The 288358-nt window shown below is 42.5% G+C and overlaps 2 protein-coding genes across 6 annotated transcripts in view; both read left to right on the top strand.

Moving 5' to 3' along the window:
- Nucleotides 1-17842: 17842 nt before the first annotated feature.
- adgra1b (adhesion G protein-coupled receptor A1b) lies at nucleotides 17843-240965 on the top strand. The gene is given in 20 exon segments (XM_028604301.1): nucleotides 17843-18590; nucleotides 36789-36860; nucleotides 56973-57044; nucleotides 60463-60534; nucleotides 60719-60790; nucleotides 61202-61365; nucleotides 70828-71041; nucleotides 89114-89278; nucleotides 95182-95401; nucleotides 95967-96116; nucleotides 97448-97609; nucleotides 97933-98169; nucleotides 170262-170475; nucleotides 170998-171206; nucleotides 198187-198314; nucleotides 205455-205578; nucleotides 223843-223964; nucleotides 223966-223989; nucleotides 238192-238287; nucleotides 239216-240965. Coding segments are annotated over 20 exon segments (4167 nt in total). The 5' UTR covers nucleotides 17843-18372; the 3' UTR covers nucleotides 240648-240965.
- Nucleotides 240966-264410: 23445 nt separating this feature from the next.
- kndc1 (kinase non-catalytic C-lobe domain containing 1) overlaps nucleotides 264411-288358 on the top strand; it is an 81880-nt gene continuing 57932 nt past the window's right edge. For all 5 annotated transcript variants that reach the window (XR_003694749.1, XM_028603893.1, XM_028603894.1 and 2 more), the window contains exons 1-7: nucleotides 264411-264995; nucleotides 272358-272556; nucleotides 278833-278891; nucleotides 280203-280349; nucleotides 284091-284208; nucleotides 284298-284437; nucleotides 286195-286830. Coding sequence is in view for 4 of the 5 variants with exons in the window: in XM_028603893.1 (XP_028459694.1) it covers nucleotides 264891-264995; nucleotides 272358-272556; nucleotides 278833-278891; nucleotides 280203-280349; nucleotides 284091-284208; nucleotides 284298-284437; nucleotides 286195-286830 (1404 nt within the window). In the remaining variant the exon portion in view is untranslated. The remainder of the gene's footprint in view (nucleotides 264996-272357; nucleotides 272557-278832; nucleotides 278892-280202; nucleotides 280350-284090; nucleotides 284209-284297; nucleotides 284438-286194; nucleotides 286831-288358) is intronic.

Here is a 288358-nt window from a genome sequence, read left to right on the forward strand (position 1 = left end):
AATAATTGACACTATCTTTTGCTGTAATAAAAAAAGCATATAAGATTACATGCATGACTAAATCATCAGATTTCATTTTAAGCATATGTGATCACTTGAAGTTCAATACCTAGAGACACATATCCTGCTTACATTTAAAATCCTATCCAGCCTCATGTGTTCTGACCCAGGGAAAACAAATCAGTCACCACTCCCACGTTGGCTGTGTCACCCTCGACTGTTACCATCTAGACAGCAATCTAAGTGAGATTTGGCAGCTGCTGGGCCGCGCTCCCCTCACCTCGCTGAATCGTGATGTATGATGTTTACATAGCCATAAAATCCCCTCCAGAACTGCAATGCTCACTGCTTCCTCTAATTAAGAGCAAGTAGATATAAACACAGACGCAACCTCACACAGCGCAGGCACACACACATACACACAGGCGAGAAGATACACCATTATATTGTACGTGCGTGACTTAACATTCACATAGACATGCAGAAGGATACAAAAAATACACAAAGACACACACTCAAATCACATATTATATATAGGTTTCAGTGAAGGTTTCTGGTCTGTAAACATCAACAGGAATGTATTAAGATGAGACAGATGCCTCCCCTGGTACTCTTTATACGCAAACCCACTAACATGAAGTTATTGATCAATACAGTGTCAATCTTTTAATATTACAACTTAAGTAATACTTCCGTCCTGTCTCTTCAATTCATGACATAGGATTGCAGGCATCTGGGGACAGTTAAAGCAAACTCAGTGTAATATTTATGAATGGGGATGAGAAGGTGTTGAGAGACCTATGATTTTATTGTCAAAGCTTGCAGTGAAGTGTGTGTGTGTGCTGCACAAACACCTGGTGCAGACATGTCTACACACACACGTACACGCACACGCACACACACAAACACACACACTCAAAGGAATAAGTTCAGTTGAAGAGCAGCCCTCTCTAGATTAACTTGTCACTGACGTTGAGGGCCACAGTCCTCAGGAGGTGTCTTATCCCCGGCAGATTGGCCCGCTAGCTGCTCCGTGTTATTTAGTCAGCTCTTATCTGCCACTCTGGACCCAGGCAAGTCAAACGAGGATGGGCACACATAGCTGCTACCTCCAGCCTGTGCAAAAATGTACTCAAAGCACCATCCAATCTCAAAGCCTTGGGAAGGAGCAATGTTTCCAATGCAGCATTTGAATAAACTTAAATTACATTTTAGAAATTAGATATATATTACTTATCAGAAACAACAAAGATGTTCATGTTGCATTGGTAGTGTTATGGAAAAATGACTTTGTCACATTATCAATTACTTTTAGCTAACTATTTCACATCTGTTAATTTTTAAATTATCAGTTAGCTACTGTAACTATTTCACTTTGTCCACTATTTCACATTATCTCTGTGTGTGTTTGTGTGTGTGTGTGTGTGTGTGTGTGTGTGTGTGTGTGTGTGTTTAAGTACTTTGCCAGGTGTTTATATGTTTGTCTACGGACAGATATTGTCACCGCCATAGCATCACAACCGTGCAAGATACATTCTGGAAACTTTACAAGTGTGTAGTTGAGATTTAAAAAATAAAGGGCCAAGTTTTTTGTTGTTTGAAGATGGGAGTGGTCAGAGCAAGGGCACCCGATGTAGGGGGATAAAATGTAGGGAAGAGGCCTTGCCTACTTAACCCCCTGACTGTGCTATATAACTGTGGGATATAGCCAGGAAACTTTACAGGTGTGTAGCAGCGATCAAAAGGAAGGCTGATTTTGAAGATGGGTGTGATCCGAGCAAGGACACTTTTAATAGCCCCTATCCTAGGCGTTGCGGCTGGTGTGATCCAATCGCAAGATGGTCTCTAGTTTTTCAAATCAAATTGTAATTCCAATTTTTTCAAATTAGTTGACCTTATCCACAATCTATCATTCTATCACAATCTATCTACCCTGTCAACTGCCAAAGTACCCCTGGTGCTCAATTACCCCTGGTTGGGACTGCTTTAAGGCGCCATGTAATGACACAGTCAGAAGTGTGTGAGAGACAAGAGAGCCTGATGGCTGATAAAATACCTCAACAACAACTGAGGAGGAAAACTGTCAAATGCAACCTTGCTTGAAACTGACAGGTGTCGAAAAGCACTTGCATGACTGAGGCATAGTTATAACGTTTCAATGGGAGATGTGCAGCCTGAGTAAAGGTCAAGCACAATTTTCCATTACCATGAGCTGTAGACAAGTTGTGGTACAGTTGAGGAATGAATTAAATAAAAAATAAAAACAAATACTGAGATTCAGACCCACCTTCACCTGACAGACACGGTGTAACACACACACACACAGACAAAGATTTGTTTGGCATTCACTGGAGTGTTAAAAAGTACTGGACAGCTACTACCTTCCACGGATTGAAGTTATCAAGTATAAGAGTTCATGTACTGCATGTTTAAAAGTGTTCATTCACATTTTCCCCAAATATCATATCATTTAAGCATAGGAGATACATTTACAAGAATATGTGTTGGTAATTACAGCTGCGGGAGGGAGTGTGAGACTTAAATCAGATACACGTCAAAACAGATTAGAAATGATTGTAGATCCTTTTTATTCCAACACTTTCGATCAGTGATGATGACTCAGATGTGCAGTAGGACTTTCCTAACTAATTTGAATCAGCAACTTCTCCGAGATACAGTACTTAAACTTGTTTATCTGCATGAGTCACCACAGAGAGTTCCGGCTGCTGGAGAGTTTTAGGAAGCCTAAACAGATTTAGAAGATGTTTACGAAGCCATGTCTACTTAACTGACCTCTCGGTTACACGTTGCATGCGTTTTGAAGAGAGATTTAGTTTTTTTCTCAGAGAGGAGAGTAGAAACATGTCCAAAAATAAATAAATATATATATATATATATATATATATATATATATATATATATATATATATATATATATATATGTTATTATTATTATTGCCAACTCTGGAAATCCTCTTGAGAAACCTTTGTATGGTTGGGACCTGCTAGACTACGTTATGAATGTTATACAGCAGAGCCTAACGGATTACTGGATTTTTTAAACTGATATCAATATTGATATCCAAGGCTCAGAAATGTCGGATGAAGATATATTGTCCAATATTGTTCTTTTTTTGTATTTTTAACACAGAAAGTATGTTTTCTAAAACAAGCAATCACTGATTTTCTTTGGACTGAGACACTTTACATTTCAAAAAATAAAACTCAATAGGCGTCCGGTGGGAAAAATACGTAATGCTGCCTCTAAATTATCTCATAACATATCTCTGGCATGAACACACTTAATTCATCAGTGCAGGATTCAATTACAATAAACTCCTAAAGGAAATAAGAAATTGCTCTGGCTTCAGCAGTTACACCACTTTGAACGTTAATCACGATTATTAAAAAATAAATAATTATAATGTTTCCATGACATTTTGCTCAGTACCTCTTTCTTTCAACATGGCAGTGCATTTTAGAAATGCACACTGCAAATTAATCAACACATGGTTTTAAAGTAAAATGGCATTTGAATATAAAAACCAAAGCAATAAGTTCAACAGATAAGTTAGCAATTTTCCCAATAATTTTAAGAGCAGGCTAAACTGGGTATTTACTTTCAATATTTTGCATAGAGATACAATTCCATTCGAGGATAAACAACGTGGCATCATGACTTTGCATAAACATACACGCCCCTTTCCTAAAGCCAAAAGGCGTGTTAGCTGTACGCATGTTGAGCTATCCACGTGTATGTCTACGCTGTATACAGCGGATGTTAAAATACACACCACGTGGAGTCGCCACGTTGCGTGTTATCGCGAGAACGTGACGTACTATCGCGAGAGCGTGACGTACTATCGCGAGAACGTGACGTACTATCGCGAGAACAACGTCACACGTGTGTGAAAAAAAAGGTTGCGTTCAGGAAAAAACGACAAAAAAAGACAAAAACGCGACGGTGACCAACGTCACACGCTTAGGAATACAATAAACGGTTGGGTTTAGGAAAGAAACATTGGGGAAGGCTTTAAAAAGAAGAAAAAAAAAACACCCCACGCGGTACGCGATCCCAGGTGAAAGTCCTGTGTTTTACCCATCCGCTGACTTACGTCCCTTCATACTACTCGCTACGGCGAAAATTCACACGTAATGTAGGTCAACGGCGGCCGAACTGCGTTGATAAACACGCTAAAAAGCGATTATGCGTCTTGATAACACGCCAAAATGGCATATACGAATTGCCGTGTCATACATACGCCACTTTATGAGATCGGTCTGGGATAAATGTGGTTTGGCTTAGTAATGACACTCAGTATATGCAATTAGTCCCTTACATACAGCTTAGTCAAAATGCATTTCTCCTCAGTGTTTAGCGACCCGTGACAGAAGCTATTATCTCTTATGACTCATAGGTCTGCACTAAAGGCCGCTGTTGTTCTTGTAGTTTTCCTGTAATTGTGAGTTCTGTTTTTCTTGGTGGTCTGAAGGCAGTCAGAGACTTGATTGGGATGTTACCGGCCCACGTTCTGTCTCGTCTCGTCGTTCTCAACACAATGACAGGAGGTGACGTCACGCAGCACCAGTCTGCGGGCTGCAGGCAGTTTGAGCTGGAGCCTGCTGGCATCTGGGCTGCATTGGTGACCACTAAGCCACAAATGAAGAACCTATAAAGAGCTCAGCCTCATGCAAAACCAGTGGAGAGGAATCAAGGGGTCAGATGGTTTATTTCAGTCCGTATATATAGAGTGGCTGGGTACTCCTCTGTGAATATGCTTGCGAAGAGATGATGTTTATTTGTGGAAGGATTAGTGAATTTATTCACGTCAATTTTCAAGTGTGCTCATTTGTGTGTCTCATTTTGATGCTGAATTATTTATTTTTTCCACTGGAGGTTCTGAGAATAGCTTGACCCCTTGGTGACTGACCAGCAGACACTTGACATGTCAAGCCTCTTTGAAGCTAAATCCTGTCCGACCGTCTCCTTGGAGACTCGTGGACAGACAGTGCGGAAGTTATTTCAAAAAGTAAAATAAGAAAAAAGCTTTTCTCAAGCCTAAAACAGACTTCTGTCTTTTTTTTTTTTTTTTTCGGATTCTGTCCTCGTGCGTCAGCAAAATCCATAAAGGTATGCTACCTGTTGGCTGTCGGCGGCCAATCGTAGCTCGCCGCGGCTTATGGCCAGAGCCGAGGCCCTGCAGAGCCCGCTCCACGAGTGACGCCAGGGAATCAGGGTCAACATTTTGCTTGGCACGCTTCCAGTGTCTTGAACTGGAGGGAGTGAAAGAGAAAGGAATGGAATGAGGGAAAAAAAAAAAAAAAAAAAAGAGCGAAACAGGAAAAAGAGCTATGATTTTTAACTCCTGCAGTGCGTTACTGAGATGTATGGGCCCCGTCTGCTGAGGATAAGATCGGCCAGAAAGAGGAGTATCCTCAGCCAGGATCCTTAATCACCTTCTGAAGTCATTCACAACATACAGTTTGCCTCAGGTTATGTTTCCATGACAGCCTCAAGAGGTAGTAAATATCTCCTTGTCTATTGTTCTAGCCATTTTTTATATAGCTTTTCTCTTCTTTGTATATGTACAAAAGAGTCTGAGATGCTGTGCATGTGTGTCTCTCTGAGTGAGCCGTTTTCTGTGCATCGACTGTTGATTCAGCTGGAGCCTCCCGAATGCCTTGACAGCCAACTGACATCCTCTGTCACTGGGCGCCGATGCGCAATCATGACTCAATAAGCCCAGGAAAATCAGGGGAGGGAGAGAGTAAAAACACACACACACACACACACACACACACACTCACAAATCAGGGCCGAGCAGAGTAGAGAGCAGCGGAGCAGAGGTTAGCCGGCCTCGGGGGTTTGAGGACTCAGGCACTGAGCTTCAAGTTACATCCATCTTGTTCCAAGAAATCCCTGGAGAGTACAGTATGTGTGAACATGAGAAACCCTTTGGGGTGAGTTGACTTTAACCAGGGTCAATCTACTCTCCTTAGGAACATTTGCCCTACGCAGCCAAACATAGTGCATATGTGTCTTTGGTCAAAATCTGAAAAAGACTGAAATCTGACTTTTCGCCACCTGTCTTACCGAATAGACTATTATTATCCAATAGAAATGCGACTTCCTTGAAAAGAAAGTGCTCGCCATCCAATCGCCGAAAAATCCCATTCTTGCAGAAATGTCAAATGTTGTTTATACCAAATCGCAGCATCGATTTTTCTATGGTGTTCCTCAAGGTCTCGGTGTCGTAATTTGATATTTTGAAGGGATTTTTCACAATTTTTATCAATTCTTGAGTGGTAAAGAATTGTTAAATTGTGCACCAAATCTGTGTAACAAATGGCATCAAGCCAAAAACGTCTGCAACAATTTATGATACGGTGGAATCCACTTGTGCTAACCCTGCAGCTCTGACCAACGACTGCTGGACAGCTTCCACAAATGAAAGCTACATCATAACTACATGTTTGTTTGTTTTTTTGGGGGGGGAATTTTCTTAAAAATAGTTACCAGTTAATGGGTTAATGGATGTCGGGCTATCAAAAGCCAAATTAACCGACCCCTACTCACAACCTTATTGTATGTTGCACAGTTCGAAGCCTGAGAAATGTGCATTTTTTGTTTACTGAATTCAAATTTCAAAGTTTCTGTAGTTACTCTAAAGTAGGGGGTAGGACTGTATAAGCATTCTGCCTGCTCCTTTTCAAATGTATCCTTTTTTTTGGGCTCTTTTGTGAAATCTGATTGATTTTTCTACGTTTGCGTTTAATCTTTGTGTTTTTATCTGATTTTGTTTTTCCGTAGGGCAGCGGATGTCAATCTAGGACAACGTCCTATATTAATGCTCAACAAGTGCAGGACTGAATTAGGACTGTTTTTCCTGGGTGGAGTAAAAAAAAAAGTGTGATGTGACCTTGTCTGTGAGACATACATTTATTTCAAACCGCCACCCTTAACATGGAAACTTTAGTGAGGGCAGAGAAAGGGTGCAACGGCATGCTTCGGTAACTCCAGCTAACGGCAGTCGTACAAAACCTGCAGTTGCTCAGAAGCCCTGTGCTGCCACATCCAAAAACTTTGGGAACTGACATCTTTATGGCCTCGTGACAGTTATGTAATGAAGGTAATGCATTCCCTGCTCAATCGTGTTAAAGATATGTAGCTATTTTCACAGTGCACCCCTCCATAAAGGGAAATAATTGACATAAGCAATAAAACTAAACAACGTTGCTAAAATGCTTGTTGTACAGTATTTCAGTCAATAAAACATGTCAATGGTCCAGTGGTGAAGAATGCAGCCCAGACAAAGGTCAATAGCAACTGCACATTAGTAAATGGAGACAGATGGGTGGAAATTTCCTGCAAAAGATACTGCAAAAGAGACTGCTTAGACTATCTCAGAAAAGTCTTCAAAAATGATTCTTGTACATTTGTAGTCACTATCTGGATTTTCCCCAGTTTGGTATATCTCCATCTGGTACTCAAAGAAGTCTGAATGAATTAGGGTGAGGCTATTTGCACCCCTGGTACAATTAGCAGTGTATGCTATTTGTACCCTGGTGCAATTAGAAGTGCTATTCGTACCCTGGTGCAATTAGAAATGAATGCTATTAGTACCCTGCCGGTGCACACAGCAATGTGTTCTATTAATACCCCGTCTGGTACAAATATCAATGTATGCTATTTGCACCCCTGTGCATTTACAGTACCTTGGCATATATTTACACACAGTTATCCATACTACTCATGTATTACACCTTTATGGAATATTATCGCCCTGACATTCTTACCCTAACCATAACCAATCCCACTCCTCTTGCCTAAACCTAACCAACCCAACCAGAGCAGGCATATTCATGAGTCTTCTCCTACCACCCTGCGTTCGCGGGTCCTGACTTGCGCAATTGCATGGAAATTATTCAATCCAAATACACAGTACAGTATATTGTTATGTTGGGTTTCTGTGCAACCTTACCAGGAGGCATCAGAGGCAGCAAATAAAATGCAGGTATGATAGCTGCTCTGCCTTCCAGCTGCAGAACCAGTCGCTGATTCACTTATAGCGCCCTATTTTAACGATCTAAGCGCACGGTGTGAAGCTGCGTTTAGGGCGTGTCCAAATTCAATTTTGCTATTATGATGGAGGATTTGCACCGTAATATTTTCATTTGCAATCTTTTGCATGTTTGTGTGCTGCTGCGCTTCCCTGTGTGTGTGTAACAAGCATAGTGTGCGTGCGCTGTGCATAAGCGTAGGCGCATTTTACTAATTTGCTGTTAAAATAACAATGAAATGCTGCGCTATTGACTTTAGACCAGGTTTTTGTTGGTTAATGGTGTGATCACTTTCCGCTGCCTCAAGATAGCAATACGCCCAGAATGCACCTGAACACACCTCCCTGTAAGACCAGCACGCCCATGGGCGCAAAGATGGGCGCAAGTGCATTTGCTATTTAAACGCAGTGGGCGCTGGACGGGAAATTGACAACTGGGTCGGTCTTAAACTAGCAAAGAGATTTGGGTCGGGCTTTGTGCTGCGCCGTGTGTGCACCTACAGGTAATACACTGTGTACACTCATGCAGTAAATTCGACAGGGTAGTGTTGTCTCAAAATTGCTCATGGCCATTTTGCACTGACCAAAAGTGACTCTTCTTCTTCTTCTTCTTCTGTTTAATGGTAAATGGACTGGATACTCCCGTCATGGCTCGCGTGTAAAATAAACCTGCCGCGTATCTTTATCGGAGCGGAGAGCCGCTTCACGCCTTCTGGGACACGCTGTGGCGCGGCTCGTGGAATATCAAGCATCGACTTAAATGGCTGCGATTGCTCGCAGGGACCGTGGCGCCTCCAGAATGCAGTGGAAAATAGGGGTAAGTACAGAAGTGCACGATTTGAGACGCAGCATTAGTTTAGTAAGAAGAACCATCTCGATTTCCCACGGAAGCCCTCCGATTTAATAAGCTCAGCTGTTCAAGGCTGTGTGCTGTTTTAGCCCATCTGGGAATGCTCCATGTATGACCCTCTGGTTTTTGAGGCCATGGTTTCTTCCTCCTGGCAATGCCAGACGTGTCCTTCCTCATTGTGCCCACAGCCCGCTGCATCCTCCCAGTCTTTGCTGTGGCAGAGCAGCGGCGGAACATTTTGTGGAGAGGCCAAGCAGCACAAGCCAAATAAGCGGTTTTGACCAATTAGAGAGCATTTTGAGCGCAGGGTTTTGGGTTTGGATGGCACACTGAGCGGCTCACAAAAGTGCGAAAGCGTCGGAGCAGTCGGGCGCAGGCGGGGGAGGATGGCACCAGCTCATCCTGACCATGAAATGTCCATGAGAATGTGTTGCTGAAAAGCCCAGAGTTGCTTCACTCTCTTGGCGAGCTGTCTCTCGGCGAGGCAGGGCTTAGCTGGAGGTTCCTGCGGTGAGAGACATATGCTTTCTTGATTTCCTCCTATCCATCCTCTTTGATGGGGGCGGCAAACAGAAAAGAGATGTTTCTGTATGAAGGCCACGATGAGTGGATTTGCAATTGGAAATAAAAGGACGGTTAAAAAAAGAAAAGCACTTGCTGGCTGCACAAGCATGAACTTGGGCCTAATACACTTGCACCAAAGTGTCCAGCTGTAAGCCTCACTCAGCAGCTATAAAGAACAAGACGTGTCCAGCATGAGGCAATGCATGTCTTTTTAATAGAGAGGGAGGCCGAGAGATAAAGAGAGAACCACCGACAGGCGTGAAATGTGAGCCATGGGAGAGCCTCAGCTCTGGTTCTATGATGACCTATCTCACTACTGAGAACAAGTAGCGATTATGCTACAGAAGTGGGCCTGATAGGGCAGACTATGGGAGCCATGCCTGTTTACAACCTTGCTATTCTAAAGTTTACAGCCATCGGGGTCAGAGTTCACATGCAAGCCGCCCCCCTCAGGGCTGTTTTTAGATTCAAACTATCACACAATACATCTTTGTTTGAAATAAGTCATAAATAGATTCTGGTAATATATGCTCATTTTAAACATGTTTCTGCGTTTCCGTTTCCTGTTCATTGTTTGTAATATAAACAGTCAAAAGCCAGTCTGTTGGGTTTTGTACCCCATCTTCTAAAGAACAGTACAATACAGAGTAGTTTCCCCTCTTTCCCCAACAGGGCCCAGTATTGTCACTTCATTCCCATATTCATGATTGGATCACACTGGTGGGACTGTTTGGTGCATCTCTCTCTCTCTCTCTCTCTCTCTCTCTCTCTCTCTCTCTCTCTCTCTCTCTCTCTCTGTGTGTGTGTGTGCATGCATTTATGGATGCATGTATGTATCCTGCCCTTTCCCAGCTCTGTGAAATAGACAGCACTGCACACAATCCAAAAATATCTCAGATGACAAGTAAAGAGCAGCAGCAGAGAAATGTTTTTTTTATACTGCAACAAAAAGAAGTCAAAAGAAATAAACCTAATATTCTAAACACTTTAAAAGACAAAAGAAAAAAGCCACAGGAAGACATCTTTACACCTACCGTTTTAAAAGAGAACCTCATGAGATCAAAAGTGCAAGTGAATTCCTTGCACCCTGCCGGCTTATTGTTTTCAATGTTTTCTTTAATAAAAAAAATGTATTTTAAAACTGGTAACATGATAAAAATGACTTGGTTGAAATAGTATATTATTTTTGCAGTGCCCTTGCTCTCCTTCTCCTCTGCCAGGAAACGTTCCCATGGTACTCCATCTCCTCATTGGGTTCCCACTCACGCAGGCCGGATTATGGACGGAGACTAGAATACTTATAAGGCCGGGGTTCACTGCTGCACCACAGACAGAGCTGGGCTACGTATCCCCTATCCCTCAACCAATCCTCTGTGTCATAACAACAAAGTAAAAGCCACAGTAAACAGCCTTGGAGTACTCATTCGTGTCCAACTTATTGTTTAGGATCGGCAGGCGGGAGCAGAGTGACCTCCGTGGACACTAATGATGACAAACGAGCGGGCTGATGAAATTTCACGATGATCGTATCGAGACGTGAAAACAAGCGGGGAGCTTGTGTGCGAGCTCGTTTATGAGACTCGAGGGGAAAACGGTGATTACAGATGAATATACTCAACTTCCTGTCCGCAGCCTCGCTTGAAAACAATTTTGTGAACAAAAAAAAAGCTGTCATGTGCCTGGATTGTAAATGAGGTGAAAACGACTAGAGCTCAAACTCATTGTTGGCATCTGGTTTGTGATGCGGATGGCGCTGATATTCTCATGCGAGGGAAAGTGGAAGATGGCTGTGGAGGCAATAACAAATCCACACTCTCGTAAAGAGGCCTCAGAAGATTAATTCCAGTAGTCTCTGTTTAGATCATCATGCACGTTCCAGAGCTTTACTGAAGTCCTTGTGCCGTACCCTTGGTGGTTGGTGGTCACTGGGTCCACCCTGCCGCTGTAAGAAACACTAATACGCCAGCTCACACCACACCGTCCTCCATTCTCAAGTTTAAAAGTAGCACTGGTTTCCCGAATCCTCTTGGCACCTTATTATAGTGAGTCTCAGTTTATTGAAAGTAAATTCATCCCAGGACCCTCTTTAACCCGGAAAGGATGCCAGATTGTCCTATGCTTAACATGTAATTAGCTTTTTATACTGCGTTGTTATTGTTCTTGTTGCTCTCTGGTTAGAATTAGCATTATCGCTTTTTTGACTGAGGCAGCACTGGCTCAGATGCTAACTACTCACAGAGACGTTGGCTAAGTCACATCCTACATCTCCCTTTTCCTGTGTTATCTATAGATGTTTTTTAAAGAGTGCTTTATAAATAAATCTGACTTGATTTGACTTGACTTGTCCTGACCAAAATCCTCTGGGCTTTAAGCTGGTTAAAAGCCATGGGCTCATGTTGGTGGTCAGCGTGTCAAAACAATACATGTCACAGCAGCCCGGTGCCTACTCGAATTTTATCAAACTTTGCACAAGCACATGTTAATATGTGGGAAAGAAAGATTGAGTAAATCTGCTGATTAACAGTCTGGACAACTGATGGCTGACTCACAGAGAACCCAGTGGGTCGGGACCATCAGGGATTTGGACATGAACCTGCCTCACTTCTCATAGCTGGAGTTGCTAAGAATGGACAGTAAACTACACTAACTTCAGTTAAATTGCTAGATTGTATGTGTGAAAAGCAGTAAGCTGCTGGTGTGCGTGTGAAATACTGACCGAGTGCTTTAGACCAGTGGTTTTCAAAGTGGGGTCCGGGGACCCCCCAGGGGACCTTGAGGGGTGTTCCAGGGGGTCCTCAGCAAAAAGGCAAACCATTTATTTTCTCTATTCCGTACATAGTAACACAGTGAAAGAATGCATAGACTTTTTTGGTCATGGGTTTCATACACTTTCTGTAATAAAACACCTAACAGCAAAAATCCTATCAGAAGGGGGATGCTGGGATAGGATTTTATCAAATGGGGGTCCGTGGTCTAATTTTTTTTCAGTTCAGGGGCCCTTGACATAAAAAGGTTTGGGAACCACTGCTTTAGACAAGGCGAATAAAGTAAAACAGTTAGAAAAAGGCGCACAACATTGACACAAAGGTCACGTCCTCACTATCGTGTCTGCGATCGTCCGGCTCAACGGATCCCCGTTGCTGGGATAAAACCTGACATCCCGGTCCCTTCCGATATCTCCGCTATCTGTTTTGCAAGGGCAATCCGCTGCATCCGAGGCTTGGCGCCACCAAGGACGGTTGTGATTGGTTTAAAGAAATACAAACAAGCCAGAGCGTTTTTTTATCTTCCATATCCCAGAATAAATAAGTGGTGTAGCCAGACCGTAATCCAGCACTGACACATCAATGTGGAGATAGGTATGGTTATGTGAGACTATGTCTGCAAAAAAACTTGCAATTTTATTCTTTTGTTGGCCACTTGGGGGCAATGTAACAAGCTGTAAACACAACACTGACATATCATCATCTTAAAAAGATGATATGGTGAACATTCTAGCAAACATACAACATAACCTTGGCATTCATTTTTATTTCAGCTCTATTTTGCTCTCCACCAACCTAAACCTAAATGCTCAACTATTCTGGGCAAGTAGTGAGCAGAGGCTCTTCTATTTTGTATTTGAGTATAGTTTTGCTACAAACAGCTGCCTGCTGCACACAAAATCAATGCTTATGAGAGTGGGGAGACCTAACCTAACAAAAGTTGTGGCCCGTAAAACCAAAATAATGAGCTGAAAGATGCTAAAATGATTTGTACAGTACAGCGGCAGTGTTGGGTGATAATTATATGTGGGTTCATTACTGCGAACAACCCCTTTGACATTTCATAGTCAAGTCATTTAATCCATTGGTGATATAAAAACAAACAATGAATAAAACAGCTTTAAATTGGACTTTTGGATTGGATTATTAATTTTTTGGGACAAATATAAATAAAGCAATTTAGTATTTCTGCAAGTTCATTCACCAGCCTCTCAAAAAAAGTGCCAATAATATTGTGATTATACAAAATCATGTATTTTCTATTATTTATATATCATATAATTATACAAACACATTTGCTTTTTAGATGCAACTTCACATATCCTGATATTTCACATTGGAAAGTGTAGTAAAAATGTGTAGTGAAAATTGTGTTTTCCCCTTGCAATTGTCGACTGTACAAGAGAAAACTTTATTTTACATGCAAACAGAAATGTTGATGACAATACATTCACAGCTTCACCGATATAGAAAACAATCGGTTCGTATAGATAAGATAAGATAATACTTTATTGTCTGTTACACAAGGGTTACAGAAAATGTTCTTTGACAAGGCTCTAGTCACAAAGAGACATTCCCACAGACATATAAAAACAAGACATGGGGTGTTGAGGTATCAGCTGACTGTGGTGTCCAATATGGCTATTGCTGAGGGGATGAAGGATTTCTTGTAGATGTTTTTTGCTGGCCAGTGGTACCTTAAAATGCCTGCCTGATGTAGCTGGAAGGAGTGATGGAGGAGGTGAGAGTGGTCCTCTGTGATCAGGTGGGCTTTCCTGATCACTGAATGGCTGTACAGCTCAGATGGGGGGAGCCAGTTATTTTGGCAGCGTGATTCTCTATACGTGAGAGTCTTGTTTTGTGTTTGATGGTGAGTTGGTTGTACCAGGAAGAGATATTGAAAGTGAGAGCTGATTCAATGAGGGAGCGGTATAGAACCATGCACTTTAAATTTACATGTAGGACATTTTACCTTCTGCTGACTCTCTTCAGGCTGAAACACTGAGTAAGCATTATGGTCTCGTTGTACTGTTTCACACCCTACAGATAACACCAATATTAATGACTTTGAAACCAGAAACCACCTGTCACGTTTGCTAAAAGCCAAAACAACAGCTCTCACTTATCTTTTGCACTACATCAGCAACACAGTCCTGAAAACCAGAAGAAGTTAAAATGCTGTGAGCCTTTATCCAAAAAGTCATGACGTAATAATGAGAGTCTGTCATCCTGCGGTAGCCTGGCCTCTTCAAGTGGAGCAGGTAAATATTTAGCGAGGACTGCGATTGCTGCCGGCCATGGCCTGTTTACCTCTGTCACCAAATAATAAAGGAGAGCCGTGAACACTAATGTGACACAGGGAAAACATGAGAACATGCTCTGCAGAGTAACACTGTTTGCCTTGCTTCTTTTTTTCTTTTCAACTGACTCCATCCCTCCATTGTGCGCTAATGAGTCTTGACCTTGAGTCAACGCTGTGATCTGGAGTCGTTTTAACGACTATGTTAAACTGTAAAGTATTTTATAGCGGTTTGTGCTGATTAGTGATGCCTTTCATAACAGGCTGTCGGTGTGAAAACGCAGCCTTTGCCAGGGAGAAAACCTTTATAGAATGGGACTGTGTTTGTGCTTCTGTTTTCCATTAAGAGCATACAAGTAGCTCAGTGAACAGGCATGGCTCTCATCCAAGGAACTGTTTCTGCAGGCTTCATCAAAGATGGATCACTTCAAATGGTAATGTCAGCTACACCGGGGTGACTTTCCTATGGCTTCTCAGGGGGTCATCTGGCGGGAAGATCCTCCTCTGCACTAACATTCACCAGGTAAATATACATCTGTGTAAATAAGCGTGAGTGACAGCCCGAGAGGGCATCATGGGAGCACGGTAAGGAGGGAATAAGGCCTCCATATGTGGATAAACACAGAGGGGAGAGGGATGTGTCTTGCCCCGCACAGCCTGCTCCTGTAGGGAGAATGGATTCCATATTTGCCTGTCAGACAGGAGAATAGGGTCAGTGGGAGCGGCTTCAAATCCTGCTTTGTGCTCTCAGGCCTGCGTCGGAGACAATGTGGATAATGAGGGAGGAATTTGGCGCGGGTTGCAGTGCACGCATGCACGCATGCGCGCGCCCACACACACACACACACACACACATACACACACAGGGGAAGCACCTCGCCCCGGCCCCGGGGAGCCCAACCAGCCAGCTGTCTCAGCTTCTGTCTCTCCGGGGCAAGCCTCTTTACACACAGCATCCACCATCAACGGATATGATTGATGTCACTGAATACAGTGTGTGGGTTGTTCAGACTCTCCATTCTCTGACAAGAATAGGAGTAACTTCTGCATCTATTCACTGACTTCTTTTCTGTGTCAAGAGTCATCAAGTGGCCGGGCATGCAGCAGCTCCTATTGGCACCGGTGTTAATGAAAGGTGAAACTGTGTTTCTTATCTCTCAATCAACATCATGGACAGATGCGTTCATTTCCAAAATCACGCTCACGTTCTCAGACAACGCAAGAACATAAAGACAGATGCTAGTTACTGTAAAAAAGGGGAAATATATCAGACGGGGGGGCTTAAAGAGACAGGCGCTAAAACGGAGCCTTTCAGACACAAGGCGAATACAGGGACATTCAGACGGACAGTGAGAAAATAAAGTGGTTGTTTTTTTAACATTAAAACATATAAACATCTTCTAGCAGAAACCTAAAATATAAATATGAACCTGAAAATTAGCATAATAGGTCTCCTTTAAATCTCTTTCTTTTCAGACCGTTTCTGAAATATTCTAAGTTCAGCTATAAAAAGAGCAAGATGTTAATCAACTCCACGAGTCCAAGCGTGTGTTACTGTGTCAACCTGGTCACCTTCCAACTCCTGTTCTTTATTTATTGCCATCATTTAAATGAATGTCAGGTTTACAACTGTGTCCTTTGCTCGCAAAGTGCCTGACGCCTGCAGCAGCTTCTCATCGCAACTAATCAAAGTGGAGCAATATGGAGCTTGATACATTAACATGACACTGCAACGTACTTTTGATGGACACTTGAGTAAAAGAAGAATATGTATGTGATTCACATCTTTAAGATTCCATATGAATGGTAAGAGGAATGTTTTATGGAGAAAAATAACTCGACTTCTTATGAAACACTCTTGGGAGTGATTCAGGCGGTGATTCAACGTTTAGATCATTTTCAGTTTGTGTACAGGCCACAGAAAGCGGATAAAAACAGTTCCTTTTGCAGCTGTTCCCGAGTAAATGAAGAGAATAAAACAAACAGCAACACTTTTCATCACGCCATGTAAATGTTTGCGTATGACAAATCATGCCTGACACACAGTGCCACAGTTCAGCGCGCAATGCTGCGGATCCCAAAGTGGGGCCCAGGGACCTCCAGAGACCCTTGGTGGTGACACAGTGGAGGAATAGTTTAATTTCAGCAGAGATGTGGACTTGGTGACTTGGAGTCGACTCAAGTCACCGTTTTGATGACTCACGACTTGACTTGACAAACAAAGAAATGACTTGAGACTCGACTTTGGACTTGAGGCATTACGACTCAGATGACTTGTGTCATATGTTTGAAAGTTAGCTGTTAAATATGAAATAATATCATGTAATGTTGTCATGTTTCTGTCTACCTGTCAAGTATGCTATGCAGCAGCAGCAGCAGCAGCAGCGTGTCATGATTGAATGATTGGATGATTGCCAGACTTTCCTCCACAGCGCTGCGGAGGAGGGTCTGGCTAGTCCACACAACATTCCGGGATGGGAGAAAAAGATGCTGTGGTTTATTGGCATTTCTTTGAACCAATCACAATCGTCATGGGTGGAAAGGAACTTGTTTTGGTGGAACGTGTACGTTCAAAAGTTGTTTTAGTAGTCGTGCAACAGAAATCTCAGATTGGACAGATAGTCTAGCTAGCTGTCTGGATTTATCCTGCAGAGATCTGAGGAGCAGTTAACCATAGTCCTCATAAATCCACGGGAGTTTAAAATTCCAACGGACATCCGGACGAAAAGAAGGACATCCGGCGGAATTTCGAGTGGCAACAGAGCAATCCCGGAAGTGGAACGTCGTGGATATAGACTATGGCAACAGTAACATCAAAGACCCCTGATGGAGCCTCATTAATCGGACCAGACCACCCCAATGGCTGCATCTGTGCCCCGAGTAATCCCTTTTGGATTTAAAAATAATAAAAATCAATTACTTGATTTGGGATTTAACTTGCCTTTACAAAGGACTCGACTTAACTTGACATAACCTGAGACTTGACTTGACTCCCCCCCCCCCCCCCCCCCCCCCACCTACCCAAGATGACTTGGTCACAACACTGTATTTCATCCTGTTGGAATCACAAGATTTGCTCCACTTGCATTGTTGCTTAAGGACTTACAGAAACAATGATGTGAGTGAAGAGAAAGGAATCATCCTTCCCAATTGTGGTTCACTGATATCACATGTTATCTAATAATGGGTGTCTGTGGCCTCGTGTAGCCCTAATCTGTTATGGGATATGGCACGTTTAGCCACGCTGGAGTCTGTCAGGACTCGGCGGGGAGGGACTTTCTGGACACTGCGCAACAAGTGCTAGGGCGCAAGAAGTGGCTGATAAGAGTGAATGACACGGCATGCGGTAGCTCAAACAGGAGACTGGTCTTTATGGATGATTAGGTACGATTTACTACCTCAACTGCGCTATATTATATTTCATGTAGCCTACTGCCGCTTGGAAAGGATGTGTCGCAGTAAAGTTTATCCGGACTTTGAAAGCGCGCCGTTGGAAGTTTCCCCGCATGTCACAGCGCAGAATACAGTTTGGAGGACTTCTTATAACACAGAATGGCAAAGATCCAGCGTTTCACACCCCTGGTGATTTACTTTCCTTTAGGGTTTAATCGCAAAAGTAGCGCTGGAAGTTTACAGCTGTTGAGGAAGCAGCAGGTGAGCAGCGGAGCGTGAGATTTGGACTGCAGCCCGATCAAACGCTGCGCTTTAATGTGACGGAAGGCAAAGTGAAATGGTCCCGACTTGTTACAGAAGCTGGGAGGATATAACTTGAAAGGAGCGTGTTTTTAGAAAAGAAAAGAAAAAAAAGAAAAGAAAAAATTAATTAATTCTACCATGAGAGCGCTGACTTTACTGTGCGTAATTCTCGGGCTGTGGGAGTCGAGCCTGAGCAACAGAAACTGTCCGGACCTGATCGTTGACAGCTGTCACTGCTCGGCGGAGAGGTCCAAGGACCTGAGCAGGCAGCATGTCCGAGTCAAAGTTGTGTGCGATGATGTGGACCTGATGGACACCCTGCAGCCCCGCTTCCTACCCAACAGAACCGTGTCCCTGTAAGTAGCCTGGGTTCACTACTGCCAAAACCTTCTGCCTAAATAGACACTAATTGGAGCAGCAATATGTGTCACACGGAGCCCCACCACATTTTTGGAACATTTGTGCCTAGATTTTTATGTGGTAGCCTAGTTGAATATACGGAAGAGGATTAGGGCCACAAAAAAAAAAAATGTATTTGAGTTCTGACTTTAAAGTCAGAATTATGAGTTCAAAGTCAGATTTCTGAGAATAAATCAGAATTCTGACTTTATTCTTTAAACTCTGAAGTCCGACTTCATTCTTTAAACTCTGAAGTCCGACTCAGAATTCTGACTTTAAAATCAGACTTCTGACTCAGAACTCAGATGCATTTTTTCACATCTGTCCCTAATCCTCCGTAAATCTGTAAAAAAAATGTGAAACTGATAATAGCTATAATTCCAACGTTATTTGGGATACTGTCTAGTGGATGGATTTTTTTCTCAGGGGCCTTGGAGCTCTCTAAAGGGCCCCTGGAGATGCTTACATCCCAGTTAGGGGACCTGGATGCATGGGCAAGAACATTCAGTGTTATAAATTGTCCAGGATAAATGAGTTTTAGACGGGTTACCACACAAATCAATAAACTGCTTCTTATATTTGAGAGAATATTATAGCCTACTACAGAAATATTGTAGGTGAGGTCTATATTGATAGCCATTAAAAGTTACATTACGGTCGCTAAATTCCCCTCAAATGCACCCCCAACAACAATATTACAGAAGTGCTGTGATAGTACCTTAAGAAAGCAAAGAAACACTTAAAATAGATAAAAATGCTAATTTAGCATGTATAGAAACAGAACCTTTTAAAACGCATGTTTTGACTTTTTTCAAATCAATCAAACCAATAAAACTTAATTATATTATGGATATAATTTAGTGATTATATCCCTGTCCGTAAGACCTGCAACAATTAGTAATTTAAGTGATTAGTCGATCAACAGAATTGCCAACAACTGTGATAATTGATTACATGTCAAAAATTAAATTAAGCAACGATTCCAAGCCAATGCCATATTGGTCCAGCCTCTTCAGTGGGAGGATGTTCTGCTTTTCTGTGTTATATATCATTTCAAATGGAATGGGTTTGAGTTTCGGACTATGGGCCGGACAAAATAAGACATTTGAATATGTCACCTCGGACTCTCAGATTCAGGTTTATTTATTTTTCATAATTCCTTGTGTACTTACACACATAACGGAAAATGAACTGTTCTCCACCAGCCACTTGCAGTGCGACAGGAAAAAACAACAATCATACAGACAGATACATAGACTAAAATCCATAAAACCAGATAAAAAACAATAAAAAACAGTAAAAAAAAATAAATAAATTGAAAAAACAGTTGACGGCACAGTGTGTTAAAGTGCTTTAGTGTGTTAAAAAGTTTTAAAGTTAGCAGCACAGCGTGTTGAAGTGTGATGGTTCCCATAATGGATTAGCAACACAGAAAAGAAAGTGAACATGATATTTATCTCACAGCCATGCAGTCCTGAAATTACAGATTCAGATTTTAGCAAAGAAAACGTGATATGCTTTTGGACCCTTAGTGGTCCCCAGAACCCCACGTTTAAAAAAAACCCCAAAAAGTCCCAGCTGTGCAAACCGCATTCCAGCCTCACCTGTCCTGTGTTGTTACACTCGCTGCCTCAAAAATGCTTTGCCTTTTCACCTCACTCTTTAGGGATATTATTTGCATGGCATTCAAAGTTATTCAAACGTAGATCTTGCGCTTTCAAACAGGGACTTTGAGAAACCTCCCTTAGTGTTCATCTGCGCCTCTTTTGTAGATGAAATAGCACTTTAAACACTCGAGGGGTTGATAACTTTCCCCAAATGTGCCCCCTCTCTCTCGTTCTCTGCAGGTGCACAGATTGACTGCTAGATTAATAGATGGTTTTATTCTTGGCAGCTTGAGGTGTGCCTTTCGGAGTGTAAAAGAAAATACTAAATGTAAAGGCCCTTGACAAATTACAGCCGACCACTCATTCTAATCTTAGAGCACGGTTGATTAATGGTAGCACTTTGCTTACTGCAATTTATTTGGAGTGGTGTTTGCTTCCGTGTAGGCAGGGGTGCCTTTTGTTCCTTTAAGTGGAGAATGGTTAAAGGCTTTGTTTTCAAAGTGGGGCTTTTTTGTTGTTGCTTGCAGGTACTAACGAAGTGTAGATTTTGAAAATTGCTCCACCAAGATACGCTAAGACTTCAGGTTTGCTTTTAAACACAGCGTACAGTAAGTATCAAACTGACCGCATGTTGAAGCATCTCTCCCACAGAATGACACCTTTCTCTCAGTTCGCTTAAGAAATGCTGTGTTGTGATTAGACCTGTACAAATAATCCTATGCCTCACTCCGTCCTGAACTAAATCCTCCAGCAGAGCCCTAGCTGGCCAGGAAGCAGTTTTCCTGCGTTAGGAAATGTGACCTTTGTCAGGCTGAAGTGGCCTCCCTGCTCGCTCTTTTGTTTGGATGTGCTGTGCAAATAAACAGATACATCAGGGGAAGTATGACCCCCCCCCCCCCCCCGCCCAACAAATCTCCCAAATGTCTCGCGGCATGCTCACTTCATTCTCTCCGTATCTCACCAGCTACGTAGCTCCTCGTAGAGCCATTTCCTCAATGACAACTCGAGCACACTGTGTCACGTTCAAGAACGCTAACCCAGCTCCAAATGCCACCTTTAATTAAAGCCACAGATTGGGCTTTGTTGCTTCTCTTTTTGCCTTTTATTATAGCGTCTATAAAATGTTCATGAGGAACAAGCCCTGTAATAATGCAGCGCCTTGCTAACGCCAAGAAGAAGAAAAACTTAACAAGCAAATGAAAGAGCATTGGCATGAATAAGAGAGATAAAAATGAACTAAATGGAAAAGTGTGTCATAGGGACGAAACGATGCATGGTGAATCAGTTGAAAATCAATATAAATGTGTAAAGATTACAATGTGTTGAGATAAAAAAAAATGATTTCGTTTTAAAATGGCCTAGGGCGTAATCTGCTTTTGATTTCCCTTGTTTGGCTTCAGATCAGACGTCGTTACGTGTTCTTAGTTTATTTATTGTTTGGATGTACGATTTGTTTACAAAATCAAATTATTCATTTTTTATTAATTTATTTTGTTATTTAAGATGAAATACAATTTCAGTAGCACTTTTCTGTTGTTTTGCACAGTTGGTATACATTTCTTTTCAGTCATCTGCAGCTTATTCTGTAAAAAACCCCTGACAAAATCCTATCGTGAACTTAAAATCCTATCGTGAATCGAATTGTGAGTGGAGTGTATCGTTACATCCCTAGTGTGTCATAAACTGTGTGTGAGGAACTTTCTGTGTGTCAGTTACTATCAGTGTCAGTAACTCTCTGTGTTTTAGTTACTCTGTGTAGGGTTGGGTGCCTTTCGCATCTGAACCGATATCGGCACCGGTACCGGTGCCTGGTGTTCGGTCTTGGTGTCAACGGTACTTTTTTCGGTACCTTACTCTTACTGAAACTGTAACGCCTGGTTGTAACAACTACAACATTTGATTACAATAAAAAAAAAACATTAACTCTACAACAAAGTACCGAAATTTGAACCAATACTTGGTAATACCAACGTGATTTGGTCGGTACCGGTAAAAGTACAGGGTTCGGTACCCAACCCTAACTCTGTGTCAGTTACTCTCTGTGTGTTAGTGACTCTTTGATTTAATTACTCTCTGTGTCAGTTACTCTCTGTGTCAGTTACTCTCTGTATGTCAGTTACTCTCTGTGTGTCGGTAACTCTATGTGTCAGTTACTCTCTGTGTGTCAGTTACTCTCTGTGTGTCGGTTACTCTCTGTGTGTCAGTTACACTCTGTGTGTCAGTTACTCTCTGTGTGTCGGTTACTCTCTGTGTGTCGGTTACTCTCTGTGTCAGTTACTCTCTGTGTGTCAGTTACTCTCTGTGTGTCGGTTACTCTCTGTGTCAGTTACTCTCTGTGTGTCAGTTACTCTCTGTGTGTTGGTAACTCTCTGTGTCCGTTACTCTCTGTGTGTCAGTTACTCTCTCTGTGTCAGTTACTCTCTCTGTGTCAGTTACTCTCTGTGTGTCGGTTACTCTCTGTGTCAGTTACTCTCTGTGTGTCAGTTACTCTCTGTGTGTCGGTAACTCTCTGTGTCCGTTACTCTCTGTGTGTCAGTTACTCTCTGCGTGTCGGTAACGCTCTGTGATTTCGAGTCGAGGAGTTTGGTGCTTGGCCTGACAGCTCTGATGACCCTGGGACCTATCTGGTGTAACTCTTTCACCGGTGCAATGCCTCTCTGCAGAGAGGAGCAGCTGAGATGGTGGCCGACACCTGTCTCAGGCAATGCTCTAACAGGAAGACGCAGCGCTCGTCTAAGGGAGAGGAGGGGACAGATTGTGGAAGAGACAAGGGGATAGAGAGAAGATGGGAGACAGACATGGAGAGGCAGTGAAAGAGCCATTAGGGGAGCACATGGGAGTGACAGAGAGGATGCTGGGAAAGCGGGGATGGTGGAGCGTGTGGTTAAATCGTCACTTGAGAGCTGAGACGCAGGCTGATGAGATGATGTGACTGCCACTAACAGGTTGTTGTGTCTGGGAGGCGCTTGTCGCACAGTAACAGCTGATTGTAACTGAGTGTCTGAGTTTCTTCACTGCTGGAAACTGCACGCAAAGAGATACACACTGTGCACTTACATAAGTCAAACTTATAAAGTTTTTTTCATAAAGTGCTACAACTGCCGCTGTTTTCCCGCTTGCTGAGCATATTATTCTTTTATTACCTGCTGAGTTTGGCTAGCCCAGTGTGTGGGGTTTGAATTGTCAACTGTGTTGATATCAAAATGTATTTAGTGCAACAAACAGCAGTGTAAATTGGCAGCTGGAGTTTTATAGTGATTTAGTCTTTTGACAAAAATCTATATCAGTTGTAGTCACGCATTAATCACGTGAGTATTGTTAGTTTAGTCTTGAGATGAGAAGCTAAAACGTCAGTTGATATTATTGCAGTAATTTCATTTAACGATCGTTGACAACCGGTTCCTTTAGCCGACTAAAAGTAATGTTAAAGCGACAATAATTAATCTTTTAATTTTAACAATAGCTCACATAATATGTATAAGTATGTGCAGGTGTAGCGAGCCTCTTCTAACCCATATCTGTGAGAGTATTTAGCACTGATAACGCCGAGTCAATGGAGTGATAACATTTAAAATGCAATAAAAATTGCAAAAAGAATTACATATATATAAAGATTATATAGAAATATTTATAGACAGAATTCATTTTTAAACTATAGACAAAAACACTAGCAAAAAACCTAAAAAACACTACTACACTACAGTAGTATTTTCTACAGTACTGTAACAGTTACAGCCTTTTGTCAGAATTCATGAAAAGAAATAGATGTTTTTTTTTATTATTTTCATTTAAATCTTTTTCGAGTTCATTGGATTCAACTGTTACAGGAGAAGATGCTATGTTTCTGATTGACTGTACTTCCAGCTTCTGGATTTGTGCATGTTCTCTGATGGAACCACGCTAAGGTCCTTCAAAGCCTGGTTGTCTTCTTTTTGAACGAGATAAAACGAGGGCATTTGGTCTGGGGCGGACCCAAATTTGGAAGTGTTTGGCATAAAGTAGCCTGCTCTGTGGGCCTTCATCATCCTCATCATCATCCTTTCAGAGACAGACAGGAGGGGCTGTTTGCGGTGTCTAGGGGGGGAAGTGATCAGGACGAGGCCATGGCTGGCTCCAAAGCCACTGCAAGAACTTGTCAGTCACCATGCCAGGGTAGACAAAGACCCAGGAGACACCGCAGGAAGCATGGCTGTAAAATAGCTCTTGCTGTTGTTCATCACGTATGTATCGTGATTTATTTTGGCGACGTTTTTTTAAATCAATTATAATCCACATTTTAGATTTCTTGTTTAACCAATGATTTACCTATATATTTTCTTTTATACGGTACCGCCGACTGCGAGTAAATCATATCCATTTCCAGCAAAACAGAAAATCCATGTTATGTACTTCTTTACAAATGAAATAAATGTCAGACTGACTGACTGACACGTGATGTGATGTGCTTTCTTTGTAGAAAACAATAAATATTTAGAAATGTCTCACGATATATTGTCTGTAGAAGTGTATTATTCAACTTTTGTTTTTGTTAAAGAGGGAAAAGAAAATCCCAATACTCAATACTATCGTATCGCAATACTAGAATCGCAATCAATGAAAATTGCGATACATATCCAATCGACATCCATGTTTTGTGAAAGAGTCAAATCGGAACAAAAGCATATCGTCCCAGTCCTATCGTCTATAGCATGATCAAAAGGAATCAGAGTCTTAATATTGATCTGTGTGCATCTTCGTGAACAAACGTGGCATGTCAGAGCATGCCATTTTCTTGTTTCTTTCCCTAAAATGGCTTTCTGCATTCTCTCATCTCATTTTTTGGTATTGCTATAAATATAATTCTGTTTATCCCCCCCCCCCCCTTCACCTTCTCTCTTATTCACTCTCTCTATCTTATATTCGCTCGCGGTTATTCCTTGGGGGCTTTTTTTTTCTCGTCTGCCGAGGTGCTTTTTGTGCTCTACCCTCTTCAGAGTTCTGAGTACTTCTGCATGAATATTTCATTGACATTGGCACACATAGCCCGTCCATATTCTCCTGTGCATTACCCCGCTGACAAAACCTGTGAGCACACCCATTCAGAGGGCAAAATTCCCTAAATGATATGTCACCCTTATGCATAGAGAACTAGTTGTTAATCTAAAGAGAAGTGACCAAAACGACGCCGATAGAATATGCTGTATCTAACATCTGACGCCGCGAGGAGTCATGCCAATCTCTCTCTCTCTCTCTCTCTCTCTCTCTCTATGTCTGTCCCTCTGATGGCTTCTCTCCAGTGATATGGAAGATTTAAAGAAAGCAAAAGGTTCAACTTTAGATGAGGGCACTCTCCAATATCAGTTGTCTAAGCTCCAGAGGGTGTAATACTTTTAGATCCCCGGTACTTTCCCCTCTGCGATAGCTAAAGCCAAGAACATTTGCCCCTGAGTTATCTGTTTGCTCAAGAACTGCGAGGTCAGGGCCGATCCGCAATGTTGCCGCATGCTCGAACCCGCCAGTCACCTTAATAAGCAACTATCGATTAATCTCTTTAACACCAAAGGATTAGTATTTTGTCAAGGTTTCCTCCAGGCTTCTGTCGATGTGTATTGGTACATCACTCAGAGATTGCGTGGCTCTGCTGCCCTTCAGATTGGCTGTCTGAAAAAGCTCTGTAACTACCGTTCGTGTGGCGTGCTCTAAAGAAACAGCTGATCAGTTTTGCTTGAGGCAATAATGATTCACTGATCAAGAGTTCATGGCCGCTGGTGGGAGAGGGGGAGTCTGTAAATCGTGCTGCAGCCTTGAAAATCCAAGAATGTGTCGAAACCCAGACTTACTTACTAAAATTATTAGGTAACGGTAAATACAGCGTCTGCCAAGGATACGTCTGTGCTCTGCTATCCCTGCCTCCTTCCTGCGCCGCTAAGTAAATACTGAAGTTACTTAAAGGGTCATAAATTTGAGAGCAGAGGAGGGTAACCTCCAGCTTGTTGCCTTTTCCCTGTTTTCTGACTCATTGTAAAACAAGGTGATTAAAACCCTGATGTGTGTTGCTTCTGTTGCAGGGTGTGATCCCAGTGGGAATATTAACTCTCCTTCCCGTCTCACAGGAGCCTTGGCAGGCCTTTATCAGCACCGTGTGCCTGTCTGTGTGTGTATGTACATGCTGTGTTTGAATCAGGGATGGTTACGGGTGTATATTAGTGTGCGGATCGGGCCGCATTTTTCTGTCCGAGCCCGGCCCGCGTCCGACAGAGCAGTAACCAAACCCGGCCCGAGCCCGACAGGCATTAAGATGAGTATGTCCGAGCCCAACCTGAGCCCGACACAGTTAAAATCTCTTTTTTTTTTCTCATACTAATGACACATGTGTGGAAAGCCCTCTTTTATTAAACAACTGTAGGAAGGCATTCGGAAATGTCAACAGATGAGTGCATCAGAACAAACGGGGCAACAAGCGCACGTTAAATAGCTGTTTAATTTAAAATGTTCAGTGTGTTAACCTTTCCTGATTGCTTGCAGGGGAGACTCGTTGCCTCCAGGGCCAACGTTATAAAATGAATAACGTCGGGGTTAAAATCCCGTTGCTGGTGAGCAAATTAATGAACTTGGCTTTCAGTCTGGGTTTTTTTTTGGACACCGCACACACTGTGTACAAAACTTAAACTTATTCCACCAACTCTGGATCGGGTATCCATCCTCTAGTGTACATGTAGAAGTCTTGATGTTATGGGTTGTTATGTTATGATGTTATGTGTCATGCAGTGGTGAGCTGAATATTTTCTGATCGCTCATGACTTCAGCCAACTTGTTTAAGGTACGGGCATAATCAAATGGCGGGACCAAGTGATGGTTCTATCCGGACCTGTGACCAATTTCTGATAAATAAATGAGAATAAATGATAATCCTTACAAAGCATTGTTTTTTATCCTGCAGCCGCGGCCATAGACTGCAGGCACAGAAAGTTATACGGCAATAGCTTAACTCAACAGTTTGCAGCGTAAGGGAGACATGAGAGAGATGACAGATAGGAGCATGAAGCTACTGACCCTGCTGCTCTGTCTGAAACTGTTTCCCTGGTCTAACTAAAGTAGCAGTACAATTTACAGCTGTGAGTTAGCTTTCCCCACTATGAACATTATTAATCCAAGTCCCGTTCCAGGCTTACCAATGTGTGTCCTACACATGTGCATGGCCAACAGTCTCACTCCCATCGGGTCAAAAAGCAACGCTTGGTCAGGTGCCTTTGGCGTTTGTTACTCTTGGTGTCACCTTTTGACGCTCTGGGTCGGGGTTGTTGTTTAACCCATGCACCACCCCAGCCAACCTCGGTCTTTCATACTACTCCCAAACGTTGTCATCTTACAGCGTCAGTATTTTACGAGTTGGGAGTGAGATTGTGTTGGCATGGCATGAGAATGGCACAAACTCTATTCAAGATTCAAACTACTGGCAGGGCAGTCACAGGCCCATTTGGGCCATGGGCATAAACTGGGAGGGGAGGGCCCTTCCCTACCCCTCTACTTTCGGTGCCCTTGCTCGGACAACACCCATCTTTGAACTCGGCCTTCCTTTTGATGTCAGCTACACACCTGTAAAGTGTCCTGACTATATCTTGCACGGTTGCAATAGTGGTGACAAAATCCGTCCGCAGACATATAAACATCTGGCAAGGTACTCAAACTTAAAAACAATCTAACTGGACCTTTTCACATTTTTATTGGATATAGGGTTTTAAGAAAATGTACTTAACTGTTCTTCACATAGCATTAATACCTAATACCTTTTTGGCATTAGGACAATCAACCAATGATTCATGGTCTAGCTTATTGGCAGCCTCCATCTCATATTGTTGTTGGTGCTCAAGATGAATCAAATCCATTTAGGTTTCATTTATAACCTTTGTAACTATATTTATCAAGTAAACACAAATATTCAGATGACATTTGAAACCACCTTTTGTTTTAGGCATTAAAAGACATTAAATAAGATATTACATGTTGATTTAATGAATGAGTCAGGTGTTTTTTACAAGCTTGCTTCAAATACTGGAGGTGTTGATGAAGAACTATTAAGTTGGTAAACATAAAATATTACAGTAATATGGTAAGAGTCTGAAAGTACTGAAAGTTATGTGACGGGACCCCAACCTTATTTAGAACTACATTTCCCAAATGCCCACTTTCTTCCTGTTAAAAGAAGGAAGTTGCTGCTTCTCTTGTTTCCCCTTTTGTGCCAGGAGGGAATTCAGCAGTGGCTCCCACCTCCAGTGTAAAGGTTGGTGGAGCTATTAATCCTTTGAGCGATATGTCTTTTAACAATGCACTACACCAACAAACCGCTTAGTCTCATGTTTAGGTGTCAAAATGTTACATCCATATCATTTCTAGCCAGGATCAAAACAAGGTACAGTGACTGAAAATAGCCAGAGTGAGGCAAATCACTCACAAATGATAGGCTTACTGATTCAAGTCAATTCTTGAAAAAACAAGTGAAGACATCTTACTCCTTTCGTGCATTTGAACCACTAAAACCTGTTATTTTTTCTTCAGAGTGTGGTCTATATTCTGAAGGGTGGCGTCCCAGGCAGATGTGCTTCCCTATCATCTACCATGTGAAGCTCTGTTAATACGTACTCTGTAGGTAACCCCTAAAGCAACATCTGTTTCCTGTCAAAGGTTAATGTTAGTAGATATGAAATATGTTATTTTGGTTAGCCGTGTCTAGTAACTCGATCTTCTAAAGTAACAGAGGGTTTGGCTGTTTGAAGAGAAGAGGCTAGAAACCTTGAGGCCAGCGGATCCAAATGTTTGCAGTAGTTCACATTGTGATCTTTACCCCACTTGGTCCTCGCGATTGGTGTGCTGGATGGCGTCCGTTGAAGCTATTTTTGATTCTGTTCGCCTGTAATAGTAATAGTTGGATGTCTTTAGTGCATGGCAGCCAGGCGGGTTTCTAGAGCAGTGACGTTTTAGTTGGACCTCACAGAAATATCCCAGCTGTTGCGTGGACAGAGGGTGAATGAAAGCCAGAGCTGATGTTTTAGGGAAGAATAGATATGATCTTGCTGTATAATCATTTGTAGCCACAAAGCGTAATGACTGAAGCAAAGTGTGACTTTTGAAGTTTGAGATTTAGGGCCGCAGCTATCGAGTTTTAATAATTTAAGCAATTAATTACCAATTAACCTGTTGATTACTTTCTCTCTAACAATAATGAAAAATGCCCATTGCAACTCCCCAGAGTTCTCCCCAAAGTCTTCAAATTGCTTGTTTTGTCTGACCAACAGCCCAGATTTTTTATTTATTTAGTTACTATTATATAAGACCAATAAATTCAGCACATCTTTAGATTTGGGAACTTGGAACCAGCAAATGTTTGGCATCCTTACTTTATTTAAAGGATAATCAATGATCAAAAAAGGTGTTCATTTTCTGTCGAATGACATTTCAAATAAAGGTGAGTTATTATATTGCTTGAAAAAAAGTCTTAAATATGTTTATCTGATATATTGGGATGTAAAAAGAATATGTAACCTAATGACTTTGCAACCTTATAATTGTGAGCTCACAAAAAGCTAAATTCACACAAAAACGCGTTAGGCCATATTGGAGAATTGTGAAAGTGCAACATTTACAAGCTATGAACTTGTGGTCAGACGTGACGTCTTGTATGTACACACGCCTGGCTGTGGCTGCCACTGGCTCACAGTAAGCAATGACATAAACCATTTGCTGCAGCCCACCGAGACAATGCTGAGTCCGTGCACTCATCCCTCATTGAACGCAGCTTATCCGCACACAACATAATTGATAATATAAATAAAGAGAGGACGGACGCTCCAGAAGTTTGTCATGGGCTGTTTACATAATGTTCAATTCTGTTTTTCCTGTGATTTCCTGGATGTTACGCAGAAGCCTGAGATAGGCATGCAGAGGTCGGCAAGCAGACACACACTCACACACACACACACGGCATAGCACAGCACAGGACACGGTTGAGTTTGCACAAACAGAGGCTGCCTGTCCCTGAGTGGGACGTCTGTCCGCAGAGGTATGTGTAGCGCTCTGGGGAACAGAAGGGAGACCTGGGATGAATCACAGTGACAGTACTGGTATCTCATGATCTCAGTGTTGACTAATTTCACTTCATCACACCATCCATTTGTGGCTTTAAAAAAGAGCTGCTGCAGTTTGACAGAACTTGAAGTAATGCTGTTTTAGAGTAAGGCCCTAGAAATGAAAGAATAAACTCCACTGCGCCTCTGATACTGAAATAGTTATCAGGGCTTTGGTTATTTTTCAATAAATCTGTGTATGAAATATTATGAAATTGACCCTTCAGTCAAGTAGTTTCTCACCATGTCCAGTTGACTCCATGCTGGCATATATCTGCTGTAATTTTCTGCTCTATGACAGCTTTGTGTTAAGATGAATCCAAACTGACAGAACTCCAGTAGGATATTGATATCTGGATCAACAACAATAAAAAGCCATATGAGTTGTTGTTTACTCACTTTTGCCTCCCTAAATGGTTGCCTGTAAATCGTCTGGTCCATTCCCACACATCTTAGGTATTCTGATTGATTGGTGGGAAAAGAGAGGCATTTTGCACACTAAATTTGACAAGCTCCCACATGTCTGATTTTCTGTTTGACAAAGAGTGATTATCCATTTGCAGCTACAACAGGCCTGTCAAGCTTTGTATTTTTCAGACATTAGCATGTCAGGCTAACTAGCTTACTTACAAAGACAAGGGGCATGACATTAGCCTTAACTATATTATTATGGGGTAACAGGTTTGTTTGTATGTTGTTTGGGTTTTGTGTCCTGCTAGTTTTTTGGTTTAGGGAAGTTTACGGTGCACATTTCTCTTGTAAAACTGAAGCCATTTGAAATGATGAACATAATAGTATACAGTATATAGATATGCTCTAGGGCGTCATTTCCACTGGGGACTGTGGGGACATGACCCCCCCTACCAGCAGTTAAAGAAAATCATAGAATGAAAACTTCCAGCCAAGCATTGTTTGAATTATGAAAGATATAATGAAAAGTGGCCAGCAAGGCGCCAAATCTTAGACAGTGTATTGAGTCCACGGCAGTGACCGGGTCAAAGAAAACAAAAAACGACATCACTCACACATAAGTTATCTTCTTATTTAATGTGGGCAAAAGTAACGCATTTTAGCTAGAAGGCCATCATCAGTGTTCATGATTTCTTACTAAATAGGAAGGTTACTAGGTTACTTAAATAATAACGCAAGAAGCATGAAACACATTTTAATTATGTTACCTCTGTGAAGGCCAGCACTCAAATAAACTCCTCTCTCGCTGAATGAATGTCTGCACATCAGAGGATGGATTACCAACCAGATGGGACCCGACGGGCCAGGCCGGGTTCGGACAGATATTTAGAAGTGATGTTCGTGTTCGGGTCGGGCTTAGTCACATCAGCACGATAAGACATTGAACATTTTAAATTTAAAACAGCTTATTATGTAACTTAGCCATTTTTGGTGGGGGACCAATGGTAAGAGTGATTTTCACTTCAATAAGCTGCTTTTGTGTTAACGTTAATTTTACTTCGCTGGGGACACTTATGTTGATTTGAATTTCATTAAGAGACCTAGGTCCACAGAACCTTTTTTTGGGGGGTTTGTTCTGTTAGCTTGGGCCATTTTTGGTAGGCCTATGTTAATTTAATTTCAATTGGCTATATGATTGGGCCTCTTGTGCGCACCTGTGTTAACGTGCGCTTGTTGCCCCGTGTGCGCTGATGCGCTCATCTGTTGACATTTCCGAATTCCTTCCTACAGTTGCTTAATAAAAGCGGGCTTTTCACACAAACAAATGTGTCATTAGTATGAGAAAAAAAAAAGAGATTTTAACTGGGTCAGGTTCGGGTCGGGCTCGGACATGTATCTCAATGCCTGTCGGGCTCGGGTCGGGTTCGGTTACTGCTCTATCGGACGTGGGCCGGGCTCGGACAGAAAAATGCGGCCTGATCCGCCCTCTACTGCACATGCTGCAGAAAAGCTCGTATTCCATCCAAGAAAACGGGCCAGTGAGTGAAGTGGGCGGGCCAGTGCCGCCCCGGCCCATTACCGACTACGCGCCTGGTACTATTCTTTCTGGAAGAATTTATCATTTTGATCAACTTAATTATTTCCTGGATTTTGTATCACCATAGTCCCTAAACTTATGTAGAAATGCAGGCGGACGACCCACAGACCCTGTTTTGTGTCCCCCCCCCACTTCTCAAACCATAGTTACACCCTTGGATATGCTCCCCATATACAGTATATGCCTTGTGTGAGAATGGAAAGCTAGGTAGACTACAACTAAGAGACGCAGGGCTTAGTAATCAGTCAACTATCTCATCTAATACTATCATATGTATCTCCTATGTGTATTGTATGTACTGTACGTTGGCTAGGCTCTGCTGATGTTTTCCTGCACAATTTTCTGTATTGTGACTAATTTAGCCACTTAGCCAGTTCTTTGTAAATATGTTTTATTCTGAAGTGATTGAGATGTGCTATTCTCAGAAGTTGGCTTTTGGGGCAGACCCAAATGTAAATACAATCTTGGATGTTGACATGAATTTGCTGACACTTGTTTGTGTCCATCCTGGCCTTTTGCTGAGAGGGGATTTGCTATTTTCAGTCCTGTTTCTTGTGCCAAGACGACTGTTATCACTCTTGGGAGAGATAGGTACTTTCCCCAAAGAATATGCATATGCAAGCTTGTTAAAGCAAGAAACAAACATACTGGCACAAATGCTAAAGTATATTTTTTTCTTGTCCAGAAAAACGCATTTATGGGACCAAATTGACTAAATGTTGAGTTCTTTTTGTGAGTTTATGACTAGTTCGACTGTCTGTTTGTGCAGTGTGTGAGTCTTCACCGTGACATTTTCAGTGTACACACTTCCGTTCTGCTCCCCTAGCAATGTGCTTGTTCAGCACAATGCATTGTGGGATCCCTCTCCTTAATCCTAGGGTTAAAATTGAGTATACGTTCCCTGCAGCCATAACGAGCGCCGTGTCGTCACAGAGGAGACCGGTGACACATCCCAATTACTCCTCTCTCCCTAAAGCCGATCAATCACTCCCAGAACCTTGTTAAAGGAGGATGGGGGAGGATCTGACTGTGCTTGTGTGTGTGTGTGTGTGTGTGTGTGTGTGTGTGTGTGTGTGTGTGTGTATGTGTGTGTGTGTTCATATGCTGACGGGAGATACGCAACATCACACATGCAAAGAAGGGCTCTTAGCAGCAGATCACATTGGGCATGCACAAATCTGCATCGTCACAGAGACAGAGCTGCCCAGCAGATGATTTAAGAGCTGGCTGGAGCAATCAATATTTGAGCAGATATGAAATCTACAAACGCCATCCAAGGTGTATTTAAAATGATGAGAATCTGGGCTGTAGAATAAGCGCAATACAAATCATTAGCCGCTCACCCTATTGAACTGTAGCTTGCAGCTTTGTATGACATTTTGCTACTACTACTACTTCCAACTACTGTCACAAAAATTAAAAAGAAAGAAAGGAGGAAGAAAGAAAGCTATTTTGATCCAAGCTTGCAGTAATTTTATTAAAGCCCATATAGTCAACAGCAATCATAGTTAGACCTGCATTAGAGCTTTAGTGCGTAACTTTTTGATATTAATGAACGTCATTAATATCAAGCCATTGCAAAATGAGTTGCTACAAAGCTAATCAAGACTATCAGCTCCACACAACTCTCTGTATTTCTCAGTATGGCTATGTTCAGAAGATTGTGTAGTCCGGGCAACTTTCCTGCGCAGGAACTCGAGTGAAGATAATGACCTCTTCTGAAGAGTCCATCATGTTTTTTTAATCCTCCGTGTCCTCCTTGAGCTACTAGCAGCTGCGTTGAGGAGGAGTGGGGACGCGTGCGCGATCACGTGAGGCTTGAATCATGTGGACGCGCCGACAGTTTTGTTGTCATTACTTAGAATTCCTCATGGGGGAAACAGAAACTACGCACTATAGCTTTAATTGATGTTTTTGTCCACTTGGTGCCAGTGCAACAAGCTCACTGACATATTATTAAGTTATAAAGTTGAGATGGCGAATGTGTTAGCAAACACATGCCTCCAGTAAATACCCATCCAGCAGACACAGAGAAACATTCATTTTAAGTAGTTTTGCTTCTGTCACCACAAATGCCAATCCAATCCAAATGCCAGTCCAATGTTCTCCCAAACTTTTTTAGCTCTGTTTTAGTCTCCACCAACTCTGTACATGCTAAATCCTTCATTTGTTTATTAGCTAGTTGCTAACTGTCCGTGGGCTGTTTGATGCTGGGTCACCTACAGTGGATTGTATTGCTTTTTGGAATAAAACCAGTTAAGTTCCAGGTTGCAAAACCCTAATAAAGGTTTCAAAGCCCCAAACCCATGTAATCTGCTTCATCAGGGCTGTGTTGATTGTTTAGATGTGATTGACAGTGGGCTGGCAAAATGAGAAGCAACCCCACAACTGTCATCACATTTCGACTGAAATCAATCTAAACACTGATTGGTGCGCAGGAGTGCGTGACATCAGCTATTTCTAACCGCACAGACAGAAATCTCTGAAGTGAAATGGTTAATCAGAAGATATTGTGTTCAAGGAGGACTCCATTGAAAAATATATATTCCAGTGCCTTAAAGGTCCCATGGCATGAAAATTTCACTTTATGAGGTTTTTTAACATTAATATGAGTTCCCCCAGCCTGCCTATGGTCCCCCAGTGGCTAGAAATGGCGATAGGTGTAAACTGAGCCCTGGGTATCCTGCTCTGCCTTTGAGAAAATGAAAGCTCAGATGGGCCAATCTGGAATCTTCTCCTTATGACATCATAAGGGGAAACGTTACCTCCCCTTTCTCTGCTTTGCCGGCCCAGATAATTTGGCCCGCACATGAAAAAGAGAGAGACATCATGGCTTGCAAACAAAAAAAGTGGCAGTTGGTCAAGGCCACACCCCCACCCTCCACTCCCCCCCCTCTCCTCTTCAATAGCATTTAAAGCTACAGACACAGAAATGGCACATTCTAAGGAAAGCTCATTATGGGACTGGCTCTAGTGGCTGTAATTCTGCACAAAGGCTGAATTTCGGGAAAGAGTCTTCAGATGCAGTATTAGGGGACCACTAAGGTCTATATAGAAGCATCCAAAAAGCCACATGTCATGGGACCTTTAAAACTTGGGGTAATGTATGACTGCGCTGCAACTGTATTCCTTGTTTGTATTGTGTTTGAGTCTATCTTATTTATTATGTCCCTATGTAATGTCATTTTTTTTAAAGGATTTTCACAAAAACCTTGCTTCCCTTGCCTATAATACCCATGCAAAAACATTTCTTAATGCCAGTGTGGTGTACATGACTACCTGCAATGCCCTGTTGTATCACTGTGTTTGGACGTTATTAGCTGGGTGGATGAGTAGACTTGGTCCTGTGTCTGAGCAGCAGGTAACACAGTCTAACAAGTCACTGTGGGATCATAACACTGCACTGTACTGGATGTGCGTTTTAGTGTTGTTACACTTCTTGTTAAGTTAACATTGTGTCAATCTCATTCCTACAAGATTTAGGTTTTGTGGGTTAGGTTAAAGGTTAAAGTTAACCATAGAGTACGGAGGATTGTGGTAGTAGGGGTTAGGGAATAAATACTCTCAGCAGTAAGACCTCACAAGAATAATAATATCGGCGAAGGAGCGTGTGTGTTTACGTGATTGTATTCTGGTCCATGTTTTGACTCTGGTGTGTTTGAGGGAAAGCTCAAGTCCCAAGGCCCAGTGTGTTGAATAATGGGACAAGATTGTGTGTGTGTGTGTGTGTGTGTGTGTGTGTGTGTGTGTGTGTGTGTGTGTGTGTGTGTGTGTGTGTGTGTGTGTGTGTGCGCGCGCGTGCCAGTAACACACTCAGCAAGAAGTCCTGTACGAGCACAACTTTTCTTTTCTTGCCAGACAAATGCGTCTCTTGAAGAACATATAGTCTTTACCGTTCAGCACAGACATAATTCATAAAAAAAAATAGTAAAGAAAAAAGAAACGTCGGTCACTGAAATAATCCTAATAGAGGCCCTGCATCGCCTCTGAATATGTATTCATCACTTAAAGATCCCTGTGGTGCGTTTCATCGATTTGTTTTCTCTTGTAATGTGAGCAATGGATGATTGAATTATGCTGAACCGGCGTTTCTTTAAGCTTTTCTATTAGGCCGATATTTTGACATGGAGGAGTGGAGAGGATGGGGAGGATGGGGGGGTGGATCATTACCCATCTTAACCACAAACGGCAGTAAAAAAACAAAAACAAAGACGTGGCCAGGATGAGTAATCCACAGCTGCAATCTCATCAGACATACATCCTTATCTTTGGCCAACATATTGACAGTCGGAGGATAAGCAATCTTTCACCCATTTGAATACGTATTTTCTTTTTTTCCCTGCAGCTCTATTTTTGTGATATTTTCTAAATGTACCTCCCTTCACTTGTTCTGTATGCTCACCTCACCTTCTCTCCCTACTTTCTTTTGCCCCGAAACAGAAACCTGAGTAACAACAAGATCTCCCTGCTAAGGAATGGCTCCTTCTATGGCTTGGCAGCCCTAGAAAAACTGTGAGTACTTAAATCAAGCTCTCTTTACTGTTCTGTCCTCCCCAGAGTCCTAATAGCTGTCATCACGTGAGCCATATCGCCAGGGGCGTAGCACAAAATTCTGGGCCCTGTAGAAAGGCATTTTCTATGGGGCCCTACCCGCATCCACAGCTATTCATTCTAGCATCTTTTTGGGCCCTCAGTCCCCTTTTTCCCCCTAGTCTGACGCCCCTGCATATTGCTCTGTAGCATGGACAAGGCAAAAGGGGGACAAGGTGGGTGAACTGAGAGGTCCTCGTCGGGGGTTTACTCTGTAGAAGGCTTGCCAATGGTTTTCACCCCTCAGCCTTTATTCTTAACCTCAATCGCCTTTGACGCGTGGACTTACCGCGCCGAGTCCATGTCGATGAGTCCCACATCATATACAATTTCCCGGAGGCCTGTTTGCGTGCAGCCTGATGGTGAGCTCTATGATGGCTGTCTTGTTTTCCCGCCTGCCCCCTGAAGTCATCTATTGATTGCCTTCAGCTCCGTCCAGCCCAGTGATCACTGCTTTTCTACCTGATGGTGCCGCTGACATTGGCTGATGATGAGGAAATCACAGAGGGGCTGAAATCACACGGAGAGGACGGCTTAATAACTCTCTCCCTGTCAGTCAATCATCCTCAGATGTATGCATGCACGCTCTTGCTCACATAGAGCACACATATTAAGCTCACACAGACAGACACACACACACACACACACACACACACACACACACACACACACACACACACAGCGACTGCTTTGAATATTCTACATATAAGTCAGTTGACCCACGTCTTCCTCACTACCTGACAGTTAAATTCAGATTGTGATGTCAGTGGAGTAATTCTGCCCTTCTTCCACTCCTTTCTGGGTGGCTATGTCGCCGGTCAACCTGTAGAGAATGATGTCACCTGTCTCCCTGGGCCTTATTAGTGCCATTAAACCGTTCTGCCATCATCTTCCCAGCACTGGAGGCTTTTAAAGACATTCAGCCAAAGGTTTGTGGAGGCTGACCTCTTGGAGCAGTACTTTGCGTGCCCTATCCCTTCCTTCACCTCGCTCTCTGGGTACAGCCTGTCCATCCGTGCCGCCGCATGCAGCATTTGGCAGAGATGTGTCTGTTGCTAGCAGTTGATGCCAAGCCAGGTAGCCTCAGTGAGTTGAAAGTGGCGGCCAGCTGTTCCCTGGTCTTGCCCAGCTGGCTGCCTGGCTGCCTGGCTGCCTGGCTGCCTGGCTGCCTGGCTGCCTGGCTAGATCTGAGGGTTGTGGTGAATCGGCAGCTGATTGACAAGCTTGATAACCCGTGTGTGTGTGTGTGTGTGTGTGTGTGTGTGTGTGTGTGTGCCAGCCACTTGTGCTGCAGCTGTGGACCTTTTGAGGCAGAAATGGAAACATGGTGATCCCAGAGAAGGTTTTTCTTTTGTATGTAGTGAAAATAAAATGAGGTTCTCTTTATTAAAGCAGTGGTTCCAAACCTTTTGGGCCTGAGGTACCCCTTCAGGCCAGTCAGATGAACTCAGGTACTCTTTCATCAATTCCCAATGTGTATCAAATTCAAAAGGATTCATTACACAAAGGTAGACTGTCAATATTTAGGTTGGTTGGGCATGAAATAGTACTACAGTACTATGACTTGGAGTGAAGCACGACTGTTTCAACCGTTTATCCATTACTTTTACAGTAGCTAACTATTTGAACTGTTGAGTCAGTACTTTTAGCTAACAATTTCAGCGGCTTATGCAATTAGGGCTGGGCATCACTAATTATTTCCCGAATCAATTTGATTGCCATTCACCGGGTTCCGATTCAATTACATTTCCGCTTCGATATCAATATATCAATTATGATATATGGAGGCATACAGTCAAGGGTGAAGCCCATAGAGAGTCCATGAAAAGCATCGGAACAAAATATTTCAGTAACGTTTTGATGGACTGGAAATACTTATGTGGCAACTGAATTCACGTGAAGTCACATTTATCCACAAACCGATTTCTTTTGGCACAACTACCAGAAGACGTACAAACATCTACTAACCCTAACCCTACATTTACGTCATCAAGCTCAGTTTGAGGCTGCGCAGTAACGCTCAGCCATCACCGGAAATGTGCTTCCAATAGACTTCACTGGTCTCCGATGAAGTATATGGCATCGCTGTGTCCATTTCTTTCATTGTTTATGGTCGCCCTCCATGATGTTGCATTCATTATTTTAGCATTGCAACTTATTAAACCTTACTAGGTGCTACATCTGAATACTTATCATCACAATCAGCATGGCACGCAAGTCAAAAGCACATCAGCAACTTTGTTAACCCCCCTAGGGGGAAATCTTTTAATGTGATTTGTCTCTATAGCCCAGAAAGCGTCCTCTTAATGGAGGGTCCCTGTATGTTGGATGATGGCCTGGATTCCCTCATATGGACACAAGCCCATTACCATCAGTCAAACTGGGTCCCATGGGAGCAAAGCAGGAACAAAGCCCATCACTGTTCTCTGGTCAGGACACTGAATGTAGCTTTTGCCGCTTCATCATGGGTTCCCACCCCAGAAGCCCTCAGTTTGTGCCAGATCTGTTAGAAACGGACGAGGCTGGCATATTTTTGGTTTCCCAAAACTGAGGGATGATCATGTTTCTATAGATACTATTGGATTGGAAACACATTTCATGGCCACACCATAGGCCACGGCCTATCTCGCAGCGTTAAGAAAAGTGGCGGAGGTAATGACGAAGAAGTGTTGCAGTCTGTTCCTTCTTGAATTATACACTTTTCACACCTAGGATAAAAAAATAAAAAATTAAATACATAGTTAAATGTAACTATGTACCTCTGTATGTAACTACTTTAGTGTTACACAATCCATTTCTATCTAGTTTCAAACAACAAAGTAAAACCTATAGTTTAGAATTATATTTTGATATAACGGTAGAAAGTCAGATTGTCCAATTGTTTGCACTGCTGTTGAGAAGCTCCTATAACTCCTATAGGCTACAAGCATATTGTGTGTCTTACAGTAGTGGCTATTTTTATTGTTGTGGCAGTGGTTGTGACAGGCGCTTTATTCTCACCAGGCTGTCTAAATGTTTTTTTATTGAGAGCAGCAGGTCTTTTTTTTTTTTTTTTTTTCTATTTGACCAAACGTTATTTATCTACCCTGAGGAATTTTAGAGGCAGGCTGAATAGGCTGAGTGGACCTCGGCTCAGGCCAGAGACAGTATCAGAATTCAGAATGCCGTCTGCAATCGCTCATTCTGAAAAGTAGATGTCAGAGGTGTGAGGAGGAGGCTTCCTTTAAAAGGTTTCGTAACTCCTGTTGTTCCCATCGTGCAGGTGACGTTTATTCAGTCTTCCTCGTGAATGCCCCCCCCCTTGGGAGGTGATTGATGAGGGCGTGGTTAACTGCTGAAGGATGCATCCTCTGGCTCGTTGAGCATAAGAATGCAGTGGCGGAATGTAACTAAGGCTATTTACATTGCTACGTTTTGGTTTTTTAAGTGCGCATATTATGCTTTTTGGCTTTTTCCCCTTTCCTTCTTTTGTGTTATATATCTTTTTTTGTGCACATTATAGGTTTACAAAGTGAAAAAGCCCAAAGTCCACCCCAAAGGGACTTACCATCTCCAACAGAAAACACTGTTCACAAACTGCTCCAAACAGCTCTATTGTAGTCCAGCCTTTACTTCAGAGACAAATGCTCATCACTTCCTCAGCACTCCCTCATTCTCTGCAGCTGACTAGCTAGCAGTCTTTACCTAGCTACTGCCAACCCAGTCTCATGGCAGTTTGTGAAATGGTCGCGTTATTTAATCTATTGATTCGTGTTCACAGGGAAATTTTTTTCGTGGTGGTCAGCACGAAAATGTAAACTAACGTATTTAAATGGGAAGCATATGTCGTGATCACAGCACGACTACGGTAGCGAGTAGTATGAAATGCCGAAAATCCGTGTAAGGAGGTTGGTTGGTCCGTATAGACCGTTTTGTGATGGCCACCAAGAAAAAGACGAGATTAACGTGTTGTTGTACACGAATCAGTAGATGAAAAATAACGTGACAATTTCACGAACTGCTGTGAGACCGGGTTGCTACTGCGCAAGTGTGACTCCCAACAAAAATGGAACAGAAGTGCGATGCCTCACTCTGTAGCTAAAACAGAGAGCTCAACACACAGGGTGAAAAGAGGAGCTGCAGCAAAAATATGGTGTTTTTTGAAAATGAAACCATGTAAACCTATTCTGATATAACCTCTAAATACAATTATGAACCTGAAAATGAGCATAATATGAGCAAGTTAAGCAGAGTTTTGAGCCAAAACCGATCTCTGTTCATAAGTAGTGTTTTTAACTCCAGTAGAAGAACTCATATCCGTTTAAACTAACACACCCAAACCGCATATCTCATCAACGTTCTCGTATCCCGGGCATGCACGTGCCGGGGCTAAACAGGAGGCAGCATGTATACTGCGGCCGTTGCTAGTAGTTGCCATTGGTTACGATAATAGCTTATTCACAGAGACCAAATCCAAATCAGGCGGCAAAACATTGGCGTCAGTGTCGGTGTTGCCGAAGGTCTCCGTTTGCGGCCGTTGAGACTGCAACACAACCCTGGAGATTCCAAACCAAAACGGGGTCAGAAGTGTTTTCAAATGTCTCCGGTTTAGGGGCTCAGAAAACGCCAGAGCAGTGAGAATGCCAGGTGAAAACGTAGCAAAAGATATGTTTTTAAACCAAAATGCAGCAATGTAAATGTAGCCTAAGTACATTTACTCAAGTATTGTACTTAAGTACAAATTCGAGGTACTTTACTTGAGTCTTTTCTTTTCATGCCACTTTCTACTTCTACTGGAAATATTGTACTGTTTCCTCCACTGCATTAATCTGACAGCTTTAGTTACTTTACAAATTGAGATTTTTGCAACAAAACACATGTAGTATATACAGTAAAATACAATGTTTTATTATAAATTAAACTACCCAACAATATACAGGCCTACAAGTCCAGCTGAAATGATTAGACCATTAAACACTGTTTGGATCGTTTCCATCCATCCATCCATCCATCCATCTTCGTCCGCTTATCCGGTGTCGGGTCGCGGGGGGAGCAGCTCCAGCAGGGCGACCCCAAACTTCCCTTTCCCGAGCAACATTAACCAGCTCCGACTGGGGGATCCCGAGGCGTTCCCAGGCCATGTTGGAGATATAATCCCTCCACCTAGTCCTGGGTCTTCCCCGAGGCCTCCTCCCAGCTGGACGTGCCTGGAACACCTCCCTAGGGAGGCGCCCAGGGGCATCCTTACCAGATGCCCGAACCACCTCAACTGGCTCCTTTCGACGCAAAGGAGCAGCGGCTCTACTCCGAGCTCCTCACGGATGACTGAGCTTCTCACCCTATCTCTAAGGGAGACGCCAGCCACCCTCCTGAGGAAACCCATTTCGGCCGCTTGTACCCTGGATCTCGTTCTTTCGGTCATGACCCAGCCTTCATGACCATTGGTTGAGGGTAGGAAGGAAAACTGACCGGTAGATCGAGAGCTTTGCCTTCTGGCTCAGCTCTCTTTTCGTCACAACGGTCCGATAGATTGAATGTAATACCGCACCAGCTGCGCCGATTCTCCGACCAATCTCCCGCTCCATTGTCCCCTCACTCGCGAACAAAACCCCAAGGTACTTGAACTCCTTCACTTGGGGTAAGGACTCATTCCCTACCTGGAGAAGGCATTCCATCGGTTTCCTGCTGAGAACCATGGCCTCCGATTTAGAGGTGCTGATCCTCATCCCAACCGCTTCACACTCGGTTGCGAACCGATCCAGTGAGTGCTGAAGGTCACAGGCCGATGATGCCATCAGGACCACATCATCTGCAAAGAGCAGCAATGAGATCCCCAGCCCACCGAACTGCAGCCCCTCCCCACCCCGACTACGCCTCGATATCCTGTCCATACATATTACAAACAGGATTGGTGACAAAGTGCAGCCCTGGCGGAGGCCAACCCTCACCTGAAACGAGTCCGACTTACTGCCGAGAACCCGGACACAGCTCTCACTTTGGTCGTAAAGAGATTGGATGGCCCTGAGTAGAGACCCCCTCACCCCATACTCCCGCAGCACCTCCCGCAGTATCTCCCGGGAGACCCGGTCATACGCCTTCTCCAAATCCACAAAACATATGTAGACCGGTTGGGCATACTCCCAGGCTCCCTCCAGGAGCCTTGCGAGAGTGAAGAGCTGGTCCGTTGTTCCACGACCAGGACGGAATCCGCATTGTTCCTCCTCAACCCGAGGTTCGACTATCGGCCGAACCCTCCTTTTCAGCACCTTAGAGTAGACTTTACCAGGGAGGCTGTGAAGTGTGATACCCCTGTAATTGGCACACACCCTCTGGTCCCCCTTTTTAAAAAGGGGAACCACCACCCCAGTCTGCCACTCCTTTGGCACCGTCCCAGACTTCCACGCAATGTTGAAGAGGCGTGTCAACCAGGACAGCCCCTCCATACCCAGAGCCTTGAGCATTTCTGGACGGATCTCATCAATCCCCGGGGCTTTGCCACTGTGGAGTTGTTTGACTACATCAGTGACTTCCGCTTGGGAAATCGACGACAATCCCCTGTTATCCTCCAGCTCTGCCTCTAACATAGAGGGCGTATTAGTCGGATTCAGGAGTTCCTCAAAGTGCTCCTTCCACCGCCCTATTACCTCCTCAGTTGAGGTCAACAGTGTCCCATCCTTACTGTACACAGCTTGGATGGTTCCCCGCTTCCCCCTCCTGAGGTGGCGAACAGTTTTCCAGAAGCACTTTGGTGCCGACCGAAATCCTTCTCCATGTCTTCTCCAAACTTCTCCCACACCCGCTGCTTTGCCTCTTTCACGGCAGAGGCTGCAGCCCTTCGGGCCCTTCGGTACCCTGCAACTGCCTCCGGAGTCCTCCGGGATAACATATCCCGGAAAGACTCCTTCTTCAGTCGGACGGCTTCCCTGACCACCGGTGTCCACCACGGTGTTCGTGGGTTACCGCCCCTTGAGGCACCTAAGACCCTAAGACCACAGCTCCTCGCCGCAGCTTCAGCAATGGAAACTTTGAACATTCTCCACTCGGGTTCAATGCCCCCAGCCTCCACAGGGATGCACGAAAAGCTCCGCAGGAGGTGTGAGTTGAAAGTCTGTCGGACAGGGGCCTCCTCCAGACGTTCCCAATTTACCCGCACTACACGTTTGGGCTTACCAGGTCTGTCCAGAGTCTTCCCCCACCCCCTGACCCAACTCACCACCAGATGGTGATTGGTTGACAGCTCTGCCCCTCTCTTCACCCGAGTGTCCAAAACATACGGCCTCAGATCAGATGAAACGATTATGAAATTGATCATTGACCTTCGGCCTAGGGTGCTCTGGTACCAAGTACACTTATGAGCATCCCTATGTTCGAACATGGTGTTTGTTATAGACAATCCATGACTAGCACAGAAGTCCAACAACAAACAACCACTCTGGTTTAGATCAGGGAGGCCGTTCCTCCCAATCACGCCTCTCCAGGTGTCTCCATCATTGCCCACGTGTGCGTTGAAGTCCCCCAGCAGAACAATGGAGTCCCCCACTGGCGCCCCATGCAGGACTCCACTCAAGGTCTCCAAGAAGGCCGAATACTCCGAACTCCTGTTTGGTGCATATGCACAAACAACAGTCAGAGTTTTCCCCCCACAACCCGCAGGCGTAGGGAGGCGACCCTCTCGTCCACCGGGGTAAACTCCAACGTAGCGGCGCTCAGCCGGGGGCTTGTGAGTATCCCCACACCCGCCCGGCGCCTCACACCCTGGGCAACTCCGGAGAAGAAAAGAGTCCAACCCCTATCCAGGAGTACGGTTCCAGAACCGAGACCGTGCGTAGAGGTAAGCCCCACCAGATCTAACCGGTAGCGCTCCACCTCCCGCACCAGTTCGGCTCCTTCCCCACAGAGAGGTGACGTTCCACGTCCCCAGAGCCAGCGTCTGCTGCCCGGGTCTGGTCCGTCGAGGCCCCTGACCTTCACTGCCACCCATGTGGCAGCGCACCCGACCCCAGCGGTTCCTCCCACAGGTGATGGGCCCATGGGCTGGAGAGATGGGAGCCACGTAGCTTTTTCGGGCTGTGCCCGGCCGGGCTCCGTGGCAAACCCGGCCACCAGGCGCTCGCCGACGAGCCCGCCGTCTGGGCCTGGCTCCAGACGGGGGCCCCGGGCTTCCTCCGGGCAGGGTCACTCCATCTCTACCTTGTTTTTCCATAGGGTTTTTGAACCATTCTTTGTCTGGCCCCTCACCTGAGACCACTTTGCCTTGGGAGACCCTACCAGGAGCACACAGCTCCAGACAACACAGCCCTCAGGTTCACAGAGACACACAAACCTCTCCACCACGATAAGGTGATGGTTCACGGATCGTTTCCAGTCTCTAAAATGTGAGGATTTTTCTGCATTGAGTACTTTTACTTTTAATACTTTAAATACTGTAACAAAGTATTTTTACAGTGTGGTATTAGTACTTTTAATTAAGTAAAGGATCTCAATACTTCTTCCACCACTGGAAGAATATGTGACAGACTCTGAGAGCAGAGTGGCGGTAGGTTATCCTCAGCGGGTCAAAGGTCAGATGTTATTAACAGGGACAGCAGACAAATGAGAGTATTATTGACCCGTCTGAATCAATTGATGTAACACTTGATTAAAACAAGAGATCACTCAATCTATGATTTTAAATACATATTAGTATGTCACTTTGTCAATCAGGAATCATGCCATGATGTCAGTGTAAAAATGTATTTGTTCTTAATTCATTTCAATTCAATTTTATTTATAGTATCAAGAGTTATCTCAAGACACTTACAGATAGTAGTCTAGACCACACTATAATTTACATAGACCCATCAATTTCCCACGAGCAAGTATTTGGTGCAACAGCGAGGAGGAAAAAAGTCCTTTTAGGCAGAAACCTCGGACAGACCCAGGCTCTTTGTGGGCGGCATCTGTCACTGCCAGTTTGGACAGAGGTGTCTAACTGCGTGTGACGTGTCAATCACTGCTTATGCATTCATTCTCCCTTGTGGGGGTAGGGGCTTAGGAGATTGTTTTTGGGCTTTAGCTAAATCCTGGATCTTCACAATCCTACCTACAGCACCTTTTAAGTTTCCTGTAAATAAAAAATAGAAATTATATGTAAAGAGACAATTTTCTTTCTGCTCTTACCAAATTCATTCAATTTTCTATCCTTGATATTGACAAAAGTACACGTTCATTATAGTTTTTATTAAGGACACTGAAAAAGTACCAACTATTTAATCTGATTAAAATCCCAGAACACATTCATGGCTAATTTTAACAGCTGCATTTTCAATCGTTTTAAATTTGTTCTGTGCTCCACAGTAGGTCTGATGTTAGAGAGCAGTTATGTAGTTCACCAAGGGTGAAGGATCTAGATTTCCCTTTTAGTGTGTAAAAGTCTGGCTGCTTTTATTTGTATCTGTTTACCTGAGAGGACATGAAGTAAGATGAAGCCTTAAATGGATCAAAGCATACTCTTGTAATATGAATGGCTTTATTGTTATTTTACAAGAGACAGTTGCTGGGTCACAGTTGAGGCAAAACATGTGAGCACCATGGGTTTAACCGGTTTACTGACCAAGTTTGGAGAGACCGAGAGGACAGAGTCTTCTTCTTCCTCTTACCTCTCTCCTGTGTTTCACTTCTCTCTGCAATTACAAAAGTAGCAGATGGATGCTGGAAACCTCATCATTTAATAGAAAGATTTACAATATTTATTTCCATCTTGGGAGTTATTTCTTGTTTTGTTATGCTATTTAAAAAGATAGCAAGAGAGCAAGAGGCCATGCATCAAAAGCTTCTCTTGGAAGAATTTGCTTCACACTCTCCTTGCACTTTTGCTTTGTTCTGATAGAAATATCTCATACTGATTAAAACAGTAGTTCCAAAATAGTACACAGTTGCCGAGCTGTTAACCAAGACAGTATCTTCTTCACAGTTCAGGGTTTCTTCAAGCTTTCTCTCCATCTGTTGTGAAAATTGCTTCTGTTGGTTTCATGTGACTGTTCTCATTTTTGCATGTTGGCAGAAATGAAGGCGTCCTCTACAAAAGTGACTAGCTTTTTTCCCTCCTTTTTGTAATCTCTACAATCTGAGAAAAATCACTCCAAATATCTCATAAGCACTGCTCACCCACCCACTAGGAATAAATTGCACTCCAGCGGTGTTTGATAAATGTTGATCATCACCCCAACTGGGTTCAGACTGTGGAGACGTTTAAGTGGCAAAGGCTTACTTCTTTTTTTCCCCTAAAAACCTTTGTGATATTATGTATATAGTGTAAAGATTTATGCAAAATATTATATTGATTTCTGTTGAATGTTTTAAATAGGCTATTTGATTGTGCTGTACGTCTTGCCGAGAAGGTTGGATAATGAATTCAAGCTTTATAGTGCGTTCCATTTGTACTAGGATAGCTGATTTTCAAAGTCAAAGTCGGGAACAAGCCCCCTGACCTCGGATTTCCGAGCTCAGAACTCTTTGGAAAAGCTCGCAGTACCCAGAGTTCAAAATCCAATATGGATTCCCCGTGCATCAACAGTTAAAGCTGTAGTAACAAACAGTTATTAGCACTTTTTATTTGTGTCTCACTATAGTTGTAAACACAGTCCTGTTCTTCTTCTTCTTCTTCTTCTTCTTCTTCTTCTTCTTCTTCTTCTTCTTCTTCTATCTGTGGACACGTCACAAAAAATGGCGTAATGCGTTGTTATCAACTGGTATTGCTAACAATGACTAACTTGGCTAGCGCTATCCCCACAATGAAAAATCCGAGTTACTGTATAAATGGAACGCATTATTAGGCCTTTAGGCCTTACTGTATGTAATAATACCATAATGCAAACACACAAAGAGGAAAGCCATTGCTGTTTGATGCTCTGACAGCGGTAGCTACAAGCCAGTCACAATGTGTACACATTCAGACTGTTTAATTGGACTGAACTGTCTGAGTGTCCACCTTGTTTCCCCTCCTCAGTAAGCTTTCAACACACATTAATTTACAATCCAGTAGGTGGTTATTTGTCTTGATGAGTGTTTGCTGTGATTCAGAGTGTGTGGCCAGGCCTTCCCTCAAAGGATGTGCAAACGGAACCCTGAATAATTAACATGTGAATAAATGGTTTTAATAAACAGATTCCACAGTAGCATCAGGGTTGGTGCCAATATATGTTGCACTTTAGTCTTGTTAATGACACAGCCACTTAGAGGTTTTACAGTGAGGATGAGAGATGCAAAGGATTTGCTGCATGCTATCTGCCTCTATCTTAGTCTCCACTCAGGCTGCAAGAACTAATTGTTTTCACTCAATGACTCTGTGAATTTTGTCAACTTTTGTGAATCATTTAGTTTTTTAAAAAGGTATTGGGCAAGAGTCTACGGCCATGCAAGCGGCTTAATGAGGCTGCACTTGCGGCTAAATGCTAACGTCAGCATACCGACATGCTGCTCACTCACGTGCTCATGTTTAGCAGTCATAATGGTTGCCATCTTTGTTTAGCTGTTTAGCATGCTAACATTTGCTAATTAGCACGGGAACGTTAAAAGGGAACGTTATTGGTTTTGCAGGTATTTGTCAGTCAGAAATCATGCCATGTCGTCAGCGTAAACATGTACTTGTTCTTAATTAAGTTTCCTGAAAATAGAAATGAAATGTAAAGGGACAGTTTTTTTCTGCTCTTATAGCCTACTCAAATTATGGTTGATTCCATTTATTTGATCTTTTTTTTTTTTTTTTTAAAAAAGGTCCACTAAGTAGTGAGCAAGAATCTACAGCCATGCTAGTGGCTCAATGAGGCTGTAGGCTATTTGCGGCTAAAAGCTAACATCAGCATGCCGACATGCTGCTCACTCACGTGCTGATGTTTAGCAGTCATAATGTTCACCATCTTAGTTTAGCCATTTTGCATGCTAACATTTGCTAATTAGCACCAAACACAAAGTACAGCTGTGGCTGGTGGGAATGTTATTAGTTTTGTAGGTATTTGTATTTGAACCAACGTATTGGAAAAATTCTGACTTTGACCTGATGATGGTGCTATATGAAAAGTAAAAGAATCACCAAAGTTATTACACCTCTTCCTGGGGAGGACATGCATGTTTGCACCAAATGTCATGGTAATCCATCCAATAATTGCCGAGACATTTCACTTAAAACTACAAATGTCAACCAGCAAATATTTGGCATTTTTCCTGGACTAAAATAATTATTCAATTACCAAAATAGTTGCTGAATTCTGTCAATTGAATACATAACCAATTGAATAAAATGATTAACTCTCCATTTTCTAGTCTAAAATATGATAAAAAAAAAAGAAACTGCATGTAGTTTGCTTGAGTGTGCATGTGTGTGTCTGGACTGATTATTAGCCCTCTATATAAGAGAGTCTTCTTGTTTACTGGAAACAAGGTGCCTACACACATCCTGCTGTAGACACCAACATGCCACTGAGAAATATGATGCAACTAAATAATAATGAATGTATGTCGTCGTCTCATTTCATTAAGTCCGCATACAATAGGCTACATCACGCAGCATCATTTCATCATCTCCATTTGGATGAGTGCCCAAGTGGCCGCAGCAAGCTACAGTTTTATTTGCTCGTGTACTTCACGTAGAATTTGACCTTTTTGTGAATCTCATTTTGATAATTACATCAACATTGAGATCTATTTAACGATACGCTGCATGATTTAATACTGTTTGCTATCCCAGAGAAAACATTGCTCTGTCTTTTACTGCAGCATGTGTGTGGTCTGGTCAGTGTTTATTTTTTTATTTTATACTCGCAGTGAGTATATATATGTGTGTGTGAGTGTGTGTGTGCACGCCTCCATATCAGTGTGACTGTGTCATGTGGTAATCATCCAAATTCTAGAGGAATCTGCCCATTAGTGTCACGTATAGCGAACAGGCTGATATCCTTGAGGTTGCATGGCTGGGGAGAAATTGAGCAGGCTAAGATATACAGTGCAGTTTAAATTAATTGGGAAGCACTTCAGTAGCTTTTCAAACATTAACCGCAAACGTTGGAGTCTATACTGCGGGCTGCTCCTGCTCTTCAAACATGCAGGGCCGGGGGGGGGGGGGGAGGAGTAGACCATGGCTATTGTTTAAACATTTTTCTCATTTGAGCTGCTCCAGCTGTATCTACAGTGGATATGTGGGACAAGTCTCCCCAAAGGTAGTTATCATTTGTTTGTATGTGTGTGTACCATAAATTCTCAAATAATGGCCAGGGCTTTTGTTGACCTCAACTGAAGAGAGAACCTCTTTGTTTAAATTGGACTATTTTCAAACCCAGCACTTAGGTTTTATTTCCCCGGTTCTAAACATATATTAAATAGACTCTATTTCTGATTAGCTCTGGTTTACTGTGTTACTATGATGTTGCTGTTTACATTTTACTGCAGATCCAATGCTTTTTAATATCTGTTTTATATTAAAAGCCTCAGGCGGCAGAGTCTCCTCTCTTCCCTGGAAGGCCTTTATTGTGAAACATTGGAAGTGTGTACACAGGAAGTGTGAATGTTAAAGTACAACAACAACAAAATGAGATGGGCCTTTTTCACGGAAGACCATTTGACTTACAGTACACAGTCACAGTAGGAAAAGCACAGGTGTAAATAATGAAGTAAATGTTGGCTGAATTCCATTTAACTTCTTTGATTTCAGGTTCCTATTGTGCATGCATACTCAACTGTCACTGGACCACTTAAACTTGAATGTCATAGATTAAATAAATTCTTAGTTGCCTAACACTTGTAGACTAATCAGTTGGTAGCCTGGGTAAACCCTGACGAACTTTGGGCAAATTTGAGATTTGCTCTGCAAGTCAGTCTGGCCAAGAGCCCATTCAAACCCATTTCCAATGTCCCCAAAATCGAGGCACCAATCACAACCGCTGAGGCGGGCTTTACACCAATCACAACCATTGAGGCGGGCTTTACGCAACGACGATAGCTTTTTGTTTACATTCAACATGACGGCTACCAAAGCCGTGCTTCACGTGTTCGGCCATGACCAGCGACCGGCAGGTCAGTCTGACATATGCCGATTTCATGCCGGTCAACGCTACGATTAACTGACAACATAAGTTATACGAGTTACAGTTCTCAAGGACGCACGCACACACGGATGCGACAGGACTCCGTCTCTTTTTCCTTTCTCTCAACTTTCCCGCCGTGTGTGGCGCGTACCCGCTCGCGGTGTGAAGCGCATGTCCGCGCTATTCTCGCACATGTAGGGAACCTCGTGAATTAACCTGCAACATGTCAGCTGTTTGGAAATTCTTCAGCATGTGTGCAGAAGTTAACAAGTTTGCAATATGCAACACCTGCAGGGAAAAAGTAGGGAGTGGAGGGACGACACCAAAAACCAAAATCACATTTTTTTTGGGGGATATTGGATGTGAAAAGCGTCACCTGGATCGTTGGTCTGATTGGTTGAAGGACTATCCAATGCGCCCAGAGCGGCGTCCGTTGGTGACGCCACTTTGGAAATGAACTGTCAATGAACCTTCCCCGTGTGAAGAATTATTTCTTGCTGCACACGAAGATGTGCAGTTTCAAAGTACAAGTAGCCTATGGATGCTGGCACTGTCGGTCATGTGGTCCTTGCCTTGTATTTTGTATCAGTTTCCTGTTCGTAGCCGTGACAGAAGAGAAGCTAGCAGGCCTATTTACAGGTTATCCTGTAAAAGCAGTTTGAGACTCAGTAAGGAGGTGCTGGGTTTGATTTAATCAGCCCCAGAATTTGTAGTGTGGAGTTTGCAGTTCCTCCTCCACAATCTAAAGACAAGCAGTTTTGGTAAACTGAAAGCTCTTAACTTCCTGTAGGTGGTGTGTGTTAGGTTGTAAGCTGTCCAGATGTACCCATACTCAATGTGTGCTGTTATTGGCTCCAGCTCCTCGTGAACTAGTGTATATCGATGACCTTTCATTTCTGGGATTGTTCAGGTGCCGCCGGATGTCCCTCATTTCAACCGGATGTCCATCACCTTCTGCTTTCTTTGTGTTGGCGTTCTAAACTCCGGTGGACTATGGTTAACTGCTCCTCAGATCTCTGCAGGGTAAATCCAGACAGCTAGCTAGACTATCTGTCCAATCTGAGTTTTCTGTTGCATGACTAAAACTACTTTTGAACGTACACGTTATACCAAAACAAGTTCCTTCCCGAGTCTAATTTGCATAGGCACCGTTGCTCCACACGGCACTTTGCACCACCCAAGACAATTGTGATTGGGTTAAAGAAATACACAATAAACCAGCGCACGTTTTTTTTTTTCAATCCCGGAATGCTGTGTGGACTTGCCAAACCCTCCTCCGCAGCGTTGTGAAGGAAGGTCTGGCAATGCGAGAACCTGAACAGGATAGATTAGATGGAAATAAATCAGAATGGGTGTTATGGTAGCTTATGTGTGGAGGTGTGGACGGAGAAAAAATATGGATCTACTTGTTTGTGCGTGTGCATACAGGGGAGGATGGGGGGGGCAGGAAACCGGGACCTTTTGAACTCATTAGAGCTGCTTCTTCCTAAATGCAAAGGGAGTGTTGTACCAAATACAAGTTAAATCAAATGTGTCGGGAGTAGAGTAAGAGACAATTATGAAATTCTGTCCAGCGTCCACGAAAAACAGCACTTGAGAGCTTGATTCCAATACAAACTTCACAACATGATGTATGCATTTTTTTTGGGCTGTTTGGAGTACCAGACGCGTGGCGCTTACATTACGTGAGGACATTACAAATCATGCCAGACAGTTAATCACAGAAAAGGATGCTAAATGGACTTTCAAATAGTTTCCTCTGATTGTTGAACATTTTTGGCATCCATTCTGTTGTATTATGTGGAAGACCACACCCGTCTGGAACCCACAACCATAATTTATTACATTTATTTGCAGATACTTGTTGGCTCTGGTTTGATGGCTGTAAAAGGTTGTTGCGTTGCCCGCGACGCCATCATTTGTTTTATGTGGCTTTATAAATTACCTCATACACAAAGTCAGGAATTCATTATCTTTAAGTGAATATTATGATAGCAATATTAGATTGCAGCGGGGATTCAGATGCACATGTATGTACGGCAGCAACTAACGATTATTTTAGTTTTCGAATAATTGGTCGATTATTTCCTTGATTAATCGATTAGTTGTTTGGTCTATAAAATGGTGAAAAATGTCGATCAGTGTTTTCCAAAGCCCAAGAAGACGTCCTCAAATGTCTTGTTTTGTCCACAACTCAAAGCTATTCAGTTTAGGAGTGAAGAAACAAAAAGAAAAATGTAATTTAGGAAGGTGGAATCAGTTAATTTTAATTAAATCGGAAATCAAAATAGTTGGCGATTCATTTAATAGTTTAATTGACAACTAAGTATCCCATGGAACCTCATCCAAAGACTCAACATTGCAATTCAAAACTGTAATTAGAAATTTTCTACTTTTAGGATTTCAATTAAATGTTTTGAATAGATTTTCTTTTTTCTTTAGGTTGAGAGTTAGGGGCCCTTTCAGGCCATTGGATTTCTTATGAAGTTGTCCCATATGATTGTCTCTGTCGACAGTTTAATGCACATTATAGAATTGGATTCAGCATGCCCTGATACTCTTTGTACAGTAGCACATTTCCTGTGTAGTGACCTCTGACCCCTGAATTAGGCAGACAGAGTAAGGTTGAAGGTTCTGAACATTCAGCAAATTCAGAGAGGGCAGAGCAGTGAGCTGCAAGACGGTTTGAAGATAAAAGGAGGTGCTGCAGGCACAACTCCTGACCGTTAAACCTCGACCCTCCGCACGCTCTTTGGTAGCATATTATATATGATCAAAGACAACTTTGGATGAGAGCGGAGATGAGAGCCAGCCCTTGGCCGAACTGACTGGACCAGGAGGTTAGTCTGTCAGGAAGGTAACTTCAGTGCGCTTCCTAAGGCGTGCTACACCTTGCTGTGCGAATGACGACTCCTGCAGGAGGTCTGCAGAAAGTCTCATTAGATATTCTGATTGCGGAAAGTCAGCAGAAATAGAAAGCCAGTGTATTCAGGTGTTGAGGTCAAACCGAGCACACCGATTTATTTATATACCAGATTAAGAAATATACGTTTGACACTTTCATAGATAAAACAAGACAAGGTGTGGACTAATGTGGATTCCTGGATATTGAATGTAAATCTGTAGTGGTCCCAGCAATATGTGCTTGTTGTGTACTGAAGTAGTATATCAAATTACAGGTTAATGTAGGGGGTGGTGGTGCAAGGTGGAGGGTGGAGGGTGGGGGTGTGGCCTTGACCAACTGCCACTTTGCTCGTTTGAAAGCCATGATGTCTCTCTCTCACGGGTGGACCAAATTCTCTGGGCGGGCAAAGCAGAGAAAGGGGAGGTAACCTTGCTCCTTATGACCTCATAAGGAGAAGATTCCAGTACGGCCCATCTGAGCTTTCATTTTCTCAAAGGCAGAGCAGGATACCCAGGGCTCGGTTTACACCTATCACCATTTCTAGCCACTGGGGGACCATAGGCAGGCTGGCCGAACTCATATTAATGTTAAAAAAAACTCATAAATTGAATTGAATTTTCATGCCATGGGACTTTTTGAGATACATTTGAAACAAATAATTGCTTTAATTTAATTAATTCAATGCAATGTAATAATTTGTAGTTCTGGATTGCTCATCTGAAGTGTGTACTTCATGTTACTTTGTCAAACAGACCAGACCATTCCTGGACAAACCGAAACCTACACTGTACATTTACTCTCACCTAACAACTTTACTGTTTATTTCTTCTCTGCTCTCTTCGGTGCACCGATAATAATGATGATCTTTTTTTTCCTTTCTTCATAATGTGTACTCCTTTCTGTTATTTAAGTAGTTTATCTTATTGGAGTTTTAACTCCACACACAACGCACACACACACTTTGTGCATTAAAACGGCAGTGGCAGAAACGTCAACTGCGTATTGAGGGAAAAATAATCAGCTGATTGATTGGCGACAGTGAAGGACGTTACCATGGGGAAGCTCCAACTCGACCGACATCATCACTCACTCCGACCAATGGTGTTACTACATCACTCACTCAGCAAAAGACCCAGTGACAGAGCAGCAGACTTTTGCATTTACAGGGCTGGTCCCCCTCCGGTCCAGCCAAAAATGAATACAGGAAATGCGTGCAAGTTACACACTTCTGCATACGAGAAGACCTTTGGTCTGTCCGCAATCTGGTTGGAGGGCTGTTGGGGAGTCTTAATGGTGCAGACAAAGTGTGTTTCAACCATAGGCCGAACAATTTAATACAAGATACAGATCATTTACCCCAGATGGAAGTCATTTTTCTCCCGCTAATGATGGCTTGTCTTCTGTGTGTGTAACTAATGCTTTACATCGCTTACCGTAACACAATCAGTACATCTAGTAGTAGTGATGTACACATCCATGCTTCCAATCTCTAGAGAAAATCTGCATTATTGTATGGCTCCTATAAATCTATCTGTACTGAATATAGTATGGTGAGCTATTTAACTTCTGCTTTGATAAGGTAAAAGGGAGTGTTTTGCTATACCAAACTGTCTCACGTGTCAAATAAAGAGAGTTCTAGCATTACTTTTATTTCCACTTTAGGACAATGGCTGTGGCTTTGATTGGTCGGTCTTGTTTTGTTTCCTTTGGCTGGCCCTGGTCTGGCCTGTGTGACCGTTATATTTATATTTAAAAAAGAAAGAGGTCTTGGGCTGAGTTCAGCTACATTGTTGCTCACATTTGGAGAAAGGCACTACCCTTCTTCTCATTCTCATCACACGGGACATACAGTACAAAGTTAAAGGAAACCGGGGACACAATTTCAGGAAGTTTTCTTTGGCCTGCAGAGAAAACCAGAGAGGAGATTTTTCGGAGATCCATTTTTAGTAGCGTCAGAGGTATTTGGGTGAGCGGTGGGGGTGAACAAGGAGCGCCTAGCTGAAATGTGTTTTTGCCTTGGCTGGATGTGCTGTGGGTCTCAAACGTGCAGGAAATGGTCTGCGCTTTCCCACTTACAGGTGGAAGTTAAGTCATTGATGAATGGCCCCAGTATTTCCCAATTAGAATGATATATGATCAAAGGTGCTAATGTTTAATTTTAAGCCATCAACCTGCTAGGGACAGCCAACACATTCTCACTCCCATCACGTCAAATACGGAAGCTTGGGCATGTGCCTTTGGCGTTTGTTATTGTCATATCTAAACATGCTTGGTCGGAACTCTTGGCGTTACTTTTGACGGTGTTTGGTGTTTTAAACCCCCAATGTCGTCTTCCAGGCAGCGCGGGGAAAGCTTGTTTTATGGTTCTGCATAGGCTCCACGCAGAGCTTTCGCCGTAGCCTACGTAGTGGCCTGATGTGTATACTTGCTGCGACTACTGTGACGTGTAGTTACATTTTTCGAGAGGTGCATGTCAGGCTACGGCGTAGGGTCCGGCGTAGACACAGATGGGTCTGCGAGGGTACGCCGTCGATTCGACGCAGAAGCATAAAACTGCCTTTAGGCAAGCGAGAACGGGTTGGGACTGTAAATGAAAATCAGCCTTTATGGTGAAATCTGGCACATTTACTTGTTGGACTCTGTGCTCATGTTGATTAATGTGAGTTGTCCCTTTTTAAATAAAGAAATTAAAAAAAAGAAGTCAAATTTGAATTAGAAATGAATTTAGAAATAGCACAATTTCTTAAGTTGTCACTTGGAACGTTTTGTTTTCTGAACGTGATGACGCTGTCCCTAAGCAACGCTACAAATGTTCTTGATTCCTCTAGCTTAGAGTCCTTCCCTTTATTTCCAACTAGCAAACCATTATTCTGTGAACTGCACTCTTCTGTGTGAACAATATAAACGTCATCATCCCCATTTGAATGAATCCTAGGAAGGCGCAGGATTATTTCGGTCAGCAAGCATGAGCTCAACTGAACTCCACCTCAAAGCTAATGCCTGACCACCACTTGATGTCAGTAGACAGACAGACAGATATGTAGATAGATAGTAATCACTGACTTAATTGCTCTTTCTGTCTCTCTTCTCCAGGGACCTGAAGAATAATTTGATAAGCACAGTGGAGCACGGGGCCTTCCGTGGTCTACTGGCTCTGAGGAGACTGTAAGTATGATGAAGCCTTGTAATAGCCTTCTCCAGGGGACACGGGGACAAGTCCTCTGGCTTTAGAGACAACGAGAAGGAGTGTCTACAGTACAAAGTAAAGAGAGAACTAAAACGTTTAACTAAAGCAAAGGTGCTGAATTACTATTTTAGCCTTTTCTGAGCCTTCTTTGTCCAGGTAATGCTAAGTGAAGGCACAATGGCCTTTCTTAAGCCTTGCCTTCCTTAATATAGACACATTCACAAGTGGGAGCTTCCTGGTGTGACCACAGTCTGCAGGATTTTAGGGTATTATGTTTTGCTAGAGGGCACACCAGCAGGAGGTAAAAGGGAGAGCATGTGTCACTCACTTTCTCCTCTGAGATTTTGGGGAACCACTGATCTTCTGCCGGTTAGTGTTAAAGCAAGTCTAGTTAACCTTTGCTAAAGACACAACGACAGACTTTCTTTCCATTTCCCTTCATCCTTGAGTCATTTGCTTTAAAGACATAACCAGCCGTACCGGCAACATAACTGAGGAGATAAAATGTTTAACAGTAGCACAAGTAGTGTAGCTAAAATGTACTGTAGCTAGGCTACAGCTTGCTAACACTGGCACCCATAAGGAGACTCTCGATGGACAACTACAATCTGCAAAGCCGGGATTAGCCGAGCTAGCCTTACCACTAGCAAACTAATCTGCTGCTGCCAGTTGGGGGACTGCCCATTTCTCCGACGCTCCATTGTTCCAACCTCTCAATACAAAAATTCCCTTTTGGTCCTACAGCCCATTAGTCCGACGTCCCTTTGGTGGCGAAATTACGAATCCCACTTTGGCCACACCAAGAGCCGCCCTACGAAGCAGCTCAATTGGTTGGGGTTAGGCAATGGCCTTGAGTGGTTAAGGTTAGGATAGGCCAGTGGTTCCCAACCTGGGGTCCGGGTACCCCTTAGGGGGGCGGCAAAGATCACAGGGGGTGTGCAAATCTTTATCTGGTTTATGGTTGAGGTAAAAAAATATATATTTGCACAAATTACAAACAAATTATGATAATACACTAGAATATATAATGTATAAAAAAAGTCTGTATAACAACTATATATTTTTGTTCTCGCTTAAAATTGTAGGCAGGCTACTTAGTAGGCCAAACCTCCGGGACCTCTTAACCTGGGACCCTGGCTCTCATCAGGTCAGCTGCTAGCTGCTCGTTTTTCCTGCCGCCACGGCATCACTATTTCATGAATGAAACATGGCGGAGAAACGTAAAAGTGCTGATAACTGCTTTGTATCAAAAAAGAAAGTAAGGCTCTACCTTGAGAGTTACCTCAACTTCAGTTACGGGGGGGCGGGGGGGGCTCAGCTTTTCTTAGACATAAGTAGGGGGGGCGCCAAGGAAAAAAGGTTGGGAACCACTGGGATAGAAGATTGGTCAGGGGATAGGACCTGTACAAATGGGGTTACGTTACCTTGCGTAAGCATGGACGCCTGGCCAATAAATGCTATTGAAGGGGCGGGTCTTGGCGTGGCCATAGTGGGATTCGTAATATCGTCAGACTAGTGGGCTGTAGGACCAAAGGGAATTTTTCGGGTTATTGAGAGGTCGGAACAATGGAGCGTTGGAGAAATGACATGGCATCGCCAGCTGACCACACAGAAACTGAAAAGTAACTTTTATTGATCCTTTAATGTGGTTTTCAAAATCTGATAATATTTAGGTTTGGCTTGCTACAAATCTTTATTTTGGTTCTCTCATGATCAGATTGTCTCTATATTTGAAAAAGTCAGCATTGTTTGAATCACTGTTTGTTGAAACTAAATGAAGATGGAAGAATAAAGAAATGCGGCAGGTTGAATAACACATTTTATTGGGGCTTACCTTTTGCTGTAAAGAGTTTCACTAATTTTCAGGGACAGTTGTGTTATGATAGCCTACCTCCTTCGACAGTAGGCTTAGTGCAAGTGCCACATTCAGGTGTCTCTGTCTGTTGTGTGACCCTCACCTTGCAGTTAGTAGCTGTTCGTTTAGAGTATCCCATTCATCATAAACTAATGGTCACACCAAACCAAATAAGGATTTTATGGCAAAACGCCAAAGTGTATTGAAGAAAACTTTTTATTTGTAACAGGATTTATTTTTTGTTTAAGCGTGCAGTAAATACCTCCAGATTTACTACTCCATTGTTAAGAAAATCACAGTATGCATACTAATTTGAACAATGCTTTTTTTTTAAATTTGTTTGGGTTTTAATTAATATAAAAACTTGGACTTTCAAATTTACATACAACTTACATAAAACGTACTTGCAATATATGCGCAATGGTTATAATTTTGGCCTGTAGAAAAATGTATGAGGTTTTTTTTGTCTTTGTTTTTGATTTCTTCTACTCGAGTAATTTTCCTGGTGATTACTGTTATCCTGCCTTTCTACATATAGGCTTTAGAGTGAGTGACACGATTGTAGCCTGATATTTAGTGGGATCTTGGCTGGCAGTGCGTTAGCCGTGCTGATTCGGGGCGCGTGTGCGCCAAGCTCGGGGAGCAGCAGAGTGCTAATTTAAGTGCTCCCCAACTGGTGATTACTCGAGTGCTCTGCTTATTTTCCCACAGCTGCTCCAGCAAAGCAGCTCTTTAATTACAAAGTGTGAGGGCACGCAGCCACGGACGCGACAGCGCTCAGCCACTCGCATACGGAAGCCCACTGCATTTGCACGTGGGTGTGTATGTGAGGTTGTATGTGTGCCAACAATGGTTATATGAGGAGTAAAGGTCAGAATAGATATTTCAGGAAGTTGAGTAGATGAATAAACAGGGTTTACCGACAGCCTTCACAGCTGTTTAAGTTCTGTTTTTTAAAAAGACAAGCATGCATGAACACAGATACTTAAAGGTGCCCTGCCACACAAAACCATTTTTGAAATATGTTAGGTCCATATGTGTTTGTGTTATGTGGTGAATGTAAAAATGAACTGCTACCTCCTCTGTCAGCTCTAGCCACTGAAAAGAAATAAGCAGGGAAATCAGGCCAGTTACAAAAGCTGGTCAGTCTGACATCACGGTGCCTGAGCTCATTACTATTCATTAGCTCGCCCAGTTGCGCTGGGTAAAGGATGCTGACAGCCAGGCTCCATTGGCTAGCTGTTAGCCAATCAGATTCAAACAGCTTAGCTTGTTGAATATTAATTAATTAGAACTGGCAGAAATCAAGCGGAGTCTTCCTGTAGGCTTTCTATACCACGCTAGAATGGCTTGAAACAAGGTAACCAAGGCCTTGGTGCCTTGGTTAGAACTTAAGACATCACCACAAAGTAATGAAATATGTGTGGCAGGGCACCTTTAAAGTTATGTCTGTTATTTTGACTACATGTTTAGTAAAATTGATTTCCACTATATGAACTGAAGGATGTTCTTCTCTCTTTGCCTTTTTTTTCCTTATGTAGGGACCTGTCCAAAAACAGGATTGGCTGTCTCTCGCCTGAAATATTTCTCGATCTGGGCAACCTCTCAAAATTGTGAGTAATTCCTAAATTGAAAACATGCGGTGCACAGCTTAATGCTTAATTTGTACAGTCAGAATATGGTCTTTGATACGGATTTAGTAATGTATAACAAAATACAGTTGTATGGCTTTAGTGCATGCACGGAGTGAGCTGTCTTTGGATGAATGTCTTTGTGTTTTACCTTGTTCACAAACAGGAATTTATCTGGGAACATCTTCTCCACCCTGACCGTGGGACTCTTTACACACCTCGTGGCTCTCAGAGTGCTGTAAGGCAACCACACATGTACATTCAGTTATCTCAGTTGTGGTTAAAACGTGTTTAAACCCTTGTTACAGATCATGCTACAGAGGCAAGGGTAAAAGTCAAGAAGTTATGCTGTTTTCATTGCTCATATTTGACTTATAGCAGTAAAGTCACAGGTGTGACTAATGACAATAACGAGGGCTGTGCTCCATATAGGTGGGCTAGTAAGCAGCAAGTCAGCATGCACAATACCTGCAACCTGGAACTGGCACACATAAATAAAATGAAACTATAATTAATTTGATCAATTACACCAGTTTTTCCTTTTATGACGTGTCAAAATGCCTGCTGTCCGCCTATAGGATGAATGAAGTCGCTCACATTCAGTAACAGAGGCACACAGGTTGTAACTGTGCGCTGGTTTTCCCAACAGGCACTTCAGCACTGAGACTCTGTTCTGTGACTGTCAGCTGAAGTGGCTGCTCCACTGGGCTCGAAGTAACTCGGTGAGGATTAGCAATGACACGGTGTGTGTGTTCCCCACCCACCTCCACGGACTAGAGTTTCGCAACCAACGTGAACAACAGCTCAGATGTGGTAAGGTCATATTAAATAAGCGTGAGGTTAACAGAGTGGGCACTATTGGGTGATACTGATTAACTCATAACTTGATGTAGCTAAGCAACAATAAAATAGTAACTTTTAGAGTAAAAAAAAAAAGAAAGAAAAAAGTTACCTGAAAAGTGTTAAAAAAAGCACATTCACTATGTACTGTTCTATATAATCCACAATATTCATTATTATCCCTGTAGTTAAATTAATTTTGCTGCTAGCTTTAAACCTTGCTAGCTTGCGCATTAACTAGACAACAATAGCTGTAGGTTTAACCTTTTTGCTTGCTGCTAGCTTTAGACCTAGCTAACACTAGCTTGCACATTAGTTAGCTAGACAGCAATAGCTGTAGCTAGGTTAAGCTTTTTTGCCAATAGTAAAGTCACAAAGCTAAAAAAAAAAGAAAAGAAACAAGTCACAAAGCTAAAAACATCACCATTTGGCTAATGTTTGATATAGCCTATCCATATAATTGCAGCATTTAATGTTAGCTCAAAACACAGTATCATATCACCATAACTCGCTAATAGTAATAAAAAAACAATAGCTGTTTTAAATGCATGTTACAAAGAGAATACACCTCAGTGTTATTCTTGCTAGTACCAGTAACTGTATCTAATCTAAGCTTGAATAAAAATTATAGTCATGAATCAGGGAAAGTACTGTAATCAATTACAACTTCTGAAGGGATTAAGATCAGAGAGAAATTAGCATTACTTTTTAAAAGAAATTACTGGTGAAATGGATCCTTTTTATTTTAGAGAATGACGCCAGGGCTACTTGAAAAACATGTAAATATACAACATTATGTGACTTGGTTTCCATGAAATTAGAAATTTTCCTATAAAAGAAAACTCCTAAATGTCCACTTTGCATGCATATCAATGCATCCCTTCATTTATACGTAAACAAACTAAGAAACATATTTTAAACCATCAAACCTCAATAAATTGTAAGAGATTCTTTCATTTTACCTATAAGAGAACACTGGAAAAACTTTGTCAGTACGTGAGATGATCTTATATTAAGATTTGAAATATAGTCTGTTGTTTTGAGTATATTGGATTATATAGTGCTGACTATGCAAGACTTGGTCCAAGTTAATGTTACTTGCCTTGTGTTAATGAGCAATCTGAGATTATGTTAAGGTCTGAAGTTTAAAGTTTGTCTTTTGGCTTGCATGAATTCTCAGCTTTATCTTGGGACAAAATATCTCATTTCAAGATTTAGACTTTTGAAAGGCGCTATACTGGTCTGTGCCGGTGTGAAATATTATGTAGAAACAAGAATAGAACTAATCGTTTAGGTACTGTAATTTGATCTTGCTTTACGACTTCTGGTAAATTGACATGCTTGCTGACTTTATTTTAAGAAATCTTACCGCACTGCCAAATTAGTTTTTCAAGCAAAAGGAAGCTCATTTCGTAAATATTTTCTTTTAAATTTGATAGGACATGTTTGCAGTGAAGATGCAAATATCCCATTCAGATTAATTAGTTTCTTAAAATTAACATTTTGCTGAGCACTGACAAATAGTAACGTATTAGATGTGGGATATCTTTACACAGGAATTAGCTAGATACTGTTTCATTTCACTAATATTACATTTTCAAGTGGTTAGCACAATGAGAACATGATTAAGTAGATGTATTCTGATAATAGGTTTCCCTCCCCACTGTTATCTCTCCACCTGCTGAGAATGGTTTGACAAGCCTATTATAAGCCCCGGGCAAAAATTGTCTCATGATACAGTATTTGTGTATTTGTGTCTATTATGTACCACCTGTGTTGGGGCCAGAGGAAGGAGCTTGTGCTACAGAAGTTGCTCATTCAAATCCTCAGATCACCTGAAGAAATCTGTGCCAGGAAAATGAATGAGCTATACTCTCTCCTGCCTTTCCTGTCTGTCAGAGCCCTTCCAGTAAAGCATATAATTGAGCTGGTAGTCGTTATACTGAAGTTAGCCCAATGGTAGACTGTAGTTGAGCTTGGCAGTTGCCAGTTATGAAAATGTCTGAAAATGTAGCAAAAGGTTGGTGGAAAAGGTCAGGTGTGAGCAGCAAAACCTCTAAAATTATAGTTTTGGAAAAGGGGGGGTCCTTTAGGGTGTGTTTGCCCTTACCCACAGAAGACTAAAACGGAAGAAAGACGATGCTGAGAAAGACCAAAAGAAAGATTGAATAGTAAAACTAAAACGTATTTGTCATTGTTTTATTTTTAGAATGCTAGTGAAATTGTACGTCTAGTTTTAAGCGGCTGACACATTTGTAGAAAAGCCATTGTTATGCACACTTTTGGCAAAACTGGCTAATGTACAGTACATTTTTAAGACTAAATTAGTGCGAAGACTAAAAGATTAAGACAGACATTGTTGCAGTCTATGGTGTCTATCACCAGTGGGTGCATCAAACTGAGTTTATAAGCAGAACAAAACGGCCTCTATACTGACTGGAAGCTACAGTAAAGAGAAAGAGTCTTAACTTTTCACTTTTTTTTTTAAGACCAGTTACAGACAGGCAATCTCCCTGTGCCTCCCCCCCCCCCCCCACCCCCGAATGCTCTATCTTCCTGCTCCATGCTGCGGTCCACAGGGGAATTGTATCTCATGTGATAGAATCATCCTCCTCTTTTCTTTACATCTGGTTCACACAGGGGATATTGCTATGGAATGAGAAAATCATTGGTTAGTAGTGGGGTATGTCTGCGTGTGTTTGTGCATGTGTGCATGTGAGGAAGCGAGGGGACATTATATGGACATTCACCGTATGCATGATGTGTGACACATGTGTGTCCCGGTCTGCAGCATGTACACAGACCGCATCGTCCTGAGACGTCTGCACCGCAGACATTCTGGAGTTATTCTATGTAATCCTAATTTTTTGTGTTCTTCAGTTACACAGAACAATCCAAAGCAATTACAGGGTAATTCTGCGCAGTCCACAGACAAAGAGCCACAAGTGGGTTCCAGTGGTGGGACGAGGAGCGCTCCTTTCAGGCCCCTAAAGCGTCCATTATTGGATTACAATGATAACGTTCTGGGCTCCCTTCTCTTGCCATGCTTGGATCCATCTGCCTCTCCACAGCACAACTCCATCTTACAATACCTTATTCATTTACAACACACAATTTTCAATTGGATACAGTGCGGCGCTCTAACAGCCATATTTTTTAATGCTATTCGATGGTTGTTATTTTCATATGGCTTCACTTTGCAAGGGAAAGTCGTACAGCCGTGTACACCGGCCAGGACCTCGTTAAGGCTGTGTGGGTGGGATATTGCTCAGCACCTAGTGCTAGGTTCTTGTTATCAAGACAAATAATAGGATGAAAATATCCCTCTTCCACACTCGCATACCAAAATATGAATATTTCTCCACTCTTGTCATAGACGTGTCATAGACGAAGCATCGGTTTCTTTCTCCAGCTGCTCCAGCCTGATGGGTAGCAGATGTCTGCGCCATACATTCCAGCAATGAGCCCTTGTCCCTAGGCTGATACAGGTCGGGTACTGCCTGCAAATGAGGGGGAACGGAGGAGCGTGCACAGCTTCCTGCCAGGATCAGGTGCTTCCTGCGTTGAGGTCAGGGCAGGCGTCTGTTTGACTCATCTAGCCACGGCCTTCTGGTTCTTTAACACTGCTGGGGTGAGAGCCACAGCACAGCCATGAGTCCGGAGCTAACATGGCATGTTATGCCTCTGCTATCTAAAGCAGTATTTATTGCATGACGACACAGCAGTGCAATTGCCTTTTTATTGGCATCATGTCATTAAATTGCATTCCACATGCAGGCCCATGTAGTTTAGCCTGTGGTCTGCCTCTAATGATTTCATGATATAGAAATATCATGAAATATAACAACATAGTCTGTCACATGGGTCTTTGAAATTCAGTCACACACCTTTTTTTCAGTTGCTTTGAGAGAGTGATAATGAAGTGACTTCCAAAACACACAGGAGCACACACAGAATGTTTCATTTTCAAAACCTTTTTTTGTATAGCTCATAATTGAAAAGTTAAACCTTTTTGTTTTGTGAATAAAAAAAAAAGTAAAGTCTACTCCATTTATCACTTACTATATAGCTTTCTATCCATACCATACATTTTTACAAAAAAGATCTTTCTTTATTGTCAGAACTTCAAAATCGTGACAGTTACCACAACAACTGTAATGCCAACAGGTGCAGAGAGTTATGGACAGTGTGTGATTATTTCTAGACTTTTTATGATTACTTTTGATTAATACAGTTGTAGATTTAAAATGCTTTTACAAATTGATTAATTCAGTTTCATATTTAGTAGGAAACAGATGAAGACAAATATAAGTGTATGAATGTGAGGTGGAGTTGATAGGTGTACAATTAAGTAAACCAAAACAGTGTAAACTGTAAAAGTCTAAACACGTTTTATTTGTGATCCTACTTTGAAACTAAAATAATCCTCATTTCAGCAGGGGGAGTAGAGAAATATAATTTCTGCTTGGCAAATTTAAAGTTGCAATTCTTAAGGTTTCAACCAAACCATGACCATTGTCTTGTTTTGTAGACGCATTTTTTGACGGTTGTGGTCAGTGCTAAGAAACACTTTGTTTCCTGTTGCTGCAGCAGTTGGATGTTCTTACTTAATACAACTCTGAGACTGTGTCGAGAGTTGTTAATGAGTAAATATAAAAATATAAATGCACTGGATTACATGCATGCAGTATGAAAGCAGTCTGAATCCGTACACATTGTCAAAATGGGCTTTGATTTCTTCAAACATTTAAGGATTTCAAGAAATGTGTTAATTGAGTGAACACTGTCAAAGTCTTTAATTATTGTGGTGGCATGTCCAGGCTCCATTGAGAGAGACTAATACATTAGCTGTATCCTAACAAAGCCCTGGTACTCGGGGTGCATCAGTGTTTATTCCACATACTGAGCCACGCTGCTAATGTACTCACACTCGCACATATGCATACATATCATTATGCCTCTGTCCGGGTCCCTGTCTCTCTTCCTCTCCTCCTCCTACACACACACACACACACACACACACACACACACACACACTCGCACACACCAACCAAACCAATAATTGCCTTTTGCTCTGGCAGTGTCCAACGGCCGAAGGCAAGCAGCCACACTCTGATCCTTGGCTCAAAGCGTTGTTTCAACAGTATCAGCATCGGCCAAGCCAACAGTCAACGGCACCCATGCTGTGTCTGTCGCGTGTCACCCCGCAGGAGAAAACAAAGCCTCAGCAACTGTTGCTGCAGACTTCTCGTAAGAGTCTTAGCACTCTTAACGGGGTCAGCTCAAGTAATTACCCAGAGATGTCATCAAGGGAGATCCAATATTAGTGACAGCTTTTTAATGTTACTCTAGAAAGCCATGGCACTTTTGATTATGCACCTATGATTATGAATTAAAATTGAGGTCACAGCTCTGCATGTGTTAATTGCCGTGATTGCATCGGTTATGCAGGGCTTGACATTAACTTTTTGAGGCACTACATTTCACTTGTCCATGAACAAAAGTCACTTGTCCGGGTAAAGATTTATCATTTTATAAATTTTTTTGTGTTTTGCTAATGCAGAATTTGAACAAACCGTTGAAAGCATCCAAACTCTATAAACATTAATAAAATTAAGTTTAAACAGTAGAAACAAACGTGTCCCAACAATAGATTTCCCCTTCAACAAGAAAAAAGGATCTCCAGACTCATAATACAAAGTTATACTTTGCACGTCGGTGTGCAGAAGTTAATATATTGAGATTCTAAGTGAATATTTTAAAGTTTATCATTACTTTCAGATTCCTGGTCAATATTCTAAGTTACTATGTCAATATATTGAGATATTTTGAGATATTGAGTCAATATATTGAGATAGTAAGTCAATATTTTGAATGTTCTCATTGCTTTGAGATTCTTAGTCAATATTCTGAGTTCCTAAGTCAATATATTGAGATACTGCACCAATATGTTGAGTTACTAAGTCAATATATTGAGATAATGAACCAATATGTTGAGTTACTAAGTCAATATATTATGATATACTGTATATTGAGATTAAGTCAATATTTTATAATTTCTCATTACTTTGATATTCTTTGTTTATATTCTGAGATACTGAGTCAATATATTGAGATACTGATTCAATATTTCGACCAGAGGTAGTGGTGACTTGAACTTATACTATATCTAAAATAATTTTGTAGACATAACAAAGGATTAAGACTAAATGTTGGTGTCAACGTTTTTTTTTCTTTCTACAATTTTACTTTCTACCCGGCAGAAGACTCAGTGGGTTATAGGTTTAGGCCAGTTGTAGGTAGGACAAAGGGGGAGAAATTGACACTGAAACTGTTGAAAAGGTGTAAAAAGCCAATACAGCTTTATTAGATGGCAATAGTCACAACTATGAATGAATGAGTTTAGTGGTCATAACCAAAGGGTAGGGTCAGAAGCTTCAGCTTATATAAGGATACCCTTCTCACATTTTTTAGAGTAACATATTAGGAAAATTTACAAAATAAAGATAAAAATATATTATACAAAAAACAACTAAAGAACATACGCACTTATCCAGATAACTTTCTACATACATGCATACATACAGTGTGTATTCATATGCATGCATACATACATACACTTGCCTACATATATACATACACGCCTACATAATTACTCATTGCCATCCTCCTCTCTTGGACATCCCTCTGGGTGTTCATCACAGCCATTCACAGCTCCAAGAGCAAAGTTGTGTAAGAAGCATGCAGCCATGATAATCATTACCACAATGTCCATCCTGGTGTTCTGCAGGTCTCTTACGCGCCGCCACTTGCACTTCATCCTGCCAAATGCCTGCTCAACGATGACCCTCCCCCGACTGATGTTGACATTTTGCTGGTGGTCAGCATCGGTGAGGGCCCCGTTGTCACGCTTTGGTGTTACAATGAAGGGGAATGCCTGACCAATATAGGCACTGTCCCCAAGCAGACGATAGTCCCCCATCTTCTCCTACCATTCTGTGAAAAAAGTGGAGCCCCGCAGCATCCTAGCATCATGCACCCTGCCTGGTGGTCCAGCAAAGATGTCAATAAAGCGGCCTTCATCATTGACAATTCCCTGGAAGAGGACAGAGTAGTAGGACTTCCTGTTGATGTAATCCCCTCCTCTGATGGGTGGCCTCTGGACCCTGATGTGGCAACCATCTATCGCCCCAATGACTCCATCAAGGCCAGAGATGCGCTGGAAGACAGCAGAAGACATCCTCTTCTCACAGCCCCTTGGCCAAGACACAAAGTTTGTGCCGATCCCTGACATGATGGTCAGCACTTGTAGGATGGCTCCGTGCGTATTTGTCTGATATCTCTCTATAGCTGTTCTGGTTAGCCATATACCAGAGAAACATCAGGACCTTTTTGGGAACAGGCAAGGGGGGAAGTCCATGGCTATGTTCACTGTGCAGGCCGCCCTCCTGAAGCAGTCGAAGGAGCTGCTCAAACCTGGCTCTTCTGATCCGGAAATGACGGGCAAATGTATGGTCATCCATATCCAGCATGATCTCCCACTCCGTTCCAGACTTGAGGATGATCTGCTCTCTGGACAAGAGCACAGCTGATACCACAGCCCTATGTGAATGAGAAAAAGAAATAGAGATTAAAAAAAACTGTAATTAATACAGGTCTTTTAACTCATGTAAAAGTGCGTCTACTACTTTTCGCTGCGTTCGCCAGCAAAGTTTTCATCTTGCACAAGTTGTCAATAACATGCATGAAACATTACCTTTAGCTTTTAAGTACATCTATTTATAATGACAAAAAACGTTATGTAGAAGAGCAACACTGCAAGGAGTTCAATTTCATTTTAGTGACGTCGCCACTGTTTGTTTTTAGCCCATTTCCTGCTAGCTGGCGTACTAGCTAGCTAGCCCTCTAAACGTATCTACTATAACGTGGCTCAAACTTGACCAAAACATACCGAAATATGAGCATACCTTCTGCGTCTTGTGTCCTCTTCCTGGATTTCTTCCTCGGTGTTGTGTAGGTGAAGCACATACTTATTTTGGAGCGCTTGGTACTCGGCCAGTGCTACTATAGCAACAGCTTTCCGGGTGGCGTCCATGTTTTTTTTTTCTCCGACTCGGACGCATACCAGAACGCTTGACATGCGGAAGTGACGTCATATCCGAGGTCCGAGTCGGTTTGTTGAGAATAATAGAACGCAGCATTAATGTCGAGCCCTGCCGGTTATGTATTACCATAAACCGGTGGGCTCGCTACTTTTTTGCTGCTCAAGGGAACTTTTGAGTTGTGGGTTTGAGACATTTGCCCATTTCACCTGATCTTTCAGTGTTTTTTTTGTTTTTTGTTTTCAAACCAATGCATGGAGCAATAAAATACTTTATGACCCGTATATCGAATTGGCTGTCAGCAGTAACATCCACAATGGATTGGAATACAAGCGAAGGCAAAGCACTTGCTTATGCTGCTCTTTGGAGTGTGTCCAAGGAAATGTCTTGTGTGAACGAAAGCGCTCTGAAGGCATTCCCGAGGTGGTAAAAGCGAGCTGGCAATGCACCGGGCTAATCCTGGAGCAAAAAAATAAATAAATATGTATGTATGTATGTATGTGTATATATATATATATATATATATATATAGTTTGTACATGGCCTGTCTATACTCACCAAACCTGGCCTGTCTATGCTCACCAAACCTGGCAACAGTGATACATCTCCACAGGTTTGTCCTGATTAGAGAAATTGTGTGTTCTATAGCTGCAGTATGATTAGATCAATCAGGTCCTGAGGGATTTTCACAACAAATCAAACCCCCCTCCTGTATTCTGGCACCGGACTAAACACTCTCCCCTCTCTTCTAATCTCACCCTTATCGTAGCCGTATTCTCTGGCAAAAAGTCTTGAGGACTTAGCCAGCTGCTTGCTAAGTAATCGTATCACTGGTGTTGTGGCAGGCTTCCATTGTGAACATGTAAGGAGTCAAGGAGAGACCAGGGGAGAGCTCAAGGCCTCTTCTTTATCAGCTGATGTTCATCTCTCATAGCAACAGCAACGACATGTGGGAATGACGGGGGGGGAGAGGTGTGACCTTGACAGAGTGTGTGTGTGTGTGTGTGTGTGTGTGTGTGTGTGTGTGTGTGTGTGTTGATAATATTGTGGCGGCATACACATGTTTGTGTATGTAGGGGCATGCGCTAACAATTTGTGGTCATGTGTGCAGGTTTCATATGCGTCTGATTTCAATTCATGCATGTAATTGCTAGATTTTAATACCACTTGCAATACCGATCCCCCCTAAAACCTCCATTGTGCCTCCTGTGTTCTTCTCCCAAGGATGGAAGAATGCCCTCTGCCTCTCTTCCTCTACCTTTCCCTCCTCCGGAAGGGGGAAGGGAAGGTTTACTAGCTAACCTCCTTGTTTTATCCTCTGCTCGTCTTCCAGATGGACCTCTGGAGATGCCCCTCTTCCAGCTCATCCCCTCCCAGAGACAACTGGTTTTTCGCGGAGACCGTCTACCCCTGCAGTGCACCGCCTCCTACCTGGACCCTTCGTTGGAGCTGCGGTGGCGTCACAACGGCCACAGCGTCACCACGCAGGAGGACCGGGGCGTCTACGTGGAGGAAACCCTGCTTCACGACTGCTGCCTGCTCACCAGGTACGCACACAGGAGAGAGGAGGGTTGCACTAACACGCATGCACACACACACACACACACACACACACACACACACACACACACACACACACAAACTTGCAAGGATGAAATATAAAGATAAGTCCACCCGTGCAGATAAAGTCAAAACAGTATAGATAAATGGTCTCATACTGTTAGAGAAACACACACTTGCAGACAATTCATGTTCATTCATTCAGCACACACATGTTGACAGGGGTCACTGCAAGTCCCACACAGACACGGATGTAACACACACACACACACACACACACACACACACACACACACACACACACACACACACACACACACACACACACACACACACACACAGGCATCTCTCACTCACCCATAGGAGCTGTGATTTACCTTTTGTTATGGGCGCCCTTGATAAGGATCTGAAAGGACAGGACAGAATTGGCTTGGCAGCATGCCAACACCTTAAAGCAATCTGCGGCTCGTCTCTAGAGATTGGCCGTCCAGCCAATCCCTCCGCGCCGGCGCAAGCCGAGCACACGCTAAGAGGAACAGATGCTGAATCATAATTGCGGTGATAAAGTAGACTGGCAATACTGGTTTCACACATTTTTTTTTTTATAGAAGACATTGCTGCAACCCTCCATCCTCTTTCTGTCTTTTTTTTTTTTCTTGGTGTGTGTGTGTGTGTGTGTGTGTGTGTGTGTGTGTGTGTGTGTGTGTGTGTGTGTGTGTGTGTGTGTGTTAGTTAAATGCATTTGACATAATGCCGTGGCAACAGGGCTCAGACGCAGGAGCATATTGCTGTTGATTAGTTTAACTGCTGCCTGCACTGACTCTGCCTCTCTAACATAAATATTGATGGAGTGCTGACAGAAATATGTATCCTTGTGTCAACAGGGCCAGAACGCCTCTTGTTGTGTGGTTTATTTGGCAACAGCTACTTTTCCGCTCCATTTCTGGGAAGGTTTACCATTCCCCCGACTGCAAACGCCACAAATATCAATATTTCTTTATTTTCATTATGTACCAGCTTACTGTTTGACATTCTCGCTGATCCCCATGGTGAAAGCTCTGCCTTGAATAATTGGATTAAAGGGTAGAGAAGGCACTTTTAGTGAAGGTTCAGTGTCTCAGTAGGGATGTTTCTTGGCGTAGTTTATTTGTATTGTAGTAAAAATTTATATTGATCAATGAAATACTTTTTCAGTCACTACTCATTGCCTACCATTATCCATTATCAACAGTGGTGAAGACTAAAGTACTGTACTTAAGTACAGTTTTAAGATACTATTATTTCAGGTTTATGCTACTACATACTTAATTACCTCACTGCAGAAATATTGCACTTTTTAATTGACATTTTATTTGATAACTATATTTACTTAATCTGACGAGCCAGGTGGTTTGTTACACAGAACCATCTGAGAAGCCGTCTGAAGAAAACGGTATGGGAAAGGGCAGGCACTTACCTAAAAGAATTACCTGGCAGGTGATTGGATGAACCATCTGTCGTTACGCCCGCCATTGTTGTTTTGTCGCAGCGTCTCACACACACCTTAACCGCGCCCGTAGCTGCCAGTAGCTCCGTGATATTGTGATATCTCAACAATCCAGCTGGCGTGCAAGGAAATATTTACAAGTTCTTTGCAGATTTAGATTTTAAAAAGAAAACGTAATCCGCTTAAAATACGATGCATGTGATGATGCATAGTTTCAGGTTCCTAAAAGCATAAAAAGTGACAATAACAATTAGCTCCGCCTCTAGCTACAACAGTAAAATGCTGCTTACACATCAAGGTATAAGTACCAATATATTAAATAATTGAATATACATGTTTCTAATATAATAACCCTGTAAAAGGTGCTTTTGTTGACTTATTTTGTTGACAGTACCTCTGTACTTACTTGAAGCTGCATTAAACAATATTATTACATTAACGTCAAATCAAATGACTATGTGTGACTAGGTGATAGATAGTCTGGCATTGCCAAACCTACCTCCACAGCGCTGCAGAGGAGGGTCTGGCTAGTCCACACAGCATTCCGGGATGGGATATTGTCATATTAATCATTTCAATGATGCTATAACCACATAGAGACTCTGAATACCATCTTCCAAACCGATTATCAGACGTTAGACGATAAAACTCACTAAACAGTAGTGAGATTTCTGTTTGAAGTCACTGGCTCATCAGAGAGGAGATGAATCCTTATTGTAAGGTGTCTCGATTGAGGAGACTTAGGATTTAGCAGTACTGTGTATATCCAAGAGTCTATCTCTCCCTGGGAAACGGCAAAAAAAAGAAGAGAGAGAGAAGAGAGCTAAGGTGTGTGTGTGTGTGAGGCCTCTTTACCCGGTTTTCACTGACCCTCAAAATGAGACAGTCCCGGAACGCAATATTCCCTTATCATGAAGCAGCCTAGACTCCCTCAATCTCTAGAGACACATATACATTCTTACTTGAACACACAACAGGTTTAATGTTGGAGTATGGCCAAGTATATCTTCTCATCCCCTGACTTGTGACTAGACCTAATGTTACCTAAATTCCCCCCCTTGTCTCAACCCTACCACAACATGGTGTTTCTGGAAATTCCACCACATAATGTGTAATGAATAGAATTTCCTACAGTGGTGGTACCGTGGAGGTATCAGTACACATGTCGCGATATTTGTCAACGGATAACCAGGAAGACCTGTGTATATTATGACGTGTTTATAACGTGGATTTCAATAATTCAAAAAGTGTTCCGAACTGAGTTGTTCTTCATATTGGTTAGATGTCAGGCAGACATCACGTTAGGTGCCATTGTAAGTATAACTTCTTATGCGACTGACCCTCCAATTTGGCTGTGTACTGACTGGTGACGTCTGTCAGCTCCTCTTCAGTCCCATCAGTTCAAACTGTACTGCTTCTCCCCCGCCTCCTCAAAAAACAAGTCCCCCAAAATTGTGACTCTGCTTTTCCAGCTCAGTGTCCCAATGGAACATGATGGATTTCTCATTGCTCACATTCTAATTAGGGCCCCCTGCAATTACCCACTGCTCTCCTCTTGTATACACAAATAATGTAATTTTCTCCCCCAAGTGGAACCCATTCTGGCCATGTTTCTCTTGGCACCTAAAATGGATCCCTCCTGTAGAAAACCTGCAAGGAGCAGACATTTCCATAGCTGAAGAGCAACAGAGTTCGGTCCAACAAAAACAATCTGCTGTGCCTGGGCTGATCTTCACCCTTCGCCCTGAGCAATCTTAAATTACACTGTTGAGCGAGAAGTGCGGGGGGGGAATTAAGGTCCTGTGATTTAACTGATCCGGCAACTCGTTAAGAAAAAAAAAAAAAACGGAACTAATGTTTTGGCCTTTGACATGCCAGACGCTGTCACTGCTTGTCAATGTATTAGAGCTGTAATCAGGCTTTAAAAGTTAGGCCCGACAAGGCCTGAGCCCGACAAGTAGATTTTGATTGACAACTTTGAAAAGCCCAAACACGTTTACAGCCCGACTGTACAAAAGGCCGTCCATCAGCAGTGATTGTTAGAGTGCATGTCGGAGAATAGCGCAGACACGCGCTTCACACTGCGAGCGGGCACGCGCACGTGCACCACTCGGCGGAAAAGGGAGAGAAAGAAAAAAAGAGACTGCCGCTGTCCGGAGGACTAACACCGACATTATTCAAATGTGTGCACGCACACAGCTCTTTTGCCTTTTGTCAAGAATGAGTCATTTATATATTTTTTTAAATTGCCCATATTATGAAAAAAAACACTTTTTCTGGGATTTGGGGTGTTCTTGTGTCTCTGGTGCTTCCACACACATACAAACTTTGAAAAAAATCAGTCCATGCTGTTTTGAGTGAGATACGGTTTGTGAATGTGTCCTGCCTTCAGTCTCCGGGTGAGCTGTTCAAAATCGGCACGGCTTGTGACGTCACAAGCCAGAAATGGGCTGGCTAACCGCAACCGTTAGCTAACGCTAGCATGCTACCTCGTTCTCAATATCAAAGCACTGCTACAACACACACAAGTTCACCATGATCTACAAAAGAACTACTTACATGTGTGCCCTCATTTAGAAGAAGTCTCCCAGCTAATCCTGCCTTGTAACTGACCAAAGTTGGAGAAACAGGCTTTCTTTTACTATCTCTAGAGTTAGCTAGCTGACATGATCTACATCTGAGCTACTGAGCATGTGCGAGTGCAATCAAAGATAGTACAGAAGAAGAAGAAAAGAGGTCTCACTCTGTAGCTAAAACAGAAACCAGGTGAAAAGAGGATCTGCAACAGTGAGAGAGAGCTGTGCAGTACAACAAAAATATGTTTTTTGAAAATTAAACCATGTAAACCTATTCAGGTACAACCTTAAAATACAGTTATGAACCTGAAAATGAGCATAATATGGGCGCTTTAACATAATTTATTCATGACTAACATAGGCTATAGGCCACTTGGAAGTTGGAACAAAGAAATAAAATAAAGGTATTTTATTTCTTTGGCCAGCCTCCGTTTCACCTCCTCAGCATCCATTTTCGCACTAATCGAAACCCGTCACCTGACCACTCATTTACTGCGCAACCAGGAGCGCAAGCCCGAGCCCGGCCCGATCCCAGCCCGAGCCCGTGTAAAATGATAGAAATTAAGAACCAAACCCGACAAAGATCTTCAGCTCTACAATGTATTAGTCGTTAGGGCCCGTGTTGTTGTGGTTCACCGTGGATAAATGTCCTCTGAGTCAGTCAGCCTCGCCCTGCATGCCCCATCAGAGGGGAAAGACTGAATACACAGGATTTAGCGCGGGGCTTTAAGCCCTCGTCTGGATTTGTCGCACAGTGTTGCAGCGACGCGGGCGGAGATGCCAAAGCCTCAGTGAAGTGACCCCTTTGAAGGTGAACCCAAAATGTTTTGTGATTTTGAAAACCGTTTTCTCAGCTAAATTCTGCTCATCCTGCTTTAGGCCGCAGGCATTCAAAACATGACATGATCTTTGCTTACTTCAACAGACATCATTTTATGAAATATGTTCTTTCTGTTTGTAGTGTAGCGTTGTATTGTATTTATGTGTCTATTATCTCCCGCCCACTTTCACACTGTGCCGTGTCATTATAGCCTGTTATTTGCTGGCGCAGGTGGGCCGATAAGCTGATCCGTTTCCATTGCTCACAGTGAGCAGCAGCAAAAAAAAGCAGGCCCCGTGAGGCCTGATGGTTCTGCAATGTGCGCCAGAGTCCTGCTGAGTAATAGTGTCAAGCCAAACTCGCAGTATTTGCTATGCTAGCGGCAGCAGTGGGACCAGCCTGTGATTCATGTTTGATTAATCAAACATTTTAGAGCCCTGTAGCTAGCTACGGCAGACACGTTGGATGTATCTTACTTAATCCTCTCCATTTTTAATCAGGCTAATCTTGCACAAAATGAAGAACCTGGTTTGGAAATATCACTGAAGGCAAAAGGAAAAAGGGAAATGTTTCTTCGTGTCCCTGATTGTGATCTCTCTAAAGCTCTCTTTCTGTGTTTTTTTTCTCCCCTGTCTCTGCTGCTGCTTACAAACATAAACTTTAATTTTTTTTAATTCTACCCGCATCTCTTTCCTCTGTTATTGCATTCTACTGTGTTTTATTTAAATCCTTGCCTCTGTTGCACTTTTTGTTGTTTTTCCTCATTTTCTGTCAAGAATTCAACCCTCTGTTTACAAGCTTTCAGATGCTAAGGAGACCAAATTTGATTATAGTCACATTTACAATTGTACCTCTGGGTTCATCACTTTACAGCTTGCCAGTTTCAGTCAATAAAGGAAAAATACAATCTCTTGGTTAAATTGGATGAAGTTTAACAAGGATAAAGTGAAATGTTAATTATAAACTACTCTAGTGTAGAGTTATGGATAGAGCGGGTTAAGACAAGGGTGCTAATTTCAAATGGATGCTGCTCCAACAGGAATAGTGTGTTCATTTTATCAAGTGAGTTATGCGCGTATGCCTATGTGCATGCTAAACATGTATTACTCCTCCTGGCATCTAAATGTTTAAGGGAACAGTCAAGGTTCAAAGTAGCACATTTATTATATATATATATATATATATATATATATATATATATATATATATATATATATATATATATATATATATTAATTTATTTATATAGTTATCCACTGTCCTGACAAGCTGTGATAAAACACAAATTCACCGAGTGTGATCAGCAAGCTTGCATAAAAGTATCCCTGCTTTGGAACATTTGTTGGGTAGAGGGGACAGATTGAAAGTGTACAGTCTCGTAAGCAACCTTATGTAAACAAATTGTTAAATATCAGCGTACAAGCATAAATGTTCGTAATGAGTCCTTGGGGAGCTGCTCCACAATGGTGCAGTGTTAGCATGGATGTAGGTCAGTGCTTTGTGAATGTGTGCCCCGGCCCTACTGCTTTTTAACGTACCGGAGCCATTACTTCATAAGTTTATTATGTGAGGATAACCTTTTTTTTTTAATGTAAACTGGATTGGCTGTTGGATGGTTTCCTCAGCTCTCCTTGTTTTGTCTGGCTGCAGCAGTTCACAGAGGACGTTTGTGATCCGGCTGCAGTAGTGAAGTTTTCCGGTGGGAGAAAGGGAGGGAGCAGCAAAAGGAGAGGAGAGGTGGGCGTTTGGGTGTGTACGTGTGTTTGGGTGGGGTGGGGGTGGGGGGTGGGTTATTTCCCTGTGTATTCCCGAGCATTCAGACAGTTGGCCCATGTTCAGCGATGATGTAACTGTCCCCTCTGCAGCCTATTCATGCTCAGAGAGGACAAGTGCAGCAGCTCTGTCACACACGCCTGCATGCATGTAATCACACAGTTGCAATTAACCTGTTTGTTTTATGTACTGTACAAGGACCCCTGTTGTTCCAGTCATAATTTATCATGTGAACATTTGCCTAAAAGATTAATAAATGACCAATTTGGTTTAATGACCTTTAACCAACTGCTCAAGCCCCTATAATTTAACATTGGTAATAGTGTGCCCTCTTAATGTAAAGCAATGCTGGAGTATATTTTATTAATTACCTGCATTATTTCTTTCTAGCTGGGGCTGGGGAGTGGGACTGTTTAAGTTGCAGGAAATGCATGAATAAACAAGGCTATGTCTGGACATGTGACATTTGATTGGCTATTTCATTGTCTATCTCAAGTACCATATGCCCACCACAAACACTGGTCGTGACACTTGATGATTCAAAAGTACTGCTAACAATAACAATTGCTGTTCTTTTAAATAAAACCAAGACAATATCCAGAACACTCACAAGTGCAGTCAGAAGGCAGACTGATGCAAACATAGATAACAGGCTTTGAGGGGCAGAACTATATATATATATATATATATATATATATATATATATATATATATATATATATATATATATATATATATATATATATATATATATATATATAGGTACTGTTGTAAATCACAAAAAGTTGCATCTTTAGTAACAGAATATATGAGCCATGAGTCCTGCTCATATACCAGCTGCAGTAGCCAGTATCCCCCGGCCTATAACAACGCTGACTTTACTGTAGAATGTCTCCGGTGGTCTCTCCTTCCTGTTCTAAGTTTGTCTCTCAACGCCTGCCTCCACTTGCTTATTTTCACTTGTTCCTTGTACCTTGACAACGTTGTTGGATGATGAAGCAATGCATTTGTAGTATGAGGCTGGGATTCCAATGCAAAGGGAATAGCAGTTTACTTTGAAGTGACCTGTGGAGTTTTTGACATCTGGTCCCCATTTAGTTTGTCTCATGCACGCATATGAAGATGCACATGCCACATCACTGCTAATTAGTTTCACACTTCCACTGATCTACAGGTAGGAGGCAATGCACGAGCAAAGGCAGGAAAAAAAAAGAGTGATTTCTAAGTAAACATGGATGTAAACAGTGATAAGAAAGGGCATCTTTGCAAATGCTGCATTCATGCCACCTGGGAATAACAGGGACCGCCCCCGTGATTACGTTGTTTTTCCGACTGCCAGCGTGGCGTCACATGGTCGGGATGCATGTTGTTCTTCTTCTGTTATATTGGCGTTTGGCATAACAACTTGTTTCATGACTGCCACCAACGGTTGGGCGTAGCCTAGAGCATCAGGTGGGTGAAAACATGGAGGCCACAATAACAAAAGATGTGCTGCTCTTTTCTTATACGAGCATACAAACAGCACATGGAGAGGTTTGTTTTGTGTTATCTGCAGGACAACAAACGGGAAAGGACACGGAGACATTGTTGTTTTTTATACATGGGCCTATTTATGAATAATGTTATGTCTGTGTATGTTTCTTGGCAGAGGCGTTTGTCCACAATAAACAGTTTATTGTCATTGAAATATGTTCAGTGAACCAAAGTCGCCTCCATCAAACGTCAGTTGTCAACAACTGTGAAACTCTGTTAGCAAAATCTAGACCGAGTTTCCCACTGTCAGTACCCAATCCGTTCCAACTGCACAATCCGTTCTGCGCATGCGCAAGATGTTCACGCATTCGCAGATGATAATACTGTTTTACGACCTGCCCGATCTGTTCCACGCTAGCCTCCACCCAAGCTAACGTTAGTTTAGCTAACAGCTAATTTGGCTAACCGCTAGCCGACAAATAACGCATGCGCAGAACGGATCGTGCAGGCAGAACGGACAGCTAGATTCAGTCTAAAATAACGTTAAGTCAAACATAATGGGAAAAGCAGGCTACAGCAAAATTAAGACTTTACAGTAACAATAAAGACAAGTATTGAGTGATTGTATTTTAAATGAGCACAAGTAAAGTAGAACTGACGTAACAGCTGTTATATATGTTAACGTTTGTTTTGAAGTTTTATTTTGAGGGTCTTTTAAAAGTTTGCATGCTGTCTCAGCAACCGGTTAGCCGAATTAGCTGTTAGCTAAACTAACGTTAGCTTAACTGTGGAGGCTGACGGACAGCAGACCGCTACAATCAGCTAGCGGTTAGCCAAATGAACTGTTAGCTAAAGTTACGTTAGCTTCCCAGTGGAGGCTAACGGCAGATCGCTATAATCACCTAACGGTCCGCCCGAATTAGCTATTAGCTAAACTAACGTGAATTAGCTATTAGCTAAACTAACATTAGCTTCCCGGTGGAGGCTAGTGTGGGAACAGATCGGGTAGTGTCGTAAATCATCGTACCACAGCGCATGCGCGAACATCTTGCGCATGCGCAGAACGGATTGTGCAGTTGGAACGGATCGGGTACTGACACCCACCTCTGATTCCCACAGGAAGTGACGTGAATTATGACGTTTTAACTCGGAAAAATGTTTTTCCGATGTCTATGAACGCAGCAAAAGGCTTTATGAAGAAGGAAATGACACATTTTGAACACGTTTGTTTCACATCAAGGATACACACAATGCATTTGGGTTAGTGACACTTTTCTTTGTTTACAAGAAAACTTCACGGGACACCTTCACTCAAGTTAATACAGTGTGCTTTATGTAAACATCAGACCTGGGGTCTCATTTATAAACGTGGCGTACGCAGAAAACGGGGCTGAAAATGTGCGTACGCTACTTCCCACGCTAAGGTTGTGATTTATAAAAAACAAACTTGACGGGAGAAGGTGCGGTCCTCCACGCAATCTCTGACCCATGCGTACGCATTTTGGAGACAAAATAGGAATTGGCGACGCAGATGGTGAGGTGGTGAACTGAAGTCAGACTGCAGAAAGTACATGTGGGAATAACAATTACTCTTAATATGTTTAAGTATTAATGCCTCACGCACATTTCTTCACACCATATCATGAAGATGAAATCCAGCAGTGTTATTTGCGCTTGTCCATCCATCCATCCATCCATCCTTGTCCGCTTATCCGGTGTCGGGTCGCGGGGGGAGCAGCTCCAGCAGGGGACCCCAAACTTCCCTTTCCCGAGCAACATTAACCAGCTCCGACTGGGGGATCCCGAGGCGTTCCCAGGCCAGGTTGGAGATATAATCCCTCCACCTAGTCCTGGGTCTTCCCCGAGGCCTCCTCCCAGCTGGACGTGCCTGGAACACCTCCCTAGGGAGGCGCCCAGGGGGCATCCTTACCAGATGCCCGAACCACCTCAACTTGCTCCTTTCGACGCAAAGGAGCAGCGGCTCTACTCTGAGCTCCTCACGGATGACTGAGCTTCTCACCCTATCTCTAAGGGAGACGCCAGCCACCCTCCTGAGGAAACCCATTTCGGCCGCTTGTACCCTGGATCTCGTTCTTTCGTTCATGACCCAGCCTTCATGACCATAGGTGAGGGTAGGAACGGAAACTGACCGGTAGATCGAGACCTTTGCCTTCTGGCTCAGCTCTCTTTTTCGTCCTGGCAGTGCGATAGATTGAATGTAATACCGCACCCGCTGCGCCGATTCTCCGACCAATCTCCCGCTCCATTGTCCCCTCACTCGCGAACAAAACCCCAAGGTACTTGAACTCCTTCACTTGGGGTAAGGACTCATTCCCTACCTGGAGAAGGCATTCCATCGGTTTCCTGCTGAGAACCATGGCCTCCGATTTAGAGGTGCTGATCCTCATCCCAACCGCTTCACACTCGGTTGCGAACCGATCCAGTGAGTTTGCGCTTGTACTGAGTGATAATTGTTGGATAGACACCTCCAACTCAAATCTTAAATCAAAACTCGTTCTTAATATTTAATCAGCGCTGTCTCGCAGTCACATTGTCCGCTACGGAGCGCAGGAGGAGATGGCCCGAATGCACGGAATACAGGATAGCATCAAATACCCTAGCATTAGATAACTGCAGAACACAGTGTAAATAACTAAATATCTGTCTTTAAAACTGTGCATATATCATCAAATGTCAAAGTCTGGAAATACAGCCGTTAAGCTCTCGCAAAATCGTTACACTTAATGTCCTCGTTATCGGTCCAAACTTTAATACTGTTCATATTCATATAACAAAACCTGCATGAAGAAAAGTGTGTTTGCCTATTTCACTTTATTTTGTCTTCAAATTGTATCTCGGGGTGGGGGATACCACTAGTTGATGCTGTGATTTTAGCAAGGTGTTAACAATCAAAAATTGTTGTAAACAAATAAATACTGCGGTGAACCCGTGCGTAATGCAGGAGGACTGGAATGGAAGAATCAGGAGAGAGACACTTCAAGGACCATGATGATGATGAAATTCCATAATATAGCTGTAATAGTAATATAGCTGCGCTTTGGATCTATGTACTGAATTGGATCCAGTGGAGAGGGCAACGCACCGGAACCGTGCCATATCCCGGTCCAAATACAGGTCCTCGCCACTCTAGGGGAAACCGGCTGTTTCCAGAGGGAAATGTCAGACAGCTAAGTGTTTTTTTAAATAAATATTATATATAATCTTCAACTTCATCACTAAGGCTTGTTTGGATATAATATATAGTTCTGTTAAATCTTATTATATATGTCTGGTATATCGAAGCTGTCCCAGAGTGCCTTAATGCCTGCTGTTTTGGAAGATTTTATTAATAAAGATAGTCTATAGATCCAGTTTCCCTACACTGTGAGCGTCAGAGTTATTTGATTTTTTTTCCCCGCCAGTCGTCATGATTCAGCGTAACGAAAGAACAACCGCCAGGGTCATTGACATACTGATCAGCATTCACGAGGTGCTTTGCATTGACTATTTATGGTTAAAAATGGGCGTGTACAGGGCGGGATAAGAGGCTGATCCACGTACGCACACTTGTAGTCAATCTGTGATTTATAAAGGGAACATTGCTTACAGGTGTGCGTACACACGGTTTTATAAATCTGAATTGTTTTCGGCAAACGCCATTTTGGGCTTTTGGTCGTACATACACTTATAGTAAGGATCCTACGCACAGTTTTATAAATGAGACCAATGAGCTCTGTCACTCTGCACCAGACCATAGACTGTAACTTTTTTTGTGCAAACGTATGCAGCTTCTTCTTCTCTGGTTGCAAGTCGCAATTAAAAAGAAGTAGAAGAAGAACTGCAATGTGTCGGACCCATAGACTGTTCATATTAATAATATAATAATAATTAACTAATAATATACAGTCTATGATTGGACCCATGGATGTGTCTGCGAACTGAGCGGCAGACGTTAGCATGGACATAAATCAGCTGTTATCCCTTAAAATGACTGATGCAGAGCGGGTGCCGACATCTGAAGCTTTGCCAGTTACGCTGCAAAAGCAGCAAGGCATCCAGGGATGCAGCAGTCAAGACCTGCTTTGTGATATCCCACAAAAACAGTAAGCCATTTTCTGAAGGGGAGTTTATTAAAAAGTGTTTGGTGGACTCTGCTGCGCTAATATACCCAGAGGAAAAAAAGACGTTTGAAAACGTGCCGCCTGACATAAAATTCATATTGAGCAGAATTGAGTTTAGCCTATTGGTCCGGCCCTCCACAACAGTCCCTGATTCTCATGTGGCCCCTTGGGAAAATGAATTTCCCACCCCTTCCGTAGGACAACGTAGCCTATGTTGGAGACTGGCTAAATTAATTCACATACTACATCTAATTAGCTCATACGGGCTACTTAGGTGTGTAGAAGCTAGCTGCTATAGTCTGGGCTGTGAACATTAGGGTCTAACCATAGACTGTTAATGATTATAATTAACAGTCTATGGGTCTAACCCATTTACGGAGTCAAAACACGTGATTTGGCCTTGATTTGCATTATATCTGTTGTTTATGTTTGTGAAGAAAAGAAGGATGGCCCTCAGAACTAACAATGTGTGGTACTTTGACTTTCAATTGATTGTTTGAAAACATTTTATGGGATGGTCTGAACTAAAATTGCACATTATACCTTTCTAAGGGTCTTAAATGTCATGTGTGACATGTGTTATGTTGTTATTACATGTGTATACATTTGTATAGATGTTTATACATTTGTCTAGATTTTTCTTTAATTAAAAGCAAATTAGTTTTTGATTTATGACCCCTGTCCTATTTTCACTACATGGGAGAGATCCCCTGCCACGTTTTACAGTTTTTTTTTTTATGTAACTAAGTAACTTTTATTTAAAGTACATTTTAAATGAACTACTTATTACTTTTACTTGAGTAATTTTTCAGATAGGTATTTTTACTTGTACTTGAGTAATATTTCATCAAAGTATTGGTACTTTTACTTGAGTACAATATTTTAGTACTTTTTCCACCTCTGGTAAACAACTCTCCCATGTGATTCCAGCACATAGGTTTCAATAGAAATTGGTAGGGGTGTGCAAAAAAATTGATTCATATCCAATTTTTTTTTTTTTATTATTGTATGTCTACTCAGTCACATGGGAAAAGTAACTACATTTTCATACTGTGAATCGTTTTTTGAATAGAGAATCGTTTTTGAATCAAAAATCGATTTTGAATCGAATCTTGAGCCTACAAAAACATATAATCCAATCGTGATATTTTCTGAATCGTGCACCCCTAAAAATTGGTGGCGATATTGGACCAGTTGATTTGGAGAAAGAGAGAAACCGCAACTAGATAAAGGAAATCAGCACAAATGTCAAATGTCTGGTAATTTATTGGTGGGGCTGTTCTAATTCTTGGTGGGGCCTATGCCCACATTTCTTTGGGCGAAAACAGATTTCCACTCATAATCCTCTACATATGATCTTCTCTTTTTGTTTACAATCTAGTGGAGTCTGTCTTAATGCTCACATCGCTCATTGCTGAATCAATCCGCAAAGTGGAGAATGTTGGCATGTATCATGTCTAGTATTTGTAATATGGACATAAACTGGTATTTCCTACCAATTATATTACACTGTGTGACAATAGAAATCAGTTTGTGGGGTAATCTATGAATTCCTTCCATCCCTATATAATAGCTGTCCTCTGCAAATAGTCTGATAGAGTCCAATATGTCCTCTATATTATCTGTTTAGATTAAGTTTTCAGGGAGAATATGTCCTCATTGTGGTTTTTTTATATAACTGTTGCACTGTACAGCTGGATTGAGCCCAGACGGTTTCAATATAAAGCCCATCCACACTTTAAACTCCACTTGCGTCCTGTGGATAAGGGAGGATGTTGTTTTAAAGAGGGAGGTGGAGAAAGAGTCCAAGAGAGAGTTGTTGATTAAAGAATTGTGTGTGTGTGTGTGTGTGTGTGTGTGTGTGTGTGTGTGTGTGTGTGTGTGAGTTAGAGAAATCATCACAGTTGGAGAGTGAATCATTTCTACAGTATATTCTTACAGTGAAGTTAGAAATTAATAACAATACTTGAAAAAAAGCTATCCAAACTATTAAATGATTGGTGCACAAATTCCTCTAAATAGGCTAAAAATGTATTTACACACATGCAAACCCCTCACATGACAACCCCCCCCACACACACACACACACACGCGCACACACACTTGTTCTCAAGCTCAGAATGTCATCATCTCAGTCAAGCGTTCAAATCTGATTTAGTGCCTTTTAGAAAACCAATCAGAAGAGACAGGTTTAGTGGAACACAGAAGATGAAATCAGGACTTATTTTATTCATTTTCATGGCTCGCCCACAGAAAGTAATTGGAGCAAAGTCATGGGTCCGTTTGGTACAGGGTAGGTTAACGGCATCCTCTGATTTCCGCTTGTTTTCTCTTACAAAACAAACAGCAGTGGAGACGAGTTCACACCAGAGCACATTGTGATTTTCATTTGGACGCTTTTAAAGCCTTTATGTACAGTATACTAAGATCTATTTCTCTTGTGATAAGTTAAGACAGAATTAAATTGATAAAGTGCCTGATGTGTTCAATATACTAATCACAACAAATGAAAGCTACCCTTCCTGACGTCTGTCAGTCAAATGCTTTCTGTCTATACCAAAGTAACAAATAAGCTCTAGTGTTTTGAATCTAATAGAGAGGTAACCTGTGTATACTAAAGGTATAATATGCAGTATTTTTCCCAAAACTACAACGTATTGACTCCTACAGCAACAAAAAGATCCTTTCATTCATCACGTATGTGGTAGTGTTTGTATCTGCAGAGACCCTGCCCTGTGCATGTATTTCCTCTTTTCTTCTTATTTTGCTGTGTGCGGCACGTTTACAGAAGTCAGCAATGTGGGTGTGTAACCCCCAGCCAAAACTGTGTGCTGGTTGTGCAGCCCGCTCTCATTCCCAGGTACATATCTCCACAATCCAAATTATATTTAGTAGTGTATAAGGCATATACAGTATTTACAAAGTAATTCAGGAACAGGAACTTAACTACAGTAGTTATTTCACTCACCCCCACTAAGACGGTCAGCCCTGTAAGGACCATAAAGTTACCTGGGAATGTTGATAATACTATATTCAGTCCCTCCAGAAAAACGCGATTATACGATTGCATAATTCACTGCATAATCAGCCAATGTCTGCGGGGGCCGCATTTTTTCAAATACGCCGCACTTTTGCTGCATAAATTGCAGATTTCCATGCAAAATATGTGGGGCTTGCATGATTTCATAATTCCCGCATTTTTGTTGCAAAAAAGTCACATATCTTAGCAGAAAGTTGAAAAATGTTGCGTTTACTTCACACAAGAGCAGTCATTTTCCCCTGTTGCCATGGCAACATTATGAAGTGACGTAATTACGCGACGTGAACATCATCGAAAAGCAGGGTGTTGGGGAATCACATTTTTTTTTTTTTATCAAACCACAGTTTTAGCAAGTTCCCGAAATTTTTGCTAATTTTTCGCAATTTCCTTGCATAAAATTGCATAAATATCCTGCATTTTCCATCACATTTTTTAAGAAAACGTGCTGCATAATCAAGGATTTTTGCCCGCAATGATCACAAAAAAACTATATTGAATATAAATAATGCATACACACACACACACACACACACACACACACACACACACACACACTTTGTTACATACTAAACTATCTCAACTGCTGGATAGATTGCCATGACATTTAGTTCAGACATTCATGGTCCCCATAGGATGATAACTTTACATCTATCGTCATAATCAGGTCAAAGTTTTGATTTGTTTAATTTTAACTGTAAGTGCATCCTCACAAACTCTAATTTAACATAACTTTTTTTGCATTTCTAAAACATCAACAGCAAAGGTCAGGTTTACAGTATGTGTCTGGCAGAATCAAATCGCAAAGGCCTCTGTCTAAATGCACTATATAGGACTGAAAAATTCATATATGGAGAAATCCATGGTAGAGCAGGCAAATATGCCATTTTTTGCACTTAATAGACTTAAAATATATGTCACTTTTGTCTTCAAGCTGGCTCTTTTTCACTACCGCTACTCCTCTCTCCACCTTGATGTGCAATATGTTCATGTGGGTTGTGTGCTTCAGTTCTCTTAGTCCCATAGTCCACACACATGCTGGTCGGGTGCATTTTAAACTCTAAATTGCCAGTAGGTGTGAATGTGTTTTGTGTTTATGTGTAAGTTCCGTGATGGGCTAGGGTGTTTCCCTGTTTTTCACCCAGTGCATGCTGGGCCAGGCTCAGAGAGAGAGAGTGGTTGAGAGAAAGAGAGGCAGACAAGATGAAGGCATTTAACGTTTCTGAATAATATTTATATCTCTCACATTCTCTGAGAAACGTTTTCTGGGATTACAGCTTCTCCACATCAGAGACGCTCAGCCACTAATCATCTTTACTCTGAGAGATTGCAGTTTCTTGTCCAGCCAGTCACTTATCATTTTTCATGTCAACTCTCGTACTTCCCCGTTTTGTGGAGCATTGTTCCCTTAGTCGCATTTAAAAAACTTGCTTGGGTATACTGTGACTTGTATTAAGAACACACACGGCTTAATTCAATCACACACAAAGCAAAGTGTATATTGGACTACAACTGGATTGTATTTGGAAATTAAACAGTTGGCATTTCTCAAGGAGGTAGTATTTCCATGGTGATAATGCCCGTTGCTTAGCAATCTCCGCCAGCTTTTATCCTTTTTTTCGTAAGGACTAAAATCCTCAAGATTAGTCGCCTTGGCAAATGGCCTGCATTGACTCTTTGTCACTGTTTCACCATCCTTTGTTTAATCAGGCATTTTCCATTGAGATAGGAATCGCTGTGACAAAGTAGCAAAGATAAGCATGAGTAATGATCATTTTAAGTCCCGGCCAACATTTTAAGCCCTTGCATACTCATACACGCACAAGGGTCTATGAATGGATTAGATTTTGTGATGCAGACACATTCTTTTTTTTTTTTTATGGTCCATTCCTGATGAGGAGCTTTCTACTAACTACAGAAAAGTTGACATACATTCAACTTTCTGATTGATGCTCTGGTCGCTCAAAACTCCCAAAACGTGACGTCGGCAGATTTGCCGCTCTTTGCAGCTGAGAGAAGCCAGCTTCCATTGAAAATGAATGACTTCCGGTAACTTTAAGGCGCTGACACACTAACCCGATAATTGTTTGTTGGACAGTCTGGCGAGGTCAGTGACTCAAGTCTGTTCAATGTGTTCCGTGCCGTCGTCCGTCCGAGGGGCCGTTGGCCTTCATTTTGGCCGACCTGACATGTTCAGTCGGAGCCAGGGCCTTCGGGACTCACCCGGAAATGGCGAGCGGAATGAGCGTGACTAGAGTCTCTCTTTCTCGCTTAAAATGTTTTCAGAAACATGTTTCAGTGAACTATTGTAGTACAATATGAGATTGTATTCTGAACAAGCCGCCATGACAGTCTGGCTTTGAATTTCCGGAGAAAACAGACTCACGTGACGCGTTCGTCCAATCAGCTGCCAGTTTTCATTTTTTGGGCAACAATGCAGATTAGCGCCGCCTGCTGTTATGGAGATGTATTATGTCTCATCTCTTTGGTGTGTTCTGAGGCACTTTTTGGACCAACTCGGGGAGACTGATCAGTCCAACTGGCTTTTCTGCCGACGGTTGGCCGTCTGGTTGGTGTGTAACTGCCATTAGAAGCTCAAGTCGGCGGCGGTGTGTACGTACAGTTAAAGGACATTTGAAGCTCATAGGAAGAACACACACACACACACATACACACACACACACACACACACACACACACACACACACCACACACACAGACAGACATGTAACCCTCAAACTCACAGTTTTACACCTCTGTTCTTCTCCTCCAGTGAGGTCATCCTCTCCAACATCGACGTGGGCACCGCTGGCATCTGGGAGTGCCTGGTGACCAGTTCCCGTGGCAACACTTCTCAGCAAATGGAGATAGTTGTTCTGGAGACGTCCGCACCGTACTGCCCCGCTGACAGAGTCACCAACAACAAGGGGGACTTCAGGTGAGTCACCTCCCAGCGGTCACGTACGGCCGGTGCTCGGCCATGGGAGTTCAACTCCTAACACTATATGTATGCAGTATATATTAGGATAACGCTACAGCGCAACCTGCACACTGGGCAGAACAAAAGGTATATTTTGTAAGCTAAGTTTCAAAACGATGGCAGAGAAGTGGGTATACTGTATATTAGAGGTGTTGAAATTAATCAAATAATCGATAATCAATAATCTGCAGGCTCATTATCGATTATTTCTGTTTACAATTTAATGTAGGCCTAACAACATTTCTGTTTACATATTCTGTTATGTTGTGCACATTCAGGAAGTGCCATGTGCTCAGTGCTGTAGTTTTATGTATCAAATTTATTTTTCGTATTAGAGCACTGCAGAATGTTTTGTTTTTGAATCTTGAAAAGCTTTGAATGAAATATCCTACATGGCTTTAATAGAAAAATGTATTAGACGCATCGTATTGCATCGTGATGCATCGAGATATCGAATCGAATTGAATCGCTGACATGATAATCGTAATCGAATTGGGAGATCAGTGAATATTTTTTGATATTGGTGCATAACTCCTCATTGACACCGTGTTCAGACAGGTAGCGAAACTATCAGAGCAGATGGGCACCTGAAGGAAGCGTACAGCGCTTCGGAGCACAAGGGGGCGCTCCCGCCTCCTGTCTGAACCCAGCGTGAGGCTCATTATGGATGGCTGGATCTTTCCGGTGTTTCTAGCCATTTTGATGCGCGCTGCTCTTTCACCGGTCAACCTGTGGTGGGCACGGCGCAAGGCCAGATCCAGAATTTCTCCATTGAGGGAGAAAGAGTAGATGGGCTTCCAACCTCTTTTCACATTTATTTTTTTAACTTTCCTATGTTGGAAAACCATGTTAAACAAAATATTAATCCTGGCAGAATATTTTTACATAACTTTAAAAAGTGTCTGCAGCGGGACTTTAAAGGAATAGTAATATTTTGGGAATACACTTACTCACTATCTTGGCAAGAGTTAGATGAAAAGATTAATACCACTCTTGTGTCTGTACGGTAAGTACTGTATAAAGCTACCAGCAGCTTAGCACAAGAATGGAAACAGGCAAAGGGCAGCCGGGTTCTGTCCAAAGGTAACTCAATCCACCTGCCAGCATCTCTAAAGTTCACTAATTAATGTAATGTCTTGCTTACTTAAAGGAGAAATCCGGCGCAAAATTAACCTAGGGGTTAATAATACATGGGTACAGAGTCGATGGTTCTCTGTGAGAGGTTTTCATGCTAATCGAATGTGACCAGTTTTAGCGCAAACCGCTAATTAACTTATAATGCTAGTCGTCACGGGTAAAGTAAAAAGAAAATCTCTATTTCTACACCACTAACAAGGCTCAAAATAGCACCAAACTTCAACGGTAGCATAATGAGGATCCCTACATGTAAACCTAAGCATTGAGAACTTTGTAAGTGTACAGACAGTTTATTAAAAAGATAGATTATAAAGACCGTACCGTTCTCGTATACAGGCAGGCGCCATCTTGGGAAAACAGTCACAATCAGTCGAACGACGAATGCTATGCAACCAGTAACCAGTAACATAGCTCAAGCACGGCGTTTGTCATTCGACTGTTTTCCCAAGATGGCACCTGCCTGTATATGAAGAACGTAACTGTCTTCATAATAATATCTTTTTAATAAACTGTCTGTACACTTACAAAGTCCTGAATGCTTTGGTTTACATGTAGGGATCCTCATTATGCTACCGTTGAAGTTTGTTGCTATTTTGTGCCTTGTTATTGGTATAGAAATAGCGATTTCTTTTTACTTTACCCGTGCCCTGACGACTAGCGTTATAAGCTAATTAGCGTTTGCGATAAAACTGGTCACATTCGATTAGCATGAAAACATATCCCAGAGAACGGTCAACTCGGTACACGTGTGTTATTAACCCCTAGGTTCATTTTGCACCGGATTTCTCCTTTAATCCGTACAAAAAGTGTAAAACTGGTTTTATGGGGGGTTAACTCAAATTAAACCAAAAATGTATGTGTTAATTAGTAGCCCTTTGAGAGGTTGTCAGGCAGATTTTGTGACCTTCTAACAGAACCAGGTTGGCTGTTTCCCCCTGTTTTCAGTGCTCGTATAAGCTAAGCTAACTGGCCACTGGCTGTAGCTTCATATCTGAATACATACAGTACAAACATGGTTGTATCAATCTTTTTACCCAACTCTTGGAAAGAAAGCAAATAAGCCTATCTCCTAACAGCTAGGCCTGTTGCTATAGTCCATAAATCAATTAATTGCACGATTAAAAAAAAATCAGCTCGATAATTTTTCCGGCCACGATCATTTCCATTTGCATGCTTGTTTGTTTTCCTTCTCTCTCTCTCACTTTCTCTCTCTCTCTCTCTCTCTCTCTTTCTCTCTCTCTCTCTCTCTCTCTCTCTACCAAAGAGACTGGAGGACCATTCTCGGTTCATTAGCGTAATGAGGAGTGAACCCTCTTGTCAGTCGCATGGTCTTTGTGTGGGGAGGCGGGACTCCTGGCCATATCCTTGAATCTTAAAGGAAAACGCCGACTTATTGGGAATTTAGCTTATTCACCGTAACCCCCAGAGTTAGACAAGTCAATACATACCCTTCTCATCTCCGTGCGTGCTGTAAGGCTGTCTGACGGCTCCAGCGGCATCAGGCTAGCACAGAACATGCAGGTGAATGGTTCCAGCAATCCTACTGCTCCGAATAAGTGAAAAAATAACGCCACATGTTCCTATTTACATGTTGTGATTTATAGAATCACAGCGTGTACAAAAAACAACGTAACATGAGACACAGCCTTCTAACCGTAAACAAACCGGGAACTATATTATCAGGCGGAAGAATATAGTACTTGGGCGCAGTGATATGCTCGCAGCAAGCCTGTCTGAGAATATAGTTCCCGGTTTGTTTACGGTTAAAAGATGGCTGTGTCTCATGTTACGTTGTTTTTTGTACACGCTGTGACTCTACAAATCACAACATGTAAAAAGGAACATGTTGGCGTTATTTTGTCCCTTTTGTCACAATTTGGAGCAGTAGGCTAGTTGGAACCAGTTACCTGCAGGATTTGTGCTAGGCTAAGCTAATGCTGGAACCGCCAGACAGCGTTACAGCACGCACCGAGATGAGAAGGGTATGTATTGACTTGTCTTACTCTGGGGGTTACGGTGAATAAGATAAATTCCCAATAAGTCGGCGTGTTCCTTTAAGTGTCCTTTTCATTTATGAACTACTTCTGTGTAATAATTGGTAATGATCTGTTTCCTAAGCTGATACCAGGAGGTCTCCAGCTGAAAAAAACGCAATAGTTTAACCTCACAATATTTTAAGTCACCAGAGTCTACTGTATAAAAAAATTAGTATTGTAATCATTGCGCTCACTCTCTCTGCTATTACTCTCCATGTACAGTGCAGCTGAGGTACTTGAGCCTGCTTCTTGCCAGTGTCGTGCTGTTTTTCGTTCCACCTGACAAAAGTGTGCCACACCTGGTCTGCCTCGTGCCAGATGTGGCTCATTAACTGTTAGAGAGTATTAAGAATTGAGTATGTGCAGTAGAGCCTGGACAGTCCATATATTTAAATAATAATTGGATGTGTGATATGAAAACTACCCACAAACATTATGGCTCAAAATAGTTCGTCTTTATAGCGAGACTAATAAAAGAGGCAGAGCACTGGTTTCCATGACTCAGGTTCCACATTAAAAGAGGAACAAAAACCACACATCTCCTTGCCCTCCTCCATCTATCGTCCTTTATCCTGTCCTCCACACCTTGTGACCACCTTGAAACCTTGTGGTTGTCCACACACTCTCACATGCTCCACCTCTCCTCCCCCGTGGGTGTGCTGTTGTCCTGTTCACTCCTTTTGCAGTCGCTGTACTTCACAGCCCACTTTCAGCGCAGCAAGCACAGAGGCTTTGTTTCTGCTGGAGCACTGGAGTAATGGGCTGGAAAATGAGACCCCTATTTTGTTGGGGGTGAAATTAACGCCATTTATTACCAAGTAGCTGCTGTTGCAGGGAGAGAGAAAAAAGAGAATGCGTTGGGAAGCAGCGAGATGGCAGACCTCTACCCCCAGAACAGATTACTTGCCTACTGAATGCACTGCTCCTTTATTTTCATTTAGAAGAAGTCAAAAAGTGTTGCCACATTAAGCATAACTTTGGCTACTTTTCTGCAGAAGGGTTTTGATGTTGTCTTAAAGGTGCAGTAGGTAAGACATATAGAACTGTCATATTTGCTGAAACTGACCCTATGTTTGAGTAGAACTACATGAAGCAGGTAATAATAAAAAAAGAAATCTGGCTCCTCTGACACCACCTACAGCCTGTTGTGTGATTTGCAAAAATCCACCGCTACCGGTTCAGATGCACCAATCAGGGCCAGGGGGGGTTGTCTAACTGCGTGTCAATCAGGCTCAGGCACACGCATTCATTCTCCCTTGTGGGGGGAGGGGCTTAGGAGACCATTTTGGGCTTTAGCAGAACAGGGGGAGGGATTGAGAAGTTGTCGATGTTAAAAATGTTTGGCTAAGTCCTGGATCTTCGTAATCCTACCTACAGCAGCTTTTAAAGAGGAAATTGCAAAACATAAGACGCATGTTTCCCCGCTGATTGTACACAAATGAATCGGTATGTGTGAGCACCAACAGCTCTTTCCTAAGGCTGCACAGGGAATAAGCCCTTTAATCTACAAGAGCGCCAAGAAACAAAACCTGGAGTTCTTTTATTATCTGGGAATTGGAGCCATATGAAGTGGACTGTGAAAGTTTGGCTGCTTTTTTACACTCAAATGAGCTTTATTTTATTGAAACACTAACAGGCATTACCCAGAAAATGAAAATGTTCCATTTCCCCGTAAAATAACCCTGGCTCCTATCACAGGTTGGTCAGTAGAGCAGCTCTAGGACTTGGCTCTTGACGACTTTATTGACAAAGTCTCATTTCTTGCTCCAGAGGAGACTTCACTGAACTTTGCATGGCCATATGAACAGCACTTGTAATTACTCTTTTAGGCTGAATGTTGCTTTGCTAACATAATAAACCAAAACTAGCATTACTGTGTCATTTTCTTTAGTCTTTGGCCAAACAGGTAAATTGGGTCTCCAACCTAACGTTAGTGAAAGGTTTGACATATTGTAGTAGTTATGCCTGTAAGTTATTTCAAACAAACATTGTGATTGGGTCTGTTGCACTTTCATAAAGTTGTGTGACTCATGAGAGACAAATTAGAGGCTGAGATATTCTGACTTTTAGGCATGGGTATGGGTCACTAAAACTCACATTTCCCATGATTCAACTCGATAAAGTATTACGTTAGATCTTCCCTAGCTGTTAAGTTCCTGTGTCTTTCCCCCGTCCATGCACCGAGTTTGTAAAGCTTTTTGTTAAAAATCTTTATTTTCCAAAGCATAACAAAAAAAATAACAACAATGAAATCATCAGGGTATTTTTTTTAGACTGTACTTAGCTCATTCAATGCCACATCATACAACTGTTTTCACTGGCAGTAGTACTCCCCATGAAGAGTGAACAGATCTTGATGCGTGAAATTGGTGGAGTGCCCATTTCAGTGCATTCTGCCATTAAACAGAACAGTTGTTTAATTCTTATGCTGCACAAAGTAGAAATGAAATGAAGTTGATTAATAAAGTTAGTAAATACAGTTAAATAAGTCACAAATCATCACTTAGACAACCCATTGTTTCACAATCAAGTATCAGAACCTGGCAGTCTTCTGCAAAAAAATAATTAGAGCTAGCTGTAAATCAAATATGCAAATTAATAATTTCCTAAGTACAGGGAGTATGAAATTGCCATCTAGTGTACTGTAGCTTCCTAAACTCACTTCATTGCTGATATCTTGTGTGGCAGGTGGCCAAAGACTTTAGCTGGCATCCTCTCCTTTCTGCCTTGCGCTCCTGCCACCTTTGGCTCTGCCCCCCACCCCTCTGGCAGCGCTCCTCACCCCTCCAGCCAGAAGGAGAAGAAGGCCTGGCGGAGCTGCGACCGGGCTGGGCGCTGGGCTGAAGAGGACTACACTCAGTGCCCGTATGCCAGTGAACTGACCCGCGTGCTGTATGAGCTCACACAGGTATCAACACACGTGGAGAACAGATTCAGTCACACAATCTTTTCCTACACTCTTTTTTTTTTTTTTTTTTTTTCTTTCATTGTCAATGCATCCTTTCAAATGTACTCATGTTCAACATGTTGACTTTTACGTGTTTGCCAACCTGCTCACACTGTTTAACAGCAAGATTTGATAACTTCATATTTCTAGAATACAAAAACAAACCTCTCCGCTGATTCATCTGTAGCCTGCCGGTATTTGCAGATCTGTACATGTAAGCCTTTATACGCATAATACAAACTGACTGATGACAAGCTGTTTTTGTTCTACATTACTCATGGGATCACTGTACCACGTTAAAGTATTCAAGATCAAAACTACATGCATGGCATTAAAATAGAAATAAAGTGATTTATATGTATTACATGTTGTCAGAGCTGGTGTGTGTGTGTGTGTGTGTGTGTGTGTGTGTGTGTGTGTGTGTGTGTGTGTGTGTGTGTGTTCATCTGTCTCTGCCAAATTATGATGATAGGCCGCGTGATCATCCTCTTTTGAATATTGCTGTTTATTTGCCTTTGTATTCCAGATAACTATTAATACCACCAATGCTCAGCCTTTAGGCCAGCAGTTAGTGGCCTTCACCAGCAGGGCGGCACACTTCACCGATGTCATGGATGTCATCTTCGTCACACACCTGGTGGAGAGACTGACAAGGCTGGTGGAGAAACATAGAGATGTAAGAGTGGACACACAGATACACCACAGCCAGTTTACTTCAAAACATGTGATCTGAGCCTAATGGTACGTGTCCACTGGCATGCGTCATTTCCACGCTTCCCTTTCATTGTCTATGTCAGCAGCTTGGCAATGCATTTTGGTAGCGTCCCGAATGCAGTGAAGACAGATTGATCAACTGCATAGATTATTTCACACATACATTTCGTATTTTCGTAAAAGAAGCAAAAGTTTCCAAACGAGCCGCCATGTCGGTCGGTCAAATCAGGTGCAACCATTGTGGTTGTAGGATGGTGGAGCCTGTTTTCTGTTTGTCAGTGGTCATTAAGAAGAAATTGATAACTGATAAAATGGCAACCAAAAAAAACGCCCCTGTGGACACGTACCGTAAGTAGTAAGTAAAAGTAGTTTCCAAAGTCTGACGCTCTAACTGAAGGGGAACTTCTGTGCTCATATTGTTAGCTGCTACTCCTGTTCTGACAGTATTCACGCATGTGCTCGGTCACAGTTTTCTGAAAGCAATGACTTTCTGTTGATAAGGTCAGGGAATCTGTTGACTAAGCTCACCTAGAGTTAACAATGGCTTCTCAAGAGCCCTAAGACACAGCAGGAGCTGCCTAAAAAGACATTGCAACACGCTGGCGTTCTGGCTTCAATCCTTCAATCCATTCCAGACAGCTTAACTTTTCACCTCGTACACGTCCCTCTTGCTCATGGCGGCGTTAGACCTGAATGGCAATTATGGTTCTGAAGATTCATCTTTTTTTTTGGGCAAGCCGTGTTTTACCTTAGCTGAACTTCTCTTCTGTCTGAGGCCGGGCAATCAGCGGGCTTCACGTAACACTGAAGGCTAGGTTGTGCAAGGGGAAGGGTGTAGAGCTTAGTCAGTGAAATTAATCAATAGTAGCTCTCACTTGTCCAATTACTCATCATAGGTCGCTCGGGAGGAGATATTATTAGGAGATACTTTGGGAGTTTTATCACTCCTAAGACAATAGCTGATGAGACCACCCTCATTCATCCAATAAGGAGCAGTCAAATCAAGCAACAATGAAAAGTACAGTAAGTAAATAGCAAACTGCCATCCCAAGGAACGATTATGCCCCATTGGAGCTGCTAATCTAAATTAAATCTCCCTATAATGAATGAAGCCACCATTTCCTCCCTCACAATTCTGACTAGAGATTATAAATGGGCCTGTTGTTGCGGATATGATTGATGTACATGATGAGTTTGTGTGTGTGTGTGTGTGTGTGTGTTTTTGTTCCGTACAGTTTGTGTACTTGTGTTTATGCATCCCGTTTGCATTCATGTCTGCTTGTGTTTCCACAGCTAGGGGACTACATATCAGACATAGCCAGCAACATGATGCTAGTGGAGGAGCATATCCTGTGGATGGCGCAGAATGAGGCCAGAGCGTGCACTCGCATCGTCCAGTGTGTGGAGCGCATCGCTGACCTGGCACTGACCGGAGACAATCGGGTCATTTCCAAGGTGTGGCTGCACTTTGGAACAGTAACACCCACACTCACGGCCACACTCAGTCAGGGCAAAGGTTGATTGTCTGACTAAATGTCCCATAGCTTTACCTTCTTCTTTTTTTCTTGCAGCCTAGAATAATCAGAAGTTAATTTGGCTCTAGCAGATAGCTAGAATAAGGCAAGAGAAAGATAAATTGCTTCCTTTGTTTCTTTTCGCTTCCGTCTTTTTTTCCCCCCTCTCTGCTGTCACTTGGGATAAAAGCATCTGCTTAATGACTAATATAAAAATCTTCCGCCACCCCCAACCCTTCCTCCTCTCCTCACCCCCCCTCCCAGGTATCTGCTAACATAGCTCTGGAGGCCTTTCTGATCCACCCGGCTAACTTCCTCGGTCTGTCCTGTACGGCACTTCAACGGCCCCCGTCATCATCCGCCACCTCGGCCCACCCTGACAGCCCCTCCCACACTGACAAGGACACGGGCAGGGAGCGTAATGCCATGGGGGAATCAATGCTCAACTTCAAATGCCACACTGTCAACAACAGCGGCTCACCGGCCAGTCAGCTCATCAAGGTAAGGCAAAAGTTAATAAATGGTGTGAAACTTTCCAAAGTATGCCGTTCTTTTGTTCGGCTCTGTCGGCAAACTCCACCGAATCCAGCCTGAGGTCTGGAAACAGCGTTCAGTGTGGGCTTCTCTTTCTCACTTCCCACCGGGTTTTATTTTTTTTAAGGCCACACACTTTTGTATTTTTTGACACTGTGTTCAAATGCAAATGTGAGAGAAGGAGGAGGGAAGATGCTCTTAACAGAGGAGAAAGAAAGCAACTGAGAGGGAAATAAAATAGAACAGCTTGTACAGCAGCTCGTGGGCACGATAAAATTAATTCTCCAACACTACACAGTTGAAGCATGCAGGATGGATTACCACCTGCCGTTAAGTTGTTGCCTATTTGTCCTGGCAAGATGACACCTTGTTTGGGTTTGTTGGCACGCCATATATCAGCTGGTGATAGGTGGGGGGTTGTAGTAGGGGCAGGACCTGCAAATAGGACGGCAATTTGGTAGTCAGTGAACGCCGGCCACTCCCCTGTGATGAATAAGATGGCCTTGCGTCCCTGTCACTTTAAATCAACTACGGCCCCACCATGGCCTGGTTGTAGCCATCCCAAATGACAAATACCACGCCAACAGACGAGGGACACTGTGCATCTGCAGACGGCAGGCAAAACATTCAACATCCCCTGGCACTGAAGTGGCATAGTTCTGAAACATTTGAACAGTTTGCACCCTCTAGCTATTCACTCCGCCGATGAATTCATCAGTGTGCATGTGGGTGTACCCTGTCTGTGCATGTCAGTGTGTATCAGCGGGAGAGAGTGCATGGGTGTGTGTTTGTCTTTCAGTCTGCGTGCTTATTTCATTTCCCTCATCATCTTCTTCGGTGGTGAGACGGTGTCAGGTCTCTGCGGTTTTGTCAGCAATTACAGCCTTTAGTTTTAGCTTCAGGCTATGTGTAGAATGTGTGCAAATACTGTATGTAAGTGTGTGTTTCTGGAAGCGAGCTAAGTCAGCTGTATCGTGGGGAGGACAATATTACAGTTTTAGAGGCCGCTCCACAACTTTGCTCAAAATCAACACTTGACAATTTCCACATGGACTTGTGAGGCAAATGTAGAGAAAACATGTTTTTCATAGTTTTGACAGGTTTCTCTACACTGTCAAGTTAAAGTGTGTAAAAGCTGGGCTGTTGGGCATAACCCCGAGTCTTGGCACTGTGTCCTTGAGTTTCATACTCGAACATGAAACTCCCAGTACGGTGCATTTGGCTTTTCACAAACTGTAAATATGGATGTAGTGGTGACGCGTGGTGCACTCCAAGCAGGGTCCAAAATTAGTACCCGCCAAACACTAGTAAAAATCTACATTGTTGAATAAAAAAAATTAGTACAGTTGCCATTGGCGGTTTGCTGAAAAACTTGTAGGCCTACTTCACTACAACACACAAGTTGATTGGCCACATTTTGTTTTGCATCTGCACAGTGGTGGCGCCTTGCAACATATGACTGTCAATAATTGTATCGCAATTCTTTGATTGACTCTCACTGTCCACTTTGCTGTGGTTATGCTTACGATTTTGACCAGCTCACCCGGAGACTGAAGGCAGGACACATTCAGAAACCCTTAGCTCACTCAAAACAACATGGATGTTTGTTTGTTTTTTTTTCAAAGTTTGTATGCGTGTGGAAGCACCGGAGACACAAAACAACAGCCCGAATCCCAGAAAAAGTCATTATGAATATGGGCACTTTAATGACATCATATCTTCAATGCTGATTTATGGCCGGTTGATAAACATTTTGGCCGGTAATGTTTTTCAGTTTGCCAGCCATTGGCAGAAAGAGCAAAAAGATAATTTTGGAACTTGACTCCAAGGCGTCTAATCATTGCCTAATCTCAAGGAAGAGTGCTTCTCCTAAAGCAGCAGATTTACATGTAAGAAAGAAAACTCCTATCTTGTATTCACCTCTCCGAAGTTTAACTTTGCATGCATTAATGCTGCCTGTAATGACTTTTTTTTTCTCTGAGTGATGTTAGACGAATGCTTGTGTCTCTGCAGTTCTTAGAGCAAGAAAGCTAATTTGCTATATTAGAGGCTTTCCATCATGTTATGTAAAAAATGAAGATGTGCTGTGTAATTGCCTCTCCAGACAATCACTCATATCCTGACTGCATTACCTGTATCAGCAGTACAAAGCAGTGGTATTATGTATACATTACTGACTTACATTAAGACGGGGGATCATTACTGTATCACTGGCTAGCTGGCAGGGAGAAATCATAATAATAGTAGGTTAGAACATAATAGGCTAAAGCCATAATGTGTCTCCTTTACGTTTTTATCTTGATTTAACAAGGCACGTTGACAAGAACATCACATAAATGAAGTTCCCAATTCACAGCAGGAGTCTGGGGGAGTGCTTGTAGGTAGCGAGAGGATTACACACATTTAATTTCAATCAGACTCAAAAGGAGTTTGACTTATCTATTATATAAACCTATTGACCTAAGAGGACGATGTTTTAAAGATATATTATTGCAGAATTATTCTGCACAAACAATAAAAAGAGGTATCATTGGAATGAATCCACTGGCTGCATTTTGGCATTTCATTAGGGAGGGACAGCCAGTTTTTTTGGTAGCACTCTTGCTTTGAGAGACCTGCAAAATTTGGGTAGTTTTCTGAGGAAAAAAAATTAAGAAGTGAGATTAAGAAGTGTAATACTATTTCCACCTCATTTAACATGTCCTCCCTGGGAGCTTCACCCTCTCACACTAAAGCTGCCCAGTTTCCACAGCTCCTGCTCCTCTGCAAAAGTTGTGGGGATGAAGAGCGCCACCCTACTCGAGAGCACACCCCTCTTTCTACCGTTGACAGGGCATTGTGATACTACTGATAATCTAGCACATGCTCTGTCTCACACACAGACGAGCAGACACACACAAAGAATTCATATCCAGGCCATTTTCTGCTGTGTAATTGTTGGGACAGTGTGTTGATAAATAATCAAAATTGCATATGTGACATTTTCTTCCCTCTTTTCATACACTTTTATAATTTCATTTTTGACTACTTTTACTACTAAGTTCAATATTGCATTTTATTAAATTTAAATATTCATTTGTTGAGCTGTTAGTAGTTATCTTTTGGAATTTCACAAAGTTAGTATTAAAACTTTTTACATGTAATGCAAACACCACATGCAAATATGGCTTTCAGGCCAGTAGCTTGATGGTATTCTTTGCTTCTGTTGAAAGTGTGAACGTCCTCACTCAGCTAAATGAGTTGTAGATTGAGAGTATATAGAGTAAGCATGAAGATCTTCCTGATGGAACTTTTAGCTTCATATAAACTTAACACAAAAAGTTGGGAAATTTGTGTTTAGTAAATTATTTCTCTGTAGTAACAACGCTTTTTGGCAACAAATCTTATGCCGTTGGAAAGCCTGTTTAGTTCCCTTTCAAATGGTGCCCCATTTGTAAGGAACATGCATTTGTGGGATGAGCAGCAGCGCTGAGTATGTGGCTTGCGCCCATGAAAAATTTGCCAAATCTTCTCTGCCAAAAAGCATTGTTACCACAGAGAAATAATCTACCAAACACAAATTTCCTCACTTTTGTGCTAAGTTTAGATGCACGACAACTCACTCACTAATTCCCTTATTATTACTATTATTACCCAACGCTTCAATTTAATTGCATAATGCAAATGTCAGGAGTCAACTGAGCGATGAGCATGTGGCTCAAGCTGTGCCACCAACAGTTGAATGTATTTCAATCATAAGAGACTTCGTTGCAGATATGCAAATATTTATTGTAGAAAAGCATAATATGAAATGTACATGAATGTACAGAGTCTTTGGGGATTAGACTCCATCATTAAAAATATTTAAAGGGGTAGAGAAACAGACATATTCCCCCCCGATGGAGCCTAGACACTGGTGATAGCAGAGAGAGAACCTGGAGGCCGAACGAAGGAGCTGTCTGCCGGAAAGGGACTCAGGCTGCGTTGGTTGACGACGCCCGGAGGTGGAAGGGGAGGAGGAGGGTTGCACGTTAGCCTAAAAAGACAGCTGATAGCAAGGAGAGAGACATTTAAAGCAGGATGTCATGCTGTGATTGGATCATGAATTTCGTGGCCAATTCTGATTGGTTTACTGGAGAGTGAACCCCTCTTAACAGCTGAATAGATTTAGGGAGAGATAGTGGTGATTGCAGTAAGTACAAGTCTTCCTGAAAGAATTTGCGCTGAGCTTCATTAGAAGAAGCCCAGAGTTTCCCCTGCTTTATAGGCTACAGTCTGCCTGATACATGAGATTAATGTGACGAGAAGTGCTTTGTTTACCAGAATCATCTATATCCGATCGTTAAATGTTGATTCTTTAATTAACACTATGTTTTTGACTAAAGAATCCCCGCCAAGGAGGTTATGTTTTTGTTTAGGTTGTCAGTTTGTTTGTTGGTTCGTCGGTCAGTAGGATTACGGGAAATCTACAGGCCCCATTTTTGTGAAATTTAGTGGAACGATGTAGCATGGGCCAAGGAAAAACCCATTACATTTTGGAGCTGATCCAAATCACAGGCCAGATACACAAATTATTTTTCATTGTCGTTAACATTGCAAGATAGGGCGTTATGTGGTCGGAATAATTGGAAAAATTAAATGTGATAATTCACACTGCATTAACATTGTAAGATAGGGCATGCCTTGGCACAGGTCTGCGATCTTCAATTGCCCTTCTAGGTTGAACTCATACCGCTGATCCTGACAGAATTAAGGTTTTCTGCTAGTTTTCTACAAACGATGTGTAAAGAAAGTCAGGATTGAAAGGTTTCCATTCTCGGTTGGTACCTATTTTTCACCACCTTGATGAGTTCGTTCCACTGCTTTACAATAGTGTTGATGTTGCAGCCGAAGGTGTCTCAACTCGGATGTTTCTAACACATAAGGCTTGTGGCCTTATATCATCTTATATTCGAATGCTCAAAGCATCAAGTGTAAGTGTTGCCATGACAATAAGTAAACCACACATCATTCAGCTGAATTGAATCTCATACTTGTGGGTCTCACAGCAGGCTGCCTAAGCCAGTGTTAAGTTGGGGGATGAAGTAATGTTTATACACCTACTAAAGGATGCATCCAATTAATACCAAAACCACCCTGTGTTTAAATGAAGCATACAGGTCCTGTATACTTCTGCTTCTGATTAAATGTTATGTTCTACTAGCCATTTGCCTACTTTAGCAAGTCACAGTATTTCCAAGCCCTTATAGTGTGACTGAGCCGCCACAGTAAATACTTCCTCTTTGGATTATGGAGTCTGGCGATCCTTTTTTTCTTGTTAAAGGGGAAATTTATTCTTGGGACACGTTTGTTTCTACTGTTTCAACTGAATTGTATTACTGTTGATAGTGTTTGGATGCTTTCAACAGTTTGTTCGAATTCTGCATTAGCAAAACACAACAACAACAAAAATTATAAAATCTTTACCTGGACAAGTGACTTTTGTGCATGGACAAGTGAAACGTAAATGTACTTGTCCAAAGGACAAGTTAATGTCAAGCCCAGCAGGGGATGTAGTGGGAGATATCATGTCGGATCAGCCATTCTGAATTTAGGAAAAGGGCTGTTGTGTGAACATTGGCATATTTTTTCCCACCAGGAAGGTGGCATGTGTGTTCAGAGTACAAACTCAAAAAATACACACACACACACCCACACACACCCACACACACACACACACATGCACACGCACACGCACACACATACACACACACACACCACAGCCCCCTATGACTCATCAGTCAGCCTGTATAACACTACTCAGTTTAACAGCTTACTGCGAAGGCTGCAATAGACACACAGCACCACCGCTTGTTATCCAGCAGTGGAGAAACGACAAAAATACAAACCGTTAGAAAGAAAAGAATAATCCTCGTTGGCACATCATCATGATTCATTTTGTAAATTTTTGTTATTTGTTGGCCAAAATATAGACCGTTAAGTTATTTGTCAAGATTATAATTTGTCATTGAATTATATATGCACCAAATCAGTTAGCTCGTATAAGCTTGTGTGACGTTGACACACATGTCTTTATTGACTTCCAGTGTCTATGTCAACAGTGGTCGGCCCGAGTGTCATTAACTAGAACAGTGGCACACAAACCTTTTAAAAAGGGCTTTAAAAGTGATTAATAGGCTAGCTCCTAAAAACCTGCAGACTTCTCCATAAACTCGGCTTGGCTGTCCACTCCATCCTCATGTAATTGACTGACTGGCTAAGCATTCTGCTCTCTGTCTCACTCTGGTAGAAGCTCAGCACCGTTTCGAGCCATTTGTGTCCAACTGGACTAAGACACACAGCATATGGCCCTGCTGTGCCAACACCTTGCCTAAAAGTGGTGTAATTAAACAGCCTTACAACATCAGCAACTTAGGTAATGCACTCTATTGCAAACCTATGTCTCCTGATTGATTTTCTGTATTTTTACAGATACAGTTTGTCTGATTGTTACAGAGAAAAGTCAAAAGAGAGAGGAAACTAAACTGTATCTTTTCCTTTCTATGCTTAACATTAATAATAATACAAAATATAATACTGTCCCTGTTATACTTGTACATTCAAAGGGAGAAACTTCAGGGGCTTCAATATGATGAGCATCCCAGTGGTCTGATGTAACGAGTCCTGTCTGGACTGTGTCATGTCCTCCTCTTTCTCCCAAATGTTTCTTGTCGCTCTCTATTAAGCCATCAAACAAAAACCAAAATACGAAATCCTAACTAGCCCTATTAGTCTCTCAACTACTGAAGCAGCATACCGTAGATGTTCCACCCTGGAAACACATTCAAATATACTGAACCAACCTGGTGTTGGAGGATCACTCTGTTGGTGCCGGCCAAATGTAGTCCGCTAGCTTATGTGACAAAAGAAGGGGATCCAATACTGGCTGTCTTCAGGCTGATGATTTAAAAACAAGACGAAGAATCTACAGCCACACTAGCAGCTCTTTAAAGCCCCTTTCCCACTGGTCAAAAACAACACTAACACCCACTAACATCTGGCTTTTGTCTTTCGTGAGAAAGGTTACAATTGGCATTCATTCCTGGGACCAGGGTGTGATTTGCTGGGGGGTATGCGTTGGATTTCTATATATCATCTACTTCACCAATAGTCTAGACCATATATTAATTATATACCTTAAATAGAAGTATTTTAAACTAAATAAAGCACTGTAACGTGAACAGTAGTAACATAGAACGATAAAATCTGAGCAGCAGTTGCTGGTTGTATTTAGCAGCTTCAGAGCTCCGAGACGCTGGCTACCAGCGGCAGGTGTTCAGCTGCCAATAGGTGACTGCGAGCCGGTTACAGGCACCGCCAGATGACTGTCCTTTCAGGGGGCCATGGGAGTTGAGTTAAAGGGGTATTTCACCATTGGAAAGATGAATATATCTTTAAATTGGGTCACTTATGTAGTAGAAATGTGAAATCTTTTTAGAAATTGGTGGCTTCTAGGCCGAGAAAAGCCAGAAAATGTGTTTTTGGCTCATGTGGATGAAAGACACCAAATCCCAGAATGCACTTGCTTCGCTGCTTTAGAGTCTACTCCCAAGTCACGCCTACCGTTTACAGACACAGTCAACTCAGCTCAAGTGTGTTTTATTGTCATTTCCACCACACGAAACAACGTCTTCACCGTGGCTCTCTATTTAAAATATATCAAAACGACATTATATAAACGACATACGAAACTACTGAAGCTACATTTCTTGCACGCACATTATAAGTTCAGCTAACACATAGCTACTAGCATTAGCGCTCGGTGGGCTGTAAACACTGATAAAAAAACAAGTAAATTTGTGTGGAATGTAGAATGGTCGGCATTTAACAGTCACAAATTCCACCAGCGGTTAGCAGTTAGTTGGATACAAGCACCACATTTCTGCACCAGGCAGTCCGTGTTAACACAGCCTCCCTCCACTAGCTAGTCTTACCCGGCGACAGAGCAGTCCGGTACACTGTTGTTCAGCAATGTTTCCACAACAACAAAAACACAGCAGTCTCTGAACTTGCGTTGGGAGTTTCGTTGAAGTTGGATGTAGTCCAGTTTGTTGTCTAATGAGCGGACACTTGCAAGCAGGATGGATTGCACAGGTGGCCGGCTAGTGTTAGCTTTCCAGCAGCACTCGTTACACGTTCCCCGCTGATGATGTCCCCTTACCGGCCAGAGGCATCGAGCAACACCGCTGGTCTCCGTGGCAGGCGGGCGAAGCTTGCATAGTGTGTCTAGTATTCCGTCTGTAATAAAGTTTCCTGCATATTCTCCGATCTGTACCAATGTGTCCCGGTGGTACACATTTGCGGTAGTTTGAATGCACATAATTGTTGTAAAGGTTTTCTGCTGAAAAGACCATGGATGTATGAAGAGAACAAAAAAAGAACGGAGCTCCCTTTTAGCAAAGATTCAAGATGGCTGACGCTCGTTTTGCTTCGCCAATACTCGGAGAAAGACAACAGTCCAACCCACTATGGGCGGGTTGAAAACACGCGGAAGTAGCTCCTACTACTGGCTGTAGTGCATTGCCTCTGGGCACAAATGCCTCTGATGACGGAAAACAACGGCTTTTTTTCCAGACCCACAATACAGAGAAATCTCAGTCTCAGAGGGACATGAGGGAGGGAAGCACGGTCATTCAAAAATACTAGCGTGTTTTTGCTGATGCAAAGCTTAATGCTAAATCTGTGAAGTATCCCTTTAAGCAAGAAAAAGTGGGCGTCATTGGCGCTGACAGTTAAGATTAGGCATCAAAACGACTAGTTAAGTTTAGGAAAAAGATCAGATTTGGATTAAAACACTCCCAAAGAAAGTATTTTGTTTTTGCCGTATTGTGATCTCCGCTGTTTTATGTTCATTTTGAGATTATTTTCCATTGGAAATTGAAGTTCATAGATAAGTGTTTTGGCATGGCTGGCAGAGTGGCACTATCCATGGTATTAAAAGGGGGATGTAATTCTTGCATGTTTTGTTTTGTTGTGCATGATCAACAACAACCCCTCTGCTTTCTTCACAAATCGCACCCTGCCCGGGAAAATTGACTCTGTGGTAGTCAAGGGTATTTATCTGCTCCAGCTCCGATCGGCCGTATTGGAAACATGACACCCTGGTGAACACACTCATTTTCCCCACAGCTTGTCGTCTTTCTCGGTACCTTCTGTTACTCTTAATTGTCTCAGCCACAGATTTGGTCCGTCTCCATGCAAGCAGCGCTCAAACAACATTCTAAATTAGTCGGCACAGTGTTTTAAAAAGAGCGACAGAATAAGTAACAGATAAGGAAGTAATCGCCGTAAGATTTTCACTGGCGTCCATGCCACTATCCCCGTTTTTACAGTTTGTTTCGTGATGTCGAAGATGACGCACCAGAAAAAACTAAAACAGAGAAAGGATACTCTCATCTCCTGGCAATGGGAAAGGAGGCTTTCTCCTATTTGTAGTGGGTTTGCCAGTTTTCAGGCATATTGAAGCTATAATTTAAATTGTTATCTCAGTATGCCAGCATGCCTACAAGGACAATGTGAACATGTTGATGTTTAGCAGGTAAAATGTTTACCATGTTTACCATTTTAATTTGGTGTTAGCATTAACATAATAGCTTTAGCAAAACCAATTAGCCCATACACAGAGTATAGCTGTGGATGATAGGAATGTTCACTAAGTGTTTCATCATAAACCAAAGTATTGAACCAAATACTTTCAAATTTTGATCTGACGATGGTGCAAGATGAACATTTAATTGATCACCAGTGTTATTGCAATTCAGCCTGAGGGTATAATTAACATCTGGACCAATTTCATGGCAATCCATCCAATGATTGCTGAGACATTTAACTCAAAATCACACGTCGACTTCATGGTGTCGCTAGAGGGAAAGTCACCAAAGTCATAAGGATTCATCCTCTAAGGGCCGTGAATGTGAAAAAGTGAAAAGTGTTTTAAGCGCTTGTGCCAATCCATTAAATAGATGTTTAGATATTTTATAGTACCTGACCTGCTGGTGGAACTAGATTAAAAAGTCAGGGAATTACCAAAGTTACATGAGGGTTAGTCTCGCATTGCCAGACCTTCCTCCACAACACTGCGGAGGAGGCTCTGGCTAGTCCACACAGCATTCTGGGATGGGATAAATGTGCTATGGTTTATTGGCATTTCTTTAAACCAATCGCAATCGTCTTTGGCGACGCTAAGTGCCGGACGGAGCAACAGTGCCTCTGCAAAATAGCCTCGGGAAGGAACTTGTCTTGGTGGAACATGTATACCTTCAAAAGTTGTTTTAGTCTTGCAACAGAAAACTCAGATTGGACAGATAGTCTAACTAGCTGTCTGGATTTACCCTGCAGAGATCTGAGGAGCAGTTAACCATAGTCCTCACAAATCCACCAGAGTTTAGAATTACAACGCAAAGAAAGCGGAAGGTAACGGACATCCAGCTGTAAAGAGTGACATCCGCCGGAATTTCCGGCAGCACCGGAGCAATCCAGGAAGTGGAACGTCATGGATATATAAGGGTTGATTGTCATGACAAGGATGGATGCCCGTACCAAATATCAAAGCAGTTCATCCGATAGCCATGCCATGCCGCTACCATGCCTAAAAAGATCCTTTTCTGTGCGTCTGTTCCTGATCACACAAAAGCAAGTGTCATTAAGAAAGCAATCGGTGTCAGATTGTAGTTCAATCATTATCCTCTTGCTATGAATGTATCTGAGTAAGACATGTGTGCATGCTCAAATCATGCCTGAATATTATAATATACTAAAATATTTAAATGCTAACCTGATGTTCCATTTAACTGGGTTAAGTAGAGTAATTACAGTGTCATACTTGACATTTTACATGTTTTGTAACCTCAAACAAATACGAGAGGTATCCGATGTTTCTCAGATTCCCGGTAAGATTCTATTTTTACATTTTTGTGTAACGAGCATCTCACCCACATATTAATATAACAACATTGCACAAATGTAGTAAATGTAAATGAACAAACATTGTTCTGTAGTCACTGACTCAATTTGATAGCAGACCTCCTTCTTATCTAGCACACACTGTTTCAAAGGTCTGCCTAAAACCTAATTGGTAGGGAATCATCTGACTTAGCGAATGCTTTGCTTATTGAACGTTTCCAAAAAAAGTCACCATCAAAAACCGTATGCCTTCTTGTCCTCACACAGAGTAGAAAGTCGAAAGAATTTGTGAACAAATATTTGACACAGATAAAAAAAAAAAAGAAATGTCACACTCAAACCTTTTCTTGTGTGCTTGAGCTTAAAAAAAGGTCAGGCTAGGTGATGTTTTCAACGCTAGGTTGTGTATATTTAGGTGATTGACAGTTGTCACAGGGTATTTATGGTGCAATTGCAAGGGTTTTATTAGAGTATTCAAAACAACACATTGGTTCCCAAAGCAAGTGGAAATAATTCTGAGGTATAGAAACTATATTTAACGATATTTACAACAGAATGGCGAGATAAAATAGTTAAAGTGCTCATATTATGCTTTTTGGCTTTTCCCCTTTCCTTTATTGTGTTATATATCTTTTTTTGTGCACGTTATAGGTTTACAAAGTGAAAAAGCCCAAGGTCCACCCCAAAGGGACTTACCATCTCCAACAGAAAACACTGTTCACCAACTGCTCCAAACAGCTCTATTGTAGTCCAGCCTTTACTTATGTGACGAACGTGCGTCACTTTGTAACACACGTTATAATGCTCGCCTAGCTGCTAGCGTGGCACGCCCTCATACTCTCCTTCTGACTGGCTAGTAGTCCTTACCTAGCTACTGCGCATGTGCAACTCCCAACAAAGATGGAACAGAAGTGAGATGTCTCACTCTGTAGCTAAAACAGAGAGCTCAACACACAGGGTGAAAAGAGGAGCTGCAGCAATGTGCAGTACACATTGTTTTTTGAAAATTCAACCACATAAACCTATTCTGGTACAACCTCTAAATACAATTATGAACCTAAAAATGAGCATAATATGAGCACTTTAAATTAGTAAAATTTACCCTGGCTGTAGATAGGTGGGCCCATGCATTTTTTGTCTCAGTGCAAGTAATTAGGTTGTTTTTTTTGTCTTTTGTTGGCTCACTTTTACTTACAACATGCTAACCGGCAACATAGGATTCCATTCACTATGCAAAGCTAACTAGCGGCGGCGCTGCCGGTGTTCCACCGGACTAAAAAAATGCATGCACAAAAAAATGCGTTGGCCCACCTATCTACAGCTAGGGGAGACCGTGATAAGCCCTATTTCAACAAACAGTGGCGTATCCCTTTAACAACTGGTATTTTGAATTTAATTACATATGGCATTTTGTTGCCAAGTGACGACAGTATAAACAAGATAATACCTCCCATGTACATTCCATGATTCTCCAATTTCAGATATTGGAATCCTATTACAGGCCAAGACTTCCTTTTCCATGCACCGGGTCCGATTAGCAACTTGATACGCAATTCCTATTAATATGCAGACGGCTATCTGCAAATGGATGCAGATGCATAAAAAAAGCTTCATTGTCATCAGGCAATAGCCGATGGGTTTCCGCCAATCACAGAAAAGATTCTGCATCCATATGCAGATATCTGTTTATAGAGATTACCTGCCACGGAGCCTCCACATCGTTCATTACAATCATGAAATATAAGACTTGGCAGGCATTTGTCAGTTGGCTTTGAAGTCATTGATATGTATACATCAGTTATGAACTCAGTCAACATATTTTAAAGGTTACTACTTTTTTTTTTATACATCAACAAATTAAATTATTTGTCTGCTTCACATCCCCCCCCAAAAACTTTAAATCTGCAATTAAAATGAAGAAGAAAAAACCATAGTTTATTAGCATCTTGCCTGATTACTGCGTGTCTGCTGGCTGACCTTTAGTTGGTATCACACCGTTGAATACCACAGTGTCACTTTGTTTGGAACGGATTCAGAACTAATTATTCCTAAATTACACAAACATATGGCACCTTATTCTATTTCCCAAGTCAGTGGGCATTATCCTTGAACTGAATTGCAGAGTGTATGGTTCACTGAGGATGACAGTTTGGGACAATATTTACCACTTTAGATCTCCCTCTTCCTTGTCATTGACAGGTAATTAGTGGAAGCCTTTAGGCAGCACGGGTGGAGTATTCCCACCTCCCTCTCTCCTCAGATAGCCTCTCTCTGCTCCACAGAGCTCCACTGCTTTTTTAATTACAACCACCCTGCTTTGTGTGGGCGTGTGTTTGTTTGTTTTGATTTGTACGTGGATGTGTTTGTGCTTTTTTGGTGCGAGGGTGTGTTTAAATGTGTGTATGCGTCTGCCGCCCCTAAGGTTAAGACTCCATCAAGGGACACGTTTGCAGCAGAATAGAGCCGGGAGGCGGGGGGGGGCGGCCGCACAGTAACCGAATCCTCTATGTCAGCACAGGCATCTAAGACAACCAAACATGACCCAGTTTGTCCCGATACAGTAAACATGCTGCTTTACGAATATGAATGCTTAATATCTTGATAATTTGCTTCTAATTGGAATATGTTAGTGCACAGTGTTCTCATAAGCTATGGAGGATTTAAAGTACTTAACTCCAACACGAGCAGGCCAAGGACTCTCCATTAGCTCGTTGACCTGCGACTCCGTGGGGAGGGGGGCACAGATTGAGGAAATCTTCCCTCCATATTTGACATGCGAACGACCGGAGGTTAATTGTATGGCCATTGAACTGCATTTAAGAGTCAAAGTCAAAATGGTGACGGACATTAACGTTGGATGGGTATTAAGGTTTTATTAGTTCATGTTGAGCTTCATAATGAACAGTGGGTGGTTTGTGCATGTGTGTCGTCTTAAGTGTGTCGGTGGGGGTATAAATCTGAAAGCATACATGCATGTCTGCGTGTGTCTTTAACTGTGGGAATATTTATATATGCATCCTTGCTACACGTTGCGTTTGCGTGTGTATGCAAAGACGCGAATGTTGCGCATCTGTGCGTATGTGGCTACGCATCTATGCAGATGCATTATGCTCCGCAGTGAGAAGCCATATAGAAATTTTACTTTGTGCCTGAGGAATCGCATCTTGTTTTTCTCTCTCTTTGCAGCTCGGTGAAACAAACAGGCCTGTGATGCGGCAGTGAGAGGCCTTGAATGCTAAACACATAAGAGAGGAAGGCAGTTGAGAGGAGTTGGAGGGTGGGAGACAAAAAGAGAACTGGAATTGAAAAAAAAAAGAACGAGTAAGGATGCGATAACAGCAAAAAGTGACAAATGAAGGAGTAGAGACAGACAGGTGGACACAGCCCGGAAAAACAGAGAGTAAGAAGTGAGGTGGAGAGACTAAGTGGGGAACAAGGGAGGGTTATACTAGGAGCAGGAGAATGAGAAAGAGAAATTGTCCTATCATTGGCTGGAGATCAGCAGGCCTTGGGGACTTCTGTCTATTTCCACTGAATGAGAGACAGTGATTTATTTTCCCTTTTGTAAAAGGAGCGGAGGAGTTAATCCTTTACTTCCTGTGCAGAATGCGTGCTGCACGAAGTTGTCTCCAACTGAATCATTCGTACCATCCCATCTTTTCTGAAAACCTACCCAGGGAGCACCAAGGCCACTTTTATCAGAAGCCTTTCCTTTCTGCCCCACCCAATGTCCTTTAGCTTACTTCACCTAACGTTTTGATGAATCATGCAGGATACTGTGCTGTGGAGTTTAGTGCAGCCAAGCCTCCGATGCAGTCTTTAACTGCTGCACAACAATGTTTTTTCTCACTCTGCACTGAACAGAGAGGAGGAATGGACTCATCACTGGCTGTCCTCTTTTTTTTTTTTTTTTCCTCATACATTTAGCCAAGATCAGATTTTCTCTGTGGTGTATCACACTCTTAGCAGGCGAGCTTTACCATATTCTCAGCCAGCTACTGTAGGAACGGCTGCTTCAGGAAAATTATCCTTTGAAAAATAGGTCATTTTCAATTATATATTGTATCTCCATCTTAATAGTGTCTTCTGTAATCATGTCAAATAGAGTATGGTAAAGATTTCCCCTGCCCGAAGCTGCACTGTAAACCAGCATCACTCATAACAGCGTCACCTCAAATGAGCAGAGACGTTTCACAGTGTAATATGAAATGGAAAAATTCAGCTTTGGTAATACCTTTTGAAAACAGTTTTGAAAACTGGCAGTGGAGAGATATTTAGGTTCTGAGTTCACAAATCAAGGCAGGTATGAAAAACTGAGGATGTCATTTCGGCTTTCATTTCAGTGCTGCGGTATATTTACACAGGTTGGTGCAGGCCACTGAGTCAACGCTATTCAAAGTCAGAATGTTTGCTGGCTTCTGTTACGTGGCAGACAAAGAGCCAAAAGGCCAAACATAAACTGTATGTTTTAAAGTTGTTTTTTTTATTCCAGTTTAGGACCATTTTGATCTTTAGATCTCATTAAAGTCTGGAAAAATTAAATATTGGTATAACAACATTGGTAAAAAAGAGTTGAGATACAGTCTGTTTTTTGTAGCTAAAACATTATGCAAACTTTTTGTCACAGATAGGAAATTACCGTGGTGTTAAATCAGAAGGTATTTTGTAATTTTGCCAAGATTTTCTGTCGACCTTTGTGAGCATTCAGTAACAAAGAGGATTAACACACAAAACATGTAACTCCACTAAGGGTAGACAATATACATGAGACAATATAAATGTGTCACACTAATGCCATACCATCATGTAGTGTGTGTGTGCTATTGTAGCTTTTCATTTAACAATGTTGCAGATGATTGAGCAGGGATGTCTTATTGACAACATTGCATTTCTACATGATTGTTGCATCAGTGTGATGAAGTACATTGATATGTCAGGTATTTGATGGATTAGCCAAAAACAGACCTGTCTGGCAATTTCATCATTTTAAAAGTTTGTGTTGTCTGCCCGTCGTGTCACGGGAGTCCAGAGAACTGTAGGACCCAAATGCAGAGACAACCAGGAAATGTAATGAGGTTGAACATTTAATAAATGAAAATTCATACTAACAAAAGGTGTCCAGAAAACAGTAGGCAAGGTCATCCAAAATGTGGTAGCAGTTAAAAAACATGAATCACAGGAAACAGGACAACTGAGACAAAACGGGTAGACTACCACACAGAATCCAACACAGAAATACACAATGACCTAACAACAGACAAAGAAAACACAGAGACTTGGGGCGTTTTCACACCTGTAGTTTGTTTGCTTTGGTCCGAATCAGTTGGCGAGTTAGTGAACTTGGAGCGATTTGCCCTTGGTCGGTTTGGTTTGGTTTGGTTTCACACCTGGAAAAAATCCAAGCGTACCAAAATGCGTCATTACAAATCAGGCAAGAACGTCCAGCCCTCTTATTGGTCGGATATGTCTGGGGGCGGGAGCAAGAAAGTAAATACAGGAAGAAGGTCCTGTGACACTAGCTCAGACTGCTGAACACACCTAACTACAGGAGACACTAGCTCAGACTGCTGAACACACCTAACTACAGGAGACACTAGCTCAGACTGCTGAACACACCTAACTACAGGAGACATTAGCTCAGACTGCTGAACACACCTAACTACAGGAGACATTAGCTCAGACTGCTGAACACACCTAACTACAGGAGACACTAGCTCAGACTGCTGAACACACCTAACTACAGGAGACATTAGCTCAGACTGCTGAACACACCTAACTACAGGAGACATTAGCTCAGACTGCTGAACACACCTAACTACAGGAGACACTAGCTCAGACTGCTGAACACACCTAACTACAGGAGACATTAGCTCAGACTGCTGAACACACCTAACTACAGGAGACACTAGCTCAGACTGCTGAACACACCTAACTACAGGAGACACTAGCTCAGACTGCTGAACACACCTAACTACAGGAGACACTAGCTCAGACTGCTGAACACACCTAACTAAAGGAGACATTAGCTCAGACTGCTGAACACACCTAACTACAGGAGACACTAGCTCAGACTGCTGAACACACCTAACTACAGGAGACACTAGCTCAGACTGCTGAACACACCTAACTACAGCAGAGACTAGCTCAGACTGCTGAACACACCTAACTACAGGAGACATTAGCTCAGACTGCTGAACACACCTAACTACAGGAGACATTAGCTCAGACTGCTGAACACACCTAACTACAGGAGACACTAGCTCAGACTGCTGAACACACCTAACTACAGGAGACACTAGCTCAGACTGCTGAACACACCTAACTACAGGAGACATTAGCTCAGACTGCTGAACACACCTAACTACAGGAGACATTAGCTCAGACTGCTGAACACACCTAACTACAGGAGACAGTAGCTCAGACTGCTGAACACACCTAACTACAGGAGACACTAGCTCAGACTGCTGAACACACCTAACTACAGGAGACACTAGCTCAGACTGCTGAACACACCTAACTACAGGAGACATTAGCTCAGACTGCTGAACACACCTAACTACAGGAGACACTAGCTCAGACTGCTGAACACACCTAACTACAGGAGACATTAGCTCAGACTGCTGAACACACCTAACTACAGGAGACACTAGCTCAGACTGCTGAACACACCTAACTACAGGAGACACTAGCTCAGACTGCTGAACACACCTAACTACAGGAGACATTAGCTCAGACTGCTGAACACACCTAACTACAGGAGACACTAGCTCAGACTGCTGAACACACCTAACTACAGGAGACACTAGCTCAGACTGCTGAACACACCTAACTACAGGAGACACTAGCTCAGACTGCTGAACACACCTAACTACAGGAGACATTAGCTCAGACTGCTGAACACACCTAACTACAGGAGACACTAGCTCAGACTGCTGAACACACCTAACTACAGGAGACATTAGCTCAGACTGCTGAACACACCTAACTACAGGAGACACTAGCTCAGACTGCTGAACACACCTAACTACAGGAGACACTAGCTCAGACTGCTGAACACACCTAACTACAGGAGACACTAGCTCAGACTGCTGAACACACCTAACTACAGGAGACACTAGCTCAGACTGCTGAACACACCTAACTACAGGAGACATTAGCTCAGACTGCTGAACACACCTAACTACAGGAGACATTAGCTCAGACTGCTGAACACACCTAACTACAGGAGACACTAGCTCAGACTGCTGAACACACCTAACTACAGGAGACATTAGCTCAGACTGCTGAACACACCTAACTACAGGAGACATTAGCTCAGACTGCTGAACACACCTAACTACAGGAGACACTAGCTCAGACTGCTGAACACACCTAACTACAGGAGACATTAGCTCAGACTGCTGAACACACCTAACTACAGGAGACACTAGCTCAGACTGCTGAACACACCTAACTACAGGAGACACTAGCTCAGACTGCTGAACACACCTAACTACAGGAGACACTAGCTCAGACTGCTGAACACACCTAACTACAGGAGACATTAGCTCAGACTGCTGAACACACCTAACTACAGGAGACACTAGCTCAGACTGCTGAACACACCTAACTACAGGAGACATTAGCTCAGACTGCTGAACACACCTAACTACAGGAGACACTAGCTCAGACTGCTGAACACACCTAACTACAGGAGACATTAGCTCAGACTGCTGAACACACCTAACTACAGGAGACATTAGCTCAGACTGCTGAACACACCTAACTACAGGAGACATTAGCTCAGACTGCTGAACACACCTAACTACAGGAGACATTAGCTCAGACTGCTGAACACACCTAACTACAGGAGACACTAGCTCAGACTGCTGAACACACCTAACTACAGGAGACACTAGCTCAGACTTGTGCGTATGTATAGTTGGTGCGGTTCGAGGACAGATCACGTTCTCACCACAAACAAACCGCTCCAGAGTTCGATTGAAAGCGTACCGAGACCACCTCTTCAAGCGGCTCCGCTTTTGGTGTGCACCAGAGTTTGATTGCCGCGTTCTCATTTGCCCAAACGAACCGCAACAATTGGGGCAAACAAACTCTAGTTTGATTCAAACGAACTAAAGGCTGTCGGTGTGAAAACGCCCTAAATACGAGAGGTAACGAGGAAACAAGAGACAGGTGACACGAGCACACAGGAACAGGTGAAACAATTCAGGGTGGGGCAGACAGTCACACAGGCGGGGAAAGACAAAGCAGGAAGTAAAACAAGACATGACATGCAAGAACAGAGAAACTACAAAATAACACAGGATATGGAAAACAGGAAACCAACTAAACACAGAAACTAGAAACAGGGAGTAGACGTGACTGGTTATTCTCCTGGGAAAATGTATCCTTATTTAGACCCTTTTTAAAATGTATTTGTTAGGTTTTTTACGCTTTTTTTTCTTTCACTACCACCAGATACACCACTAACATGAACTTATTGCCTCTAGTTTTACACTTTATTTTGGGAATTCATGGTCAATAAACTTCATTTATATGAAATTAAAGCCTACCTCATTAGTTTTGTTGAAAAAAAGCTGAAATTATGAGTTATTTCGACAGTTATGACTGAGTGGAAAATTACAGACTGTCAAAGTTAAGTCAGGATACTGTTTTGTTTTTTTCAAATGCTATCAAATTTAATAAATCATCCAAAATTCAATGAAAATAGAGATCTGATCCTTAATTTTACTTGCAAAGTGCGTGGTATGGAACCATTTATGTTATTTTTGGGCAATTTGCTTAAAAAAAAACCAACCTAAATTCTGATGTTGAAACTTCAAGTCAAGTTTGACCCGAGGACAACAGGAGGGTTAAATTGATTTTCAGATAATGTACTTTGTCACAATATTGTGCTTGAAGGTTCTTTATCGACTTTGGGAATAGTAGTTTGACAAAAAAAAAGCTCTTAGCAAGGACTTCAGACAGACGCTGGAGAAAGAGATCGAGCCCACATCCGATGCTAGAAACGGGACGTCTTTTGGGTGTCAATAGTTGTGAAAGAAAGAACCAACCTATACTGTAGGTTATTTGTAATGTTCTCTGCATTACCACTAACCAATACCGCAGTGAGGAAGGACATGTGCCAGCCAGTCACGTAATATTATCCTTCTCTCTGACTGAATGTTACGACATAAACTAGCTGCGCTTCAGTACGGTTGCTAACTAATAGTCATCACCACAGTGGCTAGAGCTAGACAGACAAGGGACCTGGTTCTCTGGTCCTGTTGTGACTGCTGTGCCTCTGTTTGACTGATATGAAGATGGTTACTGTGGTGGAATTTCCAGCAACACCATGTTGTGATCAGGTCATTCATAGGTCACATGTCAGGTAGTCTAGATCAACGTCGCTCCACTTTCGAGATTGCTCCGTTGCCACCGGAAATTCCGCCGGATGACACTCTTTTCGACCAGATGTCCGTTACCTTCCTCTTTCTTTGTGTTGGCGTTCTAAACTCCGGTGGATTTATGGTTAACTGCTGCTCAGATCTCTGCAGGGTAAATCCAGACAGCTAGCTAGACTATCTGTTACGATAGGACCTTAAATCAAAGTCACGATTAACTGAACGTTTTACCTCGATAACGATAAATGAACAATAATACATTTTTTTTTGCGATTCGACGACGGACACTGCGTTTTTTCATTTTTTTGTCTAAAGTTTTAAAAAACATCTTTCGCATGATAAAAATGTAAATAGGCTATATAATCTATTTCTTAACCGCTAATTAACTTGCTAGTCCTAACTTTGAACCAGCAAGTTTTGTTTTAAGCTCCATTTTTTTTCTGCTTGTGGAGAGCTAAGTAACACATGAAACTATATTGATAAGGATCGGCGAGTTAAACCGGCCGTCCGAGAGTGTACCAGGCAGACACACAGCTGGCAACGTGCAGGTGGAGGCGCTGGAGACAGGCTAGGGCACACATGCCGCGGGCCGCTGTGGACTTGTCAGTCGCGCAAGCGGTTTCAGGAAAGTGGCCGCATTGTGTCCGACAATGCACAAAGCATCCACACCGGTACAAGCCTGCCGCTGTCCGTGGACACGGTGAACTGCGACTCTGTTTCCTGCTTGTCGGTCAACAGTTAATGATCGGTTAACATTTAATTTCACTGTGCTTTCTTTTGGAAGGCTGGCTGCTCAAATCGGCACTTACTAGCTAATTAATTAGCGTGAGTTAAACGCTAGCTATCAGTAAACAGAAGTGACGTGGTGGCTGGCGTCTGGTGTGTGCGCCGGGTGTTTGTGTGTGTGTGTCTGTGTGCGTGTCGGCCCGCAAAGCTCCGACATGCAGACAGCAGAGGAGCAGAAGAAAGTAGCTGTAGCTTCACCACAATGAAGACCGAAAAACAGAACTATCTTGGTACAAACATGTGGCGGATAGCCCTCTGAGATTTACTCGCCAAACAGAAAATGTACCCACATTTGGCGACTGCCGAGACTGTAGAATGTTTTTAAGGAGAAAGTAGGCCTATCAACAGAAATAACTTATCGAAATTATCGTCATGGGAAAAATACGTCGGTAACAGCTTCAGTACGATTGTGATTGGTTTAAAGAAATGCCAATAAACCAGAGCAGTTTTTCTCCCATCCTGGAATGCTGTGTGGACTAGCCAGACCCTCCTTTGCAGCGCTGTGGAGGAAGGTCTGGCATTGCACGCCTACATGTCAGGGGACTAGAATATTTGGCCAGTCTCTGTGGCTGTGGCTCAGTGGTAGAGCGGTCACCTGCCATTTGGAAGGTTGGTGGTTCAATCCCTGGCCCTGCACTCCCATGTCGAAGTGTCCTTGGGCAAGACACTGAACCCTGAGTTGCCCCCGATGCTGCGCATCGGCGTGTAAATGTGTGTGAATGTTTATCTGATGAGCAGGTGGCACCTTGTATGGCAGCCTTGGCCACAGCGTATGAATGTGTGTGAATGGTGAATGGTTCCTGTACTATGTAAATACATATATATAAAAACAGTCCATTTACATTTAATAACCAAACCTGCTCATGTATGATTATGTTTGTCTCTCTGCAGATTCAGGGAATCTAGGCAGCTGCATGATAAGGGAACGTTTTGTTTCAGGACTGTCTCCTTTGGGACTGTCTCCTTTGGGAGGTCGGTGATAGGCTGAACTAGGCTTTAGTATCTGTGTTTAGTAGGGGTGGGAATCATCAGAGGTCTCACGATACTTATGTCACGATACAATATTATTGCGATTTTAAACATATTGCAATATTCTGCTATTTATTGCAATTTATTACCTTTTTTCCAACTTCAAATTTTTCCCAATTTCAAAAGGAAATTTTGTCAACATCCAATCAAACATCTGTTTTATCTAAAAAGATACATTTCTCTGTTTGTTCATCTCACTTCAGTTTTGTTGCTGCAAAATTGGATTGTCAAGCAGACAAACTGACCAACACATATATAATAGATCGATACTCGGCATCTGTGTATCGATACAGTATTGCCACGGAAAATATCGCGATACTATGCTGTATTGATTTTTTTTTTCCCACCCCTAGTTTTTTGGCGCCTGCGATATCTTAGTTTACCTTAAAGGCTCAGCTAAACTTAACGCCTTCAGCAGGAGTTTAAATACACCTTCAGGAAGACAGGAACTCGAGAAGTTGGGATGGCACCCACACTGTACTGTGTGATACTAAACTCTCCTCAATTGAGTGTTTATGAAATGGGAACCAAGCAATCAGCCTGTTCCCGCAGGCACACGCTCCAAACGGGCACTGCACTAGTTGTGTTATAAAAATGGCATCTTCTTTGATAGAGAATTCCATCCATATTACCCATCCCTTACTGCTGTTTCATGTTTTAATTCCACATGCATGATTACATGGTCCTCTGTGTCTTGAGAAATAATCTGCCACTTATTATCCAGACCGAAATTTGAATATTTGTTAAAAACAAGCCTGTTTTCCTGGAAAGTGGATGTTGATTTTGTTGCTACAAAGGTACTCTGCCAACAGTAGCAATGTGGTTGATGTCCCAGTGTAACTCCGCAACCTCTTTCCTCCCTAAATGACCAATGAAGCCAGCACCAGAAGACTGGCCAGCATTGGAAGCCTGTTGCTCTGGCCATCTGCCAGCTGTTTATGTGTCACTCGCACTTTTAAGGCAAGGCTTTGCGGAAAAATCCCCATGCGTGCTAAGCCAACTTTATCTAGACAAATATTATACGTCTAAATATTACATGTCCTAATTCTATCCGTTTAAATGACTTTGTCAACTTCTGTGACAGCTGCTGACATTTCATCATCGGCCAGCCAACTGTGCCTACAGTTTGACATGCCATTCGGTCATTACAACCTTCCTCCTCCACTAGAGTCAGATGGCATTCATCATCCTCTGCCCTCTCACTGGGTCTTATTTGACCCGTCGCTCCACTAATAAAGAAGCATGTTTCAGCATTGGCATTTTCCGATCTAGACACCAATAACCCCTTCTGCATTTCATATCCGCACTGTTGTGTGATCTCTTGCCCTTCTTCCCTGTTTCCTAATCTCTCGAACACACACACACACACACACACACACACACACACACACACACACACACACACACACACACACACACACACACATACATATCATGACTAAGACTAATACAAGCCAAGACTAATAATAGAACAGCTAGAACAGTCCGGTAAGTTCAGAAAATGACATCACCATACTGTAATGCAGCCTTTAAAACCAGGAAAAGACAACACTTACCATATAACGATACATGAAATTTAAGACAATATCTAGTGTCATATCCTGATATCGATATGTTGCCCAGCCCTAACCGCTCTGCTTGTGGCACACACTATTCTGCCTTTTTAAAACATACTTTTTTTTTTAGAAACATCCATCACAATAGCGTAAAGTACACAAATCCAAACCCACACACAGACATTTTACCTATTCCTCTCACTCCCTGTTCTCCCTCCCCCTGCCCTCATCCTTCTTCTCTGGCTCTTTTCATGTGGCTAAAAGCAGCGAATGCCGAGCCAACTGGCTGAGTTTGCCTCCCATGCGCTAGTTAATCTGGCCTGTCCTGCTTTATCTTCCACCTTTGGTTCTGGTCTACAAATCACAGCTCAATTGACTCCCATTTCTATGCTCCTCTCTCTCTCCCTCTGCCGTCCTTCATGTCCTATAGTACGCGCCGCCTCCTCAAAGTAGGATGCAGCAGCAGGGAGTCGCCCCCCCTCCCCTCCCTCCCATTTCCCTTGTGTTTCTCTCAGTGTGTTGCAAACTGCTTTCATCCTCTCATCCTACATCCGGATGAGAGGGGTAATTAGAGGTAAATTAATAGAGCATTAGGATGCTGCACGAGCAGGTTGCCCAAGTTCGAGGCCAGCAGTGTATGACAGGCATGCAGAAAAATGCGAGAATTAATAACTTGAGTGTGTTGACTTGCATTGATATGCCACCCCACGAGACGCATACAAAGACATTCTGTTCCTCCTCCGCATCCCTGCAAACTGACGTCGAACAGCTGTTGATATGACAGCCGGCATCCAAAACTGCGTAAATCTAAATCTTGCAGCAGAATGGAAGTTAAGTTTTGAGTCCATACCTACTTACCTGAGTTGCATAATCTTTTTGGCGTCAGCTCCCAGTCACGTCTCCTAAAAGAAAGACTGGCTAAACTGCATTCTCAATAACGTTTTGACAAAAATGTATTTTCTTACTTTTTTCTTACATTTGTTCCAATACGTCCTCATACCAGCAACTGGTTGACGTTGTGAATTGTAACAAAACTACATGGTTAGATTTAGGAAAAGATCATGGTTTGGGCAGTGTCCTCATTTAGGATCCTAGTGGCCTGAGGATAGAAGCTCCTCCTAAGCCTCTCGGTGCTGGCCTGGTTTACCTTCTTCCCGATCTCAACAGAGAGAAAAGGCTGTTACCTGGGTGGTTTGGATCTTCAGTGTTTCTCCTAGCCCTTTTCTTGCAGCGCCTGGTGTAAATCTCCTTTTAGGGAAGGGTAGGGCACAGCTGAGGGCTGTGCCGAATACCATTTTTTGAGCTTCGAAGCTTCGGTACTTGCCAATAGCGAATATTCAAAGCTTCAGCGGCAGCAGCGGGGGGAAATCGGTCTTAACTTTTTGCTGCAGGCATTCAAAATAAATGGAAAGACCTGCGTTTTTGCCGGACTGTCTGACGAGTGCCGACCGACACAGTGTTTGTGAATGAATGCTCAGCCACCAGCGCTTCACTGTATTGGCATTATGCACAGCAATACTGTGTTTACCTTTATCAAATTACCTGAAAATACCAGGCAGCTACAGTATAACCATACAGACCCCTACACACATCAGACAACTCACTTGTAACTCAACATGTCTGGACGACATAGTGCTGCGTTAATTAGCCTGCATCTAACGGCTTAATACCGACAAAACACCACAGTAAATGTTTTTTTTTTTTTAAATAACAAAGCCCAAAATCTACTATCTTTGAATATTCGGATCCAGCCTTACCGCCTATATAAGTTCAGCTGAGCGAACCACTCTCTGCAGGGCCTTGTGGTCCTGTCAGGACGCTCTCGATGATGCAGGAGTAGTATTTGAGGGGACACCTGGAATTTTCTCAGGCGTCTGAGGTGAAACAATGTTACGTACGTAAGTTAAGTATGTTACGGAAGTTAAATTACTCACGACATACGTTACTTACGTAATTTACGTCAGTCACCGTTGACTTTTGGTTTCACACAGGACAGGGCTCCAGACTAAAGTTTTTCACTAGGACCACAGTGGCCCCCAAAAGAAAATTTTAGGGGCGCACCCAGAACATTTAGGGGCACACACCGTAAATCAACATGTTAACCAAATATTCACATTTCTACTAATTTCCACTGTATTACTAATAAACACTTTGATAATAGATGCAGAAATTACAATGTGCTGTTTCAAATTCAGTGTCACATTTTATTTATTTTATGCCCTTTTGAAGATGCAACATAGAAGGTAAACCGACAGCACCATCGCTGTCATGACAGTACAAATATAAAAAAAAACATACCCGCTCTAGTCTGCAGTCTACAATTACAATGAATTCAACTTAAAATTAAACATGCATTGTTTAGGCTACTACCCATAGGGTTGGGTACCTTTCGCATCTGAAACAATATCGGTACGGATACCGATACCTGGAATTTGAAATGTCCACGTTTAACGTGTAAAAAAAAAAAAAAAGGGGGGGGCAAATTTACTGGTTGCACATGTGCGACTCGATGTAAAATTCAGTTGCACACTCTCAAATTTTGCAGGACACGAACACAGCGGCCTCCATGGTGAAAGTCCGTTTGTTTGACCCATCCATGCACTCCGACCTCCTCCCTACGCAGACTTTGATTCGAAACGTATTTGCGATTCGTCAAAAACAAACGTAATCCGGGAGAAGATACGTTTCCCCCGAAACATATGATTTAGAATGCGGGAACCTATGTTGCACCTATACTTTTGAACATGTGTGTTGCATGTGTTGGGGACAACGTATAAAACGTATGCTGCGGTGGTTAGTACTCGGACAATGTAGATGTGACCGTTTGTACCGGCATCGATGGGAAGCACTGAAAAATCATGCGCGCACTCAGCGGCATTCTTTCTTTGATGAATAAAATCTGAAAATGTTCACACGCATCACAAAACACATCTGTCATTGCTCCCGTAAATCACGCCTTTTCGCCCTCCTCCTGCGTCTCACTCTTTCCTCTGACTTCCCCCTCTTTAATCAGATCCATCCACATCCGTGTTTTGGGGAGTCAGTCTCCTCTAATACCCGCGGAAAGGAGAGGAAGAAATTACTTTTTTTCTAATCGCTCTGCAGTGTGTTTGCATGTTGCACCATCTGTGGAGCTTCTGCCGTTCCCTCAATTAGAATTCTTAGATCAACGAGATTGGAGTTTTACCGCACCGCCTGTGTTTGCTCAGATGCAAAGTGCTGCAAGAGCACCAACTTTTACAAGTTATAATTACAGTAACGCTGTGCTCCTCTCTCAACAGTGGGATAGATCTCTCTCTCTCTCTGTGTATTTCTCTCTAATTATTGTTATTCCTCATGTGGAAATGGTAGTTTTCACCCCCCTACTGTATCTGTTACTGCACTGTGCAAAGCTGTAAATTTGGCATAGCAGTTACAAGTCCTCCCGCAGAGTGTCCATAATTTGGGATTTACTGAAACAATATAAGCTTAGTTTTGATGAAACGTGTGTTTCTCATTCAGGAAGAGTGGAAAACACACACACACACACACACACACACACACACACACACACACACACACAGCCTTTAACCCATGTTGTATGCAATGTTTTGAAGGTATCCGTGCGCCAACCGCATCAAACCTGTGTGTACTGTACCAATACGTACAAACAACTCTGGTGTGTGTGCCCGTTTAATTTAGACCATTGTGACTTTTGTGAAGACTAAACTGGTCTGGTTGTTGTCCAAGCAAATTCCAGTGAGATATGTTTGTAGTGTGATTGGAAAGCAGACGAAACACACCGGATTGTCCAAGAAGAAGAGGAGTCATTTTAGCATTAGAATTCAAAAGCTGAACTGCTATTGAATCCGTCTGCTGACTGCTGATCTCCCGACTCCTAGGAACGGTATACAGTATATGTAATCTGTTCACCAGCATAGTACTGCGACAAGTGATGCTTGGAAAATAGGAGCATGGGAAAATAAAATCCCCTTCAAAGCTCTTAATATCGTAGCCCATCTTGTCATTGTCTCGTCATTCACATTAACACATCCTTTCACACTTCTTTAATGGATTTCTTCACACTGTCACCAGGGAGAAAGAGACTTAGCCAGGTCTGAAAGCAGTTCAAAGCCTTTGTGGTTTGCCTTACATTACATTACCTTCATTTCTGCTCTCTAATTTTCTAGGTCAGTTGAAGGGGTACGTTAACTGCAGGCATATGAGCACACCTGGACAAAGATAACTAGATAAATAAGATATCTGATAAAAAAAAATTGGCAGATTTAGTTATTACATAAAAAAAATAGGAATAGGAAAATAGGAGTTATTTTTAACACAGCGCCGTGTCACTAACGGCACAGCTGATGGGATCCAATTACGGATAACAAACCACACCAACTCATCTGTTTTGAGCACTTCCTAAATGTCTAGTTGACCAATCAGGTTTCTTGGTCACATCTACTCGTTCTATTAAAAGAAATATATTGACATTTGGCAGCTAGGGCTGGGCGATAACAACAAAATCAAATATCACAATATTTTTGAACAAATACCTCGATATCGATACCGCGATGATATTGTAGTGTTGACTATTGGTACTTTCACAAAATATTTACACAATGAAATTTTAGATAAATAATCATCAGTAATATGGATATAATGACTAAGTGGGTAAAGGCTAACAGTTTGGTAAGTTCAGAAAATGACATCACTTTACTGTAATGCAGCCTTTAAAACCAGGAAAAGACAACTCTTATGCCATATTACGACATTACGATATCCCAAATCTAAGACAATATCTAGTCTCATATCACGATATCGATATAATATTGATATATTACCCAGCTCTATAGGTACAGTAGCTAGCAGTTGCTGGTTCTTGGAGACCATAGAATTAGAAAACTGGAAAAGTACAGTAGAGTGCAGATCTCCACCAAAAAGAAAATTGGGATTTATTCATCTTGTATTGTGCCTAAATTTAGTGGAACATAACATATCGGTTATGAAATTAGTCTGCAGATGTTATGGTTCAAAATGAGGGAGAATGACTTTTCTGTGGATGTCAGATTTGGAGCCATGACGAAGGCCAAAATGTGGCCTGCAACACACTAGGTAAAGCTTGTTTTAGCCTAGCTAATTACCCAACATGCCTTTTGCTATTTAATTTGTTGTTGATCACTTGCGGCAAAAAAAATAGCTTTTCGCTGCAACCATGAAAGGTCCTTGTGCATACAGTCATACATTTGCACAACAAATATTATCCTGATGGGTCCAGTAGTAATGAGAGATTAGCTGCCTGAGGACAAACCGCATTCTAAAATGCATCATGCTACGATTAAAGTTACACTGGCTGGAATCCGATTAGTTTTGATGCCTTATCTGGTGAGATGACAGCTCAGCCAAACTCTGTGATCCTACATGAACAAAACACAAAGAAAGTTCTGCATTTCAGGGCAAAGCAAAACAAACTGTAGGTATTGCTGAATGTTTAAATTAATGCAGAGTAGAGCTGCAAAGATTAATCGATTAATCGATTATTTCTCAACTATTAAATTAAACGACAACTATATTTTGATAATCGATTAATCGGTTTGAGTCATTTTTAATGAAAAAAAGTAAACGTCTGATTCCAGCTTGTTAAATGGGATTATGTTCTAGTTTCTTCTCTCCTCTGTGACAGTAAACTGAATATCTTTGAGTTGTGGACAAAACAAGACATGTGAAGACGTCATCTTGGGCCTTTTGGGAAACACTGATCGACATTTTCCACCATTTTCCGACAAATGTATAGACCCAACAACTAATCGAGTAATTAAGAGTAAGTAAGTAAAAATTAAAATAATCCTCAGTTGCGGCCCTAATGCAGAGCATGCATTTCAAATCCCGCTTTTCCAAATGCCACTGAACATCATGTTAAATGTATTCTCCAAATGTTTCGCAGGCTACTTGAAGTCTGATGTTGGCTGGTTTGTACTAAAACTATACCACAGTAACATAAAAAAAGCATTTATTTTAATTGTTAAATCAGGCTTTCCAACAGCTGCAGACAGCAGTAGTTTACAGCTGTATATAACAAATCCCCACCTTGTTTTCCTCTCAGCCCTGTAGATACATTATACAGAGGGTGATGCTGCAGCCACAGAATCCACAATACATGTATTATTCCGTGCTATGACGGCAGAAATCTGGAATCCTCACTCCTCATTCACACTCACCTCTTGAGTTCACTGCGTCTGCTCACCCACTCCTGCTGCAGTCTTCTTCTCCCACACACTCCTTCACAAACACCCTGTTATCACTTTGAGTCGGACTCCGAATGCACAGCAGCTCCGCGCCGTTGCATAAAACGCAGAGCAATTGCTGTGGTTGTATTGTCCAGTTTCAGGGGGTGTCCAGAAGATTCAGTGGTCAGTAGGTTTCAGGGCTGCATCAGGGGAATATAACATGCCTGCAGCTAGGAGGTAATGTAACACATACATTCAGTAGCACATTGTCTGTTCACTGGCTGGTATTTAACCTGCTGTTTATTGTCCCTATCTCCGTATCAGTATGCAACGTCCTGTTTCTCTTGCAACTTGTAGGGCATTATGCATTCAGATGCAGATTCCTTCTGATTCTAGTGATACCCGCGTTGAAATGGTTAGCATGTTGACTCTGTTCAGTGTAATAGCTACCTGCAGTAAATATGGAGCAGAAGTGGACCGCAGTAATTACAATGGAGGAGACTGATCCTGCTCCACAGGCCTGGAATGTTAATGCCATATCAGGCATATGGTGCATATGACTGCAGCTGTAGAAGCAAGACAAGGAAACTGGTCCCCCTACACTTGACATTGATTGGTTTGAAGACGGGCTTCTGTGTTCTCTGGCATTTTCTCTCTAGTGTTGGAATTTTTGCGAGTTCTTTCCAACCGACTCCTCTCCTTGTGCTGCTGCAGATCATTTTGTTTTGTAGAGACGGGAACTTTACTTTGGTTTTGAGGAGCTGCAGCTTTTATTCAGAGACAAACTGAAGCCTACAAAAGTAAACTGCTGATGTCTTATTCTCTGCTCCGATCGCGGACAGCCGTCTACTCTGAGCGCATCCACCTTCACTCTCTCTCTTTTGCTCAGCCACACACCACGTATACACTAAGCGTTGAGTACGTTTACATGCACACCAATATTCCACTATTATTCAGAACATGACAATATTCCGAATTTGATACAGGTCATGTAAACGGCAGATTCCCGTTGGATATTCCGAGTAAGGCCTTTTTTTTTCGATTATAGCCTTTTCCGGTTAAGACGTGGGATGTTGCAGTATTATTCGGGTTTTAAAGGCATTCTTTGGACATGTATACAGTGCATTCAGAATATTTTTTTTTTTACCGCAGTTTACGACCATTTTACGGCCTCTTGACTGTTTACGGCTTATGGTCAGCTCTGTGCGTTGCTATGGTTGCTGTACACAAACCAACCAGCCAACAGTTTGGAAGGCTGCAGACCCAATAAAATGTTTTTATGTAAATGGGTTTTATTAGCCATGTAAACAGCTTGGTCGGAATATTGTCTTTTGCGGAATAAGGGCAAAAACCGGAATATTATGTGCATGTAAACGTAGTCACTGAGCTGTTCCTTATAGGAGCTGCCCTACTCGTATATCATAACGACAGCTCACCAGTACTTCCTGTAATTGGTTCAAAAGTCTCAACCATCCAAAAAATGAATTAGAAAAAAAACGCACCATGGTTCAATTTGATCTGGACCGAGACCAACTTTTTTCTTTGGACCAAGATCAGCTGTTTGGTCTGGACTGTAGACATGGGGAGTTTTTTGTTTGGTTTGGTTCAAAGTGAGAAGTCTGCACCAAACAAACTAGTGATATAATTTAGTGCGTAGTAAAAAAAAATTTAATATAGCTCTCTCTGATTCAAAGGATGGCAAGTAATCCCATGATACCCAAACCAAAATGACATTAGTCTCTCCAGCCTGTCTGTGTCTCTCAGCTCCCAGCCCATCCATTCCCATTGAAGGTGTAAATCTTTAAAGTTGGGTCACAACTATATAGTTTGATTTTATTTAGGCTAAATAATTTCCTAAAACAGCTGTGCACTGTAGTTTTTAACAAACATTACTCAAACAGCAGTAAATACTGTACTGTATTTGTTGGACTATTTGCAGCTGCAGTGGGATTGACTCAATAATGAAGGTGTGTGCGTGTGTGTGTGTGTGTGTGTGTGTGTGTGTGTGTGTGTGTGTGTGTGTGTGTGTGTGTGTGTGTGTGTGTGTGTGTGTGTGTGTGTGTGTGTGTGTGTGTGTGTGTGTGTGTGTGTGTGTGTGTGTGTGTGTGTGTGTTTTCTCGTGGTAATGAAGGAACATGTCACCCAGTGCAACACTGTGGCTCATTAATGTGTTTTTAATAGGACAACAATGGAGCTCTATGGCACAGAGGAATAAAACATACTGCATCAGGCTTTGGCCACACATGAAGTTTGGGTCTTTTCATGGGACTTGTTGACCATTAGAAAAATACAGAACATCACCATCCTTAATTTTTAATTTATCCATTCTTTTCCTCAATATCATATTGACTGGTGTTTAATTGCAGATATATAATCACATGCCCCTGGTCAAAGACTGGACTTTGTTTTGGTCTGTCATAGGGTGACCATATTTTGATTTCCAAAAAAGAGGACACTCGAGACACAAATTCCGACAGGCTTCTCAGAGGTTAATGAACATGCTTTATTATGCCTCAATTGTGCAAAAATAACTTCTGTAATAAAATAGAATCTGTAACAACCTACAATAATAGCTCTCTTTTAAAATAAGTAATATGAAATAATGTTCTAAATATGACCTCTTCTGTGTTAGAAAATCCAGCTTCAACAAAATATCTCTTAATACCTTTTCAATGTAATAAGATAAATAATAAAGACACTGAAACATATGTGCCAGCTTTGCACACGGTGCACTCCGCCTCCCACTTCTCTGGTCCCGAGCGGGACGGTACGTGGGACTTTGTTTTGTTGCAGTTCAACTGTGAAGCTGCACTAGCTGCACTAGTCTTGTTTTATGGTTCTGCAGAAGACTCCACGCAAAGCTTTCGCCGTAGCCTACTTAGTGGCCTGATGTTTATACTTGTGCGCTGGTGTGTGCGTCGAGCCGGCGTGTATGTGTGTGTGTGTGGGGAGTGGGTGATATAATAGAGCGAGGGAGAGGTGAGAGAGTGACGGTGATTATCTTCAGAGTGAGTAGTGACGGCGAGCAAGTACGACTCTAGAGTCACAGTGAGAGAAACAAAGTGTCTCCTCTGTGTTTTCTGACCACGGTGGGAAATCTTTAGCAGGAAACGCTTCGGCATTTTGTGTGCAATGCTGCTCCGCTGTCTGCTCTGGTCCCTGTGTATGTGCGCGTCGCAGAGCTGCCCGCAAGGCAGCCTCTCGGGAATTACGTCACACAACAAAGTACCGTAGTATTGTGTGCAGAGCGCCAGTCAATTTAAGTACACACTTAATAGTCCCATGAAAAACAGTGAAAACCGGACATTTTCATGAATTTATAAAAACTTATTACTGTACGTAAAAAGTGGACATGTCCGGGAAAAAGAGGACGTTTGGTCACCCTAGTCTGTCATGAGTCAGATTCCACTCGTGTGGTTTTGACCACATCTATTATGGCAGGTATGATATTGCTACATTACCCGTGCTCATTAAGAGCATAATTACACTGCTATGGTTCTACAATATCTGCTAACAATCCAGATCACTTCCGATGTCAAACAACAGGCCACTGTGATTAACTTCTTTCTCACTGCTAATTAAAAGCCGAATCTGACGCACACTAATTACCAAATTACCTGAATTTGTCGTGGTGACACAAGTAGAGAAACATTGCAAAGTAAGGACCAGGAAATGGTTAAGTTCTCCAAGTAAACAGAGCCCGTGTTCCAGTAACATTCCCATGCAGTCTACACAGGAACCCCTGTCTGACTGTACTGTCAGAAAGAGGAAATGTCGACTTCTCTAATTATCTTTGCTGCCGTGAGCTTGTTCTTCCTGTTCATCCCTCTCTCACGCCCATTGAAGTGTGTAACCTTTTCCCCAGCTGTGTAATCCAGTGTGGCGCCGCTCTGTGTTCTCCTGAAGAGCATAAGCAACTCCCAGCCCCACTAATCCATACTGGAGCTCTCAACTCTTTCTATGCACAGCACCCGACTCCAATCCTAAGACGGGGGATCATCTGTATGTATTTGCGAGCAGCTCGGCTCATCTCGTTAGCAGACTTACTTTGCATTCACACTGCTTCCAGCCATATTGTTCTGCCAATGTCTGATGACATAAGGTAGCTGACAGCCTTCCTCACATTGCCAGGATGAAATTCTGTTTGGGAAATACTGTTTTTTACCTTTGCGGTAATATACTGTATATATTTATTCAGTCTAAAAATAATTGGAATTGGCTTATAAAATTCCACGAATACATGTTATGTTATTACATTTATACATGTTATATGTTATTACAGTTAGCTACAGCCCTCACAGCTGCCAAAGCAGTCCACCAGATCTTCTAATGAATCTGACCATGCAGAACACGTATAACACGTGATTCTAATAAAAAAGTGACAAAATTAAGTACACGCAAAAAAGGCAGCATGCACACTCAATGTGCTTGATTTTTGAGTGTGCTGGTGTTATACACTATTGTTCCACAATACAATGCTAAACTAAAAACAAAAAAACACTCATGACTAAAAAAATGTAAAGTAAATGACATTACATTCATTTAGCTGACACTTTAATCCAAAGCGACTTATAACCATAAAGATTCCCCCCAAAAAATACCCCAAAAAATGCTAAAATCATGCAAGTACTTAAAATTAATCCAATAATCAAAACTGCTTCAAGTGCTACATTTCTTGTGCATGAGGATGCAAATGCATGTGCCCATACGCACGGTTGACGCAATACACCCCCCTGCCAATACCTAGGCACAGCAGTGCTTTGAGCTAAATGCCAACGTCAGCATGGCAACATGCACTCAGTGGCAGTGGTAGCATGCTGATGTTTCAAAGCCAATGTTCACCATGGTTACCGACTTAGCTTTTAGCTACAGTATGCTTCTATTTGCTAACGCTAAACACAAAGTACAACGGAGTTTGATGGGAGTGTCAGTTTTGCAGGTATTTTGGTCATAAATCAAAGTATTAGGTAGCCTGGGAAAACCCTGACAAATTTCCGGCAAATTTGAGATTTGTTCTGGAAGTCAGTCTGGCCAAGAACCCATTCAAGGCCATTTCCAATTTTTCCAAATCGAGGCACCAATCACAACCGTTGAGGCGGGCTTTACAAAATTACCATAGCCCAGCGATGGCGAGCAGCTTTTTGTTTACATTCAATATGACAGCCACCGAAGTGCAGCAACCCGTTGATGCCGCTGTCGCTGCTACATCACCCGGATCGTTGCTCTGATTGGTTGAAGGACTATCCAATTGCGCCCAGAGGCATTTGAGCGCCGTCCGTTGGTGATGCCCCTTTGGAAATGAGCTGTGAATGAACCTTCCCCAGACCCACTCTCAGTTACAACTGAGAAGGGTCTGGTGTCAACCAGGCTAAGTATTAGGCAAACATTATTTTGACCTGATGATGGCGCCAGATGAAAAGCCAAAGGATCGCTAAAGTCATAACAAATAATCTTGTAGGGCTCATGAATGTCCGTGCTAAATATCGTGGAGATCCATCTAACAGTGGTCGACACATTTCACTCTTTACCACAAATGTTCCACCTGCCTGTGGCCCTAAATGAAAAGTCACAGGATCACTAAATTCATGAACATCGGATATGTATACCAAATTTCACGGCAATCCATCCAAAAGCGGTTGGGATAGTACAAACTGCATCTCACACATTTTGATCCCAGTTGAATCTTTGTCAAGTCCAAAGCAAAGTTTGCCCTGGAGTCAGTCTGCAGCCTGTACTTTAGTGCTGACAGGGCTTCTCTTGTGACAGTACCCGTGGTGTGTTTGGGTTGAGGTTTGGCCGGCAGATGGGTGATGTACCATGGGATTATTTATGTGATGTAGCTGCTATGTTTGATGTATTATATGGGATGTACTATGTCGTTAATTCCAAGCAAAACTTCTCAAAAAATCAATAACTCAAGCTAAAAAGAATTGTCACCTCAATTGTAAAGCTTAAAACTTGCAAACAAAACATTGTTGTAGTCATAAACTATTGGTCTTTTATCCGTTTGATAATATGTCCTCTGCTTCTTTCTCTATCACGTTTGCGGTTGCGCTCCCAGCTTTCTTGTTTGCGCTTCCAAACTCTTTGTTTGCAATTCTGGCACAAACCTCTCGTGTGGGCTGGTCTTACAGGGATGCGTCCCCATTGGCTAATGAGTTTTTGGAGTATGTTTGAGTGACAGCTCAGTGCCTGCCTGCCCTCATCTGGTGTGCTGAGCTCACCGATGGCCCACCGCTTCAGTCAGCTCTTTGAAGGACTGGGATAGTCCTTCACTTCCTTGACTTCTTATTGTAAAGCTTAAAGTACCTCATTAGATGATAAAAAATAGTGTTTAGTGTTTAGCTCAGTAATAAAAAACTTGTTTAATAAAGCCTTTGCAGTGTAGGAACATTTATATAGCTTTCATAATCACTAAGTGGTTTGTGTGTCCTCCAAAGTCTCAAACGTCAGGCAGGCACTGAGCTGTCACTCAAACGTACATGGGGACGCACCCCCGTAAGACCCGCCCACGCAAGAGGTTTGTGCCAGAATTGCAAACAAAGAGTTTGGAAGCGCTTTGAGTTAGTGCTTTTTGTTTGATACTTGAAAAGTTCTGCTTGGAATTAAAGTCACAAAAATAATTCCATAATCTGCGTGCGTCACACACAAGTTTGAGGGGCGGGTGGAGGTCACAACAGTTTAAATAATGCATCCCAGAGGTCTACAGAACAAGGTGTTTCTGACTGGATTGCAGAACCTCTCCTCTCTGAGCTGCTTCAACCGAGAGGCAGGCAGACAGTGAGATGTGTTTCTGTCCAGGCCGCTGGACAGTGGACGTTCATAATTCATGAGAGTTTGATAAGGTACTAAAAGCCTCCCCTTGCTTAGACAAAAAGCAGGTGACAGCGTAGAGAAAAGAGGAGCCATGGGGTGGAGAGCAAGGAGAGTGCATCAGGCGGAGAAAATTTTGGCAAAGAAACCGAAAGGCAGAGAAAAGGTGAGGGTAATTATACATGTGAAGGACTGAGAGGAAGAGACAAGGTGAGATATAGAGACAGAGGTAGACATAAATAAAGCATGATTGAATGGCGGGAGAGAAAGGGAATTTAAAATGTTTTTGTTTGGTTTGTTTTTTATCCTTGAGAAAGCACAGGTTGCCATTACTACCAACAGTAGTAAAATAGTCCACCGCTGAGTCATCCTGCACAATAACCTGAATAAACCTGGACCAGCAATACATTAACACAGAACACACTCTTCGCAAGTAAGATTCTGAAGGACATGCCCGTCCTATAAATATCTTCTCCATTTGAATTTAAATAGGAAGATTATTGTGGATGACAGATGGATAGATGGATAGCCTTCAACACACTTCTGAAAAATACAGAAATTGTGATCCCCCCCTTCCTCTTTCCCCCTGTGGATTTTCCATGTCTTTCCGTGCTTGTGTATCCCTGGCTCTGCTTCAGTGGCAGTGGGCGATCATTAGAGCTCTCTGCTCCTGGCGGCCGCACAGTGGTCCGAGGATCCGGCTGTTGTCTGGAAAGCCCAGAGCACGAGGCAGCAGCCAATCCCACCGGACTACCGCCGGAGAGGAGGCACGAGCCTGCTCCCTGCGCAATGATTGGTGCATTGTTTCAAGGCACTCTGAGCCTGGCAGCTTGACTGAGCGGGCTGCATTGAAAGAGGGCGATAGCAAGGGGAGAAGGTGAGCAGTGAGGGATGGTGATAAAAAAAAATAAAATAAAAAGAAGGCTCCTGCCTGCTGCTCTTTTAGATAACAGCTTTCTTTGCAGTTGTGCTTTCAGTTTGAGGGGGGACATTTGATGAGACCTGGGTGATTATGTGAGTAGAGGTGCATCTCCATGATAAGTGTGGTCTCTCACAAGGAAACAGAAGTCAGAGGAGACTGAAAGCAACTACAAAGAACTTTCATTTTGTGTTTATTTTGGTGGCCCCTGTGGTCAAAAGCAGTAGTGTTTCCATGAGCACCAGCGCCTCATCTCGCAAAGATCTTGATCTGGCTAGCATTGGTTTTGGAGGCGAGTGAAAGAAACACGCAACTTATTTTTAATACTATCTTTCCTTCTTAAATACAGCTGTTTGCAGGATGCGTAGCGATTAGGTAATGCATCTATTTGTGTCTATGTAAGATAAATAACTATAATATAATCATGGTGAAACAAAGTCAACTTTGTTTTAGTACTGTTCATACACCTAGGTTGCATGTAAGTTTGCCTAGCTGCTAGCATGGCACACTGCACATGTGTGACTCCCAACAAAGATGGTACCGAAGTGAGATGCCTCACTCTGTGGCTAAATGAAGAGCTCAACACACAGGGTGAAAAGAGGAGCTGCAACTATGTGGTGTTTTCTGAAAATTAAACCACATAAACCTATTCTGGTACAACCTCTAAATACAATTATGAAACTGAAAATGAGCATAATATGAGCACTTTAAGTGTATCTAGAGATAACTTGCAGATGTCTCTTTTAGCTTTTTGTTGTTGTTCTTTGGTCTATAATTTTCTATTTCTCTCTGCTGATCCTGCCCCCCAGTATTGGCCATATAACACCCCAAATCTCCTGATGCTGAGGTAAATACCTGGTTAATGTGCTCACTGCGAAACTTTGCATAGGAAAATGTAAACAAAAGCTCTTCTGGTCAGTGGGCTATAAATAGTTTTTTCTGATTTTGAAATCAGAAATGGGTAAGGCATTAACAATAACTATATAGAAATGGAAACATTCTCGCTGATGGTCCCATTTGCTTATGTAGGTCATATAGGGGCTTCAGTAGTAAATTGAGAATTTTTCATAACCAGGATAATTCCAGTTCCTTACAGTTTGCTTTATATTTTTGTAGTTTTTACCATAATTTCAATCAGTTATGACATTGTATGCACCAGTAGTAAGTAAGTAAGAGATCAATTCGACAATCATAGCTTAGCAGCCGTAACTAGACATGGCAAGCTTGTCAAGGTTTTGACTGCTCGACATGTTAAAGCAGAATGACCAAGTAAGTGTGAAAACAGACAGGAAATTTGACTTTAGCTTTTGTTGCTTTCAAGGTACATACACAGAAATAGACATATGGCTAAAAACAAGGACAACAAAGCTGAATGAGGGAAACATAAAATGTGACTACTATGTACATATATACGTGTATATTAAGTAAGTGTATATATACACATTTAAACAAACCGATCTATGAGAATTGTAAACCAGTAAGACAGTAGGGCAATGCAAAAGTGCAAATGGTGCTGGAAGAAATATTAATATACAGGTAGCTTATATATCTGAGGTGAAGTTGTTAGAGCAGTTGCTAAAAGGATCAATACTCGCCATTTAAAGAGTTTGGAGGGTGATGTCGTCTTTTTAAGCCTTTACAAAAACCAAAACGCAAGAACAAAAGTGTGAGGAATGGATTAACCCGTGTGTTTGTCACCTTAACGTACATCCACCATGTTCCACTTCTCGGATTGCTCCGATGCCGCCGGAAATCCCGACGGATGCCAATCTTTTTTTGGCCGGATGTCCGTTACCTTCTGGTTTCTGGCTTATGGTTAACTGCTCCTCAAATCTCTGCAGGGTAAATCCAGACAGCTAGCTAGACTATCTGTCCAATCTGAGTTTCTAACCTTTGAACGTACATGTGTTCCACCAAAACAAGTTCTTTCCTGAGGCTATTATGCAGCGGCACCATGGCTCTGTGCGCCCATGACAATTGTGATTGGTTTAAAGAAATGTCAATAAACCAGAGCAAGTTTTTCTCCCATCTCAGAATGCTGTGTGGACTAGCCAGACCTTCCTCCACAGCACTGTGGAAGAAGGGAAGAAGGGGAATGACCTGCAGCAAAGGGCCGCAGGTCAGAGTTGAACGTGCGGCCGCTGCGTCGAGGAGTAAACCTGTATATATGGCCGCCCGCTCTAACAGGTGAGCTAACCAGGGGCCCAATGCGAGACTACCTTAACGTAAGCTACAATTGTTAGCATGTCCAGCTAACTGGCTTTCGGCAGTAGGAACTTAGCATTGCTACAAAAAATGAACCTTTGATATTGCTGTATGCAAGGCTGTATGTACCGGTATATGAGAGTCCATAATGCAGTATTTTAACTCTGTGCTCATTGTTGAGTGTTTCCCCAGCTGCTCTGTGTCTTTATGGGGTAAGCAGCTGTATGAAAGTGACACGGCTATGTGACATGGAGATCTCTTATTGCCTCACTCCTTAGGACATGTACTGTCACATCCCATTATGGTGGCGCAGCACTGGGAATAGAACAGGGCCTTAACAGACTGAGATGAATTTAGATGTAGCGATCTTGTCTGGGATAGGCTTTAATAGATTACATTTTATGGTGATGCAGCTTGTCCCCTGTCGCTCAATGTGCACTTATCCTCTGAGCTTCACACATGCACGGTCGCGCACACAAACGCACAATCCCAAACAAACACGCACAACCCGCCCACTCTCATCAAGACTCTATCGCTTCCTCACTGTCTATTACTCCGTCTCTCACTTGTAGCTTCATCCTAATATTACGCTGTGGTGTTTGGCTTTGGCTCTCCACCTATGTCTCCTCTCTGATGAGATTTGGAAAGCTCCCTGAGCGATGCGTCTGTTTGCTTTGACATTAAGGAATCAGATGGGCTAATGTTAACGGCACCATAATTGCATAGATTGAACTCGGTGTTGTTCTGATTCGCCCTTGTCCCTCCACTCTATTTTTATCAGGACAGGCCCCGGAGCGAGGGGGAGGGGGGGGGGGGGGGGGGGGGGTTGTTAGCAGCTAATGGTGGACCTCAAATTGCATTTGGCACTGGGGATTTAATGATTCAATAAAAATCTGTTTTACCCACCACTGCCCTCCTGCCCACCTGTCCTCCCAACCAGCGGCTCTCCTGCTCCACTCCAATGCTCTCCTCACATCTGTGCACTCCAATAACACTCTTGATGTAAACTAGCTTTTTTTTATTTCTTTTTATTTACGGCCGTGTAGCTAGCCGCGCTGGAGATAGCTTTTCAATTAAAGTGCTCATATTATGCTCATTTTCAGGTTCATAATTGTATTTAGAGGTTATCTGAGAATAGGTTTACATGGTTTAATTTTCAAAAAACACCATATTTTTATTATAGTGCACATTGCTGCAGCTCCTCATTTCACCCTGTGTGTTGAGCTCTCTGTTTTAGCAACAGAGTGAGGCATCTCACTTCTGTTCCATCTTTGTTGGGAGTCGCACATACCTAGGTAAGGACTACTAGCCAGTCAGAAGCAGAGTATGAGGGGGGTGCTGTGCTGGCAGCTAGGCGAGCATTATAACGTGTGTTACAAAGTGACCACGTTTGTCTCTGAAGTAAAGGCTGGACTACAATACAGCTGTGGGGAAGGGAAGGGAAAAAGCCAAAAAGCATAATATGAGCACTTTAAGACAATTGGCTCCAGATCATGTGGCTTTCAGCTCAGTTCCACCCTACTCTTAGTTCACGGTGAACTTCTTTCTATATTGGTCAGTACCATATCAGATCCCAATTTGTGTTGGCACCTCAATCAATATTGTTGTTGTGGTGAATGCTTTTTTTTTTTTATTCTAGCCCTGGGTGCGTAACTGAGTGACCTGTATGATGTACTCTCCATAGTGATTTGATTTATGTCAGTATATGTGTATGTCAGCATCCATAAGAATCACATTCAAAACTAAAAGTAGGGGGACAAATTTGGAGGACAAATATACTCAGACTGGATCACGGCTGTATTTCACACAAGTACACATTCAACACATTGTTTTTAGAGATTCACCGATTACAACTTTCTAGGCCGATTCCGATTTTCTTTGAGTTAGGCCAGCCGATAGCGATTTTAGCCGATTCCGATTAAATTTTTTCTGACCACTTTACAGCACACACATATTTATTTTCTATCTTTTCTGTAATAGAAAATTTTTTGAACAGATACTGGCTCACTATAATATAAAACTATATAAATTACTCCTGGTGTGGGAAATTCACACACCTCTAAAGTGCAATGTTAGAACCATTTCCTTCTTTTCACATCCAATATACAACTAAAGCAATTTGATTTGGGGTTTTTGGTGTCGTCCCTCCACGCCCTACTTTTTCCCTGCAGGTGTTGCATATTGCAAACTTGTTATCTTCTGCACACACGCTGAAGAATTTCCAAACAGCTGACATGTTGCAGGTTAATTCGAGGGTTCCCTACATGTGCGAGAATAGCGGACACACGCGCTTCACACCTTGATGGGGTACGCGCCACACACGGCGGGAAAGTTGAGAGAAAGGAAAAAGAGACGGAGTGCTGTCGCGTCCGTGTGTGCGTGCGTCCTTGAGAACTGTAACTCATATAACTTATGTTGTCAGTTAATTGTAGCGTTGACCGGCATGAAATCGGCGTATGTCAGACTGACCTGCCGGTCGCCGGTCATGGCCGAGCACGTGAAAACCGGCCAATACCGGTCAGCGCCCGGTCTATCTGTGCATCTCTCATGTTTTACCATCATGGCTTCTGAACATGAAGCAAAGACTGGTGTTTAAGAAGACAATCAACCTTTTTTTTGTTTGCCTCCTGAGGGAAAATCCAGTTCCTCCCGATCCAGCCAGTCATAATTTATTCATTAAAAGCCGTTATCAGATTATCTCCATTAATCAGCGTTGTGTGTTCCTGTAAACAGAGCGTGAGGACAAAGCGGAGATCCACCTGAACTTGTTTCCAGCTCCTCACGCCTGCGGCGCAGTAGAAGAGCCAGCAAGATTTGCGTTTTTTGAGCGAGCGCGGGCGTCGATTAAGAATTTATAATGTGAGAAGTGGGGGTGGATAGGGCCCGTGTAACAGGGGACGCTAAACAAAACAAGCCTGTGCCAAACATGGAGCCAAGCCTCTCTTCGAGCCCATGAATTATGTAGCAGAGGAAAACACTACATTCTGTCGTCGCACCGCAGTGGTAAACACACAATTAACATAATAACACACACACACAGGCACACCCACACAGTGGAAGGTGTGCCCTTGCCGTACAGGGTAGTACTAATTGTGACTAAGCACTGCAAATGAACTGGGTTAGATACAGGAAAAGACAAACATCAAAATATAGTATGACAAAGAACTTTATTCCTTCTCTTTGTTGGTCCTCTTTGCAGACTTTTAGTTTACCCTGCTTTGAAAATCTGTCCTCTAAAAAGTATCTTTGTTCTATATTTATCCTAATGCCCTCATTCTTATGCAGTCCAGGCCTTCTCATAGATTTCCTTATTCAGTACTTATTTGAATGGGATTTTCAAGGCTGCTCCCCTCCCACTGCAAGTGCAGGACTTTGGTTATCATCACTCGGCGGTGCTGTAGTATCGCCGATGTTCTCCTCATTTATTTGGGTCAATTAAGGCATTAGCCTTTTAAACAGGGTCAAATTTGGGGCAGGGTCATATCCTCTTAGTCAGGGTCTGTAGGTTTTTTTGTTTACATCTTGGAGGTACCACATCTTACCTAAATATCAATCAATCACTTGTATTTGTCGCATGAAGAATCGTACAAGGTTCAATTTCAAATGCAATCCCATCAGCTCGTTCAACTTGTGCATGATTAATCATGAAGCAGAATGTGGGGTTTAGCCTAGTTTTATGTTTCTCTCTTTTCATGTTTCCTCTCTTTCATCTGTGTTCTAACATGAACCACAGGTCTAAAACTGAGATGATGCATAGCGTTTGATTTGTTCGTGAAGGTTACAGCATCTTCGATTACCTACCTGCATCTTCACAATAATCAGCATGCCTTTAAAGCTGTAGTCTTTTTAAGATTTCAGATTTCATTTTGAGTAGCTACTTTGTCAGAAATACAACAGGAAAGCAACTTTGTCTGTTTACAGTGCAACTAAACAAACTGTGGCTGCTCTTTGTTGTGGTTCTCACTTGACAAAATAAGAAATTATCCGCTGACGAATAAATGAATGTTCACTTGTTTTGTAAAATGCATTTTAGATGAACAATCACCGTCGGTGCTAACCACGATGACAAATACCGCCACTGATAATGAAAACGTCTATAAATACAGGAAATTACAGAAAGTAAATACATTGAATGGCGATTGCTGAGAAAAAATAAATTTGGACCATTATAACATATTATAACATTCAAGACCCGCATCCACATTCTACACTATAAATATTTCCCTCCTTGTCAGGTCACAGTGTTAGCTTTCTCAGGATCCTCTGACTAGTGAGCAGGCCACAACAAAGAGACACTATATGGATAGAATATCTTACCATAGTTACACTGACAAGAAACTCGTCCCCTCTGGGAGCATTGATTGACACACAGTCGGCTGTTTGGGGCATGTATCTGGGTCCTGCAGCCCCTGGAGTGTACTTGGGCCTGGATTGGCCGTTTTGGAAGGAGCTCCAGTTGGTAATGAGAAGGTAGATGCAATGCATTGTGGCCTTGAGGATTGAGATGGATGACAGAGTGTGTTAGGTTAGGTCTTGTAGATATAGACCTAGGTTGGAGTTCCCATGGGGAGCCAACAAAGGTCAGTGGTGTTTGGGATCGCATGAGGAGTCAGTTGTGCATTATCCAGTGCGCCTCTCTCTCTCTCTCTCTCTCTCTCTCTCTCTCTCTCTCTCTCTCTCTCTCTCTCTCTCTCTCTCTCTCTCTCTTCCTCCCCCCCCTGCCCTGAGACCGGGGACAGAGGGCTGAGGGCTGTCTATGGAAGGTCATGGAGATAAGGCGGAATGTTGTTCTGCTGTGGAGATAGGGAACTGCCGCAATCACTGCCGCGTCAATGGAAAGGCCTTTAAATATCTGCTGCTCGATGAGGAGGGGAGGTGAGGACACATCCTGCCAATCGCTCCCTTGGTGCATTGTAAAAACTAAAGTCATTTCATTTTATTTCATTTTTAAAGTTGTTTTCCTGATACCATGTGAGCATGTCTGCTATTTCTCCCCAAATACAATCCAGGCTTTTCTCTTAAAAGAGCCTTTTAGAATCATGTAATTTCATTGTATGTATGTTGGGACCCCCTTGAAAACGAGATGATACATCTCAAGGGGTTTTTCCAAATATTGGATCAGACTGTGAGATGTAGCCTAGATCAAGAAACTTGAACATTTAGATACGATTCAATGCAGAAATAGTGTCCAACAGCCACTTAGTAAGAGACAGAGTACAGTAAACACATTATAAAAGGCCAAATGAAATACATTATTGAAAAAGTAAGATTTTATTGCTTCAAAATCACTGTTGGGAATAAAAGTCTCATTTCAAACTGTCTGTCCCATTTGTAAGATGGCTGGTACCAGAAAAAAAAAATGGGATGCATATTTTGAGCAATTTCCGATTCAGTTATTGGGCATGTTAACAATCAACAGTCAGTTAATCGTTAAACATGTGTACATATTTCACAAAAATAATTAATAACACTGTTTTTAAACTACTGGCATTGCCTATAATCACTGCAAAATCTGCATAAATTAGGTATTTGTGCAAGTAAACTACATTTAGAGGATTAAAAGATAATGCTGTCACCATAAATTGCAGGGTCCAATGCCTTTTTTTCGTCAATGGATGGCAAAACAAGTTTAACATATTTTATATAGCAAAGAGTGCTGCATAACTTCCAGGCTTTATTGTAGGACATGAATTGGATTAGATTAAACAATATTTTATAATCTAGCACTTAACACTTAATACTGTAGACAGTCTGACCCATTTGTCCTGTATCAACACAAAATGTTGTAGCCTTCAACAGCATATAGCTGTTACTACTAAACATGAAATAGGTTTCACCGATCTCCACTCTTACCAGCCCAGGGAATCTTTGAACATTTCACATCCACCAGTAAATTGGATTTACAACCAAAGAGGGGGAACGTCGCTTAGAAGTCAAGTCAATTTTTTTTATATAGCCCAATATCACAAATCACAAATTTGCCTCAAAGGACTTTACAATCTCTACAGCATACAACACACTCTATCTTTACAAAAAGAAAACTCCCCAAAACCCTTTAACATGTAAAAAAAGAAGAAAAAAAAGAATGGAAGAAGACTCAAGAAGAGGAAGAAGGGATCCCTCTCACTGGATGGAAAGCCATGTAATAGATGTTGCGTGTACAGAATCGACCAACATAGTAAAATTACATTAAGGACAATCAGATGACAAAGTTATAAAATTTAAACATATAGAATGGATCTGGGAGGACATCGGGCGACCTCAGTTGTCGCCAAAAGAAAGTTCATGACTTTTGTTTTTGATGTTTTTGGAAAGTCCTGCTTGTCCCCAATGTTGGCACTGTAACTTAAGTGGTGAAAAGTGAAGCCAGTGTGGAAGTGCCTTGATACTGCATTCTATCTAATTTCCAGCAGGGGGCGACTCCACTGATTGTATACAAGTCTATGAGAAAATGGCAATACTTCTCACTAGATTTATTACATCAGTAAACATTTTCATAATGACTTTATGGCCTCAATCACTAATTTAATTTCTCCTTCAATATAGCATGGTGTTTCTTTTGTAAAGTATTGTCCCATTTATTTTAAAATAGATGATAAAGTAGGGGGATGCTTTAGGCTGACCTGTCAATCAGGACAGAGGCTTAGCAAAGCTAACCATGGCACTCTGCACATTAAAATAGCCGTGGACTTGTTTTAGGGTTTTGACCCTCTTTTGACCCTCTCACTGTGGGTTTTCACTTTATGTAAGTCAACTGGAACATTCTGGTCGCCTGTTCAGCATTTGGTAGCCCCTTGCCAACCAAGGCTGGCTATCTTGTTTTAGCGTTATAGCGGAAAACTGCCGATTTCCAACCAGCAACTACCATAGTGACCACATTGCTGTAAAACAGCAGGTCTCAGTCGTGCTCCAGTCCCGATTTTCCTCGTCTCTTTCCCCTGCTCTCGCTCGGGAGATTAACACCTGTGTTTCGGGAAGATGACTCAAGACCTAGATTTAATACATTGTCCTAATGTGCCCACACATTGTCAACACCTCACTGAGATCAGAACTCAAAGCGAGCCAGACCACATGCTGATCGGATCCCAATGCGAGCAAGATCTGATCACGGAGGGTACATACTTGACAGTTGATGCGTCCTGGCATGATCGTATGACAAAAGTCCCATTGAAAAAGACAAGTGTAACCATCGCCTCTGTTAGCTGGTTCTGCTGGCACGACACTCTGATAATAATAATTTCAACAACTGAATGTAAATGCCGCGCTGTATGTCCATGCATACATTATGGTGTTTATTTAGCTATTGATCTTGTTGAGTTCAATGAGCTCTCTCAGGTTATTGGTGCAAACATATCTATCCTAAGGTAGAGCTGGACGATATGGAGAAAATCAAATATCACGATATTTTTGACCAAATACATCGATGTCGATATTGTGGCTATATTGTAGGGTTGACTATTGGTGCTTTCACAAAATATTTACACACACGAGATGTTTGATAAGAAATCATTAAGAAAATGACATCCCTTTAGTGTAATGCAGCGTTTAAAACCAGGAAAAGACAACACTTGTGTCATATTACGATATCACGATATGTAAACCGCCAAGTAAAACCTTGGTGGGATTTTCACAGAACCAACTGTGTTCTTAGTCAGGCGAGGTAGCTAGCTCAAAAGGACTGCCACATTGAGCACAATAAGATGTGATTGTTTTTCTCAAAATTGCAGCACATTTTCTGACCGTTTAGACGGCATATCCCTCATCTTTCTAGGTTGTCAAGTTAATGCTTTTAGTCGATTAACTCATTAACAGCTGTAATGGCAAAATTACATTTAAGCACAATTCCTTATATTTTTATGTTTTATTTCTACTTTACTGCTCTCACAAATGCTGAAAGAGTTTATCTCATTCCCCACATGTAGATTTTGATTCTAACTTTGTGAGACATCCAGTCTGGAACATTATGTGAGCTCTGTTTGCCTGAACCGATAAAGGTACAAGGTCACCCCAAAACTATCTCATGTTTTCCCATGCCAGTTAAGATGTAACTGGGGGGTGAAAGTCATACAGGGAGGAGGAGGTGAGATGGCTCCAAGATGTCTCTTGCATTTCTCTGATTGTCTTCATGTGTATCAGATTGCCTGTCAAAATTGTAGCGTCATAATAATCCAAGTGCGTGTGTGTTGTCACTCTGAAGATGCATATAAGCCTGGTGTTGTTGTGCACTCATTGGAGAAACTGACTCCACACTGGGCTGCGGCCTTTTGTGAAATCATGTTGATCCTATTTGCAAATATATCTTTTTTTAATAAAATACAAAAACCCAACTTGGTTTTAGTCTCAGTCTGTCTTATTTGTTTCAATTTACTAAACTCTGAAATTTCCCCCCCTGCTGCAAAGGAAACTTCCATAACACAGCTACCAGTTAATCATGACAAACCTATAACTAATTAACAGTAAAAATACATATCGAAATCTTTTTGGAAATCCAAGCCATATATTTAGGATTATGGAACTTTCATATCGGTGTGGCGCTTGAACAGGTTTTGAGATCTAAAGGTGAAAATATTGTCTATGTGATATTACATTCGATCCCTCGGTGATATATGTATTGTGTGGATGGAGGAAAGCAGTGAATTTTCTGTGCATTGTGGTCATATGGGACACATTACAGGTGATACAGCGCCTCTAAAGTATGCGCACGTACATGCCTGCACATATGCATTCAGTCATACTGTATATCCACAGATTGTCTCACACTGATTTCATTTATCATGTTGTCTCTGTGTTGCTGTCTCTCTCTGACTCTCACTCTCACTCTCACACCTTAATCTGGGGTCTGAGGCGAGGAGGTACCTGAGGTGCTTTAGCTGAGTGAAAATTACATTTGCACTGACATGGAAAGGCAGGTCCATCCCTGGAGTGGAACTAAAGTCTGGCTTGTGCTAGCCGCTGTCAAGCATCCTTTCTCATACAAATGTCCCTGGAGGCTGCGGGTTTGCAGCTCACGTTTGAGCAGCTTGTTTGAGGGAGACATGTCACAATCACCCCCATGGTCTCTTTGAGCAGCCTTTCTACACTTTGGTTGTTTATGTGTATGTGTAAGTGACTCACCATATGGAAAACCAGGACATTCTGAAAGTAAAATGATGTCAATGAATCCATAAGAGTTCATAGTACCGTAACCTTTTTTTTTTCTCTTCTATTTTGGATCATTGTTGGGGTTTTTCTGACGAACAACTCTGCTATCATCAACCTGATTTCCTTTTCTGTGATAAAGCTCTGATACACCTGTAGTACACTACCTGCCCAGTGCCAAACAGCAGACAGGCTAAGTTAGCGACTAGCCAAAAACACCAAAGTCACCAGAAACCCGACTCCGTAATAATGCAAATGTTTCTCTGTCTCTGCTGCAACTGGGAAACTGTTTGCTGACATTAGAATTTTAGTATTTTCTCCTTGTGCCGCCTTGTTACCCAACCAACAGTCTAGACTTCTGTGATATTTTGTTTACTATGCTACTATTTGTTTCAGCTCTAGGGTACAGACAGTGATTTACTGTCGTGAAACACATTTCCAGCAGCAGGAGCAATGGCTTGACTAAAAGAAACATGAGCAGTGGCAGCCACAATGGCTGAACAGACAAAAGACATGTTGAAACTCAAACATTATCAACAGATTTTTTTTATTGGTAATCTAGCGAACGACCTCTTTATGGACACGGAAACCAAAATGAATATTGCTTGAATAGAGGAGCATTAAGTAGCCAGACTGACTTTTAAATCAATCTGAGGTCGTAGCAAGGAGCAAATCTTTGTATGTGCCTCAGCACAGCTATTTGGGTCAAATCTCTTGCTGTAATCATGCCTTGATTACAGTGCTAACCTGTTTGGAAGAGAGTGGCTGAGACAGACCCACTGCCATGAAGTGACCGATTATCTCTCACCCCTGAGATCCCTGGAGCTCAGATGCTGTGACATAGCGGCGGTCGCTGGGGGCACGTGACAGGCTCTTCAGTCTGATGGAGCTGGGGAGGGCCGACGGTGGTGCCCGGGGTCAAAGGATCGTAGGCAAAGAGCTAGATGGTGTCTCTCTCAGGACAGAGGGGACAGCAGCAATGGGCTTGTTGGTATAAATCATCCCCCCCCACACACACACACACACACACATTCCCTCAACCAGCAGCTGAATCCCACTCCAGTCTGACACTGGAGAGGAGAGGAGAAGAGAGGAGAGGTAGAGTATGTCTTGTGCCTCTTCATGCTGTATGTCCATGCATACATTATGGTGTTTATTTAGCTGTTGGTCTTGTTGAGTTCAATGAGCTCTCTCAGGGTTATTGGTCCTCCCAAAAATATCTATCCTAAGGTAGAGCTGGACGAGAAGAAAATATCACTATATATATATATATATATATATATATATATATATATATATATATATATATATTTTATTTTTAAGATTATTTTTTGGCCATTTCCGCCTTTAATAGTAGGAAAGCATTGAAAGGGGGAGAGAGAGAGGGGGAAAGACATGCAGGAAATTGTCCCAGGTCGGACTCGAAACCTGGACCTTCTGCTTTGAGGCATTTCTTCGACTGAGCTATGCTGGCCACAAATATCACAATATTTTCGACCAAATATATTATGCTTATAGTTTCCATGGTTATCAATGCTTTGCCTTGATTGTAGAGTACTGTCACTGAAAAGATATGGCCATAACCTAAGATGAAAATATTCAATAAAAGAAATGGTTAAGCATAGATAAAAATAATGTCGAAAGTTGTTGAAATTATAAATAGCTCACCTCGTTATCCTTTACACTGTATGGAGTCCAACAAAGACAAAGAATTGTATTTGTATAAATATGTGTTTTCTATGATTTGATTGTCAGATGATCCAACATTAGATTCCATAGCTGCATTACTGTTTCCCAGTATTTTGCAAATTTTACAAAAACAAATTTTACAAAAACATACACTATTGTATAGTAGCTTTAGAGGAAGACCCTTCTTCCCAGGCTTACCCCTTTTGTTCCCCAGCAAAAATGAAGTACACCATATTGATAATAATAAGTATACAATATTTGAAAACGTTTGTATTACATTGTAATTGCATATGTTTTTTTTTTGTGAAAATATTTCTCAAATTATTTCATCATCATTATCAATGTTTTCCACATTTATACTGTCTTGTAGCCTGTAATTATATTACTGTACTCCACAATAATGGAATAGGTAATTAATTGCCAATTTTACAGATGTGACCAGTTTTACATGTGCTATTAATTCACCAGTGAGCATTGTACAGTTTACTTGATCCACGCTAGAGTGTTGATTTGTTAAAGAATGGATGGCACTCCTCGGTGAAAAAGAGCCAGGCTGTATCCTCCGAACCTGGAGAGGTAAATCAGCGATTGCATGGTACAACTTGGAACAAGCAGAAAAATCAATCAAAAACAATCGCTTCAGATCTCTTTGTTCTACCTTTTTTTTTGAGCTTACAACGCTTGAATCAAGGATGATTGTCGCATTCTGAAACATGTTAAACGGGGCGAGGAGACAAAGGTCAGTGGGTTGTTAACACCATTACTGTGTTTGTTTCCTAATCTTTGATGAAAGACTTCTTTGGCCTCCCTCTGTCTCTCTGTAGACACTGGCTAATACTGTAAGTCCCCGTTGGGTAACATGGCTGTTCTCCCAGCGAATCACTTTTTGAAACAGAATCTTCAAAGTTTGCTCTCTTGTCTGATGCTAATCTGTGCCAAAAGGGGGCTCTCTAGATGGATGTGTGTGTGCTGTGGGTAGATTGGCTTGTGTTAGCTCTGCGCCATCCAAATCATCTGTCTGTTTATTTCACTGATGTGGTTTGGTTGACTGTGTTAAAGGGGTACTTCACAGATTTAGCATTGAGCTTTGTATCAGTGGAAACCCGCTAGTATTGTGTATAGTGTCCCACCGGGATACATTGGTACAGATATGGAGAATATGCAGGAAACTTTATTACAGACGGAATACACGACAAGCGAGCTGAACTATCCAGCTACCAGGCCTGCTAGCCCTCTGAGCAGATGTTGCTCTGTCGGGTAACGCTCGTGGAGGTGGGCTGTGTTAACACGGACACGGACTGGTGCAGAAATGGGATTTCTGTTTGTGACTGTTAAATGCCGACCATTCTACATTCCACTCAAATTCACGGCTTGTTTATCAGTGTTTACAGCCCACCAAGCGTTAATGCTACGAATGCGTTAGCTGAACTTTACGGAGCCTATAATGTGTGTGCACTAAATGTAGCCTGTTTCGTATGTCGTTTTTTATATAATGTTTTTTTTTTATTTTAATTTTAAATGTGTAACACCATTTGCGCCACGGTGAAACATTGTTTTGTGTATATGGTTGAAATGACAATAAAACACACTTGAGTTGACTTGACTGTCTCACTGTCTATTATGTCTGTAAACGGTAGGCGTGGCTTGGGAGTGGAGTTGTAGCAAAGCAAAGCAAGTGCTTTCTGGGAGTTGTTGTCTTTCATCCACAGGAGCCAAAAATACATTTTCTGGCTTTTCTCGGTCTAGAAGGCACCAACCAACTTCTATATATATATATATATATATATATATATATATATATATATATATATATATATATATATATTCATCTTTCCAGCGGTGAAATATCCCTTTAAATGCTGATTACTTGACATCTAATACTGACGTTATTATGGGCAGGCATTCATTTTAGATACTGCATGCTTATTTTTCAAGCCATTTGATTTTAGAATGCCTAAAAATATGTACATCACTGGTGAAAAACATAATTGAGCCGACATCCTGTTTTGTATCTAATAGTTCCCCAATTATCTTCATTATTCTAAAACCAGAACACAACAAATGTTGAGGATGACTCATTTTCATTCATGCCTCCTAAAAAAATTAACTTTGCTGATGTTTCTATTTTTGAAGTTACAGAGAGTTCACAGAATGAATGGCGATGTTTCCCCAGTAATAGAACTTTTGCTCCATTCATTTGCCGGTCCAGTCAGAGAGACTAAGGGGAAATGACACCAAGTTGAAGATATTTTAAAACTGTCAATCAGCTAATCAATAATTATTTGACTAATCGTTTCAGCTCTACTGGCTAGTATACTGTAGCTGCATGACTCACTTATGATGCTAACAGTGTGTTGTCCCTGAAATTTATTAAATTATTAAATGAATGCCGCTCAGTGGTTAGCACCGCTGTCACCTTGCAACAAAAAGCTTCCATCACGCTTTTGACCTTTCTCTGTGGACCCAGGGACTCTGTGTTGGCTTGGATTGATCAGAAATAAGCAGGTATAGGGGGTGGGGTTGAAGATGCGGACCATGTAATCCCAGTACCCTGTGGTTTGAGTCTGACTGGGGCCCTTTGTTGCATGTTGTTTCACATTTCTCTCTCCCCTCATTTCCTGATTTCCTGTTTGCTGTCTACTGTCCAATAACGCCATAAAACTGTAGCATGTGGTGTATTTTTTTATCATCACTTTATGGATGGGAATCATTAGAGCTGCTGCCAACACAGTGCATGTCCATGCATTTGAAATTGAGCCAGGTATTTTGATGTATATTTGAAGTCACATTAGCATGTCACTAGTACAGTCCAGCTCTATTACCACATGGCTCAGGCCAGCGTTTCACTGGCAGTGTGCTAAATCGGCAGTAGATTGACACGCGTTTATTACCCCTGTTTAACAGATTAAATGGCTGACGAATCGAATGCAGATCCCAGGGGATTTCATTTGCTCATTGTAAGCTCAGATCATCACCTTTTTTTTCATCTTATTAAGAGAACTGCCATTCCCATCATGGCCATCACCATCATGGCTCTGGAGAAATTGCTGCCTGCCTGCTTGTTGGAATGATGGTCCTGATTGAGAAATACAAGCCTCCTTCTCCTCTTTTCACTACATGTATGAGTCAATTGGCTCTGGTTCAACTGTAGCTGGAAGGGGGGTTGGGTTGACTATGAATGAGGCCTTCATTGATCAAAACATGGAAGGGTATGGGGGAAAGCTGAACAGTCAGATTGAGCTGACTATGGTAATGCTTCAACAGATCGATTAAAGGGATGTGCGTTTGAGGCACAAGAGCACTCCAATAAATCCTCCATCCTATCCTTGCTCACGTTGAAGTGTCTTAGATTCCTCAGCATGACCAAGACTTGGCGACTGGTACAGAATACCAAACAGCGGCTGTGGACCAACACTTCAAAAGTGCATGGATTACATAAAAACTGGTAGATACAACTTTAAGGAATTTCTTAATAAATATAACTTTCACTTGTGAAAATCATCACATCTGCATTTAAATGTTCTCTGTGTCTTACAAAAAGGGAGAATCACACTTAAATGAGAGGAAAACTCAACTGGAATCTTTTGAGTGTCAAATACTCACTACCTGTAGGCTTTTAAGAAACAATTTGACATTTTGTGAAATATGCGCAGAGTTAGATGAGAAGATCGATACCACTCTATCTGAAGAAGGTTGGCTTAGTTTGGTATAAAGACTGGGATACCAGTGTTGTGCCTGTATTGGGCATATTTTGGGCGAAACGTGAACTGAACATACCGTATTACTGCCTGATGAACGTTACCGTGAACTCGTTCATTCTGGTGTCTGAACGGCACGCTCTCTCAGTTTATCTTCGTTCAATAGGGTGCCAGATTTCTATAGAGCCTTCCAGGCGAAAACCCGGCTAAAACACACCGTAAACAGGCCTTAATATGTAGCGGAAAAAACACCCAATCTGGCAACACCAACCACCAGTGTCAAACCGCCGCATGCGTCATCAAAACAAAAAGCAGCATGGAGGCGACGAAGCAGCAAGGAGGCGCCGTATGATCATTTAAACGAGTTTTAAGGTTAAAGGTGTGTGAGGATGGGAAAAATCTTACTTTTCTGTGCAAACGTTGCCCGCCGATTTTTCAAAAAGAAAATCCGCACTTCAGTCACATCCACAGCAAACCTGAAACGGCACATTGAACTGATTGGATATGAAGATGAAATCTGACGCATAGTTTCAGTGTTAACACTGATAAAATAATTGCTGTCTGTGGTTCTATATGGGCTGTGGCAATCATTTTGAAAAATAATGGCTTGCAGCAACATATGGAAAAAAAAACTGAACTTGTTCATTTTTGGAACTGTGAACTTAGTTCAAAATGTTGAAGTATGAACTATGAACTGAACTAGTTCATTTTAAAATTTGTGAACTGAACTTTGAACTAGTTCATGTAGAAAGTGAACTTTCCCAACACTGGGATACAGCTAGCCTGGCCCTGTCGAAAGGTATAGAAATCCACCCAACAGTGTGCATGAGTTTTAGAGGTAGTAGGGATGCAGATACCACTTTTTTTAAGATCAAGTACAAGTACTTACATTTGGGTACTTGCCGATACCGAGTACTGGTACGAATACTTAATAATCCCTCTGGGGTCCGAGTGTGTTTTCAGACACAGATGATTTTGGTCTTCTCTTATATTGTTGTCAATAAGAACAAAGCAGTATTTTCAAAGTCCCATGCCTTTTTTCTATTCAAAGCTTAGTGCCTGGGCCTGGACATTTCCCCGGGCTAGTGTCAATAAAATAAATCCTATAATTCCTGGTATCAAAATACTGAGTGAACTTTAGAAAGAATGAAGAACTCAAAGTCCGATGACATCATTCACGTGCACATCAAGTACCCATGTGGATTTACCGATCCAGCTGAGAGGATGGTTTGTTTACGCCAGCAGCTAAGTTCACAAGATTTTGTCCAAATGTAAAGACTTGTGGCAAACTATAACAGTTCTAACAGTTAGTCTACACACCGAGAGCTTTCGTTTTAGCCTGTGCTTGTAATATATCTCGCTTTCAACATGTTTATGCCCGTTAAGCTGATGGGAGACATTGGGCTAACACGGCTACTCCAAATATCAGTGGTGAAGTTTACGGGCAACAGGCTGCTGATGTGCTTTTTCACAAAGCAGCTTTGGAAACACGTTTTTTTGTGATGTGGTGACAGCTGGGAATCATTGGGCAAGAGCCTAGTTATTTTTTTACAGCCAAAAAAAACGGCTGGCATTGCTCCTCTTCCGTCGCCTATACCTGCTTGAAGGAGATGTTATTGTCACATTGCTATGAGGTGGTATCAGGTGTGGTAGTAGTCGGAATAGTAGTATGACTACAAGTACCAGTACATGCGCACGGCATCGGACCCATACCCAATACTGGCATCAGGATCGGCGTCATCAGAGACTGCTGAATTTGAACTCTTAGCAGGAAATCGAAAAAGATTATTTCCCGAAATGTCAAACTACTACTGGGGAAAAAGTTTGTAGATTGCGCCTTCGTGGAGGACTACAGCACTAAGGCTTGTCTACACAAGAGGCGTTTCAGCCGTCTGTCTCACACACGTTTGACAGAAGTATTCTTTTTTTTAATCAGTACAGCTGTCTACGTTGGCCACTTGGCATATTTTTCAACGTATTCTCATGAAGAGATTCGTATGATATTGTACAGAAGACGCAGACCGCCGGCCGGTCACATGACGACCAGTCACATGACAGTTACGTTTAACTTTCAGTTACCTCTTTACAGTTATATTTGGCTGAGAAAAGGTGACTGTGAGCCAGGTATAGAGCACCGAGAGGGGACGCTCGAGGCCATTGCAGTTAAGTTTAGCCTACAAAGGGGGACCGTCATGCAGCAACAACAGTTATGTTTAGACACTATACCGACTAGTTAAGATTAGAAAAAAGATTGTGGTTTGGATTACAACATCAGCCCCCTTAAAGTTCCCATGACATGGTGCTCTTTGGATGCTTATATATAGGCCTCAGTGGTCCCCTAATACTGTATCTGAAGTCTCTTTCACGAAATTCAGCCTTGGTGCAGAATTACAGCCACTAGAGCCAGTCCCACAATGAGCTTTCCTTAGGATGTGCCATTTCTGTGTCTGTAGCTATTGAGGAGGAGAGAGGGGGGGGGGCAAGGTGGAGGGTGGGGGTGTGGCCTTGACCAACTGCCACTTTGCTCGTTTGAAAGCCATGATGTCTCTCTCTCATGGGTGGGCCAAATTCTCTGGGCGGGCAAAGCAGAGAAAGTGGAGGTAACCTTGCTCCTTATGACCTCATAAGGAGAAGATTCCAGACCGGGCCCTTCTGAGCTTTCATTTTCCCAAAGGCAGAGCAGGATACCCAGGGCTCGGTTTACACCTATCATCATTTCTATCCACTGGGGGACCATAAGCAGGCTGGGAGAATGCATATTAATGTTAAAGTGAAATCTTCATACCATGGGACCTACTCCCGGGACACAAATACCCGATTCCTGGGTAAAAGTCTTAACTTTTTCCCAACCATCTACCCGGACCTCCTCCCTACGGGGAACTTTGCTGTCTTAAACAGAGGCAGTCAATGTAGGCCATGCAACAATAAATAAATGGAATACATATGAATTAGGGTGCATTACTTTTCATAGCTATAGGTACAAATGGTTCACGAGAACAGCCTATATTCTTACCCTAAGTCTTTTTACTTCCATTTAACTACAGTGATTGTGTGTTGGGCCCTGGGCGCTGCCAAAATGCAGGTGCCCTACACCCAACAGTGTGCCTGAACAGAACTGACAGAGGGCTAAAGCTGCTGCTCTGCTAAGATGCTGCTTTCACTGTGCAGAATGTGTAGACAATATGTTAAGGGTCTTCACATGTCCAAAAGTTTGGACTGGCTCTGAAACAGACTCAGTGAAACAGACCAAAAACCAAGGTGCACATGTTGTTTTTTTTAACAAAAAGAGAAATTACCTAAACGAGGACCTGAGGAGAGTCACAGAAGCCTGTAACTAACTATACTGTAGAAAAAAAAGTTCAATTGAGTCCTTATTCCTCAAATATGCTCAAAATTCCCAAATATATTGATAAATGATTTTAGTGTTTTCCTTTACATAAATAGAAGACATTTCCACCATAAATTGATGCATACAAATTCACCAGGATGCTCAAACTTTCCTGGGAAAAGATCACCAGGCCCCCGTCTTCATATTTGTCCTGCCCAAAGTTGAAACTAAACCTACGGCCCTTAGCTTTTTGCCGAACTCCGCCATGAACTTCTTACCAAGTAAACAATTAATTTGCTTTCAGCTGCTGAAAACAGAACAGTTACATGCTTGACTGACTCAAAAGTCCAAGTGAAGTCAAGTTGCATGTCTGGTAGCTTTGTCAAGTCAACTCATCAGATTCATGATGCAAGTCTACAGTTATCTGACTCAAGTCCACAACTGTGGCAGGACGTGCCACCAATCAACAAACCATTCAGATTGAGTAGAATTTGGACCCAGTCAACTCGCATCCCGGGTCAGGTCTTGGTTACTGTAGGAACCGAGCAGACCCATGAAGACCTCTAGTTCAAGTATCGAAATTTCCATGTACACTTGAACTAAATTCCCATCGCCATTAAACGCTAAGTTGACCGAGTGTTTGAAGCATACCACTAATCAAGATGGAGGTTTTTCAAACGAATTTCACTTTTTTTGCAACATTTAAAAGTCTAAACTTTTCGATGTTATATCCTTTTAGCTGTAGATAAGTAAAGAATATGTTTCCAGCAAGGATTGTGAGAAACAAACACAACCTTTGTTGACTTTAAAAAAATGTGGAGGCTAGAATTTTAATAATGTTATGGCTGAGCACAGTGGGCGGACGTTTTATCCTGGGTGGGTTTGGTTTGGTGAATACACTTATTCTCGTTTTTCTTTCATGCACTGCATCACATTCACACTGTTACACACATCCATGTCCAGAAACTGATTAATGCAACCTTTTAACTGAGACGCTTGGTGCAAATACTTTTCATGAGCACACAGAGACAAACAATAGAGGAGCATAATAAACAAAGCACTGGCCTGGGTTTGTCATTTTCGCCCAGTGAGTTCATCATCAGCTCGATTAGAGAAAGATGACCACCAAAGCCATTACAGTTTTATTTGATGCAGCTGAAGGATTAGTAGGAAGGGATTAATATGGTAAAAGGAGGCCATAAATACACGGCACTCTCCTTCTCCCCTTTTTTCTGTGCTTTAATTTCCTTCCCAGATCCGTTAGATTTGCCCTGACAATGCCCATAGGCATTATCCAGGCAAGAAGCTAAATGCAAAACGAGAGAACAGGCCATTGAAGACAATCACATCTCTAGACAATGCTAATGGTAGCTTAAATACATTCAAGATATGAATATGTGAAAAATTCACATTTGAAATTGCTGTGCTGGTTAACAAAATGGCTCTATTAATGACAATTAACATTATACATGTAGCACTACCATGTTCTTAACGTCATTATAGTGTGAAGGCTTTTATGGTGATTCGCCATGTAATGTTCTCAGTGCAGCCTTTGCCTTTATACACAGCGCTGAGTGGTGAATTTTATTGTCCTGGCTGAAAGGACACGTGTGTGTGTGTGTGTGTGTGTGTGTGTGTGTGTGTGTGTGTGTGTGTGTGTGTGTGTGTGTGTGTGTGTGTGTTGTGTGTGTGTTGTGTGCTTTTCTTCATTGGTGGCCGCCTCCCTGCTGCAGGCTTCAGCTGGAAGCAGTCAGCTTGTTGCATCATCTACCACAATGATGGGACCGTAGAAGTCCCGCTATGCTGTTTAGGTGTGTGTGCGTGTGTGTGTGTGTGTGTGTGTGTGTGTGTGTGTGTGTGTGTGTGTGTGTGTGTGTGTGTGTGTGTGTGTGTGTGTGTGTGTGTGTGTGTGTGTGTGTGTGTGCGCGCGTACATGGAGGTGATTCACCCTCCAAAATTTTTGTTCTTTTTCCTCAGCGTGATTTGTCTATGCAGACAGCAACGACGCCTCTAGCGTCTCATTCATTTACACAACAGCAGGGTGTGTGTGTGTGTGTGTGTGCGTGCGTGCGTGCGTGCGTGCGTGCATGCATGCGTGCACGTGCGTAGATGCAATCCGAGGAACGACACGCCACTGTGTCGGTGAAATCCTGTACAGCCTGCTGTTGAATTTTCATCAATGAGCGGCTCTCAGGCCACTGCTTATCTTGCATCATCAAGCTCACAAGAAAAATCTACACGTTCCTGGGGGTTGATCAAATCACGTATAAAAATTTAATTACTTATGCTTTTTATTTTTTTAAGAATCTTTAAAATCTTAACAGTTTGATCTCTGCTGAAGAGGAGGTTGAAAGGGTGGTTAATCACGTTCCCAAGCGGAGGTCTACAGCCAGCCATCTCTCTGTAACATGTTGGACATGTTGGTTTTTCTGATGAATGAACCCTCCAGCTCCCCACAGTCATGCATATTCATGTCTAACCGTGTTGACGTAAAGGCACTTAACGCATCTATTGCCCGCCAGCCCCCTTTTCTGCCACGAAATTGTTAAGTCACTCCACTTTACAGACCGGTTACCATGGAGACACTTAAACAGCTCTTGCAGCTTTCTTGACACGACGGGCCAACATATGTCAGTGGTTAGTACTATCGGCTAATACACGCTATACCACACGCACACTTCTCAAATCTCCACGTGTTTGTGTTAGGGTTACACTCCGCAGCATAATTATTTCATTCCAGTTAATTTATCGAGTTCACCCTTTTTCCCCTCGGACAGTTTGATGGCATACGTTTATGAGATCAATACTTGGCCTTGGCTTGCCAAAATTGAGAGATTGTCATAAACACCACACACGGCCTAAAATCAAATAGCGACTGCAAAGTAATTGAATGATTCAATCTGCGAATGCGCACGCACACACACACACACACACACACACACACACACACACACACACACACACACACACACACACACACACACACACATCAGTTCACATTCATTTCACCTCTGAGCCGAATCTTAAATTACAATTTGAAAAAGCCCAAAGAGACCGCAATTGTTCTACCCCCCCCCCCCCCCCTCCCACCCTCCCCCCGCCCCTCTCTCCTCAAATGGAGATCTACTTTAATCGCGTTGTTGGAGTGGAATTCACACTGTCTGGTTAAATCTACAGCCCTGACAGCACAGCGAGGGACGGACGAGTTGTGACATTTGATATCGGCGCAGTACAGCTGCTTCTAATTGAGTCTGAAATAACATCAGTCGACAACCGAAGTGAGAAATATTGATGGATGAATTAGTGGCTCAACATGACCATGATGCTATCAATGTGTTGTCTTTTTCTCCATTGGATTGGACAAAGACCCAAAATAAGTGAACGCAGCCATTGGAAAATAACAGAACTCTTACATACAATGAATCAAGGGGAGCGCATAGGTTTCTCCCTGCGGCCTAATCCGAAGTTATGACTGTGTTTCACCTCTCGGGCAGTGCTCGCACACCCACTTTGTGTGATAGCCAACTGTTATCGCTGCACCAAATGACCGCCCATTAATCCTGTCTCCCTGCCCTGCAGCTGAATCAAAGTTGAGAAGCGTGAGCGTGGGAGAGAAAATGTGATGATCGTAAAACACGACCTGGACCGACTCCAAAAGGACCACACGACTGTGTGTGTGTGTGTGTGTGTGTGTGTGTGTGTGTGTGTGTGTGTGTGTGTGTGTGTGTGTGTGTGTGTGTCTGTGTGTGTCTGTGTGTGTCTGTGTGTGTGTCTGTCTGAAATCCTTTCTCAGCCTATGGTAAAAAGGTATATTGTTATGTTGTCTCTTTGCTTGGGATTCCAGTTGGGTCAGCTCAGTTTTATTCACAAACAAGCCAATTATAGCTCGTTCAGCAGTATTCAGAGTGGCCATGTTGGTGAATAAACAGGCAATGAATGGTTTTAGCGAGTGAATGAATACATGAATATATAAAAGGGTTTTTGGTATTGGCTCTCTCTGTATGCGCTTGCTGGCGAGCCGTATCTTTACCTCGAATGGTCAAGAATATGAATGGTATTTACTTAATGATGCATCCAAACCTTTACTTTGTCTGCTCATTAACACTGCGAGAATAGAGACACAGATGCCATGTTTTCAGTAATGATTTCACACAGTGAGGAGCTATCTAAAAACACTTACGGAATATTATGAAGTGCTCATATCTTCTAAGCCAAAGTTTCACAGTGAGAAAACGTGTTGTCATCGAGACACCATCCTCTGAAGTCAGTGCTTCAGCTCAACTGGAATTTGACTGAATTGACAGACTGATGTCATGAAATGGCGTATGTATGACACGCCCATTCGTATGCCATTATTGGTGTGTTATCAGGACTAGGGGTGGGAATCATCAGAGGCTTCACGATACGATATCATCACGATACTTCTCTCACGATACGATATTATTGCGATTTTAAACATATCGCGATATTCTGCAATACATTGAAATGTATTAACTTTTTTCCCAATTTTAAAACTTTGTCAACATCCGTTTTATCTAAAAAGTCAAATTTCTCTGTGTTCATCTGACTTCAATTTTATTGCCGCAAAATGGGATTGTCAAGCAGATAAACTGATCAACACATATATAATAATAGATCGATACTTGGCGTCTGTGTATCGATATGGTATTGCCACGGAAAATATCGCTATACTATGCTGTATCGATTTTTTTTCCCCCACTCCTAATCAAGACGCATACTCGCTTTTTAGCGTGTTTATCATCGCCGTTTGCCCTCCATTGACTTACATTACCTTGCGATAGCGTGTGAATTTACGCCGTAAGGAATAGTATCATGGGGCGAAAATCCACGTAGGGAGGTTGATCTTAGTGGTGGATGGGTAAAACTCAGAACCCCGTTCTTCTTTTCCCAAATCCCAACCGGTTCTTCTTTTCCTAAACCCAACTGCCTGTCACTTGTCCTAAACTCAACCGTCGCTTTCTTCTCGCAGTAACACGGCAAGTGACGATAACATGCCAAGTGGCGTGTATGTTTACATCCACTGTATACAGCGTAGACATACACACGGATAGCTCAAAATGCGCACAGATAACACACCACTCGGCTTAAGAAAGTCGGCGTGTATGTTTATGAAAAGTCATGATGTCATGATGGAAATGAAGATCAATGATGAAGTCAGATGTCCCCTCAAAGACAATAAAGGTTGAATTCTATTAAAGGCTTGACTTATCCAAATTACAAAGCAACAGATTCTCTCAAATACCCCATATCAGTCCTGGCGGCATGTTTTCTTAAAAAATGCGATGGAATATGCGGGATATTTATGCAATTTTATGCAATGAAAATTGCGGGAACTTGCAAAAACTGCATTTTGATGAAAAAGAGAAAAAAAAGTGATTCCCCAACAGCCTGCTTTTTTTTTTTAACTTTATTTCAAAAAATATTTTACAAATATTCAGTCATCACAATACGTAAACAAATAAGATACAAAAATATATACAAATAATATATTATGAAAGTACAATACAGCATCATTTTAATTAAATATATAACAGAGGGAAATAAAAGATACAAAAGAGACAGATTTTCAAAAATCGTTAATAATATAGACAGCAGGAGTACCTAAACAAAGAAATTTGAGTAGACATCAGATATTAAGATAGATTTCTTATTGGATACCAACTTAAGAGATTGAAAGTACATGTCAACCTCCAACACCCTGCTTTTCGATGATGTTCACGTCGCGTAATTACGTCACTTCATAACGTTCCCATGGCAACAGGGGAAAATGGCTGCTCTTGTGTGAAGTAAACGCAACATTTTTTCAACTTTCTGCTAAGATATATGTGACTTTTTTGCAACAAAAATGCGTGGATTATGAAATCATGCAAGCCCCGCATTTATTGCGCGGAAATCGGCAATTTATGCGGCAAAAGTGCGGCGTATTGGAAAAAATGCGGCCCCCCGCATCAATATGCAGACTTTGGCTGATTATGCATTGAATTATACAATCGCATAATCGCGTTTTTCTGGAGGGACTGCCATGTGGCCTTACAGATAGTTTTGGGTTTTATTTCTCCAGGTTTTGAGAAATCCCCACTGTAGCCCGATAAGAAGAAATGGAGGCTGTGTTGGTAGCTGTTATGGATGTATAGGGTTACACAGCTTAGCCACATAGCCACAGTAGCTATGCCAGAATTGATCTGCATCTCCTCGAAAATGTACGTTGATTGCATGCCGTAATGAGTAATGAGACGAGGCGAAATGGAATTTCTTTACCTGTAACTCCAGTCATGTCTGTATGCGCAGCACACCATCACTACCTATCACAAAGTACATGAAGGAATGTAAACCCATGGGGAAACATAATTAAAGCATGTTACGCATATGCATCCGTCTAGCGTCGCAATGGTGCTATCAACAGGTTAAATCGGAGACGGATATAAAATAAAACCTTGGACTGCTGTTAACTCTGTGCTTCAAGTATGAATCCAGCTTGAAGGTAACATTTGTCAAAATGATCAAAGATGTAAGAGATGTTATTTCTGACTTTGACTTAAAGCAACCTGTACAGCTTCATTGATCTCATCTGCACATGCCACCATTTTCTGTCACTGTTTTTCATGGATGTAGCTACTTTCTTATACTCTGGTACAAGAAGATGATGTCCATATTCTTAATCAGGCCCACAAAGATTGGCTGAGGTATTTGCCAACTGGGAATGATCACAAAACCCGACCTATTTGAATTGTGAATATCAGAGGCCTTGAACCAAGCTAATACAGTAGAAGTCAGTGTAACTTTATTTGTGGTGCTAAAACCAAGGTATATCCCTAACCATCACCTAGTGCTTTATTTGCCCAAACCTGTAACCAGAGTGTATTTGCCATCCCCACTATCTACTGTCGTAATCATGCATCTTATATCTTTACAAACATTTGGTTTGGGTCTAAAAAAAACTTTGTTGTATAACATAATCCGGGGTTTTGCGGAAACGTCCAATATCAACATGTTGTCTGGCTGTAAGGATGCTCTCCTACATAAATCCACAGACCTCACTGTGGACTACTTTCTCTCCAAGAACTAGTTGCATCTCAAGATTCATAGGTGGATATCTTCAAATCTCTGCAGCTTAAACAGACACTATGTGCGTGGCGTGTGGTGATGGCACAGTGGATATGACACATTCCTTTGGTGTGGGAGTTCTGGGTTTGATTCCCACTGCGATACTTCAACCAATGTGTCCCTGAGCAAGATACTTAACCCCTATTTGCTCCAGAGGCATGCGACCTGATATATATATATATATATATATATATATATATATATATATATATATATATATATATATATATATATATATATATATATATATATATATATATAGCAATTGTAAGTTGCTTTTGGATAAAAGTGTCAGCTAAATGTAAACGTAATGTAATGATACCACCAGATACTAACAAGTTAAAATATGTTGTGATTTGGGTGGACTGACCCCGTAAGAATAGATGCTGGATGACTCAGAGGAATGAAATAAAGATAGCTTTTTTCTTTTGTTTGCCCAGAATTGTTTCTCATCATTACACAGTGGCATGAAAATATGTCCTTTCAAAAGACATTCTGCACTGAGTCACAGTCATCTTTGCCTTCGCTGATAATGGGCATGCGGGCTACACTGATGTAGCATTGGCAGACTGATGAGTAACTCTCATAACACATTTCTGGATACGGAGGATGCTGACAATGGAGGTTCTGTAGAGAGTCATGTATTTGCATTAATTAATGCTAATACATGTCCCTTCTAAGATCTGTTTTGTCTGAAAGAGTTGGCCCCCTTTTTTTTTGGCTCATTATCTATCACCCTGCAGCTAATATGTTCAGTTATGCTTTTTACACACAATCCATTCATTAATGTATAATCCACAATGCCTTTTTAATCAAAAAAAAATGTTGTCCATCTGTTGCAGCCTCTTGAAGGTTTTTGTTAAGACACAGCCCTGTGATGTGAAGGCTTGAGTCAGAGCTGACTGAGGAGAGTGGAGCTGACAGCTGAAGCAAAGAGCCTGATGTCCTGCTTCAAATCTGCTCAAATGCTCCCCCCCCCCCCCCCCCCCCCCCTTCCGTCAACCAACCCCACCCATCTGGAAGAAACAGACTCCTGTTGGCATGGCGACCATGTGGGAATGTGTTTAATTTCTCTTGATAAGCAATGCTAACAGCACTACGACATAATAATGCTCCAAAAAACGCCTTTCAAGCTGCTACCATGGCAATCGCTTCTGTAGAATTCTGTTTCCTTTGGTTGCATTTTTGATGCCAGGCGACACAAATACAAACCTGGAAAGCTGCTCCAGCGGAGGATGGTCTCGCTAAATGTCGCTCGTGAGCAAACTGTGATTTATTGTCTGACTCTGACACATTCTGGGTGGAAATGAAAACCCCCCTGAAGTTGTCCTGATGTCTACCCTATTTGTCATGGTCGCCGTGTCTTTGACCGCGTCTGCGCTGACAGGACTGCCAACGATTACGCACACAAAAAATTATGCAAATCTCCCATCGTGCTCGTCAGCAGTTCTTCTTCCCGGCCGGGGCCAAGCTCAGCGGGCTGCCCTTTGAGCTAAATTCATTTCATTTATAGTTAATTTTCAAGTTGCCGCCTGTGCAAATAAATACAATTATCTCTGCCACAGATATATCTACAAAGGCACAGAGCTGGAGCTTTTGCTAATTTTGGATTATGCTTGTTTTTTTTTTAAACACAGTTGCTGGCTCTAAATCTTCACCTCTTTGTCTTAAACACACGGCGACAATAACACCCCCCCACCCCACCCCACCCCACCCCACCCTGTGATGTCGAGGAGCCGTGTTTAAGCGTGATGTTTGTGCTGTGATTTGGTGGCCCGCCCTGGGTCAAACAGCGCTGTCGTGTTTCGCCCTGCAGGCTGTTTCGCAGCTTTGTGGTTCTATCGAGCAGGGCCCGTGCATCAAGGGGCAGGTGGGGGAGAGAGGGAGGGAGGGAGGGAGGGAGGGAGGTGGAGGAAAGGGAACAGCCTGAAATAGGAGCTGACATTCACCTGGATGCCCTCTCTAAGGAAAAGAAGCGGGAGGGAAAAAAAAAAAGGAGAAGGGGAAGGATCCCGAGGCTAGAGCGCGAGATGGAGAGCAGTGTGTGATTATGGTTGCTAAGGCTACAGCATGCGGCCCCCGTTGGAAAGGGAGGGGCTTGGAGGAAGGTCACACGGCTGAGGTCCAACCAGCTAAATCAACGCTGATGTGTAGGGTCCTCGGTGGCGTTGGGGTTGAGGAAATGTAGCTGTTTAGTTTGCTCAGGAGGAACGTAGATTGTCGCTAAGGACGGGACCTTGTGCCTTTCGCCGTGGCTTAGAGCACACCCTCCGGGCTGTAAATCCCTTTGAAACGCCACATAAAAGAGGATAAAAGATGTGGAAATAGATGAGGAGACAAGTTTACGAGATAAGATTTATTTTTGTGAGTTGTACGCCTTGAAAAAAATTCCCCCACCCACCGGGGATGGAGGTCACCTGGCATCTGTGTTCGCCGGTTGAGAAAGGGACCCCCCTTCTGATAACTCTGCCCATCGCTCTCGATGGTCACCGAGGCTCTAATCCTTCGCCGCCTCTATCTCTGATGTCTGTATCCCACGACGTCTTGGAAACAGACTGCCAAGCTTGAGCTGTTTGGAGAAAGGAACTGATGCAACATAAATTTCAAGGCAAGGATTCTCTGTCTTTCTTCCTCTCCCCACGCATACGCACACACACCGCAGGATGGAAATCGATAGCCTTTCAAGAGTGATTCAATGCAGAAACTAATAGGGAACAAACCCAATGCTGTAAAATCACCACCGACTCCTCACACACGCTGGGTGTAATGTAAAGGACTTGTGCTCAAGCACGCCGTTGGAGATTGCCCTACCCCGAAACAAACGCTCCCATAAGTCGTTTGTTTAAGCAGCGATCACGACTCATATTTACGTTTATAGTGGCGGCGACCTCTCCTAATTGTTACGGGAGCGAAGGAAGCAGGAAGTCAGGCGACGAAGTATAACCCTGATGTTCCACTGGGCGCGTCTGTGCTGCGCTCCACATATAAGATGTTGGGGGTGGGTTAGGTAAATTGACTGGCTACTCTCGCTGTTTCACTTCCTGCCTGGCTGTCTGAACGCCGCGCGGCTCGTGTGAAAATAGACCTGCCATGTATCTTTAGCGGAGAGGAGCGGATCGGAGAGCTACTTCATGCATGCATCCGGAACGCAGACGCGCCCAGTTGAAAATACGGGTATAGAGCGCCAAACTTGGCACAAGGAGATAAGGTGCTGACACACCAACCCAATTATCGTCCGTCGGACAGTCTGGCGAGGTTGGTTTGGTGTGTTCTGTGCCTTCGTCAGGCAAATACATGACTCTCTACAGAACCTCCATTGTCAGCATCCTCCGTATCCAGAAATGTGTTATGAGAGTTACTCATCAGTCTGCCGATGCTACATCAGTGTAGCCCGCATGCCCATTATCAGCGAAGGCAAAGATGACTGTGACTCAGTGCAGAATGTCTTTTGAAAGGACATATTTTCATGCCACTGTGTAATGATGAGGAGCCGTTAGCTTTCATTTTTTGACGATTTTGACTTGGTGAATCGGCCAGTGGGCAGTCGGACTCAATGACCAATCTGATTGGTGGAGTGCTAGCCCTTGACTAGCGAATCAGTGCACGTATGTTAAAACAGCTACCGGAAATGACGAGAGGGATGGGCGTGACGAACGTCTTGTTGTCTTGTAGACAGAAGCGTTATGTCATCAACGTTTATGACTTGTTTATGTTTATGACACGTTCATGGCAGTGTCTTGTCGCTCTTATGTAGGTACCTTCAAGTAAAGTGTAACCGCCATAAGCTTCAAAGTTAAAATCTACATAAAAGACATGGAATCACACAAGAAGTCACATCTTTATTTGTCATGCTCCTGTTGTGTTCTTTAACCCCCCTAATGTCGCAAAGTACAGTTACTTTTTTGAAAAGTTTTACTTTTTTTTCTGTTTTGAGCCTCCTGAACAGTTATTATTTAACTTTTTTGGGGAGTGGGTTGTCTTTTATAATTTTGAGGGGGACAAATATACTTCTTCTACATCTTTTTTTTTTGATCTGCATCCCCCCCAAAATCTACGCCTACGGTCGTATAGTTTGGAGGGTTTGTTGTCCTTGTCACCTAACCAGGGTAACAAAAGGCGGCAGCAAATAGCCAGCATAAGACACATACGAATGGACAAAGGAGCTCTTGTTTAACTTGATTAAGAAATGTGCCCATCGTTCTTCTGGACATTGATTGGGCTGAACGTCTGACTAAGCAGCTCCCCATTAACTGTAAGGGCACTTTATGTGCATGCACATTCATCTTGGGCAGAAAGCTTCCCTCCCCTCTAGGCTCAAAGCGCTGATCCCCTCACACTGTGGGGCGACGTGATTGAAAGCCGAACAAAAACAAGACTTCATTTGGAGAGCGTGCCGTAGCGTAACACAATCATTATCTTTGCTACGAACACATCATCAGCCTCGTCGTTAGCGGCATTCTCCATTTAGGGTCCCTTACTGGATAAACAGTGTTTTTGCTTCTTCCTAAAATATGTTCATGTATTAATAACCTCAGTTGTTGATAGATAGAGCTGCAAAGATGAATTGATTAAGCAGTGAGTTGTCGACTACTAAATGAATCGCCAACTATTCTGAAAATGGATTAGTCAGATTGGGTCATTTTTTGATGAACAAAAAGTTCAAAAATCTCTGATTCCAGCTTGTTAAATTTGAATATTTTCTAGTTTCTTCACTCCTTTGTGAGAGTAAACTGAGTATATATGAGCTGTGGACCAAACAAGATATGTGAGGACGTCATCTTGGGCTTTAGGAAAAAACGATCAACATTTTTCACCATTTTCTGACATTCTATAGACCACATAACTAATCGATTAATCGAGAAAATATTTGTCAAATGAATCGACAGTGAAAATAATGCTCGATGGTGTTTTTTGCCCCCAACTGCTCGTTCCAGGCAGCGCTGCCTTCAAGGCACCTAACCCTAACCTTAACCTTAACCTTAACCCTAACCATAACCAGTGCCTCCCAATGGTGCCTTCCAGGCAGCGCTGCCTCCGTTGCGGCCCTAGTTGTTGAATTTACAGTTTCTGTGTAATCATCAACGGAGAGGATATTTGTCTGTTTTAAGCACTGGAGTGTTTACCAGCTGAAGGAACAGATGAGCACTTTTCTAAATAAATTACAACCGAGATCATGGGTGTAGATATAGTTAGAAATAGAAATAGTTTATTTGCCTTTGCAAGAACACTGTAGTTCCTCTTCTCTATGTTTATATATCGAGTGAATAATAGCCTGTGCAGGTACATATCACCTGCAGTGGTGGAATGTAACTAAGTACATTTACTCAAGTACTGTACTTAGGTACATATTTGAGGTACTTGCACTTTACTTGACTCTTTTCTTTCCATGGCACTTTGTACTTCTACTCTGCTACATTTCAGAGAGAAATATTGTACTTTTTACTCCACTGCATTCATCTGACAGCTTTAGTTACTAGTTACTTTACAAATTAAGATTTGTTTGCACACAAAACACATATAGTTTATAAAATGCAATGTATTATTATAAATTAAACTACCCAACAATATAACGGCCTACAAGTACAGATGAAATGATTAGACCATTAAACACAGAACAGTTTGGATAGTTTTCCGTTTCTAAAATGTGAGGATTTTTCTGCATTAATACTTTAAGTACATTTTCCTGATGATACTTGCATACTTTTACTTAGGTCCCATGACATGGGGCTTTTTGGATGCTTTTATATAGGCCTTAGTGGTCCCCTAATACTGTATCTGAAGTCTCTTTTATATAGACCTTAGTGGGCCCCTAATACTGTATCTGAAGTCTCTTTTATTTAGACCTTAGTGGTCCCCTAATACTGTATCTGAAGTCTCTTTTATATAGACCTTAGTGGTCCCCTAATACTGTATCTGAAGTCTCTTTTATTTAGACCTTAGTGGGCCCCTAATACTGTATCTGAAGTCTCTTTTATTTAGACCTTAGTGGTCCCCTAATACTGTATCTGAAGTCTCTTATATAGACCTTAGTGGTCCCCTAATACTGTATCTGAAGTCTCTTTTATATAGATCTTAGTGGTCCCCTAATACTGTATCTGAAGTCTCTTTTATATAGATCTTAGTGGTCCCCTAATACTGTATCTGAAGTCTCTTTCCCGAAATTCAGCCTTGGTGCAGAATTACAGCCACTAGAGCCAGTTCCCAAAACATATTTTTAGTGTTTTTACAGTGTGGTATTAGTACTTTTGCTTAAGTAAAGGATCTGAATACTTCTTCCAGCACTGGCCACCTGCTATGATGCATAGAGTGGAGTGTGCAAGTCTTATATGCTGACAGTGCTACTCTGGAGGCTTTTTTATTATTAAACTTGATCTTTTGGCAGGGTTAAGTGCTGCCTGTGCTGTCCTGTAAGTGCAGCCAGTCACCGGTCCACACACCCTTGAACAACATTTTTGTCCACCAGGGGTGTCAATCCACTAAAGCGGTGGGCAAAGTTCCTGCAGCTGTATATCATGCTGCTCCAAAAGGCTGCTTCCTGATTTTCTTGGGACAGGAAGGGCATAGACTCCTGAGTCCTGCCTGCTAACATGCCACTTGTTCAATGTGCAAAAGGATCAGCTACAGGTCATGACAGACCAGAGGGATTGTGGATCTTGAATGCAACTCCGATGGGATTTATAAATTATTTTTTTTTTGTGGGGGGGGTATGGCTGCAGGGGTTTTGCTTGCAGTTACAGAAATAAAAAGCAAGTTTGCAAGATGAGTTTGGATTCACGTGTGCTCAAAGATGGCGAGTGCCTACACCTTATACCTTTCGCCTAGAAAGCCTTTCCCCCCCTAAAAAAAAAAAAAAATGTTACCAGGGCTGTGTTTTTTTTTTTTTTTTTTTTTTTTCGGGGGTTCTTCTGTATTTATAGTTGGTGAAAAGAAGATAAAGTCAGACCGGTTGTCTCTTTAAATCAAGCTGCAGTGTTGATGTGCCCTCAAGCTGAAATGGTAAGAACCATTTCCACCTCTGCGGCAGGGAGCCTGACCAAATCGGCGCACTAGAGCGCTTCAAACGTGATTCTCATTCCCTTGGTCACTTGTGGTCTACGGTCGCCTGCGCTCCTGGAGAGGAAAGCAATTTGTCAGTCTTTTTTTTCTATGGGACTTTGTTTCTTTTCTTTTTTTTACCCACCCCTGTGCATCTCGGAGACATTATTTAATTTTTTATTTCCCTCTCTCTTTTTTTTTATTTATTTTTTTGTTCCATCCGCAGAACTCAGTGGCAGTCGCCTCAATCCATTTACCGCTGGCTGGTACGCCTATCTCCTCCTCTGCTGCGTTGCAATCTGTTGATAACTCCACTTGCAAGCTGCAGTTCATTGTGTTTCGCAATGGGAAACTCTTCCCTTGTACGGGGAATTCGTCCAAGCTCGCAGACGATGGGAAGCGCAGGAGCGTTTCAACACCAGTTGCTTTCACCAAATTAGGTAAGAGGAAACCCATGTTTATCATCATGCCATGCCTGTGATGTCAACGCAACTGCACTGTATATTGCCGACATGCTTACACACACACACGCAGTCCATCAGTTTGTTCTGCGCAACATGTTGACACAGCTTCGCAGCCGTGGTATGCAAAAAAAAAAAAAGAATAATAGTCAAAGCTCAGTCACTTTCTTCTACTGTTTATTGAATTTGAAATGGCTGCATGCATGTTGCACTTGCGCTGCTGCGTTTCTATTTCTGAAAAAAATAAAAACGCGCTTTCGGTTTCTATTTGAGATTAAAGTTCATGTGCAACACTTCACACAACAGCGTGCCAACTGCTGCATCGGTCTTGACGCGTTAATGTCGCGCGAGTGAAGGTGCGCGCCCGTGTCCACGGTTCTTTTTTTTCTTTCTTTTTTAGCCACATAGCTGTATATTACACTTCCAGATGAATCCACTTGGTTTCACTAATTGAATGTCTTGGCTTATTTTTCTTCTTTTTTCTTCCCCCCCCACTTGCAGATGGGTGCAGCCTCGGGAGCGCCGTGCACTCCGTAACTATTGCTCTCAGGCACTTCGCACTGGGTGTAGACCCCACCGCAGCCTATTGGGATTTTGACCTGCTGGATGGACACGGCGGCTGGAGGGCAGAGGGCTGCCACATAACAGGCTCCGGGGGCAACACGACCACCATTCACTGCACCCATCATAATAACTTTGCTGTGCTGATGGTGAGTAGAGTAGTCTTGTGGTATACCAGTGGCATTCATTCTCAGCAAACACCCCCCCCACACACACACACACACACACACACACACACACACACACACACACACACATAAAACTGTTTATAGGGCTTATAATGGCCCAAATGCATCTTCTTCTGTTTTTTTCCACCATGGACTATACGGGAGTCACGTGTTTTAAGAGACACTTGATGCAGGGACCTTTTTTTCTTTAAAGGCGTATTTTATTGTTGCTCCTCAGCAGATGGGAAAAAGGATTTGTCAAATGCGCCACGGGGATTTATTGGCTTTGGAATGGGATATGCGCCACGCTAAACGTACCCCCCCCCCCCACCACACACACACACACACACTATATCCTGGAAATGAGAAGTTGCGTGTGTTGTAGCTATAGTCTGCCACCCTTCTTTTTTTTTCTTCATCCAAAAAGCAGCAAAGCATAGAAATAGAAGCCGGGCTCAAGAGAAGGAGCGCCTTGTCAGGAGCTATTCGCCTCCGAGCGCATGTGGTGTGCTAATTGGTTGCAACCAACGGCGAGCAAAAAAAAAAACAAGAACCAAATGTTGGACTGTAAAGCATAGCGACGTTCATCTGTTGTCGCTCAAGTTGGTCTCGACGCCGCCGAGATGCCTTCTTCTTCTTCTTCCTCCTCCTCCTCCTCTTCTTCTCCTTCTCCTGACGACGTCCCCGTGTTCAAATTGATTTCATGAGGATAATACCAAAAGCGCAATGGCATCGCATCGCCCGGTCGCTCCATAGAGCCGCTGCGCCGCCTGCCTGGTCCGCTTCTCTCTCTTTTTTTTTTTTTTTTTTTTTTTTTTTTGGATGAAAAAGAAATCCTCCGGATGTTTACCGAAGAGTGGGATTCGTTAGACTGGGAGGTCAGTTTCTCAGTAGAGCATGGCAAAGTGTTTGTGCTTGAGATGTTGCTGCTTTCCGAGTTGCCTTTTTACCTGCATATTTCATGAAGCCGCTGTTCAATTCCGTTGTTGTTCGTGTGTGGAAATAATCTGGCTCGAGAGGTGGAAAAAAAAAAAAAGCCGCATAGGAATGAGAAAGAGTGTGATACAGCTGGGGGGGGGGGACAGCATAGAAAAACGGCATGGGGTGCTCTGGGGGGAGAGAGTGTGGGGTGTCTGTGGAGAATACTAAGCTGTTGTCAGATGGAGAACAGATGTCAGATCGTCATTGTGCATGTCTTTTTCTATCCGACGCGGGGCTTTTGGGGAGGCGCACCGTCAATGGGCACCTTGTGGCTGTCGGAATGAAGCGAAATCGGCAGATTTGTCAAAAATGTTCCCTGGCAGCAGATTGGATGATTTGAACTTCAACACACGTCCGACAAGTAGAAGGTAGTCATAGCGATGGTGGAAAGCCGTCACAGGAATGTTCCCATTCGCATCATACGCTCTCATTGCCAGCGTTTGCGCCGGGGATTGCGCGTCTACTAATGCAGTCACCACACCCGCCTGGTCTCTGCAGTGCCCGAGAAAAGGACCCTTATTTACGGACTCGTGACATCATTCTCCTGTATATGACCCTCACAGCATTTTATAGGGAGGCTTCTGCAAGTACTAAACCTGTTGCATAATTTCGTCATGTCAAATGGAGAGGAGTTGCCTATTACTTTTAATTTACAGTATGCACAAGTAAGGCGCCTCCAGCCATCAGTGAAGCTCTCATTTGACATGAGTTACAAATGAGAGCACTGGAATAACATGAATGCCGCTTTGGTGTTCTGAAGGAAAATCAGGGTAACAAGTTCCCAAAGTCTCTATATACAACCAAAGTTTGACATCTGAGCTGCTGTGACAATGATCCCAAAAGGTGGCTGTGTTTTAGCATTTTCTGAGTGCCAAGTATGCTTTGTGTCCTGATTTCAGCAGTCCCATCAGTATTTCATTTAGCTGTCTCACCTTCCCTGCTTCTAAATAATACAGCTGATTTCCTCCTTAGCTTATCTGTCTGCGATATACAGTGTAAGAATCTATCTCACGGTGCATCTGTGATGTTGAGCTAACTGACAGAGGGTTAGCCACAAAGCACGGCAGCTTTGAAAGATGAACAATGCAACAGATTCCAAAATCTGTTCAAAGAATGTGTGTGTGTGGGGAGGGGGGGGGGGGGGGGGGGGTAGTAAGATGCCTGAAAGGCACAATGCATTTTAATATGCAATATCCAATTCCTGTTGATCGAGACCCTTTCAAAGTCAGCTCTTATGAGTGTGTGTGTGTGTGTGTGTGTGTGTGTGTGTGTGTGTGTGTGTGTGTGTGTGTGTGTGTGTGTAGAGATGATTAGTCTACAAATAGCATGACAAACCAATACAATTTGTCCCCGGGGACTGAGGTTTGGGATATAGGAAAGTACTTTAATGAGAATCTTTTTGACTTGGCTCAGAAAGAATTACATGCTAGAGAATCTCCCTCCCCTGGCTTTGTGATCAGAATGCCAAATAACCGACTTGGGATGGGATGTGTGGGGGGGAAAAAACTCGACAGCAAAGCTGTTGTTCGGGCATATTTTCACACTCTCCCTGCCGGGGATTTGGAAGCTCAGAAGGTGTAAATAAATGCATCTTTTTAGTATTTCTGGCATTAGAAGGCAGGTCAATGACTGACCTGTTACTCAGTGATACAGATTGTCTCAGATGTGGGTCAGGTAAGGAATGACAGCATGCCTTTGTTTAGGATTCATCTTCTTCTTCTTCTTCTTGAAGTTGAAGCTGTTAGAAAGTGGCCGTTCCAGATTTCAGCACCGGGGACAGTTCCCTGTCTCCCTCCTTATGTCCCGCCTCCTCCTCCTCCTCAGCAGCCCCCGTGTCTGTCTGAAGGGAGGGCTGACTCAATCATTTACAGCAATGCAGCCTCACTCATCATCTGTCTTCATCTTAGTGACAAGTCTCAACCTCCCCCCCACCCCCTTCAACCCTCTTTTTAACCCCCTCCAAAAGACACACCTCTGTTCTGCATCCACACTGTGTACTGTATGTTCTTACAGTAGTGGCTAATTTTGTTTCTTTATGTATTCATTGAGGAGATAACGTAGGTGAATGAGTTCCTGCATTTGATTTGCTGCAATTCGCTCCAGACTGTTTAATATGCAGGAGCAGACCTTTAGAACGAGAGACACGCGGAGGGGGTGGCTGGCTTTTTGTAAGTATCCAATCATAACAAAGGCCCTAAGGCCATGGTCCAATAAGGGAAGAGCTGTTCAGACATGTATTCCCATACACTGTACAGAATGTGATGAATATGTGAAGTGAAGTGGATACCTGGAAACAGAAGGGCTCCTCTAGTGATACTTTACATACGCATCACAGTTACAGTAGACCAGGTGTTATTTAGACATGGTACAGGCTCAGACAGTGTGGATGGAGTGGGTATTGGTGATGATGGTTTGCAGGGAAAAGAATAAAAAGGCACAGAAAGAGAGAGAAAAAGAGTTAGATTAATCCAGTGGTGGAAGACGTATTTAGGTTATTCACTGTGCGTCAGACGGTTCTGGCCTCTCCTGTCCACCATTAATTCCTGACAATGGACACCTCGTTGGGCATTACCCTGCTTATACCATGGTCACTTGCCATATAAATTTTTTTAAGAACATTCATTTATATTTTGAATGCTTTATACAATAAAATCTAAAGTTTTTTCTAACAATAACTCTGTTTCCTTGGCTAGACCTGAGGGTTTGACTAATACCAGGAACAATCTTTCCCAACCCATGAGGTTCTTATGCAATTCAAACGTTGTTCGCTGCTCCAGTGAATTCGACGGGCCTTAGATACGACTTATCACGCTTAGCAACAGGAGATATTTATATAGTCTGCTCAGCTCATAGAACCCTTCAGCTCAGACAGCTACGCTATGCTAGCAAGATTCAAAGTCAGTAACGTGCACGGTTGGCAATCAATGAATATAATTTGACGGTATGTTTACCAGCAAGACAAGCTAGCTATCCAGCCTTGTTATTGTCCCCAAATCAATATCAAGACTTTCACGAACAAATGATCCGCCATGTGTACTGTCGGCCGCAGCCTGAGGTAGCAAGTTGAACAAGCGAACGAGATGAGAGGCTGTGAAACAAAGTCAGTTCAGAGGGGCAGTGTAACTTACTTCTTGCAGGTTGTGTGTCAGCACCATCCTGTGGTGTTCAGAGGACGAGGCACTGAAGGACTAACGTTACGCTCACTGTTGGAAATAACAGATTCATTTTACCTATTTCTTTTAAAGCTGCCGTAGGTAGGATTGTGAAGATCCAGGACTTGGCCAAAAAATGTGAACATCGACAACTTCTCAGTCCCTCCCCCTTTTCCGATAAAGCCCAAAACGGTATCCGAAGGCCCTCCCCCCACAAGGGAGGATAAAGACAACCCCCCATCGCCCTGATTGGTTCATCTGAACAGAGAGCGGTGGATATTTTTTTTATTACCTTCTTCATGTAGTTCTACTCAAACATAGGGTCAGTTTCAGCAAATATGACAGAATGTTAGTTTTATAAGGCTTACCTACTGCACCTTTAAACAGTCAGTTAGTAGGTGTCCTTTATAACTTTTTTATGGACACCCTGCAGCCATTCAGAATGGAAAACGTATTCACCCAGACCATGGTTTAATGTAAAAAAAAAAAATCATAATTCATTCATAATACTGGATAATTTTACCCATTTGGGCCTTTAACCGTTATTTAAATGAATCCAGCTGACAAGTTTAGTCAGGGAACTTCTCTTTTGATGGAACTGCTAACAACTCATACACATTTAGGTGGCCTAAAATTACACTCTGCTGTTCTGTAAGGGGTTTTAAGCCAAAATGTTTGGGAACCACTGATGTAATCATGTGTTTTTTAAGTAAAATCTTGATTTGAAAAAGGAACAAATAACTAACTAGAGCTGTCAAGTATATGTAGTGTAGTTAAAAGTACAATAATTCCCTCAGGAATGTAGTGAAGTAGCAAAACATGGAAATACTCCAGCAAGGTACAAGTACCTCAGAATTGTACTTATGCACAGTTAAGGATGGGGACCGAACTTCACCAAACGAATTGCCTCCATAGTATCGAGTATTGAAAAATGCCTCGTCATTCATTACCAGATTTTACTACCTAAAGGAGTAAATCTCGTCAGCATCAGTGAGCCAATAAACATGCAGCGTGCTTGTACCAAGATCTAATAATGCTTTTGATTGGCTGTCTAACGTTGCAGGAAAAACACTATGTTACGCACAGAGGCCGAGGTCATGTCGTGTGTGTTGTATTTTGAGACTTTGTCTCTTAAATTGTTAGTCAATTTTATTTAAGAAATTTACAAGGGTCCAGACCTTAAGTTTAAGTTAACGTTTAGTTGCTGCTGTTATTTGTCGCTTTTCAACGTTTTTAGAACACATTTTGACATTTTCTGTGTTTTTTGTTTTTTACTACCACCACTATAAACACCACTAACACAAACTTATTACCTCTAGTTTTACACTGATTTTTGGAATTTATGGTCGATAAACCTCATTTATATGAAATATATCAAAGTGTTGTGTTACAAAAGCAGGAATTATGAATCATTTTGACTCATAAGATCAGAGGATGTTTATGGATAATCACAGACAGTTTATGGATATTTTTATGGATAATCACAGACTGTTAAGTCAGGATAATGCTATAAAATGGAATAAAACACCCAAAAGTAGTGAGCGGATTCTTAATATGACTTGTGAAGGGCTTTTTAAGGAACCATCCATCCGTGTTATTTTTGGGCAACTAGGTTGAAAAACAAAACAAATTTCTGTTATGTAATCTTTGAAAACGGTTCAAATTTGACCCGAGGACAACAGGAGGGTTAATGTCAAACCATTGCTTTTTTTATTCCTGTCATGGTACGGCATGGACAGCTGTCCGCTATACTAGACAATAAATCTGGCCCACAAATGGAGCAGAACAGGCATCCTGATATAGCCTTTTTTTATAATACAATATTATGAAAATGTTCTAACATGAGGCCCACTGACCTCACTTCTTATTCTGAGAGTGGTCTCGTGGTCTCAGGAGTATCTGCTGTTTTAAACTCGTCAAACAGACCATAACTCACTTGTCTTCGCTGCTGCGCCTCCGCCTTGAACCAAACCAACCTAGACCGGATCCCATCTTGATACATTAGTTCTGATTGGCTGAGCCTTCTGCAGGCTCCATACCAGTGTGACATTACTGCTGACTGCTGGAGCTGACCACAAGGTCTTGTCTCCCATACAAAAGAAGACAATGCAGCAGACTGTGAGAATCCATCCATGCGTTCTCTCTTATCCTGATGACTGTGGGAATAATCAGGCTGCACTTTACAAACAATATATCAGCTTTACTTTGTTTCTTTTTTGGTGCAACATGTTTATTGCCTACTCAATGGCTTTTATTGTCACTCAAGAGGTAGTAACTTGGGGGGAAGGAAGGAAGAATGGATGGTAGAAACGTAGAGGAGATAAAATTAGAAAGCCTTCTCTGCTTCAGTGGAGAGGAAACACCAATTGACTGTGATTGCGCTCTTTAAAAAACATCCTTTTAAAGGGAGTTGTTTACTCGATTGCAATCCACATTTGGTGCTTTCTTGTTGAGCAATTATGGCTAATACACACATACTGATGGTTGTGCAGGATACGTGTTGCTAATTGAAAATAACCTCTTGGCAACTTTCAGATCCTCTGTAGCTCAGACGCAGTGTTTTTTTCTTGTTTATTTGTCTATTTTCTTTCTTAGCATATGGCAATCTCCGAGCTGCGTGTCCTCATTAGTCCTTTGTCCACATCCTTGCTCAAGGCGGACATGAAGAGACAACAAGCCAGTTTTCATCGTTCGCCCACAGGCCGGCTCTGGTTCCGGCGGGGTTGACTTCATCCTCATGCCCTGGACTTTTCTATCTCTGAGACATTTTCGTGTTAAAGGAGCTTTGGTGTGTGTGTGTTTAAGGAGATGAAGGGATTTACAGTGATAATGACGATGACCCGTTTAGATAAGCAGCCGCGTCTCACAGCGTTGTGTTGGCAGGTTCTGTTGATATGCATTGTTGTGGGAGGAGGAGAGGGAAGGGGCGATGACAGGCTGTTATAGCAACAGTGTGGGCTGATGCATTGTGGTTGTGTATTGGCTGACAGTTGATTTAAAAGGGCAATATACAATATGAACCTCTTAGGCTACATTGACAGTACTACATTTTGGTATAAAAACTAATCTGCTACATTTAGTTCTTGTGTCCACACTACTCCGGCATTTCTGAGCTCCTTAGACGGAGACATTTGGATAATTGGTTTAAAAATGTTGGGGTTGCTTTGTATTCTGGACGGGCCTTATCGGTTAGGTAGGCTCACATACCTTACAGTAACAGTTCCACCTCTCCGTCGGTCCAAACTAATAAATCCCTGGTCTTACTTTTCGCCATTGTTGTTCTTTCTCCAAAGTATTTCCGTACATTCAACTTCGTGATTTTCAACCACAGCGTAAAGTCCGACAATCTGCTTGCTGTTTACACCGGCACGTGCAGGCCCAGTGTATACAAATGGCCATGTGATATGCAATATGTGTTGTCAGACATGTAAATATGGATGGAGATTAGTTCTGCGACTAGGGAGCTTAAACTCTTGTGTGGACGGAGATTGTATTTGTCCCAAATGCTACTTAAAAATGAAAACGTAGTAGTGTAGATGTAGCCTGAGCCTCTGGAGAAGAGGAGTGAATTGGCAACCTTACTGTGATGACAAGCCTCCAGGAAAAGTCACTGCTCCTGGCCGAGAAATAATACTTATGTATAGATATGTGTTAATCAGGTGCTGGTAGATGGATTTTGTTACCTTTAGACAGAGCCAGGCTAGCAGTTTCCAGTTTATGCTAAGCTAAGCTAACTGTCTGCAGGCTTTAGTTTCATGTTTAACAAAACTGACATGAGAGTGGTATTGCTCTTAACACTCGGCAAGACGGCGATTGAGTGTATTTCCAAAAATGTTGAACTATTCCTTAAATTTGATTTTGGCCTTCTGTTTATACCTAATAAATACTTTATAAATGTGAAACAGGATTTTCTGTGGACGGAGAGTAAACCACAGATCGAACTGAAACTAACCAACCACATATCTTTACAGGATATAAGTAATCAGTAATGCATAACGTGTTGTTTGTGTTGGCGTTAAACTTTGTCATAATTAAGCAGCTTGAGCTAAGTCTTAGAGTAAATGCTACTTATTTGCCGCCCACGTAGCATCAGCTACGTTTCAACCTCTACCTCACTTGCAGTTGTTCCACACGTGGCAGCTGCCAGACGAGCACTAACCCACCTCCATCGGGCAGCCGTGCAGCCTCCTCTAACCAGCCGCTGACTCACCCGCTCACACTCAGGCTTAGCGTTGTGCTCTGCTGTGTGAACGTACCGCACATGAGTGGAGGTTTGGATTAGGTTAATATTTAATACTTGCACTCATGTTCCATTTGTGAACATTAACTTAAATTTGATGTCAGGCATGATTACCTTAGCACATGGGGATTGCTGTGTGTGTGTGTGTGTGTGTGTGTGTGTGTGTGTGTGTGTGTGTGTGTGTGTGCGTGTGTGTGTGTGTGTGTGTGTGCGTGTGTGTGTGTGTGTGCTGAAACCACATTCCCACTGCAGACTTTCTTCTCTTGCCGCTGTTCTGATCTAACCTCTCGGTGTTTGCTGACTGCAGACTTGCTGTGGTGTAAAAGGGGAAGGGTCTGGCTCATCCAGCAGTCCCCGCTGCACTCTCAAAACTGATTGCTGTCGGCTAATAACCTGACACGTGATGCATATTGTTTTCTCCCTGACTGACGAGTTCAGAGCTCACAGACCACCATTTCTCTCCGACATCAACAGTTTTGCCCCGGCAATGCTGGAGTGAGCCAGTACGTAACTATTGGGCCTTTTTCCCTGACGCTCTGTATTGGACGCTCTATTTTTTAATGCAGTGTGTATACCTCTTTTAGCACAGGATACAGATTGCATTGCTTTAACCTATTGTTGTTCAATTTATGTATGACAGCTAAGTGTATGACAGATTATAATAGTGCTGCCCGCAGCAAAAGCAGTTGTTGCACTTGATGGGGTGTGTGTGTGTGTGTGTGTGTGTGTGTGTGTGTGTGTGTTTGCGTAAAGAATGTTAATAGGCTATTGAATGGTCTCGTGGTTTTGATATTGTTTATATACAGTCACTGATTAAATGGCAGGGAAAACTGTTTTTTTTTTTTTTTTTTTACAAGCAGTCTTTATGAAAGATAATGATGTAGTCGCATTTTTGATTTGATTTTCAAGTTGATCATTTTGGCACACTATTTCTCAAACAATCTGTGAGATATGAACACTTGGTTTTATTTTTTTATAGCAATACTGTGTGGACTCGCATACATCTACTGCACCGGCTCATGATTAGTCACACATGATTCAAATCAAACAGGTCCTGCTTGTCCTTTTTGCATGTGAAAAAGCCCATCTGACATACATGATTCATGTCCTGGAACGCTGTCGGTACACACAGTCTCGACCAAACAGGACGCATCTGATCTGAAACTGTCCATGTTTAAATGTCGTCCACCCCCCCGACCCCCACCCCTTCTCACCAGCTGTTCCCTAGTCGAAAGTGCAACCCTCTGTGAACCCCGGAGACAGCTTGGTTGAAACAAGGGCATGCCGTGTACACAGCCTTTCTCTCTCTCTCTCTCTCTCTCTCTCTCTCTCTCTCTCTCTCTCTCTCTCTCTCTCTCTCTCTCTCTCTCTCTCTCTCTCTCTCTCTCTGTCTTTCTGTCTTTCTCCTTCCCCTCTCTCTGCCTCTGTTTGAGTTTCTGTCACTGGCTTTCAATTGGGTTGCAATATTCATGCACTGCATTTAACTGAAACGGACAGGAGCTCATTTGCACAATGCTGGGCAGTCTAGACAACACACATTAAGAGCTTATTTTTTCCTCTATTAGGGCAGTGTAGAAAGTGATCCAGCCCTGTGGCTGGCTGGCTGGCTGGCATGTCCACCTCTGTTGTCAACCAAGACGGCAGCTCCCAGAACGCTCGCCTCTGCTCTGCCCCTCCATTTCGCTGCTGCTGCTGCTGCTGCTGCTGCTGCTGCTGCCAGGTCCTGATTAGCAAAAGTATATCAGCACAAAAACAGGAACGGCCGAAGGTTAAAGGCGACAGTTATTTTTATAACAAATTAAGCTCTCGCAAGTGGTTTTATTATACATCATGGCCTTTTCCGCCACAACCAATCATGATCACCATGACCTTTGACATTTTTCCTCATGACCATACCGCTTTGTAAAAGCACATTCTTCTCCTCAGCGTACAAGGAGAGTACAGCCTTGCCCTGCGGTTGTGTGTTTTTTAAAAATCTTCTGTAAGGGCATGGAGCTGCTGCTGCTGGTTGCTAGGCTTATAATTAGGGAGTAGCTATTGATGCAATGTGGCCCCCTGTGCACTCCTAGGGGGGAGATAAAGACAGCAGAAAATGAGACTCGCTTAATTTGAGGAGAGGAGCAATAACAGGACAGGCGAATGGGGTATATCTTTAGGCAAGGTTTGTTAAGATCCTTTCAGATTTATAGTCAGGGGTCTCACATATTTGATGTTTTTTAGGATGTGATATCAATACATACATTTTCTGTTTTCATGCAGGAACGTATTCCTTCATCGACTACAGTGGGGCTGCCAAGGATTTGTTAGATTAGACCCGTGGTTCACAATTTTCAAATTTTTCATATCCAATCATGAACTGCAAGACCACCCGATGATATCTGGCGCAGGCAATTCCACAGACAGAGCAGTTCAACCGTGCATCTGTGCTCTCTGATAGGACAAGACCACAAAGTAGTAAGAACCATGCAACAAGTAGGGAGCAGCCTTAAATGATAATGCTGGGGATGTTCAATTGTATTACGTTTTTTTTCTGCAAATCCAATGAAAAGACCAAAAACAACACTGTTTTTATCCTTCTAACAAGTAATGTCTGTGTAGACAAAGCCTGAAATGCCTGTAGCTTATTTCTCGGTGCCATAGAGCTCCATTGTTTTCCCCAAACCCATCAAACACATCAGTAAGCTACACTCTTGTAGAGTAGGGTTGGACAAAATATCAATACGGCAATATCGTTGTCCAAGGCGCTCTGAATAGATTTTCCTGCTCCCAGCGTTGTTGCTACTTCATGGATCCTCGAGGTGGCGCTCAACACATAAGTGAGGGAAACTTAAACAGCCGAAGAGGAAGAGGTTTTTAATGGGATGGCGGAATGAGTTTGAGGAAAATAACAGATGCCCCAGCCATGTTTAAGTCCAAAGCCTGGACCCATAGTTGCTCTGTAATTCTGTCCGTGTTTCCTCTATCTTGATTTTGTAGTGGCGGCCCACCATGGCAAAATTTCTGCCACCACGGTATCAGAAATAGGGCTGTACAAAAAATTTAGTCGCGGTTGCCTTTTAAATGATCCTGCCGACATAATGCATCCCCTAGTTGGCTGCCGCTCACATTGCAATTTAACAACAAGTAGAACTATTGAGAGGATATTGGGCCCGTCCAGTTTAACTCCACGTTGTGTTGATGTAGTTTATCGTCAAAACGTTCACTTTCTTCGACTTTTAAATGAACAGCGGCAACAAAAACGGGGGAGGGTTGGGGTTGTTTTTTGGACAGACCTGCCCCCACTGCTAAAACAAATCCTAAAGGAAACACTGTCTGTATTTTCAATTTACAGACTGTTTTCTAACGGTTTGGACTTGCAGTGAATAAAGTGACAAAACCTGCACTTAACCTTTGGGACTGAAACAGACAACTTGTGGAAGTAGATTAATTGTGGTTTTGGTCTTTGATGGGATTTGTTGACAATGAGAAAAACATATCATAATGCCAGTCTTATCTTTGAAGGAGAATTGGAACTGGCCATTTTGCCTACTTGGAGCTTTACAAGGGGATGGATCATACACCAACAGGCCTGTAGCTATCATTCTGGACCATGAATTGGCCCATGAAAATGTTAGAAGCAGAAAAACGGAAGAAACCTGTAAGATTAGGCGTCAAACATCCAATTTGTTTGCATAGCCCAATATTACATATACAGTATGTCTCACAGGGCTTTACAGGCCCAAGACAGCAACGGGGATTAACTCCTCAAACAGCCTCAGCACAGAAGGAAAAAAAAGAAGAAACCTCAGGAGAGTCTATTCAAAGAGAGATTCCTCTTCCTTGGACAGCTGGGTGTGCAACAGCTGCTGTAGGTGGATAATGGCTATTAAAAATGAACAGACAATTGTATAAGTAAAACAGAAGAAACACAATATGCAACAATGGGATAATATTTGAACAATATAATAATAACATTCTTGAATCTGATGCAAGAAGTCCAATTAAACGTACAATATGTAACTTTCTGCCGCTAGGGGTCTCTCAACCAAAACAATGGGCGGTAAAACTGGATTTTTGATGACGTTGGGAAGTTGCGTGGAATTATGTAAGTTTTTAGTGTTAAACACCTTCGCTGCCGGTTAGAATGCATCAGTTCACGGACGAATTTACCCATTCAAGTGTATTCACGTTACGTTTATTCATGTTATTGTAATAAAATAGCTGCAGTTTCCCCAACATAATTACGTTTTTCTTGATTAGATTTTTATTTATTTTACATATCAATGTCACCTTTTGGATGGTTTCAACACCGGGGCGGACGGGGTTTGTTGTAACGCTAGCTGGCTACTAAACAAGTCTGAGAGACGGGTGTGGGTGGGGATTGTCGGGGAAATCTCCGCGATAGCGAGCCAGGACGTTTGATGCCTGTTGTGCAGCAGCAGAACATCTCCCAGCTGACCAGAATTATCTCCCCTTCACTTTTCAGTAATCTTAACTTTTCGTTTTGGTGCTTAACCCACCTTTTGTCGGGTTAATTTTGCTAACCGTAAAGACAGCTAAACGCGAAAGGGGGAGATATTCGGCGGGGGCGAGATTTTCGGCACATACACCGGTAGCGCTACGGAGATGTAGCTAGCTACCGCTATGGATGGCCGCTGTTGTGACTCGGTGCTGGGTCTGATATAGTCTGTTTCCCGACGTTTAATTAAACTGCCGTTAGCGTCGTAAGCGCCAGGCACTGGAGATAAGTTCTGGCCGGGGGATGCTGTAATGAAAGTAGCTGGATGATTGCTGACTGGGGGGCTAGCATTAGATTAATCGTCTATCTATACAGCTAACGTTACTAGTGAAGTAATTCGTGGGTTAGCTCAGTCCTGTTAGCTGTGGTCAAAACAGTCATACTAAAAATAACTTTATTAGCGTGTTGAACGATGTTGTAACCTCATAATGTTACCCACAAAGCTTTAGCATCAACGTTAGCTAGCACATTGTAGTAACATCAAGCTGGTATCAATATTGAACTTTCAAAATAGATAAGGTCTCTGTTGTATTACTGTGATAAAAAGTGGGATGTAATTAATCACAAAATGATGCTGTAGGGCAAAAAAAAGCAGTATTGCGGTTATTTTTATAGTATTTTGTTTTCTGTGAAATTGTATGATTTACAATCACTCATAGTATCATCTTGGTGCCAGTGTTCTGACGGAAGTTAGAGTAACTGGAGGGTGAAAGGTTATATGACGCCACTGACGGGCGACTAAAGGAAACGTGCCGTGTCTGAAAATAAAATAACAGATTTCTCTGGGTTTCACATTTGGTGGAAACATTTGGGATAGTGTAAGAACACAACTCATAAAAATATATAACATAGGTATGGTCATTTTTAGACATTTTAAAGCAGAAATGTTACATATTGTACCTTTTAAAAAAAAAAAAATTAATTGATTTTCTAATATTGCACCTGTCAATCCAGAACGAAATATTCTTTAGCCTATTTTGCCATCAATACTGCCGACGTTGTCTTTGCTGTAATCAAATCAGTATATATTTATGTTTAACATGGTATTCATTTTATCAATGGGAAACATACATGTACATGTGTCCAGACAAGGCTAGCAGCAGCAGCGCCGCGTCAGACACGTTTCTGGTGTGTAAAGACGTAGAAAAATCCACGCAGCCGCCACCTAGCTGACACGCAACAGAAACGCCACGCTGGCAGTGTGTAACCGGCCTAAGGAAAGGGTCCAGTGAAAAAAGTCCACGACAAGTCCAATGTCTGTTCTTTAAATCGTTCCACGTCCAAGGTGCCGTCTGGGTGGGGTCAGTGGGCAGTTTGGAGTAGTGGCAAGGTAATTTGAAAGATGTCTAGATAGCTTTTCCTTGATGCTGCAGAACACAACCACGTTAGTTTGATGGATGGCAGTAGAGATTATTTTAAAAGGAAATGGGGGAAACCCCATTGGGTTTATCTTCAGTGTTGAGTGGCATTGTATCCTCAAGCGTTATCTCCATGTATGCATCATGCCATGCGTGTTTGACAGTATGGGTAAAGGAATGTCTGAAAATATGTATGCCAGAGTGAATTACCCATCCATAGACGGCAGCCTTTGTATCGCTGGGTGAGCGATGCGCTCTGGTATCAAAGGTGAAAACTAATCTGGCCGCTGAAATTCCCTCCTGTCTCCCTGTCTCGACACTTTGCCTTTGCCTTACAAATGGCCCTAACGAGATGCAAACATGTAAATTGCTGGTGGAGGAGATGGTGCGTTAGCACTTAGGTCTAAATGGCACAAATAGCCCAACTGTCAGATGGTAAAATGGAACTGGGCTGAGATCCCTCGACAAGCAATCTGTAATCAAAAATGGAGGAAAATTGCATTGCGGTTGGGGGATGGAGGGATGGGAAAAGAGGCCAAGGGAGAGATCGGAGTCAGAAGTACGATAGCTTTCTGGGCTGAATCTGTTCTTCTCTCTTCATCTGTCTCCAACACGTTTTGTTATGTTTTCTTCATCTCCTTATCTCCCCTATCACTGCTTTTTATAGTTGTCCCTTCTACAAGCTGTTTTCTGTTGGACGCACTACATAACATATTCTCCATGCATTTATTCTTTGCACGGTTGACTGCATTCATTCAAGAGCATCCCTCACTCCCTTCTTTTGCAGAAACCTCTGTGTCTGGGGGCTAAATGCTGCCACCGTTCGAGGAACATGGCAGCAGCAGTCCACCACTGGTTACACTTCCTGACAAAGGTGTTTATGTTGGCTTTTCAGAGAGGTGGTGGCAAGACCCCAAACCTGCAAACATGAGTTGTGGTTTCTATGGCGATTTATTCTAGTCAACTTAGAAGGACTGTTAGAGGTTAGAGCTACTGGAGACAGAGAAAGGGCACGTGGAAATGGTGGACAGCACACACACACACACACACACACACACACACACACACACAGGCAAACGTATGCTTATTTTCCAACTGAGACCTCCATTGCCAGAGAGCAATGCATCCTTTTAGAGAGGCAGTTTGTATTGTGGCTGGGTTTAAAGTACATCCTTTCCGCCGTGATGTCTTTACAGGTTAACAGAGCAGAACCTGTGGAGCGCTGCCCTATTCTCATCTATTGTTATGAGGAAAGAAATGGCATGTTTTGGTACAACCTATCGACCTGTAAGGGAACGAGGTGCGGGCCTGTGTAATGTATGCTCCCACTCTGTGTGCTGAACAGCATGTCGTCTCAGGGACCTGAGAACAGAGCGTGAGCAGTGTGTGTAAGAGGTGTTTCTGGTATGTGTGTGTGTTCATCTGCTTAGATTTGCCCGTGTGTGCTTCTGTCAACTCCTGTGACTACTGGTGTGTGTGTGTGTGTGTGTGTGTGTGTGTGTGTGTGTGTGTGTGTGTGTGTGTGTGTGTGTGTGTGTGTGTGTGTGTGTGTGTGTGCACATAGAGCCCCATCCATTGAGCATTCTATGTCGTGTAGCGATTGGAAGAGATGAGTCACCCCACTCAGACAACACCTACAAACCATCTCTCTCTCTATCGCTCCCTCTCATGCGCACACACACACACACACACACACACACACACAAGATGATTTGAGACATGATGTGCTTTCTCACCCAGTCACTTTAAGACAAAACCCTGTTGAAGAGGTTCCAGCCTCTTTGCTCTACATTTTAAAACAATCTTCTGTCAGATTTATTTTTATTGATTCATGTTCTCAGACTGAGGCGATGAAAGGTTTTCTAACACAAGTATGGAGGGGCAGGGTGGTGGCTTGAATCTAATGTTTGCAGTGAAAAATCTTAACATGAAATTAAGGTTGGGTTCCGGTGGCTAGTGCCATTTTAGATTTGGTTCCATGTTGGCAAGAAACCTTGATTCACTATAGTCTGAGGCTAACAAATATCTTTTATTGCTCTTTGCTCATTGTCATTAACAAAGACCAATATGCAAAACATTTAGGTAGTACGTTTTATTTTTAACTTATTTGTTAGTTGAAATTTTTTTTTTTATTGTATCAGCAGTTAGTCTTGTGGAGTAAGGTCTGGTTACACCACAGATACATTCTGGGATAAGAGACAAAACGCTATGGGTTGTTTGCATTGCATTTCTTTAAAACCAATGACAATCCTGTTGGGTGGCACTAATAGTTGGGAAGGAACTTGTTTTGGTGGAACATTTGCACCCTGCAAAAGAAAACGCCACATACAATATTAAATAGGGATGCACCGAAACCAGATTTTTGGGGTTCAGCCGAATTTCCACTGGTTAAGATTCTACCGAATCCTACTCTCATCCTCAGTCCATTTAAGTAGTTCTTTTGTAGATTATGGTGAACTTGTGTGTGTTGTAGCAGTGCTTTGCCATTGAGAACGAGGTAGCATGCTAGCACTAGCATGCTAGCGCTAGCATGCTAGCTTTTAGCGGTTGCAGTTAGCCAGCTCGTTTCGGCTAGTGATGTAGAAAGCCGTGCAGATTTTGACCAGCTCACCCGGAGAATGAAGGCAGGACACATTCAGAATCCATATCTCACTCAAAACATCATGGATGGATTTTTTCAGTTTGTATGCGTGTGGAAGCACCAGAGACACAAAATAACCCCAAATCCCAGAAACAGAGATTGTTTTTATCATATGGGCACTTTAACACAGTAAACACATTAATGAAGTACACAACGTCCACAGCAGTGTATTTTTCATTTGTTAGGGTCCTTGCCACCACAAGACAAATCGGCATTGCAAATTGAACATGTAGCTCGACTTGAATCGCCTTCTTTTGACTGACAGTACTGCCAAACAAACACTTTTTTTCTGCTCACGAGTTCCATTTTCCCTTTCTCACAGCCTACTGCATTGAACGCTCCACCTACGTAAACACCTTCCCATAATCAACGGCGGCGTCATTACGTTGACCAGCGTAGCACGCGTAGTGCAAGCGTAGGGTCCGTGGAAAAAAAATTATAAGGTTCGGCAGAAACTGAACCCCGTCAAAAAGCCTAATATTTGGCCGAATCCTGGATTTGGTGCATTCCTAATATTAAATGAAGTTAACTGTTCAAACAAACAAAAACAAAAAGTAACGTGAGCTATTTAAAATAGCTGGATACATGGTTAAATGTAATTTGCTTTTTCCAGTGTATCGCCGTGTGTACTTTGCCCATAGCAATCCCACCAATCGGTCCCAAACCATCCCAGTTTGATAGTAAATGCCGTAAACATCATCACTCCCAGAAAGAACCAAGCAGGCCTGCCTTGTTGCACGATCCAAATCTTCTTCAAAACTCTTTCCATTTTCCACGTGTAGCTTGCTAGCTCGAAGGTTGTTGTTGTTTCCCGTAGCGAAGGGATATTGAAAACGGCTGGAAATGTACTTCAGTTGATCCAGACTATTCAGCAGTATCTAATCTATTCCAATTCTGTAAGTAGCTTGCAGAATCTAGCAGCATTTTGTTCCGAGTCATGGCACCCAGCTTATGACTACTACTGACTTTGGCTTTCCCCTGACTTTTCCTCTGGCATCAAATACCTGCAAAACTAATGACATTCATCTAGGGATGGACATTTTAAGTAATTTCCATATTTGAGTCCTCGCCTTAAATTACTACTACTGGAGCACTATAATAGTGTCCGAAATTAGTTTTTGACGACGTCTTGAAGTAGCGTGGGATCATGAGAGCTGTCTTCATTGTTTAACAACCACCATTGCAATCTATCTGACGTGACTCGGGCAGAAATAATGTTCACAGACAAGGTAATGCATTCAAGTTTTATACACAATTAGTCCCATTTATTAATGTTATGTAATTTAATTCTAAGTCTAAGTCTGCAGACGTGAGTACTCGCGTCTCTTTGTTCCAGTTGCAGAGGGGCCGAGACCAGGTTTGGCCTACAGGGAATTATGAGCTTGTACTCTATTTGCGAGGTTGAGCAGTGCACAAGGCTCATTTTGTTTGATAGTCACGCTTTAAATATCTCCACACAACAGCAATCACAGTAACTTTTGTACAGGACTCTGAATAGCCTAAAGCTAAATGCAACACTTATAATCAGAGGCTCTAGAGAAATGAATGCTAATGAAACAATGCAAAGATAAATACACCACAACGGATATGCCTGAGCCTTAGATGACAGCGCTCATCGAGAGGGGCTTCATCTTTCACGCCGGGCAAGTTTCCTCATCGGCTCCTGATGTTTGTCGATTTGATGGATGTGCGCTCGTTTACCACGTGGTTTGATTGCTCGTCTCAAGGTGGGCTTTGTTTGCCTACCGCTGTTGGAACATTCGCCGTGGCGAGGGCGCCGATAACGAGCGTGACCGGATCTCAAAGCTACAAGCTGAGTGACAGCCACAAGGTGCAGCCAAAACACTGATGACCTGCGTTAATGGTGCATGACCGTTGTAAAGTCCAGAGGTTATTCTGTCCCGTCTGCTGTCCTGTGTCTTCTGTGGTGTATGGGCGGACCAGAGCGGGTTTGATTTGCACACTCACTTGGGTTCTTTTCCAGTGTTCACGCGGCCACTCAAGGATGATAAAATACAGTGCTGGATGGGCGCTGGGAGCCGGAAGCCCGCGGTCTGTGTTTTAATTTTGTTCTTCTCTCACTCCCTTTCCCTTCCCTCTCTCCCGCAATGTTTGTGCATTCTTGCATGCACCAATGTGATTACAACAGGGAAAGGAGCACATTGGCGAGGACATATGTCACAGATTGGTTTACAGATTCTGCGGTATCAACAGCATCAATTAAAAGCAAAAAGTGCATTAAGTTTGCAAGAGTTTGGGTTCTACCGGTTGTGCAGTTCATCATCATAACCGATTACTAGGCGGAAACAAGACACTGAGCATGTAAATCCTCTCAGATTAACAGTGTATTCGCCCCGTTTTATTTTGGAGGGCTGATAACCTTGCACCCACTGTGCCTGTGCGCTGAGATTATGGATCAAGTTTAATTGACTCTGGTAATCTGATTTTGGCATGGGGAGGGAGGATCCTGGATTAAAGTTGTAACTACAACACAAACAGGGGATCAGGGGCCTGTTTAGCTGCAGAGGCTAGCGGACAATGGGGGCACGTTTAGACGTAGAACATGCCCATGCTAATTCAGAATAGGCTAAACCAATCTGCCCTGTATGGTAGTATTGTTGCCTCTCTGTAATGAATTGCACTGTCAGGGCGCTGGTCACATTGTCCTGCCACACAGACTAATAAAGTGGCCATTGGTGCCATGATGTAATAGATAGCAATAATGATAATAACTGGAGTGGAGGAATCACATTTGAAGCTGGCTCCTCCTGTCCCTGTCTGACATCCTGCTTCTGCAAGAAAGAGTACAACAGGGAAGAGTTGTTAAGTGCATGCTGCGAGCTACGCCAGTGGCCTATCAGTCAGCATGACAGCCGGGATTTGCAACTCTACAGTCTGTATCTGTTGCACAGCACAGTGAGATCTATACATAACTTAAATGTACAGGAGTCGGTGTAAAACCCAAATGTAGGAGCCCTTAAGAGATAAAAAAAAAATATAAGAAAAAGTCAATATGCGTTAAAGAAAATGATTAATAGCTGGATTATAACAACGGTGCAGAAAAGCGATAGTTCTTGAGCTAGTGTTCAGTATAAGGGTACATTCATCCCACTCAAGCCTTCACTTCTAAATGCGCTGCAGCAGTTTGCTCCACATCACCCCAAGAGCATCAGCCCTGCTGCTAGGAGCCATACAGTATGACCAATTTGTTCAGGGCACCCTGTAGTTCACCCTCACCACTTTTCTTTGGGCCAATCCATCTGCAGAAAGGGACAATCTACCTTTATCCTCTTTCTTTTTCTCTATACACCCCCCTCCACCCCCCCCCCCCCCCTCCCACAGCTCTGCCTGCTATAAGCTGTTTTTGTGTAACCTTTATTTGTCCAGGGGAGGGTTCTGCTGAGCGTGCACACTCTATTCCAGCTTTGCCCTTCTTCGCTTTCATACTCGTCTGCTGTACAGTATATGCTGCTGCCCCATAAAAAGGCACTTCCTCTGTTGTTGGCCTCTAAACAGCTGTTCGGCACCTTGCACAAGGATACCTCTGTAGTTGTTGAAGAAGTGGTTGTTACTCTTTCACTTTCAGCCAGCCTGGTTCTCCCAGCCAGCCAACTCAAACCTTTAGGCTACTGCTGTCCTTCTCTGGCTGGTGTGGAAGCTGCCTGGTCCACCAGCTCTTCTGCTTGAAATGTTTGTTTGTTAGTAGTCTCATGGAATTCTCTTGTATAGCTTTGTGGTACTCTGCATGGCAACTAACTATTATTTTAATTACGATTTAATCTGCAGTTTTTTTGTTTGGCTTTTTGATTCATTGTTTGGTCTTTAAAGGTCCAGTGTGTAACGTGTTTAATTGTTCATTATCAAAATCTGTGTTGCCCGTTCACAAACTTGTCCTTTTTTATGAATATTTACCACTACTATCAATTCCAAATATTCCTTTTGGCTTGAAATTTTACATTTGCATTCGCATGAACTGGGGTAGACGCTCCATATTCATGCCCATCTTGAAATACGTTAGAGATTAAACCATTAATCAGTTACAAAAATAGTTGAAACATTTTCTGTTGATCGACTAATGATGAATTGTTTCAGCTCTATTGCGAATCCCACATTCATCTGCTACAGGTTTTGATGATGGTAACATGTTACATCAGTGTCGACATTGTTTTGTCTTTTTACGGGTGTTATTCTTCATATCTGAACAGCCTTGTCCTGCATCTGCAGCTTTAGTAACACCTGATTTTTAGCTCCACTATTGACGGCTCAGCTCGGATGGAGATGTTGGTCTGTCTTGGTTCACTTGGCTGCTGGGAACAGCACATTCTGCTGTTAGCAGTGCTTTTAAGCTTTTAATAAACTTAAATTGTGTTTAAAGTATGTAGCGCATACACAATGAAAAGAAATCCTAAATTAAGTATACTCCAAAAAGCCAGCATGCATAATTACATTGCTTGATTTTTGAATGTGGCGCTAATGGAAACTACTCCCAATGCAATGTTTGACAGAAATGGAGGAGCTACTAGAAACAGCACAGAGTGAAAAGATGGCAGACAACGCTGTTAATTACTTACCTTTATTTGCGGCTAACGCTCCTTTCTTCGATGGAGCGTAGGACTCCAGAGTCTTCTGTCCTGGGCTATCCTTTCCAGCTGTTTCCATGTCAGCCCTCTCTGCTGATGTCAGTCTCAAGGTCCCTTGGCCGGGTGTTCTTGGGCCTGCTCTTTCTTGTGACTTGGGGTTTCCCTCTAAGGGCCTGCATGGTGGTGCTGGCGACGTTGCTGTTTTTTTCGGAGTGTGAGGCCGATCCATCCCCCATTCAAGTGTCATTCCCTTCAGGGTCACTGGGTCTTTGTGGGTTGTGTTGGCCTTGAGGACTTTAGTATCCCTTCATGAATGTTGAGGCTGACTTGTGTTGAGGTTTCTACCAGTACCCTTGTCTTCTCTGTGAGATAGCAAAGTCTAGGTCATCTAGCTCATCAGTGCTGTGAATACATACAATTTAATAAAAGATAAAGCAGAGAAATAACTGTACTCCTTTTTAAAAAATGCAGTTTTTCAGTGTTTTCAAAATTGGTAACAGCATTCCGAGCTGCAGCTCAGTCGTCGTCTGCCGGTTCAGTTTTTCTGCTCAGTACATTGATTTCTTCTACAATAAAAGTCAATTTGCTACTTTTTTAGTAATGATTAACCACTTCTAAGATGCATAATGTCTTTATGGATTTGGAGGAAAAGCAGCTTAGCACAGCTGTGGGCTACTGAGCTTTATATGTTGGGGTGAGAAATGGTTAAATACTCTGGAGGCGAGAGGCTGACATTCTCAGCCACCATTACAAGCCCAGAGATGATGATAATATATCCCATGAGACCGTTTGACGTCCTCCATTGCACCTAATGCCATTTAACTATGGCTGCCGTCACTCACCATGTGACCAGCTCAATATGTCTGAGCACAAGTTAGTTTTTACTGATGCAGTAACTGAAACGTTTTCTCTTTGACCTTTAGTTACGTTGATGTTTGTGCTGGGTTATTTTTCATGATCTAAACCCCCCTATGAAGTATTATTTGCTCTTTAAGTATATAAATCAGCTTACTGACATAAAAGCTTAATCTCAGTAGGATTTCTTGCTGATGCTTCAGGGCCTTGATTTTTTAACATCAATTCATTGAGCTGTAATTAACACCAGTTTTCATTGTCCTTCCATGACATCGCTCCAGGGACAAATACAAACGTAATAATTCCCTGTAAATCTGTAACTGCCAAATTATACGAAGCTGTTTACAATTTTGGAATGTGTTTGTCATGTGTTTTCCCCCCAAAAGGGCCAACCCCTCAGCACCCTCCGAAGTAATGGTACATTTTATTGTTGGGTCTAATTACAGTCCTCTCTCCTTCCCTGTTGTCGTTTTTAATTTTCTGGTCCAGCTATAAGCTGCAAACTAACGTCTGTAGTTTTATTGAAGATTGATAATTGGTTCTTCCACCACCTTTCAAAGTTTGGCAAGAATAGGTCTTCGGAGATGTTGTGGTTAATATTAAAGCGGCTCTAAATCAATACTTTTATTTCAGCAATGGATCAACTGACTACATGTATCTGGAAGATGTCGCGCACAGTGACAAGCCCACCGAGAACGACCACCCGACTCTGCAGTTCCCCTCAGCTCTATGGTGTTTTAGCCTCTTTCAGCTTTGGTTTGACAGCCCCCAACTTAATTGATTTAGTCTCATCTCTCTCACCAGCCTTGTTACCAGCAGCAGGCTAAAAGCTCTGATAAACCAACTGTACTGTACACATCACGCAAGATCCGCCGGATCACATATGACACGAAAATCCATCTTGTCAGGCTTCAAGTAATGTATTTGTGGTTTAGGTTTATGTGTGTGATGGCCGTGATGGTTTGTTCAAAACAACAATGGCGGGCGTCTTAGATAGCAGTTCATCCATCACCTGCTAGGTATTATTTTTTTAAGTACCTGCCCTTTTCCAAACAGTTTCCAGTGACGGCTTTTTTGAATGGTTCTGTGTCACAAACCATATGGTGCGTCAAGTTACTATACACTACCTGTTTAGCACTAAACAGACAATAACGTTGGCAATTAGGTGTTGAAGAAAGTGGAGCATTTAGCAGCAAAAGAGGACTTAAAGAGCTAAGAAAGGGGGAGTGAATATTGCTATGTCAGGTGGACACAGGCACAACTCCAAATCAATGCTAAAGTTGCTCTGTGTCTGCTGGATGTGTAAGTGTTTGCTGTCATGTTTCCAAGGGCTTTGACCTATGACTGGTCAGTGCAAGTTTCACTGCCCGACTCTCTGAGTTCTTGTTGGCTCCATTCGGTTGGCATTTTCTCCTGGTGTCTTTGTTCATTTCTTGTGGGTGCCCTGGTTTCTTCCCAAAATCTAAAGATGGCACATTTGCAGATGTATTACTAAATTGAAACACTGATTTCAGAAGTAGACAAAAGCAGGCTTCTCATTTCTAGCCACCAATTTTGCCGGCTGAAATTGCAATTGTTGCTATCACATTTTATCAGCTGTAGCTAGCTAGCTAATTAAGCTAACGTGAACGCCATAAGTTGGTTGACGACGCCTTTATCAGCTGACATTTAAAATTTCCAACTGACTGTTAAAGAATCCTCTTAACGCCTGTAAGCTAGTTAGCTGCATGCTATCATTTGTAAGTTCAGAGCAGATAAACGCAGTGTGTAATCCTTAGACTTTAGTGAGCTCAGACTTTGGTTTTGGAAAGGCTAAAAAACAGACACCCCCCTTCAAAGCTCGTTATATGCCGAGTCTTACCGTAGATGTGAATGTGAGGGTAAACGGTTGTCTGTCTATACAGTATATGTACGTGTTAGCCGTTTAAAGTAGGGGTTCAACGGATCAAAAAACTTGGATCGGATCATTTTTCGGGTCAGCAAAAAAAAAAGACAAAACAAATAAACATAAGTTTGTTCTTTTTGTCCATGCTATTGACCAAGATTCCCTTCTGTGATGCCAAATTCACTACATGTGCAAATAACCCAATCTGTGGGCCCAGTCCTGCCTCATTCACTGCATTTATTTGTTTTTTGGCATTATCAGTTGTGACTGGGATATTACTAGTACTGGGCCTCTTTATCTTCCATTCCTCCACTGCTTGTGTCAGTACCTGCACAAGATGAGTGCTTGTGTGACTCTCGTAGAGGGGGCGTGTCTGCAGCACCGGACTTCTCATCTCCCAGTCTGCTGTGGTGAAGTGAGCGGTTATCGTCACATAGCTCTCCGTTCCCCTGGACGTCCACCCGTCTGTCGTGAGCGTAACAGAGGATGCTCGGGATAGTTCATCCACAACTTTTTTCTTCTCCTGCTCATAAAGACCTGGCACAATTATTTCGCTGAAGTGGGTGCGCGACGGGATGTCGTAACGTGGCTCAAGCACTTTTCTGCATGTGTTTAAAGCCTTCGTTTTGCACAACCAAATATGACCTCATGTCTGCACCTATAAACACACCGATAGCGTTTGTGATGGCTTTAGCCCGGTCTGATTGTGCAACATAATAATACTGTATCTGAAGTCTCTTTTATATAGACCTTAGTGGTCCCCTCATACTGTATCTAAAGTCTCTTTTATATAGGCCTTAGTGGTCCCCTAATACTGTATCTGAAGTCTCTTTTATATAGACATTAGTGGTCCCCTAATACTGTATCTGAAGTCTCTTTTATATAGACATTAGTGGTCCCCTAATACTATATCTGAAGTCTCTTTTATATAGACCTTAGTGGTCCCCTAATACTATATCTGAAGTCTCTTTTATATAGACCTTAGTGGTCCCCTAATACTGTATCTGAAGTCTCTTTTATATAGACCTTAGTGGTCCCCTAATACTGGTATCTGAATTATCTTTTATATAGACCTTAGTGGTCCCCTAATACTGTATCTGAAGTCTCTTTTATATAGGCCTCAGTGGTCCCCTAATACTGTATCTGAAGTCTCTTTTTATATAGGCCTTAGTGGTCCCCTAATGTGTCTGTAGCTATTGAGGAGGGAGAGGGGGGGGCAGGGTGTGGCCTTGACCAACTGCCACTTTGCTCGTTTGAAAGCCATGATGTCTCTCTCTCTCTCATGGGTGGGCCAAATTCTCTGGGCGGGCAAAGCAGAGAAAGGGGAGGTAACCTTGCTCCTTATGAACTCATAAGGAGAAGATTGCAGATCGGCCTAACTCATATTAATTCCTATATTAACGCCTATTGAGAGCTGGAAAAAGACTCCTGCCCACCATGACAAGGAAAAGGGTAACATGCCGCCTATAAATGATGGATGAACAGATGGATGGATGGATGGGAAACATGTTTCATAGCATCAGAAGTTATGTATTATATGCAGTTTGCAGTAAATAAAGTGATCTCTTGTTAGTAGCAGAACAACCTCAGAGCAATGACTGCCTTTAAAGAATACATTGTGAATTTGTTTTAATGTATAACCCGAATGAAAATCTTGGCTCTGACTCTTTTTACTTCCTTTATTCTTTTTCCTCTTTCAACGCACAGGAAAGGCTTTATTAGACTCAGTGATGAGTGTCTGTACCACACGCTCTCCTGCTCTACATCTCCCCAGCGTCCTGTCCCCCGAACCTTTCATCTCAGGCCACTACTTTACAACTGTGCTTATAAATGCTCAGTTGAAGGCCGCAACCCGTCACAGGCCCCGACAGGCAGCCTTTAGATAAACACGGAGAGAGAAGATCCCACTCGGCTACATTCCTGAGACAATGATGGAGTCAGACAGCGTGTGTGTGTGTGGGTGTGTGTGGGTGTGTGGGTGGATCAACCTCGCAGACACAAACTCACACTGAGCTGGCAGGGCTATGGAGATAAGGTGCACTTTATTTAGCAACGTCAACATGATGGAGCCTAAATCGTGACGTCACAGCTGGCTCCACACAGAGATGTGAAAATGGGTGTAGAAATGTTACCGTGGCTTGTTTTGTCTCTGAATACAACCGATCTAAATCTTACAGATACGGTGATAAATGAAAGTGTTAAAAAGGAGTCTCTATTTTGAGAGTTTAAGACCCAATGTGGAATAAATTACCAAGCGAATGGACAGTGACGTTGATAAGGGCTTAATGGGCGCCTGTTAACAATAAGACCCAAAAAGCGACTTGACTTTGTTTTCGTTTTTTGCCTGGCTGCTATCCATTTTTGTTTTGCTTTCAATGTTGGCAGACTATGAAGACAATGCTATTGTTGCACTCAGTCGCTCCGACTGTAAGAGTGTCAGCTAAATGCCTGAAATGCAAAATGTAAATGCAGGGGGAAGACTATTCACTCGACAGGGTTGTTACTCTTTTATGCTGATTTGGACAGCGTTGTAACTCGAAGACATTTCCTTGACATCCATTTGTATTTTGCTTGCGTATCTTGTCGGCGCAGTCTACTATGCCTATGCATATGAAGAGCTCATCATCTTCGTCTTTGGGTGGATTGTCGGAAATGCTGTCACTGTGCAGGCCTAGTTCTTGCTCACTGATTATCTTTATGACACTGTATTTATGATGACTTCTGTCTGATCTCCACTTTCTCTCTCTCTCTCTCTCCTTTTTCCTGCCTCAGGATCTGAAGAAGGTGCTGTCTTTCCCCCCATACCCTGGGGAGTATTTGCACCCGGTCGTGTATGCCTGCACGGCGGTCATGTTGCTCTGCCTCTTTGCCTCCATCATCACGTACATAGTGCACCACAGGTAAGAAGAAAAGCACCGCCTCCATTTTGTTGTATAGTAGTATACAAGTATACATTTCAACTTTACGCACCTGCGTTTAACATCACAGCCATTAACTTCAGTTCCACATCTGGACACCGGGGCAGACACTTTTGTAATCCCTTACCCTTTTTCCTTTTTTTTTTTTTTTTTTTGAGTCCTCTGTCAGAAAACCTGGGGTGTGAGTCAGATGCTTTAGGCTGGCGTAAAGCACTGCAGCCTGTCTGACTAAGAGGATCTTAAACACATGCGTGTGTGTGTGTGTTTCAGATGGTCATAGCAGAAATGTATGCTTCTATTGGATTTCTAAGGGGCATATAGGCCACCTTCACTCCATATTCCAAATGCAGATGAAGACAGAGATTCTGCTGTTATTAAAGTGGCCAGAGCCTGTCTGGCGTATTATTTCAGCTCACCAATTCATCATCAGTTTTTCTTGTACTGTACATCATCAGTCACTTTATCATGTCCTTGGCATTAATGTGGAATTATTGTAAGAGCCCACCGTCCATTTTCATATGAAGGAAATGGGGAAATGTCTCAAATGTCACATTTTCTAAAGAAAATGATTGTGTTATTCTTGGAATAACACAGTTGACTGATATTTTCTCAGACACATATATTTGGCTTTATTTATGTTTTCGTGTCCCTACTGTGACTAAAGTGCAAAATTGATGAAACTGTGTGAACGCGCGCAGGAGCAATTGCAGTTTGCATTCATCTGTGACACCTGGGCGGGAGACAGGCTGCGTCCTTCTGCAGTCAGACAGCGATGACAGCATCTAAGGCTCCAAACATCACTGCAGACATCACTTACGTACTGTCGTCTAGCACCGCAGCATTAACTGAAGAAAAACAGACAGGAGTGATATGTGAACAGTTTCCAAACACAACTGGATATTCTAAAATTTGGTGCAGATTTAGTCTAATATTAGTCAAACATGATGCAAAGAAATAATTCACAACCATGATCCATAGTAGGGTTTTCAGAACTATTAACGGGAATGACGTAAAGACGAGTGCGAAAAATCCTTAAAGGTCTCATGGCATGAAAATTTCACTTTGATGTTTTTTAACATTATTATGCGTTCCCCCAGTCTGCCTATGGTCCCCCAGTGGCTAGAAATGGTGATAGGTGTAAACCGAGCCCTGGGTATCCTGCTCTGACTTTGAGAAAATGAAAGCTCAGATGGGCTGATCTGGAATCTTCTCCTTATGAGGTCATAAGGAGCAAGGTTACCTCCCCTTTCTCTCCCCCTCTCTCCTCCTCAATAGCTACAGACACAGAAATGGCACATACTAAGGAAAGCTCATTGTGGGACTGGCTCTAGTGGCTGTAATTCTGCACCAAGGCTGAATTTTGGGAAAGAGACTTCCGATACAGTATTAGGGGACCACTAAGGTCTGTATAAAAGCATCCAAAGAGCACCATGTCATGGGACCTTTAATAAGGGGGCTTTTTTATGAAATGGCAGTAATGCACCACTGCTTAGGAAAACAAATACAATATATTACAAATATATTTTTATTTGAATCTTAGATAAAGAACTATAGTAGTTGCTGTTCTAACAGGTATTTTATTAGACTATTTCACAACTGAGGGACAGGACTCTGTGTTTTAATATATGATTTAGTATCTTAACTTGCACACCATTACAGGTTATATTGGAATCAGACATTTCTGGAAAAAAAATCATTAGTTACATGTATGATCATGCCTTTTTGCCAATTTTTTAAATATTGCTTTCGCAGCAGAGTACATTTACATGCACGTACGTATCCTGGTCTTACACCTAGACTGTATATAAAGATGGACGACATGTCTCCACTTCCTCCCACTGTACAAAAGTAAAGCCAAAATATCCCGGATTCGGGCGCTGCCATCTTGTAATTTTGGAGTCTGCTCAGTAGTAATCAGGCAGTGAAGCCACTGTATGGAAGTCCCGCCCATACACCCGCCCGAACCACTTGTGAGTCAATCACAGATGTCAATCATGGCGTTTCACCCCATTTTTGTAGCATCAAATAACTAATAAAAGCCAAACCAGTCTGAAAAATGAGCACTTGAACAAACATCAGCCTGATAAGAATTACCTACAATGACAGAAACCATCTTTGGAAGAAAAATTTATTTGACCTGTACTTTTGATTTCTTAATTTTGGCCCATGTAATGTCCCATCCACTAACATGGAGGGGGGTGGGATTCATGACCTTTACTGCAGCCAGCCACTAAGGGACTATCCAAATGTTTTGGCTTCAACCCCTGATCTTACCGTTTTTTTTTTTCATATTTATGATATGACAATTATGTGGAACATGAGAAACTTTACTCATATCCTCATACAGATAAACATAGCAGCATCCAGATTTCTGATCGCCTGCCTGCCGGCACCTGGAAAAGGTGTTTACATTCAACAGTATCCCAATTTGTACGGGGGTGCTCAAGCTGGCCCATCCAGGTTTCTCAGAACCAGGCAGGGACTGAAGTTAACTTTTTTTGTCCACCAGCCACTGTGGCAGGTGGATTTTAAAATCCACTAGCCACACAGGCTTTTTACCAGCCAAAGTTTTTGCCTCATAAAGGTGAAATACAGGAAATGCACAAGCATCGTTCTTGAACTTGTTAAGAATACACATTTAAGTGCTGTCAAGTTATTAATGAAATCAATATAATTAATGACTCTTATCAAACATATATTTTTTTATCTTTTTATTTAATGATTATCATATACGACTGCTCCTCTGAGGCCACAAAAAAGGAGCAGACACACTCCTCTTCCTCCACCTCTTTCTCTTGCCGTTGTCTCCAACTGTCCACTTGGTAATAAAACGTCTTCTTTTACTTTTCATCTTTTTGTTGGTTTCTTGTTTCAGTCGGTCCTCTTCCCCCCAGTAATGCGGCACCATATTTTTTAGCTCAAATCCAAGCAAATGGCGGACTTGGTTGATATGTGAAAGAAAAACAATGGCAAAGAACCCAACTCTGAAGCACTCAATTCTCATTGGCTGCCAAGGTGGCAGGTAGATTGACAGTTTTACCCGCCAATGGCAAAATTCACCCGCATTTGGCGCGTGGTCGGGTGTTAATTTCAGGCCCTGGAACCAGGATAAGGTGTTTACATGGGTAAAGCATAACTGGGATACTAAATACGATACGATACTATGCATGTAAACACACTAATGTATCACAAAGTGCTTTTCTGAACAAGAAGACATTAATTCCCGTCCAAACGAGAGAGAGAGAGAGAGAGAGAGAGAGAGAGAGAAAAAGCCCATATTTAGGATATGAAGCCTGAGCTTTTGTGGTGTCTGTCCAACACACAGGAGGGTTAGAGGCTTTTTTCTTTCAGCGGCGCTCACATTAACAAAATCCTCCACCTCCTCGTCCTCCACACCTCCCTCTAGGCACTCCCCAGCACTGAAACACATCTCTGTTTAGTAACACTTTAGTTATATAGTATCACTCCAGCTGACTGACAGTATCCGAGCAGTGAAGCACAAGGGACTGCGTGTTAAATGGGCAGAATGTGAGGGAGGCTGTTCAAGGATAGGCACCGGGGGTTGTTCATGTTTGAATTTGTCACTTTATCACTTCAGCTCACACACACACACACACATACACACACATGCATCAATATATGCATACAACGTGTGCCGTTTGTTCTTTCTCTGCCAGCGTGATAAGCCGTGATAGAATCTGATTGGTGATTATGGGTGCAATGCGGACGTGTGATGTATGAGCCTAGTCAAGAACATAGTGGTGGGTATCATATCGTTGAACCCAAAAATCACTCAATTGGTGCAATTTGCGTCAAGTGTTCCCAGAGTCATACTGGAGCACCTGATGTCATGCACATACTGATGGAATCAGAGGAACTTTGTCTTTCCAGTGGTTATCAATGTTCAACAGGGACAAACGTCCATACGTGAAATTATATTAATATTATGTTTCTTACTGAATTACTTTTTACTTACTTTTTATTGTTGTCTGTATTTTATGGTTACAGGAACTGTTAGCAGCTAGTACAGCATTGCACTTTTCCATTGTCCATATTTACCAAAATGTCAAGAGACACTGCTTAGGCTAAAATAAATACAGACTGCACTTTCTGTTTACAGCCAAAGCATGATGGATCTTGGTGTAAAAATCTTAAATTACGCATAATAGGAATGAAAAAAAAAAGGTTAAAAATGCCTATCAATGTGTGTGTTGCCTGAGTTTGTTTAAAAAAAAAAAAGAGTGGACATAAGAACCCTCCCCCCCCCAAAAACATTAAAATAAAATAAAAATAAATAAAAAGACAGTGACAACATGATCATTTTTAAAAATCTTTTTCCATCTAAGTTAATGATTTACAAGCAGCAAAATAAGATACTTATAAAGTACTGATCTAATTACTTTTTTAATGGGTCAGCTGACTATGTGTGATCTTATTCTGCAGTTCTCCTCAGCTCCACGAAGCTTTGTAGCATCTTTTAGCTCACTGTTTTGATTTTACAGCCGGCAACTCTACTTCTCTTTGGTTCAGCCTCACAGCTCTCATCAGCGGTATTTCCAGCCACAGCAGGCAGCTGTGTTCTGTGAAAAAGCTCTGATAAACCCACTTTGTCAGCAACAAACGTTGGACAGACACACGTTAGAAGGTGGTATGTCATCAATGTGTTTACAGCTATTAGTATCTATTAGCATAATTATCAGTATCGGGAATATTTTCAATATTGTGGTATTGATTTCAACCGTTTAGCCCAGCCCTATGCTGCCAGCTTGCTACCTCCCCCCCCCCATCATAATTAGCTTGAAACCACTTCCATTTCTCCATTTACCAGCGCTGCTACCTATGGTTTATGGGACTTACAGTATCAGCGTGTTTGGAGCGTGTCTTCCACCAATGAAATGGCTTGGCTGAAACTACACATGGTAGAGTGTGTCATGTTATACTGTCCATAGCTTTATTGGCCCGTTCAGTTGGCTCAGCAGTGGGTGCAGGGTGAGAGCAGATGCAGAGAGAGAGGACAGTTTTATCTCCCCCCTCCTTACCTTCTGGGAGATGGGGATGTGGAGGGTTGCCAGGTTAATGTACTTGACCCAATGAAAGCTCAGAGCAGAGCCTATGAAAACCTTCTTCCAGGGGAGGCCAGGAGCCGGCCTGATTTATGGCCTCTTTGCTGAATGGAGTTCAGTACTTGGACCGCGGCGGAGGCATCGACAACAGCAGCTTTAACTCTCCCTCCCCTTCCGCAGAGCAGTGTAGCCCGGCCCCAGACACGCCTCACAGCTCACTGCTGAGCCACTGCTTCATCTACAGTTGGCTCACGTGCAGCCGGGGCTCCGCTCCTCCATTTTGGGGAGTGGAGATTTCCAGCACAATGTTATATAATTTCAAATGGTGACAGTGACTGTAGGGATGAAAAGGATGGGAGCAGACATGGGGAAGTAATTAAAAGAATGGATGGTCTGTTTACGTTCGTATTGTCTGACCTATTTAGCCTATTCTCTAACAGCTGGATGGAAAATGGCAATGTGGGTTAAGTGCCCTGCCCAAGACTGTGTAACCCCCCCGGCTAATGCCATATTTCACAAAGTGAATATGAGTGCATAGTTTTACATTGTAAAAACTACAATTGGCCCAGCCAACTGGAAGCAATCTCATTTTATTTCCTCATCAAACCAGCAGTGTGATTCCTATTTGTGTGCTTATACCACTGTGTGTACTGTATGTGTGAAAGAGCTGTGTAGGAAGGCTGTACACTGAATAACACACTGAGCTCTGACTAAGAATCTGATCTGTGAATAGCCCTCTGCCTGAGGGCCATCATCTAAAATACAGATTATACAGTTTGTTGGAAGCATTCCCATTTTGTCAACTGAGGTGGAACATTTCTTTCAGTGGGTATTGTAGGTTTGGACCTTTTAAAGTGATTCTTTAGATTTTTTTTTTTTTAGTACTTTCTTTTCATTGTCAGGAAAAAGCATTCCTGTAAATACCATTTCTTTGAAGTTCAGTCAGAATAAAAACGTAAAAATAGTGCGTCTCTGTCACTGCATGGCAATGGTAAGATTTCGTACAGTAGCTCCCAAAGTAGAAGACAGCAATGGTTTGCACTTCTTTCTGGTTGAAAATCAGATATTATAAATGCAAACAATTTATTTAAAATTCATATTTTGACTTTCAGTGTCAACTCTTGTTTATTCATGCAGTCTAGATTTTCTCGACTCAAAATGTTATTGTTTATATGAATTAAAATTAGATCTACGATGGAGGCCAAATTTAAAAATCCTTTATTAGAGTCAACCTAAAAATAGTATTTTCTCAAGGTGGACATGTAGGCAAACATCCCAGCATGCACCGTGGCCCCAAACTCGTGCACAAGTCTAATGTTATGTGTGTTTCTGCAATGTTCCTGGTGTTGTGTTTTACAACATTTCAACTGTTCCACTACAATGCCACTGTTGTAATACAGTTATAGAGTGCATGTGGTTAGACCATGAGTGATGTTGTGTGCATGGTTAATGACATAGTACCTAATGACATATTGGTTGATGGTAAAAGTTCACTCTGTTAAAATGTTCAAGTGTATTTTGTCAGACATGAAAAGCTCATGTTGCTCAAGGTGAGGGGACAAATACAACATTGCACTACTGTATTTGATAAGCTAGCAACCATTAAAAGGACTAAAAAAAAAGTTTATTACAGTTTTAAAAAATAATTCAAAATGTGTTTTAGTTCCATGAGTTATGTTGACTCAACATGCAAATATTTAACGTGAATGATTACTTTTCAAAGTTGAGCCAAGGTGGAAGTGTTTTCAGAATACTTGACAGTGTTCTATTATTCAGCACATGTATTGGCAGCAGAGTGTGTAACGGCTTGTTTGCACTGCTCTATGAGCAGCATTCCCCAGGCTCTCCTGTGGTTGTTAATCTATATGGCAGTAGCAAGGTAAAAGAAAAAGGGCAATTCACGCAGACCTTGCAAAAGACTGGCTTAAATCATACTCAAAGTGACTGATGGGCACTAAACCTTGAAAACGGAATCTCAATGAGATTTGACTTCATGATAAAAGACAGAACATTATGGGGTATGGTATTCACCGGCTAATTCTTTTTTTTCTTTTGGCAGTGCAATCCGCATCAGTCGGAAGGGATGGCATATGCTTCTCAACTTCTGTTTCCACACGGCTCTGACCTTTGCTGTGTTTGCCGGCGGCATCAATCGAATCAAATACCCCATCATCTGTCAAGCAGTAAGTGCATCCCCTTTTCATTCATCCAGCTGTCAAAGCTTTTCCAAAAATTGATTATGAATATAGAGCCCCGAGTGCAGTATGTGGACTTATAGTAATGCAGCTATATGTGTCTTTCATGCTTCAGTTGCATGTATGGTCTAGTCACTCTTTTAGTAAAGTGGTGACACAATGAGCCCCATCATTAATGCACTCACTCTCTATCTCTCTGTTGTCTGTGTCCACTTTTGTTGCCTGAGGTTAGTGGTAAGCAATATAGCCCAAATGTTAAATCATTTTTGTGGACATTTTGCAAAGTGGCAGTATATAAAACATTTTTTGGTCATTAGAATTACACAAATATGTTTTTTCCAGGGAAGTTTAACATTGCAGTTACCGTTTCACTGCTCATTAAATGACTTTGATTTTCCACAGGTATTATTACATTTTTATTTGCATGCACACTTAGGGATTAAACAGTGGTCATACTCATCCACAGGTTTTGTCTGTAGGTGGCATAGACTGCATAAATCTGTGACGTCACTCACTGGTTTGTGGACGTCCATTTTGAAGCCTCGAGTTTGGCAATGGTGTGACGAGAGGATGGATCTTGGGTGCCAAGCCAGTGTTGTTTATGGTTGCATGGGGCTGTTATACGCTAAACGCTAGAAAGGGAAAGTTGCTGATTTTCTGAAGCCAGTCATCCAGTAGAGATTTACCAGCGGGTAAAGGCCATTCATTTGCATGTATGATAGTACCGAAAATCGGCAAACTTTCCCTTTAATTACAAGCTAACGCTAGCGGTAGCTAGCTAGCTTCTTTGGCATAACGCTAAACAAGACATTTTTAGGCAAGCAAGTGTTTCAATCAAATTTTATGAAGTGAAAACACACAATGTGAGGGTTAAAGTTGAAGATGAAACCAGAGACAGCACCCAATAACAAGTTCAGGTCTATTTGAATGTGCCCAGTGCCACGGTTAGCATTGCTAAGCCTCTGTCCTGATTGACAGGCCGTTGTGTTGCCACGCCCCTAAAGCATCCCCTGCTTTATCGTCAGTTTTAAAATAAATGGGACCATAATTTTCTAAATGAACATCATGCTCTATTGAAGAAGACTTGAAAGTAGCGATTGACGCCTTAAACTCATTAGGAAAATGTTTATTGAGGTAATAAATCAAGGCAGAAGTAGGGTCATTTTCCCATATACTTCTATAGAAATTGACTTCTTTTTGGAGCGAGTGGAGTCGCCCCCTGCTGGAAAATAGATATTATCTAGGTTTAAGGCACTTCCACTTTCCGAAGCTTCATCAATTATTGTTTCAGTCTATGGTAGGTGGTCATTTATCACTTATCAATATATTTTTTCCAATACTTTGTTGTTGTTTATTACTTAATACTTGTAAAACTAATGCATTCCCATCAGCTGTACTTTGTGTGTACCGGCTTATTGGCAAATGTCATCATGCTAACACACTAAACTAAGAAGGTGAACATGGTCAACATTGTAACTGCTAATCATCAGCATGTTTGCATTGTCATTGTGAGCATTAACTAACATGAGCATCTGCCCACATTAGTTTTCAGCTCAAAGCACCGCTGTGCTTATAGAACCGTTAGCGTGTTAACGTTAGCGTCTGAATGTTCATTCTGTTGTCTTTCATTTGGTCACAGATTAGTTTTACTTTCCATCAGGCTTCATCTCTCTGCTGACATAAATGAGTGCAGTTTGTGAAGGAGTACTCGCATGTTTTCGAATGCTTTGTACATAATGAGAAATGCTCAACCTTTAGTCTGCAAAATATGAATAAACCAAGGGGATAAAATACAATACACACAAAAAATACACAATACCATCTAGTAATACCTGAGATGATGGATTTAGGGAAGCCAGCCCCACCTTGTGATGCAGCAAGTGTGTCCCTGCAGTTGGACTTTCTGACCCTCTGCTGGCTCTATCTATGAACGAGTGACCGAGTTTTGTGGAGGGACGTGGAGATTTAGGATGTCAGGATAGATTTGGAAACAGGTTGGAGAAAAACTTTCTTGCCTACTGGCACCTCACTATTTTACTTTGCTATATATACTGTATATTAAGTAGTGGTGTCACAATTTTGATTTTATATTAATCAAAATGAGCAGTCGATTTCAACTATAGAAATCAAAAGCAGGATGGGCAATTCCCAACGTATTCTTTGTCTCGTCACCTAGGGCTGGGCGATATGGACCAAAAGTCATATCCCGATATATTTTGGCTGAATATCGATATACGACATATATATCCCGATATTTTTTTCCGCAAAGTGAGAGCAAATGTTCAGTCAAAGCCAAAATCAAATATGACATGTCACAAGTAGTTTCATAGAGACAGTTGCAAAATCAAATAAATAATAAACCGGTTTCTTCACCTGGTTCATGATTAAATGCTCAGCTGTTCAAATAACAATAAAATGTAAACCTAAATACTGTATAACAAGAGTACCTTTTTTGAAATCAAAGCTCCATACTTGTGATTTGTTCCAAAGGTCAATTAAGCTTTTGATATTAATATAATCTACTTTGTTCAAAATGTAATGCCTCATGCCTGTAAGCCTAGGTTTATAGTCCCATTCTTCCACTTGATACTGCTTCCACTTAAGTAAACTAAAAGATGAACTATCGACTACAAAACAAAGAAACTAATTAATGTGTTAATACAAAGAATATTTATTATGATCGGTTCACAGATCTGAGTCCAAACGGAAACTTCACCCTTCTGAACTAAGAGTTTCTGCTTCAAGGTGAAGTTTAAAACAGACTGAAATGTCCAGGCTCATTCCTCCACTATTTATTTCTGTATGTATTTATGCGTTACATGTAATTTTAACGGGCACTGAGCTCCAGATCCTGCAGCCGCAGACGGTCTCTGCTGCCCCGCTGTAGCTTCTCTCCGTCCGCCTGCCGCCGCAAACTTAGTGGAACTTTCCGCCGATATCGACATACAGGTCGTCCTTGACTACGTGTAAGATCCTACCGATCACCACTCTGTCTTTGGCTGGTCCGATCTGGATCAGCGGGGACCGGCGCAGCAGCGAGGCAAAGCTGTGTTTTTTCGGGGGAAGAGACGCTGCGGCCGGCCACGGAGCTCTCCGCCCCGCTGCCGCCGGAGCTCAGATTGCTGGTCGAAGGCGGCATACATAATCATAAAACACATTGTCACCTGTTAAATGTTATTCATTGCTGTTTGTTCTTTTCATTTCCTCTATCGAACATAATTAAGCAGTACAAAAGTCCGGCATCTTTAGCGTTGATCTGAATGCTTCGGACCCCTGTTCCAAGATGGCGGCGGTTTTGACGTATGTTTAGAACCTCAAGGCGACATCTGTGTATATATCTATGGGAGCAAGGATCACATTTGAACTATATCGATATATGCGATATGGTCTAATTCCATATCTCATTTAAAAATATATCGATATATTTTTAATATCGATATATCGCCCAGCCCTATCGTCACCCCCGATTACTTAAACTGTTGTTGTAATGTACCCTTCTGCTAGTGGCTCTTCTTGTGGCATTGCCGTGAGTGCCAGAAAGAACATATTTAATGATAAAATTATGAAATTACAATTCAGAAAGTAAAAAGAGATTGTATATAACATTGTAAAGGAACTTGTTATATGACCATTGCAGTGTATTAGTGATGGAAATAGTTTAAACCATGTCAAGATAAGAGTTTTTGTCAAAAAGAGAGGAAGCAAGCATATGAAATGTAGTAGATTTCTTGTGTTTGGAAAGCCATATGCTCCTGGCGGACTTGCTTTCCAGTTGATTGATAACTGGACCTGTTCAGGTTGTGAGCATGAAACATTAGCTGGAGCAGAGCATTCTCCACTGTCAGTCCACCTCAGCAGGGGTGCATTTACCGTATGTAGCTGCAAAAAGATTGATGTACAGTTGGTTTCTACTTTCCACTCACAGTTTCAACTGACTCCCTGTTCTCTATCAATGGGCCTTGTTTGTGAGCTGCAGGAGGTTTGGGACTCAGTTGTCACAAGCACTTTAGGTGGCCCCTGGTTCTACGGTGTGAAGACACCACCTCTACATGCTGAGATGCAGAGCTTCATATTTCATGCCTGAGCTGCCTAGCATGAGGCCCTGTGACAGGGAAGTAAGAAGTCACCATTCGTGTCACAGCCGTGGAGTCTTCCTCCACAGCTGGAACGGCTGGTGTTTTTGATAAAATGCAGCGCCCCTCACTCACCTGCTTCTTGCTGTTTAAAATCACGTCAGTAACTTTACCATCTATGGTAAAAAATTTGACTCTTCACTCTGCTGACATGTCATGTTGAGGATGGGGTTCATATACTCTAAATACTCCGCACAACTCCAAGATTAAAAGACACAACACCAAAATGCAGTCTTAATAGTGAACAGCGTAGATACTGTACATGATCACCATATCCTAATGAGGCATACTTTGTTGAGGGTTAATTAAGTTGTAGCTCGTGCCGGACCAATAAATTGGCAGTCTTATATTAAAGCTAGAGTAGGCAGTTGATTTTTGGCGTAAAGAAATTATAATAATATTTCATCCATCCATCCATCCATCTTCGTCCGCTTATCCGGTATCGGGTTGCGGGGGGAGCAGCTCCAGCAGGGGACCCCAAACTTCCCTTTCCCAAGCAACATTAACCAGCTCCGACTGGGGGATCCCGAGGCGTTCCCAGGCCAGGTTGGAGATATAATCCCTCCACCTAGTCCTGGGTCTTCCCCGAGGCTTCCTCCCAGCTGGACGTGCCTGGAACACTTCCCTAGGGAGGCGCCCAGGGGGCATCCTTACCAAATGCCCGAACCACCTCAACTGGCTCCTTTCGATGCGAAGAAGCAGCGGCTCTACTCCGAGCTCCTCACGGATGACTGAGCTTCTCACCCTATCTCTAAGGGAGACGCCAGCCACCCTCCTGAGGAAACCCATTTCGGCCGCTTGTACCCTGGATCTCGTTCTTTCGGTCATGACCCAGCCTTCATGACCATAGGTGAGGGTAGGAAGGAAAACTGACCGGTAGATCGAGAGCTTTGCCTTCTGGCTCAGCTCTCTTTTAAATCAACGCGTTGCGATAAATTGAATGTAATACCGCACCCGCTGCGCCGATTCTCCGACCAATCTCCCCCTCCATTGTCCCCTCACTCACGAACAAAACCCCAAGGTACTTAAACTCCTTCACTTGGGGTAAGGACTCATTCCCTACCTGGAGTAGGCACTCCATCGGTTTCCTGCTGAGAACCATGGCCTCAGATTTAGAGGTGCAGATCCTCATCCCAACCGCTTCACACTCGGCTGCGAACCGATCCAGTGAGTGCTGAAGGTCACAGGCCGATGATGCCATCAGGACCATATCATCTGCAAAGAGCAGCGATGAGATCCCCAGCCCACCGAACTGCAACCCCTCTCCACCCTGACTACGCCTTGATATCCTGTCCATAAATATTACAAACAGGATTTGTGACAAAGCGCAGCCCTGGCGGAGGCCAACCCTCACCTGAAACGAGTCTGACTTACTGCCGAGAACCCGGACACAGCTCTCGCTTTGGTTGTACAGAGATTGGATGGCCCTGAGAAGAGACCTCCTCACCCCATACTCCCGCAGCACCTCCCACAGTATCTCCCGGTGGGACCCGGTCATACGCCTTTTCCAGATCCACAAAACACATGTAGACCGGTTGGGCATACTCCCAGGCTTCCTCCAGGATTCTTGCGAGAGTAAAGATCTGGTCCGTTGTTCCACGACCAGGACGGAATCCACATTGTTCCTCCTCAACCCGAGGTTCGACTATCGGCCGAACCCTCCTTTCCAGCACCTTGGAGTAGACTTTACCAGGGAGGCTGAGAAGTGTGACACCCCTGTAATTGGCACACACCCTCTGGTCCCCCTTTTTAAAAAGGGGAACCACCACCCCGGTCTGCCACTCCTTTGGCACCGTCCCAGACTTCCACGCAATGTTGAAGAGGCTTGTCAACCAGGACAGCCCCTCCACACCCAGAGCCTTGAGCATTTCTGGACGGATCTCATCAATCCCTGGGGCTTTGCCACTGTGGAGTTGTTTGACTACATCAGTGACCTCCGCCTGGGAAATTGACAATGATCCCCCATCATCCTCCAGCTCTGCCTCTAACATAGAGGGCGTATTAGTCGGATTCAGGAGTTCCTCAAAGTGCTCCTTCCACCGCCCTATTACCTCCTCAGTTGAGGTCAACAGTGTCCCATCCTTACTGTACACAGCTTGGATGGTTCCCCGCTTCCCCCTCCTGAGGTGGCGAACAGTTTTCCAGAAGCACCTTGGTGCCGACCGAAAGTCTTTCTCCATGTCTTCTCCAAACTTCTCCCACACCCGCTGCTTTGCCTCTTTCGCGGCAGAGGCTGCAGCCCTTCGGGCCCTTCGGTACCCTGCAACCGCCTCCAGAGTCCTCTGGGATAACATATCCCAGAAAGACTCCTTCTTCAGTCGGACGGCTTCCCTGACCACCGGTGTCCACCACGGTGTTCGTGGGTTACCGCCCCTTGAGGCACCTAAGACCCTAAGACCACAGCTCCTCGCCGCAGCTTCAGCAAGGGAAACTTTGAACATTGTCCACTCGGGTTCAATGCCCCCAGCCTCCACAGGGATGCACGAAAAGCTCCGCCGGAGGTGTGAGTTGAAAGTCTGTCGGACAGGGGCCTCCTCCAGACGTTCCCAATTTACCCGCACTACCCGTTTGGGCTTACCAGGTCTGTCCAGAGTCTTCCCCCACCCACTGACCCAACTCACCACCAGATGGTGATCAGTTGACAGCTCCGCCCCTCTCTTCACCCAGTGTCCAAAACACACGGCCTCAGATCAGATGAAACGATTATAAAATCGATCATTGACCTTTGGCCTAGGGTGCTCTGGTACCAAGTACACTTATGAGCATCCCTATGTTCGAACATGGTGTTTGTTATAGACAATCCGTGACTAGCACAGAAGTCCAACAACAAACAACCACTCTGGTTTAGATCAGGGAGGCCGTTCCTCCCAATCACGCCTCTCCATGTGTCTCCATCATTGCCCCCACGTGCGTTGAAGTCCCCCAGCAGAACAATGGAGTCCCCCACTGGAGCCCCATGCAGGACTCCATTCAAGGTCTCCAAGAAGGCCGAATACTCCGAACTCCTGTTTGGTGCATATGCACAAACAACAGTCAGAGTTTTCCCCCCCACAACACGCAGGCGTAGGGAGGCGACCCTCTCGTCCACCGGGGTAAACTCCAACGTAGCGGCGCTCAGCCGGGGGCTTGTGAGTATCCCCACACCCGCCCGGCGCCTCACACCCTGGGCAAGAAAAGAGTCCAACCCCTATCCAGGAGTATGGTTCCAGAACCAAGACTATGCGTAGAGGTAAGCCACACCAGATCTAACCGGTAGCGCTCCACCTCCCGCACCAGTTCCGGCTCCTTCCCCCACAGAGAGGTGACGTTCCACGTCCCCAGAGCCAGCGTCTGCTGCCCGGGTCTGGTCCGTCTAGGCCCCTGACCTTCACTGCCACCCGTGTAGCAGCGCACCCAACCCCAGCGGTTCATCCCACAGGTGGTGGGCCCATGGGCTGGAGAGATGGGAGCCACGTAGCTTTTTCGGGCTGTGCCCGGCCGGGCTCCGTGGCAAACCCGGCCACCAGACCGGCCCGCCATCTGGGCCTGGCTCCAGATGGGGCAGGGTCACTCCATCTCTACCTCGTTTATTCATTGGGGTTTTTGAACCATTCTTTGTCTGGCCCCTCACCTGAGACCACTTTGCCTTGGGAGACCCTACCAGGAGCACACAGCTCCAGACAACACAGCCCTCAGGTTCACAGAGACACACAAACCTCTCCACCACGATAAGGTTCACGGAGATATTTCATCATATTGCAATTCAAGTGGTCTGAGGGAAAACTAGACCTCTGCATCTTCTCCTTGGCTCTGCATTCAGGCTTAAAGGGATACGCCACCGTTTGTTGAAATAGGGCTTATCATGGTCTCCCCTAGCTGTAGATAGGTGGGCCAACGCATTTTTTGTGCATGCATTGTTTTAGTCCGGTGAAACACCGGCAGCGCCGCTGCTAGTTAGCTTAGCGAGTGAATGGATTCCTATGTTAGCATGTTGTGAGTAAAAGTGAGCCAACAAAATACAAAAAAACAGACAAAAAATGGGCTGGCCCACCTATTTACAGCCAGGGTAGACCGTGATAAGGCCTATTTCAACAAACGGTGGCGTATGCCTTTAAGTAGATCTAGCCATCACGGGAGGCTTTGGCCAATCACAGCGCATTTCAGAGAGAGAGAGCATTCCTATTGGGTGTTCTACAAATGCAGATTCATTCACGTACCTTTTGGTGAAATTGCTGCTTACCGTGGCCAAAGGCTCAGGGTTGCATCTAATTCAAGGCTAAACTATAGACCTTTTTCACGGCAGACATGTTGACATGTCATAGTAGGAAAAGGGTGTATTCAAACCCATTAGTGATGGCTGCATTCCACTTAGGAGAGGCCCTGGTATTGTGCATGCTGACTCACTGAAATAGCTTACTGGGACACTTGATGGAATTGAGCCATCGTTAAGGTCATCAATTTCAGCTGTGCTTTTCCTACTATGACAAGTCCAAATATCTGCTGTGAAAAGGGTCCATTAGATAGGAGAGACTTTATTGTCTTCCATTCATATACTGTACATGAGAACAAAATTAGGGTTAGTATTTAGCCTTGCGCGAACACTGGCTCTTTTGCCATGTTTACGTTTCCTCTCACACAGCCCCGGCGTCTCCTTGTTCGTATGGCAGCAGCCTGCTATGAAGACCAGAGGCCGGAGCTGCGGCACCACCTACTGCTTCCTTTCGAACGATGACACAATTAATTAAAATAAGCATTGACCCTTTCACATAGTGTGTACTGCAACATGTCCTGCTCAGTACAAATCAGATTGTTGGGAATCTCATCGAAGTTGGGTCGTCTTTTGCTTCCATAATGTCATGTATTCCAGAGTGAGACTGAATATGTGGGCATGGTATTCAATCCAAAAATTGGGTATGGCTTTGTGAATACAGAGCGATACAGTGCTGTGGGGAGATATGGAGGTGTAGAGGACGGTAGAGGCCTCCTACCACACCTCCTTCACCTACGTTCGATCAATATGCAGAGGACGAGGAAAAAATTATTACATTAAACCTTAACCACAATCCTTCAGGAAATGTAAGTGCAAGTCTTTGTCAACTGCACCCACCTCTGACCCATGACGTCGCTCTTAGCAACTACAACCCACATACTAACAAATAATGGGCTGGATTAGTTTATCGCCCCAAATCACATTTGATTGGATATAATTAGGTATGCGCACCTCCAAAACCTCCAATAATTTCATTTATTTGGCCACTTGGAGGATGCCGAAACACAACTTTGATATAACATCACCTGAGCCACAGCCTTCCACTGCATTTGTCCACCAATGCAGTTGTAAATTTGAATCAGTTGTTAATGGATGGATTTTGTTTTTTAACAACAAGGAAACCGAAAAGGGTAAATGTTACTGAAGTCTACTTAAGCATTACGCCTCCTGTCCAGCAGTGTGAGCAGGTGTTGTTGACAATGCCATATAACTGAGTTGGCCCTGCTGTTGCTCTTTAACTTATTTAGTCGTTCATTTATCTAATTTTATCCCGGGGTCTTTGACTGTTTCTTGCTGCTCCTCCTTTAACCAATCACTGCTAACAGGAAGACTCTGCGCAGATTTGGGCAGGAGCCCAGAATGTCTGCTGTTCCACTGGGGATGGAGGCCGGCCCCACCAGACACAATTTGGGATAATTACAGGATTGCTTGAGGAGATGTGTGTTCACATGACAGCGCACATATACGCACATTGAAATGCACACACTCATACGAGCAGCGCCTGCTGAGTTCTCTCCCCAATCATCCTACCTCCCCTCTATATACACGCACACACACGCACACGCACCCCCTTCCCTCCTCCCAGGAGGACACATAAGTACATGCTCTCCCTCTGACAGAGGGAACTTCAAGGAGCTCTGAAACTAGCTTTGGCAGTACTAGCAGCACTTGAAGCACGCCCTCCCCACCCACCCAGCCCTCCGCCCCTCACCCTCCCCCCATACCGTCTCCACCTGCATCCTGTACTCATCTTCCCGCTCTCGATCTGTGAGCCACTCTTCAGTGTTGCGCCGCCTCCCCACCCACTCTGGCACCACCGCTATGCAGCATCCGACGTCTTTACGGTCTCAGAGTCAAAGTCATCTGTGATCTCTATTTCCATCGTTCCTTTCCAACGGGGCTCGTTTTGTCATTGATTTGAGCAACACCCCAGCTGTCACACTACATCTTTGGTTTGCTTGTATTACGCAGCAGAACAACATACAGTATATCTTTGTTTTCCCTCGCCTTACCTCATCTTACCTTAGACCATAAAATTTGGATTGGGTTGGACATCTCAGTTGATTGTTAAGTAACCGTGACCAGCGTTAAATAACCTATTAATTTAGCGAAGAACTTGGCTAAGGATGTGACCTAGATCTGAGGTTACATCCAACTGTCAGCTTAAAGATGCTGTACAGAGGATTTCCTCATTAGTGTGCAACTGTGAAATTAGTTGCGACGGCAAACCCTGGCAAAAGAAAGGCTCTAGACATTACAATATCTGCAGTGATTTGCTTTGTACTTCCATTGGGTCCAATTTGAGTGTTCCTGAGCTCATTTCCCTACATGTAAAATGCTTCCGGTAGACTGGTTACTTATGCATCAAAGCAGTAGGGTGCCGACATAATGAATATGCCCATAGTAGACAGCTTAGAGGCGACCTTTCAATTTAGCTCTTTTAGCATTCGCTCAAATTGTTAAAGCAATTCACCTGTCAGTGTTATCTTTACAGAAAATGCATAAGGGTGCCATTCTAAATCCACTGTAGAAATACTGAGGTATAAAGCTTTGCAGAAAATGATGTCCGTAAAATCAGCTACACACGCCGTTAAGTGAATGAACAAGCGAGTTATAGTCACTGTTTAAATAGCAACGTGTTAGGTCAACGCTGGGTGTATTGATACTGCAGAAAGACAGTGAGTAAACTAGCTTTAGCATGGTTTTTCATTTTGTTTTAGTGACCTCACGTATGCAAAATACAGATTTACTTTACAGCTTTCACAATTTCAAGAGTCTAAATCAAACTACTCTTTTATGGGTGTGCAGTGTGATAAATCGCATCTTGGACACCCATCCTAGGTGATGACAGAGGGAGTTTGAGGTGACAGAAGCTGTAGCTTTTTAATGGGGACACATTGATCAGGTTTTCTGGGGCCGTTTCCAGCTCCTGTTTTGTTAACTGTGTGATCATTGTGCTGCTCACTGATCCGATCACTGACAGAAATGATGTATGTACTCAGATTTTCTACCAACTATGAAACATCGGGTAAAGCACACAGCCACTATGAATAGTAAAATATCAAACAGGGGCTGTGTTTATAGGTCTTATCTAAATATACCTACTATAACCACAAAAAGAAAAAGATTCATATGACTGTTTTCTACTATGCTGCCACGATATAAAACACCAACTTTTTGGCATTCACTTCTCCTGAGATGGCAGGCTGCTGTTATTGTTGGATTTCCCATTTGCTGTCCTTGGTGGATGATCTGGTTGGGGGTTTGGCATCACTAACTGGTTGCTCATTTGTCTGCGATAAGTTGGTTCAAAACGTGCTCATCATTGGATTTTGTAGTGGAGTTGTATTGACTGTCTGTGTTCTCATGCAGGGTTGTTGTAACATGGGGCCATGTTGGAAATAAGTGTTTTCACTCCAATATGTTATCCTTTGGATTTGTGTTTCTATACTGATAATCCTTAAATAAAATCAATCAATTAAGGTAAGGGGGGAATGCCAGCTGGTGAATTGAGAAGACTTGTCTGTACTGTAAATGGCCAGTTTCTGCCACGTAGTCAAGACCTCTTGACGTAGTCTTGTATTTTATTTATTATTTCAGGACAATGCACATTTGATGAACATGTACAGCAGTACATGTAAAAGTGCCAGATTGTAGCCCAAAGGCTAATTTCCATCTGTAGTCCATTTGGCAGGTAGAATAAAAGGACAAAAGATATACACTAGTAACATTTGCTATATAAAACAGAGTAAAACAGGACGAAAGAAAAGAAAACCGGGACAAATCATTAGTAAATGTTAAAACAGACAACTGAGCTAATACGGTACACACAGTAACTTGGGGGTTTGTTTAACCTGGACATTATTGCCTCTGAAGGCTCATCTTGCTTGAGAATGTCCAAAACCTAGGGCTGGTTACGGAATTCAATATGTTTTAGGCACCGACTGAATTGCCTCTATTGTATAGAGTATCCAAAAATGCCTCATTATTCAATACCAAATTTCCATACCTAAGGAGTAAATCTCATCAGCGTCAGTGAGCCAATAAGCATCTAGATCTAATAATGCAGGTGATTGGCTGTCTAACGTTACACATTATAGAGACATTCAGGAAAAACTACATTATGGACAGAGACAGGTCTCACGTAGTAGGAGCCGAAAAAAAAAACGTAATGTGTAAAATTGGTATCGGAAAAAGTATTGTTCAGGAACCGGTATTGAAGTCACGGTATTGTTATTTGTATTGGTACCGGTGTCAATTTTTTTTTAACAATACCCAGCCAAAACCTGACTTAAAGTCAATCTAGTTCCCTGAAAGTGTTCTTATTCATGCCTCAGAAGTGCATCTAAAGTCTGAAAAATGTAGTTTAATGTGATGTAGTTCTTTGCATGTCAACTAGTGTGTAGTCTGCAATTGTGTGATTTGTAATATATATTTAAAAAAAAAACTGCTAGATGGACAACATGGCTGTATTGCTTTATTTATGCTAATGCAATTTGACTTCCTACATCAGAGGTTAAGTTCTTGTTTTTGTTTTCTTCAGGAAGTTGAAACCTAATCAGCCAACTCTGATCAATGTGTGCACCCCTACCTTTACCATCTCTGTTAGTTTGAAAACCCCCTCCTCTCTCCTTATTTCCATATTCCAAACACTTCCTCTATGTATGTTCTTGGCACTAATGAAGCTCTGTGAAGCTTGCGGACTCTGCAGCAGTGATTGACTTACCGCCCGCTCTTTGCTCTGCTCTCCATAACCAGCTCAAGGGCACTTCCAATTAGCATCTGTGGTGCTTTTCATCATGCTAACGTGTCTCCTCGCTTCCCTCACTCAAGTCTCTTCCTCGCGTTATAGCTCTTCCCAGTGAGGAGGCGAGACAGAGATTTGAGGAAGAGATGCGAGGACAAAGGAGCTGCCAAACAAGAAATCCTCGGTTCTTAAGCGACGTGACGTGATAAAAGACTGCATAGGATACACCTGTGTTTCCTCGCTCTAAGCTTCTCTAGAAGTGAAAGGTCATATTAAATACATTATTATTTGTTTTAGAAGACAATAAGATGGGGAAAAGATTTTTTACGCTTAATTTTGTTGTGGGGAAAATTCCATATACACAAGAAAAAATGGGCGAACTCCAAACTTTTTTCAAGAACTGCACCAATATGGCAACACTGTTAGAGACATCAAGAATTAGAAGGCAATTTGGACTGATTTTGTGTTTGAGAAATATCGCACGTACCGATGATACATTGGATTTGAAAGTGTATCACATTTTCTATTACTTTTATTTATTTTTACATATATTTCCTCTATCTATGCACCTCTGGCATTGCCTTGTTGTGTATGTACCTACTGGCGATGTACCTATGTTCTTTAAAGGTGCAATATGTAATATTGTGTGTAATACTGGCAGCTAGCGGTTAAAATAGTTACTGCACTGGCTATATTGACAGTCATAAAAGCCCGTGCTCACGCGGAGCTCTGTAACCAACTGACAGACACACTTTTTCGGCTTAAAATTACAGTATGAACCGCTAAAAACACAACAACCTCACTGTCCTCTCCACACGCCAGTCAGGCACACTTCCTCAGCTTAGAATTACAATACGAAACGCTAAAAATACCACTACCTTGCCGACGGAACACACTTCATTGGCTTAGAATTACGGCAACAATCGCTAAACACACTGCAAACTCACAGTCCTCTCTTTCCGATTTACAGCCCCCCTCTCGTGGTTTAAAATAACTCACCGTTGTCGGCTCCAGCCGCTGAAGAGGCTACACGCTGTAAACAGCCATGGGTTGCTTACCTGGTTCTCCCGGTAACGTTAGCAGTTAGCAGGGTTTGCATGGCGGCGTTAGCCAGGACCAGTCAGGAGCTTTACTGGCTATGTCTCAATTGTTTTTGCGAGTAACCAACTCGGGTACTCTAGCTATATAATTCAACGTGAGTACACAAATGTTGAAATGACAAAAAATGCCCATCCCTAGTAGCTGTGATAAATTAGCATGAAGCTAATGCTTACCTGTTCAGGAGAAAATAAGCCAACTCTGCGTCCTTTTGGGCTCTAAGCTGTCTCCATCTTTCAAATACATCTCCAATATTTACCAGGGGGTTGTTACGTCTCTGGTCACGCAACTGTTAGAAACATGCTGTTTTCTTTTTTTATGTCATGTAGAATCTATCTCCGTTGATCCTGTTCGTTTGTGTGCTGCTTTCATGGCTGTACTACCGTTACAGCTGTAGTGCGCTGGGTTTACGTTTTTACAGGTATATCTGGCAACCCGGCCTGCCTGTCAAACTGGGCCGTTGATAACAACACACAGATCAAAACATAAACATAAATTCCGTCACGGAATGTAAATTTCAAAAAGAAAAAATACTGACATTAGCATTGTTGTCAGAAAAGATAGTATTTCAGTTTAACATGTTTCCTTAATATCTGAGAAGACATTGGTGTCATTTTTGGATTTATTACAGTACAAATATTACATATTGGACCTTTAAATAAAAAAAAAAGAAGTGAAAGGTCACCGGAGGAGAGAGGACGCGAGGAAGCATAAGTTAGCATAATGAAAAGCACTCCCAGACGCTAGTGCACTAGCCTTAGCCCCTCGGCCTAACAGACTGGAGAGAAGCCATTTGATTGGGTGTCTCAGGTTGGTCAGTGAGTATGTTTACACTAATATTCCACTATAATACAGAATATGACAATATTCCGAATTTGATACAGGTCATGTAAACAGCTTATTCTGTTTGGATATTCCAAATAAGGCCTTTTATTTCGAAATCAGCATTTTCCGATTAAGATATGTGGGATGTGCTATAATCATTCGGGTTTTAGAAGCGTTCTTTGGACATGTATACAGCACATTCGGAATATGCGTCTCAATCAGGGTTTTTACCACAGTTTGCGAGAGTTTAAGGCCTCTTGCTTGTTTACGGCTTACGGTCAGTTCTGTGTTTTGTTGTGGTTGTTGTACACAAACCAACCAGCCAAAAGTTTGCAAGGCTGCAGTAGAGATGCATGGCCAATAGAAAAGCCCACATCTCTGGTCGGAAGGAGAGACACACCTACTTATGAGCATTAAGAAAGACTTGGATAACGACAGGTTTTTGGATATGTGCAAAAAAGACTCTTTTCAAGAATGCGGTTGAAGAAATGAAAGGGGGAGGCTGTGTCGAAACAAGTCCGCCACCAGTAGAAAACTTTGAAAAACTCCTAATCCTATCCTGTTTACAACTGCTTGTAAACAGGAATATTAGTGGACTTCCATTTTATTAGCCATGTAAACAGCTTAGTTGGAATATTGTGCTTTTTCGGAGTAAGGGCAGAAAACTTAATATTATGTGCATGTAAAAGTAGTAAGTGCCTTAATGGACAGGCTGAGTAGCATTTTAATTCTCTCTCTCCTCTCTTTTTTTGTATCTCTCATCTCTCCACTCTTTCCAAGAGCTGGAAAAGCCTTTAAACAAAGTTAGATCAGTTCCCCCGTTCAAACATTATTCATGAATATTAAAACGAGGAAGAGCAGAGATATGTGTACAGTGCATTTTGAAAAACAATCACGCGCTGATGGTTGTCAACGTGACTATCATTTATATTCACATTTGTTATTCGCAGTGCACTCCTCGTGTCCTCTAACTCAACTGATAAGGAGCTGCTCAGTATACAGAAGTAGAACCTCACCGTATCCTAAACAACCTTGATGATTCAATAGCACTTTTTGAACCTGTCTTTCCATTCTTGTATTATTGTCTTTTAGTCGAGGATAAGACAAAGCAGTCAGGTCTTGAAGGAAAACGCCTATGGAGACAGCCTTGGAGTGACATTCAGTGGTGGAATGTAACTAAGTACAATTACTCAAGTACTGTACTTAAAGTTCCAATATGTAATATATTTACTGTAATAAATCCAAAAATGACCCCAATGCGTCATCAGATATTAAGGAAACAGGCTAAGTTGAAATACTCTTTTCTGAGAACAATTCTAATGCCAGTATTTCCTCCTTTTGAAATTTCTGTTCCGTGAAGGAATTTCTGTTTGTGTTTTGGCCTGTGTGTTGTTATCAACTGTAGTTTCAACTCAGTTTGACAGCCAGGCCGGGTTATCAGATATAACCTTACATGTAAAAACGTAAACCCAGCGCGCTACAGCTGTAACGTTAGTACAGCCATGAAAGCAGCAAACAAACGAACGGGATCAACGGAGACAGTGGCGCAAAAAGTGGGTATGTGCTGTATGCGGCGCATAGGGGCGCAGCACCACGTATGCAGCGCATAGGGGCGCAGCACCATGGGGCAGGTACAGTAGTGAGTTGTCGTTTATGGATAAAGCAAAAAAGCTGTTGGGGGCTTAAAATAGAAAAAGAAAGAGGGAAAAGGAGATAGCATGTCAATGGATGCAACAGCAGTTAAATACGTGGATGGTGAAAGGCAACAGGATTTAAAGTGTGATGTCTGTGCTTGGAGGCTTGCAAATATTCATGTTAACAGACTAGCTAGCATTTGCTAACACAGGGAATGTAGCAGCCAAATGGGGGTTTACAGCTAGCTTAGAATATGCAAAACCGAGGTTGCTGAGCTGAAAACTGGCAAATGTAAAGTAAAATGTTCAGTACACAAATAGTGCAGACAGAGATGGAAAATATAACAATTAGCCTATGTCTGACAGCAGGACGTAGTAAACAAATCAGAGCGCAAATTTAAACATCCGCAACACATATGCTCAAATGCCATCAATGATGATTTATTTATTGTAATGAAAATACAGTACAAGAAAAAAGTGGGCTACAATAATGTGGTTGCCACGGGGCCAACCAGGGGTGATGATTAGGTGGCCAAGAGCAACTGTTAATGTTGAGCCGTATCTATATATACTGTATGTATCTACATATATACCATAATTATTTATAATTATGGTAGGCCTACAGTGGCTGATATACTTTAAAATAAACCTTTATTATTTAAAGCCCATACATGATGATGTCCGGCACACTTATTTATTTATTAATTCTTTTGTGGGGAGGGGGTGCCAAAATTGTTGCTGCATACCCCTCTGACACTGGGTAGTTGCGCCCCTGAACGGAGATAGATTCTACCTGACCTAAAAAAAACTTGGCATGTTTCTAACCGTTGCGTGACCAGAGACGTAAAACAAACCCCTGGGTAAATATTGGAGATGTATTTGAAAGATGGAGACAGCTTAGAGCCCAAAAGGACACAGAGTTGGCTAATTACCCCCTGAGCAGGTAATCATTAGCTTCAGGCTAATTTATCACGGCTACAAGGGATGGGTATTTTATGTAATTTCAACATTTGTGGACTCACATTGAATTATATAGTTATATTACCCAAGTTGGTTACTCGCAAAATCAATTGAGGCACAGCCAGTAAAGTGATCCCAACTGGTCCTGGCTAACGACACCATGCTAACCCTGCTAACGTTACAGGAGGACCAGGCAAGCGGGCCACGGCTGTTAACGTGTAAAATTAGCAGCCGTAGCCGACAACTGTGAGTTATTTTAAGCCAAGACAGGGTGCTGTAAATCGGGAAGAGAGGACCGTGAGTTTGCAGTGTGTTTAGCGATTCTTGCCATAATTCTTAGCTAATAAAGTGTGTTCAGTCGGGTGGCGAGGACGGCGAGGTAGTGTTATTTGTTTTATTTATTATTAAATACTTCTTCCACCACTGGAGACATTGGGGATGTTTTTGAGAAATGAGTGGCAGCTCTGAACATCTTTTTCTTTGAGTTACAGGAATATAATCAAGTCTGACAATTTTTCCAGGGAGACATACTGTACAGTGTATAGAAGCAAAAGTTCAGAGAAGTCAAATAAATAACTTGATGTGCCCTCTTTCCCCCTGTGTCAGGTCGGGGTCGTGCTGCACTACTCGTCTCTGTCAACCATGCTGTGGCTCGGGGTGACGGCCAGGAACATTTACAAACAGGTGACCAAGAATCCTCCACAGAGCCAAGATGGTGACCCGCCTCCCCCCTAAACAGCCCCCCCTGTTGAGGTAAGCACAAAATGTCCTCGCAACCCTCCTTAACCCTGACTGCCTCGAGACCGAAAAGTACATACACAGCTCTGTACAGTACTGTGTGTGGGCATATGTGTTTTTGAACACTCCTTTTTCGTACGTCACAAGCCAAAAAAAGATTTATATTTTTGTTTTATGTAAAATCTTAAAGGGAAACGCCACCGTTTGTTGAAATAGAGCTTATCGCGTTGGCCCATCCCTAGCTGTAGATAGGTGGGCCAACGCATTTTTTTGTGCATGCATTGTTTTAGTCCAGTGCAACACCGGCAGTGCCGCTGCTAGTTAGCTTAGCATAGTGAATGGAATCCTATGTTGCTGGTTAGCATGTTGTGAGTAAAAGTGAGCCAACAAAAGACAAAAAAACAACCTAATTACTTGCACTGAGACAAAAAATGCGTTGGCCCACCTATCTACAGCCAGGGTAGACCGTGATAAGCCCTATTTCAACAAACGGTGGCGTATTCCTTTAACCTAAAATAAATGGTTGGTACAAATGCCTCTAAACTGTACTTTTTTTTATTCACTTTCCACCACAGATTTTTGCCATATAAATATGGATCAGTTTTTCTTATTTCTAGATGCAAATCCTAAAATAAGTGTGGTTTAAGTGAAGTGAGTTAAGTGAGTCTCATCTTCGTGTGCAGGGGTGTGTGTTTGAGCGTATGCATAGTTTGTGTATTTATTTATTTTTTTAGGGGTTTTGCTGGCTCATGTTTCCTTTAGACGGCAACAATAGCTTAGATGAGTTATTGCATCGTTTATCTGCACAGACATCCACAGCTAGTTTGCATTCTGTCAAGCCTCTGGCTTTGTTCACTCTGTAGTGACATAACTGTCAGGTCTTCCTTTTTGTACCGTTTTGGCTCTCCTTGTGGATTTCTCCCACATTTACTCTTGTTAGGAAAATACATTTTTAATCTGAGTCACTGTCAGCCGTGAGAAAAGAAGTTTAGGTTTTGAACGGTAATGACTCCGTTAATGTGAAAATGAGAAATGCCAGCGATTAGAGGAGCCGAGTTAATTCCTTTTAATTAGTGACTTTTATGATCTGAGGCCTATATAGCTCAGACTCACCTGTTAAAGGTGATATTCAAGCAGCCAACTGCTGCTTAGCACCAATAACTCTGACAGAGACAACTGGTCCAAAACTCAGCTGCCCGTATTATCACCAGAACCCCAACAACTGAACACGTTACTCCACTTCTTAAACTACTGCACTGGCTCCCTGTCCAAATACCGTATTGACTTTAAGATTCTTCTTCTCACCTTCAAAGCCCTCCGTAATCTCGCTCCTCCATACCTCTCTGAACTCCTTCAGCCCTACACTCCATCCCGTACACTCTGATCCTCCTCTTCCTCATTGCTTTCCACTCCTTCTGCCCGCCTGTCCACAATGGGGTTCAGAGCCTTCAGCCATTCTGCTCCTCGCCTTTGGAACATCCGTACCACAGAGTCTCTACCCACTTTTAAAACTTCCCTCAAAACCCACCTTTTCCGAAAGGCCTACCCCACATGACTTCACTCTCCATCAAAATAATGGATAAATTGCTTTATTTTCATTTTCTGTCTCAGTCTTTTAAATGTGTTTGTTTTAATTTAATTATATTTGCCTTTTTAACTGTATTTTGCTTGTTTTAACTGTAAGGTGTCCTTGAGTGCTATGAAAGGCGCCCATAAAAAAAATGTATTATTATTACTGACAAGCATCTGTCTTAAGGTTTCTGTTTAACATCTTTGATCAGTCAATTAACTTAATTTGAGTTTAGTATAAATGTCTAAGTATTTCCTGTATTTCCTCACTGTGCTTGTAAGGGTCATTTAACTATTTTCTCATGAAATTTAAAAAAACAGTTTAACTGAAACAATTTAACTAAAGCAACAGTTGGTCAGAAGGTCGACGATGTTTCATACACGGGATTGTTCCGGTGCTGCCGCAGGTTCTGCCGGATGTCCCTCACCTTCCACTTACTTTGCGTTGGCATTCTAAACTCCTCCAAGCTAGAACCGACAACCAAATAATATTTATCTTTTTCTTTTAGCAAAATTCTCTTCACACACTCGACAGCCATTTTAATTCCAGAGCTCGCCTCCCTACGTGCACACGTTCCACCAAAACAAGTTCCTTTTCCGAGATTATTTTGCAGAGGCACCGACTCCACCGCTTAGTGCCGCCCAAGACCATTGTGATTTGTTTAAAGAAATGCCAATAAACCAGAGCACGTTTTTCTCCCATCCCGGAATGCTGTGTGGACTCGCCAGACCCTCTGCTGTGGAGGAAGGTCTGACAATGCGAAACTAATCAGAGGGAACTATAAAGAGCCAACAAGCAGCAGTTTTAATCTTATTACCATAAGCATTGCTATCACCATTATCTTTGGCTTTTTATGCTCTTGCCCAGTCAGTCCCAACCAGGTGTTTTTTTTCACTTTGTGACTGCTTTAATAGTAAGAAAATACAAATTAAGATATGACCCAAGTGAAGGAGTTCAAGTACCTTGGGGTTTTGTTCGCGAGTGAGGGGACAATGGAGCGGGAGATTGGTCGGAGAATCGGCGCAGCGGGTGCGGTATTGCATTCAATCTATCGCACCGTTGTGACGAAAAGAGAGCTGAGCCAGAAGGCAAAGCTCTCGATCTACCGGTCAGTTTTCGTTCCTACCCTCACCTATGGTCATGAAGGCTGGGTCATGACCGAAAGAACGAGATCCAGGGTACAAGCGGCCGAAATGGGTTTCCTCAGGAGGGTGGCTGGCATCTCCCTTAGAGATAGGGTGAGAAGCTCAGTCATCCGTGAGGAGCTCGGAGTAGAGCCGCTGCTCCTTTGCGTCGAAAGGAGCCAGTTGAGGTGGTTCGGGCATCTGGTAAGGATGCCCCCTGGGCGCCTCCCTAGGGAGGTGTTCCAGGCACGTCCAGCTGGGAGGAGGCCTCGGGGAAGACCCAGGACTAGGTGGAGGGATTATATCTCCAACCTGGCCTGGGAACGCCTCGGGATCCCCCAGTCGGAGCTGGTTAATGTGGCTCGGGAAAGGGAAGTTTGGGGTCCCCTGCTGGAGCTGCTCCCCCCGCGACCCGACACCGGATAAGCGGACGAAGATGGATGGATGGATGGATGGATGGATGGATAAAAAAACAAATCCACATATTGTGTTTAGAAGGAAAAAGTATATCCTAATAAGATTACAAATTGGTGTGCTACAGATCATAAATAGCCTAAATGTATTGTCATGGTAACCAGAAAGCTACCAGCCATGAAGTGTTGAGTGCACATTCCGCACCTCTCACCAACAGGAGTCAGCTGGAACACCGTATGCCTTGACATAGCATGACAACTAGTTAGCAAGCAAGCAGAGAGGTAAACATAGTTAGCTAAAAGTATTGGTAAACATGTGAAATAATTAGCTTCATCTAAAGGTTGAACAGTTATGTAATTACTAAAATTAATAAACTGGTGACATTGCTCCCTAAAAGTAATGTGTAAACAGTCAGGGCAAAAATAGCTAAAAGTAAGCAGTATACAGTGAGGAAAATAAGTATTTGAACACCCTGCTATTTTGCAAGTTCTCCCACTTGGAAATCATGGAGGGGTCTGAAATTGTCATCGTAGGTGCATGTCCTCTGTGAGAGACATAAAATAAATAATCCAGAAATCACAATGTATGATTTTTTAACTATTTATTTGTATGATACAGCTGCAAATAAGTATTTGACCACCTGAGAAAATCAATGTTAATATTTGGCACAGTAGCCTTTGTTTGCAATTACAGAGGTCAAACGTTTCCTGTAGTTTTTCACCAGGTTTGCACACACTGCAGGAGGGATTTTGGCCCACTCCTCCACACAGATCTTCTCTAGATCAGTCAGGTTTCTGGGCTGTCGCTGAGAAACACGGAGTTTGAGCTCCCTCCAAAGATTCTCTATTGGGTTTAGGTCTGGAGACTGGCTAGGCCACGCCAGAACCTTGATATGCTTCTTACAGAGCCACTCCTTGGTGCTTCGGGTCATTGTCATGTTGGAAGACCCAGCCTCGACCCATCTTCAATGCTCTAACTGAGGGAAGGAGGTTGTTACCCAAAATCTCGCGATACATGGCCCTGGTCATCCTCTCCTTAAAGGTGCAATATGTAATATTGTGTGTAATACTGGCAGCTAGTGGTTAAAATAGTTACTGCACTACCAATTCAAAATACTGGAGAGTTGTTTCCCCCGCCCCCTCCTGCCCAGACTGGAAGTTCACGGGGGTTGCCAGGCTGAGACCGCAGCATTCACAACAATGTTGCTAGACGCTTTTCTCACGTAGCCAGACGTTACTCCACAGCACAGCAGAGTACCTAACGTTAGAAGCTGGCTATATTGACAGTCATAAAAGCCCGTGCTCACGGGAGCTCTGTAACCAACTGACAGACACACTTTTTCGGCTTAAAAATTACAGTATGAACCGCTAAAAACACAACAACCTCACTGTCCTCTCCACACGCCAGTCAGGCACACTTCCTCGGCTTAGAATTACAATACGAAACGCTAAAAATACCACTACCTTGCCGACGGAACACACTTCATTGGCTTAGAATTACGGCAACAATCGCTAAACACACTGCAAACTCACAGTCCTCTCTTTCCGATTTACAGCCCCCCTCTCGTGGCTTAAAATAACTCACCGTTGTCGGCTCCAGCCGCTGAAGAGGCTACACGTTGTAAACAGCCATGGGTTGCTTACCTGGTCCTCCCGGGAACGTTAACAGTTAGCACGATTAACATGGCGGCGTTAGCCAGGACCAGTCGGGATCACTTTACTGGCTATGTCTCAATTGTTTTTGCGAGTAACCAACTCGGGTACTCTAGCTATAGAATTCAATGTGAGTACACAAATGTTGAAATGACAAAAAATGCCCGTCCCTAGTAGCTGTGATAAATTAGCATGAAGCTAATGCTTACCTGTTCAAGAGAAAATAAGCCAACTCTGCGTCCTTTTGGGATTTAAGCTGTCTCCATCTTTCAAATACATCTCCAATATTTACCAGGGGGTTGTTACGTCTCTGGTCACGCAACTGTTAGAAACATGCTGTTTTCTTTTTTTATGTCATGTAGAATCTATCTCCGTTGATCCTGTTCGTTTGTTTGCTGTTTTCATGGCTGTACTACCGTTACAGCTGTAGCGCGCTGGGTTTACGTTTTTACAGGTATATCTGGCAACCCGGCCTGCCTGTCAAACTGAGCCGTTGATAACAACACACAGACCAAAACATAAACATAAATTCCGTCACAGAATGTAAATTTCAAAAAGAAAAAATACTGAAATTAGCATTGTTGTCAGAAAAGATAGTATTTCAGTTTAACATGTTTCCTTAATATCTGATGAGGCATTGGTGTCATTTTTGGATTTATTACAGTACAAATATTACATATTGGACCTTTAATACAGTGCCGTCGCCCTGTCCCATGTGCAGAAAAACACCCCTAAAGCATGATGCTACCACCCCCATGCTTCACAGTAGGGATGGTGTTCTTGGGATGGTACTCATCATTCTTCTTCCTCCAAACACGGTTAGTGGAATTATGACCAAAAAGTTCTATTTTGGTCTCATCTGACCACATGACTTTCTCCCATGACTCCTCTGGATCATCCAAATGGTCATTGGCAAACTTAAGACGGGCCTTGACATGTGCTGGTTTAAGCAGGGGAACCTTCCGTGCCATGCATGATTTCAAACCATGACGTCTTAGTGTATTACCAACAGTAACCTTGGAAACTGTGGTCCCAGCTCTTTTCAGGTCATTGACCAGCTCCTCCCGTGTAGTTCTGGGCTGATTTCTCACCTTTCTTAGGATCATTGAGACCTCACGAGGAGAGATCTTGCATGGAGCTCCAGTCCGAGGGAGATTGACAGTCATGTTTAGCTTCTTCCATTTTCTAATGATTGCTCCAACAGTGGACCTTTTTTCACCAAGCTGCTTGGCAATTTCCCCGTAGCCCTTTCCAGCCTTGTGGAGATGTACAATTTTGTCTCTAGTGTCTTTGGACAGCTCTTTGGTCTTGACCATGTTAGTAGTTGGATTCTTACTGATTGTATGGGGTGGACAGGCGTCTTTATGCAGCTAACGACCTCAAACAGGTGCATCTAATTTAGGATAATAAATGGAGTGGAGGTGGACATTTTAAAGGCAGACGAACAGGTCTTTGAGGGTCAGAATTTTAGCTGATAGACAGGTGTTCAAATACTTATTTGCAGCTGTATCATACAAATAAATAGTTAAAAAATCATACATTGTGATTTCTGGATTTTTTTTTTTAGATTATGTCTCTCACAGTGGACATGCACCTACGATGACATTTTCAGACCCCTCCATGATTTCCAAGTGGGAGAACTTGCAAAATAGCAGGGTGTTCAAATACTTATTTTCCTCACTGTATATAAATAAGTTAGCTTAAAGTAATGGCTAGGCCTAAACGCTGTTTGCTAAAAGTATAGGCTAATGGATAAACACTTATAGTAGTTCACTAAAAGTAATTAATAAATTGTTGAAATAGAGAGCTAAAAGTAACTTAATAACAGTTGAAATAATTAGAGATAAACCTAATGGATGACCACTGTTAGCTACAACTATAAGTAATGGACAAAGGGAAATGTCCAGCTTCAGCCACTCCAAGTGGAAGTAGTAGGCATGCAAACTTGACCAAACCAACCTAAACATTGACAAATCAATTGCATGGAAGAAATATTGTAAAATGATCTTCTTTTATGTTGTGTTACTTAACATCCACTATGAAATCAACTGCAATGACCAGCTTTGGAACATGACAGGTGGCATTGAGTTGCTCATCTGATAGGGATGTGGGGGTACATCGGACAGAAAAGGTTAGGAACCACTGCTCTAGCCGATGTATATTTTTTGTAGTTTTAGAAACCTCAGATTCTGCAGTTCTCCCATAGGTATAGATACACATTCTTGCAGGCAGGACAATGTCTGGAATAGCTGGTGTGTTGTTTAGTAAATGTTTTGGCTCAGTTATTCTGTTTGAGGCTCCCTGCTGCTCTTTAAGGAAAAAAGAATGGAGGGCAGATGAATGCCAAGGGGAGAAGGAAGGTCGAAGAAGCGAACGACCTAAAACAACCTGTTACTATGGCATCCCCGCCCCCGTGCTATAAATAATTACCTCAATCACCCGGGAGGCAGCCGAGCCAGGAGCCTTATCACAAATCTAAATGCATTTAGCTTTTTGACCCATTAAATTCCTATTCGCTTAGACACACGCATCCGAATGAATTTCTGCGTTTTGTGATTTCTTATATTCTCTTTTCCACTCATTCTCCACTTCATTCCTTTTCTGCTTACTCACGACGTTTGGCATGTTTAAGAAGATCAGCTTTTGGACACACCCGGTGCTCGTCCTCTGCGGTGAGAAGGTGCTGCGTGAGCTCGTCTGCACGTCGCAACTGTGCTGCAGAGCTGAACTCCAGGAGCTCCAACGAGAAAGCCTTTTAAGGGAAGGTTTGAGAGCAGACATACGGAGGCAAACAGAGGGTGCACCGTAACAAATGCCTGTTTGTCATTTAATCTTGTATTCGGTTTTGGAGTGTCATTTCCTCAAAGCTGTCGGAATATATCAAGTGCCGTTTCGGTTGCTTGAATTTTTCTTGAACCTTGTGAAATATTTTGTAGACGATCTAGCCGAATGACCCCACACAATAAAATGATTTGGAATGGCACTGGATATGAACCCTACTGGGAACAACTCACTATTTGCTTTTAGACTTGCTTTCTATGGGGTGTTTTAGAGGATTATTGGGACACGTAGAACTCACACGGACATTTATCACCCATACACCTGAAACTAATATCTATAAAAATCTATAAATGAGCAGTGTTATATATTTCAACTGGAATCTGCTCAGTAATGTATTCCTGACTGAAAGTCACTGAGGATAAGGATCCCCCCTCAACACTAAGCAGCACTTTCCTCGCAAACAAATCCTCAGACACCTGCGTGATTGGGGGTTTTAATATGGAACCTTCTCGAGCCTCTCCCATCATGCACCGCTTGTGAATGAGATAATTTGTCTGGAGGGGATCGTGTGGCGCGGCAGCCGAGTTGATCCACAGTGATTGACTGTAATGCTCCCCGTCAGACAGGCTCATGGAATGAGACTTAGCAGCTGGAGACAAATCAATTTCTCCTCTGAGCATTCCCACCCCCCCTCACCCCCAGCAACCGCCCTTTTCCTCCTCATCTACCTCGTTGCCTGTCCCTTCACTCCTGACAGCATCTGAAGGCATACCCAGCAGACCATCACACTGACCTATGTCAGAAATCTGCTACACTGTTGTTGGACCACACACCTTAAACGCCTTCGTGCATGCTATTGCAGTTTTTGGCCGATTTTTACACACTGAAAGTGAGTCGTTAGACAAAAGCATCAAAACCTTAACCTTTTGTAACCATGCCAAACACAAAGGCACCAAAAATACAAACACGTTTTCTGCTTTGCACTTCGTTTGCAGTTCTGCAACACACTTCTTCATTGAAATGCAAGTATATGTTCTGTACTGACACAATATTTCACAGAAGCCTGTATGAAAAAATAGGTATTAGGTAGTACAAAGTACTAAAGAGAGCAGTGTTGTGTATAAAGTACATCAGTGTGTTGCTGCTGCTTTGAAAGAGTAATTCAAGTGGTGCATGTGTGTATCATTTTGTTGCAAAAATACCATTTTTGAAAAGGGATTGTTAGATTTTGACTGCAGAGTTTCATATTGACATAGAAGTGAGATATTTATCTCCAAGTGTTATATTATATTGTGTGAAGAGTTTTGACACAATGAGCCACATTCCGCACCACGTGTGTGTAACCAGTCGGCAAAAACTGTAACTGACAGTCATCTGCTGTGATGGGTGCAGATCATTCCTCTAAAGCAACACTTCACTTTAAAAGAACATTTATCTCCAACATCTATTGAATTTCACCATCAGCATTTCTCCCCAGCTGCCAATATTAAGAATCCAAACAGGCAAATTCACTTCTTAAAAAGCACAGTCTGAGACAGAATAAAGTGACGTCAAATACTGTAGATATGCTTTTCTCTGGTTGGGATGTTTTAGAAAAGCTATTCTTAGCTGTCATAAAGGGAAATGGCTAGTATGAGTGACTGGTGATGCATGAACTATGAGATATGTGTATTAAAAAATGAAATGGTCCACTGAGGTAGAATATCTCTCTGAAATCACAAAATGACCCAATACCACTGGAAAGAAGAACATGAAATGAATATACTAGACTGTTACACGTTGCAGTTTTAAAGCAATAGCAGACACTTTCGGAAATATGCCGGTTACATGCTGCCAGTCCAACATGCCGCCACTCCGACATGCCGCTTTTCCGACATGTTGGGGGGGACCATCTAAGTTGGCTCTATGCACAAGGGTAACAATACAGTATCTGCCCGGCCAAGAAATGGGTGGGACATTGCCCCTAAATAAACCACAAGCTGAAATGTATTGTTATGGATTAAATGCAATATAATGTGTTAGTGATCTTGTGAAGAGTTGATACCTTTGGACATTTTGCTAGCCCCTGCTTCCAATGTTTATGCTAAGATTAGCTAACATCTGCTGGTGCTAGCTTCTTATGTAAAGGCAGTGGTATCGATATTCCTATTTAACTCTAGAGATTTTTGAAGCATTCTGGTGTGTAGTCCGATTAGTGACCAATCACATTTGAGTGAGCTTTGGTTGCATGCAGGTGGTCATTCCGTGTGGAGAGCAAAAGAGGTGTAACGCATTGGCCGAAATGTAATGTCGCAATCTCGGAACCCGTCGGCTATCGCCTAACAACAATTTAGCTTTGTATTAGCTCCTTACAGTATGTGCATTCATATGTAGATACATGTTTGTAGATATCTGCTGGTATCTGTTTGTAGTCTCTTAACTTCAACTCTATTCTTGCATCTCAAGTTACTAATCGGACCAGGCACACAGAAGAGGAAGTTTTGCCCCCAGATTACCACTGGCTACACTGAAAATCCCGAAATATTGTCCGGAGCCCCCAGAAGCTAAATCGTTGGGTTCCGAGATTGACTCTCTGCAATTAAGCGATATTCGTTTATCTGTGTTTTTTGCCCCCAACGGTCCCTTCCAGGCATTTTAATAATATTATTTTTAACTGATAGTATTAATCGGTCAAAATCAGTCAATATTAACATCCCTGGCCTATATACATTACTGTTGCATACCCATAAGCCTTTGCCCTGAGCTGGCGCTATATGACCATCCGTTGTCCCCAGCTGTGCTATGTATATCCTAGACCGGGTCCATAGAGAGGACAGCTCATAGTCCCAAAAACAGAGGACAGTGCTTAAGCAGAGGAACACGGATGGGAGGGAGTCACTGTAGCTGCTGGCTAAAAGGCACTTCAGGGTCTATTTATATCAGATGGTTGCTGTTCCTAAACTCACTCCAAAGCACAACTCTGCATACACAGCCATTTTATTTGAAGCCTCTTTTTTTTTTTTTTTTTTTCTCTCTCAATAGAATGGCCAACAAAAATGTATGTCAAAGTGTGCAAGACTTTTGTGTGTGTGTGTGTGTGTGTGTGTGTGTGTGTGTGCGTGTGCGTGTGCGTGTGCGTGTGTGTGTGTGCGCGCGTTGGAAAGAATTTTGATGTGAAGGAGCACCTTTTTTGCATAAAAGCAGCACAGCATGTAGACATGTCATCAAACATGCTATACATTTTTTGCACGCACTCTACATGTGTTTTGCTGGTCACAGGCCTGCGGGAAACACAAGCAGGGGATAAAGGGCCATGAGGCTCCTAAAGCACAGGGTGCTTTAACATCCACTACTTCTTCTCATGTATGCTTATCTGGCTGAAGGCTGTGTAAATGGCTTTCTGTTGGAGGAGAGTCCCCCAGGGGGAACCGTTCCACTCACAGACAGTGACAGGCCGGTAATCCCCCCCTTCCACGCCACCCCTCCATCCACCTAACCAGCCCTCGCCAAACCAGCCCAGACAAACATCTTGATTGTAATTGAATTTTTGGGCCAGGTGCTTTGTGACAGAGGACAGATTGGGTGAGAGAGAGAGAGAGCGAGAGAGACCTGAGAGAAAAGGGAGGAAACCGAGGATGAAGATGGTGGAAGATGGAGTGGTGTAAAGGTTAGAGCAGTGACAGAGGTTGAAATTGAATTGGAAGAAAGAGGAAATAGCAAAGTGTTATATAGGAAAGTGGATGACAGTGCAGAGAGAGGGGACAAGGACAGCTGCGGGGGATTAACTTTGTTCCTGCGCTGAATTCTTAAAGCTCATGATATGTATTCTGTGACGCAAGTGCACTGTTCAGATACTTGCCTCCATCTGGAGAATTAAAAAGTACATTCACTAGGCGGCAGACATCCAAGTTTGCACTACAGTACGTAAGAATGACAACTCACGGCGATACCCGAGGGGCTTACAATAGTGTCATGTTAAGAACATATTAAGACATATTGATGCGGGGGCCGCATTTTTTCAAATACGCCGCACTTTTGCCGCATGTTCCATCGCATTTTTTAAGAAAACATGGCGCATAATCAAGGATTTCTGCCCTCAACAATCACAAAAAAAACTCTTTCTGGAAGGACTGACATTTTTGCAGAGGCAGTTTAGAACCGAGATGCCCCAACTCAGAGTATTTTCCTGTATCTGTGTCACGTGGGTTTCGCCATTGATTCCAATGGGAGAAGTGAACACAGATTATGACGCTTCTTTGGCCCCACAAAAGTCACCAAAGTAAATATTGGACCCATTTTTTTCACAAGCCACACATTTCCGGAACATTCTGACACTAAAATGGCATTTTTCAGACAGACGTATCAGAAGAAAATTAACTTTGGTTGAGACATGTTCCCGTCTCAGGAACAAACTCTCGCGAGATCTGGCAACACAGGATGTACCAGTCAAACAACTGGACACACTTTCTCTTTAACTTGAATGGGAACGCGTGTACGAACTTTTGACTGATCCTGTGTAAGCTAACGTCATCTAACATTCGCCCCAAACAAAACAAATTTTCGTGATGCTAAATACGTATGTCATGCCTGTTTAGGAGACAGGTAGTGTGTACCGTTTCATACCATTGGCATGTAATCTTTAGTTATAGAGAATCTTTGATATGTGTTTCTCTTCAAAACTCTCTGTCATTGTTATTGTCATTAGTTCACAGTCTGCTGCTGACCTTAACTTCGCATTCTGATACACTGCCCTTGCTTTTCATGCGTTTAATTGCATCTTGCATTGTTGTCTGAAGATGCTCACAACTAACACTCTGGAGGAACGTATTGTATAATAGGCCGAGAAGCATTCATCCAAATGTGTAGTAAAAGCAAGTGTAAGGGCAATTCACCGCGTTTGCATTTTTTAAAGCAGTTGGTACACAGCACACAACAGATAAGCTTCCAATTTATCACATGCAACAATCCACACTGAATCTGATAGATCTGGTAACTGATTATCAAACTGACTACAGTCCCTGACGGTCAGCGCAGCGGTGAGTGAGCTCAGGTTTTCTTTTTTCCCCAACATTAACCAATGAAGGCCTTTTGATATATTACTACACAGCAAATGCTTCAAAGTAATTGGCCAATCGCTCACCTGCTGATCTTGATCAGACATATCCTCACACATCTCGTCTAGTTATCGGTTAGGTATTAGATGACGGTTTAAGAAACGCCTTACTCATAATCAAGGCCGCAGTCAGTTTTGGACTGAGGATGGTGGTGCTTATGCTCCACTGACTTCTTTGTCTGCGTCTGATGGCAATTCCCAGTAAGCGTGTGTTCACACCAAGCATGATTGCAACCGTTTATAAAGTCTTTAATATGGGCAGAGGAGAGCATTGCTATTGAAACCTGTCTCGGAAATTCTCCCATAATGGAGATGGATTTCCCAATGAGAGAACTGTCTTCCAAGAGTTTATTGAAACATTCAGTCAATTGTTTGCAAATGGACCTCTGAGCTTGTAGAGCCGAGAGATGCTGTATGAGCTTCCATCGTTTTTGTTCATACAGCGTCACTACCGTCTTTCAATTGCTGAACAGAATTACTCATGTTCATTCTTAGATGTTTCTTTCTTCTCTAGGCCACTATCTGCCAAGAATTAAAAGTCAAAGGCCACATCTTCGCTTTCAATAACATTTAAGAGCAACATTTCACCTCTTTGGGAACCGAAGAGTTGAACTTTTTCACACGAGAAGCAGAAATGACAAAGGAACACACTGTGCAATAAGGGCATAACTTTCTTTCTTAGATTATTTTGTGCGCTTTTTATGGCCTTTAATTGACATGATAGCTTGAGGACAAGAAAGGGCAGACGACATGCAATAAAAAGGGCTGCGGGTCAAGGTTTCAACCCGTACCGCTGCCCAGGACTCAGCCTACATGGGGCGCACACTCTACTGGGTGAGCTACAGGTCGCCTCAGAGCATGACTTTCTATGACAAACCACAACTACTTACTTAAAAATGTTTGCGTGCTTGTCATTCAAGATCACTGCAAAATATTCCAAACTGAACTCAAAATGAAAGTTTCTAGCAGCACAAGTTGATTCATGTTGACATCTGACTGCGAGACACCTGTGATGCTCTGCGAGCCAAGCGGAATTTAAATTCGGCGTTTCCTTCTGCTCGAAATCCAGGTTTCTCTTCACGTCTCCTGAGCTGTTATGTATGTAACAGCAGATGCCGTAATTTGCAGCAAGGAGTGCTGACGAGTCAATCCCGCTTGCATCGACAGGAAACAGATTTGTTTTCGGAGTAAAATTCACACTTTGGGTTTGTGGCAAAGAAAAACAAACAGCGGGTGTGATCGCACCAGTAGAGTGTGATCACAAACACGTTGACAAGCTCTAACGTCATATTTGAGGGGTTGGGGGGGGGGGAGGATAGCTCACAATATGTTCTCGTGCCCATTCCTCAGTGTCATTGTTTGTCCGTTGTGAGCTTTACTCACTGCACAAGTCTATAATCTGATCTGTCTGTTTGGATCATCTTGAACTTGTGTGTCTAAAACTATTTCTCAGTCATATTTTGACACTTTGCTGCTGTAATCCAGATGTGCGATAGGGGATTTGTAAAGCGCCTTTTCACGCAAAACGTTCTCATCGTTTATTATTCTCTCTCTGCCTCTGTTTGTCCCTCTATCACCTCACAGATTTTATTTAGTCAGCGGTGGAGTGCCTCTCATCATCTGCGGGGTCACGGCAGCCGTCAATATAGACAACTATGGCAGCGGGGAGCAAGCGCCGTAGTAAGTCCTAGAATTGCTTCTGCTCTCAATGTTGAATTACACACTGTGTTGGTGCTTTTCAAAAGTTGCATGTGTGTATGCAGAAAATGTGGTTAAAAATAAGTACTGTTTGCACTGTGTACATGCTCAAGGGTAATTTACTTTGTTTGTCTCAACCTGGACCCTATTTTCCAATGCATTAGTGAGTGAGAACAGCAGCCACGAACTGAGCTGCAATGTAATCCTATAGGGCAAATGTGCATTGTCTATTTTGCTGTTTTTACAACTGATAGGCGCATATTGTTATTCTAAGTGTTTTACAACAAATTATGGAAAGGAACCATACAGGGATAGACATTTTGTTAAAGAGAGGTTTTGTAAAACCAGAAACAGACACAAAATCGCTATTGCCAAACCCACCAGACTCAATACTTTTAGCGGGTATAGAGCCAGCATATTTCCACATGTAAATGGGTAAATGATGTTTTATTTCAACCAAACCAGTGGAAAGGAGAACCTTATTTCATTTTTTCTGTCGACTTTGAACAAAGTATGTGTTTTACGATGATGACATGACCGTTTATTTAAATAGAGTCTGGTGGGTTTGGAGGAAGCGATTTCGGGGATGTTTCATGTTATACAAAAAGAATCTTACTCTTTAACAGAAAAGTCTTTAGAACAACGGAAATTGAAGGTGCGCAATTGCCTAATAACAACTTACCCTGTGGCTTGTTTCGCTGCTGCTGACTGCAGTTAATTCTGGACCAATTTCAGAGACCGACAAAAACAGAGGGGGGGAGGTCCCGGTTAAAAAAATAAAACAAAGAATTAACCATTTCAAGCTAAGGGTTTCATTGGAAACAACTGATAGAGTTAATATCATTTAGTATTTTAGTTCATGAACATAAATCAAAGTATTAAAATGCACCGGTGTTAATGTGTGTTGCAGCTGCTGGATGGCGTGGGAGCCCAGCCTGGGGGCCTTCTTTGGCCCCGTGGCCCTCATCGCTGTGGTGACGTGCATCTACTTCCTCTGCACCTTCATCCAGCTGCGGCGACGCCCCGAAAAGAAGTACGAGCTCAAGCAGCTGACGGAGGAGCAGCAGAGGCTGGCCGCCGTCGACGCGCCCACCCACTGCCACCAGGGAGCCGAGCCCGGAGCCCTGGCCGCCCCGCCCGGTGGGGGCCACTGCCCCGCCGGCTGCCCGGGGGTTCCCATCAACCCCGCGCTGCTGGCCAACGAGCACTCCTTCAAGGCTCAGCTACGAACGGCGGCCTTCACCCTTTTCCTGTTCCTGGCCACCTGGACCTTCGGGGCGCTGGCTGTGTCCCAGGGCCACTTCCTGGACATGATCTTTAGCTGCCTGTACGGTGCCTTCTCCGTCACCCTCGGCCTCTTCATCCTCATCCATCACTGTGCCAAGCGGGACGACGTCTGGCATTGCTGGTGTTCCTGTTGTCCCGGACGACGACAGGCCGACGCCTGTTCCGGCGCCCACGTGCCTGCTCAGGCGCGGCCCAAAGTCAACGTGAACGGAGACACCCCCGGGCACGGCCACAGTCACGGCCAGTGCCACCACGACTCGCCGTGTCAGGGTAAAGCGCTGACGAGCTGCGGCCACGGCAGTTTGGGTCGCTGTAAACACGCCGCCCTCCCGTCCTCGCATAATCACGTGGCGTGTCTGGCGCCGGTGATGCCGTGCTGCGCCGCGCTACATAGCCAGCAGCTGATGGAGGAGGAGCCCGCGGCGACACACGTGCTGCTACACGCCGACCCGGAGGGTTACCGGCCGGGGATCCAGTTGCACCCCTGCCTAAAGAGCAGCACCAGGACTAAAGCCCGTCACTTCAGCCGCCGGGCCGGCGCCGCTGCTTGCGGAGCGGCGAGCGAGAGGGAGTACGCCTATCACATCCCCTCCAGCGTGGACGGAGGCAGCGTGCACAGCTCACACACTGACAGCCCCCACAGCACACACGAGCGTCACGCCCACGTCTGTCCACATCTGGCCCACGAAGGCCACCAGGACGGGCATCACACATGCCACGCCGTGGCAGCTACGACGCACGCGGCCCTGGCGTGCCACAATCCCTGCCACAGGCACATCTGCTGCACCAAGGCAGACCTTTTCCCCTCTCTGTGCCCGGCAGAGGCGGGCGACACGGGCGTTTTCCTGTGCGGCTGCGGCAAAGTTGCCGAGCAGGACCCGATGGCAACACATCACCACCTGGAGATGCACGCCCCGCGCAGACAATCCTACCCTCAGAACCCGCCCAATCAGAATGGGATTCTAAAGGGGGGGCTGCACGAAGGACTCCTGTACACCTCGGACAGCACAGGGAATATACGCACCGGACCCTGGAAGAATGAAACTACTGTGTAGTGTGGGGGGGGGGGCACCTCCTCGTCTCGTCCCGCCAAAAATAAACCCTCGCCTCCCTTTCTAGAATAAAAAACAAAATGAATTGAACAACATTTTGAACATCACAATCAGCGTGGGATATTTTTATTTCAATGTCCTCATGTTTTTATGTGTGCTGTTTTACTGTACAGAAATGGAAATGCTCCCCGAAGAGCGTCCATACACAGAACCGAATCTCCTCCATCAAGAAGAATTTATGAAACGTGTGTCACATCATACCATCAGATGTAATTGAAGGTATTTCCACTGTTCCATATTACTACATCCCTCTCTCTCTCTCTCTCTCTCTCTCTCTCTCTCTCTCTCTCTATCTATCTCTATCTCTCTATATATATATTTATATATATAAACAAGAAAATGAATGGTCGTATGTATGAATATGTGTGTTAGTGCTCAAAGGCAACACGCTGCAAGATTTTTTTTACACTCCGAATCGGAATCGACAGTGAACCTCCACTACTCTAAAGAACTCTTGGCATCCATGTTTTAGACGACTAAAACCAGCAATTTTAGACACCATGGGTATTTTTCACCATTCAGTCAGGCTACTGTGAACATCTACTCGAGATTTTCTAACTAATATACAAAGATCCTTTGGCTTGCCAGAGATGTGACGGATGCCAGTTTGTGAAAATTCAAAGACAGACCGAAAAAGACGAGTGACATTAAAATGTAAGCATCCTCTTCCAGGTTGGTATTGACCGTGCTGTCTGTATGGCGTCTTCACTGTTGTGTTTCTTTTTTTCTGGACAGAAGTAAATAGCGGCAACATCAACAGCGACAGCGTTGGCCATTGTGAATAGAGAGTTGTGGTGTCATTGAGTCATTGGATCCAGTCCCGATTTCTTTTATTAACACTGTGCCACACAGAGCCAGGTCTCTCACAGCGAGCTCATTGCCAAACCAGTTTGCAGGTTTTTATTTTTTTATTCTGCAATCAGACGTTATAACGTCAGCATATGGTTCTATGTCAAATCAGACGTTTTAGGAAAAAAAGAGAGTGATTGTGATTATGGAAGAAACAACAAGCTGCTTTGGAAATCCTGCCTGTGACCGATGTCCTCTTATTTTTTATTCTTAAAGGCAGGGTTGGTAATGTTGAAAAGCTAGCAAGATTCGAAAGTAGCTTTTCCTCGGGGGTCCATCTAACCCCACTCCCCCTGCCTTTGGGACGCCGACACACACACACACACACACACACACACACAGACGTGCACAAGCACCGCTGCGTCGCTGCATCAGAGCAGAGCGGAGAAAAGGCCGCAATTTCCCTCGAATCCAAACTACCAAGTAACCGCGGCAGCGGCAACTCTTGCTGAATTTTCTCCTCCGTTCCTCCGGTAGACTTGCCGTAACTCCGGCGACGACGTACACTCAGGTTAGCCTCGTACACGGGAGGGGTAGAGTAGGCGCAGCGGGGCAAGAAGGCATTTCATAGGTTCTTTCCAAGCGGACCGCGAGGCAGTGATTGGCGGGCGTTCTTTACAGGATTACAGCAGCTACAGATGACAGATCTTAGTCGCTCGTTTTTTCAGAACCCATAAGTTAATTAGTCCTGTCAGGGGTGTAAAGACCATTTCAAACAAATATATATATATAAAAAAGTGTAAATTGGTAAATGTTACCAACCCTGCCTTTAACAGAACCTAATAAAAAATGTTGCGCTAACCTCACCCACACGTAGCTAAAGCCACAAAATGACACATGGCAAAACTAATTGCAGATGCAGTCCTTTTATATTTGATCTATTTTTCATTTGTCTCATAAAAGCCCCAAAGCATGCATGCCTTGTCGTATGTAGCGATGTGATATATTTTAACAGTGTCAACAAATGCCCATCCATGGACATATTATTTGCCTCGAACTGCTGCAGCTTGCCATGTATCATTTTCTTTGTCACACTCTTGGATTAAGCCTATTTCCCAACAAAATACTGTTTTATTTCCCACTGGTGATCTTTAGATTTATTCTAGAATCCAGTCCAGAAAATCACAAAGCTCATGGTTCTGCTTTGGTAGATAGCTTGTGTCAGGAGAGGCCAAGATTGAAGTATGGATTTTCTTTTATTTATTTTTTTGTTACCATGAAGGTCACATTCTTCTCTTTGAACAATTGCCACTCAAAAGAGGAGGCAAAAGAGGCTCTGTATTGATTTAGAAGCACTTGTTTGTTGTTTTATGAATGATGATATTGAGTATGATGCTCCGGACAAAAAAAAACAAAAAAAAACACTCCTACATTTCGTTAAAAAGACAAGGTACACCCAAGCAGCGCATATAATCTCCCAGCAAACCCTGCTCTCGCAAAAGCTCCTCGGCATGCACACCATCTCTTTATCCATCTTGTGCACTCTTGTCTGTGTATATAGAATCAGTTTCTGCAAATTATTTTATATGAGATTTAAGCTATTTAAGAATAAAATAAGTCTATATGTAAAGAAAGTTGTATGGGGGGAAAAAAGAAAAAATAACTGACCTCTCAATGTTAATACTCAGTATCTGAGTTTAGAAATGTCCTTTTTTATTTTCTAACGGCTTTTCTTTTTCTGTTGCAACTTTAGTTGTCTTCATAAAGTATGCAGACTCGCCATGTGTTGTGAGTTTATCCTGTCATATCAGAAATAGAAAATGCACTACTCATTAATATCGTTTGGCCTGCCGGAATAGAATTTGTCACTTGCAGTATGTTTATTATAGAATTGTTTGTTCAGACAAGTGACAAGTGACAAGAGAAAAGAGAAATATTAATGTGATACTCCCTTTATTTATATGGCAGGCTTTAAATAGTGAAAGGAGGCCCTAGTAGACATCAAAGATGATGCATGAACCTCATAACTTTGCACAGTTATTTCCAGGGTCTGGACAAAATGAGATATTATGGGCCAAACGTATGAGTTCTAAAACAGTGGCCCACAATTGATGATACAATACGGGGCTCCTTTGAGCCACCTTAGATGCTGGCAGTCAGTGGCCCTGGCTTTATGGTTATTGGAAAGGGATTTGTAACAGTATCACAACAAAACATTTGAAATCAGCCTCTCCCTCTGAAGCCACATTAAACTGAGACATTGGGCTAGGTTAATTGCTGTACAACATGTCTATTTACTGGTGGAGTGTCTTAGGAGCAGCCTGAGCTTCTCAGTGTCTGTGAGACGATGTGTTTTTGGTATCATGGGCCACTGTAGGCCAACTTCTCTGTTGTCATCAGTAGCAGATGTACTGCCCTAAACGAGCTTGCTAACTTAGCTTTCGGCTCACCAGACGGCTGCTGGAATATATTCACCTGTGGTACTGTGACAAAAACCTAAAAGCCAGTTTTCACTTTTTTCTACATTGACACAGATTCCAATAAATGTATTTTTTCACCATGCAACGGATGAGAGCATCTTTGGTGTGTGTGTGTGTGTGTGTGTGTGTGTGTGTGTGTGTGTGTGTGTGTGTGTGTGTGTGTGTGTGTGTGTGTGTGTGTGTTGAGCATGCCCAGACCTTGTACACGTGAGCAGAGAGTGCATTTAACTTATGTGACGATGAATGTGAGTGAAAGAAAAAGCCGGTTTCTTTTTTTTTTTTTTTTTTTTTGTCTCAATTCTCACCGTAAATGTGTTTATTTCTTCTGACAGCGTGCTGGAGATTGAGATGCCTTAAGGAGCCACCACAGGGGAGGCATTCAAATGATAGCAGGCTTGACTGCCGCTGTGTGTGTGTGTGTGTGTGTGTGTGCGTGTGTGTGTGGGGAGAATGCCCAGACCTCGTACACATACATGTGCACATATCACCCAGGAAATGAGACAGTGTGTCTTCCGCGCATCACAAATCACATCCAGGTTTGACAGGCCATGAAACGCCTGAGTACATATAATATGCAGCTGGATTCTTATTTTTTTATTTATTTTTTTTCAAGGCCACACGGCTCTCGCCCCCCCCACCCCACCCCACCCCCCCTTCCTCCAATCAGATTACTTGTCTGACTGAAAGCCATGTGAAATGTCAGACCCCATCTCTCCTCTGTCTGCTGTGAAGACCCAGACTGAACATGAGTATTGCAGGCTGTCCGTTAAAGGTGAGTCATGGACGTCTGAAGACAGTATCTTAGTTTGTGTGCTGCAGTGCCAAAAGAGCTGCAGCGGTGATTATATAGATAATGAGTTCGAGGCTATGATGGCTTTAATTACCGAGGGGCGTCTTTTGTACACCGATGAGTGCGTTTTAGTTTTTTTTTCCAGAAAATGCTGTCGCTTTCATCCTTACCACAGAGAGTCAGTAAAGCAAAAGGATGCTTCACCGTGTGGTTGAAAGACTGCAGGCCACTTGCAGTAGGTTGGAGCGCGGTGGTTGGTGAAGGGAGAAATTAGCCCAGGATGGCATCTGTTTCATTAAATATGAATCTGGCTTTTGCAGCACAGATGTGTGTTTATGATACAATTAACTGTGTTTTAATTTCCTGTAGTAATAAATAGGTTTGTAAATAAAGAGTATGAGCAGAGAGAGAGAGAGAGAGAGTTGGGGGAGGAGAAGGGGGGGATATCGGGGAGTGATACGAAATCGCAGGCTGTTCTCATGAACCGTTTGTACATATACCTACAAAAAGTTGTTCACTGTGCACCGCATGTATTCCATGTATCTATTGCTCTATGCACCACAGTAACTGCTGCAGTATAAAGGCCTTTTCACACGGGGAGCAATTGTCACGCCTCGTAATTTATTTTCAGTTCGAGGCGAGCGGGCAGGTAGGGGTGCGCGGGAAATCTGACGCCGCGGATCTGCTTTTGCGACACGACTAACACCGAAATTCCACCAACTGCAGAACGGCTGCGGATCGGCTCCGTGCTCCGCTTTCCTTCAATACCCACCCAGTCCGGATTTGTTTCATGAAGGCTGCGGCCATGACTGACTGAGCTGTTGTCACGAGGACCCACGAGATCTCGCGAATTCACGTAGAATAGAACCACAAAACCAACAACAGTTTGTTTCCATCCAGAGAAGTAGAGGAGTAGAGGAGTCGAGGGGATTGGTGGAAATTATCCGTGAAGCGTGGCGTCTCTAAAGTTTCCTGATTTTTGTAGTAGGACGTCTACAACAAAGAGACTTCCCCCAGTCTCCCCTGTGCTCTACTTCTATTGGATAGTCGCGTCGTGTTCAACGGATTAGTTTGCGTAAAGATGGGCATCGGGCAGATTTTTGTCTGCCTTCCCGGGATGCTTTGCGGGGGCGTTAAAAGTTGCTTAACGTCACCCATAGGAATGAAGTGGAGCGCGGCGCGATAGAAATGTCGCGCGGCCAGGTGGATCTGCACGGTGACGGGCAACACGACTAGCGGGCGCAATCCCGTGAAACTGTCGCGTTCATGCTCGTCACACGCACGCGCCCACCCGCTGCAGGAATTGAAATGTGTTGACCTGCAAATCAATGAACAAGAGACTGATTCTGGCTGTTTGTGAGTTCTCTAAAATACAAACCTGTTTTCTAAACAGTTCTCAGGACATACAGTAGACAGCGGGGCTTTTGCTTGTCAGAGCATCGGCACAAGACCGAGATTTATTGGGTAACGCCTGTACTTATGACTAAGCTAATTTAGCTCAATTTAGCTGTCAACAACAACATTCCGTGGTTAGGAAAGACTAGTATTGCCACTATTTGTTATAAATCGACCTGGGATTAGGGATATAGGATATGAGTACTACTTTGTCGGGACCGATGTTTTACCAAACCGCAATCTTTTTTTTTCTTCTAATCTTAAAGTGATGGTTCGGAGTAATTTCACCCTAGGGTCCTTTGCGCCACGACCTCGAGCCAAACAACCCCCGAGAAGCTTTTTTCAGCTGGGTCTAACATTGGACGAGTTAAAGTTATCAGCTGAAAAGCTTAGTGCAGGCGCTAATGGATCCAACTGTGTATCTCGTAAATTACCCCACTAATAATGCCCGAAATGATACCAAACTTCTACACTAGTACAAATAGGTTATGTGCTCATAAAATGATGGATTGGAAAGTTTGTAAGTACACCAGAAGTTTATGTAAATAATACTTGCCTGTTGGCTTCTGCTCTCTGCTGCTGCTGCTACCGGCAATAAAACGAGTGCTTAGGGTTGTCTACAAAAAAACACCGAAAAGAGATACAACAAAAATATTGATTAATTTAACTTATTTTTTTAAAGTGCTGTAGTACAACTAGCAGGAGACAAGTTATAATTGAGGTACGTTTGGAGACATTACCTTATTTAATCATTAAATTAATAAATATTTGTTTTGTATCTCTTTTCGGAATTTGTAGATGTCCCTAAGCACTCGTCTTACTGACGGTAGCAGTAGAGAGCGGAAGCCAACAGACAAGTGTTATTTAAATAAACTTCTGGTGTACTTACAAACTTTCCAATCCATCGTTTTATGAGTACATAACCTCTTTGTACTAGTGTAGAAGTTTGGTATCCTTTCGGGCATTATTAGCGGGGTCATTTACGAGATACAAACGTGGGTCCATTAGCGCCTGCACTAAGCTATTCTGATCACGCTAACTCGTCCAATGTTAGACCCAGCTGAAAAAAGCTTCTGGGGAGTTGTTTTGCTTGAGGTCATGGTGCAAAGGACCTTAGGGTGAAATTACTCCGAACCATCACTTTAACTAGTCATTTTGGGGCCTAAATTTAACTGTCGTCGCAACATGACGGCTACCTTTTGTCCGCTACACTCAGCTACAACAGCCACTGAAAGGGCCGTCCCCTGGCGGTGCTCTGGACCCGACTCAAAGCCACCTTTTGTCGGGCAAACTCAACAGCAACGGCCTCTAAAACGACCGGCACCGTACCTGCCTCCCAGTAAGCTTTTGTCTGCTAAATTTAACTGTGGCCAGTTGCCACGTGACTCGCCTAATATCATAGGATATCATACGAATTGGTGTGCATACGTTTTCGTACGGTATCATATGAACCCGTTCATTAAATTGCGTTGGAAAATACATAAGTTGAATGTATTTTTTCTTGTGGGCATGCATGAGTAATCAGATCTGGAATAACAACATACAGTCTGATCTGATTTCAACGAGCGTTTCATATAATGATGTAGGAGCTGCACGTATAATCGGGGGCATAATTTTCGAGTCTCTTTGTAGGTCTCTTGACACTTGCTTTTGTCTTTCATTGACAGAGATGAGAGGGGTTGCTTTAAGTGTGTAGATCAACCTGACAACGTGTGGCACGCAGACGGATTATTCTTTTGACACGAGTAGGTACATGTATGCTCTGTCTTATGTAATCACAGATCGGCTTTAATTTCTTATAGGCCATGTTACCCTGCCTGTATGTGCCTTTGGCTTCCTCTCTCGCTCTCTTTTAACATCTTACATGTTTAGCCATTCTCTCTCCACCCTAATAGCAACGCCTGCTCCAGCCTTGGCAAGACAAGACTTGGGATAGAAGGCTAGTGATCGACATGCTAATGCCGTCCTTGACTTAAATAACATGCCGGAGACTGACAGGGGCGCGAGAGTGAGGCAGAGCTGCAGAGTAAATGGAGAGAGAGACAGAGAGGGGGGGATTTGGATGGATAGTTTGAGGCTTAAGGGAAGAAAGAAACAGAAAGGGTGAGGTGGAGAGATCAAAGAGGAAGAGAAGACAGAAAGAGGTGGGCAAAACTTCTTATTAGATATCATCACTCTGGTTCTTGGAAGCTACATTTTTAATGGGGGCTGTGTGTGTCCATGAAATCTCTCCGTGTGTGTGTGTGTGTGTGTTGGGATGTGTGTGTATGACTGAGTGTGTGTCTAAGGCTACTGCAGGGGTGGAAAGTAACTTAGTACATACTCACGTACTGTACAGAAGAAACTGATTTTACACATGAATATTAATTTACTCATCTTTAGGAGTATTACTTTGCCTGTTATGTTTTCTGTGGCTCTGGAAGACAAGTCTGAGAAAATGACCCTAATGATGTCATCATGTCATCGTGGTTATCTCGACTTGAACTTGGACGCTTTTTTTAATGTAAAGCTGTTCTACAAACTGGGGGCATGGAGTTTAAAAAATATGGACATTTACATGACAGGGAGGGTCTAAAGAAAAACACTGTTGCATTATGGAAAATGTAGGATTTTGATACTTTTTAAGTCTTTAAACTTTGCAAAGTTACAATAGTAAGTCCATGGACAATTTTCAGATACCCCTACGTTATACTTCCAACTCACTGCATTTTAGCGGTAATATTGCACTTTTTTTGTATATTAGGATGGATTGTAAATGCTAAATCAGTGTCTAACAGACGTTATGAATCATGATAGTATGAACTACCAAACAATACATTTATAAAATTAAAAAAAAGTGCTGCTTATACTTGGATGCATAAGTTAATTAATCATCAGTTATAATAACCCAATAATATAGTTGATATAATTATATCACACTTTTTGCATATAATACTTTTACTTTGACACCTAATTCTAATTTTACTATACTTTTGAATGAACTTTAAGCTCTAATAAAGAATTTTTACACAGGCCTTTTTCACCGCAGACATTTTGACTTTTCGCAGTAGGACAAACACAGGTGTAAACAATCCAATGACTGGCTGAATTCCATTTAGCTGTTTCAGTTTCACGGTGTCCCTGTCATGGCTTACTCGGATACCTGAAAGAGCCATCAGTAAAGGTCCCATTTTGTAAAAAGTGAGATTGCTACATCTTTTTTAATTACAAAGCAGGTTGAGGTGCTATATAAATACTGTGAAAGTATCAAAACGGTCAATCCACAAAGAAATGCACACAGACCATATTCAGCACGCATTTGTGATGTCATAACTATACTCTATGTGCAGCTACAGTGCTGTTACAGTTGTCCCCCAACTGCAATGACAGTGCAGAGACTGAGGGTGCAGATGCGGAAGACCCTGAAACGCTGACCAATCAGAGCAGACTGGGCTTTTTCAGGAAGGGGGGGCTTAAAGAGACAGGTGCTAAAACAGAGCATTTCAGACAGAGGGTGAATATAGATATATTCAGACAGACGGAATGAAAAAAAATTATGTTTTTTGAACAATAAAGCATGCAAACATGGTCTATGTAAGTATGAACCTAAAAATGAGCATAAAATGGGACCTAATGTAATTACTAACACCAGTTGTGGCGTACGTGTTTGCCAACAATTGTCCATTTGCACATCCATCTAACATGTAGCAACATTAGCACTCATTTGGAGTCATGTTTCTGGCCACCTGATGAAAGTAATTCCAATATTCACTCTCTCTGTTTTGGTCTCCACCAACTCTTGGAAAAAATATTGGGTTGTTTAACTTGTTAAATACTCCACTGTCTCTCACTTACTGAAAATGTGCCCGCTGTGGGGAGAACCAATAAGACTGCCCCATTCAACATTACCCATTGCTGATATAAGAACTATCGATTAGTGAAGCTTTACTTAAAAGATCTGAACACTTCCACCACTTGCGTTAGTGATGATGCCGTCATGGTGAATCGGAGATGGGGTACTCGAGTCCTAGACATAGACTCGAGTCACTCTTCTCTGGACTTGTGACTCAACTTGGACTCGCTCACTAATGATTTTGACTCGGACTCAAGGATTTATGAAATCGTACTAGAGCATTCATGAAATATGACTCGGAAGTTGGATCAAGTTTCTGACTACTTTTATGTGTAATAGGCATTGGTGGCCATCGCTGCCTATTACACATAAAAGTAGTCCGAAATCTCATCCAACTTTAAGTCCTGAATTCGGACTTGATTCCTGGACTCTGACTCGAGTCCGATTCAAGTTGCTATTGTCTGGACTTGTGATTGCACTCTGACTCAAACTCAGGTAATGGGGACTCGATTTGGACTCGACTCAGACTCTTCTTTGGTGACTCGGATTCAAACACTGGGCACTTGAAACTTGACTCGGACTCGACAGTTGGTGACTCAACTACAACACTGAGTGACGCAGTGATTGATAGTGTAGCGTACGCCTACGAAGCACGTTGCTCTGTCATCAAACCTATTCCTCTGGAAGATACAGCCGGCTTTTCCTTCCTTACCCTGACTTGTACTGTAGTTGTTTGCCTGGCGGGCAGTGCACAGGGGCTCCTGACATGGGAAAACAAAAACAGCTCTATTGGTTTCTTTTGTTTGTTATAGCTATGTTTCGCATCAGTGTAAGTCTCCCTCTGCTGAGGTTGCCTTCCAGCCAATTGCTATCTCTCAGCTTCCCTCAAGAAGAGCTCTGAAGACTATCATCGCCTGTCAAAGCACATGAAAGTAATGAACAAAAAAAGCCCAGCCTATTTTACCAAGCTCAGCCCCATTCTGCTATTTCACAGTGGCTTACTGTCAACACAGCCGCACCTGATTTCCATTCTATAATGTGACAATCCGAGGTAGCTTCTCATTCTGGCAAAAAGACTCTGACGTCTCGGTGAGTGACACATCCGAATATTTCCTTGAACTTGTTTTCTTGTCACAGCCATTGGCCCCTGCTGCGCTGCTGAATTTCTTAATGCATTGAATCCTTTGTGAGTATTGTGATGCATGCCAAAGACTAAGTCAGGTAAGTGTGACTCGCTCTAACTAGAAAGCTGTGTGTTGGGTTCCGGGGTGACGGTCCTGTGTCTCCACACCCTCCCCCCGCAGCCCCTCTTCGTTATTTATAGCTTCCTCAAATGGTGACGCAACACGGTACAACAGACAGGAAGCAAAGAATCATGTGATGGTTTTAATGCAACAATCCAGTGGATTATGGTGGACTAAAAGAGGCTGCTACTGCAGTCTGGAACATCAAGGCGCAAACATGACAGCCAAGCAGGCACGGCTTCAGCCAGCCTGCTCCCCTCCCCCTCCTCTCCCCCTCTTCCTCCCTCCTCCAGCAGAGAGAGAACAGCACAGCTGGGGACGACATGGTGGGCAAAGGACCAGGGAGCAGGGAGGAGAGTTGAGAGGATGGAGAGGGAGGGGTGAGGCCGGGAGATTACGCTACAGGAGCTGTTTATTATGGGCGTGTTGAATCCTACACAGCTGCCAATAACCGGTGTTCACCTCCACCAGTCAAAGGTTATTAAACAAGTCAAAAATGAACGGAATACATGAATAAATAATAGTGTTGGTTAAATAGCCTAATTCAAATATATTGTTAAAAGCTGTATTATTTTCCTTTAACCTCCAATAAGTTGCTTAAAGCAACAGTATGTAACTTTTCCCGCTTCGGTCCCCCTCCAGGTTGGAAGCGGAATTGTCCATTACATTACATTGTGGAAGTTTGCCAGATCGGGTCGCCTCGGATCTGTAGTTCGAATGAACCATAGACAGTTACATAGATGGACCAATAGACCCCGTTGCTCTGGACGGAGACCAGTGAAGGCTATTAGAAGCACTTTTCCGGTGATCTCTTGCTTTAATGCGCAGCCTCCAACTGACAGAGACAACGTAAATGTGACGTGAGCAACGTGTCTGAAAGTTGTAAGTCTTCTGGTAGCTGTGCCGAGAGAAATCTCAATCATTCCCAATCTTACAGAGACGGAGAGCGTAGGTATATGGAAGGAGATAACATGGGCACAGGCTAATTAATGCTAACTAAAATGCTAGTTAACATTAGTAATTAAACCTAAACAGCTCATGTAAGTTGAAACGGTTATTCTAAATCCTTATGGAGAAAATCAATGGGATTTTTACTTCCGGAGTCAGCTGTGGGCGGGATTGTTGAGGTCTATTCCTGCCTGTATAAAACCTTACTGCTGCCTGTTTCAGGCCTCCATATGGAAAAATCATTAAGACCCTCATTTTTGGGAAAAAAATAATTTACAAACAGTATCATTCAACAGTTCACTGAAAGGGTTAAGGCACCACCCATGAACTGCAACGTCCAGCGGGGGCCTTCGTTGCACGCCATTCCCCATCTCTCTCTTCTCTCGTTCTCTCTACTGCTGTTACTGTCTAATAAAGGAATAAAATGCCAAATTACACAACTTTACAGTTGTCTGTCAGTGATTTTCTGTGAGTGGTCCTCTGCATTTCTAATATCCTGGCTAAGACAATACAATCTTTCAATGTAGACTATATATTCCCTCATTAAGGATCCATGGTACAGAGTCAATCTGTCATCACTTTTATTTGTTTTCATGTGCTCTGGGAATCTCAGATTGCAAATGCCCAGTCAGACTCTTAAAGGCTATAAGCATGTGGTCAAATGTGTAAACATATTGGGTGAAATGTGAGCCACGAAGCATTCAGAGAGCTCCTCAGGGTTTTCCTTGCAGTGTGATGGAAATCAAGTCCTTAGTTAAATAAATGCTGCGAGTAGGGAAGAGCTACCATTCACCCAAGATATAAAAACAGACCGTGTTGTGACATAGCTGGTAGTGGTTTTAAATGTCAGCAAAGCAAACCCATTGAAACATATGACTGCCATTCCTGTCTTTGGTTTCAGACTCTTTTCTGCTCTCTATACAGGATTGCCATCTAGCGGTTGAAGTTGGTAACTCGAGCTGTTGAAGGACACAGGTGGGTGTCAGTGAATAGCCTTCATTTTACAGTATGTGTAAGTTTGAGGTCAACAGACAGGTTAATGCATGAGCTGGGTTCCTTTTTGTGGTTGGAGAAGGATTTTCTGCATAGAGACAGAAAGAGAAACTCGTCATAAACCACATAAGAGATGATCTGTGCTACTGCAGTCGCAATAAAAACCAACAACATGCAAATGATTGAAGTCAAAACATGAGTCTATTTGATATTTTCACATGAATGTAAGTGTAATTGGAAGACTGATCTGCTCGGCAAATAATATTGTCTTGGCCAAGTGCACGAGAAACACTGGGGCGTTGATCTGAGCCCTCTAAATCGCATCCTGCTTATACCCCTACAGGACTATTTAATAGGTTTTTATTAAGTGAAAGATTAGCCAGCTGAAGTAATTAAGTGTTCAGATGGAGGTGAAAAATGGAGGGGGCCTCAGCTGATCTCAAACCCCCAGCCAAATGCAAATGAATGCAGAGATACACTCTAACTCCGTCCTTTCTCTCTTCCTGTCAAGCATTATTATATGCCCAGTGCATGGGCTGAGTTCATAAATGTTTCTCCTATTCTAACATATCAAGTCTCACTGCAGCTATTTTAACAAGATTATGCCAGTAGGTTATTTTGTCTGTGAGGCCTGATGAATATGCATTTGTTTCCCTCCCTGACTTTTATGCCCGAGTGCTTCTACCCTCACACAGAAAAGCATGCAGACACATTTGGGCAACACCAAGTCACATGCATACAATGCTTGTTTGCATACGGCTGCATGACAGAATTCGAATGTATTCATTAATCCACTTTACTGTAGATACATTTTTTAATTACATGTATTGCTATGTATTGCAATAATTAGGGCTGATATAGGCCTACTAATTAATTTAGTCTGTAATGCGTTTGCGATGATTATGTAAGATTTTTGTTAATGATGATAATGATTATTATTGTGATATTGAATGCCATGGAACTAACTTCATCACATCCTCAAGACTGCAAACTCAAAGCAGGGAGAGAACATGAAAAAGCAACAACAAAGGAGATTAATGATGAACCATAGAAAAGTAAAGTAAATCAAATTAAAAAGAAAGCAAGGAAGAAAGTAGAGTAAAGACATGTACATACTAGGGTATAAGAAACAGTATTCAATCCTTGAACACATACTTTAGGCCAAGGTTTTTTTTAAGTTTGACACTCCCTGCCCCTCTTCTTCTCAACAGGAAGTTTAATGTTGCCATGGATGGAGTCAGTGAGTTAGCTGTGTGCTTCAACTTTTTTAGCCTATATTTGTTTACATTGGCACTATTAAAGGTCCAGTGTGTAACATTTTTAGTTGTTCATTATCAAAATCTGTGTTGCCTGTTCACAAACCTGTCCTTTTTCATGAATATTTACCACCACCATCAATTCCAAGTATTCCTTTTGGCTTGACATTTTACATTTGCATTCGCATGAACTGCGGTAGACGCTCCATATTCATGCTCCATCTTGAAATACGTTAGCCGGTAAGGGACATACAGGACATACTGCTCCGCCTTTCGCGTTTTCGCTGTCACATGATGAACTCACAGGTGCTGCTAATGCTGCTAATGGGTATCGTAGCTTCCCGGTCCCGGCAAGTTTGAAGAAGGAAACATGGAGGACCACACATATTCAAAATCCAAATTTCAGGAACAGGAGTCTTCTTCTTCGCCCAGAAAAAGAAAAAGGAGATTCAAAAGAGCAAGAGACCGGCATCATCAGAAAAAGAGTGAAGGCTACCGTAGCTGTAATACGTACTTTGAACTGCGTGGAGAGTTGATTGCAATATATGATCTCAACGCTAGATGGGAGAAATTCCTACACATTGGACCTTTAAGGTATGCCAAATTAGCTATTAACCAAAGTACCAAACTGTGTACAGGCAACTGTCACTGAATTCATTTGATACTTAAGAACACCTAAAAATATGTTGATTCTCAGGCAAGTTCTGGAGTCATGAGCTTTTTTTCTATGATTTCTAAGCGGATTTATTGATGTTTATTTACAATGGACATCAAAGATAATGATATCCTCGGAGGGTGTAAGTCACTCTGAATCTGAAATTATGTGTAGGCTATAATTTCTGTGTGTTTGAATTTGACTTATGACTGCGAGAAGGCGTGCCAATTTGATGCAAATTACTGGCCAAACTACAATCACTAACGTCCCATTGTTTTTAGAACACCTGAATGCACCTGTCCCTTTATGTCCCTTAGCCTCAGTGTCTCTGTTTCTCTAATGTGTTTCTTTAACAGATTTATATGGTCTTTAGGTCGTAGGAAATAATAGGTGATGTTATATTTTTCTATTTGGTCTCATTTTGTATCCGACAGGGGTGAAACACTGGGTCAGTTGCCCCGGGCCCTAGGTCACGGGAGAGCCCAGAAAGGACCCTCTAATCTTTAATTAATCTGCTGGGGGGGCCTTTGGAGATCAACTTGCCCTGGGCATGAGCAAGACATGCGACGGCCCTGCTGACAAGCACTTTTGTAATATTTGAGTTCTGTTGACACTAGCCTAACTCTGAAAATAAAGATGAGTGTGAAGCAATTTATGATGAGGATTAGGGCCAATTTATTGAACAATCATATCATTTAGAGGCAGAATTGGAGTATAGTGAGTATAATGCTACTGTAGCTCAGAGGAAATGAGCTTGACAGCATTGGACTGTGACCATGGATGTATGATAAGAACTCAGTAATACATTCATGACTACCAAGTGCACACAGCCATGTTGCAGTGATGACAGGACAGTGACTGATTTGTTGTTACTGTGCTGAATAATTAGTGTTTGATAAGTTTCAGTCATTGAACAGTCGCAGAGGACTATAACACAGTACATTACGTTGGCTAAATGAACATAAAATATACTAAGCTGTGTTTAAAGCAAACAACATTCTCATGAAAGGGTTTGTATGATATCTTATGAAAACGTATGCATAACAATTCATATGATATCTTACAAAATTGCGGCCAACCAATAGGTCACGTGGCCGTTTAGTTTAGTGGTCGTTACAGTTAAGTTTAGCCGAAAAAAAAAGGTGACTGTAAGACGGGTGCCGGTCACCGAGGTTACGGTCGTGAAAGGCTGCAGTGACAGTTAAGTTTATACACAAAAAGTTTATTGTAATGCGGCGACGACAGTTAATTTTAAAGCATTACAGAAGGACTAGTCAAGATTAGAAAGAAGTTTTTGGTTTGGGTTAAAACACCAGCCCCCTTAAAGTGCTCATATTATGCTTTTTGGCTTTTTCAGTTTTCTGTATTTGGTTATATATCTTTTTTTTTGCATGTTATAGGTTTACAAAGTGAAAAAGCCCGAAGTCCACCCCAAAGGGACTTACCATCTCCAACAGAAAACACTCTTCACCAACTGCTCCAAACAGCTCTATTGTAGTCCAGCCTTTACTTCAGAGACAAACGTGGTCACTTTGTAACACACGTTATAATGCTCGCCTAGCTGCTAGCGTGGCACGCCCTCATACTCTGCTAGCAGTACTTACTGCGCATGTGCGACTCCCAACAAAGATGGAACTGAAGTGAGATGTCTCACTCTGTAGCTAAAACGGAGAGCTCAACACACAGGGTGAAAAGAGGAGCTGCAGCAATGTGCAGTACAACAAAAATATGGCATTTTCTGAAAAGTAAACCATGTAAACCTATTCTGGTACAACCTCTAAATACAATTACGAACCTGAAAATGAGCATAATATGAGTACTTTAAGTAGTATGCCCGGGACACGAACAAACCCGTTTCCTGGGTGAAAGTCTTGTGTTTTACCCTTAACTTTGTCTGGGACACGAACTCCGCTCCTGCGCTTCAGCTCTGTACATTCATGGTCTTACACAGCAGCAAACCATGTGGGGCTTACAGTAATAAATACAGGGAAAACATACGAAGTACAGTGCATTACTTTTTGTAGCTATTTGTACGAACAGTTTATGAGAACGGCCTGGTTGGACGATATCAATACGATTTGAAAATGGCAATTTTTTGATTGAAAATAAATTACTATTGCAAAAAATATGTTATTGTTATTGTAAATGCTATTTTCTGAAACGTTTTAAGCACATCTGTAATTAATCTGTAGCTCAATCTGTGCTACTAAAGTCACATGCATTGTAATTTAATTTCAAACTAAAAATTAAGTACCATCAGCTCTTTCTCAGGTGACATAGAGACGTAAAGCATCTTCTCCACTGGGCTTAGTCCTGTCCATGGGAACAGCTTCTAACCACATGTAGTAACTACACTAATCAAGACTGTTTCCTGTTATTTTCTTATGCCAGTGTTTGATTATGTAATCCCCCAGATATTATTGTAGGTCTACCCACTCAAAGCTTCACGCTAAATGAAATGAATTCTAAGAGTTACAAGGCGAACACCATTGCCTTCTAGCACGTGTTTTAATGTGTGACTCTGTGTGTGTGTGCTGTTTACAGGGTTTATGCAGTCCCCCCTCTGGCCTAAGGGGCCACGCACATTCCTCCTTTTCCATACTTTTAACAAGGTCCTGGGAGAACAGATTGTGTCGGATACATCTCTCTTTGGAGGCGTCTAAACCCTGATCACACCGTATTTACAAGGAGAGGAGATGAGAGTAAAGGTGAGAGTAGGACATTTGGGAGGGCTAAAGGAACTAGGAAGTGCTAAAGTACACTGCTCACTACACCAACCAGGACAACTAGGAAGTATAACGTGCTTAAAGCAGGCCTGCTTGGTTCTTTCGGGGAATGATCGTACATTTTTACAAAGAATATGTTTACAGCATTTACTCTCTAACTGGGACGTTTTGGTAGCCTGGGTAAACCCTGACGAACTTCCGGCAAATTTGAGATTTGTTCTGCAAGTCAGTCTGGCCAAGAGCCCATTCAAGCCCATTTCCAATGTCCCCAAAATCGAGGCACCAATCACAACCACCGAGGGCACAACCGCTGAGTGGATTGAAATAAACAGTTGCCACCTGCCTGGAGAATTAACCTGGACTAAGTTTTTCCATTACATGGTACCTGCTTTTTAGTACGGCCTCAGCTAGGGCTTTACACCAATCACAACCGTTGAGGCGGGCTTTACACGACGACGATAACGCAGCGACAGCGAGCAGCTTTTTGTTTACATTCAACATGACGGGTACAAAAGTGGTTTAAAGAAATGCAAACAACTCAGAGCGTTTCTTTTCTTCTATGCTAGAATGCATGTGTGGTGTGTCCAGACCTTACATAACAGCGCTGTGGAGATAGGCCTGGCAATGCGAGACTAGGAGTTGGGTGGATTGAAATAAACAGTTGGCACCTGCCTGGAGAATTAACCTGGACTAAGTTCCGGACTAATGGCGTTTTTTCCATTACATGATACCTGCTCACCTCGACTCACCTCGACTCGATGCACTGTGCGTCCGTTTTCCATTGCAGATTTTAGTACCGCCTCAGCGTGGCTGGTCGTCATAGCGGTGCCGCAGTAAACTGCTGTAACCTAACACACACACACACACACACACACACACACACACACACACACACACAGGCGTCGAAGGTGTGTTGTTGTTGCCACAGCCAGAAGACACATTTTGTTTCAAAAGAAGCTGGAAAAAAAAACACCGCTGGCTAAACTATTTAAAAAACTATTGTTTGTTCAGGACACCCCCGTCAGTCGCTTTCACGTCACCTTTTGGTATCGCCTCAGCTCTCTTGGAACTAGGGCTGAACGATTAATTGCATTTGCGATAATATCGCGATATGTTAAAACGCGATTTCCTAATCGCAAAGGCTGCGATTTAGTCTCGATTTGGTGACTCGCGAGAGCAAATCAGTCTGCACTCCGCAGAGAAAGCATCAACTTAGCACGCTAACGCTACACCGTACCTTGAGCTGATCTCTGTCATTCAAACAATTCTGAGTTGAAGTTTAAATCTTTTACAGCTATTTTAATAAAATGAAGGGTTTTGCTCGGGCTCGAGTCCATACATGCAGTTAATGGATACAGGCACACAGAACTGAAGGCTCGGTTGGCAACGAGCTAGCTCTGATTAGCGGTTAGCTCCGGTTAGCGGTTAGCTCCGTTATAAAGATATGAGTGGAGGAGCTGCCATTGAGAGGGGTAACAACCAAACTGATAAATGACGGTTCGGGGAGCTTTACCAGCAGTGTGGCCGCGGTATTTCAACGTTTTATTAGTACAGTCAATCCCACGGCAAGACCACCAGCAGTTAACGTAACGATAGCCGCTCTGAGCTAGTGCAATGTTGACGGTGTCGGCACGCAACTTCACGAGGGGGAGGGGCTGGAGGCTAGCCTCGTGAGACCGTCCTGATCTCGCGAGCTCCAGTTTTCCACTCGCAGATCAGTCTGGCATCTTGAGATAGAGAAAATTTGGAGCCGTTAGCCAAACGACCGGGCCAATCAGTGGTCCACTGTTAGCAGGTACCAGGTACTTTTTTTCATAATGGAAAACCAAAAAAGGCAAGTAGAGTCAAGGCGAGTCGAGCAGGTACCATGTAATGGAAAAGCGCCATTACACTCGGTTAATTTCAAAATGACAGTTGACTTTTGGTTTGACATGGGACATGACCCCCGGTGTCCCCCATAGACCCAATTTGGTGCTCCTATACTTTGTCACCTCACTTCCTATTTTGCTCTCGCGATAATTACAACAGCCATGAGAGGCCGCCTAAAAAGAAACGTAATTGTGGATCGTTGAGTTGCTTGCATAACTGACCCATACTTAAAAAAATAAAAACTTCAATAATTCCAAAATTGTGACGTTTCCACTGGGATTTATAAAAATAAAAAATGCAAACAGGTGAATGGGAAAGCCCTTTGTGTTGAATGCGATCCAGAACTATCTACATGGCTAGATATGCCACCAGAGGTAGGTGAGATCATTTTTGTAACTTGGGTAATCGGACATTTAAAACAGGGTAAACCAGCAAACATTACAAATATACTACAAATATATCACTCATGTCCACAGCTGTTCTTTGGATTTCAGCAGATGAGCTTCAATGACAGTCCAGCTCTTTAACCTCATGCTTTTGCCTCTACTGATATAAATCTGAAATGCGATGTAAAAGACTATGTGGGAATCAACATTAACATATCCCTTGCATAAAATCAATACAACATGCTACTGAATGTGGTTTCATCCGGTTCCCCATCCTGCACTTGCTCAGTTAAACACACAATGCTTTTACGCCTGCATACCTCAGCATCCCAAAGCCTTTCTGGCTGCTTTGCAAAGTCAGAAATTCTTCCAGGAGCTTCCCCACTGAGACACAACCCTGAGCTGCACTTTTACAGGATCATACTGGAACTGTCGACTCTTGGAGCTTTTGACACCTCGCAGTTTTTTTCACATCTGCCAGTATTCACCATTCCCCAAGGGCTGACAACTGTCCACACGCTTGACCTTCCAGTCTCGTCATGGTTCTGCTCCGTAACAATACTGTCCAGACTGTATAGGTCAGCCAGCCTGGGATACACACAGGATCCCAGTTATGGGTCACAGGCCTCTTTTCTTTTTGTGTCCTTTTGTGTCTGCAAATTGGTTATTTTCTATTGTAGGCCTACATTGTGTTTTTGTATGAATATTTAAAGGGGAATTAACACTTTAGCTGGTTTAGTAAGCAGGGCAACCTTTAACCCTTATGTTGTCTTCCGTCAACAAAAAAAAAAAAAAACCCACAGGCTAAAACAATGTTGCAGACTTTTTCTAGCGTGTATAGGGTCCCCGCCGCTGATGCAAGACATCTGCCTTTAATCAATCCGATGGAGCGCTCCACCATGGCCCGTGTACCGGCACATAAAGGTCTTCTAAAAGAGCCCAATGCCGATAAGCGATCAACTGATGACTTCTTCTTCTCCTGTTAAACTAATTATATGCTGCTCGAAAACTTGACGTGAGATTTGATCGTAGCCTCCGCTCACGTCCATATTGATAAATGCCGAGCTTTGCGTGCAAATGACCATACGCTGGTTTGTACGCTTGTTTTCTGTTGTACATTTGTTTTGTAAATGAGGGCCAATATCTGAAAATGTTGACGTAGTATCTCAAGTTATTGACTAAATATCTCAAAATATTGACTCAGTATCTCAATATATTGACTTAGTATCTCAGAATATTGACTAAGAATCTCAAAGTAATGAGAAACTTTAAAATATAGACTTAGAATATCAAAATATTGACTTAGAATCTCAATATATTGACTTAATATCTCAAAATATTGACTTAGTATCTCAATATTTTGACTTAATATCTCAGAATATAAACTAAGAATCTCAAAGTAATGAGAAACTTTAAAATATTGACTTAGTATCTCAATATATTGACTTGATATCTTAAAATATTGACTTAGTATCTCAATATTTTGACTTAGTATCTTGGTTTTTTGACATAGTATCTCAATATATCAATTTTGTGCATTACTGGCCACATTCCATTTCATTATATAACCGCTCCCATCTGCTGTAAAGTACAGAACACCTGCTGTGACATCACTGGTGGTGGTGCGGAATAAAGTGAAACAGTGAATAGACGAGGCTCTCCTCTAGAGTGCGTTTCGGGCCGAGCCCGACATGCATTAAGATATTTATGTTCGAGCCCGACCCGAGCCCGACCTAGTTAAAATCAAATCTTTTTCTCATACTAATGACACATGTACGTTTGTTGTTGTTTGTGTGGAAAACCCGCTTTTATTAAGCAACTGTAGGAAGGCATTCGGAAATGTCAACAGATGAGCGCATCAGCGCAAACGGGGCAACAAGCGCACGTTAACACAGGCGCGCACCTACATAATAAGCTGTTTTAAATTGAAAATGTTCAATGCCTTATCACGCTAATGTGACCGAGCCCGACCCAAACTCAAACATAATTTCTAAATATCTGTCCGAACCCGTCGGGTATCCATCCTCTACTTTCCTCCCAAAAAGCCAAAGTCGTTTGTTGAAGCAGCAATTACGACCCATATTTACGTTTATAGTGGTGGCGCCCTCTTGTGGCTGTGGAAATTATGACGGGAGCAAAGCATGAAGTAAGGTGACGAAGCATAAGAGCGCCAAACTAAGGAGGTAGGTGGGTTGGTGGAAAGGTCGAACAACACGTAACACAACAAGTTTTAACCCAAACCACGCTCTTTTTCTAAACTTAAGTAAGCAGTTTTGTTGCCTTAACATAACTAAGTAGTTTTTGTGCCTAAACATAACCAAACTGCGGCTTTTTCACAACGCTAATGAAGTATTCCAAACTGTGACCCTACCATTTATATATGTGGTCAGAAAACGTTCCTGTGGGTCGTATTTCCTGCCACTGTAGGGGCGCTAATTTATGAAACGCTCCTATGGATCATATTAGAGGGTAGTAATAAACGATTAATATGGTCATATATGGTTTGGACAACCTGTTGAAATAAGCCATATGCCATTCAGTGTTTACTTACACTTTAAATGTGTCTGTGGAGTTGTTATATTCAAACTAAGAGTAAAAAGATCTAGCTGAATCAGATTGAACAAAAGTTGAAAAAAAATTGAAATAAAGAAAAACAGCACTTTGTGTCTCAAATATGACAATAGGCAAAACTGAGCAGCCATAATACAACCACATCACTTCAGATTCCAATGTCAAGCTCATCACTGCTAAGTGCTCCCTCACTGTAAAGGATTCAGCTGTTCCCAGCAGCTAGGCGCAGTATTTCCATGAGGAGCTAATCCTTTTGAAGATGCAATATCTTCTGAATTCATCTCTCAGTTGGCTACTGTACAATGCCAACAAGGATCAAATAGACTGCCTTGTTCTCGAGTTATAAAGTCATTGAGGGGATATGCCAGAATATGTATGATCACATTAATTGCCTGGCTGCTGAAGTGAAAGTATTTCTCTTTATTATCTCAACATGCCAGAACACTGAGCAGTCCATGTCACAGTGGTTCCCCTCTGTGTGGCCAGAGAGAGCTCTCTATCGCTGCTCAGCAGCCGCAGGGCATTGCCGGCATTATAGCAATCTCATTCCCTGCCACCCTGGGCTCAGCTGGCACCCAGACAGGCTTTCCATCATCACTAGCACGCAGCACAAGATGATACTCAAATGGAGTGGGCAATTAAGATGGATCAAAGTGTGTACAAATAGCATTGATCCAGAACAAGAGTGCAAAAGTGTGTGTCTGCATTTGTAATATACAAGCAAGAAGGGTTGCATGGCTGAGGAGCTCCCATTCCTCTAGAGAGTTGACGTGCTTTATGCCATGCCAGTAAAATGAACTAAATCTGCAGGATGCTACCAGGTACTGTCAGGGTTGACGTAGTGTGCTCTCCAGCTGTCGACTAGCTCAGTGATTCCCAACCAGGGGTACATAACCCGTACTCATGCTGTTGCCAAGGAATACGTACATGATTGTGGAGTAGCTCAAATAATTAGAAAAAAAAAATGAAATTATGATTTGATTAGAATAATATATCAGCTGTATCACCTGGACACTAGATGCTTCAGTTATGTAAGAGGGCTTGGAATCTAGTTAGCAAGTGAGCACATAAGTTTAAACAGGTAGTTAGCTAAAAATAATGGATAGATTGTTGAAACAATTAGCTTAAAGTATTGCATAAGCAACTAAAATGGTTAGCTAAAAGTAGGCCTACTGACTAAACAGTTGAAATAATTTGCTAGCTAAAAGTAGGCTAATAGCTAAATGGTTGAAATAATTAGCTTAAAGTACTGCATAAGCAACTGAAATGGTTAGCTAAAAGTAGGCCTACTGACTAAACAGTTGAAATAATTTGCTAGCTAAAAGTAGGCTAATAGCTAAATGGTTGAAATAATTAGCTTAAAGTACTGCATAAGCAACTGAATTAGTTAGCTAAAAGTAGGCCTAATGACTAAACAGTTCAAATAATTAGCTAAAAGTAATGGAAACATGGTTGAAATAAAAATGAACAATATCCACTAGTGTTATGCATTTGAAGCATACATTAGGAATTAATGAAAGGGGTACGTGATTGTTTTTTTAAGCCTAGGTCACCATGTATCCTGAGGGCTATGGTTAAAGTCTGGCATATAACAAGATGTTGATGCAGAAAAGGCACAAATTGTTGCATCAAAATTCACCACAATGCTGGAAATTGAAAGTTGGATTGCTAAAAATGTTATGGGGGAGGACCCCCCCCCGGTTATAATTTGTGCCCACCAGCGAATAAGAAGATACTGAGATAGTGTTGATATGTGACTCAGACGGCTCTGCGCTGTGAGCGGAGGCGTGAATCCAACTGTAGCATGCAGGCAGCAGGCGGCAGCAGGCAGCGGCACTCTCCACGCTGCCAACACCGGCTCCTCCGCTCCGCTGGGAGGGAGGAGCGGAAAAATGCAGCAATCGCCTTCGGTGTATTCGCATGTTCCTGTGGAGGTGCAGTAGTAATGCAGCCTCAAAAACACGGGCCAGCCCCCACCCCACACCACCTCACTCCCGCCTCCTCCTCCTGCCCCGGCTCGCTGTGTAGACTGTAGACGGTCGAATTCAGTAGCATTGTCGACATTGTTTCTGGACTGTTGTGTCCCCGCAGTGACCATCGACTGACTGCCGGACGGACTGCAGCAAGTAGTCAACCCCCGTTCGTGCCCAGTGTAGCCCAGAGAGCTCAGGCATGCCACCTGTCTCGACTGGAAACATTGTTGTTTGGACCGGCAGTCGCTTTATTACTTGAGGGGAGCCAAAGTTGCTGCAATGGAGACTTCTGGGAGTGATGCAGCGGTCACATACTTGGGGAAAGCTGAGGAAAGAGACGGATACTATGACCTGGAGCACCTGCCTCCACTGCTGGAGGATGAGGTGAGACAATGTTATAAATGTTGTGATTCAGGGTTCAAAATTAACTTTTTCGTTCACCAGCCAAACGGCTATATAGTGAATGTTCAAATTTGAGCAGCCACCCAATAGATTATCATTGATTTTTGTTGGCTGGTGAGTGGAGGAAATCTACCAGCCACTTGCATATTTTACCAGCATTTGGCTGCTTGCAATGTATCTAAGCCACGCATATGAAAGCAAAACGGCTATAATGTTCTTGCATGTCCTTAAAAGCTTTCATATCGAATTCACATTGCTTACATTTTCATAATTAGACCACCGAGGATCCCCCCCCCCTTCAGAAACCAGGTAGGCCTATTTATTTAACTACTAACTTAACTAGGCCTTGCCTTATTAGAACAGTGCCCCTCAGCTGCATCAAGTCTTAGAAGTTGTAATTTCATGTCCAATGTCTGCACGAGATGGCAATTGCAACTGATGCTGCGTTCTTCTTCATATATTATATGTGTCACCAATAGAAGTAGCCAGCTTTGTCACTGTAACTTCTTCCCATAACCAGTGGCAGAAGAAGGTCTATAATTCAAATTCTTTACTGAAGTAAAAGTACCAATCATTTGAAAATAAGTCTTGCATTTGACATTATACTTAAGTAAAAGAACAGAATTATGCAGCAAAATGTGTTTAGAAAAACATACTTACAGTTACAGTAGTCGGGCCCCCCCAAAGATAAATCTGGGTAGCCCTAAGATGATTATTGGAGTCAACAAGCTATATAAGTTGTTATTCATTCTTTGGACTTTGGACTGAATCTTTGCTTTTTTTTGGATAATTGCCTACTTTAGCCTTGAAGAGAAATTAAAATTAAACCACCTGAGACGTGTAGAGGGGAAATGTCTCTTTAGTGGAACTTCTAACAACTTCTACATCTTAAATGTTACAAGGGGCCATGACCTCACCTCTCTTTTTTTTGTAGGGTGTCACAAACCAAAAACAGGCCAATGCTTTGTATTTTGAAACCTCATCATATACGTATGTAATATGTAAAATCTTAATTTGAAAAACTGTCAGATGAGTGGAGTTAAAAGTACAATATTTCCATCTGAAGTGGAGTGGAGTAGAAGTATTAAACAAGCATAAAATGGATCTACTTAAGTACTTCAGATTGTACTTGAGTAAATGGACTTTTGAAAGCGTGAGAAAGTTCAGTCACACATAAACACATTGACTACTGGCGCTTTCCTCTCAGTCCCGCCGTGCACACCAGCAGTCTGATCAGAACCTTGGGGCTCAGAGGCAAACTTATGTAGGACAGCTATTTAACTTGAAGGGGGTGAGAGAGACTTCCAGCTTCCCTCTGCACTCTTCTCAAGGGAAACGGTCTATTTATGGGGCTGCTGCTGCTTCTCCTGCTCCTGCTGCTGCTTGAAGTGGCACTTTTCTGCCATGGAATTGTGCTCTACCCTACTAGATCTCATTGATATGCTTTGTTCACAATCTGCTGCAACGCTCCTGCACCTACAAGAGAGTCCCAGACACTCTTGTCTGGCAGCCACTCAGAGATAAGCTAATGCAGTGGTTCTCAACCTGGGGGCCAGATAATGTCTGGGGGTCGCCAGATGGTTGGGGTGGGAAAAAAAATCAATGAAATAACTAGGGCCGGGACTTTAACGCGTTAATTAAGATTAATTAATAACAGACTTTAACGCGTTAATTAAGATTAATTAATAACAGACTTTAACGCGTTAATTAACAAAAAAAATAACATGTTAAACATTTTTTACGCATTTTAATCACACTTATTTTAGCACCGCGGGACGTTTCTCACTGGATGAGTTTCGGCGGACCGATTATACTGGAGCACCAACTAGCGTTCATGACTTCAGACCTTTTATATATGTCAATGCTTCAGACAACAACAAACCACAGTGAACATGAACGAAGAAGCTTTGGTTGGCCCCGCGGATGGGACATTTTCTTATAAAAAACGAACGGATGGAGGCGTCGATAATAGCATGGTTGTGTGCAAGATATGCAACAAGGAATTCGCATATCACCGCAGCACATCGAGCCTCAAGTATCACCTCGACGCAAAACATTTAGCAGCTAGCGTGGACGTTAGCCCGACTCCGAGTACAAGGACCCACACCCAACCCACACTCCACCAGATGACTGCTTTAAGGACCAGGGTAACTATTGGTATTGTGTTTTACTTAAAAAAACATGGTTTACAGAAGGTCTACCTACCTATAGGCTACCTGAATTTCTGAAATGTACTATATTTCTAAATATGCTATTGCTACACTTAATGGCAAAAATTGCACTGGTCTGCTGGACTTGGTTGAACAAAAATAAACAATATTTTGTTGCTTAGCTTATGTATTCAGTCATTATTCAATGGTATACTAAAAATCCATGTGAAAAAAAATTACTTCTCACTGTTCTCAGGTCAAATATTTATGCAATTAAAATGCGATTAATTTCGATTAATTTATTACAAAGCCTCTAATTAATTAGATACATTTTTTTAATCGAGTCCCGGCCCTAGAAATAACATATTCTAGACTGAAGAATGGTTGTTACATTAATGTGTGAGTTTGGTACATTTCATGTAGAGGTGGGCAATATATCGATATCGTGATATGAGACTAGATATCGTCTTAGATTTTGGATATCATAATATCGTAATATGGCATAAGTGTTCTATTTTCCTGGTTTTAAAGGCTGCATTACAGTAAAGTGATGTCATTTTCTGAACTTACCAGACTGTTGTAGCTGTTCTATAATTTGCCTTTACCCACTTAGTCATTATGTCCACATTACTGATGATTATTTATCAAAAATCTCATTGTGTAAATATTTTGTGAAAGCACCAATAGTCAACACTACAATATCGTGGCGGGATCGATATCGAGGTATTTGGTTAACAATATCGTGATATTTGATTATCTCCATATCGTCCAGCCCTAATTTCATGTGTTATATTCAGAGCCTCATTTGTAAATCAGGAGGTCCTGGAACACAGAAAGGGGTCTGAAGGAGGGAGGGAGGAGGGGGGGAGAAAAAGTCACAAATGCATCCAAATGTATCCAAAGAGCCATTAAAAACAAGAGTCATTAAAACAAAGCATTATTTGTTTACATGTGAATCGGAGCATTTACAAAAATCACTCAAAAATTAGCAGGGGGAGGCGTGTAGATACAGCAGTTTACACCGGTTTGCAGATCTCTTTCTCTCGTTGTTGAGGGTGGTGGTGGTGGGGGGGTCTTGAACACCAACCTCATTATTCTGCCGGGTCGTGACTCGAAAAGGTTGAGAACCACTGGGCTAATTAGAGCTGGGCAATATATCGATATATCGATATTGTGATAGGAGACTAGATATTGTCTTCAATTTTGGATATCGTAATATGGCATAAGTGTTGTCTTATCCTGGTTTTAAAGGCTGCGTTACAGTAAAGTGATGTCATTGTTGGAACTTACCAGACTGTTGTAGCTGTTCTATTAATTGCCTTTACCCACTTAGTCATTATATGCACATTACTGATGCTTAAAATCTAAAATGTCATTGTGTAAATATTTTGTGAAAGCACCAGTAGTCAACACTACAATATCGTTGCGATATCGAGGTATTTGGTCAAAAATATCGTGATATTTGATTTTCTCCATATCGCCCAGCCCTAGGGCTAATGCATTAAGACTTAACTTTCACAGTTGGAGTAAAAATAAGTCCCCATTGAGAGATGCTCTGTGGTATAAATAATGTCATGGAAGAAAAAGGGTCATGGTAATGGAAGTACTGGATAAAGTGTTTGACAGTTGTTGCTTTGTGATGCCCCACTCTCCCCTCTTCCGCCCCTTCTGTCTGAGTTAAGGCCAGCTTTTGTGTCCAGTTGCGAAGCGAACAGAAGATCCTGTAATGATCAGACGGCAGCATTATGCCGGGTGCGGCGTGGAATCTGTGAGATCACTGCGTCTGCCAGGATTAATGGGGCCATTTGGTAATAGTGGATCACAGATGATGTAGTGTGTTCCCGTGGGTGTGTAGAGTCACTCCATTGCATAAATAGTGTGTTGGTGCATGTGCAAGATGTCATGTACTTTGTGCACCGAATGCGCTTGCTACCAAAGAAAATTCAGGATTTTCTGCTGCGTCAAAATGAGGGCACTGTTTATGGACTACTCTCGGAAGGATGCAGCCTCTTATGGCAGGGTCATTCACAGTAGAGCCCGAGCGCTAAAGGATTTTTAAGGCCGATATCGATACGAATATTTGGTGATTTAAAAATCTGATATTCCGATATATTGGCCGATATATATATATATATATATATATATATATATATATATATATATATATTTTTTTTTTTTTTTATCCAGAAACACATAACAAAACATGAACAGATTTCCCTAACATTAGTTATTTATGAGTCCTCACTATAGTAATATGATAATGCAGTTTTAAAATAAACTATTTTATTGTCACAACAAAACAGAGAAACATCAAAATATGTTAAAGTTCGGATAAATAAAATGTATAAAAATACAAACTTAAGATATGAAACTTAAAGTTCTTTTTGAACAAAAACACAATTTAAAAAAAAAAAAGAAAAATGTTGCCAACAGGATGCCCTCTGGTGGACAAACTATGCAATGCCAACACTCATAACATTGTTGAAGGGTGTTTCGTCCATGTTTTTTTTATTTTTTAAAGTGCCCATATTATGAAAAAAACACTTTTTCTGGGATTTGGGGTGTTAATTTGTGTCTGGTGCTTCCACACACATACAAACTTTGAAAAAAATCCATCCATGCTGTTTTGACAACACTGTTGGCGCATCCACATGATGCAGCCCCACCCCTCCTCCACGCAGTTGCTAGCAGCTCATGGAGGACACGGAGGATTAAAAAAAAACTAAAAAATGTGATGGATTCTTCAGAAGAGGTAATTCTCTTGTAGTTTTTATGTCCTCTTTGTCTCCAAAGCTGAACCCTGCTGTTGTCCTTTTCTCAGCGATGACGTAAAACGCATCACTCGAGCTGCTGCGCGCGGAAGTCGCCAGACTACACCGTTTCATGAACAATAGTCCTACTGAGAAATACAGAGAGAGTTTTGTGGAGCTGATTTAAATTGGCTTTGTATCAACTTATTTGGCAATGGCTTGAATGTCACGGACGTTTACTAATATAAAATAGCAGACCTTATCTGCTTAAATCTTATATAATGTATTTGAAACTTGCTTAAGAAGAGTAATTCATTCAAAAAAACTTGACTCGGTTTAGTCGACATTTCTGATGTTGGAGTGAAACCTGTGAGCAAGTTCAGGCAAACAAACTTTAGGGCTAACATAGTTCCAGTATGCGGTATGTGCGATACAACAATATACTGTATAATGGGAGATGATAGAAATGTGTTGTGAGACTTTGAAATAGAGCTGGGCAATATATCAATATTATACCGATATCGTGATATGAGACTAGATACCGTCTTAGATTTTGATATCGAAATATCGTAATATGGCATAAGTGTTATATCTTCCTGGTTTTAAAGGCTGCATTACAGTAAAGTGATGTCATTTTCGGAACTTACCAGACTGTTGTAACTGTTCTATTAATTGCCTTTACCCACTTAGTCATTATATCCACATTGCTGATGCTTATTTAGCTTAAATCTCACTGTGTAAATATTTTGTGAAAGCACCAATAGTCAACACTTCAATATCGTTGCGGTATCGATATCTAGGTATTTGGTCAAAAATATCATGATATTTGATTTTCTCCATATCGCCCGGCCCTACTTTGAAATACTGTTCATACAGAAGATGCTCACACTTCAATATCTCTTCTGGGGTATCTCAAACTACTTGCCCATGACGCAAATTCACTATGCACACTAACATGTTTTGAATGAATTTATTGTTCAATACAGCTGAACGTTTGTTTTTATGCCTCTTGCAAACTCTGTTTACATTTTAATAAATGTGTTTTACTTGAGTTGGCTGACTGCAGTGCAGCAGAGAGCAGGGACTGTTTTGTTAACTCTTGTTTGGTGGTGCGTTAAGGTGCTCAAGGAGCGGAAGGAAACGTGAATGCTCTGCCGCTTTTGGTCTCTATTGCTGGACATTAAAATGTATAATATGCTCTGCCTCGCCACATTAAAAGCCCTTTCTTAAGTAGCTGAATCATTATATTAAACTGGCTTGCCAGACTCAACCTGGAAGTGCAGCCCTAATTAGTTGTTGCATTCTGCCCATCGGCTCTATAAAAGAAGTGGACATAGCCAACACGTTGGTGTTGGCTACCGTTTTGAAGCCTTTTGGCTGTCGCCATCTTGTTTTTTTTGGAGCCAGAAGTGACCATATTTGGACGAGAGGGTGGAGCTGGGGAGGACTACCACAGTCTCTGGTTAACACATGTTACCAGCCTAGCGGGGCTAGTCACTGTTAGCATTGCAAACGCTAAGTTACTCTAAGTAACTCTAGAGCTAGCTAGCTTGGTTCGCAAGGTGCATCTGTTAACTACGATATTATTAGGATTTTCTTTTTTTTTTGCAGGAACTATAGGGCACTTAACATCTACAACAGGTCTACAAAATTAATTTTACAAGAAATTCTTCATAGGGAAACCAAAACCCAAAGTATAGAATGAAATATTACACTAACTTACTTACTGTTTGAATTCCATTTCCAGATGTATGATATCAGGACGACGAGCTGACAGAACTGACCAGCCGAACGTTGTCCAATTAGAACGGAACCACCGCGGTGATGCTTTTGGTGGAGCTGTTCGTTTAATATAATAGTCGACTCGGAAGAAAGCGAACGTTTTGACAATAAACTCCATCAACACAACTGTATGTGGAGTTAAACTGGACAGGCCCAATATCCTCTCAATAGTTCTACTTGTTGTTAAATTGCAATGCGAGCGGCAGCCAACGGGGGGTGTGTTATGTCGGCAGGATCATTTAAAAGGCAACCGCGACTACATTGTGCGTCTGCCCTATTTCTGATACCGTGGCGGCAGAAATGTTGCCATGGTGGGCCGCCACTACAAAATCAACATAGAGGAAACACTGTATTAATTGGGATGCTTATTTTGGCTAGCAAAAAACAGTAATGTAAACAGTAAAGAACTGCAGACACAACAAGCTATTTATCGGCGACCAAAATGTTCCAATTAATTTTCATGAAATGAAAACACACCGAGAGAGGGTCAAAGGCCTATGACAAAAACACGGGCAACACCCAAAAAAAATGCACGCCTATTTGAATGTACACAGTGCCATGGTTAGCATTGCTACTGTGTGTGCATTACTACTTGTGTGTGTATGTATATGAGCGTAAGTGTGTGCTTACCTGGAGATTCTTGTATGTGTGTTTGTCCACAGGAGAATGTGTCTCTGGCAGACATCCTGTCTTTGCGGGACAGCTGTCTGTCTGAGGAGGAGGTGTGGGCGGTGTGTGCAGAGTGCGTCCTGGCGCTGCAGAGTATCCGACCCTCCCACCTCTTCCACACCCTGTGCATAACACCAGACACCCTGGCCTTCAACGCCCATGGGAATGTTTGCTTCATGGAGCAGCTGAGTGGTGAGTCTACAGCACGGTCACACTCTCATTTATATATATGTTTGGGCAATAATTAAACCACTTTCCACTTCCACTTCCATTGGATTGTCCTTGATTTGCACTTTTTGCACGATATTTGGCTTATCATATTCTGATTTTGCAGGTTTGACTTCAGTAGGCCTGTCACGATAACAAATTTAGCTGGACCATTAATTGTCCCAGAAATTATTGCGATATACGATAATATTGTCGTTCCGAGACCATTTTCATCTAATATAATGATAATGACATAATAATGAAGGTACACCTTTTCAAGAATATTTAACACTGGAACTGGAAGACATTTTAAATATCCACAATATGTCTTTGATCTCCTTTTAGTATGTCCTCTTTCACACAGTTTTGGAATTGCTGTTTGTGACAATTATGTTCTCCCAGGTAATTTGTACTGGCTGTCAAATGTTTGCAGCATTTGTCGAGTGTTTGTGCGAAAGACTACAGACTCTGTACTACATTAAACAATTATTTATTAAACATATATGTATAATATATAAATATATACTTTATACATTATATCTATCTATATCTATGTGGCTATCTGCCACATGGCGAGTAAATGTTTATACCAAGATAGTTCTGTATTTCAGTCTTCATTTTGGCAAAGGTGCAGCTACTTTCTTCTGCTGTCGGCAGGTCGGAGCTTCAGTATGTGGTGTGGCCACCAGCTGCATTAAGTCCTGCAGTGCATCTCCTCCTCATGGACTGCACCAGACTGGCCACTTCTTGCGGTTGTTGTTGCAATCCTGTACCTGATATTCGGATGTTCCTGTCTCCCTGTAGCGCTGTCTTTTAGGCGTCTCACAGTAGGGACATTGCAGTGTATTGCCCTGACCACATCTGCTGTCCTCATGCCTCCTTGCACCATGTCTAAAGCACGTTCACGCAGATTAGCAGGGACCCTGGGCGTCTTTCTTTGGGTGTTTTTCCGAGTCAGTAGAAAGGTCTCTTTACTTTCCTCATTTTCTGTGACCTTAATTGCCTACCGCCTGCAAGCTGTTACTGTCTTTTCGACCGTTGTTCATTAATTGTTTATGGTTTATTGAACAAGCATGGAAAACATTGTTTAAACCCTTTACAATGAAGATCTCTAAAGTTATTTAGATTTTTTCAAAAGTATCTTTAAAATACAGTTTTTTGCTGAGTTTATTAGTCATGTTTTTTTTAGATTTCTCATGCCTGAACATTTACAAAATCCTTTGCAGCCTCATTTGTTGTTGTGCTTCATCGGACTGCGTTCCGTCCCCCTGCTATGATTCATCCTGTGAATAGCAGTGCCCTCGTTACCCTCATTGTGTTCGTTGTTTGCGCTGAACACGGTGCTGTATCATTAATCAAAAACACTAAGCTCCCCGCTTCACTCGTCGCACAGTTTCCCTATTGATTCCATTTAATTGAGCTCTTTTTGCGATCGGGATGACATTTCAAGCTGAGGCACGCTTCCACGGCCAATCCCAAACCGGCTCCCCCGTACCGCCGTATGAAAGAGTGACCTCGAGGGCTGTGGCGATGAATCTCATTGAGGATGGCTGTTGCCACAACAACTCGTCAATAGGGTTCATTGCAGCTAAGTAATGACTGCAGTAATAGCAGGACGATTAGGCGTACGTGACTGTGGGTGATGGTGTGGCAGCCACCGGCGTCGCCAACGCACCCAGCCAGAGTAACAACATGTCCTCCGGTGGTTTTTCAGTAAATTATGACTTCCTGCTAAGGTTTAGCATCGCAAGCTGTTCATTTCTGATAAAAACTGGACTGCCTGTGCTCTGTGGGAAATGGGATCAGCACCATTTGGAAAGTGTGCTGAATCACTTGTATTTCTCAGCTCATACTACCTGTTGTGCTAAAATGCTGTAGGCATACATGACTCACCAAGCTCTCGCCATCACCCCATAGGCAGCGTCACTGACAAAGGCTGTCTTTTTTTTTTTTTTTTTTTTTTTCTCTCTCTCTCTCTCTCTCTCTCATTCACTGCCGATTTCACTGTGCTACAGTTCTTCAAAGGGTTGAAATATCGTGTCCTCCTTTTTCTACCCCTGTCTGTCCTTTTCTCCTTGATGTTTGTTTGCACTGTCAACCTCTTGGAGAGGAGAGAAGATGAAAAAAGGCATAGGAGTAGAGGAAAAAAAATAGGTGAGGAGAGGAAAAGGAAGCAAGGAAAAGATAGAGAATGGGAAGGAAAGATGTGAGTAAAAGAGAGCTAAGGAGAGAGGAAAGAAAAGGAATGAGAGGAGAAGAATTGGAAGGGGAAGGGGCAAAAGGGGGAGGATAGGTGAGGAGACTAGATGAAAAAGGATCTGGTGGCCACATTCTGTTCTATGATGAATCAAGCACAAGTTGAAGGAGCTGATTGGATTACATTTCACTGGAATTGTACCTCGCACAATTTCATGCGACAAATAAAAATTGATTTGATTGAATTTAAGGAGGTGGGGAAAGGGAATGAAAAAGAGGAGAGAAAAGGAATGAAAGGAAATAGGAGAGGAATAGGCAGGAAAGAGAAGAAAGGGAAAATGGGAATGATATGTGAGTAAAGGGGAAAAAAGATAGGTATAAAAGATGAGATGAAAAAGGCTCAGGAAGAGAGGATGTTAAAGAGTAAAGGACAGGAAAGGAAATATAAAAGGAGAGGAGATAATAGAAAAAGAGAGAAAAAATTAGGGGAGAGAATAAGAAGGGAAAGGAAATAAAAAGGGAGAGTAAAAAAAGGGACAGAGAGGAAAGAAAAGAGGAAAGGAAAAGAGAGGGGAAGTAAAGGAAGGAAAGTAGGAAAGAGGAGAGGAATTGGCAGTAAAGAGAAGTAAAGGAAAATGGGAAGAGGCATGGAAAGAAAAGAGAGAAGAGTAGAGGGAAGAAATGGGTGAGGAGATGAATGGAAAGTAAAAGAATAAGGGAAGGAGAGGAGAGAAAGAAAAAGGCTAAGGAGGAGAGAAGAAATGGAGATCGGCCTTGTTACACATGGGAGGGGAAATCATAACTCCAGTAGACCAACCCAGATCTGTCATGACCCATTTTATTCCCCTCCTTCTCCTTCTATCTCTCCTTCTCCTTCTCCCACTCTTGGTACAACCTTTCTCTCCCTCAAGCGGCAACTTCTGGGTCTGAAAAGTGAAGCCAATGTTGAAGCGGCATTAACCTGCATTCCTATCTAATGTCCAGCAGGGAGCGAAAAAGAGGTCTGATTGTATAAAAGTCTATGAGAAAATCACCCTATTTCTAATTTACTACCTCACTATGCATTTAACTAACAAGTTTATGGCCTCAATTGTAGTTTCAAGTCTTCTTTAATACGATTAATACAATTAATGATGCTCATTTTGTAAATTATGGTCCCATTTATTTTAAAATAGACAATAAAGCAGGGGATGTTTTAGGCTACTTGCCAACGTGTCACACAGGACAGAGGCTTAGCAATAGGCCTTCAACTAACGATTATTTTCATAGTCAATTAATCTGTTGATTATTTTCTCGATTATTCGATTAATTGTTTGGTCTATAAAATATCGGAAAACAGTGAAAAATGTGGATCAGTGTTTCCCAAAAGCCCAAGGGGACGTCCTCAAATGTCTTGTTTTGTCCACAACTCAAAAATATTCAGTTTACTGTCCCAGAGGAGAGAAGAAACTAGAAAATATTCACATTTAAGAAGCTGGAATCAAAGAATTTTTACTTTTGTCTTAAAACACTTACTTAAACTGACCAATCGATTATCAAAATAGTTGGCGATTTAATTTAAGAATTGACAACTAATCGATTAATCTTTGCGGCTCTACTCAGCAATGCGTATCCATGGCACTGTGTTCATTTCAATAGCTGTAAACTTGTTTTGGGTGCTGTCCATGTTACAAAAAATGTCTTGGTCAGTGTTCTGCCATCCAAGCTAACTAGCTAGCTAGCGCAAGCGTTAGCTAGGTAACTTGATGGGAAAGTCTGCCAATTTTCAACCAGCTCTTTGTCCTGCCGTAGATGCTGATGAACCGCTGGTTGACTCGCGTCAGAAGGGTTAAAAATAGGCGACTTTCCCTCCTTTTAGCTTAGGGCAGCTCCATGAAACCATACACTGGCTTAGACAAGTCACCCTTCCCAGCTCTGCCCTCTTGTCAAAATATGGTCACTTCTGGCTCCAAAATACCAAGATGGCGACGGCCAAAATGCAAACTCGAGGCTTCAAAACCACAGTCCGCAAACCAATGGTGACGTCATGCTGACGTGATGCAACGTCCATTATCTCTCAGTCTATGCTCTCCTTCTGTCTCCACGTGCCTCTTTACCTGTCTTGTCATAAGTCCAGTGGATGGAGTGCATGTTTGTGTTTAGGGCTTGCCGTTAGCACCCGCCAACCCACAAAATGCGGGTAGATTTCGGCAGTGGTGGGTAACACAGTCACTCTCATTAGCCACTTTGGCGGGTGACATGCCGTTTTTATATTGTAACACTGGTGGCTGGAGTACTGTGCCACTGTGCCGCCGCCTGACACAGGAACACAGCTGTGACCCAGTGTGCAGCGGCCAAGGGGGTAAGCTTCGCTTCAGAACTCGAACCTCCTATGGCGCCATTTTGATGCTACTACAAAGCCATCACCTCCCGTTAGCATTCCACTGACTAGCATTCATTTTGACGTCACTTGACAGTGAATAACTTTACATCTGAAGCGTTTAAAGACTCTATTTGTCCATTGTTTTATTATAAAGAAACACGACAATGTATAAAAGGCTCCATTACCACATTATGGCTCCGTAGCAGACGTTTTTGTAAAAATAGGCTAACGATTGTGTCATAACCACGAGACTTACTGTCACACAGTAGAGGAATTACCGTACGGTACAGGAGAAGCTTTTTTAAGTTTTGACTTACATGAGCTGTTTAGGTTTAATTACTAATGTTAACTAGCATTTTAGTTAGCAATAATTAGCCTGTGCCTATGTTATCTCTTTACATATACCTACGCTCTCCGTCTCTGTAAGATTGGGAATGATTGAGATTTCTCTTGGCACAGCTACCAGAAGACCTACAACTTTCAGACAGGTTGCTCACGTCACATTTACGTTGTCTCTCTCAGTTGGAGGCTGCGCAGTAACGCTCAGCCATCACGGAAAAGTGCTTCTAATAGCCTTCACTGGTCTCCGTCCAGAGCAACGTGGTATATTGGTCCATGATATACTGTCTATGGCAGCGGCAGCCCACAGCCGGAGTACGTGACATGGCCGGAGCCATGTCACTCCGTTCAGCACGTGACATGGCAAGCCGAGGTAACGGTTGCGTCTGTGTAGGTCATAGACTGTATAAGGACAGGTTTGTAGAAGAAACGCAGAGCGAGCGTGCAGCAGAACAATCTAGCAGGACATTTGGTCTGTGCTCTCCGCTTCCCGTCACCGAGGGCGCGGGCCATCAGATTAGTGACACGCGAGTGCGCTCCAAATCACTTTCAACTACTTTCAACTAATCTTCTACACCCCTGCACCACCTAGCCTATGCAATGAGAAGGTACTCTTTTTTTATGTCTGGGTCTTATTCGGAGTTTGAGATCCCTAACTACATTGAATTGAGAAAGCCAACCACTTACCATGTTTTATTACAGTTAATATTTTTCATTCATCATTATGATAAGCTATTTGGAGGGGTTGCACTGGCCAGTTTTGATTATTGAAATTACGCCTATGAACACCATAGTCAACTTTATTCAAATAAAACCAAATAAAGCGTAATTTTCCACAAAATGGCGGCTAGTGAAAATGCTGAGTGGCTAGTAGCTTTGGAAAACCACTAGCCGCAGTGGCTGGTGAGCAAAAAAGTTCATGTCAAGCCCTGTTTGTGTTGGTGTCTTCATGTATCTGTGTGTCCTGCATGTAGCCACTCTGACCAGTGGCCTATTTGGGGAGGAGGAGGAGGCCACACTGCTCCTCCGCGGCTGCTGCTTCCTCTTCCGATCTGCACTGATAGCTCCTGTCTTGTTTGTCAGGGATTATCTCTGACACATAAATTACGTAAACGAAGGGAAGCGGCTGCACTTGTTCGCCGGACTGTTGTGGTTCAGCATATTCCTCTGATTTGCAATCTCATTCTGGTGGATGCTTAGCATGTAGGTTACAGTACAGACCTAACATGGCTATACGTCATAGTGTTCACACATCAAACGACAAATGCACCGTTTGTTCCCTTTTTTAGTGACATTAGGATACACCGTATGCTTTTCACACACGCCTAATGGTGCTGTTAATTGGTATGTTTTCCTCCTTGCAGATGATCCAGAAGGCTCCTTCGTGCCTCCTGAATTGGACACCACAGGCAGCACGTTTGAGGTGAGAGAGGCCAAATGTTTTTATAGATTTTGCTGGGGTCACAGTTGCACACAGTCACCCCTGGGACCGCACACTACTAAGGCACCTTGGTGATGTTTGCTGAGGGAGGGTGTGGAGAGTGTTGCTCAGTTTCTTTCCTCACCTAAAATTCCCCAAATAGGCCAGTCATTCAGCTACAAACTCAACCTCAGTCACCTCTAACTGATAATGTGACATAGGGAGGAGGCAGTACCTACTCTAACATGCATGTTTTGCACGTTTCACCGAGTATTTCTATACATTCTGGTATTGCTATTGAAAATATCTGGGTGTGCCTGATTGCGTGTACCGAGAGGTATTATTTGCCTATCACCAGACCAAGCTCAATCTTTTAAGATTGAACATTAGTCTGGGGAGTCTGCTCTGTATTTTCTACTGCACAAGAGGTGTGATCAACGGGCATAGTTCAAATGACTCTGTACGCACTTGGCTAGTCCTTCAACCAATCAGACCAACGATCCGGGTGACGTACGCAACAACAGCGGGTCTGTCTTTATCTTTAGATGATCCCCTACTACACATCTGTGTATGCTATACTTTAGGGGCAGTCTTGAAATAGGTCTTTTTACTGCATCTGATCAGACTGGGTTCTAACGCGTTTTGGCTTCTTTTGCATACAAATGGGAAGCTCACACGCTCTCCTCGAGTCTGTCACTGTTCTCACCATAACATGAATACATTTACACTAGACTTACGTAACCCAATTTCAAATAAGCCGTGCATTCTAATTTTGCAGTCTGTCAAAATACACCGCACAAAAACAAACCCCTTCTTTACGTGTTTTTATTTTTTTTCCAATGTGTTTTTCTCAAGGGAGATATTACGCACGGCCAAAGTAATGGCGTACATGTGAGCAAGAGGCCTTCAGCCGAGTGTTTACTCGTCTATTTTGGTGACCCACGCTGGGATCCGCCTTGCACATGTGTTTACCACATAAGTATGGGTGCAGTCCACTTCAGTTGTTGGGAGTGATGGTTACGTCTGAGATGTGAACTTGGTAGCACCTGGTTCAAACCCGCTGCTGACCATAATACCCACTGTCAGTGTAGCAGAGCAAAACAGAAGCTCTGTCATAAATACAGTATGTACAATACATGGCAATTACTAACCAGAATGGTAAGAAGACCCTGTATTTTCTCTAGTCATTCACAGATTCAGAGCTCTGTACTTGGCTGTAAATTCACAGCTGCAGCCGGTTCCTGATGATGATGATGATGATGATGATGATGATGATGATGATAGTGTTTTCTCCTCCTTTATCCCCGGCTGCAGGGCCATGTTTACTCTTTGGGCTTGACGCTTTCTGCCGCACTGAGCTTTGTCATCGAGCCAGAGCTGGAGGCGGAGCTGGGGGAAGAGATCCAGAGGCTGTTGGAGCAGATGCAGGAGGAGAAGCCCGAGAGCAGGCCCCTCCTGCAGGTAGAAACACTCTTGCTGACTCTTCCTAACTGCTGCAGTGATTTATGGAAAGGTGTGAAAAGTCAGAAAAGGGATTTACTGCCCCAATAAGTTACACTTATGTGGAATTTGCCTTGGTGGATGGTGCATACATGAACAAACAAACAAACAAACAAACATATTAAATATGAAACAAACAATAAATACAGAAACGAATATATATACATACAAAATAACTATTGGAAAATGAAAAAGAGGCGGAATGGGTTGAGTGCAGAATGTGATAACAATAGGAGCCAGGCCTGCGCAGAATCGATCCCCGGCGATCGCTGCCCAATGCATGCCCGTTTAGATTTGTGTCCGACTTGATCCCAACTTGCTCTGACGTCATGGACACGTAGGCAGCGATAACCTCACGAGATCAAGGCGGCCACAGTTTATTGACCCAGGTGACGCAGCTGCTCCCCACCGACTGCAAGACCCAAGGTATGATGGGAAACGCCTGGCTCTCAGCTGCTCTAACAGCTGATGGGTTGAAAATCGACTCAACATGATGGCTTTTTTCATATAAACTTTTTATTGTTTTTGAATTGGAGGGATTTGAATTGCTACTTGTCTGATTTAAAGGCTTATTCTGTACAGGACACGTGTTGTATGGCTGATAGTGACGTTTAGAAGTCAGAGAGACTAAATCTCTTCAGATTACGGATCATCTACAGTCTGTTGTTTAATATCAGCAACAAATCGCCTGTAGAGCATTTTAACAGCTACTCTGTCATAAAAAAAACAACAACTTGAGACTGTGTACGAGCTGATATATGGGCCTGATAACATTTTAATAAATAGGAATCGGACCTAACAGGATGTGAGTGTTTCTGTTCAGACTGAAGGCTGCTTGAAGCGGCTGGGAACTGTCCGACTTGACCGCAGCTTTTTGTCACCGCCCCCGGCTGCTCTCGTCCACTTTACAGGCGAGGAACAGCTCATCTCCAACACGCCTAATATATAATATGTGCATGAGCAGATTTATAGTCCAGGATGAAGGATAATGCAAAGTGTAGTGACTAGGGGTGGGCGTTGAGTATCAGTGACCGTGACAGTGGGGGACCGGGGCCAGTCTCTGGTATTAATTCACCGAGCCACGTCTCCGTCAAGCACAAAACGGCAGATGTGGAAGAAGTTGCGGTTTTTCTCCTCAACACTAGCTGAAGTTCGTCCAGTTTTGTTACACAGTTGGAGAGAAATATCCCAGGTAGTGGAGTGTGAAATCCTCGGCTGCGAAGCCCTACAAGCACACCAAAGTGTGGAATAATTAGAGATCTCACTTTCACCGATTGGGTTGCCATGGCATTCAGATAAAAAATAAAAATAAAGTGTCTCAAATAAAGCAAGTGTTTAAGTGTTGAATTAGGTTCACTTCAATGCAGGTACAAAATGAGTGGGATTGCATGTTTTTTTTTTTAACCATTTTGTGATTAAAACAACAACTTAGCAGTAAAATTAGAAAGTAAGGCATACAAAATCAAGTAAATGATGATGTGATCAGTAACTATTAGGGCCCTATCTTACACCCGACGCAGCGCGATGCCCGACGCAAATGTCTTTGCTAGTTTAAGACCGACGCAGTTGTCAATTTCCCGTCCAGCGCCCGCGTCGTTTAAATAGCAAATGCACCTGCGGCCATCATTGCGCCCATGGGCGTGCTGGTCTCACAGGGAGGTGTGTTCAGGTGCATTCTTGGCGTATTGCTACCTTGAGGCAGCGGGAAGTGATCGCCACATTGACCAACAAAAAACTGGTCTAATAATACTAATAATGAATAGTAATAATAGTAAAAAACTTTATATTATATTATTTTATATATTTTTTTATATAAATTTTGTATACAAAATTTAATTAAATGTATGTCACCTACACAATCAGACGCAACACAATGTGTAGGGAAATTCATTGTGCACCCGTTCCGTCTCAATAAAAACAATAACAATAAAATCCATAAAAATAGTATTCTATACAACACGAGAAAATGAGGTGGTGGGTGGGGGGCTAGCCATATGTGCAGCTCAAGCACTTCCTTACAGAATAATATAAAAAAAAGTTATACTTGCATTTAAGGATGTGATGGATTATAAATTGACTAGAAAATATGTGATTTTAAAAGAAATAATGCCAGGTCTCATAATGTTATACTTAATTTCCCTCAATAGTGCATTTTGTAAGTGTGCTACAAGTTTCACAGAACACCCTCACACATCTTAGATGTGTTTGTTCTTCACATAGAGAAGAATTTATTGAAATGTGTGCAGATAGATTGTTGCCAGGACAATGGGTGACAAAAATCAGCTCCTGCACCCAGTAGATTTATTGAATAGCTACGAATAACAACCAACCCTCAAATAATCAACCATTCTGAGGCTGTACAGATAGTAAAGCTCCTTGAGGCAAATTTGTGATTTGATATTTGGGCTTTATACATCAAATTGACTTGACATCCATTAAAAATAACATATGAGAAGGGGCAGGAGAAGATAACACATATCTGTGAGGCCCTTTGGGGTAAATTTCCTGTAACATGAACATTTAAAGATAATTGTCTATTGATAATGTCAACAAAAACCCCAAAATATGATCAACTTCCTTAACGATAGACATTCAGACACTTTTAACAGATTTAATTCTTGTTCATTATTACTGCAGTATGCAGAAAAAAATATACAACTGCTATATAAAACAGATCGGTAAACTAATGAACCCACACATTAAGAAAGTAAACCTCCTCATAATGACAATAAAAATGGAAATGAACCTGTGAACATCCATAATACAGCATATAATGAAATGCCTGACACAGTCCACGTGATGGAAACAGCTTTTCAAATGTACAATCAAAATCACTCAATCCAAATTATAAGAGACTTTGACAGGAATGTGCCATTTACACACAATATGCATCCTATTGTCTTCTGCCTCCACCCGTAACATGTTTTTCCTTTCTTCAAACGAGACTGATTTGTCCAAACGTAGTCATTGGGCCTTATCTTACACCCGGCGCAGCGCAATGCCCAACCCAAGTGTCTTTGCTAGTTTAAGACCGACGCAGTTGTCAGTTTCCCGTCCAGCGCCCGCGTCGTTTAAATAGCAAATGCACCTGCGCCAATCATTGCGCCCATGTGCGTGCTGGTCTCACAGGGAGGTGTGTTCAGGTGCATTCTTGGCGTATTGCTATCTTGAGGCAGCGGGAAGTGATCGCACCATTGACCAACAAAAACCTGGTCTAAAGTCAATAACGCAGCATTTCATCGTTAATTTAACAGTAAATTAGTAAAATGCGCCTAGGCTTATGCACAGCGCATGCACACTATGCTTGTTACACACACACACACACACACACACACACACACACACACACACACACACACACACACACACACACACACACACACACACACACACACACACACACACACACACGCAAAAGATTACAAATAAAAATATAACTGTGCAAATACGCCATCATAATAGCAATGAGCCAAGGTCCAAACGCGGCTGGCTTTTAAAGGGAATGGGAGATGACACTCTGATTGGTTTATTACTATTATTAGGTGTGTTTTGGGTGCACGGACCCTTTTTTTCCACCGTCAAACTAGCAAAAGTGGATTTGGACGCGCTCTAAATGCACCTTAGATTGTTAAAATAGGGCCCATTGTGTTGTTGTTGTTGTTTGCTTAATATTACAAACCTGCAAGTGTAATGCTCCCACAGGACATCCTGTCTCTGGCTGTAGCAAGGCTGTCTCATACCTCTTCTGAGGCTGTGTGCCGAAAACTGTCCTCTGTTGGGCGTCGGGTGCTCTCCATCGAATCCGTGTCAACCTTTCAAGGTCTTTTCATCATCTCAATTCACACGTCAGCGTTGGTCACGGCTGCGATATTCCTCCTGGTACTAATTGCTCTCTTTGTATATCCACAGATGGACAGGAAGGCTCCTGGGAGGCAAGATGGCAGCATCCCAAACCCAGATGTCTGCTTACAAGACTGAGCTCGGATGATAATACCAAAGACCTGTGTGTTGACACTTCTGTTAAAGCAAATGGTCTGTCTAGGCAGCAGGTATGTGACAGTTTAAGCTATAAACATTTTTAGGAAGCTGCTGCAGTGGAGGAAGAAATCAAGTACACCAGATTGTGCCGCAGTAGGCTACAGGTTAAGAGCACTGACGCCTCCCTCCTCCCTATACACTTGTAAAGCTAGCATTTTAAAAAGGTAACGTTAGCAGTGTTTTCCCTAAGTTTGGACTTAGGTATAGGGCTGTGCAATTAATCCAATTTTTTTTATCAGGATTACGATTTTGGCTCCTCACAAGATCACAAGGACAGAGTAAAAAAAACAATATTTTGCACATTACATTTTGCAAGTAAACTCTTATTCTGTATTAGGAAAAAAAAAAGTTCTACGGGAAAAGGAAGGAGGCATATTTAACAGTTCAAGGTGTTTTCACTGTTGATTTAGTAGTTGTTTTTTTTATTCAATACATGCATCATCTTTTCAAAAGATAATGACTAATCGTGTTAAATAATCATGATTTTAATATTGACCAAAATAATCATAATTATGATTTTCTTTTTTTCTTTTTTTATCATGATTGAGCAGTCCTACTTAGGTGCAGGTATTTGGCAGGGGGTAGAGGGCCTTCCTTTACGAAAATGTTACATTTTTGAACCATTATCATTTCCAAATCTAAAATGTTGGAAAAGCTAAAGCAGGTGAGACATACTCTCAGAAACACTCAAAAAGCCAAAAGACAAAACTTGCTAAAGAAGTCCACTGGGGACCAACTACAACCATCATTTAGTTAGTTTCGATGCTCACATTGATTTTACATTCATTCTGATTAGATGGTTCCCAAAATGGCTTGGGTGCTGCACCTAGTCTTATAATGGTAGGGGAAAACCCTGGTTAGCATGTATGACACTTGCTGCTGTATACCTGCACAAGTTAAAGGCACAGAAGACTCTTCTGTATTCTGGATTTTAGTAACTTGGCATTGTATGGAAATTCCATAAAAATACGCACATGTGCCAGCTATCTTATTATTATATGTCCTAATGTTGGTTGCCAGCAAGAAACGTGTGAGTATGCAGCTTTGTTTATTTGGTCAGCTGGTCTTGTTTGTTCGTGTTCAAAGTATCCGCAGATACAAATACAGTATGTGTGAATTAATTTGTAAAGCTGATAATTAAGTTATTACATCCAAAAATGTGCCCAAATTCTTTGAAAATTAGCTACAAGATAACTCTAGCAGGTGCTGCACTGTGATAACATACAAAAAAAACAAATTGTGGCATGTTGTCGATTCTGAGTCGTAAAAGGTAAGAATTGTGTGTTTTGTTTCCAATCCCTATCAGCTACCTCTATCAGCTGTCAGCAAGTCACATGCTAAAACTGATCATCGTTGCATAGATCATAGTGCCTGACACTTTTCCACTATTCTACAAATGAGCCATAAGCAAGCATTAACAGTGTGAGCTGTCTTACCTTAAACTGCATATTCTTCCTCATCAGTTCCTGTTCACCACCACCATCTTAATAAAATCCAGAGCCAGACCTGGTCTAGATGCTAATAGTTAATTGTGCACACTTTGTACTCCAATCCACTCTTTCCATTAGCTCGGTCATTTTGATTTATTTCCTACCCCTGTACATGCGCAGCATCTCAACGATGACAAAATTGACCAAGGTTTCTTTAGTTCCGCTTCAGTGTTGCAGTTATACAAATTATTTTTTGTACACCCATTCATGTATAATAAAGATTATTTCTGCATTCTGCTGAAACAAATGCCCGTGTATACTAACACCGCGTTCTGCAGGTGTGCGGGGGCTGGGACTCCTCTCTCTGGGCGGAGGATATGGACAGCGGTGAAGGAGACGACAGGATCTTGGCAGATGAGTTGGACTGCAGGTCCCACAACAGCTCCCCAGTGAGGAGGAGAGCCCAGCAGAGGCTGAACAGAGTGAGGGGGGCTCTGAACCGCTCCTGCTCTGTCCCAGACTCCAACAACCCCCCTTGTCTTTCCCCTCAAACTCACGGAAATATCAGTATACCCATATCTGACCTCACGGAGATCGGAGCGGATGAACACTTGAGCTGCAAGTCGGTGTGGAGTAACAGACTTCAAAAACTCGACCGGGGTAAGTCCTGCGAGTCGTACCCACACAGTAGCACGGAGTATCGGGCGAAATCCGTTGTGGACTACCAAATGTCACAAGGAAATGAGGACGCTGCAGAGACGTTATGCAGTGGGGAAACAAAGATCCGATGTTGCCATGAGTGCGTATCGAAAGACTGCACCCAGGATTCAGCATCTTCCTGTACTTCCTGTCAGGAGCTGGAAATAGAGCACAGCCCTACCGAGGACCAGAGCTTGTTGAACCACAGACTCTACATAACTAATAACTACATGACCAAAAGCATGCTGTGCCTCAATGAAGAATCTCAGGATGAGGTGAGACAGTGCCGGATGGCTCTCAAACCTTTGCATCTCAGATTGTTTCTTGTCTGGTGCTGTTATGGAAGCCCAGTAAAGAGTCGTCTGTCTGCAAATAAGTGGCCGTGGCTGTGAAAGAGAAGGGGGGGTCTGCGGAGGGTTTGAGCGCCAAGCTGTGTACCTCCTAAGATTTTCTAACAACAGGCTAGCTACAGGACCAGGCTAGCTAGGCTACAGGCAATTGGCTAGCTACAGGACCAGAAAGTGCAAAACGTTATAAGCTGATTCAAATATTTAGAAAATATTTAAATTGGCACGCTGAAGAGTGGTTTAATAAAATGTTTGCTGAGCAAGTACAAAAACACAACGTAAAAAGACGTCCATTCTTGGAGCTAATCTGACAGCTTTGACCGTGCTGCACATGCTAACCGCGCTGACCACATGGAGCATTAAACAGGTTTAGCTAGTAAGTGGACCTTGTGTTATGATTAAGTTTTGTCTACTATTTCTACTTTCGTTTGTCTACTATTTTTCCTACTATTTCTAAGGTCAAGAATGAACTCTAACATTTAATCCCAATCCCCTTTCTTTTTAGCTTCATAGCTAGCTTTGAAGCCAGCAAGCTAAGTAGCTAACGTTAGCCAAACAAATTTTATACGGGATACTTTAGCTATGAGAGGATACTTTAGCTATGAGACATGATGCTGAGGTTTGCTTAACTTTTTTAATTTACAAAAATAAACTATCTCCTTTAAAATCTGTTGCTGATGTCCATTTATATTACCTGTAATTAAACTTTATTCATATTAACTTTATACTCATTACATTTATTCATACAGAAACTGTTATGGCGGAAACGGATATTACTGAGTTATGTTACATTTTCAGAGTGTAGCGTTCAGTCTCTTCGAGACACAGTGATCACTAGGGTTGGGCATCGTTTGGATTTTAACGATTCTGATTCCAATTCCGATTCTTCCTTTTGATTCTGGTTCTTATCGATTCTCGATTCCGATTCTCTGAGGGGTGGAGTTGAAACGGGTCACATGTCTACTTTCACAAATAAGAGGAAAGTTTTATTTTGATTCAACGGTGGTTTGCAGTTTTACAGCTTTTTCAACGTAAAATAAAGCCAGACTAGAGCGCCGCTTACTGTGCTACATGGCTGCAACACAACAAGAACCTGGCTGCTACGGAAACCCAAACTTGCGCATGATAAATTGGGAAGTGATGGTCGGATTTGAAACCAAATCCTCCAAACGATTCCAAAACGATTCCAATACAGAAACGATTCCGATGGAATCGTAATTTTTGAAACGATTCCGATTAGGAATCGGTTCTCGATGCCCAACCGTAATGATCACATAGGAGTGAAAATTTCCATAAGACAGTCCCTCCAGAAAAACATGATTATGCGATCGCATAATTCAATGCATAATCAGCCAAAGTCCGCATATTCATGCGGGGTGCGCATTTTTTCAAATATGCCGCACTTTCGCCGCATTAATTGCCGATTTCCGCGCAAAATATGCGGGGTGCGCATGAT

This window comes from Perca flavescens, chromosome 17 (assembly GCF_004354835.1).
Source record: "Perca flavescens isolate YP-PL-M2 chromosome 17, PFLA_1.0, whole genome shotgun sequence".
Lineage (NCBI taxonomy): Eukaryota > Metazoa > Chordata > Actinopteri > Perciformes > Percidae > Perca > Perca flavescens.